The sequence below is a fragment of the Rana temporaria genome, chromosome 6 (assembly GCF_905171775.1).
Source record: "Rana temporaria chromosome 6, aRanTem1.1, whole genome shotgun sequence".
In the NCBI taxonomy this organism is placed as follows: Eukaryota; Metazoa; Chordata; class Amphibia; order Anura; family Ranidae; genus Rana; species Rana temporaria.
The window spans coordinates 28,306,724-28,595,081 of record NC_053494.1 but is presented as its reverse complement, the minus strand read 5'-3'; the positions used below and the strand labels follow the sequence as shown (position 1 = coordinate 28,595,081).

Here is a 288,358-nt window from a genome sequence, read left to right as displayed (position 1 = left end):
TTGTCCCAGGGAGAATAAAGGGCCAGATCCACAAAAGGGATACGCAGGCGTATCTACTGGTACGCCGTCGTATCCCTGTTTCTATCTATGCGTAACTGATTCATAGAATCAGTTACGCATAGATATTCCTAAGATCCGACAGGTGTAATAGTTTTACACTGTCGGATCTTAGGATCCAGTACCTCGGCCGCCGCTGGGGGCATTTCGTCGAAATTCCGCGTCGGGTATGCAAATTAGCACTTACGGAGATCCACAAAGCTTTTTCCCTTCGTTTTTTTTCCGTAAGTGTTAGTTTGCCGTCGCAAAATTAGGGCTGCTTTTACAAAGTGTAAACTTAGTACACCATGTAAAAGTAGACCCTTCTTTCCCGCGTCGCTGTTAAATTTTTTTTAAATTTTTTTTTTCCGCCGCAACTCTTTTTTTTTCTTTTACACCCGTCGCGATTCTCGAAACTCGGCGCAACGTAAATCCGCGCAAAGCACGTCGGGAAAATAGCGTCGGGAGCATGCGCAGTACGTCCGGCGCGGGAGCGCGCCTAATTTAAATGGGACTCGCCCCATTAGATTGGGCACGCCTTGCGCCGGACGGATTTAAGTTACACAGCTGCAAATTTCTAGGTAAGTGCTTTGTGGATCGGGCACTTAGGTAGAAATTTTGCGGGAGTGTAACTTAAATAGGAACATTTAAGTTAAGCCCGCTGGCTGTGGATCTGGCCCAAAATGTTTACATTTACAGATGGAGCACACCTGCTTTGTCTCTTTCAAATAGCATCTGATGAGCACTGTTTATGTTCTGTGCAGAAATTCAGTATGATTTCTACACTGTGTCAAAAAAAAAAAAAAGAAAAAAATGAAGTCTGTCTCCAGTCTCTGTCTGAAATCAGTACCCTACTTATATCAAATCTCTGCAAAATTACAGTCTAAATTAAATCTGCATGCATTAAGTGTAAGAAAACCTGTTATCTTTATTTGGTAAACTACTAATCCTATAAACCCTCATGTAATGGAGATGAACAAAGGTAGACATCCAGGGGCAGGAAGTCTGTTATTTGCAGGATTACAAATGGCCAACACATCAGGACAGGTAAACTGCAACATGTTACATTTTTGGGTTTAGATACATTTTGTAGGATGTTTTGCCACTATTGGTAAAGCGGTATTAACCACTTCACCACCGGGCCTATTCCGGCACTTCTCTCCTTCATGTAAAAATCATAATTTTTGTTGCTAGAAAATTAGTCAGAACCCCCAAACACTATTATTTTTAGCAGACACCCTAGGAAATAAAAAAGCGGTTTTTGCAACTTGTTATCTCACACGGTATTTGCGCAATCATTTTTCAAACGCCTTTTTTGGGGGGAAAAAATGGTTTAATGAATTAAAAAATAATGTGAAAGATGATGTTACGCCGAGTAAATAGATAACCTAACATGTCACACTTTAAAATTGCGCACACAAACGGAATGGCGTCAAACTTCGGTACTTAAAAATCTCCATAGGCGACGCTTTAAATTTTTTTACAGGTTCTAATTTTCGAGTTTCCGAGGAGGTCTAGTGCTAGAATTGTTACACACGCTTTAACGCACGCGGCGATACCTGTGGACATTGAACGGCGTTTACATGTGTGGGCGGTACTTAAATGTGTGTTCGCTTCTGAGCTACCGGGGATAGGGGCGTTTTAATTTTTTTATTTTTTTTTTACTTAATTTTTTTTATTTTAAAAAAAATTTTCTTGATTACTTTTATTCCTATTACAAGGAATGTAAACATACCTTGTGTGAGGGGTTAGCTCGGTAGCGGGGTGTGTGACCGCTTGGTTGGGTTCACCACACACTGAATTTATACAGACTGGCAGTCGAAGACGGTTGAAAAATAAAGTTTTTGGTTTATTTTTCCATCTTGCTGGAAAACAATTGCAAGCATCCAAACAGCATAAACAAAATCAAACATAAAATAAATCCTAGCCACTCTGGGCGTCTACCTTCCACACAGGAACCTATCTAAGGAGTCTGACTCAGCCTAGCGCTGGGCAGACAATGCTGGTCATACAGCAGAAAACAATGGTCTTTTGATTTTTATCACACAGAAAAAATCAATCCTCTCCTCACCTCTCAGAAGACTTTCAGTACTGCTCTCCTACTCACAAAGACTCAGGAATGAATGCAGCAACACAGTGGTAATCCTCTGGCTACTTATAAAGGCCTTAATTGCCTCATTCTGAACAGCTGAAGTTTTTCAACGGCCTTTAGCCTTCCTCTGGCTACGTTTGTAGCCGACGCCCGATAACAATCAGTGTATCGTCTAAACAAGGCAGAAATGTATGTCCCATCAGTGACAACACCCACAGATTTACCTGACTTCCTGTCACGCTTGTAATAGGAATATATTGTGACAGGTCCTCTTTATGGAGAGATGCGGGGTCAATAAGACCCGCATCTCTCCTCCAGGCTGGAAAGCATGAGATCGGGAAAAAAAAATCACAGATCTCATGCTTTCAACGGCTTTGTTTACTTCCGGGTACGTCACGTCCAGACCTCCGACGGTCATAGAGATGAAATGACCGGAAATCTCTATCATCATGAGCTGGCGCCGACCGATTCGTTCTTTGGGCCCCCGATGGCACGGGAGAGCCCGGAGAAGCAACGGATGGTGGCGGGAGGGGAGGATGTCCCCTCTCGCTGCCTATAAGAACGATCAAGCGGCGGAACTGCAGCTATGATCATTCTTATGGTGCGTAGAATCGCCGGCTGCAAACAATGATATCAGAATGATGCCTGTAGCTCCAGGCATTATTCAGATATCACCACACAAAGTCAAGGACGTCATATGATGTCCTCGGTGTAGAAGTGGTTAAACCCAAAACCAAAATGTCTTGTATTACAGCTTACCAATTATTAGATGTAGGGTTGCACTGATATCGATACTAAGCATTTGTTGGAGTATCAATACTCATGCAAATGCACAGATACTTGAAACTGATACTTTTAGGTTCAGTTCTTTCAGCTGTCAGCAGGATTCCCCCACTGACAGCTGAAATGTAAAAAAAAAATGTTGTCAATTATCGATTGTTAAGGAGCAGGGCACCCCGATGACTCATTCAGCTGTCAGTGGGGTTCCCCTGTTGACAGCTGAAGTGTTAAAGTGTTACTAAACCCACAACAGTAAAATCAGTCTGTATATGCAGCATAGCATGCTTGTTATACTCACTGTGGAACTTAAGGGGTTAATCCTCTGCATTGTGTAAAAAGGCATTTTTATCCTGTATGCACAGATCCTTTCCCCTCCTGCACTGTCTATCTGGGGAAAGCCACCTAACACAGTCAGAGTAACCAACCTGCACATGCTCAGTTGTGTCTTTTATGCTGGAGAGAACTTTTACTTGTTCTCAGAGCTAGCCAGGTCACATGATATTGACATCACACATGCAGTGAAAATCTCCTCCTTCCTGAACTCTCAGCACTGGAGAAACTGTGCAGATTATCATGTAACCGTGGTATACAGATCATCCAAAAAGGTATATAGTGGCAACATTTTTATGTAAAAATATTAATAAGCTTTGGGCACTGTGGGGGTCGGATTAAGTATTTTCATATTACTGAGTTTAGTAACACTTACCCTTTCCCGCCGAGCGTACGCAGATATGCGTCCTCTTCTTTCGGTGGTTATACCGGTATGATGCCCACAGCTGCCGACATCATCCCGGTATCATCTTTTAGAGCCGGCAATTGGCTTTCCAGGGATAACAACCGATGCAGCTAAAATCCGCCCGGTTGTTATCCAGGAGGAGCGGGAGGCGACAACCCCCTTCCCGCCACCTCCGCCGCTCGTCCCACCGGGACATTCAATGTAAACACGGAAGCGACGTCATGACGTCACTTCCGGGTTACTTGGCTGCCAATGGCACCAGATTTAAAAAAATACACAGTATTCAGAATCGCCGTTTTCAGCGATCCGAATACTTTTAAGTACAAAGGAAGGATTTGGGGTCTTTTAGACCCCCGATCCCCCCATAAAGAGTACCTGTCACCACTTATTACTGTCACAAGGGATGTTTTTCAAACTATCAATAATTAATTTTTGTTTGCTTTGTTCGTTAATTTATTATTATTATTATACAGGATTTATATAGCGCCAACAGTTTCATTTGTAAATAACTTTTCAATGCGTTGTACCATTGCTGACAGCTGAAATGTAAACAAAACAGTTGCGGTAGGTATCGGTAATTGGTATTGGCGAGTACTAAAGTATCGGTGCATCCCTAATTAGATGTAGTGGCTGCATTAGGGTTTTTTTTTTCCCTCTGTTTTCTCCTGGTGATGTGGAAAGTAACATAGGGCCAGATTCACAGAAGAGATACGACGGCGTATCTCCTGATACGCCGTCGTATCTCTGTGTTCCGGCCGTCCTAACTATGCGACTGATTCATAGGGCCAGATTCACAAAGGTTAGCGGATCTTTAGATCCGTGTAACCTATGTGTTTTAAGATCCGCCCTCGCAAGTTTGTGAGGAAAGTGTCAAATTCACAACACACTTACCTCCAAACTTGCGACGGCGGATCCTAACTCCCCCAGCGGAATTAAAATTCCGCGGCTAGGGGAGTGTCATATTTAAATCAGGCGCGCTCCCGCGCCGATTTAAATACGCATGCGTCGTCCGGGGAATTTCCCGGCGTGCATTGCTCCCACTGACGTCAATAGGACGTCAGTGGTTGCGACGTGAGCGGGACTTGCGACGCGCGTGTTCGTGAATCGGCGTACGCAAACGACGTAGGGAATTTCAAAATCGACGCGGGAACGACGGCCATACTTAACAATACTTACCCCTGCTTTTAGCAGGGGTAAGTATACGACGGGTACCGCGCTACGGAAACGACGTAAGAACACCGCGTCGGGTCCGCGTACGTTCGTGAATTTCGCGTATCTCGCTGATTTACATATTATTCAGTGTAAATCAGCGGGAACGCCCCCGGCGCCATTTTTAAATCAAAAAAAAGATCCGACAGTGTAACACAGTGTGACACTGTCGGATCTCAGCCCTATCTATGCGTATCTGATTCTATGAATCAGGTGCATAGATAGGACTAGTAAAAATCCGAGATACGATGGTGTATCTGAGATACACCGTCGTATCTCTGTTGTGAATCTGGCCCATAGAATCAGTTACGCATAGCTAGCCCTTAGATCCGACAGGTGTAATTGAATTACACTGTCGGATCTTAAGGATGCAATTCTAGGCCGGCCGCTAGGTGGCGAGGCCATTGCGGTCGGCGTAGAATATGCAAATGACTAGTTACGGCGATCCCCGAACGTCTGCGCTGCCCGTCGATCTAATTTCACGTTGTTTCCGTCGAGATACGCCACGTAAAATCAGGGCTGAGCCCTAGTTGTTCTAAGCCATATTAAGTATGGCCGTCGTTCCCGCGTCGAAATTTAAAAAACAACATCGTTTGCGTAAGTCGTCCGTGAATGGCGCTGGACGCCATTTACGTTAACGTCTAAACAAATGACGTCCGTGCGACGTCATTTAGCGCAATGCACGTCAGGTAATTTACCCGACGGAGCATGCGCAGTACGTTCGGCGCGGGAACGCGCCTAATTTAAATGGTGCCCGCCCCATTTGAATTGGGCGGGCTTGTGCCAAGCGCATTTACGTTACACCGCCGCAAGTTTACAGGTAAGAGTTTTGAGAATCAGGCACTTACGCTGTAAACCTGCGGCGGTGTAACGTAAATGGGATACGTTACGCCGCCGTGGAGTAACGTAATTCTATGTGAATCTGGCCCATACCTCCTGTATTTAGAGTGCCTCCATTCTGAAGGATGAAGGAGCACAGGGAGCACCGTTGGACGTCAGTCTGGGGGATGTACTAGCAGATTTAAATACACCAACAAATTGAAGCCAAACTCCAGCCCACATTTTATAATCAGTTACAGCAAACTGTTTTTTGTTTTGTTTTTCCTTTATAAATGTTTTGCATAAATAAATAAAAGCTGGTCATTGTTAGCACCCCTGCCAGTGTTACATGGTGTGCCTCAACCCTGTAAACTGACATCTGGAAGAAAGCTTGGTCTTTTAAAAAGCAACAGACTTACTGGCCAGATCACCAGATGAAAATAGAAGAAAGAAAGTCTAAAAAAGAAAACAAATGCAACTATCATATCTAAGAACTGGTAAGGTGGAATAGAACGTTTGCTTTTGGCTTGAATACCGCTTTAAGTATCTGGCCACAAGGGGGCACTGTGGCACTGATATCTATATTGTGTACTTCTATCCACTGTATCAGACTAAGGCAAAAGCTGGCCGTACCCTTGTAGATTTTTAAAGAAACTTACATGTGTTTGAAAATTCTCAGTACATTCGATGGCTTGGCAAATGTAATTTGGAAGTACTTCAAAATGTCATTTGCTTTTAATATTCGTATCTGAGATTCTCTGTCGTATCTCGGCTGTGAATCTGGCCCCATGTGCCCAGACCCATTTTCAGCTTTCAGCGCTGTCACACTTTGAATGACAATTGGGTGGTCATGCAACACTGTACCCAAATTACATTTTGGTGGTATTTAATCACTTTTTTTTTTTGCTAAATAAATGATCTCTTATGCGACCCAGGCCTTCTCGTCCACATCAGAGCCTGACCTCACAAATGCGCTTCTGGAAGAATGGTCAAATATTCCCATAGACACTCCTAAACCTTATGGACGGCCTTCCCTGAAGAATTGAAGCTGTTATAGCTGCAAAGGGTGGGCCAACTCAATATTAGACCCTACGGACTAAGACTGGGATGCCCTTAAAGTGGTTGTAAACCCACTATTTGGACTTTTACCTACAGGTAAGCCTACAACAAGGCTTACCTGTAGGTAAGGAGAATATCTCCTAAACCTGCACGGTTTAGGAGATATTACCCCCGCAATGCGGGCGGCGCATGCGCAGGGGGGACTCCACGGCTGAAGGACCGGCATCGCCGGACCCTGCCGATTTTAAATCTCCCGCGCGCACGCGCGGGAGTGACGTCATCGCCGCTCCAGCCAATCACAGCGCTGGAGCGGCGATACCCGGAAGACACGCCGGAGCAAGATGACATCCTGCTCGGCGTGGACCAGGTAAGTGGTACACACCTCGTTCCGAGGTAAGTATTTCATAATAGGCTAGTATGCGGTGCATACTAGCCTATTATGCCTTTTGCATTGCAGGTTTGGGGGGGAAAAAAAAAAGTTTATGCGGTTTACAACCGCTTTAAAGTTCATGTGCGTGTAAATGCAGGCGTTCCAATACTTTTGGTAATAAAGTGTAGGTAACAGTGTCAAATTAGCAATCGTTAGTAATAAGGGATGAGCCCGATGTTCGAGTCGAATGTAAGTTCAACTCGAACATAGGGTGTTCGTCCGTTTGGCGAATACCGCAACAAATTCGAGTGGCGTCCTATGATTGGCCAAAGCATGCATCTGACCTGCAACAATTGCCAACAATTGCCAACATCGCTGGACTCCAGGACAGGTAAGTGTCCTGTTATTAAAAGCCAACAGCTGCAGTATATGTAGCTGCAGTTGGACCTCCGCTTTAAAGGAATATTTCATTTTTATTGTTTCACTTTAAGCATTATTAAAACCCTGAGCCAAAATAAAAAAAAATGGCATGGGGGTCCCCCCAAAATCCACACCAGACCCTTATCCAAGCACGCAACATGACACGCCACAGGAAAAGAGGTGGAATGAGAGACCGCCCCCTCCTGAACTGTACCAGGCCACATGTCCTCAACATGGGAAGGGTGCTTTGGACCCCCCCCCAAAACACCTTGTCCCCATGTTGATGGAGACAAGGGCCTCATTCCCACAACCCTTGCCTGGAGGTTGTGGGGGACTGCGGGCGGGAGGCTTATCAGAATCTGGAAGCCCCCTTTAACAAGTGAATGTGAATGGGTATCGGGTACATTGTACCCCTACTCATTCACCAAAGTGTCAAAGTAAAAATGACAGGAGACAGTTTTGTACAGTTCCTTTATTAAAAAAAAAGAAAGAGACCAAAAAAAAAATGGAAAAACTTTGCCTCGATGGGAGGCGTCCCCGCAACTGCAGCCTTTTCACAATGACAGCTCTTATGTATCCAAGGGCAGGGCCACCTGTTGATGTAAATGGGAGACCCCTCCATCTCTGACATCATGTGATGCATGACGGGGGCGGGGTTACCCAGTTACATCATCGGGTGGCCCCACCCTTGGATTTATAAGAGCTGTCATCGCAAAAAGGCTGCAGTCGACAGAGTTTTTCCGCGCGGGGGGGGGGGGGGGGGGTGATGTTAAGCTCATCCCTATTAGCAATGCAGGAAAATGCAGGAAAATTCAAAGAATGGAAGTTTTGGAAATAATTCTACTTTCTGTAATGCACATGTTTATCCCCAAAAGTGAACATAGAATTCAAAACATTGGCAAGGCAATCAAAACATTTTTGGGGGGATTTGGCAAGTCCATAATGGTAGTATAAAACGGTTTTCCTGAATTTCTATACAAACATTCAAATTTAATTCTACTGGTGTATGGTAAACTTAAAGCGGGGGTACACCCTAAAAAAAAATTCCAACATTACATTGAGCTCACTTCCGACATTGACAGTTTGCTGATCTTTTTTTTTTTTTTACGTTCCTATGCACAGGCTAAGTGATTGACGTATGACAAAAGCTTTCCCCCTGCGCATACGGCGGCGTCACGAGTTGCCGAAAGGAACCCGGACTGCGAGCCGGCTCTATACTACGCTATACGGCGCCTGCGCACCGACGTTCGGCTTCTTTCGGCAACTCGTGACGCGGCTGTATGCGCCGGGGGGAAGCTTTTGTCATACGTCAATTACTTAGCCTGTGCATAGGAACGTCCACTCCCGCGGGATTCACTACCCGGAAGTCGGGGGGGGGGGGGGGAAATAACGATACAACGTTATGTACGGCAAAAAAAAGATCAGCATACTGTCAATGTCAGAAGTGAGCTCAATGTAATGTTAGAATTTTTTTTTAGGGTGAACCCCCGCTTTAACTTCTCGAATACTTTTTTTTTTGTTCCATATTACTTTTCTCTTTTCGTCTATACATATGGCAGGTCTATAATAGCGCTTTGCCCAAAATAAAAGCTTCCTAATATCATGATATTTTTGGTGACTATTTTCTGAGTGACATTTAAACCAGTCTTGATATTTATTTTGTAAGATAGTTTGTTCTGTCATGTGTACACATCCTGTACAGTTTATCACATCTCAAGGGGCCAGTGAAGTGGGGAGAAGGGCTTGTAGGGCCTCTGTGTATTGTTTATCAGTGCTTCCATCACTTTGCGTTTTGGTTGACTGAAAAGGAATGAAATGGTGTGACGTTGTGCAACTGGGTTCACCTGCGTGGCCTGTTTTATGTCATTTTTCTTTTTTAATCTCTCCAAACAAGACATTCAAAAATAGAAAGAAGAATTTAAAGACTTCAAAAGTCACAGATTCTCCAGGAGGAAGGGCGACTTGGCCCGGGGGGATGAAAGCTCAAAGAGACCTATTATAGATTTGTTATGCTGACTATTGCTAACTATGTAAAGATTGAATTTTTGTATAATAAAAAATATTTCACTGAAATGGAATTTTCCATTCTTCCTATAACACTAGTTTATAGGCAGGGAATTAATAAAACCACGAGAACGGGACATTAAATATGCAGCGACATATGAGTACGTCACTCTCCGTACGTCACAGTCCGAAAGCAGTTAAATAAGTCACATAAAACCTTTTTGGCCTAAGACAGTAAAAAATTGTAATGCTTTTTTGGTGTTTTACATGCATTTTACAGCATAAAAGTTTATTAAAAATCTGTGGGCCAGATTCACGTAGCTGCGCAGCGGCGTAACATATCTCATTTACATTACACCGCCGCAAGTTTTACGGGCAAGTGCTTGATTCACAAAGCACTTGCCTGTAAACTTGCGGCGGCGTAGCGTAAATCCGTCCGGCGCAAGCCCGCCTAATTCAAATGGGGCGTGTATCATTTAAATTAGGCGCGTTCCCGCTCCGAACGTACTGCGCATGCTCCGTTTTGAAATTTCCCGCCGTGCTTTGCGCGAAATGACGTCGCACCGACTTAATTTTTTGAACGGCGACGTGCGTTATGTCCTTTCCTATTCCCGGATGTCTTACGAAATAAAAAAATAATTTTAATTCGACGCGGGAACGACGCCCATACTTTAACATGGCTGGTCTATTTTTACACCACCTAAATAGCAGCCGTAACTATACGCCGGGAAAGGCCGACTAGCGACGACGTAAGAGAATGCGGCGAACGCGCGTACCTTCGTGGACGCCGTAAACAGCTAATTAGCATACCCGACGCGAACTCCACCCAGCGGGCGCCGAAGTATGACACCTACGATCCGAAAGGCGTACGAAGCCGTACGCCTGTCGGATCGAAGCCAGAAGCCGTCGTATCTTGGTTTGAGGATTCAAACTAAAGATACGACGCGGCAAATTTGAAAGTACGCCGGAGTATCAGCAGATACTCCGGCGTACTTTTTCTGTGAATCTGGCCCTGTGTGCTTACATTCAAATTAAAACAAACTACAAAATAAATTGCAAATTTTCATAGGGAAGATAGAAGTTTTTAGCGTTTCAAAAACCTGTACACATGCCCTCTATTCCCCAACCTGCCTATAAACTAGATACAGTAAAACCTTGGTTTGAGAGTAACTTGGTTTGAGAGCGTTTTGCAAGACAAGCTATTTTTTTTTATAAATTTTGACTTGATATACAAGCGATGTCTTGATATAAGAGTAGCGTCATGTCACAACTGAGTATAAAATAGAAGAGAGGCGCCTCTAGGTGTAGCAATATGGTTACATTTAATGATGGTACAACATTTAGAAACTCACATGGTTGATAATTAAAACAGGCACATCTAAGTATGCAGGCATCCGGGGTAAAGCTGTCCACATAGACCGTCCTCCGCACCACCATTGATGTCGTCCCTTCCATGAGCGGTTCAAGCCTCGCTTTCAGATCGCTCTACTGCAGGGTAGTCTTACTGGTCATAATTGCAGACTGACAGCAGTGAGAGTCGGCAGTGAGGTTGACGATCTATGTGGATCACTTTACCCCGGATCCCTGCATACTTAGATGTGCCTTTTTTAATCATCAACCATGTGAGTTGCTAAATGTTGTACTTTCATTAAATGTAACCATATTGCTACATATAGGCGCCTCTCTTCTCTTTTATATTCTGTAGCTCCTGCTGGATTTTGCTTCTAATCCCCTTGTGGAGGCTTCCATTTGTGGATGGACATTTTATGGTTACACAACTTATCACACTGCTGTCATTTTTTTATATGGACTTTAAACCAAAGGACTTATGAATAAATGGTTGTGGAATGAATCATTTGAGTTTCCATTATTTCTAATTGGAAAACTTTTTTCCGGGACTTGCCTTGCTTGATCATTGACATGTCACATGACCAGTGCAGAGAGCCACAAAGGAATCTGGCACATAAGACTTCTCTATATGTAGCAGCGCTGTGCTAATTAGAGGTCTGCATGGAGCCGGTGGAACGTGTTAGTCTTTATCACTACTGGCCCCTGTGCTGATAAGAGGTCTATATGAAACTGGGGATCTTGTGCGTTTTCATAACTACTAGCCCCTGTGCTGATCAGAGGTCCACATGAAGCTGGGGGTCTTGTGAGTTTTCATCATTACTCGCCCCTGTGCTGATCAGAGGTCCACATGAAGCTGGGGGTCTTGTGAGTTTTCATCATTACTCGCCCCTGTGCTGATCAGAGGTCCACATGAAGCTGGGGATCTTGCGAGTTTTTATCAATACTGGCCCCTGTGCTGATCAGTGGTACACATAAATATGGGAATCTTGTGAGTCTTTATTACTACCTAAACCAGTGATGGTGAACCTTGGCACCCCAGATGTTTTGAAACTACATTTACCATGATGCTCAACGACACTGCAGAGTGCATGAGCACCATGGCAAATGTAGTTCCAAAACATCTGGGGTGCCAAGGTTTGCCATCACTGACCTAATCCCTGTTCTGAGCAGACGTCTGCTTGAAGCTGGGGATCTGTTGAGTCTTCATCACTACTGGCCCCTGTGCTGATCAGAAGTCCACCTGAAGATAGGGATCTCGTGAGTCTTCATTACTACCAGACCATGTGCTGATCAAAGGAACCGAGTCTTCATAACTATTGGCCCCTGCATTGATCAGAGTTCTTCGTGGAGATGGAGAAATTGTGAGTCTTCATAAATTCTGGCCTCAGAGGTCTGCATGAAGCTGTGGATCCTGTGAATCTTCATTATTACCAGCCCCTGTGCTAATCAGAGTTCTTCATGAAGCTGCAGAACTTGTGAGTGCCCATTGCTACCAGCCCCTGTGCTAATCAGAGTTCTTCATGAAGCTGCAGAACTTGTGAGTGCCCATCGCTACCAGCCCCTGTGCTAATCAGAGTTCTCCATGGAGATGGAGAACTTGTAGGTCTCAATTGCTACCAGCACCTGTGCTGATCTGGAGTCTGCATGAAGCTGGGGAACATGTGAGTTACTTTCCATAGCCATCGACCCTTGTGTTGACCAGAGGTCTGCATGGTCAACACAATGTGAGTTTCTATCGCCATTTGCCCTTATGCTAATCCAGAGGAGTTACTAGGGGGGTGCGGACCGCACCGGGTGACACCCGCTAGAGGGGTGACACCATCCCGTTTTTTTTTTTGCTGACATGCCCAGCCTGCCCTGTGCAATCCCAGCCTGCCCTGTATCACCCCAGCCTGCCCTGTACCACCCCAGCCTGCCCTGTATCACCCAGCCTGCCCTGTACCACCCCAGCCTGCCCTGTACCACCCCAAACAGCCCTATACCACCCCAGCCTGCCCTGTACCCCCCAAACAGCCCTGTACCACCCCAGCCTGCCCTGTACCACCCAGCCTGCCCTGTGCCACCACAGCCTGCCCTGTACCACCCCATCCTGCCCTGTACCACCCCTTCCTGCCCTGTACCACCCCAGCCTGCCCTGTACCACCCCAAACTTTCCCATGCTACCCCAACTTGCCCTGTGCCACCCTAACTTGCCCTGTACCACCCCAATCTGCCCTATGCCACCATAACTTGCCCTATACCACCCCAACCTGCCCAATGCCACCCTAACTTGCCCTGTACCACCCCAACATTTCCCATGCCATCCCAACTTGCCCTATGCCACCCTAACTTGCACTATACCACCCCAACTTGCCCTGTACCACCCTAACTTGAGCTATACCACCCCAACCTGCCCTATGCAACCCTAACTTGCCCTATACCACCCCAAACTACCCTATATCACCCCAACATGCCCTATACCACCTTAACCTGTCCTATACCACCCCACTACACCAACCTGCCACTATACCACTCTATACTACCCTAACCTGCCACTATACTGCCCTATACTATCATTTACAGGGGCTGGTTTGGGGTGCGCCCCCGTGCCTGTGCGCTGCCTGCTTTGTGCTGGGCAGCCTAGACAGAGGGGGGGTGACACCATGTTTTACCGCACCGGGTGACACCAACCCTAGTGACGCCACTGTGCTAATCAGAGGTCTGCAAGGGGCTGGGGAACTTTTGAGTCTTCATCACTACCAGTCCTTGTGCTGATCAGAGTTTAGCATGAAACAGATGCTAGCACTGAGCATTTTCCCCCAAACCTCTGTTGATCCACTCCTTCCCACTCATCACTGAGCAAACTCACCCCTCCAATCTTTCCCTGATCACAGTTCAGCATATCCCCGCCAACCTGCCACCCAGCATGTCCCTGTCAAACTGCCCCCCCAACCTCACTCACAGCACACTCTGCATCACCTTCTTCTTTCACGGGCATTGAATTGAGTCTACTCTAAAGGTCGAAATAAGATATATTTAATGCAAATTTAAAAGGTTGTATTTAAAAATGTCACTATCATAATGATGAGGGAGGAAGGAACCAGGAAAGACTAAATATAAGTATATTAAACTTTAACATTTTCATGGCTGAGGTACCTGTGAATTTTAATCTGTGAATTGCACTTGTCTACTGGTTAAAGCGGTTCTCCACCCTAAAGTGGAGTCCCGCTGATCGGAACCTTCCCCCCCTCCGGTGTCACATTTGACACCTTTCAGGGGGGAGGGGGGTGCAGATACCTGTCTAAAGACAGGTATTTGCACCCACTTCCGGCCACACGCTACGGGCAAAAGACGGGTTTTTCTGACTTCCCGTCTGTCGCCTGTTGTGTGCTGGGAACACTCGGCTCCCAGCACACAGCGTGTGAGCCAATCGGCGGGCGCAGCGCGACTCGCGCATGCGCCGTAGGGAACCGGGCAGTGAAGCCGCAGCGCTTCACTTCCTGGTTCCCTCAGCGTGGATGGCGGGGGGAGCAGCAGAGAGACGAGCGATCGCTCGTGCTCTGCTGCGATCAGCGCTGGACTCCAGGACAGATAAGTGTCCTAATATTAAAAGTCAGCAGCTGCAGTATTTGTAACTGCTGGCTTTTAATATTTTTTCCCCATGGCACATCCGCTTTAAGGCAGTTTGGATTTTAATACCCCGAAGGTATAATAAAATACTAATAATGCAATATGTGGGGACAAATTTATGACCGATTTAAACTTAAAATCATCCAGCTTTGTTAAGCCAACCAGAACTGCCAGCTCACAGCTCACTGCACCGAGACAATAGCAAACCAGCGCAGGTCATTAGAATGCCTCTCCTGCTCCCATGCTGCCGCCTTACTTTGTTCATAAACAAAACATGAAAGGGTTTGCAGTGCAAGACCCTTCCCAACTTCCCACAGTGACATGTGTGGAGGAATCATTCACAAGTGGTGTGAAAAAGGAGGTAGGCATATACTGAGCAGGCCCAGCATACTGCATATACACAAAGCCCATCCAATTGTGAACAGATAAGTCGCAGCAAAAATACGCCATATAGCATAGACTATTATCTTTGATTGTTAGTTCTTATGCACACACATCATATCTGCCGAGGAGGGGAAGCAACACATTGAATGGAATTTGATTGGTCCAACAGGTCTCAGAATTTCAGTGTTGGTCTATGCCCAGCTTAATCTGCATACTTGTTCAAGATCAGTGATCATTAAAGTGGAGTTCCAACCACAATTAGCATTTTTTAAATGTATGTCCTTTCATCCTGCGTTTTTATAATATAAATCCGGTCACTTACTATTTTACAATCCGCCGCCGATCCGCATAGATATTCAAAAAAGATAGTTTATAAAACTATGTCCACACCGTTGCCATTTTGCTTGTGGGCATTGTGAAGCCTACAAGCACTTACTTTCTGGAAGTCTTGGATGGGGAGTGATAATTGGACAGCGCACTGCATCCTGGGAAATGATGACACACATTTCCCAGGAGCATTAGAGGGAGATGATGTCAGAATCCTAGGTGGTTTCAAAGGCAGATTTCGTGGGACTGCATAGCAACAGGCATTTCCAGATGAGTAAAAAAAAAAACATTTTTTTTTTTACTTTTTTAGGTCTAATGAGCACAATAATGAAAACACATTTTTGGGATGGAAACTCCACTTTAAGTGTCAGATAGCATTTTCAGAAGGAAAGATCATCAATGTGTAGGTCTTATGCCCCGCGTCCGGGATTTCCGACGGGAAAACTGCAATAAGAGCTTTTGGCCGGGAATCCCGACCGCGGGTATGCTCCATCACAGTTTTTCCAATGGGAAAACTGCCAAAAACGTCCGGCAATCCCGAAGGACTTTTTCCCGTCGGAAAACCTGACCGTGTGTAAGGGGCATGATACATTTCAGCACTGCTGCTATGATAGTTCCCACATTGAGGCCTACAATAAAGGTTTTAGTGATGTCGGCTCCAAGCCCCTAGTAAGGCTCCCCTGGTTCACTATATTTTCAGTTTGCATACTGCATTTAGTCCTGGAGTCATGATAGGAATAATGTGCTTGCACACTTACAAAAGGCTTCTCCTTGATCGGTGGTTCCAGGCAGGCCCGTCGGAACAAGAGAGGCAAAGGAGGCAATTGCTTGGGGCCTCGAGCTGGCCAGGGGCCCCAGCATCCAGCGGCACAGGCAGCAGGATTTTTGTATCTTTAATGGGGATAATAACACTGACCGAGCCGCTGCAGCCCTATGCTGCATGATCCCACGCCGCGCGGTACTGGAGGAGATTCAGTTTGTGTACCCGGCCGGACTGTTAACAACACTGACCGAGCCGCCGCGTCCCATGCTTCATTCCACGCCGCGCGGTACTGGAGATTCAGTTCGTTGTACCCGGCCGGACTGCAGATTAACAGGAAGTGCACACACTGAGTGCTCTGCCTCTGTGCTCACTTCCTTTCAGTCCGGCCAGGAACAACAATTCTCCTGTCGGCTGCCGCGCGGTATGAGGTACTGTAGCTTGTAGGGAGGGGGGTTAAAAAGTACTGGAAACAGGTTAACTGTTTCCCTGTTGGCTAGGGCAGCAGTTGTCTCATTAACCAGCATTTCAACCTTCTTACAACTGATTAGGTCTTCAACCAACCAAAAGGTTACTGCTGATTTCTGAATACTCAGTGTATAAGGTAGGGTGACCAGACATCCCCAGTTCCAGGGGACAGTCCCCTGATTGAGGACACTGTCCCTGGACCAAGTCTGTACCTGGTTTTGTCCCCAGATTGGATTTAATAGGGGGCAGGGGCAATTTCAAAGACAATCAGTGCAGAATTAAAATATAAAAATTTGGAATTTCACACCCCCGCTCCGCCGTGCCCACTAGCATAGGGGGGTTGTATTTTTCCCATTATCTGTGGCCCTTTCTGATGATCATGTGTTGGTCAGAGCGGAGGGAATATTTATTTCGTTTTGGGCGCATGCCCATTCAGCTTCGCTCGCATGTTCTTCCGCCTTGGCTCAAATCCTGACCAGCCACCTGCCTATCTCCTTGCCTTCCCTGGCGGAGTGATCTTCCTCCACTCCCCATCCAGTATTAGCCGGGGCCCGGAGAGTAAGACTTGAGAGGCTGTGAGGCGGGCGGCGACGGGCAGAGAGTCGCTGATTGTTGCCTTTACTAGTAAAGAAAAAATATGTCCCCAGGTTTTATTTTTAAAATCTGGTCACCATAGTATAAGGGAAACTATTGACTTTCTTTGTTCAGCTTGTGTTTGACTGACTTTAGAGGGATATCACTGCAGACGTCTCTGAGAGATGATAGACAAAACTGCGAAATTCTGTTTAAAAAGTCATGCCTCTCTTGCTTCTTTCTCAATCATGTCCTACAAATAAATATTTCAAGGAAAGAAAGCGAAGGCAGATGTGGCAGGTAGGCAGAGCTGAGAACCATGTGCATAGACCTGACTACACAAATGCCCAAGAGAGATAGAAATACAATAGGTTAGGGTTGTCCCGATACCGATACTAGTATCGGTATCGGGACCGATACCGAGTATTTGCGCTAGTACTTGTACTCGCGCAAATACTCCCGATGCCAGATAGAATACTTTTTTTTTTCCCGAGTGCGGGTGGAGAGGGGGTGGAGTACGGGTGGAGAGGGGGTGAAGTACGGGTGGAGAGGGGGCGGAGAGCGGAGCAGAGCAGTCCTCGTATGGGGGAGAGGAGAGCTGCTGCCGCTGCCGCCTTAGACAAAGCAAAGTCAATCCCCCCACTCCCTCCGCCGCTGCCGACATCTAGTTACTATGCGCTGGGGGAACACAACAGCTGTCATTTGCATTTGAATAGCTGTGTGTTCCCCCGCCGCGCCGTCATGTATAGCCCCCTCCCCCTTGCCCGGGCACTTTGATACGACGGGTGACCGGTCTATCAAAGTTTCTGGGCAAGGGGGAGGGGCTATACATGACGGCGCGGCGGGGAAACACACAGCTATTCAAATGCAAATGACAGCTGTTGTGTTCCCCCAGCGCATAGTAACTAGATGTCGGCAGCGGCGGGGGGAGGGGGGGATTGACTTGGCTTTGTCTTAGGGAACACAAGGCTGCATTAGGGACATGGCTGAATTTAGGGAACACAAGGCTGCATTAGGGACATGGCTGAATTTAGGGACACAAGGCTGCATTAGGGACATGGCTGAATTTAGGGACACAAGGCTGCATTAGGGACATGGCTGAATTTAGGGACACAAGGGTGCATTAGGGACATGGCTGCATTAGGGACATGGCTGAATTTAGGGACATGGCTGAAATAAAGGGATATGGCAGAATTTAGGGACACAAGGCTGCATTAGGGACATGGCTGAATTTAGGGACACAAGGCTGCATTAGGGACATGGCTGAATTTAGGGACACAAGGCTGCATTAGGGACATGGCTGAATTTAGGGACACAAGGCTGCATTAGGGACATGGCTGCATTAGGGACATGGCTGAATTTAGGGACATGGCTGCATTAGGGACATGGCTGAATTTAGGGACATGGCTGAAATAAAGGGATATGGCAGAATTTAGGGACACAAGGCTGCATTAGGGACATGGCTGAATTTAGGGACACAAGGCTGCATTAGGGACATGGCTGAATTTAGGGACATGGCTGAATTAAGGGACATGGCTGAATTTAGGGACATGGCTGAATTTAGGGACATGGCTGAATTAAGGGACATGGCTGAATTTAGGGACATGGCGAAATTTAGGGACATGGCTGAATTAAGGGACAAGGCTGCATTTGGGGACACAAGGCTGCATTTGGGGACACGTGGCTGCATTTAAAAAAAAGTATCGGTATTGGCGAGTACACGAAAAAAAGTATCGGTACTTGTACTCGGTCCTAAAAAAGTGGTATCGGGACAACCTTACAATAGGTAAATTCACCAATAGTGGCCCATACCACAAATAAAAATTTTGGGTGGATTTTTTTTAAAAGTCATCAGAAAAAGAAACCATAGAAGAAATTCTAAATTTGCTTACGCTATTATTTTATATTGCCTTATTTTTTATTTGTTACTTTTTTATTGGGAGAGGCTTTTAAAGTAAGAACTAACAACCCTCCCCTGGCTTCTAAGTACCCTAATATCAGGAGATCTAATAATTGTAGGTATATTAATGATATCACACAGACAAACAGGACTTTGGAAGACAGCTGTGTGACAAACATTGTAATATTAGATGAGTACGTGCATCCGGACATTTGCAAGTATCCGTGTAACATTGTTTATCAACGGAAGAGGCGAAAAACAAATGAAATTGTCATGGCTACGAAAACCAAATTTCTGGTGTGAACCAAGTTCAAGGTGCTTGCTTGGTCCATGTAGCACTTGGTGCATCAGAGGAAGGGACGTGTACCATGCTAGTTTCAAGTGTATCCAAACCAAATCTTTTTTTTACTTTAAAGAGAGAGGTGAAGGGTTAGAAGGCTTAAATGGTAGTGTACCCCCTCTGCCCTCACTGTCTTTAGCTGGCATCATTCATTTGCACAGCATGTTTTTGTTTTTATTTTGTACCTGGTGATCCTGTCTCCCCTCCTGCTTCTGCTTCTAGGGTGACAACGCTTACTCACAAGCGAGTCTATGCTGGGCCAGAGTTGTCACTCTTGAATAATGAGACCGGTCTGTTGAAATACCCAGGTGAGGTACCACCCACAGAGCAAGTGACATAAGCTCATTGATAAGCTGGTCTCATCAATGCTCCCAGACATGTTCTGCTGCAGATGCACGCACTGGAAGCCAGCCCACAGCGCTATGGTGCAGTCATAGTAAATCAGCAAAATATCAATTTTAAAAAGCATTTATAAAAGAAAATTTTAATTATATGGGGGATCCCTTAAAAAGGTAGGTTTCACTACATAATTTTTTTTACAAGAGGGTTTAGTTCTACTGAAAGCATAAAGGTTCACATTTGAATGTGTAGCTGAAATTTAATGCTCACTAGAGCTATAACGTGTGATCTGGTATATTATTTAATCCAAATTTTTTTAACAAAATTAATGTATGACTAAACCCCCCCAAAAATGTCATATTTACCTCCAATGTGCAGTTCGTTTTGCACAGAGTGGCCCTGAACGTCCTCTTCTAGGGTCCCACGGCGGCTCTCGCGGCTCCTCCCCACAAGAGCTAACCCCCTCTGGGAATCTCTCTCCCGAGGGGGTTACCTTGCGGGTGCGCTCCTATGAGTCTCAGCTATGACCACCGAGTGTATGGCTCGGCCTCGGCCCCCGCCCCCCCGATGCGCTGCGTCATTGGATTTGATTGACAGCAGCATGAGCCAATGGCTGCACTGCTGTCAATCTATCCAATGAAGAGCCGAGAAGAGCCGGAAAGCCCAAGCAACGACCGAGCGTGTTCGCAACACAGGACTTTCCAAGGCTCAAGTAAGTAAAACGGGGGGCCGCTAATCGTTGGATGTTAGCAGGCGGGGTTCTACTCTGCTTTCCAAAGGCGGCATCTGAATCACAGGCTGTACCACTGGCCTGTGCCCCAGACACACTGTCGCAGAGGTCCGCTCTCTTCTTTGTTCCAGCGCCAACTACCCTTTCCTGGGCGGCCTGCTAGCAATTCCTTTACTTCTCCTCCTGCTGCCTCATTGGACTTGCAGTCTTTGCACTGCTTCAACACTGCCCTCCCACAGAACTACATCTCCCAACATGCCACTTGAGGCTGTGTATATTTAAAACCCAATACCATAAAATGGGAGAGAGAAGGGGAGGGGAAAGTGGAAAAAAGTTGGTGAGAAGGTGTGTCGTGGACCTACCACTCTCAATTGCCAATAGTTCCAAAGCATTCAATGTGAACAGCTCACCAGTACCTGGCTACACCTATCATTTTGCTCTCTTATTGTGATGAAGTGTTTAAGGGGTCCTCTTGAGTCTGACGTACATGACTAGGGTCAGTTGGCCTGCCTATACAGACACCAAAACTATTATTCTATGAGCTGTTTTCTTGATTTGTGTATTTGCAACGTGATGCTGGGAGTTTTCTCTGTATACAGCATATCTTATTGTAATGATATTGGACACCTTGACACTTGTTTGTAATATTTTATATGTTAAACAATAAAACTTGAGTATACAAAAAAAAAGTAGTGGCTGCATTAGTATACATTTTTTCCTCAGGATTTTTTCCTTTAATTTCACCCCTGTGATCCTGCCAGTAACACATTTCTTTTCCCAGGTTGACTCAATGTACTGTACCAAATCCCAGGTTGACACAATGTACTGTACCAACCCCTTTGACAAATGCCAGGATTGTCACACTGCCAAGCTAAGCTTGGATTCAGCGATTGTTATCCAATGCTTAGTATAAAGACAACGCTGTTTACATTGTATAGAGCCTCACAATTTGCAGAAGGGGTAAGAGTATATCCATTAAGTTCTAAGTATTCCAAGATCCTTAAATTTGTATTGAATCAAGTATACACCTATTAAACACACAGAGATAGGAGCTCCTGGGTTACACATGTCTGGAATGTACTGTGTCACATAAATAGTAATCAGAACTTCACAAAAGGAGATCTTGCGGTCAGATATTGGTTTCAGGAGGATTAGAACCATGAGGTTACTAGAAGTGAACTAGCTTAAAGTGACCCTGTCACTATTGTACAGGACACTAGGAATGTGTCCTAATCGGCAGGTATATTTCCCCGATATTTGAGTTGTGGTCCCTTTAAGGGGGCTGTTTGAAGATTTGGTTGCGTACTTAGGGGTTCTCACCCATGCAGGGTGTAGGGTTCCAGGATAGTTCTGTTGGAAAGAGAGGAGTGATTGTCGGTACGTTCTAAATTCTTATTAGGAACCCAGAACTTTGGAGGTTTGAAGAGTTTTAAAAGGGAAGAACCTCGAAACCCTGACAAGAAGGACTCTGGTGTCGAAGGGGTTAAGCCTCAGCTCAGGCCCTGCCCTACCATGGGACCCAATGGGACCATGGTTCCAGGCGGCATTTAAGAGGGGCGGCAGCCCGGCCGGCAAGAAGTTGTCAGGAGTAGAATACTCGGACTCCGTAGTAGCCGCCCGGAATTTCTAGATCAGTAAGCAGGGGCAGAGCAGAGCGAATGCTGGTCGGCGGTGTGCTGCCTCCTGCACTGGTTGCAACCAGTGACATCAGAGGACACGGCCGCCCCAGCATTCAGAGCCTCAGCCTCCGTGCCAATAAATTGCTCCGCCCACCTCTTTCATCTTCTAGACAGAATTCTCACCGCTCCAGGTGAGCCTCGTGATGATCAGGGGTTGTTGAACCACCAGGGTGCTGGCAATGCGGTAATAGCAAAAAAACAAAAGAACAAAAGCTGGACAGCCGCACTCCAAAATTTTCTTTAAAAGAGATGTCTTTATTTTCAACTGTGCATACAGTCACTGCAAGCCCACAAAAATCAGTATGGCCAACGTTTCGCACTGGCGTCAGTGCTTAGTCATGGCTTCTTTCATCTTCTAGCGTGAGATCTGTCAGCCTGTGACAGTGTGAGCCAAGCCTGAGCCAGGGGTGGATCACAGGGGGAGTAGTTTACAGGTCGTAGGCAAAATGAACCCTCTGGAAACTGAGACACCATGGCCTGTCCCGCACCCTGATACAAGGAGAAACCCTAACCCCAGTGTGGGACCAAGAGATTGGAGGTGAGCCTGTGAGGTGACTCCTTTTATACCCAAAATACAGTGCCTTGCAGAAGTATTCACCCCCTTGGCATTTTGTGTGTTTTGTTGCCTCACAACCTGGATTGTTTGAGAATTTGCATCATTTCATTTACAGAACACGCCCACAACTTTGAAGATTTTTTTTTTATTGTGAAGGAAAAACAACAAATAGGACAAAGTAACTGAAAAAGTCAATGTGCATAACTATCCACCCCCCTAAAGTCAATACTTTGTAGAGCCACCTTCTGCGGCTATCACAGCTCCAAGTCGCTTTGTATAAGTCTCTATGAGCTTACCACATCTTACCACTGGGATTTTTGCCTATTCCTCCTTGCAAAACTGCTCCAGCTCCTTGAAGTTGGATGGTTTGTGCTTGTGAACAGCAATCTTTAAGTCTGACCACAGATTTTCTATTGGATTGTGGTCTGGGGTTTGACTAGGCCGTTCCAACACATTTACATGTTTCCCCTTAAACCACTCAAGTGTTGCTTTAGCAGTGTGTTTGGGGTCATTGTCCTGCTGGAAGGTGAACCTCCGTCCTAGCCTCAAATCACACACAGAGTGGTTCAGGTTTTGCTCAAGAATATCCCTGTATTTAGCACCATCCATCTTTCCCTCAACTCTGACCAGTTTCCCAGTCCTGACTGCTGAAAAACATCCCCACAGCATGATGCTGCCACCACCATGTTTCACAGTGGGGATGGTGTTCTTTGGGTGATGTGTTGGGTTTGTATCAGACTTTCTTTAATGGCCAATAAGTTCAATTTTAGTCTGATCAGACCAGAGGACTTTCCTCCATACATTTTGTGAGTCTCCCACATGCCTTTTCGCAAACTCAAAATGTGCCATTTTGTTTTTTGCTGAAAGTAATGACTTTCTTCTGGTCACTCTGCCATAAAGCCCAACTCTATAGAGCGTACGGCTTATTGCTGACCTATGTACAGATAATCCAGTCTCTGCTGTGGAACTCTGAAGCTCCTTCAGGGTGACCTTAGGTCTCTGTGCTGCCTCTCTGATAAATGTCCTCCTTGCCCGATTCGTGAGTTTTGGTGTGCGGCCATCTCTTGGCAGGTTGGCTGTTGTGCTATGTTCTTTCCATTTAGTTATGATAGATTTGATGGTGCTCCTAGGGATCAGCAAAGATTTTGATTTTTTTTATAACCTAACCCTGACTTGTACTTCTCAACAACATTGTCCCTTACTTGTTTGGAGAGTTCCTTGGTCTTCATGGCAGTGTTTGGTTAGTGGTGCCTTTTGCTTAGGTGTTGCAGCCTCTGGGGCCTTTCAAAAAGGTGTGTATATGTAATGACAGATCATGTGACACTTAGATTTCACACAGGTGGACATCATTTCACTAATTATGTGACTTCTGAAGGTAATTGGTTGCATCAGAGATTTGTATGGCCTTCATAAGGGCCCTTTCACACTGGTGCGTTTTTGCCGCGTTTTCATGGTAAAAATAGCGCTATTAAAACGCCCATAAAACGCTCCCCATGCCCCCTCAATTGAAATGAATTAAAAACCGCTGTAAAAACGCGGTAAAAACGGAGCGTTAAAATCGCGGTAAAACATCGATTTTACTGCGTTTTTACCGCGATTTTACCGCGTTTTTAATTCATTTCAATGGAGAGGGGCATGGGGAGCTTTTTAATAGTGCTATTTTTATCGCAAAAACACGGCAAAAAGGCACCAGTGTGAAAGGGCCCTTACAAAGGGGGTGAATACGCACATGCCAAATATAATTTTTCTATTTCTGAAAAATAGTTTTATGTATATATTTTTCTAATTTTACTTCACCAACATAGACTATTGTGTTCTGATCCATCACTTTTAATTCAGATTAAAAAAACATTGAACTAAAGACTGTAATGTAACAAAATAGGTAAAAAGCCAAGGGGGTGTGGACGCATGTGCGGCTGCCTGATGAGAAGGATATGCCTCCTTAGCGCCTCCTTAGCGCTCCGCTCCTCGGATGACAAAGCTGGTGGACTACGGGTCCCAGCAGAACCGGGAAGTGCCCAAAACGACAACGAAACAGTAGGGGAAAACTTTGTGCCAAAAGAAGCACAAAAAACAAGTTTAAATCGAGTGCTCTGAAGGGTACAGTGAGCAAGCCTGCAGCTGGAATGGCGGCTTCCCCCTCACAACTCCACTCTGCACTGAGTGAGAAATCATCCAGCAAAAAAACACAATCCAGCGTTGGTGAGTCTTTATTGGAAGATATTGACATAAATACTGGAATTCAGCCTGATGTATTTCAAAAATTTGAACATATGCTGCAGAAAGCTTTAAAGCAAACTTCTGACCATACCTCTGTCGAAGTCCTATGACGAAACGCGTCAGGGCGTGGCTTATCACGACGCTCAGGAAGTGACCTATGCGCTCCACCAGAGCCTCTGCTGGAACCAGGACAGTCTGTCTCCCACGAGATTACACCAGGCCAGTATGATGCTACTCCAGTCCTTGGAGATGGTGACTATGTTGCGCTATTGATTTTATTTACATGTACGTGCATTGATTGAGGGGAATCTGTGCTGTGGGGCTCTTGTTTTACATTACCATTAAAAACGGAATTACGCTATGGCATTTCTCTGTGTTTTTTTGGTCTGTTTGGGAGACTATTAGCAGATGTTTCTGATTACCCTACCTGAAGAGTTTTGTCAGTCTGGAGATATTATACATCGCCTTATATTCATTTTGTTGCGGTGAGTTCGCACCCCAGAGGGGGCTTACTTTGTCCCACGTGGTGCCCTTTAAGGAATTCGGGTGGAAGGTGTTTGCTATCTGATTTCTTCCTTATATCGGACACTGTATCAATGGACTTTTCTTTATTTTACTGACACACTCTTTTATTCTGCACCGAGTGTATAAGTGGTTCCTTCTTTGGGATTTACACTAGAACATACCACTATTAGCGCTGTTTGTGATTTTTTCTATGCTGACAATTTTTGTTCTTATAGATTTTAAATCTCTTTTTATATGTTTGTATTTTATTAAACGGCTGCTTTTTTTAATTTAATTTACTGTAATACACAGATGATCGATCTATTGACAATCCTCTGTTATTGATTATTGAACAGTTTCTGTCCATTTTGGCGCCGGGAGGTGTATTATAGGCCTACAGTACACCTTTTGTTCCATTCATTGTTTGTTTTTCCTGGCAGCCATGGACGTCTTACAATTTCTTAATAACAGAAGTATTGATATTGACAACATTTTCTCTGTCACTGAGCAGACATCCACACAAATCAATTATAATGTCTTGTTGACCACCCTAGGTAATGTGCTCGAGAAACAGGTCCGCACATGGTGGGACATTTGCACATTTGAAAAATATGCAAAGGAGAAAATTATTACTAGGAGTCTACGTTGGGATGTTGTGCCGCAAGACGGCCTCGACGATATTGACTCTGTGAATGAGTGGTATAATTTTTTCCACAATACGGGGGTTAAACTTCAGGACCTTGTACTTAAACGTAAGAAGAAAAAAATGAGTATCCTGGTTGGAAAAATTAATGAATTAAAAATACAGCTCGAACCAATTAAAGATACCCAACAGGTAATTGATTTTAATACCCGTATTATGAAGAAACTTGAAAAAGTTGACAAAGATACACAAAAGAAAAAAACTAAAAAATTTCATCGGGATTTAGGGGATTTCCAATCAAATAAAGTCTATCTTTGGCAACAAACCAGACAGAATGAGGATGAGGCTGCCACTCATATGGAGGTTGCATCTGAGAATACCTTAGGGGTGACTCCCACCCAAAATTCCAGTGGAAATGTGACGACTCCTCTTCCCCCTAAACCTCCCAGGAATCAGATTCCTACTTCTCGACCTAATGTCAATCAGGCAAAAGGTAATACAGCTAGGGAGCCCCAGTACTCTGACCATCCAAGTACATCAAGTGATAGGCAATATCGTGTCCCAGTTCAGAACCGTTTTGAACCATTATGGGAGGATAGAAGTCGACATCAATCCCCCAAGCCTTTTTTAGGGAGGGGCAGGGGGGGTCAGAGACGAGGACGGGGTGCGTCTCATTGGAGAGGCAGACCACCTCCGTATCACCAACCGTCAACAGGGTATGCAGAACAACAATGGAGGGAACAGCCTCCCTCCTGGGAACAGAATTACGTTTATTACCCCAATACAAGGATGGAAGAGCGAGAGGTTGTAGATCTGGACGAAAAATCCAGAAAAAGAAGGCGAGTCTAAATTTAGGTGGCATTTTTAATTTAAGTGATACTATCCTATCCCCTAAGGAGACAAATATTTTACACTTGGGTCTTAAATGCGGACTAAAAAGACCTATCAATAAATTTGACGTATTTATTGACATCCACAAATACGTACGTAAAATAAATATGAAAAAATATTTTCTCAACAAAAATCGAGAATCTGCCTTTGTGGCATCTTCGGTGGTGTTGGATAGTGGCTTGCGCAATAAGTCACTGTTCAACCCCCTGAATAAAGCCAATCACCAGATAGAGGCCTTTAAAGGACTAGTTTTGAGGGACTTGCAACAGATAGTCCCTAAGAAAAATGTCAATCCTCAATATATCTTGGACGGTATTAAAATGTTGGAAGAAAAAAAGAATCTCATAATACGCCCTGCAGATAAAGGAGGAGGAGTAGTTATTTTGGACAAAGCATTTTATGTTAATCAGTTGACTGAAATGTTGAGTGACACTAGTACCTATGTTAAATTGGATAAAGATCCATCACCCCAATACGAGATAGATTTGGAACACCTGATCAATATGGGTTTTAAATCAAGGGTTTTGAATAGTCGTGAGAAAAAATACTTGGTACCAAGTTTCAATAGAATTCCGACTATTTATACGCTTCCAAAGATACATAAGAGCACGCACTGTCCCCCAGGTAGACCCATTGTTAATGGGATAGGGTCCCTGACATCAAGACTCGGCCAATATTTGGACCTGTATCTACAAGAAAGCGTTATACATACTCGTGCATATTTGAAGGATACTAAAAGTCTCCTGAATTTTTTGCAAACCATTGATCTTACTAGTAAGAAGGAAGTATACCTTGTTACAGCTGATGTTACATCGCTGTACACGGTGATCCAGCACGATGATGCTCTATTAGCACTCAACTGGAGCCTCAGTCAACGTGAGGATATCTCCCATAATAAAAAAATCTTCTTAAGAAATGCATTAGATTTTTGTCTTGGACATAATTTTTTTTTGGTATGGAGGAGAGTTCTATTCCCAATGCCGGGGAGTAGCAATGGGAGCTCGTTTTGCTCCAAGTATAGCAAATATGTTCATGAGTGAGTGGGAGGACAAAGTTATTTTTTCAGTCCCACGTCCATCTCTTTTGTTCTATAAAAGATATATTGACGATTTGTTCTTTATCTGGGACGGCCCACTCACTGCTTTACAGATATTTTTAGATGAATTGAATTCCAACACTAAAAATATTGTACTTACTAGTACCATTAGTCAGGATAAAGTCAACTTTTTAGATCTAGAAATCTCCAGGACAGATTTGGGATTGTCAACAAAGGTATTTTTCAAGCCAACTGATTCGAATAGTTACCTGCCAGTTAGCAGTGGTCACCATCCGATGTGGCTGAAAAATATTCCCAAAGGTCAGCTTACCCGAGTAAGGAGGAACTGTACTAACACCACGGACTTCCTTGCTCAGGCTGAAATCATAAAAGGAAAATTTCTAGAGAAAGGCTATAAAAAAGAGAGGTTGGATCCAATTATAAAAGATCTGGCTTTACAACCTAGAGAACATCTTCTTCTAGATGGAACAGTGACAAGATCCCCTAAGAGTCACGAATGGAACTTTATATCGGGATATCATGCCCAGTATAAAGAGATAGAGGCCATTTTCTCTAATCACTGGCATATATTGCTAATGGACAAAGTCCTCATGGCAGTGTTGCCAGATAAACCAGGTTTTATCTACAGAAGGGCTCAGAGTTTCTCTGACAAACTAGTCTGTAAGGTACTTGATCCACCCACTAGACCGTCTAGTTTCTGGGACTGTGATGGCTTTTATGCCTGCCGTAAGTGCAGAGCATGCCGGGAAATTACACGCCCCATGAGAGGAGTAAAGAATTTTACATCCAGTGCCAATAACAAAGAATTTTTGATTAGTGAGTTCATCACTTGTAATACCACCCATGTGGTATATGCTCTCCAGTGCCCTTGTGGTTTACTTTATATTGGACGTACTAAACGTCAACTTAAAGTACGTATTGGGGAGCATATTGCTAATATCCTGTTGGGTTTCAAGGATCATAACGTTTCGTTACACTTTAAACTTTTTCATAAGCAAGACCCGAGTGGTCTGAAGTTTTGGGGCATTGACCATTTGAAACCTACATGGAGAGGCTCTAATCTGGTGAGGGACTTATCAAAAAGAGAGACCCAATGGATAATCTCGGCTGACACTTTGGCCCCGAAGGGCCTTAATATTGATTTAGATATCAATTGTTTTATTAGTGATTATTGAGAGATTATCGATCTGTGAGTTATGTCTGCTTTATATTTTCGGGACTTACTCTATGGGATAATATATATATATATTTTTTTGCCATACAATTTTTGCCTCCCATTTATGGTTCTTTTTTTAGCTGTTTTTTGACCATTAGCTGGCATTTTTTGTTGGCTTCCCATGGTGGGGCATTTTGCAAACAACCTGTTTGTGACCTGCTTCTGCCTGATGCTGAGGTTAGTCGTAGATATACTTAACCACCACAAGATGGAGCATCTATATATATGTTTTCTTCTTTTTTTGGCTATATTATTTATAGCAATACATAATGTTTTATTTATATTTGTAATATGATATTCATTTTAAAGCCGTTTTTTAATTTAGATATATTTATTATATATATATGTATGTATGCTTTTGATTGATATAGATATATTGGTTGATTTGGCTTTTACATATTGATGCTTAATTGATCAATACATGTTTTTTAATAAGTGTGATCTTATGCTGCTTCGTGTCACATGAGTATGCCTTTCATGAACATGTACATATATTATTCCGCTTTGCATAATTAATATATACTGTGTATTGATGTGATGTATTTTGAGGTCTGTTATTACTCCACATGCTGCCCCTCTGCTCTGTTGAGTGGCTGTGCCGCATTGTGGTGTACGAGACAGATTATTCTGTGGAGACCGTTGTTTGCTCGTTCCCATATGCTGGCAGTGATTAGAGGTAGGCGGGACAAGCACCAATGCCCGCCCTCCACTACACGGCGATTGGAGCGGTGCTCAATGGGTTTGCCTATTTATATTAGCGTCTGCAGTCGTGAAGCCACGCCCTCTGTCGAAGTCCTATGACGAAACGCGTCAGGGCGTGGCTTATCACGACGCTCAGGAAGTGACCTATGCGCTCCACCAGAGCCTCTGCTGGAACCAGGACAGTCTGTCTCCCACGAGATTACACCAGGCCAGTATGATGCTACTCCAGTCCTTGGAGATGGTGACTATGTTGCGCTATTGATTTTATTTACATGTACGTGCATTGATTGAGGGGAATCTGTGCTGTGGGGCTCTTGTTTTACATTACCATTAAAAACGGAATTACGCTATGGCATTTCTCTGTGTTTTTTTGGTCTGTTTGGGAGACTATTAGCAGATGTTTCTGATTACCCTACCTGAAGAGTTTTGTCAGTCTGGAGATATTATACATCGCCTTATATTCATTTTGTTGCGGTGAGTTCGCACCCCAGAGGGGGCTTACTTTGTCCCACGTGGTGCCCTTTAAGGAATTCGGGTGGAAGGTGTTTGCTATCTGATTTCTTCCTTATATCGGACACTGTATCAATGGACTTTTCTTTATTTTACTGACACACTCTTTTATTCTGCACCGAGTGTATAAGTGGTTCCTTCTTTGGGATTTACACTAGAACATACCACTATTAGCGCTGTTTGTGATTTTTTCTATGCTGACAATTTTTGTTCTTATAGATTTTAAATCTCTTTTTATATATAACTGACAAGCTAACCAGGGAAATAAGAGAACTTGGTCAGAGAACCTCAGAATTAGAACAGAGAATGGATGATATAGACAATTATACAGAACACTGTAGCTCTGAACTAACAGCTCTTTAAGGAAGAAAATGCAGCATTACAGGCACGTTTAGAGGACCAAGAGAACAGAGACCACAGGTCTAACATACGGGTCAGAGGCATCCCAGAGTCTGTCCAGAACCTTCAGGAAACCATAACAGAGCTTTTTCAAGAACTAATTCCTGGTACTCCCATTGAAAGACTTGAAATGGACACAGAGTCCACAGAGCACTGGCTCCACGCAAACCTAATGGCCCCCCCCAGAGATATCATTGCCAAACTGCATTATTACAAGACCAAAGAGCAGCTGCTAACAGCAGCTAGAGGCAAAGATCTCCTCAGCTTTAAGAATTATACTTATCAGCTTTTTGCTGACTTGTCTCCACTCACTGTAGCAAAGAGACGTGCACTCAAACCGTTATTACAAATATTACAAAATAATCAAATCATCTACCACTGGGGGTTTCCTTTCAGTCTCAGATTCACTCATCTGGAGACCAAGTATGTTTGTCACTTACATCCCCGCTGACATCCTTGCCCAATCTAATGCCAGTGTTAGAGCAATTTAAGACTATCTCGAATTTGAAAATTAACTACACAAAATCTTACGTGCTAAATGTCTCTTTGCCCCCTAATCTAGTTCAGCTTTGTCAGGCAAACTTTCCTTTCTGCTGGAAAATGGACGCCGTTACTTAGGCATCCAACCTCCTAGTAGACTTAAAGACTTGTACGAAAAAAACTTTTTGTCGGAACTGAAACTCATTCAGCAGGATCTCCAGAGGTGGGACGCCCTTGTTATCTCCTGGTTTGGTCGGGCCTCAATACTAAAAATTACTGTACTGTAAACTACCCCGTTTACCCTCACTTCTCAAATAAAAGATCCGGAGGGAAGATACATAATTATTACAGGCTATATTTCTAATAATCTAATCACAATAGTATCATACTATGCCCCCAATAAACGACCAACAGCATTTCTATCCCACCTTTTCCAAGTAGTAGACACACATAAATTTGGTACGGTTATACTATGTGGAGACTTAAACGTTACCGTTTTTCCCTTTTTAGACAAATCTCCTCCAGGTCCTACTAATGGAGTAGCGAAACTCACCTTTCAGCATCTGCTTACTACACACAGCCTGGTAGATACCTGGTGAGAAACTAATCCCACCAGCAGGTGCTACACTCATTACTCTTATCCACATAAGCCTATCTCGCGTATAGACCATATCTTAGTCCCATCCAGTATGCTACCAGAAATTATATCTTCTAAAATCATTCCTTTCCCATGGACAGACCATTGTGCAGTCCTTACATCAGTAGCGTCCACAGTGCCCAGATCCCATGACAATACCTGGTGTATTAACGGTTCAATTATAACCCATCCATCCCACTGTGTTGATATTGAAAAAGCACTCACTGATTACCTGTTAACTAACGATATGGAAGATATCTCAGCCCTAACTCTATGGGAAGCCCATAAACCTGTCATTAGAGGTAAATTATTGCAACAAGCGGCTATGCTTAAAAAAGAACGTAAAATTACATTTGCTGAGCTTGAGTCTGTCTTTAATGCATGCCACTTGGCCTTTCAATCTTCCCCGAATGCCGAAAATAACTCTAAACTAGAAAGAGCCCGTTTAGATCTAGATCTATTCTTGACTGACTCAGCTGACAAACTTATACGTAAACGCCAACACACCCAATACCTTAAAGCCAATAAACCTGACACCCCAATGGCAAGATGCCTGAAATTAGCACAACATCCACAAACTCCCATCAGACTCAAAATTTCCCGTGAAGCTTACTCTAGCAACCCTGTTAAAATATTAGAAGTCTTTTGTTCTAATCTCGCCAATGTGTATTCTTCTACTCAAAATTTTGACAAGACAAAAGCGGACACTTTGTTTTCTAAAATCACGCTCCCTTCTTTAAGTCAAGAGCAGCGAGATCTTCTTGAAGGCCCCATTTTAGACACTGAGGTATCAATTGCCATAAAATCCCTAAAACTTAAGAAAAGACCGGGCCCAGATGGTTTTTCTGCAGCCAAACAAACAGTTTACTCACATTCTAGCACCAATCCTAACCAGATCCTTCAACTCAATCTTGGCAGGACTTTTTATTCAGAACGGAGACCCTGACATCTATTATTGCCATGATCCCCAAACCACACTCAGATACATCCTCCTGGGCTAACTATCGCCCTATATCTCTCCTGAATCTAGACATAAAACTAATAGCTAAAATTCTGGCAAACAGATTGAATAATATTATAGGTGGCTTAATAAATAGGGATCAGACAGGCTTTATACCCAAACGCCAAGCAGGCGATAACATTAGGCGAGCACTTTTACTTATCCATGCAGCCAAATCTAGGAACATCCCGTCTTGCCTTGTATCTTTAGATATTAAGAAGGCATTTGATTAGATCAACTGGCCCTAAATGCAATACGCACTTCAAAAATTAGGTTTTGGGAATCATTTCCTAACTTGGGTCTCCTCCCTATACAAGAGTCCAGAAGCATATATAAAATATGCTGGTTATAAATCATCAATATTTGACATTGGTAGAGGAACTAGACAGGGATGCCCCCTTTCCCCGTTACTTTTTGCGCTACTTATAGAACCACTAGCACAATTAATTAGAACCAATGTTGACATTAAAGGCATAGAGCTAGGCGGATACGAACATAAGTTATGTCTTTTCGCAGACGATATCCTAATTTTTATGTCCAATCCACATATAACAGCACCAAACTTGCTCAAGACTCTGGACAATTATGCTTAAATTTCAGGACTCCATGTTAATCCCTCTAAATCAAATGCACTAAATATCTCACTGCCCCAATCTGATCTACTCCTCACCCAAAATTCTTTACCCTTTAACTGGGTTCCAAAACAACTTCCTTATTTAGGAATTCAGCTTACAGTCTCTCTTAAAGACCTGTTTGCTGCCAATTATCCACCTCTACTGAAGCAATCAACTAGTTTAATGAAATTATGGACTTTCCTCCCACTGTCTTGGTCCGGCAGGATAAATACGGTCAAAATGTCAATTCCACCTACATTTTTATACTTATTTAAAGTACTTCCTATCCCTTTACCATCCTACTTTCTATGACTCACTCACTAACGTAGAGTTATGTCCTTCATTTGGGGCACAACTAAACCCTGTATTCCGAAATCTACACTATACCTCCAAAAATTAAGAGGAGGAATGGGACTACCCAACTTCTCCTCTTACTTCAACGCTGCACAGATAGCATCACTATCTAAGTACCACACTACAGATGAAATACCTTTATGGGTTGTTATAGAGTCTGTTGACAGTGACCCGTTGTCAGTAGCCAACTTGTTATGGCTCAGAACCGCTGATAGGTCCCATCTATCCAACCCCATAACAAAACACTCTCTAGCTATCTCTGATCAATTTTAAAGTTCCCATATGCTTCAATCCTCACATAATCCCCTTCTATCCTTTCTTAATAATCCTGCCTTCTATCCTGCTTGGAAATATCCAAAATCTTTTTCAGCATGGTCCTCCACTAACCTGCTTTGCCTACACAACCTAGTATCTAATTCTAACATCCACACCTTTCCTATACTATTCGAATCATTCGGGCTTCCGAGGTCTGAATTATTCAGATACTTACAAATTAAAAACTTCTATGAACCGCAACTCAATACTGGCTCTTCACTAACTCAACTCTCCCAATTTGAACGGATTTGCATTAGCAACCCACATGTCAGAGGCCTAATCTAAATTCTGTATTGCCTAATAAATGAAAACTCAAATGATTCATTACCCTTGTACGCGACTAATTGGACGCAAGACATGAACATAATATTAGATGATAAAGACTGGTCGAATATATGGTTAGCCACTAAGAACTCCTCTCCTAACTGCTTTGCTGTGGAAACAAACTATAAGGTTTTGACACGTTGGTACCTAGTACCAGCTAGAATAGCAAAATTTGCTCCTGCATATTCACCAAATTGTTTTAGAGGCTGTGACGCACCAGGTACTCACTTCCACATATGGTGGCAATGTCCGGTCGTCAGGGAATTCTGGTCAAGTATTTTTCGTATGGCATCTAAAGCCCTTGATAAAAATATTTCTCCAGACCCAGCTACAGCAATTTTAAACCTAAAACCTGCAACGCTCACAAATACTCAATTTCAACTGTTAATACACCTTAGCACTGCAGCCAAGCAGACCATTGCTAAAGCATGGAAAACAAATTAATTGTAGCGGAAGCCAAACACAGGATGAATAGATCACCTATCCATGCAAAGATGTCAGCCATTGATAACAATTAAATGAATAATTTTCATAAGATTTGGCAACCTTGGACTTGAACTACAGTCAGTGCATTTTAACAACTGTAAGTTATTAATTGTGATAGATAATGTACTAGTACATGATACAACAAAATCTGTATGTACCCCTTGTGTATTGGACTATGTACTTCTATATATCCCCCTTCCCTTTTCTTTTTTGTTCCCCACATGAAACTCTAATAAAAATATTTGACAAGAAAGCCAAGGGGGTGAACACTTTGCAAGGCACTGTACAAAATGTTCTTGCTTTATTTTTGGCTGAAGAAGGCTCTTTGTGTGTAGGGACTGTTTGCTTTTACCAAACTCGGCTAGCTGACTTACCTTGCCACCGAATAACTCTCAGATCCTGAGAAAGATCCCGCTAAGGACGGTGGAAAAACAACATTTCCATGAGTGTCAATCTCCTGTGCTGCTTTCACTGGTTCCTCCTGCTGACCCGTGCAACACTATTGTGTCCTGTGCTGGTTTTAAGGTGATACTTCGCAAGGCTTCTCATCATATCAATATTAAACTTACACACTTTCCACATCTTATTTTTTTCCCGAGTGGAATCTCAAGTTCGACGAGTGCTGTGTTTTTCTTCCAGAGTACAGTTTTGCAGCGTACACACAAATGTTCGATAAAAGCTTGTTTTCCACTACACTGATCACCAAACGACACTGACCATCGTACTACACTGTCCACTACACTACACTACACTACACTGACCGTCGTACTACACTTTCCACTACACTGATCACTATACTACACTACACTGACCACCGCATGCGCTGTCCCTAAATTTCCCGCCGTGCATTGCGCTAAATGACGTCGCAAGGACGTCATTGTTTTGACGTGGACGTAAATTACGTCCAGCCCGATTCACGGACGACTTACGCAAACAAAATATTTTTTTTTAAATTATACGCGGGAACGACGGCCATACTTAACATTGAGTACGCCACCAAACAGCAGCTGTAACTATACGCCGAAAAAAGCTGACTAGAGACGACGTAAAAGAATGCGACGGTCGCTCGTACATTCGTGGATCGTCGGAAATAGCTAATTTGCATACTCAACGCGGAAAACGAGGGGAACGCCACCCAGCGGACGCCGAAGAATTGCATCTTAGATCCAAAGGCGTACGAAGCCGTACGCCTGTCGGATCTAACCCAGATGCCGTCGTATCTTGTTTTGAGGATTCAAAACAAAGATACGACGCAGGAAATTTAAAAGTACGCCGGCGTATCAGTAGATACGCCGGCGTACTCGCTTTGTGGATCTGCCCTATAATAGTTAACTGATTCCTTTTAAAAATGATTAAAAATAGATAAAAACCAATCATATAATGTACCTGCAGTTTAGTTTAGTTTTTGCTGTTGTTTCCTGGTTCTCTGATGTACAGAGACAAAGAGCCAATAGAGGGCAGTGATGCTTTGTAAAACGAAACTGGATTGGTGCTGACACACAGTAATCACACCTCCTTGATTAGTCACCACAGTGAGAAAGCTCCCAGTACTGTGGTGATCAGGAAACAGACAACCAGGAAGTGTCCAGAACAGAGAGGAATTACAGCAACATCAAAGCAAAAACGAACGATGAGGACATGAAACCAGGACTGCAGTAAGGTAAAGGAAGCTATTTAGCTAAAAAAAAAATATTCCTTTAGTGACCCTTTAACGCTGCCTGTGCCCAGCAGCATTAAGGTCCCCTGTCCCTCAAAACTAGGGGAAACGCATTGGGTAAGTTAGGCGGCCGCGAGGCCCCTGTGAGAGCGAGGCCTTAGGTGACCGCCTAATTAAAGAGCCGCCTCTGTGTGTGTGTATATATATATATATATATATATACACGGTATATATATATATATATATATATATATACGGTATATATATATATATATATATATATATATATATATATACAGTATATGCAATGCAGGCCAGCTGAGAAACTCTATTAAGTGCCTTGAGTTCCAGAAAGACCCAGAGGGAAGAAAAATAAATATTATTATGATTTAAAATTGTGATATATAAGGTTCAGTACTGTACATGAGAATCTCATTGACATTATTTCAGCAGCAAAATGTTCTTGAAAAGGTTATTTTAGGTTGTCAATGATGCTTTTTTGGTGTTTTTCCACCTGCCCTCCCCAGGATGGAACACAAATACAGCATGACCCATTAATAATCAACAATAGAGGATTGTACTTCCAAATTTGGTGCTGTGACTCCTGCCAGCCATTGTTTATTTAGTGATCTCACACTGCTGTCTATGGCACACAGGAGCGAGCTTACCTGGCAGCCGGTGACTGGAGTCCTGGAAGTGAGTAATATACAATACTCATGAATTCAGCCATTCTATGATGTCATATTACTTTACACCATCCCAGAGAAATGTTTGCTGGGTTTGTTTTGTCACCCTTTTCCATTGTTTGCCCGTGAAATTTGTAATTCCGGGTGACTAATTTAATTAGGCAGGACTTTAAAGTCACCATTAGCTTTGTAATTGTTTTTTTCTAATTACTTCTTCACCTTTTTCTTTATCGCCCTTTTATCACTTCTGGTTCCATTATGCCTGTAGCTGTTATAATGTATCCATTGTTCCCAGCGAGAACATTTTAAAATTTACCCATTGCTGTAGGGTAAATCAGACTTGCCTATATTTGTACTGGATGTTCATGTAATCTCCGTTGGCCCTATTTAGTTACAGTGCTACATTTGTCTTAACATTATATAAGACTATTAAGCCTGGTATACAATGTGGTGTAGATCCACAGTCAGCGGCGCATTATTCCGCCGGGCGTAGCCTATCTAAGATATACTACGCCGCCGTAATGTACCTTTTTTTTTCGAATCCTCAAAGAATCCGCGCCGTAAGTTAAGGAGCCGTAGTGTATCTTTGGCGGCGTAAGGGCGCACAATTCAAATCGTTGTGATGGGGGCGTGTTTTATGTAAATACGTCGCGACCCGACGTAAATGATGTTTTTTTTTAACTGCGCATGCGCCGTCCGTGGGGGTATCCCAGTGCGCATGCTCGAAATTAAACCGGAACAAGCCAATGCTTACGACGGTGACGTCATTCTACGCAAATCCCTATTCGTGAACGACTTACGCAAACGACGTAAAAAATTCAAATTTCGATGCGGGAACGACGGCCATACTTAACATTGAGTATGCCACCATTTTGCGTGTCGGAATTGCTACAGACGTTCAGATTTTCCTTCTGAAAATCTGAGAACCAGCTCTCAATCTTTTGTTGGCGGAAATTCCGACAGCAAAAGTCCAATGGAGCATATACATGGTCAGAATTTCCATTCAAAAGCTCACATCAGACTTTTGCTGTCGGAATTTCTGATCGTGTGTACGGGGCATAACAGTTCAGTTCATGTGGTTTTCGTTTCGGAAAGTCCAATCACTCCAAAATCAAAAGTAAAGAATAAACAACATTTTGAACTTGTCTTGAACAACATTCGTCAAGTCATCAAATGCACTGAGAATTTTCGCACGGACATTCGTTCAAAAATCTACTAGTGTGTGGCCAGGGCAGGACTTAGGGTGGTGGGGGCCCCTGGGCTTGAGTGTTGAAGGGGCCCCCTGGAGCCGAGAATTGGGGGGGATCGAAGTTGTTGAGCGGGGGGGGGCGAATTGAAGTTGTTGAGCGGGGGGGAGCGCATTAAAGTTGTTGAGCGGGGGGGGGGATTTTGCAGTTGTTGAGGGGGGGAGTGCCTCTCACCTGTGCCAACAGCCGGGGCCACAGACTGTCATTAGCCCGGCTCTCGGCTATCTTCCCTTCAGCAGCCACAGTCCTCCACACACCACTCCGGTTCCTCCTGCTTCCGTGCTGCCTCCTCTTGCAGTGCGGGAAAATTAACCCTTTTGCGGGACTGCGGGAAGAAGCTGTCTGTGCGGGAAAGTCCCACAGAATCCGTGCGTGTTGGGAGGTATGCGCAGGGCCGCCATCAGGAATTTTGGGGCCCCTTGCACAGCTTAAGGCATGGGCCCCCTGAAGCAGAGAACCTAGGGGGGGTGGGGGTGCTGCCGCCTGAAATTGAGAAGCGTGGGGGCTGCCGCAAATTGAGAAGCGGGGGGGCCTTTACAAAAAAAAGAAATAAAGAAGAAAACAAATATATATAAATATATGTAGCCATCCGGGGCCCTGGGGACCTCTGGGCCTTTTAATAAAAAGAAAAAATAAACAAAAATAAAAAAATAAACATTTATAAAAAAAATAAAAAAGGGGGGGTTGCCACATGGGGCCCTGGGGACCTCTGAGCCCTTTAATAAAAAAATATATATATATATATATATATATATATATATATATATATATATATATATATATATATATATATAAAAAAATGTAATTTTTTTTATAAAAAAATAAAAAAGGTGGGTTGCCATCCGGGGGCCCTGGAGACCCCTGGGCCCTTTAATAATAATAATAAATATATATATATATATATATATATATATATATATATATATATATATATATATATATATATATATATATATATAAAAATAAAAAATATATAAAAAAAACATTTTTTTACAAAAAAATAAATAAAAAAAAGGGGGGTTGCCATCCGGGGCCCTGGAGACCCCTGGGCCCTTTAATAATAATAATAATAAAATATATATATATATATATATACACACATATATATATATATTATATATATAAAAATAAAAAATATATAAAAAAAAACATTTTTTTTACAAAAAAATAAATAAAAAAAAGGGGGGTTGCCATCCGGGGCCCTGGAGACCCCTGGGCCCTTTAATAATAATAATAATAAAATATATATATATATATATATATATATATATATACACATATATATATATATATATTATATATATAAAAATAAAAAATAAATAAAAAAAAACATTTTTTTTACAAAAAAATAAATAAAAAAAAGGGGGGTTGCCATCCGGGGCCCTGGAGACCCCTGGGCCCTTTAATAATAATAAAATATATATATATATATACATATATATATATATTATATATATAAAAATAAAAAATATATAAAAAAAAAACATTTTTTTTACAAAAAATAAATAAAAAAAAGGGTGGTTGCCGTCCGGGGCCCTGGGGGCCCCCGGGCCCCTGGGGACCTCCGGACCCCTAAAAAAAAAAAAAAAAAAAAAATTTTTTTTTTTTTTTTTTTTTTTAAAGGGGGCCCCCTATTGGGTGGGGCCCCTGGGCTTGAGCCCAGTCAAGGCCAATGGTAAGTCCGGCCCTGTGTGTGGCCACCTTTTGAATACAAGCTTAACTTCTGTTGTCCTTTGATCAGGGCAGTATCCTTTACAATTGTATCAAACACTTGGATTCGGGCTTATCTGCTTCAGTGTTTAAAGTCACTGAAAAAAACTATTAGCTAGATTCAGTAAGAGTTAGGCCGGCGTATCAGTAGATACGCCGACCTAACTCGGAATCTGCGCCGACCTATGTTTAAGTGTATTCTCAAACAGAGATACACTTAAACCTATCTAAGATACGACGGCTTGCACCGTCCTATCTTAGGGTGCAATATTTAGGCTGGCCGCTAGGTGGCGCTCCCATTGCGTTCGGCGTAGAATATGTAAATCAGTAGATACGCCTATTCACGAACGTACGTCCGCCCGTCGCAGTAAAGATACGCCGTTTCCGTAAGAGATAGGCCGCCTAAAGATAAACATGCCCCCTACGTGGCGTAGCCAATGTTAAGTATGGCCGTTGTTCCCGCGTCGAAATTTTAAAATTTTACGTCGTTTGCGTAAGTCGTCCATGAATAGGTCTGGACGTAATTTACATCCACGTGGAAACCAATACGTCCTTGCGGCGTACTTTGCCGCAATGCACACTGGGATATGTACACGGACGGCGCATGCGCCGTTCGTCAAAAATGTCAATCACGTCAGGTCACCCCCCATTAACATAAAACACGCCCCCTCAGCCTAATTTGAATTAGGCGCGCTTACGCCCGCCGCATTTACGCTACGACGCCGTAACTTAGCAGGCAAGTACTTTGTGAATACAGTACTTGTCTAGCTAACTTACGGCGGCGTAGTGTAAATACGATACGCTACGCCGCCGCAAAGATGCGGCGGGATACTTGAATCCAGCTATATTTGTCTGTTTTGAAGCCAGACATGCCCCATAAGTAAATGTTCTTGATCAAATACTTGGCATTCAGCTTTTTTCGCTTCCTAAATTCAGCTCAGAACTAATATTTGATAAAAGATCATTTGTACGATAAGACTATTGAGTGACGTAGAAAAATGCAAGGTGCTGTGTTCGTTACATAAGACTGGGGTCCCACCCAGGCCATGTGATGGGAACGGTGAAAATAAAGTTATTTTTGGATATGGTACACATTGTACAGAGGACTTTTGCTATGTCTGTTCATCCGTATCTTCCAAGAGACAGAGCCTATGGGACTGAACTCATGTGAGAAGTGTAAAGTGAACAAATAGAGGCCGCTCTGTCACCAAGAGGCTAGATTCCCCGTCAACAAGCTTCTGGAGAATTCAACAACCGGAAACGCTGCATGAGTGACGTGTATATTTACATCATACAGCTCTGTGCCACCAATATCTGCACACGTCATTTAGGGGTCATCACCCACCTATGCAGTCTCATACAACAAGGCCAGTGGTGGCCAAAGAGCCTCTATGCAAGCCTGGCTCCCAAATGTCCCACATTTGGGGAGTCTGTCCCACTGTTGGAACCAAATCTCTTTGGCCTCTTTCCTCTGTTGTCCTTCTTTTTAAACTGATGTATACTGTAGATCACTATAAAATAAAGTGCTGGTTTACCAGGTGTTTGTTATTACAATGCTTTTAACAGCCCCTCCAAGACATTATGCTCCCCAATATTTGGGGAAATGGGAAAGGGACCTGAGTTCCCTCCAGAACAACACAAAAATATCTCAAGTTTTGAAGATTACTCCTTGATTTCCAACAAATTAATGTTGTCAGGAGCATCTAGTGCTCCTGCTCCTCATTTCAGCATCCAGGTTTTGGCTATGGCACTCTCCTTGTCTGTCTATCCACCTGCAAGGTAATTAATGTGGCCAGTCTCTGGGTGGAAATCTGTTAAAAACCAGCTAAACACTCACTTGCATGTTTGTGATATAGAGTGATATGTGTGTAATTCCTAATCAAGCCCCCTGTCTGTCTGCCCTGCTTTGCTAGATTAGATTGCCCTGTGTATGAACTTGGACCGGATTTTGGACTATACCCTGAACACAGCCTACTGATAATGATTGATTTCCTGACACAATTCTCAGGGCGAAACCCATTTCTGCCGTTTGACCCAAATCCTGGGAGCATGCAGAGAGCTGAGAAACACACTGCTGCTTCCTTTCAGCGTTCAGCCAGCAAAGAGACCGAACCCACTTTATTGGTCCTTTTTAAAAACAACATGACATCACACACACAAGCATATTTGATTGGTTCAGTCTATACATTTCAGCCCCTTATTACACGCCCCCCTGTGACGTCTGTACTTGGCATCGTGGCACACATTCCACAGCACATTTAATGTCTTTTGTGCAATGTTCATATACAGGGGCCTCAAACCCAAGGTTTCAGGGGCAAAGCCATATTTGGTATAGGGCTCTTCATAGTACAAAAACAGTCCACGTGTCATTCACTCATATGAGTTCCTTGCACAATCGCCATATTTGTTTCCTTCAGTGAAGCGAGGAAGAAGAATCAGGAGAAGGAGGAGGGGCCAAGTGCTTGTCATATAATATAAGCTAATTGACATTGATCATTGATCCAGCCTCCTACCTGTTTCACTTTTAAACCTTTGGTCTAGGAAACACTACAAAACATGAAAGTCCCTTGAAAATTTTCAGTCAATTTTCTTTTATTTAGCAAAAAATAAAACCCAGCAGTGATTAAATACCGCCAAAAGAAAGATTTATTTTTGTCAAAAAAATTATAAAACTTTCATATGGGTACAGTTTTGCATGACCACGCAATTGTCTTTCAAAGTGCGAGAGCATTAAAAAGCCAAAAATTGGCCTGGGCAGGAAGGGGGTGAAAGTGCCTGGTATTAAAGTGGTTAAGTAGTGGATGTGTATGGATTATTTTTGGAAATTAAGGATACCATTTAGTGTCACTTTGAAGACTCCTGTCCTAGACTAAACGCAGCCACACTGCAAGGGAAACGTTTTTTAGGCGTTCCTACAGTGTGGCTTTAAATTGTCAGGGCTATAGACTTACCTGTGCATAGTTGCCAACAGTCCCGATTTTCCCGGGACAATACAGATTTTGGTACCCTCGTCCCAATCGGAGGCCTTCCCGATTCGGGGTTTTGCCTTTTGTCCATGGAAAAACGGGAATGTTTGGCATTCGTCAAGTCATCAAATGCACTGAGAATTTTCGCACGGACATTCGTTCAAAAATCTACTAGTGTGTGGCCACCTTTTGAATACAAGCTTAACTTCTGTTGTCCTTTGATCAGGGCAGTATCCTTTACAATTGTATCAAACACTTGGATTCGGGCTTATCTGCTTCAGTGTTTAAAGTCACTGAAAAAAACTATTAGCTAGATTCAGTAAGAGTTAGGCCGGCGTATCAGTAGATACGCCGACCTAACTCGGAATCTGCGCCGACCTATGTTTAAGTGTATTCTCAAACAGAGATACACTTAAACCTATCTAAGATACGACGGCTTGCACCGTCCTATCTTAGGGTGCAATATTTAGGCTGGCCGCTAGGTGGCGCTCCCATTGCGTTCGGCGTAGAATATGTAAATCAGTAGATACGCCTATTCACGAACGTACGTCCGCCCGTCGCAGTAAAGATACGCCGTTTCCGTAAGAGATAGGCCGCCTAAAGATAAACATGCCCCCTACGTGGCGTAGCCAATGTTAAGTATGGCCGTTGTTCCCGCGTCGAAATTTTAAAATTTTACGTCGTTTGCGTAAGTCGTCCATGAATAGGTCTGGACGTAATTTACATCCACGTGGAAACCAATACGTCCTTGCGGCGTACTTTGCCGCAATGCACACTGGGATATGTACACGGACGGCGCATGCGCCGTTCGTCAAAAATGTCAATCACGTCAGGTCACCCCCCATTAACATAAAACACGCCCCCTCAGCCTAATTTGAATTAGGCGCGCTTACGCCCGCCGCATTTACGATACGACGCCGTAACTTAGCAGGCAAGTACTTTGTGAATACAGTACTTGTCTAGCTAACTTACGGCGGCGTAGTGTAAATACGATACGCTACGCCGCCGCAAAGATGCGGCGGGATACTTGAATCCAGCTATATTTGTCTGTTTTGAAGCCAGACATGCCCCATAAGTAAATGTTCTTGATCAAATACTTGGCATTCAGCTTTTTTCGCTTCCTAAATTCAGCTCAGAACTAATATTTGATAAAAGATCATTTGTACGATAAGACTATTGAGTGACGTAGAAAAATGCAAGGTGCTGTGTTCGTTACATAAGACTGGGGTCCCACCCAGGCCATGTGATGGGAACGGTGAAAATAAAGTTATTTTTGGATATGGTACACATTGTACAGAGGACTTTTGCTATGTCTGTTCATCCGTATCTTCCAAGAGACAGAGCCTATGGGACTGAACTCATGTGAGAAGTGTAAAGTGAACAAATAGAGGCCGCTCTGTCACCAAGAGGCTAGATTCCCCGTCAACAAGCTTCTGGAGAATTCAACAACCGGAAACGCTGCATGAGTGACGTGTATATTTACATCATACAGCTCTGTGCCACCAATATCTGCACACGTCATTTAGGGGTCATCACCCACCTATGCAGTCTCATACAACAAGGCCAGTGGTGGCCAAAGAGCCTCTATGCAAGCCTGGCTCCCAAATGTCCCACATTTGGGGAGTCTGTCCCACTGTTGGAACCAAATCTCTTTGGCCTCTTTCCTCTGTTGTCCTTCTTTTTAAACTGATGTATACTGTAGATCACTATAAAATAAAGTGCTGGTTTACCAGGTGTTTGTTATTACAATGCTTTTAACAGCCCCTCCAAGACATTATGCTCCCCAATATTTGGGGAAATGGGAAAGGGACCTGAGTTCCCTCCAGAACAACACAAAAATATCTCAAGTTTTGAAGATTACTCCTTGATTTCCAACAAATTAATGTTGTCAGGAGCATCTAGTGCTCCTGCTCCTCATTTCAGCATCCAGGTTTTGGCTATGGCACTCTCCTTGTCTGTCTATCCACCTGCAAGGTAATTAATGTGGCCAGTCTCTGGGTGGAAATCTGTTAAAAACCAGCTAAACACTCACTTGCATGTTTGTGATATAGAGTGATATGTGTGTAATTCCTAATCAAGCCCCCTGTCTGTCTGCCCTGCTTTGCTAGATTAGATTGCCCTGTGTATGAACTTGGACCGGATTTTGGACTATACCCTGAACACAGCCTACTGATAATGATTGATTTCCTGACACAATTCTCAGGGCGAAACCCATTTCTGCCGTTTGACCCAAATCCTGGGAGCATGCAGAGAGCTGAGAAACACACTGCTGCTTCCTTTCAGCGTTCAGCCAGCAAAGAGACCGAACCCACTTTATTGGTCCTTTTTAAAAACAACATGACATCACACACACAAGCATATTTGATTGGTTCAGTCTATACATTTCAGCCCCTTATTACACGCCCCCCTGTGACGTCTGTACTTGGCATCGTGGCACACATTCCACAGCACATTTAATGTCTTTTGTGCAATGTTCATATACAGGGGCCTCAAACCCAAGGTTTCAGGGGCAAAGCCATATTTGGTATAGGGCTCTTCATAGTACAAAAACAGTCCACGTGTCATTCACTCATATGAGTTCCTTGCACAATCGCCATATTTGTTTCCTTCAGTGAAGCGAGGAAGAAGAATCAGGAGAAGGAGGAGGGGCCAAGTGCTTGTCATATAATATAAGCTAATTGACATTGATCATTGATCCAGCCTCCTACCTGTTTCACTTTTAAACCTTTGGTCTAGGAAACACTACAAAACATGAAAGTCCCTTGAAAATTTTCAGTCAATTTTCTTTTATTTAGCAAAAAATAAAACCCAGCAGTGATTAAATACCGCCAAAAGAAAGATTTATTTTTGTCAAAAAAATTATAAAACTTTCATATGGGTACAGTTTTGCATGACCACGCAATTGTCTTTCAAAGTGCGAGAGCATTAAAAAGCCAAAAATTGGCCTGGGCAGGAAGGGGGTGAAAGTGCCTGGTATTAAAGTGGTTAAGTAGTGGATGTGTATGGATTATTTTTGGAAATTAAGGATACCATTTAGTGTCACTTTGAAGACTCCTGTCCTAGACTAAACGCAGCCACACTGCAAGGGAAACGTTTTTTAGGCGTTCCTACAGTGTGGCTTTAAATTGTCAGGGCTATAGACTTACCTGTGCATAGTTGCCAACAGTCCCGATTTTCCCGGGACAATACAGATTTTGGTACCCTCGTCCCAATCGGAGGCCTTCCCGATTCGGGGTTTTGCCTTTTGTCCATGGAAAAACGGGAATGTTTGGCATTCGTCAAGTCATCAAATGCACTGAGAATTTTCGCACGGACATTCGTTCAAAAATCTACTAGTGTGTGGCCACCTTTTGAATACAAGCTTAACTTCTGTTGTCCTTTGATCAGGGCAGTATCCTTTACAATTGTATCAAACACTTGGATTCGGGCTTATCTGCTTCAGTGTTTAAAGTCACTGAAAAAAACTATTAGCTAGATTCAGTAAGAGTTAGGCCGGCGTATCAGTAGATACGCCGACCTAACTCGGAATCTGCGCCGACCTATGTTTAAGTGTATTCTCAAACAGAGATACACTTAAACCTATCTAAGATACGACGGCTTGCACCGTCCTATCTTAGGGTGCAATATTTAGGCTGGCCGCTAGGTGGCGCTCCCATTGCGTTCGGCGTAGAATATGTAAATCAGTAGATACGCCTATTCACGAACGTACGTCCGCCCGTCGCAGTAAAGATACGCCGTTTCCGTAAGAGATAGGCCGCCTAAAGATAAACATGCCCCCTACGTGGCGTAGCCAATGTTAAGTATGGCCGTTGTTCCCGCGTCGAAATTTTAAAATTTTACGTCGTTTGCGTAAGTCGTCCATGAATAGGTCTGGACGTAATTTACATCCACGTGGAAACCAATACGTCCTTGCGGCGTACTTTGCCGCAATGCACACTGGGATATGTACACGGACGGCGCATGCGCCGTTCGTCAAAAATGTCAATCACGTCAGGTCACCCCCCATTAACATAAAACACGCCCCCTCAGCCTAATTTGAATTAGGCGCGCTTACGCCCGCCGCATTTACGATACGACGCCGTAACTTAGCAGGCAAGTACTTTGTGAATACAGTACTTGTCTAGCTAACTTACGGCGGCGTAGTGTAAATACGATACGCTACGCCGCCGCAAAGATGCGGCGGGATACTTGAATCCAGCTATATTTGTCTGTTTTGAAGCCAGACATGCCCCATAAGTAAATGTTCTTGATCAAATACTTGGCATTCAGCTTTTTTCGCTTCCTAAATTCAGCTCAGAACTAATATTTGATAAAAGATCATTTGTACGATAAGACTATTGAGTGACGTAGAAAAATGCAAGGTGCTGTGTTCGTTACATAAGACTGGGGTCCCACCCAGGCCATGTGATGGGAACGGTGAAAATAAAGTTATTTTTGGATATGGTACACATTGTACAGAGGACTTTTGCTATGTCTGTTCATCCGTATCTTCCAAGAGACAGAGCCTATGGGACTGAACTCATGTGAGAAGTGTAAAGTGAACAAATAGAGGCCGCTCTGTCACCAAGAGGCTAGATTCCCCGTCAACAAGCTTCTGGAGAATTCAACAACCGGAAACGCTGCATGAGTGACGTGTATATTTACATCATACAGCTCTGTGCCACCAATATCTGCACACGTCATTTAGGGGTCATCACCCACCTATGCAGTCTCATACAACAAGGCCAGTGGTGGCCAAAGAGCCTCTATGCAAGCCTGGCTCCCAAATGTCCCACATTTGGGGAGTCTGTCCCACTGTTGGAACCAAATCTCTTTGGCCTCTTTCCTCTGTTGTCCTTCTTTTTAAACTGATGTATACTGTAGATCACTATAAAATAAAGTGCTGGTTTACCAGGTGTTTGTTATTACAATGCTTTTAACAGCCCCTCCAAGACATTATGCTCCCCAATATTTGGGGAAATGGGAAAGGGACCTGAGTTCCCTCCAGAACAACACAAAAATATCTCAAGTTTTGAAGATTACTCCTTGATTTCCAACAAATTAATGTTGTCAGGAGCATCTAGTGCTCCTGCTCCTCATTTCAGCATCCAGGTTTTGGCTATGGCACTCTCCTTGTCTGTCTATCCACCTGCAAGGTAATTAATGTGGCCAGTCTCTGGGTGGAAATCTGTTAAAAACCAGCTAAACACTCACTTGCATGTTTGTGATATAGAGTGATATGTGTGTAATTCCTAATCAAGCCCCCTGTCTGTCTGCCCTGCTTTGCTAGATTAGATTGCCCTGTGTATGAACTTGGACCGGATTTTGGACTATACCCTGAACACAGCCTACTGATAATGATTGATTTCCTGACACAATTCTCAGGGCGAAACCCATTTCTGCCGTTTGACCCAAATCCTGGGAGCATGCAGAGAGCTGAGAAACACACTGCTGCTTCCTTTCAGCGTTCAGCCAGCAAAGAGACCGAACCCACTTTATTGGTCCTTTTTAAAAACAACATGACATCACACACACAAGCATATTTGATTGGTTCAGTCTATACATTTCAGCCCCTTATTACACGCCCCCCTGTGACGTCTGTACTTGGCATCGTGGCACACATTCCACAGCACATTTAATGTCTTTTGTGCAATGTTCATATACAGGGGCCTCAAACCCAAGGTTTCAGGGGCAAAGCCATATTTGGTATAGGGCTCTTCATAGTACAAAAACAGTCCACGTGTCATTCACTCATATGAGTTCCTTGCACAATCGCCATATTTGTTTCCTTCAGTGAAGCGAGGAAGAAGAATCAGGAGAAGGAGGAGGGGCCAAGTGCTTGTCATATAATATAAGCTAATTGACATTGATCATTGATCCAGCCTCCTACCTGTTTCACTTTTAAACCTTTGGTCTAGGAAACACTACAAAACATGAAAGTCCCTTGAAAATTTTCAGTCAATTTTCTTTTATTTAGCAAAAAATAAAACCCAGCAGTGATTAAATACCGCCAAAAGAAAGATTTATTTTTGTCAAAAAAATTATAAAACTTTCATATGGGTACAGTTTTGCATGACCACGCAATTGTCTTTCAAAGTGCGAGAGCATTAAAAAGCCAAAAATTGGCCTGGGCAGGAAGGGGGTGAAAGTGCCTGGTATTAAAGTGGTTAAGTAGTGGATGTGTATGGATTATTTTTGGAAATTAAGGATACCATTTAGTGTCACTTTGAAGACTCCTGTCCTAGACTAAACGCAGCCACACTGCAAGGGAAACGTTTTTTAGGCGTTCCTACAGTGTGGCTTTAAATTGTCAGGGCTATAGACTTACCTGTGCATAGTTGCCAACAGTCCCGATTTTCCCGGGACAATACAGATTTTGGTACCCTCGTCCCAATCGGAGGCCTTCCCGATTCGGGGTTTTGCCTTTTGTCCATGGAAAAACGGGAATGTTTGACTCTGCAAGTTCTGGCTCCAACAAAATGACCGCCGCAAGAGCTCTTTCCCCTAGGGTTCAGCTACATCTCCTCTCGTTCCTTGTGTTCAGTGGAGAGGGGAGGGGCTGATCCGTGCAGCCAATGAATTCAGCTTCTCTCTTCACAATTCTCCAGCCGGGGGTTAGCTGCACGGATCGGCCCCTCCCCTCTCCACTGAACACGAGGAACAAGAGGAGATGTAGCTGCACTGCAGCCAACCCTCGTCTTCGGCCAACCTTCCGCTGGGGACACTGATTTAAGAGGCACTCCACTGGGGACACTGATTTAAGAGGCACTCCATTGGAGAAACTGATTTAAGAGGCACTCCACTGGGGCACTGATTTAAGAGGCACTCCACTGGGGCACTGATTTAAGAGGCACTCTGCTGGGGACACTGACCGCTGGGGACACCTGATGTAATTCTCCCTCCATCCCTCATGCATCTCAGACCACACCCCCTTTAAGCCACACCCCTTTAAGCCATGCCCACTATTCAGTTAAACCCACACCCATTTTTCACCGCCGCATTTTTCTTCCCCCTCACCACACCTTAAAATGCGTGCCCAGCCCCCTAATTATAATAAGCCTCCGCCCACAGACAAAAAAGTGTCCCTATAATTTTTTTTACAATGTTGCCAACTATGCCTGTGCTAAATGAAAAGAAAAAAGTTTGAGCATTTTGAAGAAGGCATGTTATATCTGTCCTAGAAGTGATCCGTCTCTGGGCTTACATGACAGCATCTGTCAGACCCACATTAATTATGAATGTCCCAGAGGATGCTTGTGCAGTGGCCCAATCTGTACCAACGATATGTCTGTCCCGTCAGGCTTATTAAAATCATTGTTTGCCAACAATAGAAAAGTGGAAAAACAAGATCTTTGCAATGGAGCTGTATGAAGATATATGACACAACAGGGTACATTTATCAATTCTGTCAGCAAGACAATGCTAAACAGGAACAATGAGACATATTTACTGCAGGGTTACAGCTTGAGTCATTGATTCCTCCCTCAACTGATCTAAAAATGAATGACGCCTGACCCTGACCCCTTCTTAATTTTACATCTACTTGGTGCCTCGATGCCCGCCTGTGGCCAGGTGGTCATATGTGGCACTTTTGCACTTATCATGTGGCCCTCGGGTTCCCTGCACCTAGTCATCCGTGGCTTGGTGTTTTCTCCAGGCAGTGAAAAAATGAATTCTTTAGACTATCTTCTAGTAGTTATAGTATTATATTTAAACTCTTGGTCCTTTCACATATGTTTATATGACCTGTGAAGGCATATTCATTTTCTAGCGCAACTCCACCTTTTGTCTATCTTCTAGTAGTACATGAATGGTTTGGTTTCTTTTACACTTTACTATTCTGGCTGATCCTTTTTAGTTTGTGTTGTTTTTTTCCACTGTGTGAGTCTGTATGTAAATAGGTCAGGTTACTGGCAGTTCCACTGCCTGCAGGTACTACCAGCCCTCCTGACTGCTTGGCTACCAGCCCACCTGGCTGCTCTGTAGATCTTCTAGGACATAGGATTAAAGGGTTAAGCACAGCACTGTGCCAAGAAAGCTTGCTACATATGACAGTCTCTGGATCTAATGCCGCGTACACACCATCGTTTTCTGCGATGGAAAAAAGCGACGCTTTATGTGCTTTAAAAAAACGTCATTTTTCAAACTTCAATTTGAACAACGACGTAGCATACACACCATCGCTTTTTCACAACGCTCTAGCACAGCGCAGTTCCGTCAATCACGCACTACGTCACTATAAAGGGTCGTTTCCATGCGGAAGACGGCCTCTTTTGCTGATATCGTGTTGCTGCGTGTTAGTAAAAGTTTGGTGAGATACGATTCGTGATTTTCAGTGACTGTGCTTTAAATTTCGTTTTCTGTCGTACAGTTTGTCTATTTGTTGTCGGATCTGTGATACAGTGCTTGTACTAAGGACGTATTTGTTTAGGCATTACGTTTGGTGTGCACGGTGCTGTTTAGCAGGTCGTTCTTCAAAGGCCATTCTTTACTTCAGGGCGTAATTTTTAGTCTGATCTGATTTGACGACCGTTTTCTAGCCATGTTGCGGGTACGAACTCGTCGCCGAGATCGTGCTGTGCTTGTTGTTAGGATGTGTGCTGCATCCCAGCGACGGTCCATGAACAGGGTGAGGAGGAGGTTGTGGACCAAGAACTGGTTGCTACGCAGGGACCAGTTCTCTCATATGCCTCTGCTGCGGGAGATCCGAGAAAATAACCCTGATGATTTCAGGAATTTTCTTAGGATGTCTGACCCCGTATTTCAGCAGCTTTTGGCTTTGGTGTCGCCATATATCACCAGGCAGGACACCGTTATGCGGGAAGCCATCACTGCTGAGCAGAGGCTAGTTGCTACGTTGCGCTACCTTGCAACAGGGAGAAGTCTGCAGGACTTGAAGTTCTCGACGGGCATCTCCCCCCAGGCTCTGGGCCTCATAATCCCTGAGACCTGTTCGGCCATCATTCAGGTTCTTCAGGAGGACTATGTTAAGGTAAGTGGTGTTCTTTCAATGGTCAAACTAATTCCCAAAAAAAAAAAAAAAAAAGTAATAATTTTCTAATATGCTCAGAATGCTCACTTTGTCTCTATGTATGCTGTTCTACACAATTAGTAAAGCCCTACATGTTTATTTAATTTAGCCAACCTGTCCATCATTCTATGTTGTGGGCAAACCCACCTAGCATAGTCCCTATCTTCCCGTTTATTTGTGGCCTCCATTGTAGTGCTGCATTTTGTGTGTCCCTATATCCCCGTTTATTTGTGGCCTCCATTGTAGTGCTGCATTTTGTGTGTCCCTATATCCCCGTTTATTTGTGGCCTCCATTGTAGTGCTGCATTTTGTGTGTCCCTATATCCCCGTTTATTTGTGGCCTCCATTGTAGTGCTGCATTTTGTGTGTCCCTATATCCCCGTTTATTTGTGGCCTCCATTGTCCAAACCCCCCCCCCTAGATTTTTGAAATACATACTAATAATTATTTTTCTTCTTTAGATATTTTTTGGGGGGTTGTTTCTCATCTCATCTTGAGCCCCACTCCCCCTAAATATATTTTTTAAACATCAGAGGGGGGTGATTAATATGCTTAATTGTTCACATTTTTTTTTTTAATACTAACCTTTTTTGTTGAATTGTTGGTGGGATCCCTTGTAATTTTAGCTATATTCTGTTTAAAATCTTTGTTCTAATGTTTTTTATTTTTTCTTTCTATCCAGTTCCCCACCACGCCACAGGAATGGCAGACTGTGGCAGCGGACTTCTCCCAGCGTTGGAACTTTCCGAACTGTGGAGGAGCCATTGATGGCAAGCACATCCGCATTGTGCCCCCACCCCATAGTGGATCCCATTTCTTCAATTATAAGGGATTCCACAGTGTTGTTTTGATGGCGGTGGTCTCAGCAAATTACGAGTTTTTGTACGTGGATGTTGGGAAAAATGGCCGGATGTCGGACGGCGGTGTCTTTGCGGAGACGGAGTTCGCACAACGGCTTCGGTTGGAGGACCTAGGATTGCCACCTGCGGAGGAGAACGAAGAGGGTCTGCCCTTCGTGTTTGTAGCAGATGAGGCTTTTGGTTTGGGTCCCCACCTCATGAGGCCATTTCCCGTACGCACCCTCACCCATGAGAGGAGGGTTTTTAATTATCGGCTGGCCAGGGCAAGACGTGTGGTAGAGAATGCCTTTGGAATCATGGCCAGCCGATTCAGATTGTTTTTAACAGCAATAAACATGGCGGAATACAAGTGGAATTATATTATACTATCTTGTTGCATTTTGCACAATTTTTTGAAAAGAAATTCTCAAACGTACCTGACGGTATTGCCTGATGAGGCTGATCTTGTGGCTCCGGAGCCGGGACATCAGGCTAGCCATAGAGGCTTGGCCCCCCAAACCGCACGTGCAGTGCGTCAATCCTATGTGGACTATTTTATGGGGAGGGGGGCCATTGCAATGCCTGATCTTGTTTAAAAAAATAAATTTACTTTTTGTTTGATGAAACAGTGTTTATTTTTTTGATTTTAGTTATTTGTAAGTTTTGGGGGGTAATGTTTCTTTTTCGTAGGTTCTCATCCAGCCATGTGTTTGGGATGTAATAAATTCCCATGAGTGTTAAATCTTAATAACTCTACAAATATGCCTGATTAATTTAATGAGTCTGCATTGATACCAATAACTACACACAAATTGTTTGGAGTCCAAAATGTTATTTATTTGTTACTTTTTTAGTTTTGATTAGTACAACAAATCATTTTTTTTTTTTTTTTCGTCTTTTTTGATTATTTCAAAATATAAAATATTTTCTTTATTTTTTTGGTCTTTTTTGATTATTACAAAATATAATTTTTTTTTATTTTTTTTGGTCTTTTTTGATTATTTCAAAATATAATATATTTTCTTTATTTTTTTGGTCTTTTTTGATTATTACAAAATATAATATTTTTTTTATTTTTGTTGGTCTTTTTTGATTATTAGAAAATATATTTTTTTTATTTTTTTTTTTTTTTTTTTAAATTCAAGGAAAAAAGAAAATACACCAAAAATTAAACCCTCCCCAAAACATTAATAAATTTTTTTAGCTGCCGTTCCAGCGTCTTGGCTTTGTGGCGTATTTCACGGCAGGCCAGACGTATGTCCTCAACTTGGGCCCTGCAGGTGAGAACCTCGCCGATGAGGAGCTGGGCACTATACGTGTCCAGTCCCTGACCAGCCCGATTTCCTCCTGAAATGTGGAACCAAAACATGTGTTAAAAGATTGTATGCCTATATCTATATTCACAGAAAATGTGGTAGATGTTACTTTACCGGATGTTGAGGCAGGTTCCTCTTCCTCTACATCCCTCGGGGGTGTGGCTTGATTGGCTTGTGCCTCCTGCCTTTGTGCTTCATTGTGCCCTACAAGATTGAAGAAAGGGAAAACATGAGGTTCAACCATTAAGAGCGGCCTGAAATGACACCCAAAAATTAAAAAATGATAAACAAAAGGTCACTATTGTTGATTTTTAAACAATTATCAATAAAATAGACCAATATTTAATCCATTCACAAAGTAATCTCAAATCAGTTAACACAATTTTTACGTTTAGATATGTAAGCTAAACAAGTCTCCCCTGGATCTGCTCACCCCTGTGTGTGACCCAACATAGGTTGTGATTGTGACAAACAATTGTGCTACTGAGTACACATGTTCAATAAAAAAAGGAGTAGCAAACGCTCCTTTTTGTGAATCTCAAGGTATTTACGTTTCTTCTAAAATAAGCTGAAACACATTTCCATCTAGTCCAGAATTGAATACACCTTTTTTTTAAGCCCCAAAAATGTCACAACTTTCATATTTGTGTCGACTAATTGGTCATAGGAGTCGTCGTTCATTCGCCCACAATTCCTCAATTTACGATTTTTGATCAGATACAGTGCTTCAACTCCCCTTTGCACATGCCAACTAGGCATGATGCCATTTCTCGTTAATATGGTCTTGGATTATTGAAAGTCACCGAATGAACGACGACTACGACGACTGCATCATGCGTCCACATTCATAATATTCATTTTATGGTCAACCTGGCACAAAAAAAAAAGGGCACAAAGAACACACAAAAATAATTAAATACACATGGAAAAAACTTACTTCTTCTTCGAATCACCTTATTAATTCGGTAAAGTTGGTGGGGTTCCCTTTTTTTCAAATCCGACCACCTTTTGCGCAGGTGCTCTCTGCTCCTGGTTTTACCAAACTTCCGCTGGAGCCTACGGATGACCTTCTCCATAATTTGTGCTTTTACTTTATTGGGATGCATGTAGGGGCCATGCTTGGCATCATAGTCCTCCCTCCTCAATATGGTGACCATCTCCACCATTTCATTAAATGACATGTTGGAGGCTCTGCAGCGGAATCTGCGGCGTGGTTGGGCCTGGCCTGCCTCCTGGCTTGAGCTGGAATACACCTCCATGTTGTCCATCTTTTCTCCCTCACCAAACGACAGAGAAGGGGCGTGGAAAGGACGATACCGAACGTCAGGGGCGGGGTGTCGTGCGGAGCGTCACGCGTGCGTAGTGTAAAAGGGATGGGACGTGTTTGGAAACGGCCTGCATAGTCTGTGGAAGAAGTCGTAATTCCCGATCTTTCCTAATAACGACGAGACGTAAGTTTTTAATTCCGACTTTATTATAGTGAATAGGGAATGAGTTTGTGGGCTAGTTAGGGGAAGTAAGCTAGTGCCTTTAATTACATTATGTTTTGGCTTCTGTTTCATGTGCAGAAAGAATGGATGCCTTCAAGGATGCGGACTTCCTGACAGACTTCATCCAAAAATGGAAGGAACATCCAGTTCTGTGGCAAACCAAAAGCACACTAAATAAAAACAAAGATGCCAGGGAGAAAGCTAGACAGAGCATGCTTGTTTTTGTGAAAACAAGGGTCCCCAACGCCACAACAGCCACTGTGAAAAATAAAATCAATTCCATCAGGGGCACCTACAGGGCCCAACGGGTCCAAGTCCTGGCCTCAATGAGGTCTGGGGCTGCAGCTGACTCCATCTACAAACCAACCCTGTGGTACTACAGTCAGCTGCAGTTCCTGGACGACCACATAGAGACCAGGCCATCCCTGTCTACCCTTCCCCCAAGAGGTAGCTCCCAGCTTCCCAGCAGCCAATCCTCCAGTCTTCCCTGCAGACAAGAGCAGACAAGCTCGGAGGAAGAGGAAGAGTTCCTGGAGGACCCCAATTGTGAGCCGTGGAGAATGGTATGTGTTTTTTGTTTGAATTTAGTTAGTATATGACAAGTATAGTAATAATGGTAAATGTATGTTACTATTGTTCTAAATTCTATGTGAATCTTGTAAAGTTTAGGGATAGGATCAATAGTCAGTAGTGGGAAAACATGATGGGGTCAAAATGGGCAAATTAATAATGTTGATGAAGGAGTGGGTGGCATTTTCAGATAGGCCAGTAGGGGGGGAGTAACGCAATACACCTGCAAGGGGTCCCAGATGGAAGACACCCTTTTTGAGTACTATCTAGTTGACACTAAATTGATTAACCTAATTTTTGGGTAAAAGGCCACTTATTTACTAAATTAGGCATGCAACAACCCACATAATTCCAGGGGGACCATGTCTGAAGGTGTTTAAGGGGCCACATAATTAAGGATGGCGACCCTGTGTGTAATATATATTGACATTCAATTTGCATCACTCATGATTGTAAAAATGTGTGTGATTAATGACAAACACAAATAACATATGTTCCTTTTTTTCATACACAGGCAGACCCAAGCCAGGAACAGCCAGGGCACACAGGGAGCCAGGAACAGCCAGGGCCCACAGTGAGCCAGGAAGAGACAGGGCCCACAGGGAGCCAGGAGGAGCCAGGGCCAACTGCAAGGCAGGAGGTGGCAGAGCCCACTGGGAGCCAGGAGGTGGCAGGCCCCAGTGGGACCCAGGAGGCACGCCGGCGGGATACCATCTCCCGGATCCCTCCATTCCGCAATCCCAATAAACGGCTCAGGAGTATGCGACAGATGGAGGAGGAGACCCAGGGCCTGCTTCGCCAAGCTACTGCAGCCATCCGAGAGCCACCCAGTGAAGTTGAGGGGTTCGCAGCGCTCATTGCAGCCAAGCTGTACAATCTGGAGCAGAGCCAGCGTGTGCGCTGCGAACTCCTCATGTTCGAAGCCATAACCATGGCATCCCTGGGGCAGCTCGATGACGACACCCACATTGTGCGGATTGCTCCTCCTGTCCTTGCTGCTCCTCCTGCTCCTGCTCCTGCTCCTGCTCCTGCTCCTGCTCCTGCTCCTGCACCTGCTCCTGCTCCTGCTTCTCCACCTCATGAGGCTGCTATGGCTCCTGCCACCTCATCTCCTCCAGGAACCCAGCCCCCAAGGACTCGGGCTTCCGGGAAGGCTGCAGGGAAGACTGCAGGGAAGGCTGCTGGGAAGAAAAGGGCGAAGAAATAATACGGTGCCCCTGATGGAATTTTTATGTGGACTCACAGGCTGTATTTGTGGCTTCGGGGACCCTTGTTTTCAGAAAAAAACAAGCATGCTCTAAAGTGCTGCCTACCCTGGCATCTTTGTTTTTATTATGTTGTGTTTTTGGTTTGCCACTTTTTTTTTTTCTAAATTTTTATGAAGACTAAAATAAAAATTTAATTTTCAGCCAAATTTAAACATGTTTCTTTATTGTAGATTTGAGAGATCAGTATTGAGTGGGCAGACCCATGACAAAAAAAATAATGAAAACATTAACAAGGTAAAAAAACATGCTTGTGGGTGAGTAAACTAAAAAATTAGGTTGTTGCATACACTTCACACACTCCTAAATAAAAAAATAATAGAGATTACTAATCAAATTGGTGAGAAAAATTTTTAAAAAAAATAAAAGGTGGACCAATATATATATTTAAAATGTTTAAGATGGAAGATACAACTAAATAACAGAACACAAACATAAACATTATCAAACAAGAAAGAAACTAATTAAAAGCTTGTCATAACTATGCAACAAGATCAGCCGCAACAAACGTCCATTTCTGGGTAGCAGTTAAAAGCAGGGGTTAAAGATGCGGTTTATTTTCTTGTCTATAAGCTGAAAAACACCTTAACGAATGTGCTGATTCCATTCTGAACAGTCGTTTTACATGAATGAGCGCTGCCGTCTCCTAACTTGCTTCTGAGCATGCGCGGGCTTAAATCGACGTTTTTACGTACACACGGTCAATGTTTAGAACACAGAAAACGACGTCGGCCAAAAACGACACATAAAATTGAAGCATGCTTCAATTTTTTTCTGTCGTTTTTTAGAAGACATAAAACGACGTTTTTGCCCACACACGGTCAATTAAATTGACGTTTTTGAAAATGACGTTTTTTTCCATCGCAGAAAACGATGGTGTGTACGCGGCATAAAAGTTTGGAGAAGTTAGTGGCTGGAGGCCAGAAGGTCCTCATCTTCATTCTTGAGGAAATCTGGCCGATCCCCAAGCAGAGGGTGGAAAATTGAGCGCTGAGGAGGCTGTCAGTGGTCTAGGAAGTTCCCTAGGTCTAGGGGGGACTCTGTCTCCAGGTTGGCTGGAGCTGGCTTGGGCAGATTCTTTTAGCAGAATCATTTGAGAAGGAATCTTGCCTAAGGAGCAGCAGGGAGCAAGGAGGAGAGAGTGAGTGCATCAGCACACTCAGGATTTCACAAGGGGAGAGACTGTCATATGTAGCAAGCTTTCTTGGGACAGCGCTGTGCTTAAAGCGGGAGTTCACCCATTTAAAAAAAAAAAAAAAAATCTCCCCTTAGCTTCCTGCTCGTTCGGTCTAGGGGAATCGGCTATTTATATTAAAATATGTGCAGTACTTACCCGTTTTCGAGCTGCATCTTCTTCCGTCGCTTCCGGGTATGGGTCTTCGGGAGCGGGCGTTCCTTCTTGATTGACATTCTTCCGAGAGGCTTCCGACGGTCGCATCCATCGCGTCACTCGTAGCCGAAAGAAGCCGAACGTCGGTGCGGCTCTATACTGCGCCTGCGCACCGACGTTCGGCTTCTTTCGGAAAATCGTGACGCGATGGATGCGACCGTCGGAAGCCTCTCGGAAACCTGTCAATCAAGAAGGAACGCCCATTCCCGAAGCCCATACCCGGAAGCGACGGAGAGGATGCGTCTCGTAAACGGGTAAGTACTGCACATATTTTAAAATAAATATCCGATTCCCCTAGTAATAACGAGCAGGAATCTAAGGGGGAAAAGTGCCCTCTAAGGGTGAACCCCCGCTTTAAGCCTTTTATCCTCTGTCCTGGGAGATCTACAGAGCAGCCAGGTGGCTGGTAGCCAAGAAGCCAGGAGGGCTGGTAGTACCTGCAGGCAGTGGAACTGAGAGCAGTTCTACAGAGTAGAGGAGATACTCTTGCATGCAATTTTGCAACGTGTTGTGCTATTTTCGAAAGGGGACTAAAAGCTTCTAGTCCGCAAGGGACTTTTTCTACTGATCCCTAAAGACTGAGTGTGTCCAGGAAGGAAAACAGTCCAGGATCTTTTCTCTGTACATAGAAAGGAAGTTGTCTCCATCTGTTGTTTCAGTCAAGTTGGGCATCCCATAACCCCTCTACCTCATCCACGTTGTTATCCCACAGTGCTGTATTTTGTCCTAGGCCAACAAGGCCCAGGCCTAGGGTGGCACTTTGCGGGGGGCGGCAAAAAATCTGACCCGCCTGCACCTGAGACTCTATTGAGACTCTATTGGCCACTGGTTGCTAGAGCCGCCTAGCGTCTAACAACCAGTGACGTCGCGGCTGCGACTCCCTGGCCCTGCCCATAATTCAAATCGGAGGAGCCCAATGAATCCTGCCTGTCTGGTGACGGCATGGTGCAGGGCAGCGGAGCAAAATCCGCCAATCTTTTACCGACAGCAGCCGCTGCTGCTGAGCAGTGTGGTCTTCACACAGCGAGCGGGCAGGCCTGAAGGCTGGCTAGAACCAAAAGCCCTGGAGGGAGAAGACCTCCACCACCACAGCATTATCCTGTCCTGAGCAGCAGCGGGCACAGCATTCCTGGCACCTCCCAGAGCCTGCACTCCTACTCCAACCTACTCTCCACTCCTAGCTGGGACATCAACATGAAGACAGGCTGACCAAGGGCCCAGAGGATGAGGAAGGGCGGGAGGCAGGTTCATCACACACACCTACCCACAGACAGGGCACATAAGGGACTGCAGGCAGGGCTAGGGGGTCTCTCACCCCCTCCCTCTCTCCCAGCCCCTCTCTCATCCTCCCTCACCCACCGCCTCTCTCTCCCACCCCCCTTCTCTCTCTCTCGCCTTCTCTCTCATCCCCCCTCTTTCTCTCCCACCTCTTCTCTCCCTCCCTCCCCCTCTTTCCCCTCTCTCTCCCACCCCCTGTCTCTCTAAACCCTCCTCTCTCTCACTCTCCCTCACCCATCCCCTCTCTCTCTCTTTCTCCCACCCCCTCACCCACCCCATCTCTCCCACCCACCCCCTCTCTCTCTCCTCCACCCCCTCTCTCTCCCCCCACCCTCTCTCTCTCTCTCTCTCCCACCCCATCTCTCTCCCACCCCATCTCTCTCCTACCCCTCTCTCTCTTTCTTTCTCTTTTTCTCCCACCCCCCTCTCTCTCTCTCTACCACCCTCTCTCCCACCCTCTCTATCTCCCACCCCATCTCTCTCCTACCCCCTCTCTCTCTTTCTCCCACCCCCCCTCTCTCTCTCCCTCACCCACTCCCTCCCTCTCCCTCTCCCTTCTCTCGTCCCCCTCTCATGAGATCTCAGGGGTTCATACTGGGACTTGAAGTCCTTCAATTTTGGAGGGAGTCACATCCATTAAACAGGAAGGGGTGGGGCAAAATTACATCGGAGGGGGAGGGGGGACGTGCAATTTTTCTCTTGCCTAGGGCAGCACAAAACCAAAATATAAACACTGGTTATCCCTAATATAACAACAAAAAGAAGCCCAGGGACTTATTTCTTGTGTCCAGATGCAAGTGGAAAATTAGTGTTGCCTGGCTGTGCAGCAATAGGGGAGCCAGTTACCAGCAACCCTTGTGGGGTAAGTGCCAAACACTCTATATTACCAAAAGTACTGAGACGCCTCTGACCATCTCTTGTATCATGTCTTCAGACTCTGAACATCTCTTGTATCATGTCTGCAGACTCTGACCATCTCTTGTATCATGTCTACAGACTCTGACCATCTCTTGCATCATGTCTGCAGTCTCTGACCATCTCTTGCATCATGTCTGCAGTCTCTGACCATCTCTTGTATCATGTCTGCAGTCTCTGACCATCTCTTGTAACATGTCTGCAGTCTCTGACCATCTCTTGTAACATGTCTGCAGTCTCTGACCATCTCTTGTAGCATGTCTAAGATCTCTGGTAAACTCCTATAGCATGTCTGCAGTCTCTGACCATTTCCTATTGCGTGTTTACAGTCCCTGAAGGCTTTCTGAATTTTACCACTAATTACTATTAGTATCCTCTTTTTATCTGATTGTTCAGTAAAAGTCGACTGAACATTATTCCTGTTTGTAGGATACTGTTTTATAAAGTAGCTGCAAAAGGCGGAGGGACTTGATTCAGCTTCAAATGTATGATAGGAATGCACACATTTAAGTATTTACCAGACAAATAAAAGAGAGAACAGCCAAGTCCATATCCTGGATGAATGAATACAGCGTGTACCCTCGTTCTCACACTTGTGACAGCAGAGCGTAGCATTGCGTTCTTTTCTCTAGTAGATGTAAGCTCTCTCCTGCAGGGTCATAATGCAGCTATTGTTTCCTATCTTACTTTGTGTACTAGGTGTGCTTTTAGGCGCCTCATGCACACTGGGCTTAAAAAACGTGGCTTTTTTAGCCTGTGAATGCACCTCGTTGTTGGCCTACGTGTCCATGAACACATAAGGTGTTTACAGACGTAAGGGGGCACTGTGATGTAACGGGGACTGCACTTTAGGGGAAGTCCCCCTTTATATTACAGTGCCCCCTTAGGGGAAGTCCCTCTTTATATTACAGTGCCCCTTTAGGGGAAGTCCCCCTTTATATTACAGTGCCCTTTTAGTGTAAGTCCCCCTTTATATTACAGTGCCCCTTTAGGGGAAGTCCCCCTTTATATTACAGTACCCCTTTGGGGGAAGTCCCCCTTTATATTACAGTACCCCTTTAGGGGTAGTCACCCTTTATATTACAGTGCCCCTTTAGGGGAAGTCCCCCTTTATATTACAGTACCCCTTTGGGGGAAGTCCCCCTTTATATTACAGTACCCCTTTAGGGGAAGTCACCCTTTATATTACAGTGCCCTTTAGGGGAAGTCCCCCTTTATATTACAGTACCCTTTTAGGGGAAGCCCCCTTTATATTACAGTACCCCTTTAGGGGAAGTCCCATTTTATATTACAGTACCCTTATAGGTGAAGTCCCCCTTTACATTACAGCACCCCTTTAGGGGAAGTCCCCCTGTATATTACAGTGCCCCTTTAAGGGAAGCCCCCCTTTATATTACAGTGCCCCTTTAGGGGAAGTCCCCCTTTATATTACAGTACCCCTTTAGGGGAAGTCCCATTTTATATTACAGTGCCCCTTTAGGGGAAGTCCCCCTTTATATTACAGTACCCCTTTAGGGGAAGTCCCATTTTATATTACAGTACCCTTTTAGGTGAAGTCCCCCTTTACATTACAGTACCCCTTTAGGGGAAGTTCCCCTTTATATTACAGTGCCCCTTTAGGGGAAGTCCCCCTTTATATTACAGTACCCCTTTAGGGGAAGTCCCCCTTTATATTACAGTGCCCCTTTAAGGGAAGCCCCCCTTTATATTGCAGTGTCCCTAGTCATCACAGCCACCCCCCATCACAGTGTCATCTGCATTCATGCCCCCCTTTCTTTTTAATCACAGTGCCCCCTTTCACTCTATGCCTCCCCTACACAGTCCTTCCTTTGACTGGGCAGAAGCAGGATTCAGCATGTGTGACCCCTTCAGGGCCTCCTGCCATGCTGATGATGTCATCCTATCAGTGGGGCAGGGAGGAGCTGAGGTCTGTGGGCAGTGATGCCCTGTTCGGACCATAGTTGCCGCTCACCTCCTGCTGTACGGTCTGGTCATCAATAGACCCGTGGGGTTTATAGTACTTTATCAACCCCTAAACCTCAATTCCCATCCCCTCCCTGTAATATGTACTAAATAGGATGTAACACACGCTTCAGTTTATATACAGTGCCTTGAAAAAGTATTCACACCCCTTGAAAATGTCCACATTTTGTCATGTTACAGCCAAATACGTAAATGTATTTTATTGGGATTTTATGTGATAGACCAGGGGTCTCCAAACTGCGGCCCGAGGGCCGAATGTGGCCCTTTGCTAGCCTTCATCCGGCCTTTGGGCACTATTCCTCCCAATGACACCAACAATGGGGCACCATTTCTTCCACTAACACCAATGATGGAGCACTATTCCTGCTCCTACTGACCACCAACACTGAGGCCGTGTTTAGTCTCACTGATGCCTGGCCCAAGGTATTTTCTACCCCCACTGGTGGGAATCTGGCCCCCCTGAAGTCTGAAGGACAGTGAACTGGCCCTTTGCTTAAAAAGTTTGGAGACCCCTGTGATAGACCAACATGAAGTGGCACATAATTGTGTGGAAAGAAAAAGAAAAATGGTTTTTAACATTTTTTACAAATAAATATGTGAAAAGTGTGGGGTACATTTGTATTCAGCCCCCCTGAGTCAATACTTTGTAGAACCTCCTTTCTCTGTAATTACAGCTGCAAGTCTTTGTGGGGATGTCTCTACCAGCTTTACATATCTAGAGTGGGACATTTTTGCCCATTTTTCTTTGCAAAATAGCTCAAGCTCTGTCAGATTGGATGGAGAGTGTCTGTGATCAGCAATTTTCAAGTCTTGCCACAGATTCTCAATTGGATTTAGGTCTGGACTTTGACTGGGCCATTCTAATACATCTATATGCTTTGATCTAAACCATTCCATTGTAGCTCTGGCTGTATGTTTAGGGTTGTTGTCCTCCTGGAAAGTGAACCTCCGCCCCAGTCTCAAGTCTATTGCAGGCTCTAACAGGTTTTCTTCTAAGATTGCCCTGTATTTGGCTCCATCCATCTTCCCATTAACTCTGACCAGCTTTCCTGTCCCTGCTGAAAAAAAAGCATCCCCACAACATGATTTTCCCACCACCATGTTTCACGGTTTGGTGTGTTCAGGGTGATGTGCAGTGTTAGTTTTCCGCCACACAGCATTTTGCATTTAGGCCAAAAAGTTAAGTTTTGGTCTCCTCTGACCAGAGCACATTCTTCCACATATTTGCTGTGTCCCCCATATGGCTTCTTGCAAACTGCAAATTGGACTTCTTATGGCTTTCTCCTTGCCACTCTTCCATAAAGGGCAGATTTGTGGAGAGCACGACTAATAGTTGTCCTGTGGACAGATTCTCCCACCTGAGCTGTGGATCTCTGCAGCTCCTCCAGAGTTACCATGGGCCTCATGGCTGCTTCTCTGATTAATGCCCTCCTCCTGTCAGTTTAGGTGGACGGCCAGGTCTTGGTAGGTTTGCAGTTGTGCCATACTCTTTCACATTGTCGTCACTGTGCCCTTTAATTGTCGCCACTGTGTCAATTGTCGCCACTGTGCCCATTGTCGCTGCTGTGCCCTGTAAAATTACCCTCCAGTCCCCCCGCCCGGCACTTACCTTTCTGGGAGTCAGCCATCCTCCTTCCATGTCCCTCAATGTCTTCTCCCGCCCTCAATGACGCTTCAGCCAATCAGGTTACCAGTAACCAGAACCGGTGAACCTGATTGGCTGAGACGCTCAGACGCCTGTCAGTCTTATCCAAGGAACGCACCCCCTGTACGTCCCCTGGATAAGCATCCGGAAGGCTGAGGGCTGTACTCAGAAAGCCTATCAGAGCCGATGGCTCTGATAGGCACTTCCGCACAGCCAACCAGCTGCCGTTATTCAGGTGGCCGGCACTCAGGGTCCGGCCATCTGAATAGACCAGCGGCCGGCAACAATAACATAGATTCATGCAATGCATGAATCTATGTTATTGTAATCAGTGCCGGTGTGAGAGCCAGAGGGTGCGGTGCTCCAACGCCCTCTATAGACGCACCGCCACTGGTTGGTCTATCACATAAAGTCCCAATAAAATATATTTATGTTTTTGATTGTAACATCACCAAATGTGGACAATTTTAAGGGGTATGAATACTTTTTCAAGGCACTGTATATTGCAGCTGTGATCTGTGTTGTAATGTTTATTTCCTTTGGCTAAAATGTTCTTTGCAAATGGCCGCATTTGTTCTTTTTTTTTTCTTGTTCAGGGTTTGTTTTCCTTATTTTCACCTGGTGATCCAGCCAGTAAGGCTGTTTTGCAACATAACAAGATGTATCATTTAAAAAAGGGTTGAGACAAACCATGTACCGCTGACAGAGGTGCTTACGGTGATCAGCTTTTTTTTATTTATTTATTTATTTTATCCCAAAAAAAAATTATGTGGTTTGTGTAACTGCAGTTTGAGCTGGAGTTTGACTTTTTAGTGTTTTTTTTTTTTAATAACAAACATGTCATACTTACCTCCACTGTGCAGTTGGTTTTGCACAGAGTGGCACCGATCCTTCTCTTCTGGGGGTTCCTCAGTTTCGCTCGTGGCTCCTCCTCTTCTCAAGTTCCCCGTCGGAGAAGCACTCTCCTTCGGGACACCCGTGCGGGCGCGCTCCCAACTCCTGCATCTGCGTCTATTGACACAGAAAGCAGAACTGGGCCCCCGCCCCTACATCATTGAATTTGATTGACTGCAGCGGGAGCCAATGGCTGCGCTGCTATCAATCTATCCAACCAGGACACAAGACACCAGCCATAACGGGGCCAGAAAGACAAGCCTCAGGTAAGTACAATGGGTGGTCTGGGGGGCTGCAGCATGAGAGAAGGTTTTTCACTTTAATGCATAGAATGTATTAGGGGGTTGTAAACCCTCGTGTTTTTTCATCTTAATGCATCCTATGCTGTGTCCGGCCCCCCCGAACCCCCATTTTACTTACCTGAGCCCTGAACGTCCATGGGTGCGATCCCACGTCGCTTTCCCCACTAATCCCCAATCTATCTTCATTGAATAGATTGATAGCAGCCATTGGCTCCCGCTGCTGTCAATTAAATCCAATGACGCGGCCGCCAGGGGCGGGGCCGAGTCATACACTCAGCGGCTATGTACACTGACCCCCTCAGGACAGAGATTCCCAGAGGGGGTTATCTAATGCGGAGAGGAGCCGCTGTGGGACCCCAGAAGACATGGATCGGGGCCACTCTGTGCAAAACGAACTGCACAGTGGAGGTAAGTATGACATGTTTGTTATTTAAAAAAATAACTGAACCTTTAGTACAACTGAAAAACCACGAGGGTTTACAACTCCTTTAACTTGTTAGTGTTTTTAAATCTAGCACATCTAACACTCCCCTGGACCCCGCAGAATGACAATGCTGCTGTCCAAAGGTGCCCCTGTGATCCTTCATCCAGAGTGGGGGCACTCTAATACAGTAGGTGTGTTACCGTTAAGAACTTTCTATTAGATCGCACGTTTTGGTGCCTTTTCTGAAAGCACAGCAAAAATCCTGCATGCTGCATCCTTGGTGCACTTTCAGAAAACGCACAATCTGAAAATCTAGACTGCGGGTTAACCGAACACAAACAGTGGGCCGGATTCAGAAAGAAGATACAACGGCGTATCTCCTGATACGCCGTCGTATCTCTGCGCCTGATTCATAGAATCAGGTTACGCATAGATATGCCTAAGATCCGACAGGTGTAAGTGACTTACACCGTCGGATCTTAGGCTGCAATTCCAGGCCGGCCGCTAGGTGGCGCTTCCGTATCTTTTACGTGTCGAATATGCAAATGAGCATTTACGCCGATTCAGAAACGAACGACCGCCCGGCGCTTTTTTTTTACGTCGTTTGCGTTCGGCTTTTTCCGACGGGAAGTTACCCCTGCTATAGGAGGGGTAAGTGCGGCGTATCCTATGTTAAGTATGGCCGTCGTTCCTGCGCCGAGTTTTGAATTTTTTACGTCATTTGCGTAAGTCGATCGCGAATACGGCCGGACGTAATTTACGTTAACGTCGAAACCAATGACGTCCTTGCGACGTCATTTGGAGCAATGCACGCTGGGAAAATTTGCGGACGGCGCATGCGCTGTTCAATCAGCGCGGGGACGCGCCTGATTTAAATTTTAGACGCTCCCTAGCCGCGGAATTTGAATTGCGCCGGGGGATTTACGATACGCCGCCGCAACTTTAGAGGCAAGTGCTTTCTGAATAAAGTACCAAAAGTAGTGCAGGAACTACCTTTGCAAATCCGATTGGAACGGTGCCATTGCCGTCAATATGCTGCGACCTATCAAATCGCACGACAAATCGCCCCAATGTGAACCAGGGCTTAAAGTAATACTAAAGGTTCGAATAAATAAATAAATAACAAACATGTCATACTTACCTCTGCTGTGCAGCTCGTTTTGCACAGAGTGGCCCCGATCCTGGTCTTCTGGGGTCCCTCGGCAGCTGTTTCGGCTCCTCCCCGCATCAGATAACCCCCTCTGGGAAGCGCTTTCCCAAGGGGGTTACCTTGTGGGCGCGCTCCTGAGTCCAGATTTTGCGTCCATAGACACGAATGCCGGACTCGGCCCCGCCCCCCGTGTCATTGGATTTGATTGACAGCAGTGCAAGCCAATGGCTGCACTGCTATCAATATTTTCAATGAAGAGCCTAGAAGACCGGGCCGAGATCCCGCGCGTTCTCGGCGCAGGACTTTCAAGGGCTCAGGTAAGTAAACCGAGGGGCTGGGGGGCCTTTAATTATCGAATGTTTTTTTACCTTAATGCATAGGATGCATTAAGGTGAAAAAACAGGAAGGTTTACAACCCCTTTCATCTGCTAGCACTTGTAAGAGTTCCTTCCCCCCAGACTGACAATACTGGCGTCCAAGGGTGACCCCCTGTGCTCTATCCACAATGGGGGCATTCTAACACAGGAGATACGTTACTGGCCAGATCACCAGGGGAAAAAGCCTAAAAAAAAATAAAAATTAAGGCAGCCACATCTTATGCCGCGTACACAAGATAATTTTTCGGCATGAAAAAAACATCGTTTTTCGACATGTAGAAAAAATTTAGTTTTTTCTAACGTCATCATTAAAACGACGTTGCCCACACACCATCGTTTTAAAAAAATGATCTTGAAAAGCGCGGTGACGTACAACACGTACGACGGCACTATAAAGGGGAAGTTCCATTCGGATGACGCCACCCTTGGGGCTGCTTTAGCTGATTCCGTGTTAGTAAAAGACGATTCGCGCTTTTCTGTCTGTTACAGCGTGATGAATGTGCTTACTCCATTACGAACGCTAGTTTTACCAGAACGAGCGCTCCGTCTCATAAATTGCTTCTGAGCATGCGCATGTTTTTAACATTGTTTAAGCCCACACGCGACCATTTTTTACAACCCGAAAAACGACATTGGCCTAGATTCAGGTAGATTTGCACCCTCTTACGCAGGCGCAGCGTACCGTTTTTACGCTACGCCTCTGTAAATCACGTGCGCTACGCTTCATTCACGAAGCAGTAGCTCCATAATTTGCGGGGGCGCTCCATAAAAATGGCCGGCGTAAGCGCGCATAATTTAAATGATCCCGTAGGGGGCGTGGATCATTTAAATTAGGCGCGTTCCCGCACCGAACGTAGTGTGCATGCTCCGTCGGGAAACTTCCCCGACGTGCATTGCGGTAAATGACGTTGCAAGGACGTCATTTGCTTCAACGTGAACGTAAATGGCGTCCAGCACCATTAATGATTCACTTACGCAAACGACGTCATTTTTAAAAATCGCGACGCGGGAACGACGGGTATACTTAGCATTGGCTGCCCCTGCTAATAGCAGGAGCAGCCTTACGCAGAAACCGACGAAGGCAAACGACGTAAAATGCGTACGCAGGGCGCGCGTACGGTTGTGAATCGGCGTGAGTATGCAATTTGCATACTCTACGCTGACCACTACGGGAACGCCACCTAGCGGCCATCGTAAGAATGCAGCCTACGATACGACGGCATAAGAGCCTTATGCCAGTCATATCTTAGGCTGCAGTCGGCTTATCGAGCTTCCTGAATACAGAAAAGTCGATACGCCGGCGCAACTAAGCAATTGCGCTGCGTAACTATGGATACGCAGACTCAATTGCTTACTGAATCCACCCCAGTGTTTAAAACGTCGCTAAAAAATGCAGCATGTTCGAAAACAAATTTTTGACGTTTTTCAGAACCTGAAAAATTTTGTGAAGCCCACACACGATCATTTTAAATGACATTTTTTAAAAACTTTGTTTTTTTCATGACGAAAAATGATCGTGTGTACGCGGCATAATGATTGGTAAGCTGCAATATATTCAATTTTTTGTTTTTGGGTTTGAGGTCACTTCAAGGCTTACTGGTATATTGTATATTAACGTACTGTAATAAATTGTATGTTAATGTGTAAATATGTATTAAAGAGGAACTGTGCTGCAATAAATGATGCATTCTATACATACATACACACACACACACACACACATGTAAAATGTGATAGAGCTACAGAAATAAAAATAATAATAATAAAATAAAAAAATAATAATAAAAAAAAATAACAGGATAGATCCATATTGTTGTAAATGTGATGTTTTGTCTTATTTTAATGTAATGTATACTTATTGGTAAAGATATGAAAGCTACCGTATATGTGTGTATAACAAAAAAAACCTGAATAAAATACATTTTAAATAAAAAAATAACACATGGAACAGCGAGTTTGTTATAACATTTTTTTTATTATTTTCCAAAATTGTGCGCTTCATTGATAAAGTACAGTCTTTGATGCTAATGCTGCAGACATGGATTTTTTTTTGTAAAGTGCAAGCTTCCAAGTGAAATATGATTGACAGTTAGACTTTCATTAAAAACTAAAGCAAACATGATGGCGTGTGCGTGCACGTGAGGAAGACGCATCGCGCTCTTGGGCGGGGGGAGCGAAGAACTATGGGGCCGACAGGAGGATCAACAGGAGGAGGGACGGACCGCGGCGAATGAGGGAGAGAGACGGCAGCCCCCACACAGCACGCTGCACACTACGCTCGTGGAGCCGCTGGAACCACCTGTACCCACTCGTTTCCCGCTGCACTAAGGGCTGCAAATAGCGAGGAATCATCCCGCTCCGCTGCCCATGCAGGGAAGCTGGAGAGGGCATAGGAAGCAGTGTAAGTAGCGGGAGGACGGCACTTGCTGCTCGCATCGACTCCCGTCAGGTCATTAAACCCGCACAGACGTGAGTATGTTGAACCAGCCGACATGCTGAGCTCAGCTGGATCTCTCCTGCACCCTTCATCCCAGCGGGTCAAAAATGAGAGGTACACTCTGTATCGTGATTGTATATTGTTGAAAAAGACCCAGAAGGTCAGTGAACAGTAACTTATGTGAACTCACTGTGAAGGGAGAGATACTTTGCTTTTTGAATACGATATGCTGCTCCTAACAAATGCCAGGAATGTTGATATAAGTTACATAAGTTATATAAGGATAATGAGCCCTGCATTGCTTGGTATAACACAGAATAATTAACCACACGAGAAAGGAGGATCAATAGTGGAGGCAATTGGGAACCTAGAGACAACTAGTTGTTTTAAATGACCCTTAATAAAAGAGGTGGACAAGGACACATTAACTGACCGAATGGGACTATATATACCATAACTGGAAAAGTTAGAACAGGCAAGACCGGCATAAATATATGTATGTGTATATATATTTCTTTTTTTTTTTTTTTTTTTTCCTTGCCTATGGGTACTATCCTAAGGGTGGGCCCATCCCCCTGTACATTTTAGGCTGCTGACCGCTGGATAACTGTAGGTCATTTCCCCCTTGGGGAACCCTTAGGCATCCCCCGGCTCTTTTTTCTTTTCCCAGGGCCCCCCCCCCCCCTTTTTTGCTCTCTCAGGACATCTAATAAAAAGGAAAAGGACTGAAAAGGGAAGGAAATCTGAAGCTAACCTGTCCTCCCCCTTCAATGACCTAATATTGAACGGTAGTCAGGTGAACCCCGTTTAATCATACCCCTGGCAGACATAGATATTACATTTATGTATTTTAAAATCGTTGAAATCGTTGATAAGCATATAAATTGGGGAAAGGTCCTATATATATAAAAAAAAAAAGGGGGGAACAACGGTTTCCCTTTAAATAAAGAAGACGGGGGGAGAAATAAATCCCTTGGACACTTTGTGTAGAAACATTAAATAAAAGGGACCTTGGGTTAAAATTTGGAAAATACTTAAAAGAAATACTTAAAAGAAGAGGAGAGAAGGGGAGGGAAGAGGAGGGAAGAGGAGGGAGAGGGAAAGAAGGGGAACACCTCAAAACCTCTTGTCCTACTCCGCCCGGTATACCATACTGGTTTATACCCCTATACTGAGTCTGGTGTCAAATTGTTGGAAATAAGAGGTCAAGCTGGGGAAGAGAATTAGAAGGAGGGAGACTAACATGAGCAGAATGACGAGTAGATCAACAAAAGGGGGACCCCCAACTACTCCAAGTAACATAACAGCAACAAGCTCAATAAGGCCATTTGTGACCAGAGGGGAAAGCCCGCGTGCCTCCGGCTCCCAGGGATTAACAAAGCAACAACAAGTGAATAAAGTAAAAAAGACAGAAAATAAAAAACCCCAGAGTGATACTTCCAGGGAAACATCCATAGAGGAAGGACCTACAGGGAGTACAGGGAGTGGACTGGAAAGCAGCAGGATGGATGATCGAAGTACAGACACTCAATTCCCCTCCAAGGGAGAAATGGCAGAGATGCTGTTAAAACTGGAAAACGCGATAAAAGGCGAAATACAGAACCTGCGGACGGATTTTGGCCATATGCTATCCAGAATAGAAGCAGCAGAGGAACAAATTGAGAAACAGGTACAGGAAGCAAACACATTCAGAGCCCAGATGGACCAGATCCAACTACAACAAAGACATATTCTCTATAAATTAGAGGATCAGGAAAATAGAAATCGGAGACAAAATTTAAGGATAAGGTCCATACCAGAGAAAAGGGGCGAGGACCTCAGGATAATAACGCAGAAGATATTTAATCCAATATTGGAAAGAACTGTAGAGAACCCAGTCGGGATTGAAAGGGTCCATCGAGTAGGAAATCCGAAAAGAGCGACCTCAGAGCGATCAAGAGATATCATAATAAGGTTCCGATTTTATGAAGAAAAAGAGGCAGTTTGGAAGAAGCTGAGGGGCCAACCCCCGATAGTGTTTGAAGGGACGGACCTGCAGATATTCACCGATGTGGCCCCAGAAACTTTGGCAAGGAGATGGTTGTTAAAACCGCTCCTAAAACAGATGATGGACTCGAATATCAAGTATAATTGGGGTTTCCCTGCCTGCCTAATTGGAACAAAAGATGGGAGATCCGCGACATTGAGATTTCCTGAGGACTTGAATGAATTCTGTAGGAAACTGGAGATTCGGGTCCCTGACTTACCGGGTTGGGAGTAGGAGGTGGGAGAGGGGGGGAGTGGAGAATGGAAGCTCCGCCCCTCCCTCTCTCCCTCAAATTTTTTCTAGCTGCCCCTTTGTGGGCCTTTTTTTTTTGAGGCCCCTGGTTTTTTCCTTTTTTTTTTTTGCTTGTTCTTCTTTTTTTACCTCTTTTTGTTTTTTGGCCTTCCTTCTGTTCCTTGGCTGGGCCCTGTGCCCCCCCCCCCTGCCCCGGGTGGAGAAACCGGGATGGGGGGGGGAGACCCCGGACCCCACCCGGAGCAATCTGAACCAGGATATGGAAAATGGTTCAGAGGTCTTAAATAGGCCAAATTGGGAGGGTGGGAGGGAGGGGAGGGGAGAGGGGAGGGGGGAGAGGGAGGGGAGGGAGGGGGGAAGATATCCTATCTCACCAAAACAATCGGAAGAAACTGTAACCAACAACCAAGATGCCGGTAATTAAATGCCTATCTTATAACGTAAAAGGCCTCAATAGTCCATCAAAGAGACATAAGGTACTAAAGGAACTAAAGAGGTATAGGTCAGATGTTGTCCTTTTACAAGAAACCCATCTTACATTAGGATCAAACATAAAGCTATATTCCCCTGACTTTCCCATATGGTACTATGGCGACACCATCTCTAAAAGGGCCAGAGGGGTAGCAATTGGGATAGCGAAGGGGATTAGGTTTGTGTTAACAGACCGATTGACAGACCCAGAAGGGAGATTCCTCTTTTTAAGGGGAAAATTAGAGGAGGAGGAATATACTCTTGTAAACATATATGCACCGAATACCTCCCCGATGAAATACCTCCAGGGAATCCTGGGGAAATTAAAAGATTTCAGGAGGGGAAAGATAATATTGGGAGGAGATTTAAATTTCTGTATGGACACAAAGGTCGATAAAACACACCAAACATTAGAGACTCAAGAAAGGCAATTAAGAAAGGTAAAAGGTAGTCTACATAGAAGCCAATTAGTAGACACATGGAGGATCTTTAACCCAAGCAAACGAGATTATACATTTTATTCTCACGTACATGAGAGTTACTCCCGGATCGATCACATTTTCATTGAGCATAGAATGCTAGATGCGGTGGTCGAGACAAAAATAGAGACCATGACGATTTCCGACCATGCTCCAATCAGTATATCCATAAATATTATAGGCAATCAAAGGACCTATCCAAATTGGAGACTAAATGAGAAACTACTAATAGAAGAGAAAAGTTTAATGAGGGTCAAAAAAGAATTAGAGGAATATTTTAAGATAAACAAGACAGATGATATTTCGGCAGCAACATTATGGGATGCCCATAAGGCGGTGATTAGAGGGGTGTTAATCTCCGAAGGGGCAAGGAGGAAAAAAGAAATGAACAGTAAGAAGGAAAAATTAGTAGATGAGATCTTCAATTTGGAACTAACACATAAGAAAAATGGTAAACAACGAGATATTTATCTAGACCTAGTTAACAAGCGGAACGAACTTAAAGAACTTATTGATCGGGAAACAAGAAGGGAATTTAACTTGGTGGCAAGGGAGAGATATAGGTGGGGAAATAAAACAAGCAAACATCTGGCTCGGATGGTACAAAAAAAGAAATCAAGGAACTATATAGACAAAATTAAAAACGAAAAAGGAGAGGTCTTGCACACAACAAAAGATATTGCTGAAACATTTAGATTATATTATGAAAAATTATACTCAGTAGAACAAAAAAACTGGCAAAAAGGGGAGAAAGACAAAAAAATCTCAGCATTTTTAGAAGAAGCAAGGTTACCAAAAGTCAGTCAAATAGACGCAGAGGGGATGGACAGGCAAATAACGGAAAACGAAATTAAAGTAGCATTATCAAGCTCTGCCTCAGGTAAAAGTCCGGGACCAGACGGCTTTACAGTAATGTATTACAAAAAATTTAAAGAGATACTTCTGCCAAGGCTATGCCAGTACTATAATGGGCTTGGAAAGGAGTACGAACTAAGTAAAGAGGCATCAGAGGCAACTATCACCGTTATCCCTAAGGAAGGAAAGGACATCGGAAACTGTTCAGGATACCGGCCGATATCTCTGCTCAATACAGATTTAAAACTGTTTGCAAAGGTATTGGCCGGGAGAGTTAAACAGGAAATGGCGAGATTGGTGTACCCGGATCAGACAGGTTTTGTCCAGGGAAGAGAGGGGAGAGACAATGGGGTTAGAACACTGTTAATCCTCCGGAAAATGAAGGCGGTGGGATCCCCAGGTCTACTTCTGTCGATAGACGCAGAAAAAGCGTTTGACAGGGTAGACTGGGGACTCATGTTGCTCACCCTGAAGGAAATGGGGTTTGGACAGAGGATGATGGAGTGGATTGGCACTCTCTACAGGTCCCCCACGGGACGGGTATACTTAGCATTGGCTGCCCCTGCTAATAGCAGGAGCAGCCTTACGCAGAAACCGACGAAGGCAAACGACGTAAAATGCGTACGCAGGGCGCGCGTACGGTTGTGAATCGGCGTGAGTATGCAATTTGCATACTCTACGCTGACCACTACGGGAACGCCACCTAGCGGCCATCGTAAGAATGCAGCCTACGATACGACGGCATAAGAGCCTTATGCCAGTCATATCTTAGGCTGCAGTCGGCTTATCGAGCTTCCTGAATACAGAAAAGTCGATACGCCGGCGCAACTAAGCAATTGCGCTGCGTAACTATGGATACGCAGACTCAATTGCTTACTGAATCCACCCCAGTGTTTAAAACGTCGCTAAAAAATGCAGCATGTTCGAAAACAAATTTTTGACGTTTTTCAGAACCTGAAAAATTTTGTGAAGCCCACACACGATCATTTTAAATGACATTTTTTAAAAACTTTGTTTTTTTCATGACGAAAAATGATCGTGTGTACGCGGCATAATGATTGGTAAGCTGCAATATATTCAATTTTTTGTTTTTGGGTTTGAGGTCACTTCAAGGCTTACTGGTACATTGTATATTAACGTACTGTAATAAATTGTATGTTAATGTGTAAATATGTATTAAAGAGGAACTGTGCTGCAATAAATGATGCATTCTATACATACATACACACACACACACACACACACACATGTAAAATGTGATAGAGCTACAGAAATAAAAATAATAATAATAAAATAAAAAAATAATAATAAAAAAAAATAACAGGATAGATCCATATTGTTGTAAATGTGATGTTTTGTCTTATTTTAATGTAATGTATACTTATTGGTAAAGATATGAAAGCTACCGTATATGTGTGTATAACAAAAAAAACCTGAATAAAATACATTTTAAATAAAAAAATAACACATGGAACAGCGAGTTTGTTATAACATTTTTTTTATTATTTTCCAAAATTGTGCGCTTCATTGATAAAGTACAGTCTTTGATGCTAATGCTGCAGACATGGATTTTTTTTTGTAAAGTGCAAGCTTCCAAGTGAAATATGATTGACAGTTAGACTTTCATTAAAAACTAAAGCAAACAGGTGATTGGTCAGGTCACAATAAAACAGTTTAATGCCTTTTTATCTAAAGCAAAAATTTGAGTCACCAACCTTTAACACCCAGATCTAAAAATAAGGATCTCTGGCTGCACCCTCACTAGGCAAATATTTTCTTCCTATAGTACAGTGGAATTCCAAGTGGAGTAACTGTGTGTACAGCCAGTTCTCTCCCTACCAGGATGTAGAACGGAGTGGAAAGGCTTGTCAGTTTTTGGATGTTTTTTTTTACATACAGTTTTACTTAAAAAGTAAAAATAAAAAAATCTTAATAAAATACTGCACAATCAGATTCTACCTTGTGCAGCTGAACGTTGATGGTTGGTAAGGGTTAATGCACTTTACGGTTTTTAATATGATGCACAATGTAATTATTAAGGTTGCATTTTCAGGTTTATGGATCAAACATGTATCAAAAACTGTAGGCCAAGCTAAATTAAATGGGGGACTTCATATCAAAATATTTTCTTTACTTTTTGGAGACCCCTCGTGTACATAAAAAAAAAGTAATTGTTCAATAATATATATAAATATATATATATAATATTTATTTATTATTTAGAAAAAAATTAACTTTTTTTTATATTTTTCATTTTGAAGACCCCTCATGTAAATAATAAAAAAAAAGTATTTTTTTTAAATATAAATATATATATACACATACAATTTTTTTGTATTAATTAAAAACAAATGTAAATTGTTATTTACATGAGGGGTCTTCAAAAATAAAAATAAAAAAATGTATTTTTTTAATATAAAAAAAGTGTATATATATATATATATATATATATATATATATATATATATATATATATATATATAATTTAAAAAACAAATTTACTTTTATATATATATATATATATATATATATATATATATATATATATATATATATATATATATATATATTTTTTATTCATTTAAAAAAAAAATTTATTTACATGAGGGGTCTTCAAAAAGAAAAATATAAAACAAAGTATTTTTTAATATATTAAAAATTTATATATATATATATATATATATATATATATATATATATATAATTAATATAATTTTTTATTATTTACACGAGGGGTCTTCAAAAATTTTCCGCACTTTTATATTTAATAAAATATTATGATTTAATAAAAGTGCGGAAACTTTTTCAAGAAGATTTTATATATATATATATATATATATATATATATATATATATATATATATACACACACACACACACACACACACACACACACACACACACACACACACACACACACACACACACACACACACACACACACACACATATATATATATATATATATATATATATATATATATATATATATATATATATACATACATACATACACACATACATAATAGGTGAGGTTGAAAAAAGACAAGTCCAACCTATATATATATATAATATAAGCATAAAGTTATTTCATCCTGTAATTTATCTCATTAAGGAATTCAGTGATTAAAAAGCAAGCGTTAATTAACAAGGGATTAATCTCATATCATGCAACCCTCAACATCTTTTTTTTTGAGTGAATAGTGGTCAGCTATAGATATTAAGATCGAATTGTACAATCTCTTTGCCGCCTCTGGTCAGAGGCATTACAATCCAACTATATAATCTCCTTTAGATATGCAAACAGCCCTATGTGCCCATCACATTGGCTACACATGGAATGGATTTATAGATTGTAAAGATATTGTACAATGGGATTGTATCTTTGTAGCATTAGATTACTCAAATCTAAAACAGCCAATCGGTTAGTCACGATTCAGGCAGGCACTTGCCCTACACTCTGAACAATCACACTGTAACATGTATGGTCAGATTAACAACATTGGAAAACACCAACCTTTTAGTTCAGTTCTAAGGTCACCAAAGACATTTTATTGAAAATATAATAAAGATTTGAGCACCTAATGTGATCATCTTTGCAAACAGAAAAGAATGCAACAACTCTATTGTATCAGTCATATAGATTTACCAGCATGCTGGCAGTTTTATGTCACTTGACAGTCCCAGGCTTTTTTTTCCATTGTGCAGGATGAGATAGAATAATGAATTGGAATCTAATAATATAACTAAAAAGCAGCATTCTCTGTTCTTTCATCCCATCAGAAGAGATTCATTTACTTCACTGTCCATCTCAATACAATGCCTGTCTTATTTTAGTCCTGAACACCCCTCGGGTCCATTATGCAGTCTCAGAACATGCCCAGCACCAGATGTTTGCTAGCTGCTGTGGAACTACAAGTCCCAGATTGCCTAAAGAGTTCTCTATGGCACAACAGCAGGAGTGCATGCAAGTTGCCTGAAGACCTGCGTCAGAATTACGCTCAGGAGCAGCCAGTGACTGCAACGTCGTCACCTGATTGTCAGTTCTTGGGTCTAAGTAGCCCTCTAGGACAGGATACAGTTCTGCTGCTTCCTGCGCGGATGCTTTTTCCTGGGCTCAGGCTGCGCACTGGCTCTTCGCCTCTCCAGCGCGGGGCTCAACAGAAAAGGAAGGTTGACCCTGCGGAGCAGCTCCTCGAACACGTCCTGCACTTTGTGGTTGACCTTGGCCGAGGTCTCCACGTAGCCGCAGTCCCACTCTAGCTCGGCCGTGGCGGCAGCCTGCACCGCCATCAGCTGCCCGGTCTCCCATTCCAGTCCTGGGAAGCGGTCAGTTTGGTTGCCCACCACCACTATGGGCACGCCGGTCTCCCCCTTGATCCTCAGGATCTCTTGCCGCAGCCGCTCGACCTCCTGGAAAGACTCCAGGTCAGCCAGGGAGAAGACCAGGGCGAAGGCATCCCCTTGCTGGATGCGCAGCTTCTGCATGGCTGGGAAAGAGTAACTGCCGCTGGTGTCCATGATCTCTAGACGGAGCCGGAGGAGCTCTGGGTCTGGCTCTAGGCAGTATACCTCTTCCACTGTACGCTGGTGCCTTTGCTCAAAGTGGTCGCACATAAGTCGCTGGATCAGAGCTGTCTTGCCCACACCGGCAGCTCCCATGAAGACCAAACGCACGGTACCGGGGTTGGACACTGAGATAGACATGCTGGACCCTTGGTCTTAATCTGCAGTGAATTTGGCCTTGATCTTAGACTGCAGAGAAGATTGGCTGGTCTTAGACTGCGAAAAGTTTTGCTTGGTCTTAGACTGCAGAGAAGATTGGCTTGGTCTTAGACTGCGAAAGGTTTTGCTTGGTCTTAGACTGCAGAGAAGATTGGCTTGGTCTTAGACTGCGAAAAGTTTTGCTTGATCTTAGACTGCAGAGAAGATTGGCTTGGTCTTAGACTGCGAAAAGTTTTGCTTGGTCTTAGACTGCGAAAAGTTTTGCTTGGTCTTAGGCTGCGAAAAGTTTTGCTTGGTCTTAGCCTGCAGAGAAGTCTGTCTTTTTTAGGATCAGTCTCTCATACGAAGCCTCAGATTGTTCCTAATGGTCATACAGTTCTCCAGTTGATCAGACTGGTCTTCAGATGATCAGAAGGTTTTCTCAATGAGCAGATGCCTTCAGCGCTGCACTGGAAATCAATGCTTATCCAGGAACACACTCCACACTCCTCCTTCCAGCAAGATCCTAAGCTCTCTAACGATCTGAGCCGTACCCACTACCTTTATGCGTCCCAGGGAGCAGCTCCAACCAATCAGCGTGAAAGCAGCCTCCTCTGGATGGGCGGTTGCAAAGGCTATATGCCAACAAGTCTGCAATTTTTTTTTTCTTTCTTTTTTTTTTTTTTTTGAGCTACACGTGTATTGTGTGTACCAGCAGGTAGAGATAGAGAGGGGAGGGGGAGGCTGAGGAGCTTGACAGTAGGATGGACAGCGAGGATTTTTTTTTACATTGCTGGCTGGCTCAGCAATTGCAATGTCATTATAAAGAAATAATCTTTACCATAGGTGTGCGCAGCCTATTGCATTAGGGCAGGGATGCCCAACCTTTTGAAGAGCAAGGGCCACTTAAGCGACTTGGTAACGGATCACGGGCCACAATGAGCAGAGCGGGTGGATGGCAGCTCACTCGGCTCTATAGAGCCCACTCTACTCTCGGCACACCAAACTCGCAGGTAATAACAGAAGTCTATGGCTCAGTGCCAGTAACCCGCGGGTCCGCTGCTCTGCACCTGGGGATCAGTTTGAAAGCAGCCCAGTAACCACTGCAGAACAGATATGCCCATTTATACACTGTGGGCCAGATTCACAAAAGAGATACGACGGCGTATCTCCTGATACGCCGTCGTATCTCTGTGTTAGGGCCGTCCTAACTATGCGACTGATTCATAGAATCAGTTACGCATAGCTAGCCCTAAGATCCGACAGGTGTAATTGAATTACACTGTCGGATCTTAAGGATGCAATTCTAGGCCGGCCGCTAGGTGGCGAGGCCATTGCGGTCGGCGTAGAATATGCAAATGAATAGTTACGGCGATTCCCGAACGTCCGCGCTGCCCGTCGATCTAACTTTACGTCGTTTCCGTCAAGTTACGCCGCGTAAAATTAGGGCTGAGCCCTAGTTGTCCTAAGCCATGTTCAGTATGGCCGTCGTTCCCGCGTCGAAATTTAAAAAACAACGTCGTTTGCGTAAGTCGTCCGTGAATGGCGCTGGACGCCATTTACGTTAACGTCAAAACAAATGACGTCCGTGCGACGTCATTTAGCGCAATGCACGACGGGTAATTTACCCGACGGAGCATGCGCAGTACGTTCGGCACAGGAACGCGCCTAATTTAAACGGTGCCCGCCCCATTTGAATTGGGCGGGCTTGCGCCAAGCGCATTTACGATACACCGCCGCAAGTTTACAGGTAAGAGTTCTGAGAATCAGGCACTTACGCTGTAAACCTGCTGCGGTGTAACGTAAATCACATACGTTACACTGCCCAGGAGCAACGTAATTCTATGTGAATCTGGCCCTGTGATATTAGTAATAAACTTATCTTGTCTTATTTTATCTTATCTTGACTGGTGCACTGCTAGAGTCCTAGCTCATGACCCCTTTCGTAGAAACCCCCTACATACCCCTTAACCTTAGATTAAAGACATGACACCTTCTGGATTAATTGGCCAACAAAGGCCCCTTTATTAATCCCAAAAGATAACATAAAATAAACTTTATAAAATTAACCATTTTAATAAATATATATAATCTTTAAATAAATATATATATTTAAACATAAACAACTTTTTAATGACCCAAAGAACTTTTTCTAACTATTGCTTAAGAGGTTCCTGAGAGAAGGTAAAGAATGCTATGTCATCGGCTGCCCACCATCACCAAAGTATTCTGGCCTCTAGCCGTGCTCCCACCAGCTCCGAGACTTGATCATTTCTTCGCTCTTTAGCCCGCTTAGCCAGATAGGGAAGGTGCCCATCCCGAGACAGGCCCCAAACCCTACCAACCATCTCTGATATATACCTCCAATATATATCTAACAACCACCAACCAACCCTCAGGAACCCCATACCCCTGCCAGCACCACCTGAAACGAAAAAACACATTAAAAACAAATACCCATTCCATACAACTTCCAATAGGGAGGGAGGGAAAAACAGCCTGTGTGTTACCTCTTCCTGCCTTTGGCGCCGAATGACAAGCTCCGCCCCCCTTGAACCTAGTAAGCTGCCTCGTGCTACCAGCCCCTCCCCCTGGCAAATACTGCACCCAACCTCACATCCTCTTCCTGGAGCAACATCCTCAGCGTTCCCCCAGTCATGCGGTCCCTCTGCCTAGGTTCCCTTTACTCCGGGGCATTCTTTAATAACAATATTCTATTCTATTCCATCCCATAGATGGAATAAGTCAGCATCTACAAATACTGTACCTGCTGACTTTGAATATTAGGACACTTAGCCCCCTTTCGCACGGGGTGTATCAGTAATGATCCGCCTCCGTATGCTCCGCTTGCTCAGCAGGGATCGCTCCGTTGATCCCCGCTGACCCAGCAGATGACAGGGTGGTCCCCGCACACTGTGCAGGGACCGCCCTGTCTTTTCTCTGCTCTCCCCTATGGGGAGATCGGATGAACACAGACCGTATGTCCGTGTTCATCTGATCCGCTCTGCAGACGGAAGAAAAAATAGGGTTTTCTTCCGTTTGCAAAATCGGATGTTTCCGGAGGCGGACAATTAAATGATGTTCATCCGCTGACACCCGCAATCTCATTGGGACCAATGTATGTCCCTTTTTCATCCGGATGGATGAAAAAGCGGACATATGGTCCGCACATGTGAAAGGGGCCTTACCTGTCCAGGGAGCCCGCTATGTCGGCACCCCAAGCCAATTCGTCCAGCGGCATTGCAAGTAAGGGAAACTGGCAGTATAATCTTCTTATTATTTTTTATATTTTTCTTATTCTTTACTTTTTAATTACTTTTTTATTTTATTAATTTAATTATTATTTTTTTTTTATTATTATTTTTATTTAAAAAAAAATCACTTAACGGCTGGAACATACAGTTAAGGGTGGTAAGTTGCTTTGTGGGAGAATTGTGTGGGGGAATCCGCTCGCTCATTAAGTGATTGCGGCGATATTGCCGAAATCACTTGTCAAATGTGTGCTGCCGATAAGACATTGTCCCCCCCCCCCCCCACAGTGCTAGGACTCCTGTTTTGGAGGTGACAGGATCAATAATGAGAACCTGTCACCTCCAATTGCTATCACACAGGAGAAAACAATTCCCTGTGTGATAGCAATTGGAGGTGACAGGTTCTCTTTATTGATCCTGTCACCTCCAAAACAGGAGTCCTAGCACTGTGGGGGGGGGCGGACACTGTCTTATCGGCAGCACACATTTGACAAGTGATTTCGGCAACATCGCCGCAATCACTTAATGAGCGAGCGGATTCCCCCACACAATTCTCCCACACAGCAACTTACCGCCCTTAACTGTATGTTCCAGCCATCGGGGGACTCCATGACGCCCCCGGCGTCCTGCCACAACAAGGCCTGGCCCGCCTCTCAGCCAATCAGGTGCACCGGGTCTGGTTACCTGTCACCTGATTGACTGAAGCGAAAGGCACTGTGATTGATGATCATCGCAGAAGATGGGAAGAGGACGGGAGAAGAAATCGAGGACTCTGAGGGAGCGTGGAGGACAGCGCCGTGACCCAAGACAGGTAAGTGCCAGGCGGGGGGGCACACTGGCAGCAATTGATGGGGCACACTGGCAGCAATTGATGGGGCACACTGGCAGCAATTGATGGGTGCACTGGCAGCAGTTGACGGAGCACACTGGCAACAATTGATGGTTACAGAAGCTGCGTTTGATGACGGCAATTTATGGGTACAGTGGCTGCGTTTGATGGGCACAGTGGCTGTGTTTGATGGGCACAGTGGCTGCAATTGATGTGTTGTTTTTTTCAGTTTGTTTGCGCCCCTCCCAAAAAAATTGGAGCACCATCTTGATTTTTATCTATTTTTAATCATTTTTAAAAGGAATCAGTTAACTTTTATGGCCCAGATTCACAGAGAGCGGGTGCACATTACGCCGTCGAGGCAAGCATGGAATTCACAAAGCCAGTGCTGCCAAAACTGCGCTGGGTTTCAAAGGCGTAAGTCGGCGTAGGTGGAAGTGGGCGTGAGCCATGCAAATGATGGGCCGAGCGCCAGACAGATACATATCACCAACTGCGCATGCGCCGAGACGAGGACGCATCCCTCTGCGCATGCTTACAACCACGTCGGAACAACTGTCTAAAATACGCCAGATCACTGCCTACGCCGTGAGCGTGACCTACGCCCAGCCACACACACGTCCAACGTAAACTCTGTAAAATACGCCGGCTTGTGTTCCCTGGTGCAGACCTTTGCATGTCTGCTGCTGGGTTACACCTCCTTCATGGGGCTTAACTTTACGCCGGACGTACAACTTACGCGCACATCGCGTCGGGCGCACGTACGTTCGTGAATCGCTGTATTTCCCTCATTTGCATATTTTAATATAAAATCAATGGGAGCGCCACATGCGTCCAGCCTAAATATGCGCCCACGCTACGCCGGCGCAGGCAAGTTACGTCGGCGGGATAAAGCCTGTTTTTAGGCGTATCTTAGTTTGTGGGTCCGGCGCACAGATACGACGGCGCACATTTGCACTTATGCGGCGTATCTTGAGATACGTCGGCGCAAGTGCTTTGTGAATCCGGGCCTATGTCTCTATACCCTGTAAACAGTCATTTCCACAAAAATTTTTTTTTATTTACAACTCTTTTAAGGCTGCCTTGGACAACTTGAATTTCAGCCAATTCCTGCTGAACTGGCCAAAGTTCAAGCCATAGGTGGCTCTGTGGGCAACACCCAGCTCATCAAAAAAATCTTACATTGTTTCCCCTGTCAAACAATCTATAGTAGGATTTTACTGATAGATGATAACATGTCATATAATGTAGTAAGATGATCAGATTTAGTGCACAGACAGTCTTTATTCGCTGAACATTTCACCCGAATGAAATGCGATTATATTGGCCTCATTTCCAGGCTGTGTCCTGGTTGTAGAGATATGGCCACTTCCAGTAATAATTTTGGCGCTGTTTATCAATGAATAACTTTCCAGCACTTGGGAACGGTGGACCAAATAACATTTTTTATCTGCGTTGTCATAGAGGTCGGGCACTTATCTAAGCAGGAACAAGCTTGATTGGACCTCCAGCTTTTGCTATATCCAGGTATTATACCTGAGCCTTTTACCACTGTGCCTACTTTATATTTTGCACTGATGTCAGTTTATTTTTCTATGTTTGAGTGTATTGCATAACGTTTATGAACAGGTTGTCTGGTGTTTTTTTTTTTTGGTATGTTTTTCTGTTGGTTGGTTTGTCTTAAACCTAATAAAAATATCTTTAAAAAAAAGGAACAAGCTTGATATTGTGCTGCAACACCACACAACAACACCAGAGGGCGCCAATCACAGAAAATGGACAAATGGACAAGTTGTACCAACCTTCATTCACGTGAACCTATAAAAAGTGGTTGTGCTCAGTGATTGTTCATAAACCCAAAACACTATTAAAAACAAACACATATAAACTGTATTGTTTAAAGAATGACTCTGGGCAAAAACAAAAAAAACCCAGAGGTCTGATTCAGTTAAAGGAGTCGTAAAGGAAATTATTTTTTTGCTCAAATAACTGTTTACAGCAGGGGTCTCAAACTGGTGGCACTTCAGCTGTTGCAGGACTACAATTCCCATGAGGCATTGCAAGGCTAACAGTTACAAGCATGACTCCCATAGGCAGAGGCATGATGGGATTTGTAGTTCTTCAACAGCTGGTAAGCCGTCGGTTTGAGACCCCTGGTTTACAGGGTATAGAGACATAATAGTTAAATGATCCCTTTTAAAAACGATTACAAATAGATAAAAAACAATCATATAATGTACCTTTAGTTTCAGTTTTGTTTTTGCATGTTATCCTGCCTCTGTGCTGTATAGAGCCATAGAGAAGTGAGGGTTTGGAAAACGAAACTAGAAGCTCCCAGCACTGTGGTCCAAAGGAAACAGACAACCAGGAAGTGTCCAGAACAGACACCGACGTTCTCAAACACGGAAGTGAAATGCTTCCACGCATGCGTCGAATCAATTCGACGCATTCGCGGGATTTCAGGACGCTGGTTACACGTCATAACCAGCGGACATGTCCGATTAGGTGTACTAACCATCTGACATGTCCGACGGACATGTTTCCAGCAGACAAGTTTCTTAGCTTGCTAAGAAACTTTTGTCCGCTGGATACCTGTCCGCTAGGCCGTACACACAGTCGGACATGTCCGCGGAAACTGGTCCGCGGACCAGTTTCAGCAGACATGTTCGACCATGTGTACGCGGCCTAAGGGTTATCACCTTAGGACAGGAAATCTGTTAATGGCAGGATCACTAGGTGAAAATAAAGGGGAAAACAAACAAACAACGTAGCCACCATATGTAAGGACTGGTAAGTTGCAATGTATTATATTTTTGCTCTTGAGTTAAAGTGGATGTAAACCCGAAATGTTTTTTTTTTTTTGATGTCACAATGTAGGGTATAAGATTTCCTATGATCTGTGCCCAGTCTTGCCACACAGAGATATTCCAGCTCTGAGCAATCCACTTTTATTGTTCAGTAAAATAAAACGGACTTACAGAGAAAAACCTTAGTCCGTTCCGCCCCTTTCCTGTGAGTGACAGGTTATTTACATATCTCATGCACTAGCCTGAGACAGAGGCACATTGGGGCAGATCCACAAAGATCTGCCCCGGCGCATGGTATCTGAGATACGCTACGCCGCCGTACCTTACCTGGCTTTGGTTCGAATCCATAAAGATTTTGCGCCGTAAGTTACGGCGGCGTAGTGTATCTCAAGCGGCGTAACGGCGCGGAATTAAAATTGGGCTGGTAGGGGGCGTGTTTCATTTAAATGAAGTGCGTCCCCGCGCCGAACGAACTGCGCATGCGCCGTCCCTAGATTTCCCGCCGTGCATTGCGCGAAATGACGTCGCAAGGACGTCATTGGTTTTGACCTGGACGTAAATTACGTCCATCCCGATTCACGGACGACTTACGCAAAAAAAATAAAAATTTGAAATTATACGTGGGAACGACGACCATACTTAATATTGAGTACGCCACGAAATAGCAGCTTTAACTATACGCCGAAAAAATCAGACTAGAGACGACGTAAAGGAATGCGCCGGCCGCTCGTACGTTCGTGAATCGTCGGAAATAGCTAATTTGCATACTCGACGTGGAAAACGAAGGGAACGCCACCCAGCGGACGCCGAAGAATTGCATCTTAGATCCGAAGGCATACAAAGACGTAGGCCTGTCGGATCTAACCCTGATGCCGTCGTATCTTGTTTTGAGGATTCAAAACAAACATATGACGTGGGAAATTTGAAAGTACGCCGGCGTATCAATAGATACGCCGGCGTACTCTCTTTGTGGATCTGCCCCATCCTGTGTAAAAAGTTCACAATTCACATCCCTCCTCTCCCTTCCAGCTCTCCCAGGATTGGTTGCATTTACTGTGTTTTGACTGGATGTTTCTCATCATGGGGTGTGGTCCACAGTTCAGTGTGATGAGGAAATGCATGTATATTGCAGTGGAAACACAGAACAGAAAGCAGAATATACACAGAGAGGTGATGTGATTTAAGTTAGATGTATCTAGTGAGAGCTGGGCAGAATTGCAGTGAGTGTGTCTGAGGTCACCTGATCACAGTTGCAACATCAGGTTATTTAAATATCTCATGCACTAGCCTGGAGACAGGCATTGTTTTTTAATTCCCACCCCCACTCCTTTTCTGAAGTCATGTGGTTACTTTTCTGGATTTTGACTGGATGTTAGTGATCATAGCAGAATTTAGTGTAAGGAATACACAAGAGAAAATGCATGTTGACAAGAGGAGTGTAGAGGTTGGCGGGGAGTCTACTGACATCACGACTCCACCCACCGAGCTCCAGACAACAGATCCACCCACAGAATCTGCAGTTTTTCACGTCTCATAACAGACAGAGGGGAGGCATTTGACAGGTAAGGATACATGCAGGAGGCGTCTATATCCTTATAGATCAGCACTATGGCAGTAGTTTAGAAAGGATGAGAGTGGGTTTACATCCACTTTAAGATACAGTTTAACATCAATTATCTCCTTCCACCTGGATTAGTGCAGACAGAACAGTTCTGGGAAGAACACAAAAGCAGATTCTTATCTACAACATTTAGCCACTCAGAAACAGTACAGGCCTCATTTATAACAACAAAAAAATGAAACATTTACTGTATGTACTGCCCATAGCCACCAGTAAAATGACTCTACTAAGACCTTGACTAATCTATAGTATTTATATATAATGTGTGTATAAGCTGGTCAGGACAGCACACACCCAGCAGGAAACTAGATCCTCCTAGTAGATTTATTAAGACCAGTGGCGGTGCGGCCATAGTGGGTGCCCCCTCTCCCGCCATCTGAAAAACAGCGGTGGGTGTGTTTTAGAAGTGTCTATTGGAGCCAGCAGCTCTGATAGGCTTTCCGATTACAGCCTGTGGGCTCTAATCGGCTTCCAAATGGTTAACCAGAGGGCGCACAGGGTGTGCGTTCCCTGATTAACACTGACACGCGTCTCAGCCAATCAGGTTCACCGGGTCTGGTTACCGGTCACCTGATTGGCTGAAGTGACATCGAGGGCAGAAGAGGACATCGAGGGAGCGTGGAGGAGGATGGCTGACCCAAGAAAGGTAAGTGCCGGGCGGGGGGCGAACTGGCGGTACTGGCCATTCCTAGTAAAAAATAAATAAATACAATTTTTTCATGGTTTGTTGAGGGGGACAAGGGCCTCATCCCCACAACCGTGGCCAGTGATTGTGGAGGTGTGCGGGCAGGGAGCTTATCGGAATCTGGAAGCCCCCTTTAACAATGTCCCCCCCCCCCATGTGAATGAGTATCGGGTACATAGTACCCCTACCCATATACCAAAAGTGTCAAAAAGTAATAAAAACACACACACACAAACACAGTTTTTGAAAAAATCCTTTATTAAAAATAGGAAAAAACAGTATCCCCTGATGTAAATCCATCATCAATCACGCTGCGCGTCCTACCCGAAAAACAAAAAAAAAACCCCATGTGAATGAGTATCAGGTACCACTACTAATTCAGCCGTTTTTGACAATTCCTTTACTAATCACTTCCCACCCGCCATATAGCAGAATGACGGTCGGAAAGGGTTTCAATATCCTGACTGGGCATCATATGACAATTTTTTTATATTTTAATAAAGGAATTGTCAAAAACTGCTGAATAGGTAGGGGTACGATGTACCCGATACTCATTCACATAGGGGGGTCATTGACTTGATAGCTATCGATAAACATTATTGTATTTTCATTTTCTGGACAAAGTTGTATAGGTGAGATTACCGCATTTATCGGCGTATAGCGCGCACTATTTTTCCCTGAAAATCAGGGCAAAATCGTGGGTGTGCGGTATACACCGATACCCGCTTTCCCGCCACGAGTTTGAATACTGCGCCGGCATATACCGAGCGCAGTACACTCTTGTATCTTCGGGCAGTCTCGGCGCCTCTCGCGCTGACGTCCTGAGAGTACAGGACGTCAGCGCGAGAGTTGCCGAGCCTGCCCGACGATACACGAGTGTACTGCGCTCGGTATATGTCGGCGCAGTATTCAAACTCGGCGCGGGAAACGAGCGGGGAGCACGCGAGGACGCCGCAGAAGGACGCCGGACCCGACGAAGAGGACACCCGAAGCCGCAGAAGGACGCCGGACCCGACGAAGAGGACACCCGAAGCCGCAGACGGACGCCGGACCCGACGAGGCCGCAGATGGACGCCGCGCAAGACACCAAAATTGTAAGTACAAAAAAAATTTTTTTCCACAGGATTCACCGCAACTTTAGGGGTGCGCGGTATACGCAGGAGCGCGTTATACCGAGATAAATACGGTACTTTCACTTTAACCGTCTACATGAGGCTGGATTCTGGCAGATACTGTATAAACACATTTATTTTCACCTTTCGGTCGCTCAGTCTCCTTCCAAACCTGTAATCTGAAATTACAAGTACATAATTGAAGCAGAGTATGTTCCATAGGCCGAGTCACAGCGGCCAGTGGAATTTTAAACAAGCTTCAGCCTGGGGCCGGCCCTGCTTCGCTATCAGTATGGAAGATGTCCAACCAGCGATAGCGTTGTTGTGCCTTCCATGCTGACATTTCCCCATTTAATTCCACGTCAAAATAAAAACAAGAACAACTGAGTGGCCAGCAAAAACAGAAAACACATGAACAATACGAGCGTACAGCATGTCTACCGATAAGCTGACACAACAGTGATAAGGTAGGGCTTGTTTTAAAAGTATCCCAAACTGATTACAGTGGCCCGGATTCAAAGAGCAATTGCGCCTGCGTAACCATAGTTACGCAGCGCAATTGCTTACTTGCGCCGGCGTAACGAATGCTCCTGATTCAGGAACCTCGTTACGCCAACTGCAGCCTAAGATATGCGTGGCATAAGGCTCTTATGCCCGCATAGCTTAGGCTGCATTCTTGCGATGGCCGCTAGGTGGCGTTCCCGTTGTGCTCAGCGTATAGTATGCAAATTGCATACTAACGCCGATTCACAACGTTACGCGAGCCCTGCGTACGCAGTTTACGTCGTTTGCATACGGCGGTTTTCGCGTAAGGCTGCCCCTGCTATTAGCAGGGGCAGCCAATGTTACGTATACCCGTCGTTCCCGCGTCGCGAAATTTAAAATTTAAGTAGTTTGCGTAAGTGAATCGTGAATGGCGCTGGACACAATTCACGTTCACTTTGAAGCAAATGACGTCCTTGCGACGTCATTTACCGCAATGCACGTCAGGAAAGTTTCCAGACGGAGCATGCGCTCTACGCTCGGCGCGGGAACGCGCCTAATTTAAATGATTCCCGCCCCCTACGGCATCATTTAAATTGCGCGCGCTTACGCCGGGCATTTTGCCGGAGCGCCCACGCAATTTACGGACAAGAAGTTCAAAGTGACCCTGTCATGAGTATACAATGTCAAAGCTGTTAGTTGAAGAATATGGCCCAGATTCACAGAGAGCAGGGCGCACATTACGCCGCCGTAGAGCAAACACCGTACGCCACGCCAACCTAGCGCGGAGAGGCAAGCATAGCATTAAGCAAGCCAGTGCTCCCAACGCTGCGCCAGAGTGGCGTAGGTTTCAAAGGCGCACGCCAGCGTAGGTGAAAGTGGGCGTGACCCCATGCAAATGATGGGCCGAGCGCCAGACAGGTACGTATCACGAACTGTGCATGCGCCGTGACGTGGACGCATACACAGCACCCCCCTGCGCCTGCTCACAACCACGCCGGCACAACTGCCTAAGCTACGTCGGATCACCACGTATGCCGTGAACATAACGTACGCCCAGCCAGACACACGTCCAACGCACTATACGCCGGCTTGTGTTCCCTGGCGCAGACCTGTGCATGTTTGTTGCCAGGTTGCACCTCATGTATGGGGAATAACTTTACGCCGGACGTACAACTTACGCGCATCTCGCGTACCATGCGCCGGGCACACGCACGTTCGTGAATCGGCGTATTTCCCTCATTTGCATGTTTGAATGGCTAATCAATGGGAGCGGCACCATGCGCTCAGCCCATATGTGCGCCCACCCTACGCCGGCGTGTGCAGGATACGCCAGCTGGGTGTAGCCTATCTTTAGGCGCATGTTGGTTCGTGGGTCTGCCGCACACATACGCCGGCTCACATTTGCACTTATGTCGGCGTAACGTGATATACGTCGGCGTAAGTGCTTTGTGAATCTGGGCCTATAAATACTTACGCCTCTTACTGCCATGTAGCCAAATAAGGTTGCGTTGCTGAGCAATTATACCCCAAAATCTGCAGTGAAACCAAAACTTTTGGGGTTGTCAGTCCTTTCTGTGTCCCCTGCTGTGCTCACTGGTTCCTCTCACCAATCCCAGTATCAATACAGGACACAGAGACTTGGAGGAAGGAGCCACTGAGCACTGCAGGAGAGCACAGGAGATCGACACTCCTTAAAAAAAAATTGTGCAAGGCACTACACTAACTTCTCCACTCTCCAGTACTGATTTCTAGTCTTCCTCCTCTCCAGTGGCAGTCATTTTCCAGGTTGAATGACAGCCAAAGTCATTCAACCCACTATCTGTGGGCCCATGCTATCATTAACACAGCCCCCTTAGTGGATACAGAGCCCTGGCTCACAATAGAAAGCTGCATAGGCCAATGTCTATGTAGCAGAGAAATTTAAATAGAAAAACAAAGGATCCCACTGGAGAGTAAACAGCACTTGGCACCTCTGTACACTTCCATAATAATTAAATGTAGAACTATTGTAGACATTTCGTTAAAGTGGAGTTCCATCCAAAAATGGAACTTCCACTTTTTGGAATCCTCCCCCCTCCAGTGTCACATTTGGCACCTTTCAGGGGGGGGGGGGGGAGAAGATACCTGTCTAATACAGGTATTTCCTCCCATTTCCTGGCATAGATCATCGCAGTGACCTACGCCACTTCCTGCGCCTACACTGTCCTCCCCCGCTGTCTTCTGGGAAATACACAGAAGACAGCAGGGATCAGTGAGGACGCGCAGCACAACTCGTGCATGCGCAGTAGGGAACCAGAAAATGAAGCCGCAAGGCTTCACTTCCTGATTAATCAAGGCAAAAAATAAATAAAAAGAATCCCAGAATCCACTCTCACCAAATAGATTAATTAGTTATTGAAGTACCAGCCGATTCGTCAGTACCTGCCCCATATAGCAGAAATAAATATAGAGAGAAAAAATGTGTGTAGAGGACAAGGGAGAATGCAAAGAAGGGGAAGGGTCAACAACGGCTTGTGGTACAAAAAATATAATAGGCTTTATTTAAATATGGGGGGAGAATACATACATTGAAAGTATATGCAAGGAAAACAATGCAATCCTAGTTTCTCGCTATACTCAACCAACTCTTGACTCGTAGACTCCTGCCCAGAACGTAGATGGGTAAGTGCTAGATGACCGACCACGATGTTGTTTTCCATCCCCCCCCCCCCCCCCAAAAAAAAACACCAGCCAGACACCACTGCTTCTAAGCCCTGTGCTCTGCACAATATGAACTCCTCAGACGGACAGCACAGACACAGAAGCATTTTTTTCCCTCAATGACATTAAAGCAGCATCATTTTTTGCTCTTGCACTGACACGGGGGCTGTAACGGAACCCCGAATGGGACAGGGGTTAAAGCCTTTTAGGATATTCCATTCCCGAACCCAAGGCAGCTATCGACACTCCACAATCCGGCGAACACGACCCATGTGAATTCCCCCATTAGCGAGACACAGCTCTGTTTGAGGTTCAACAGAAAAGAGAATCTTTATTGAGAAAGCAGGCTCTTATATACACAAAAAGAATACTGCAGTAACCAAATGAACAATGACCCAACTCCACCCACAACATCAGACAATGTTTCCTAACAAGCCCCAATACACATCTTTTAGTAGACATTCTGGGCCATATTCTGAGTAAAGTTACGATGGAGTAACTCAGGATACTCCATCGTAACTCCCTTTTTTGACCCGTGTATCTATGCTCCTGATTCTCAGAATCAGTTTTGCATAGATACACTTAAGATCCGCCATCTGTAAGTCACTTACACTGGCGGATCTTAAATGCAATGACGCCGGCCGCCGCTAGATGGCATTTAAGTGAAGGAGTCATTTGCGTATGCAAATGATCCTTCTACGCCGATTCACGAACGAGTTCGCGTCGCGTAACCGTCGCTAACGTCGTTTGCGTAAGCGGAAACTTACCCCTGCTATATGAGGGGTAAGTTTCCGCAAGTCTCGCGTAGGCCATGTTACGGATGGCGTCGGGTCCCCGTCGTGTTTTTTCGTCGGATACGTCGTTTACGTAAGTCGTTCTTGAATACGACTTTACGTCAATGACGCACACGTCGGCGTCATTGACGTTTTCCGCCGAGAACTGGAGCATGCGCACTGGGCTTTTTGCAGCCCGGCGCATGCCCAGTTCTTTTGTATCGGGGGCGCGCTTCATTTGAATAGAAGCCGCCCCCTTGGAGATCCGCCAGGCTACGCCGGGACACTTACACTCCGCTGTCCCAACTTATGGAGCAAGTGGTTGGGGAATACAACACCTGCTCCAGTAAGTTGGGACAGCGGAGTGTAAGTGCCCTAAGCGAAGCTGGCGGAGATTTACTCAGAATATGGCCCTCTGGCTCCAGCTGTGACATAATTTACATGAGCTAATTAACTACAACTGATAATTCAGACACCTGACCTTTGGGCTGTCTGTAAACTCACAATACACATTTCTCATCAATAGACCTTCACACAATACAGGGTCAATTAGCACAAGCCACAATGAAAGATCCTTAGAAGCCATCCTAGATTCATTTACATCACACCAGACAGACAGGTGGGCTGGAGTTGATGACATTAACACCTAACAGTATGTGTCCCCACATTATGAATGAGTCACTCTTTCAATTAACCTGTTGAGTTCAGAATCAACAAACAGCAACCAGTTCTCCACAGATATCCTGGAATATATTGTGGATAATAATTACATAATAGTCCCATCTCAGGTAGTCCAAGATATATTCTGACTGTCCATTATTTTCTGGCTCATGCTTTCTAAGAGCTTCTGGGTCCCATGGGCCCTCCCGTTACAGGGGCATTTTCTTCTTTCCAGTGACACCACCAACACAGGGACTGTTTTTTTCCTTCCAGTGACACGGTCAATGCTGGGGCATTTTATCCTTATAGTGATACCCAGTGGCGGTTCGTCCATAGAGGGCGCTGGAGCGCCGCCCCCTCTGGCTCTCACCGCCACTGAGTGAAATAACATAGATTCATGCATTGCACGAATCTATGTTATTTTCGCCGCTGCAGCTGTTATTCAGATGGTCGGCGCTCAATTTCCGGCCATCTGAATAACGCCAGCTGGTTGGCTGTAGGGAAATGTCTATCAAAGCCAGCGGCTCTGATAGGCTTTCCCAATACAGCCCGGAAGCTTATTCTCGGAGCGCACAGACTGTACGCCCCTTGAATAAGATGACAGGCGTCTCAGCCAATCAGGTTGGCCGGTTCTGGCTACCAGTAACCTGATTGGCTGAGACGCCTGTCAGTCATCGAGGGCGGGAGAAGACATCGTGGGACGTGGATGCCTAAAACCAGTAAGGTAAGTGCCGGGCGGAGGGGGAAGAAAGCAATTTACAGGGCACAGTGGGGACAATTGGCACAGTGGTGACCATTAAAGGGCACAGTGGTGACAATGTATGGCACAGTGGCTGCGTTTAATGGCATGGCACAGTGGTGACAATGCATGGCACAGTGGTGACAATGGATGGCACAGTGGTGACAATGCATGGCACAGTGGTGACAATGGATGGCACAGTAGCTGCGTTTAATGGCATGGCACAGTGGTGACAATGGATGGCACAGTGACTGCGTTTAATGGCATGGCACAGTGGTGACAATGTATGGCACAGTGGCTGCGTTTAATGGCATGGCACAGTGGTGACAATGTATGGCACAGTGGCTGCGTTTAATGGCATGGCACAGTGGTGACAATGGATGGCACAGTAGCTGCGTTTAATGGCATGGCACAGTGGTGACAATGGATGACACAGTGACTGCGTTTAATGGCATGGCACAGTGGTGACAATGGATGGCACAGTGGCTGCATTTAATGGCATGGCACAGTGGTGACAATGGATGGCACAGTGACTGCGTTTAATGGCATGGCACAGTGGTGACAATGTATGGCACAGTGGCTGCGTTTAATGGCATGGCACAGTGGTGCGAATTGATGGCACAGTGACTGCATTTGACGGCATGGCACAGTGACTGCGTTTAATGGCATGGCACAGTGGTGCGAATTGATGGCACAGTGGCTGCATTTGATGGCATGGCACAGTGGTGCAAATTGATGGCACAGTGGCTGCGTTTGATGGCATGTAACAGTGGCTGCGTTTGGGCACAGTGAGACTGCAATTTTTTTTTTCCTTTGCGCCCCCCCAAAAATTTTGAGCACCAGCCGCCACTGGTGATACCACCCATGCAGAAAAATTTCCCATCTTCATCATGGACACTAGATGACCTTGTCCCAGTGCTGCTCCTAACAGGAGGTATTTTATAGTTCACAGATAGAACTAAGGCAGGCTTAGAACAGTGGGGTAGATTCAGGTACCGCTGCGCACTCCTTACGGAGGCGCAGCGTCCCGTTTTTGCCCTGCGCCCCCGCAAATTAACTGCGCTACGCTTCATTCACGAAGCAGTAGCCACGTAATTTGCGTGGGCGCTCCTCAAAAATGCCCGGCGTAAGGGCACCTAATGTAAATGATCCCGTAGGGGGCGGGAATCATTTAAATTAGGAGCGTTCCCACGCCGAGCGTAAGGACGTCATTTGCTTCAAAGTGAACGTGAATGGCGTCCAGCGCCATTCACGATTCACTTACGCAAACAACGTAAATTTCAAATTTCGCGACGCGGGAACGACGGGTATACGTAGCATTGGCTGCCCCTGCTATTAGCAGGAGCAGCCTTACTCGAAACCCGACGTACGCAAACGATGTAAACTGCGTACGCAGGGCTCGCGTAGGGTTGTGAATCGGCGTTAGTATGCAAGCGGCCAACGTAAGAATGCAGCCAACGTAAGAATGCAGCCTACGATATGACTGGCATAAGAGCCTTATGCTAGTCATATCTTAGGCTGCCGTCGGCGTAACGAGGTTCCTGAATCAGGAGCATTCGTAACGCCGGCGCAAGTAAGCAATTGCGCTGCGTAACTATGGTTACGCAGACGCAATTGCTTCTTGAATCTAGGCCAGTGTTTAAGATTTTAGTGTAGCGTTACAGCTCACAACATGACGTTCTGGCAGGATTAACAGGTATTTTATTCACACAGATATAATAAAACAAGTTTAAAGAATATGTCACCCCAACATTTCATATTCCTAATATGTGCCTTTTGTACCATGTACTTGTGTTAAATAGTATCCTGCTCTATTTATTTTGCTTCTTTTGTGTGAAATTCCTGGTGTTCTCCAACTCCCTCTGCTTTTGCTGCTATTTCAAACTGACCACACATTTTTCCCAGCCTGGTCAGTTTTCTGTGCTGGGAGAACCAATGCCTGTCTGTGCTTGTCCTCCAATGATCAGACTTGTGCTGACACACCTCCTCCCTGCACAGCCAGATCAGTGTACTGCTGTTTCTCCACCTCTCCAAGCTCCTTATGCAGCTAAAAACAGAGATTATGGCCAAGATTCACAAAGAACGGGCGCACATTACGCCGCCGTAGCGCAAATAATATACGCTATGCCGACGCAGCGCAGAGAGGCAAGCATGGAATTCCCAAAGCCAGTGCTCCCAAAACTGCGCTGGGTTTCCAAGGCGTAAGTCAGCGTAGGTTGAAGTGGGAGTGAGCCATGCAAATGAGGCGTGACCCCATGCAAATGATGGGCCAAGCGCCAGACAGATACGTAGCACCAACTGCGCATGCGCCGGGACGTGGACGCATCCCTCTGCGCATGCTCAAAACCACCTCGGAACAACTGCCTAAACGTAACCTACGCCCAGCCAGACACACGTCCAACGTAAACAACGTAAAATACACCGGCTTGAGTTCCCTGGTGCAGACCTTTGTATGTCTGCTGCTGGGTTACACCTGCTTTATGGGGCTTAACTTTACGCCGGACGTACAACTTACGCGTACATCGCGTAGCCTGCGTCGGGCGCACGTACGTTCGTGAATCGCCGTATTTCCCTCATTTGCATATTTGAATGCCTAATCAATGGGAGAAGCAACATGCGTCCAGCCCATATTTGCGCCCATGCTACGCCGGCGTAGGGAAGTTACGTCGGCGGAAAGACGCCTATTATTATGCGTATCTTAGTTTGTGGGTCCGGCGCGCAGATACGACGGCGCATATTTGCACTTACGCGGTGTATCTTCAGATACATCGGCGCAAGTGCTTTGTAAATACGGGCCAAAGTGATCATTTATAAAAAAAAAACAAAATAACAAAGATAAAAAGGTATTGATATATTTTTTTATATTTACACAGATTTTGGGGTAGATTCACAGACAAGATACGACGGCGTATCTCCAGATACACCGTCGTATCTCTGAGTCCGGCCGGTCGTATCTATGCGCCTGATTCATAGAATCAGTTACGCATAGATTTCTATTAGGCCTCGTACACACCACCGGATCTATCCGCTGGAATTGATTCGCGGATCAGTTCCAGCGGATAAATCCGGTCGTCTGGACGGCCTAGCGGATATTTATCTGCGGAGATTTCTCGGCCGGATCGATTTCAAGCGGATATAAATTTCTTAGCATGCTAAGAAATTTATCCGCTTTAATCGGGTCCAGCGGATTGATCCGGTGGTCTGTACAGACTCACCGGATCAATCCGTCCGCTCCCCTCCCTCGCATGCGTCGTAATGATTCGACGCATGCGTGGAAGTACTTACCTTCCAGCGTCGCGCACATCGCGGCGCGACACGTCACATCGCGGCGACGGCGCGACACGTCACCGCGGAGGAATTCCGCGCGGATTTTGATCCGATGGTGAGTACAAGCCATCGGATCCAAATCCGGAGGAGGAATCGCCGCTGGAAACGGTCCGGCGGACCGTTTCCAGCGGAGATCCTCTCGTGTGTACGGGGCCTTAGATCCGACCGGCGTAAGTCTCTTACGCCGTCGGATCGTAACTGCATTTTTACCCTGACCGCTAGGGGCGTGTATGCTGATTTACGCGTCGAAATATGTAAATCAGCAAGATACGCAAATTCACGAACGTACGCCCAGCCGACGCAGTACATTTACGCCGTTTACGTTAGGCTTTTCCCGGCGTATAGTTACCCCTGCTATATGGTGGCGTAAGTGCGGCGTACCAATGTTAAGTATGGCCGTCGTTCCCGCGTCGAATTTTGAATTTCTTACGTCGTTTGCGTAATTCGTCCGTGAATGGGGCTGGGCGTCATTTACGTTCACGTCTAAATCAATGACGTCTTTGCGGCGTACTTTGGAGCAATGGACACTGGGAAATTTCACGGCGGCGCATGCGCCGTTCGGGAAAAACGTCAATCACGTCGGGTCAAGCCTAATTTACATAACACACGCCCACCTCTTCACTATTTGAATTAGGCGGGCTTACGCTGGCCTATTTACGCTACGCCGCCGCAACTTTCTTTTAAGAATACGGCATTTGCCTGTAAAAGTTGCGGAGGCGTAACGTAAATAGGATACGTTACGCCCGCACAAAGAAACGCCGATCTACGTGAATCTACCCCTTTGTCTTTCATTTCTATTTTAAACTGAATAGGTTGTTTTGCAAGACTTTACATTTAGTTTTACAAGTTCACAAATACTTTAAGAGTCGGTTCACACAAAGGCGGCACGACTCCGGGGGCGGCTCTGCAAGTCGTCCTGAGGACGACTCCAGAGGCGATTTGCAAGACGACTTCTGTATAGAAGTCAATGCAAGTCGCCCCGAGCTGCCCCTGAAGTCGTACAGGGAGTAAATTTCTAAGTCGGAGCGACTTGCGTCGCTCCGATTAGAACGCTCCCATTGCACTGCATGGGAAGCGACTCGTCAGGCGGCTGAGCCGCCTGACGCGTCGCCCCAATGTGAACCGAGTCTTATGGTGAATTTAACATACCTAAAAGTAGCAAATAAGGTAAGTTTAATATTGGGGTTTACATTGACTTTACGATAATAAGCAACCGCTGCTTGCTCACTGTAATAGCTTACAGGTAAGCTTTCCGACACTTACTGAGTTAACAGCATTAACCCTTTCCCAGTCTGGCTTGCCAGCAAGGTCCCATCTGATTGTGTTGATTTTTCCATGAATATTCCACTCCGCCTTCTTCTTTCATATTTACAGTTCTGATGTTTACAGTAGAAAATTAAAGCATCTGCACAATGTTTAATTTACTACGCATGTTAGAGGTTGTAAACAGACCTCCCAGTTTTACAGTCCTCGCTGTTTTGATATAAAATTTAGTGATTATGAGTATGAGAGATCGCTAGGTTGTTTATGACCCACTTTAAATAGAAATTCAAATTTGCTGCAAAAATTACGCATTGAAAGACCAGACCGAGAGAGCCTGTATATAATATAATAGTGTATATTTATATACACTATATTGCCAAAAGTATTGGGACGCCTTCCTTTACAGGCACATGAACTTTAATGGCATCCCTGTCTTATTCTCTGTACACACGATCGGTTTTCCCGGCGGTAAAAAGTCCGCCGGGGAAAGCCGAGAACCTGCTCGGCAGCTTTTTCCCCCTACACACGGCTGGTTTTCCTGGCAGGAAAACTGCCGTGAGAGCTTTGGCCGGGAATCCCGGTGACTTGTCGTTATGGTTCCCCTATCCAGATGGTTCCTGTAATGACTGCGCAGGCGCAATCCTTGCCGACGGAAATCTCCAAACCTCGGCCGGCATCCAGGCTCATTCCTTAAAGGGTCACTAAAGGAATTTTTTTTTTTAGCTAAATAGCTTCCTTTACCTTACTGCAGTCCTGGTTTCATGTCCTCATTGTTCGTTTTTGCTTTTAATGTTGCTGTAAATCCTCTCTGTTCTGGACACTTCCTGGTTGCCTGTTTCCTGATAACCACAGTGCTGGGAGATTTCTCACGGTGGTCACTAATGTGATTATTGTGTGTAAAACGAAACTGGATTGGTGCTGAGGAGTTTTAGACAAAGTATCACTGCTCTCTATTGGCTGACTGCCCTCTAGTGGCTCTCTGTACATCAGAGAACCAGGAAACAACAACAAAAACAAAACTACACTGCAGGCACATTATATGATTGTTTTTTATCTATTTTTTAATCATTTTTAAAAGGAATCAGTTAACTATTATGTCTCTATGCCCTGTAAACAATCATTTCAGCTAAAAAAAAAAATTCCTTTAGTGACCCTTTAACATCCCCGTGGATTGGAGGATGTTTAAAAAAGAGCCAGGAGGCCGAGCGAGCGGTGCGTGAGGCCGACTGGCCACTTTCCTCAAATTCCACGTCGCCCTGGATGCCGGCCGAGGTTCGGAGATTTCCGTCGGCAAGGATTGTGCTTGCACAGTCCTTACAGGAACCATCTGGAAAGCCGGAACCATATTGGCAGATCACCGGCCCTGTGTATGCTCCACCACAGTGTTTCCCATAGGAAAACTGCCAGAAAAAGACAGCCGGGAATCCCGGCAGGAAAAAACAACACATGTTCTAATTTTTCCCGGCAAAACTGGTCATGTGTATGAGGCATCAGTCCGTAGGGTTCAATATTGAGTTGGTCCACCCTTTGCAGCTATAACAGCTCTTACACCTCTTGATTGGGAATTCTAAGGAAAAGCCAGATGCCTGCCATTTTTTCCTGAGAAGGAAAGCACCTGCATTCAGCGTTTTTAACTCTTTTCTTTAAGGCTTCATACACACAGAAGCTGATAAACTGCAGTTTATTGGCGTTTTGGCATTTTTTCTTAAAAGCCCATAAACTGAACTCTATGTTAGCCTAAATGCCCATGCGCACATGGGCGTTTTTTTGTGTTAATGAGCTTTGGAGTTTATTGGCTTTTTTCTGAACGCCCGAAATTTGCGTTTAAAATGCAGTTTTTCGGTGGAAAAAAACGCAAAAAAACGCAAAACGCCGAAAAACGCTAAGCATTTTTTAAGGTGTTTTTTTATCCATTAAAAAAAAAGCTACAAAATGCTACACTGAAAAATGCTAATAAACGCTATTGCAAAAACGCTAAAAAACGTTGAAAGGCTCCCTGCAAAGCTACTGGCGTTTTTTTTATAGCTTTTTTTAGCTTCTGTGTGCATGGAGCCTATAGTTGTGCTGATCCATCTTCCCTACGGGACGACAACCCTGTGATTTTTGGTAGCAGAGACAGTTTCAAGTCCTTGTTACATTCAGCTGCATTTCTGGGCATCCAATACCTTTCCATCCCTATCCAAGTGTATCCCCTAATAAACCAAAAACACCTTGGACTGTTTTTCGACTATTGTGTGAACTCCAGAAAATTCCTGTTGCCTAGCTGTGTATGTGAGGAAGAACCCAAACAATTCATTGGCCCTCAAGGGGGTAGCACTACAATTTTAGATGAAAGAAAGCCAGCAGCCTAATCTGGTACCAGGCGTGGTGCAATATAATACAGGGTTTACATGTTTCGGCCATTGGCTGTAATTACACGCCGAAATGCGTAAGCCCTGTATTATTTTGTACCACACCTGGATTAATAAATGTATGCATTGCAGAAGCTAGAGCTGCCAGCTTTCTTTCAACTACATGTTTGCTCGGCTGCTAGGATCGGCTAACAGCAGGAGTCCTGTGCAAAGGATTGCAGGATTAGTGGTCTTGCAGACCGGCGTTTCATTGGCGTGATATGACATCTGGACCACACATCCCAGGGATCCTTGCTACAACCCGAAGAGACTCCTGCGAGGAACTATAAAAGGGCTCAGAGATCCTCGCAACGCTCTCTTCTTCCTGGGCCTTGCTGTGCGGACATCTCCCTGTGCGGAAGGAGAGAGGCTGCGGCCTACCACGCGGTGAACGACTGACTCCAACCCAGCTCCGGAGGGCCTAAACCTGTCTGCTGTTCATCGGACATCCATGCAGCACCTACGCAGCAGATCTACACTACGGTCACCAGCATCTATCAGCCGTGGGTCATTGCCGGTCGTTTGCTGAGGGACGTCCCTTCCTGGATCGCTGTCTGCAAATTGTAAGCCATTCGGATCGTTGGTGAGAGGACAATTGCCCATCCTTTGCAACCCTTCTTTGCTACTATATCTGAACACTGTGTACAGACACCTTTACCTTGGGAACACTTTATTGCATTACTGTCTGGAACACTGTACATAGACACCTTTACTTAAAACCACTTCAAGGAGTATCATTATCTTGTTTAAGCCCCTCGGCTATTACCACTCCACTGTGCTTTATCGAATACAATCTAAGGAGCTCCAACTGCCAGTGAAGACTATCAGGCCTGCATCTTGGACACTGCTGTTATTACCATATAAAGTGTCCTACTCTACCCCCTATTTCGTCTGATCTCTCATTAGGATATAAATGAATGATTAGGTCGGCCTGGGGTTCCCCTTTAGTGTGAGTCTGCCTGTCCTAGATAGCTAACCTTTTACTGCCTTTACTGGTTATGCTTCAAGTGGTAATCCATTGTACATATATGTAAATTGTCCTTGTGCTGCTGTACTGTTTCAAGCTGTCCTTTAGGGGAATTATTCTTCCGAGTCTGGGCTGTTATCCAGTACTCGTCTGACCAATTCCTCTTTTCTGTGTATTAATACCACATCACTTACTCCAGAGAAAGTGTATATACTATAAACATATTTGACTTGTGTGACGTGTCATTTAAAGGTGTTGTGGAAGATGTCTAAACCCAGAGTGTCAGGTGGGTTGGAATGTTCACAGGGGCATGGCGATGCAGAAGAACAGGTAGATCCAAGCAGTCCTCAAGGGGGCCATGCTCTATATATATATATATATATATATATATATATGTGCATGATTCAAAGTCATAAACTGTGCAATAATAGTTTCAAATACGGTGACTAAAATTACTTGGGTTGATTATGTTTAACACTCATCTTCAGAGGGGCCCCTAAGAATTTACCCTGGTCTCGCTTGCTAGTACTTAGACTGCCAGACACACAAGCTCAGTTCCATGCACACCAACAATACAGGCTATATCTAGGGGATGTCTTTTTAGAATTTATTGAGTAGCTTAGAACAGGAGAGGGGTTTATGGGTATAGGAATACTCCAAAATGATAGAAGGTACAGCTTGTCCCCCCGAAGATGTTAATTCTGGCGAAATGCATAGGGCATGGCCTGTTACGGCGTCATACCCCACAGGCTGCCGATTGCTGGTGGCAATCCTTCTATGAGAACCATCAGCCTTTACAATAAAGGTACAAGTTTTTAAAACGGACTTCACAATCGAGGTGTATTTTCTTATCTTTCAGTACCACACTACCATTTACTGCTGTGTGCCGATTGTCTCCCACTGTGGAAGTTGATCTTGGAGTTTTACCACTGTCATGAACGTTCTGCCCGCTTCCGTGGGCGTGTGCCTGTGCGCATGCGCGGACGCGCGCCTATGCGCATGCGTGGGACACGGCCGTTGCCCGCATCTGTGCGCATGCGCGCGCGTTAGGCGTACATTGGGCGCACGTCATAGGCAGCGTCCAGCTGCCTATAAAAGACACTGCCTGAATGGGGCACATTGCGGCATCCTGCATTCTGTTCCAGTGTATGACCCGGCTTCCTGACTCTGCTACCTTCTCCAACCCTGACCCCGGCTTGTCGACTCTGCTTGTATCCTGCCTGATTACCCGTTACCTGAACCCGGCCTGGACTCTGACTATTCTCTGCCTATTGTTTATGCTGATTCCTCCCAAGTGCACGATCCGGCTTGTCTGACCCCGCTACCTACGTCTGCTGCTCTGCTGACCCTCTTCGGCTGCTCTGCTGACCTGCACCCGCTGTCCGCATCCTCTATCCTGCCGACCTGCATCACCTGCTTCCTGTCCAGCAGTTCCAGCTTCCTCTGCAGCTACACCAGATCCGGCACCTTTACTTCACCGTGCTCAGAGACCACTGTCCCCATTCCAGCGGTCTCTAAGCCGGGGTCTCCCTCCACGCTTCAGGCTCACGCCCAGGTACGTAAAAACCACATACGTGTCTGGCCATTGTAATCTATGGTCCAACTGTTTTGGTAAGAGGCGCCTGGTAACTACTGGTATCTAGTGGTGGAGTCCATTTTTCCCTTTCTAGCCTTTTTCAACCCGGGTGCCCAGGCACCCTGGGGTGTCTTGAAGTTGCTTCAGGAGTGCCTTGGCAAAATGCCTAAAAATTGCCCATAAATTGTATACAAGCTGGCATGTGGATGAAGCCTGCCTTTTAGTTACACAAAGCTACAGGTTTTCATTGTGCCCCATTGGAACCTTCTTGCCAATGACCAATGATATCATCAGTTGATAAGGAGGATGACAGGGGCCTGCATAGCATCCTTGTTTAACCCTCCCCTGGCCCTTTCCATCAGTGTTGGGGGTAACATTAGCAGCGTGAGGGAGAACAGAAACATTGGAATACTAGTCAGTAGTACCAATTTGCAAAAGTTTATTTGCTTTGGAAGAATAAATCACCTCTAACGTTTGGTTTCCTACATGTGTGGATGTTGCTGCATTATGTTATACTATTTGAATAGTTTTTACATTTTAGGTGCCTGAAAACTGCCCATGATTTCGGAGGGTGCCTCCAAATTGTCTATAAGTTTTAAAGTGTACCTTGACTGAAAAAGGGTTGGGAAACACTGCTTTAGAGGATCATGTATTTTGAATGTTCTGTGATGGAACGTTGTTCATGCATTAATAGACTATATACTCATATTTTTTAATGCTTAATGTAATGAACTTTTTTTGATATATGAATTTACACATGCACTATTAGTTACACCTTTGCACTTTATATCTGATAAATTATTTCTTTATTTATCGCTTGCACTTTTGCACTTATTAACAGTTATTTGTTGGAATCATATGCATGCATACTTTGCAGCGCTGTTTTTTTTGTTTATATTAAGAACTAGTATCACATTTTTATTTATCTTTTAGCAAGCTGCTTATTTTCTTTTTACTTATGGCCTAGTGCAGATTTGCACATATAATGTTATGACATTGTGAAAAGGCCTCCCAACCATTTATCATCTCCCCAGTCACCTTCTGGGTGTTCCATTTCAGGGATTGGCTCAGGGCTCAAGTCCATGGGAACCGAGTTCCTGCACTTTTTTCACAGCAGGAACTCAGTTCCCTTTACAGGGCTAGAGCAGCCGAGCCAATCCTTCACTAAGCGGCGATGCCCAGCTCGAGTCACTGTCAGGGGCAGGCGAACCTTAGTAATCCTTTATGTTACTGGCCGCTTCCTGTATATGGATTCATCAGGTAATGTGCGGGTATTCCATCACTTTCTCGATGCCGCAATGTCTCCTGGGAGCTTTTGTCGTTGTTCAACTTGCTTAAAGTTCTTTCTAAATCCAGCGATAACTCACGGCAGACCTCCGCAATGTCTCCTGGGAACAATGACAGTGGATCGAAAAAAACAAAAAACATGCAGTTTAGTAATTATGCATATGAGCGTATCATTTTTATTTTTTTTGGTGGGGGAGTGGATCTTGGGTGGGAGTTCCCACACTTTTTTCCCCAGGACTTGACCCCTGGATTGGCTGAGGCATGAAATAATATTTATAACTGAATATTTGACTCTCCCTGCCCATTATTCTGGAAGCGTCTCCCAGAAGCAGGTAGGAGAAATCAAATACCCATCTAGGGGCCTGAGCAGGCAGACACAATAGGTCACTAGGTCATGAGGATGATACCAATAGGACCATACAGATGACAGGGCAGAGAGACAGGAAAGGAAACTTTGTGGGGTAACAGCATGGGAGTGCTAGTGAGTGGAAGGACCATGAGGGTAATGCTTTTAACGCTATGCAAATTATTTGACAAGGCAAGAGGCTTGGGAGACATACACCTATAAAAAAAAAAAGTATTCCCCCCAATTATAAATCTGATCTCGTTCAACTGACTGACAAGTATGGAATCGTGAATGAGTTCTCATTATATGCTGACAATTTTTGTGTAGAAAAACTCAGAATTTATCGAAAAAATCCACAAAGTATATGGTTGTCTTCAACAAAAAAGTGGTCAATTACCAACAGCATAATTAAATAATGAGATTTTGAAGGAGTGAAAAACAATGGTCAGGCTAGTAATTTAATCTCTATAATCTTGTTAGTGCAGGACGTGCTTATACTTACACAACTCTGGACTGGCAGGTGCAATACTAAAAAAGCTGCGAGGGTCACACCACGTAAAAGTTATATTGTAAGATGACCATACACATTGTAATATGTGATTGATCAAGGCAGTAGTGAACACAAACAAGTGATTTATCATTAATTAAAATCTCGAATGATACAACACATACTGTATCAAATACAATCTATTGACCCCTTGGCGCTGGCTCTCTCCACCCCTTTAAGGTGCCGCGAGGCACGGTGGAGCTTTTGTCCATATAACCGCCGTGATTAGCTGTCACGGTGGTGACATGATCAGAAAACTCCTGAATGCAAGCAGACAGTCACTGTGTCGGGAGGCGCCAAGAGGCATATTTGCGTGCGCTCGGTGTCAACAGGTTAAAAACAATCATTTAATTAATCTGTATTATGATTGTCTAACATACTTACATATTTGTTTGATTGATCAAATTCTGCCATGACCAATCAACTGGTTTGCACCCAAGGGTCCTTAAGGTTCATTAAGTCCTTAGGTCAAGAAATTGCCAGACCATTGTTCCTAATTTTTATGAACAGTCTACTGACTGGTATGGTACCAGCTGACTGGAGAAAAGCCAATGTAGCACCATTCTTTAAAAAAGGACCAATATATATCCCTGGGAACTACAGATCAGTTAGCCTAACGTCAATAGTATGCAAGCTCTTGGAAGGGATAATAAGGGACTATATACAAGATTTTAGTAATAAAAACGCTTTTTATTAGCAGTAATCAGCATGGATTCATGAAAAATCTTTCTTGCCAAACAAATCTATTAACCTTCTATGGGGAGGTGAGCTGCCATCTAGATGAAGGAAGGCCGTAGATGTGGTGTATCTGGATTTTGCAAAGGCATTTGATACAGTTCCCAACAAATGTTTACTGTACAAGCTAAGGTCTGTTGGCATGGACCAAAGGGTGAATACCTGGATTGAAAACTGGCTACAAGAGCGAGTTCAGAGGGTAGAGATAAAAGGGGAGTACTCAGGATAGTCCAACGTGGAAAGTGGGGTGCCTCAGGGTTTTGTCCTGGGACCAATCCTATTTAATTTATTCATAAATGATCTGGAGGATGGGATAAACAGCTTAATCTCAGTATTTGCGGACGATACTAAGCAAAGCAGGGCAATAGCTTCTCCGCAGGATGTGGAAACCTTGCAAGAAGATCTGAACAAACGAATGGGGTGGGCAACTACATGGCAAATGAGGTTTAATGTAGAAATTTTTTAAATAATGCATTTAGGTGGCAAAAACATGAATGCAATCTACCCACTAGGGGGAGAACCTCTGGGGGAATCTAGAATGGAACAGGATCTGGGGCTCAGCCAAAGGTGGACTGACAACTCATGGGGCCCCCGGGCAATAGGAGATTATGGGGCCCCCAGGCAATAGGAGATTATGGGGCCCCTGGGCAATAGGAGATTATGGGGCCCCAGGCAATAGGAGATTATGGGCCCCCCAGGCAATAGAATATGGGGCCATACAGTATACATACACAGTATACACACACAGTATACGCACACAGTATACATAAGCACAGAATACACATACACACACTGAAAAGGTACTGGAGAGGCAGAGCTATAATCTTGAGATTTTTAAAAAAAACAGATTTTTACATAATGTCCCTGATTTTACTGAGGCTGGCAATCCTGATGGGGCCCCCTAGTGGCATGGGGCCCTCAGGCAATGTCCGAGTGCCCGAATGGTCAGTCCGCCCCTGGGCTAAGCAATGGCATGCAATGCTAAGCTGCTGCAAGCAAAGCCAATAGAATATTGGCATGCATTAAAAAGTGAATTAACTCCAGAGATAAAATTATTATTCTCCCACTCTACAAGACTCTGGTCTGGCCGCACCTGGAGTATGCCATCCAGTTCTGGGCTCCCGTCCTCAGTAAGAACTGGAACCCAGTCCTGGACAGTTCTGGACTGTGAGCTTAGAGAAGAGTAGCCTCCTGTACTGTACAGTGTTCCTGAGATTGCACTGGGTACCAATAGCTATGCAGTGTAGGGCCGTTTGAAGGAATTTGGGGGCCCCAAGCAAAAAGCTCCCTGTCTCCTTCTTACTCCCCTCCGCCCCTCCTCCCTATGTTCTTTTTACTCCCCCCATGTTTTTTTTACTCCCCCCTCCCTATGTTTTTTTTTACTCCCCCTATATTCTTTTTACCCCCCCCCCCTCCCTGTGTCACAGGCTGTTCTTTCTTACTCCCCCTCCCCCTCCCTGTGTCCTTCTTACTCCCCTCAGCCCCCCTCCCTATGTTCTTTTTACTCCCCCCTCCCCATGTTTTTTTAACTCCCTCCTCCCCCTCCCTATGTTCTTTTTACTCCCCCCTCCTCATGTTTTTTAACTCCCTCCTCCCCCTCCCTATGTTTTTTTTACCCCTCCAATGTTCTTTTTGGATTATCCCACAACCTAATCCCTCTCCTGTTAAAGTTTCTTTAGCGATAAATTTTAAAAAGACATCCCTTAGACCAGGGGTCTCCAAACCTTCTATTCAGAGGGCCAGTTTACTGTCCTTCAGACTTTAGGGGGGCCAGACTGTGCCCATTGGGAGTAGAAAATGTCCTGCCGTCAGTGCATCATTGGTGTTAGTGAGAGGAATAGTGCCCCATTGTTGATGTCAGTAGCAGGAAATATGCCCCATTGTTGGTGTCAGTGGGAGGAATAGTGTCTTGTATCAGTGATAGGAAAAGGGCCCCTGGGCCGCAGTGAGGAGACCATTGCCCTGGACTGATTATTGAAACCAGTGAATGGACTGATACATGTATGGACGGGCATCCTCTGACCTGTTAGGAATCAATCAGTTAATACCAGCAGCCCCTACGGGGTAGTGCAACACATGGAACAAAAGTGACTTTGTGAAAAAGCACAGTTTTGATTCTTCTTTTCCCGTTTGTACATTCTGAACTCATATATATTCATTTTACCCAGCAGATCACTGAGTACATCACCAAACTCTATTCAAAGGACCTTATTAAAATGTATCAAGGGACGCTTTGCAGAACACAAACCTTCGGTTTATTGTGACAGAATGACAGAAGTCATTCATATTTTATTATTATATACATGCATCTTTTTCAAGCATGCTACAAAACCTCACTCTTAATCTTCCTTAAAGCGGTTGTAAACCCGCATCAAATTATTATTATTTTTTTTCTCCTGTAAGGCAAAAGTCATAATGAGCTAATATGCACCGCATATTAGCTCATTATGAAATACTTACCTCGGAACGAGGTGTGTAGCACTTACCTGGTCCACGCCGAGCGAGATTTCATCTTGCCTTGGCGTGTCTTCCGGGTATCGTCGCTCCAGCGCTGTGATTGGCTGGAGCGGCGATGACGTCACTCCCGCGCGTGCGCACGGGAGATTTAAAACCCGGCAAGGTCCGGCAGCTGCCGGTCCTTTCACCGTAGATCCCCCCTGCGCATGCGGCGCATTGCGAGGGGAATATCTCCTAAACCGTACAGGTTTAGGAGATATTCTCCTTACCTACAGGTAAGCTTTGTTATAGGCTTACCTGTAGGTAAAAGTAAAAAAAGTGGGTTTACAACCACTTTAAAGCGACCCTGTCATAATTTTTATTAACCTTGCAAAAGAAGAGTGTACATACTTACCTTTCCTGTTACAAACTCTGCTCTGTCCAATGCACTGGTCCCCCGAAGTCCACTAAAGTACTGATACTTTTGGAAGTGTCGATCTCCTTTGTCCTCTGCAGCTTTCAAAAGTTCTTCCTGACCTTCATTTCACTTCAATGCACAGAAGAAATGTCGCGTACACACTCAGGAAATTCCTGCAAAAAAAATGCGATGTGAGCTTTTGGTCGGAAATTCCGACCGTGTGTACGCTCCATATGACTTTTGCTGTCGGAATTTCCACCAACAAAAGATTGAGAGCAGGTTCTCTATTTTTCAGACGGAAAAAGTTTCTATTGGAAAATCTACTCGTCTGTATGCACGACGTACAAAAAAACACGCATGCTCAGAATCAAGCAGAAGAGCCAAACTGCCTATTGAATTTCATTGATCTCGGCTCGTCGTACGTCTTGCACGTCACTGCGTTCTTGATGGTATGCAACACAAGTTTGAGCCAACATTCCGTCAGAAAAAAATCCACGGTTTTCTTGTCGAAATTTCCGATCCTGTGTACGCGGCATCACATTTGTGTTTACAGGGTTCAGGCAACATTTCTGTGTGAAAAAAAAAAAAAAAAGGTATTACTTTTTTTATTCTTGATTTACAGTTTGTTTAGTTTTATTTGTTTTTTGATCATTACCTTTGCAATGACCAAAAGTTGGGATTTTCTCTTGCTTTCACTCTTGATGACTCTTGGTCACCAGAACAAATAGAGAGGGTAAGGCTCCTTTCACACCTGCATACCGTATGTCCGCTGTTTCATCCATCCTTTTTACGGATTAAAAAGGGACATGTATCTCTATGGGATAGCGGGTGTCAGCGGATGAACATCCCCTGACACCTGATCTTATCCGGGTCCGCTATGCTCAGATTCTGCAGAAGGAGGAAATCCTGTTTTTCAATCCATCTTCGGATTGGGTGAACACGGACAGACGGTCCATGTTCATCCGATCCCCCCATAGGGGAGAGCAGAGATCTGACAGGGCGGTCCCTGCACAGTGTGCAGGGACCGCCCTGTCATCTACCGGCTCAGCGGGGATCAACGGAGTGATCCCCACTGAGCAAGTGGAGGTTCAAGTGTAGGTTCATGATTTAAACTGCTGACTTTAGTTAACAAGAACTAGCTGATGATGTTGCTTATACAACAGGCTGCTCTGTGAATCAGCTTAACCACAATGACTCACAGGGTGTGTTTCTATGCAAACTGTCAGTTATGTCAAAACACATACATTCAAAAGTTCATTTCTACTTAAAGTGAAAATGGAGTCAGTTATTTATACATTCTATCACAGTAGGGTTGAGCTCTGTCACCATAAAGCCGTCGGTAGAGCTGTACAGATACCCCTGCAATAATGTTGCCGTGCGCCACTGTGCAGCATTGCTGCTCTCAGTGTATGTGCTTGGGGGGATGGAGAGATGCGGCTGTGTACTGCGGCTGCGACTCTCCTGACTTTGTTCCTCCTCCCTGGGTAGACTGCAGGGCTGGACTGGGACATAAATTTGGCCCTGGACTTCATCAAAACTGGTCCACTTTGACAGGTCTCTCCCATAGTGGCCGGACAACTCCCGCACCCCCTGGCCACTCAAGCCCCCTCTCCCCCTTCACTAACCACTAACCGTTCTACTTTATTAGAGTAGAACGGCTGGTACTGGTACTCTTATAGGCAGTACCAGTGGGGAAGCTAGACATTATTTCACCCAGGGCAGAGAATCAGTTTGGTGCCCCCTTTATGAGACAAGATTAGGCAGAAGTGAGAAACTCCCAGGCCATAGCTGTTGAGTCAGCTGTCTGTCCCCTCCCCCCATGCTCCTCTGTCGTCCCCCATGCTCCCCTGTCATCACTCCTGCTCCTCTGGTCCTCCCCCTGCTTCTTTGTTCCCCCCAGGTGAGCGCTGCAGGGAGGGAGAGACAGAGGAGCGGAGGGGGGCGGCAGGCCGCTGTCACTGAAGCCAGCCCACTCAGCAATCGGCCCACCGGGAAACTCCCTGTAGTCCCAATGGCCAGTCCATCCCTGGTAGACTGGTAGGAGTGAGAGCCTCTTGTCAATTAACTCCAGTGATGAGGGATTCGGGGGGGGGGGGGGACACTTTCTGTGTCAATGGACGCAGCAGCGGGTCTCAAAAGCGAGCCTGCACAGGAGCCCCCATTGGAATTGGCTTCCTATTGGGGGCACTAGCAAGAGAGAAGGAGCCAGGAGCGCCGGCGGGAGACCTAAGAAGAGGAGGATCGGGGCCGCTCTGTGCAATTCTAAGTAAGTATAGAAATGTTGGTTATTTAAAAAAAAATATCTTTACAAACACTTTAGGCTACTGAGCACTGTAAACAACTTGCTAATTTTTGAGCATGACAGTTAAGATTAGTGTAGTAAACATGTAAAAATGAACTTAGAGCTTAATCTACTGATTATAAATGTGAATATAAAATAAGCAATATTCATATGCAATATTTCATATTTACCTAACAGTTGTAAAATGTTTGTAATGAAATTTGTAGTGCTGAATATAAAATAAAAGTGAAAAAGAACACAAACCCAGTAAATATTCCCTTTATGGTGCCCAATTAATAAATAAAACACATTATTGAAAATCTGTGGATTGAGGTCTTATGGTTCCAAAATGAGGCAGTGAACCTGGAAATCGATGATGTCTCATTAGCATGTTAAAGCAGATGAGAGATGGTATCAGGAAGAAGACACTTCTATTCATTTTAATACTCTGCCTCGAGCTCTGACCTGAGATGGCAGAGGTCTGCAGCTTAAAGTGAGATTTTAGCAGTGACTTAATTTGCACTAAAAGCAGGGTCAATTCAGTTGTGCTTCTTATGCCGCGTACACACGATCATTTTTCGGCATGAAAAAAAAACGTTGTTTTAAAAAAATTTAATTTAAAGCGATCGTGTGTGGGCTTCACATCATTTTTCAGGTTCTGAAAAAAGTAAAATTTTTTTTCCGAACATGCTGCATTTTTTAACGTTGTTTTAAACTATGTTGTTTTTCGGGTTGTAAAAAATGATCGTGTGTGGGCTAAAATGATGTTAAAAACCCGCGCATGCTCAGAAGCAAGTTATGAGACGGGAGCGCTTGTTCTTGTAAAACTACCGTTCATGATGGAGTAAGCACATTCATCACGCTGTAACAGACAGAAAAGCGCAAATCGTCTTTTACTAACACAGAATCAGCTAAAGCAGCCCCAAGGTGAATGGAACTTCCCCTTTATAGTGCCGTCGTACGTGTTGTACATCACCGCGCTTTGCTAGAGCATTTTTTAAAATGATGGTGTGTGGGCAACGTCGTTTTAATGATGAAGTTGGAAAAACTTTGTTTTTTCAACATGCTGAAAAACTGAGTTTTTTTTCATGCTGAAAAATGATCGTGTGTACGCGGCATTATGCTTCTTAAATTCTATCAGCAAAACATTTCTCCAAATTAATCCAGGGACATGCAAATAACGACGTTCATACTTAACATTGGTTGCTCCTCATATAGCAGGAGCAACGTTACGCCTGAAAAAGCCTTACGCAAACGACGTAAAAAAATTCCGCCGGGCGCATGTACGTTTGTGAATCGGCGTATCTGGGTCATTTGCATATTCTACGCCGAAAACGACGGAAGCGCCACCTAGCGGCCAGTGTAAATATGCACCCTACGATACGACGGTGTAAGAGACTTACGCCAGTCGGATCTTAGGCTAATTTCGGCGTATCTTGCTTTCAGAATACAGAAAGAAGATACGCCGGCGCAGCTTTGAATTTACGCGGCGTATCTATAGATACGCCGGCGTAAATTCTTGCTGAATCTAGCCCTGTGTCTTTTGAAGGAACGTCCTTGTAGCCATGACTTCAAAACAAAAGGATTCGCCCCGGGACTTTAAATGAAGTGGGTAACGTTTCCGCCAGTAAAAATAACGTATAGAATTTATTCAAGTAAAATTGTTTACATGCGTAAAGTAAAAATGTTACATACATAACACCAACAATTGCCAATTGAAACAATACATAGACAATAAATATTAATACACAAGTATAATAGTGGACAGAGTACACGGGCATCATACTATCCAACTAGCCAAGTTTCGCAAGATCCAGCTCGCTCTTCAGGGGTGTGTAACACTGTACCTAGGATGAAAAAGTATATGTTTGGCAATCTGGCATAGTTGTAAAGGCACAGGGCAGGAGGGGTTGTGAGTCCCCATACTCACCACTGAGCTTGACCATGGCTACAAATGTGCGGCCCCAAGACGGCAGCGGCAGGTGCCTCAGCTCCCTGAGCTAACCACTTGAGGACCGCCTAATGCCGATATACGTCGGCAGAATGGCACGACTGGGCACATGGACGTACAGGTACGTTGCCCTTTAAGTGCCCAGCCGTCGGCGCGCTCTCGACTTGGTCCGAAGCTCCGTGATCGCGCCCACGGGACCCGCGGACCTGATCGCCGTGATCGGGTCACAGGAGCTGAAGAACGGGAAAAGGTGAGTGTAAACAAACCTTCCCCGTTCTTCTCTGTGGCTTGTCACCGATCGTCTGTTCCCTGTTATAGAGAACAGCGATCAGTGACGTGTCACGGCAAGCCACACCCCCCTACAGTAAGAATCACTCCCTTAGGGCACACTTAACCCCTTAGCGCCCCTAGTGGTTAACCCCTTCACTGCTATTGTCATTTTCACAGTAATCAGTGCATTTTTATAGCACTTTTCGCTGTGAAAATGACAATGGTCCCAAAAATTTGTCAAAAGTGTCCGATGTGTCCACCATAATGTCGCAGTCACGGAAAAATCACTGATCGCCGCCATTACTAGTAAAAAAAAAATTATTAATAAAAATGCCATAAAACTATTCCCTATTTTGTAAACGCTATAACTTTTGTGCAAACCAATCAATAAACGCTTATTGCAATTTTTTTTTAACCAAAAATATGTAGAAAAATATGTATCGGACTAAATTGAGGAAACATTTTTTTTTATATATATATATTTTTTGGGGAAATTTATTATAGCAAAAAGTAAAAAATATTGAATTTTTTTCAAAATTGTCTCTCTACTTTTGTTTATAGCGCAAAAAAATAAAAACCGCAGAGGTGATCAAATACCACCAAAAGAAAGCTCTATTTGTGGGGAAAAAAGGATGTAAATTTTGTTTGGGAGCCACGTCGCACGACCACGCAATTGTCAGTTAACCTCCCTGGCGGTATGATTATTTCAGAAAAAAGGTGCTGAAAGCGCTACCATTATTTGCAAGGAAATTTGGCATTTTATACTGTAGGCCTGTAATTCTTAGGAATAACTCACTTAAATCTGACCAAACAAGAGTCTAGTAGGCATCCCGGGTATGAATTTTTTTTAAAAACAAAATTATAAATTATAATATAATAAATAATTATAAATAGTTATAACAAATAATAATATAATTATAATAAAAATGATTCAATAATGTAATCAACTCAAAATCACTGAAATTTGCTCAGTTGCAGAATTGTCGATGTCATTACTTTTATTTTTTTATGACGAATTTCCCCACAAATCGCTATCGCACAATTCTGCAAGTGATTATAATTTATTATCGCTGTTTTCTAGCTGCTCTAAAACCATTTTTGACATAAAGGGACACTTTTGGTTGCTATGGACAATCTACAGTTTCCAGGCAGAAAAAACAGTTTTTATTATATAAAAGAACATGTAGGGCACTGGGCAGACCACTAGGGACAAGGGGGGTGTGTATTTTTTACATACAGTACTGTAATCTATAAGATTACAGTATACTGTATGTATTGTGTTTGTTTACCTTTTTGAATTTGGCGCCGTTCTCTGCCCCCGTGCGTCGTAACGTCGCAGGGAACGGAGATCGGCGGCACACAGAGGCACTGTGAATCGAGCGAGGAGGTCCCGCTCGCTCACACAGCGCGGTGGCATCGCTGGATCCAGGGACAAGGTAAGTAAACCAAGCCTGTGGATTCAGCGAGGCGAGCCCGAGTCTGACTCGGGGTTACCGATCGTAGCCAAAAAATCTCACCCCGAGTCAGACTCTGGAATACCGCCAGGGGGGTAAAAGCGGCGCAGTGTCTAATCGCAAAAAGTGGCCTGGTCTTTGACCACCAAAATGATCCAGTTCTGAAGCGGTTAAACTACTAGCGAAGATCACTTCACTGGTCAATCGCAAAAAGGGGTCAGGTCCTTTACCTGCATAATGGTCCGGGTCTTAAGTGGTTAAAGTGCCTCATAAAAACAAATGATCAAAGATCTCATTTTCCATGTGGGTTAAGGCCTTGTGGCTCCAGAATGAGGTGGTGAACCTGGAGCATTGGTAATGTCTCATTAGCATGTTATAGCAGGTGGAAGATGGTATCAGGCTTGGAAGTGGAAAAGGCTATTCATTTTAATGCTCTTGAGCTCTGACCTGAGATGGCGGAGGCCCAGAGCTCGCGGGGAGAATTTAGCAATGATTTCATTTGCTCTAAAAGCAGGATCATCGCAGTCACGCTCCTTATGGATTACTTTGAGCAAAATATTTATCCAAATGAATCCAGGGACATTCAAATAACATCATGGATAATACAAGCCTCTGTTTCCAAACAAGCGTAGCGCTAACCCCGTAAGAGCCACGGAGGTTCAAGCCTTTCCCCCCACAAAACACGTACAGCCAGGCAAAAGGAATTCTCCACACTCTCTCCAATTGCCCAATGATCAGTCTAGGGGATTTGGTTTAAAGGTTTATTGTAGAACGAAGAACTTGGATTGGGATTATGGTTGCCTTGCAAAAGTATTCATACCCCTTGAAATTTCTCACATTTTGTCATGTTACAACCAAAAATGTAATTGTATTTTATTGGGATTTTATGTGATAGACCAACACAAAGTGCCACATAATTATGAAGTAAAAGAAAAATGATAAATGGTTTTCAAAACTTTCTACAAATAAATATGTGAAATGAGAATCACGATTTTTTGCTTAGAAGATAGATCTTGATTCTCTCACGATTCTCGCGGTGTAACATCTTTCACATTAAAACAAAAAAATTGGGCTAACTTTACTGTTTCGTTTTTTTTTTATTATTATTATTCATTGAACTGTATATTTTCTCCACAGTCAGGCCGCGTACACACGGTAGTTCCAAACCGATGAGAATGGTCCGACGGGCCATTTCCATCGGTTCACCGCTGAAGTGGCCTGATTGTCTGATGTGCGTACACACCATCGTTCCAAAAAACGATCGGGTCAGAACGCGGTGAAACACACGACGTGCTGAATAAAACGAAGTTCAATGCTTCCATGCATGTGTCGACTTGATTCTGAGCATGCGCGGGTTTTGAACCGATGCTTTCTGTACTAACCATCAGTTTGGACCGATCGGGCAGCGGGCCATCGGTTTGATTTTAAACCTTTTTTTAAAATTTTGGACCGAAGGACAACAGACCAATGGGCTATACACACGGTCGGTTTGGACCAATGAAACTGAACCTCGGTCCATTCTCATCGGTTTTGTCCGACCGTGTGTACGCGGCCTCAGTCAGCTGCAGCCTCTGTCCCTCCACCCACTAGATTCTGGAACTATCCAAAAAGAAGACAGGGGGAGGTAACAGAGTCACAGCCCCACAGTCCTTTGAAGCACTGCATAGCCGATCACGGGGAAAGATCATTAGTGACAGTGTCACTAGGCAGAATAGGGGAATTCCTTGTTTACAAAGACAGACATTCCCCTGTTCTGCCCTTTCCGACCGCAATTGCGGGACTCCTAGGAACATCGAGTTCCCGGGACCCATGGCCGCACTCACGAGGCACGCGGCGAGCGCGCGCGATGGGCGGCAGATTTAAAGGGACCTACCTGTACGCCAATCTGCCTGCCCGTGCCGTTCTGTCGACGTAAATAGTCGTGTGGCGGTCGGCAAGTGGTTAAAGACATTGTATGCGTCAGGAAATTGGTGGGCAGCTGTCCTTATAATGTACATATTTATTAATTTATTATCCATTGATATTTCTTGCTTAAACCCCAAAAATAAATATCCCACAGCTATTAACTGCCATATAAATATATAATCGGTTTTATTACTATTAATGATCCTTTTATGTTAGCAGAGGCTGGTCACATGCAATAGCATGACCATGGCACCTGCTGCTAGAAGGATGACAGCATGGTAGGACCAGCTAGTAAATGGACTGCAGAGAGGAGCTGCGTTATTGTGATAGGACTCTCCGCTCACTACTTCCCTGACAGCTCCTGGAGATTGATGGTATTTGGGGATGTAATCAGCTGGCCAGGCCTGTGTTTGTGGAGGGTGGGGAAAGCAGGCTGCTGGAGAGATACAGCCAGCAATCTGATGGTAAGCACTAGAATAATGGATCGATATTGTTTTATTTAATGTAGGTACAGGAGGCGAAATTTATATTACTCTTTCTACTCCTCCCTTGAATGTGTTTACCCTAGGTTAACTATAATAGTTTTGGGACAGATTTACTTTTTTGTAAGTCACACTGGGGCGACTCGTCAGGCGACTCAGCCGCCTGACAAGTCGCGTCCCATTCTATTCAATAGAACCGTTCTAATACAGTAGGAGCGACGCAAGTTGCTCCGACTTAGAAAAAGGTTCTTGTACGACTTTGGGGGCGACTCGGGGCAACTTGCATTGACTTCTATACAGAAGTCATTTTGCAAGTCGCCTCTGAAGTCGTCTTCAGGACGCCTTGCCGAGTCGCCCCCGAAGTCGTGCCGCCCCAGTGTGAACCGGCTCTAAGGCTTATGTTTAAAACTGATTTCTTATATCTTTTATTGTGATTTATATAAAAGCTAACTTTTACAAATACACATTTTTTACAAATTGTCCACATGACCCAGGATTCACAGACAACTATTGGTTTTCTACAAAGAGAGCACAGCAATGACCGTTTGCTTTGAGACTATCTCTTTCTAAATTAAAATTTGTATGAAGCTGTGTGTGTAATTTGAGCTTTCCTTTTTGATCTTTTCAAATGTAACGCTCGCCCCCTAAGGACTCCCTGATTTGGTCCCAAGGTTCTTTCCCCAATAGGTGCTTTAGAAGCCAGACAAACAGTCTTAAGCCTCATACACACGATTGGACTTCAAACAAACTTTTCCGTAAATTTTTGTTTGAAGGGTGTTGGCCGTGAACTTGGTATGCATACACACGGCAGGACTTTTTCAGCCAACTTTCACCAAATCACGTGGTTTTTCAGCTCTTTCCCGCCACCCTTCGGTAAACTTCTGCTATTGTTGGATGATTTTAACATTGGTTCTGAGCATGCGTGTTTGTACTTTGGACTAAAGTCCGATGGACTTCTGTACACACAATAGGATTTTGCACCATAGGACTTTTGTTGCCAAAAAGTTTGTCCGTTTGCAGAGCGAACATTTGTCAGATGAAAACCGAAAAAGTTTGTCCGATGGAGCATACACACGGTCAGATTTTTTAAAAACCTGGGAATTTATAAGTTTGTTGTCAAAAAGTCAGACCGTATGTATGGGGGCTTAAGTCCACTGGTATGGACCCCCTGGGCTTATGCTAAGGTGGGTCAACAAGGCTTAAATGGATGTGTGTCCACCCGATAGCATGGGGATCCTCTCATGTGCATATATTTGTGACTAGAAAGCAACAAACAAAATGGATGGAGGCAAGGCAACTCGGTGCATCAAGCGAACCACAGACTTACCTCGTAGGGGGCCTATATGGGAACAAGAAAATCAGGGGGACTCATCAAGTTGAAAACACATAATTTTACTTGTGCATCCGACTAGTAGATACAGGAGAAACGGAACTCTTTTTCACCATTAGATTTCCACATTCTTCCAGGATGAGTGTTGTTGACACAGAATTCACAGGATGTGCACATGAGAGGATCCCCATGCCATCGGGTGGAAATACATCCTTTTAAGCCTTGTTCACCCACCTTGGCATAAGCCCGGGTGGTCCATACCTGCAGGTGAGTGCGCCAGGGCCGCTGATAGGGGGGGGCACCAGTCCTCCTGTAGGGGGCCCGGGCACACAGAGGGGCCTGAACAGCAGGGGGAATCAATGCGGTTGGGGCAGAGGGGCAATTACAGAAGGATGCCCTGTGTGGCTCTCTGCAGCAGCTGGAAGCCAGTTTCTCCCAATCCTACAGATTTCCAGCTGCTACAGGGAGAGACACAGACACGGGACATCGTTCCTGTAATTGCTTGCCTGACACCGATCCCCCTCCCTTTTCCGCCTGCTTCTGATCCCCCCCCCCCATGTGCCCCCCTGTCACTGTGATGACAATTAAAAAAAGGTTAATTCACACAGGTTCTCCTTAATGTTTGTGTCTACTGTAATGGTCAGGGGTTAACACCATTCACGATCTTCCATTCCACCAACCACGACAGCTTATCCGACAATCCACAATCCAGCAGACAGGACCCATTGTATTTTCCCCAGAAATAACGAGACAGACAGCTCTGTTTCTGGTTCCAAAACAAATGAATATTTTAATGGTAAAACTCAGGTTTTTATACAGTTCACAACCAAAAAGCATGTTACAGGGACAATGACAATTCTCTCCACCCCCAACATCACACCATGGGGGCTTCAATACACATTCAGATGGGCTAATTACTAATCATTATCCAGACGGTCTGGCTGTGCGATAAGTGATCCCCACCTGTTACACAAAACACATTCCTTTACTAAACATAATTGACATGCTAATTCACTATACCTGAGATGTCAGACATCTGACGGTTCAGACTGCCAGCACATATCTATCATCAATAGACTTTTCACACAAAACAGTATCATTAGCATACACAATGAAATGGTCTGTAGAAGCAGACCTAATTATCACAATTGCCAAAGAATGCAATCACAGCAAGACACTTAAACATCCCACAATAATATGTCTGACTAAGTCAAAAAAAGGTATAAAACTTAGACCATGGTTGAGGCACGCGCCTGTGGGGATTACATAATGTGGTCGGGAGAACCTATTTAAGGATGGATAAGGACTCTGAATGCTTAAGCAGACGGTGGAATGCAGACTTTCAGTTTTGGCCCGTTGGCCGAGTGTGTGTTAGTGTTGGGGGGAGAGGCGGTTTCTCACCTGCCCGGCATAGTTCAAACTCCTTTAATGGCGGAATTTGGTTTAGGTCACCTCCTGGTGCCTCTGTTCTAGCATGCGTACAAAGCAAGTCTTTTTGTAATAATTTTATTTTGCAACGTTTTTTGTATGCTGATATATATCTCTGTACCGTACTTATATTTTTGGCAAAATAAACCATTTTACTGATTTAAAAAAAAAAAACATCCCACAATAGGCAGCCTTACTGGCTACCAAGCTCCAATTCACATCACCACAGTAGCAGACTTAATTAGCATCTCAACAGTCTATGAGACATTCTTATTGACCTGTTGGGGGTCAGAATAAGCAACCTGTAATATTCCAAGACCCTGCAATACATGAATTATCATTAATGTCCCATCTCATGTAATCCGAGATATCAGTTCTCAGTCATCCTATGCCCAAAAGGGACTCCCGTTACATCCACTAATAATGATTTTAGTGCATTTTGTGTGAAAATATGGTCTTAATATATTTGGGGGAGGGGCCCTGCCAGGTAGGCTGTACGGGGCCCCGTGATTTCTAACAGCATCCCTGGAGTGCGCACCCTGGTGAGAGTCTGCATGTTGTGTCTTGCAGTGAATTTACACAAGTATGCAGCACTTTACAGTTTGATATTTGAACTTCACAGACGCTTTATATTGACGAATCTTCATGCACTTTTTCACTGGCAACAAGTTTATTTTTGAATTAATGGACTGCATGTAGTTTTTGTCTTGATTTTATATTTTATATTGATGAGTTCTTATATTTATTCATTTTTGTACATTGATTCGTTTTTTTTTTTCATACAGAATATGAATTTATGCACATGTTGAGTTATAGAATATTAAGGAATATGATACATTGGCACTTTATATAACAGAATGCACTAGGAAGCACGGCAAAACACGAGAAAGGGTGTGCAGGTTGTGCCAAGACGATGATCATGGTGTAAAATTTCTGTACCTTAACTGGGTCAACTGGGATTGTAGGGCTACAAAACATAATTGAGAATGACCCAATTCCACTGAAATAGATATGATATGTGATCCAGGGCTCTTTTGTGTCCTAAATGAATTTAATGAAAACAATTATTTCAGTATAAATATAGCTTACTGTATGTGTCAGTTTATGCACATGGCTTGCTTAATGAGGATAGTTAAAGTGTAGGAATAACAATACTTTTTTTTTGTTTTGACTGAAAGGCTTAAATTGGGGAAGTAAGTCACCTTTCATCTAAATTGTTCAGCTGTGTGTGTAACCTGAGCTTTGATTTTTGTGCTCTGTGAGCCCTGGTTCACACTGGTACGATTTGAGATGCGATTTGAGATGTCAAATCGCATCTCAAATCGGCTGCATTTGCCAGCAATGGCATTTTTCTAATCGGTGCGACGCCGCATCTGCGGCTCTGCACCGATTTCAAAAAGTAGTTCCTGTACCACTTTTTGCGATTTCGAGCCGCGATTTTACATTGACATCTGTGCAGAAACCTGTACAGATGTCTCTGAAATCGAGGCCGAAATCGGGACTGCCAGTGTGAACCTGGGCTGAAGGACAGATTCAGGACAACTCTGCCTGCTGGGTGAAAACCATAAACCGGAGGGGCGCATGCGCAACGCTTAAGTCTGTTCCGCACACCTCAGGCGCATTAATGAGCCTCCTGCTAGCTGATAACAGCAGATTCCCCTCTAATTGGGCACTGGAGGAAGCTGACCCCCTGATGACCACAAAGCCTTTATGGGTCAGTCGAAAAAAAAAAAAGTCTAAGGTGGTACAGGACCCGAAGCCCCAACGCCACCAGCAGTCCAAGATGGTGCTGAGCCCGCTTTTGTGCCATGTGTCAGCTGAAAATGTGTGACAACCGACCAGCTTCCCTAATAGCTGCACAAGGGCCCACATACAGAACTTCACCCAGGACAGGAAGACTTCTCAAAGCCAAATTTGGTCATAATGGCCTACTCTACACTACTGAAGGCTTCTGTGGCATCAAGGGAGTGCAAAGCCCCATCTCCTACATTGTCTGGCTTGAAGGGGGGAATCTTCTATGGGTAAACTAGTTCTAATGACTTTCTCGACGACCAGTGATTCCCTCAATTTGAGTGATTTCCTCTCACTTCGTGTTTTGGCTATGGGACGGGGAAGTGATGGTAAATCTCCCCAGTGGGATCGCAAATGGCAAAAAACTGACAGGGCTTACAACCTTCCCTTACTCTACGCCAATTTTTTTTTTAAAGTTTACCTTTAGTTCTACTTTAAATCTGTTCTTATTTGGGGCTGTTTGAGTGCAAAGTATCCTACAAATGTCTCAGTTCTGTGATAAACAGTATCCTCTATTGTGTCCCTATGCTTACAAAGTAGTATCGGTCAAAGGGAAGATCACATGAATGATCAGGATAAGTAAATAGTCCTTAAATAGTCCCGTGCTGGAAATGACATGATAGATTGAAGCAAGATACTCGCGCTAGGCTCTGAACTGACGTCAGCTCCAGCTGCACATGAAACCCAATACTTCTTGACTTACAGGCAACCAGCACAAGAGATCCAACCTATGAATCTGCATCAGCAGGGTCGCTCTCTGCGCACACTGTCCAGTGATGTCACAGTTTCCTATTCATGTTGTGTCCAACGAGTCAAGGACAGACTACGCTCCTAGGAAAACAGCTCACGTGAATTAATACATGTTCCATTTACAATAAGAGACACTTGTATACGATTTCCCATAACGCCAAGATGGACAGGTACAATTACAAAATGGCTTTGACGTAGAGTAGCAGGGTGTTGGTTATTGGTTGAGTCGTCTGTTGTATTCATTCATTCTCCATCTCTCTGAAGCTCCAGTAGGTAAATAATGAAAAATATTAGTTATAAAGCCTGTGTAGGAATCCAACACAAGTTTGGTTAATTTTCAGTTTAAATAGTTAAATACATCCCAGGTGTAAAACAAAAAGGTGTACAATGTTGGTTTTCTTTAGAAAGCAGCCATATCCTGCCAGCATCCTGTAGGGAAGGACTCTTGCTCTCTATGTAGAAGTAGTGATCTCTCTGCAGTTAATATTTCTAATAGTATTGGGCTGGGTTCACATATGTTGCGGGCATGGCTCACAGCATGGGGTCCGGTACGTCCCTGTCCACCGATTCAGGTGCGAATCAGGTCCGAATCTTTGCCTGAATTTGCACCTTAATCCGAACCAAAGACAGACAGGACCAGTGGCGGCTGGTGCTCAAATTTTTTTTATGGGGGGGTGCAAAAAAACTGAAAAAAATCAATAAAAATCAATTGCAGCCTCACTGTGCCCATCAAACGCAGCTATTGTGCACATCAATTGCAGCCACTGTGCCCATCAAATGCAGCCACTGTGACATCAAACGCAGCCACTGTGCCCATCAAACGCAGCCACTGTGCCCATCAAACGCAGCCACTGTGCCCATCAAACGCAACCACTGTGCCCATCAAACGCAGCCACTGTGCCCATGAAACGCAGCCACTGTGCCCATAAAACGCAGCCACTGTGCCCATCAAATGCAGCCACTGTGCCATCAAACGCATCCACTGTGCCATCAAATGCAGCCTCTGTACCCATAAATTGCCACCACTGTGCCCATTAAACGATGCCACTGTGCCCATTAAACGCTGCCACTGTGCAATCAAGCGCAGCCACTCTGCCCATCAAACGCAGCCTCTGTGCCATCAAACGCAAGCCACTGTGCCCATCAAACGCAAGCCACTGTGCCCATCAAACGCAAGCCACTGTGCCCATCAAACAAAGTTTTTCCAACTTCATCATTAAAAACGACGTTGCCCACACACCATCGTTTAAAAAAAATGATGAACAAAGCGCGGTGACGTACAACACGTACGACGACACTCTAAAGGGGAAGTTCTATTGGCCTTTGGGCTGCTTTAGCTTATTCTGTGTTAGTAAAAGACGATTTGCGCTTTTCTGTCTGTTACGAAAATGTGAATGTGCTTTACTCCATTATGAACGGTAGTTTTACCAGAACGAGCCCCCCCTGTCTCATAACTTGCTTCTGGGCATGCGCGGGTTTAAAACGTCGTTTTTGCCCACACACGATAATTTTTTACAACCCGAAAAACTAAATGTTTTAAAACGACGTTAAAAAATGCAGCATGTTTGAATTTAATTTTTTGTCGTTTTTCAGAAGCCGAAAAACGATGTGAAGCTGAAAAATGATCGTGTGTACGCGGCATTAGGTTTAACTTGTTTAGAGAATTATAGGTTTCTGCTTTCCTTACAGTACCCATACTTAGCAGTAAGGTGAAAAAACATGAGGGGTTGTGCCAATTTTTTTTTTTAAGTCAGCAGCTACAAATACTGCAGCGGCTGACTTTTAAAATAAGGACACTTACCTGTCCAGGGCGCCCGCGATGTCGGTACCCGAAGCCGATCTATGCCTCGGTTTTCGGGTGCTGCCGCCGCCATCTTCGGTAAGGGAATCATGAAGTGAAGCCTTGCGGCTTTTATTTCCTGGTTCCCTAGTGCGCATGCGCAACTCACGCTGCACGATCCCACAGGTCCCTGCTGTCTTCTGGGACCTGTGTGTCTCCCAGAAGACAGTAGGGGGGATGGAGAAGGTGCCGGAAGTGGCATAGATACCCGCAGTTGGCTCGAGTATCTATGCCCGGAAGTGAGAGCAAAATACCTGTATTAGACAGGTATCCGCTTCCCCCCACCCCCTGAAAGGTGCCAAATGTGACACTGGAGGGGGGGAAGGTTCCGAAAAGCGGAAGTTCCATTTTTGGGTAGAACTCTGCTTTAACTTGACATTATTGCTTCTTTTTAGGTGAACTAAACCTAATGGCTCAAGAGGTATAATTTTAAAGCATTGTGACTTGGATGTGGTCTTCTTTTGTACATGGACACGCGTTGTTGTGTTTAAATGGAAAATGTGTTGGCGCCTCAATGCTTTCTGGCATGCATAAAAAGTAAATTCATCTAAATTACTAATAATTATTGACTCCTAATCTAACTATAACCTGACCCCTAATTTGTACTCCCAACCTAATCCCCAACACTAACCCTAATACTTAAAGTGATAAATGCCATATTATTACAGCCATCCTGTAAATACTATCACTGAAACTATGAACATGTAAATCCATGTAACCAATTTGGGCGCCTCTTTGTAGTGTGTCAAATGGGCGTCCAGTAAGACCGTGTTATATTATCTGTCGTCAAATCAAATGATCCATTCTCAGCATATTATAGCTGCTGACCAACCAAAAGAAAAAGCATCTTCCTCTCTTCTGCCCTATTTTGCCCTAAAAGCTCATGGAAACTTTTGGATAAAGATTGTAGATTTTTCCAACTTCATCATTAAAACAACGTTGCCCACACACCATCGTTTTTAAAAAATGCTCTAGCAAAGCGCGGTGACGTACAACACGTACGACGGCACTATAAAGGGGAAGTTCCATTCGCCTTTGGGCTGCTTTAGCTAATTCTGTGTTAGTAAAAGACGATTCGCGCTTTTCTGTCTGTTACAGCGTGATGAATGTGCTTACTCCATTATGAACGGTAGTTTTACCAGAACGAGCATTTCCATCTCATAACTTGCTTCTGAGCATGCGCGGGTTTTTAACGTCGTTTTAGCCCACACACGATCATTTTTTACAACCCGTAAAACGACATTGTGTAAAACGTCGTTAAAAAATGCAGCATGTTCAAATTTATTTTTTGTCGCTTTTCAAAACTTGAAAAATGATGTGAAGCCCACACACGATCATTTTAAATGAAATTTTTTAAAAACAACGTTTTTTTCATGCAGAAAAATGATCGTGTGTACGCGGCATCAGTGTCATTGGTTGTTTATAAGAATTCCAGCACATGCCAAAACGTCTCTCACATTTAGCTGCATAACCCCGCGTAAATGACGTTTCTCATGAACGGCGCATACGCCGGCCGTGAACGTATCCCAGTGAGCATGCTCCTAATCACGTCGCAAATAGTCAATGCTTTCGTAATTACAATGCGTAATTTATGCAAACCTCTATTCGCGAACGACTTACGCAAACGACGTAAAATTTTCAAAATTCAATGCGGGAACGACGTTCATACTTAACATTGGCTATGCCTCATATAGCAGAAGTAACGTTACGCTGGAAAAAGCCTTACGCAAACAACGTAAAAAAATCCGCCGGGCGCACGTACGTTTCTGAATCGGTGTATACAGCTCATTTACATATTCTACGCTGAAATCGACGGCAGCACCACCTAGCGGCCAGCGTAAATATGCAACTAAGATACGACAGCGTAAGAGACTTACGCCAGTTGGATCTTAGCCTAATTTCAGCGTATCTTGCTTTCAATAGATACGCCGGCGTAAATTCTTGCTGAATCTAGCCCATAGTCTTTTGACTAAAATGGCATTTTAGTTTTAGTCAGATTTTAGTCATCTGTATTGTTTTAGTTGTAGTTTAGTTGACTAAAATCTCCAGTGCATTTTAGTCAACTAAAATATAGGAGATTTTAGTCGACTAAAATGCACTGGAGATTTTAGTCGACTAAAATACGACTAAAACTAAAACAATTCAGATGTCTAAAATAGGACTAAAACTAAAATGATATTTTAGTAAGAAAAAAGGCAAAGCTTACATGTCCAGTTAAAACGGGTTTCCGGGCATAATTATTTGTTTTTGTTTTGCAAGCTAAAATGAATCACAATAAATAGTCCCTAAAACATATTAATAGCTCTCCAATCGTTCCAGAAATCACTGCAAACACTTACCTTATATCCTCCAGCTCATGCTGTGGCCGTATCCATCATATGTGTGGGCATGTGAAGCCCAGTTCCTTTTTCTTCCTGGTTTTCAGGGAGAGGTGCATTCTGGGCGATTTTTAGGCACAGTAATGCCCAGACACTCCTGGGAAATGAGTGTCATCATTTCCCAGGAGGCAATGGGGTCTTAGGACAGGAAGTTGAACCACCTAGGACCAAGAACTAGGCAGATTACGACATCTGCCTAGCAATAAGGATGAGCTCTGGCGTGTTCGCATAGTACACGCGCAGAGCCCGCCAGGAAGTCTACACGGCGCTGCGCTAATCCCAGCCAGGGAGACATTTCCAGATCTCTGCAGCCGAGCATCGGGACAACGTCTCCCTGGCTGTGATTAGCGCAGCGCCATGCAGACTTCCTGACCGGCTCTGCACATGTACTATGCGAACACGCCAGAGCTCATCCTTACCTTGCAACAGCCGGATAGAAGTGAGTAAAAAAAATTTAACAGCAAAAAAAGTTGTTAATAGAAAGTTCATTTTTAGGATGGAACTCCGCTTTAATTTTAGTAGAATAAAATTATTTCAGTGGACTAAAATAATTTTAGTTGACTAAAACCAAATGGGTTTAGTTAGATTGTAATGTATTATTTAAAGGGGCTGTAAAGGTTGTTTTTTTTTTTCAAAATAATAATAAAAAATAATAAAACAATTAAAATGTTGTCTACAAATGCGGAATATCTCTATACTCATATCTTTTAACTGTCCTAGGTTCTGTTGAACTGTCCAGGATGTCACTCCGGCCGTGTACCGCGCTGTTCAGGAGATTCCGTTTCCTGTTCCCGGCCGGACTGAAAGGAAGTGAGCACTCAGTGTGCATTTCCTGTCAGTCCGGCCGGGAACAGGAAACTGAATCTCCTGAACAGCGCGTTACACGGCCGGAGTGACAGGAGGAAGGAAGAGGAGCTTGGCAACGTTACTCAGAAGGGGAAGAAGTGATGAGAGAGGCAGCAGTGCTGCAGCCGCCTGGGGCTCTCTATAGAGCGCTCAGGCAGCTGCAGCATTTATAGGAAGTGCAGCAAGGGCCCAGGCCAGCTCGGGGCCCCAAGCAATTGCTTGGTTTGCTTGCCTTGTCGTGACAGGCGTAAGCACAAGCAGGGGCAGAGAACTTGGAAGGCGAACAGGGAGGTGAAAAGCACATGGGGAGTGGAGAGCATAGGGGGGCTTGAGAGCACTGGGGGGCGGAGAGCACAGTGGTAGCCGGAGAGCACAGGGGGGCCTGAGAGCACAGGGAGGAGCTGGAGAGCACAGGGAGGGGCTGGAGAGCACAGGGAGGGGCTGGAAAACACTGGGGGGCCAGAGAGTAAAGGGGGGTTGATGAGCACAGGGGGGCCTGAGAGCACTGGGAGGGGCTGGAGAGCATTAGGGGGGCCGGAGAGTACAGGCAAATGCCCGGTGTGCCCTATGGCCAGTCCAGGCCTGCTGGAATATATAAAGGTTGGAATTATGGCAGAAACATGACAAGGCAAAATAAATCAGTGTTGATTCAATTCAATAACTACGTGTTTCCCCAAAAATAAGACCTACCCCGAAAATAAGACCTAGTGTTATTTTACAGGAGGACTCCAATATAAGCCCTACCCCGAAAATAAGCCCTAGTTTAAAATGCTTGTAAAATCCTATAATCCACTCTAATACAGTAGTATATAATGTACAATATGTGTGTTTCTGTAATATAATTGCGGGGAAGAGAGTTCCGGTGGGTCACAGGAGCGCAGAGCGACGCTATAACGAAGGTATTTGGCACAATTATTTTACAGAAACACACACATTGTAGATTATATAATTTACAAGCATTTTAGCTCAGTTCACACTGGGCATTCCTGACAGGCAGGGAGGGAGAGGTGGAGAGAAGACAGCACATTACATGGTAAGACCTACCCCGAAAATAAGCCCTACTGTGTCTTTTTTTGCCAAAATTAATATAAGACCCAGGCTTATTTTCGGGGAAACACGGTAAAATATCACTTTTTGGTGAACTAACCCTTTTAATAGTTACTACGAATGAGATGAGCACACAGGGCAGGTGTGCTGATGTCTACTGACAGTGGAATGTTCTCAATATAATGGGAATGAAGGATCTCGAAATTTGCCCATTAAACTTGACGTTTACCTTTCTACTGTGTTGTGAAATTATTACATGAAAGCATTGGGTGCTCTGTTACGCAGTGCCAGCCAGGCAAGAGAAGAGCTTCCTAGGGCACGATAAAGCCCCCATAATACAAAGCCCAGATGACTCTGTAGTATAGAAAATGTAAAACACAAAAAAAGCAATTTCCAGATGGGAAAGGTAACACAGAGCTTACGGGAAGAGTGACCAGGGAACACTGCTATTTATAGGTCTCATTGGTTATTCATGGTTCTGATGTGAAGACATTACTATTCATATGAGGATTTCTGAGCAGCACTAATCTAGCAATGAGATATAAGATACAGAGGTAGTAGGAGAGGCAGAGGACAGGAGCTTAGCACAAGTACAAGGACATGTGGGATAGAATGTGTTACTGCCCCATAGACTTCTGGGTAAAAATTACACTTCCCTCACAATGGAAAAAAACAGATACTTTAATGACCATGGTTCTGATAATCAGTGATATATGTGTAGCACCCTCTACCATACAGTGGGATCGAAAGTTTGGGCACGCCAGGTAAAAGTTTGTATTAATGTGCATAACGAAGCCAAGGAAAGATGGAAAAATCTCCAAAAGGCATCAAATTACAGATTAGACATTCTTATAATATGTCAAAAAAAGTTAGATTTTATTTCCATCATTTACACTTTCAAAATTACAGAAAACAAAAAAATGGTGTCTGCAAAAGTTTGGGCACCCTGCAGAATTTATAGCATGCACTGACCCCTTTGCAAAGCTGAGACCTGCCAGTGTCATGGATTGTTCTCAATCATCGTCTGGGAAGACCAGGTGAAGTCAATCTCAAAGGTTTTAAATGCCCAGACTCATCTGACCTTGCCCCAACAATCAGCACCATGGGTTCTTCTAAGCAGTTGTCTAGAAAACTGAAAATAGTTGACGCTCACAAAGCTGGAGAAGGCTATAAGAAGATAGCAAAGCGTTTTCAGATGTCAATATCCTCTGTTCGGAATGTAATTAAGAAATGGCAGTCATCAGGAACAGTGGAAGTTAAAGCAAGATCTGGAAGACCAAGAAAAATATCAGACAGAACAGCTTGCAGGATTGTGAGAAAAGCAATTCAAAACCCACGTTTGACTGCACGATCCCTCCAGAAAGATCTGGCAGACACTGGAGTTGTGGTGCTTTGGGCAATGTTCTCCTTGAATCCCTTGCGTCCTGATATTCATGTGGATGTTACTTTGGTGTCCATGCCTCAATGGGTCAGGGCTGTTTTGGAAAAAAGGAGGCCATACTCAATATAAGGTGGGTGGTCATAATTTTATGGCTGATCGGTGAACAACATCCAAGTAAAAGATATAAGACCACCATGTCAGAAAAAAAACTATTAAAAAATAGAATCACTGAGTTGGAAAAAGGATCAGCCCCCTTATGTTAGTATTTTGTTGGACCACATTTTGCTTTAATGACAGCATTTAGTCTGCTGGGAAATGTCTTTACTACCTTTAACATCTAGACTTTTCAATATTTGCCCACTCTTCCTTGCTGCTCAAGTTCAGTTAAATTTGATGGTGACCGTTTGTGGCCTGCAGTCTTCAAGTCATGTCACAGATTTTCAATGGGGATTAAGTCTGAGCTCTGACTAGGCCATGCAAGGAAATTCACCTTGTTCTGCTTTAACCACTGTGGTCATTTTGGCTGTGTGCTTTGGGTCATAGTCATGTTGGAAGGTAAAAATTCTTCTCATTGACAACTTTCTGGCAGAGGGCAGCAGATTTTCCTCAATAATTTGATGATATTTTGCCCCATCCATTTTTCTTTCTATCCTGACAAGTGCTCCAGTCCCTGCTGCAGAGAAACATCCCCATAATAGGATATTATCACCTCTGTGCTTTATTGTAGGAATGGTGTTATTTGGATGGTGAGCTGTATTGGATTTCCACCAGACATATCGTTTGGTGTTGAGGACAAATAATTCAATTTTTGTCTCACCTAAAACGATATGTCTGGCGGAAAATCCAATACACCAAGGAGGTGGTAATATCCTGGTATGGGGGTGTTTTTCTGGCCGAAAAAAATAAATAATACTCAACGCCTGTAGAAACTGAGGGGCAGATCCACAGACAAAGTACGCCGGCGTATCTACTGATACGCCAGCGTACTTTCAAATTACCCACGTCGTATCTTTAGTTTGAATCCTCAAACCAAGATACGACGGCATCTGGGTTCGATCTGACAGGGGTATGGCTTCGTACGCCTTCGGATCTTAGATGCAATACTTCGGCGCCCGCTGGGTGGAGTTCTCGTCGTTTTCTGCGTCAGGTATGCAAATTAGCGATTTACGACGATCCACGAACGTACGCGCGGCCGTCGCATTTTCTTACGTCGTCTGTAGTTGGCTTTTTCCGGCGTATAGTTAAAGCTGGTATTTTGCGGCGTATAGATAGACTTGCCATGTTAAGTATGGCCGTCGTTCCCGTGTCGAAATTTGAATTTTTTTTATTTTTTGCGTAAGTCGTCCGTTAATCGGGATGGACGTAACTCACGTCTAAGTTAAAAAAATGACGTCCTAGCGACGTCATTTAGCGCAATGCACGGTGGGAAATTTAGAAACGGAGCATGCGCAGTTCATTCGGCGCGGGGACGCGCTTCATTTAAATGAAACCCACCCCCTACTCGCAGATTTGAATTTCGCCGCCAGAAATACACTACGCCGCCGTAACTTACGGTGCGAAATCGCTGAGGATTCGAAATTCCGCCAGGTAAGGTATGGCGGCGTAGTGTATCTCTGATACGCTGCGCCAATGTATTTCTTTCTGGATCTACCCCTGAGTTTTTTAAGCTCCATGTGCGTGAGCCCTCAAAGGTAAGGACTATACTAATAAATTAAAATATGTGCTCACTGACAGTACACTATACTTTTCCTGTGAAAGGAAACTCAAAGCAAAAGGAGAATGATACAGCTGGTGAGCTGATACTGGAATCCGTTCTCCTCGCTCTCCTGTGCTGCATGGCTGCACCGTTTAAGTAGCGTAACAATGCATTTTATGGCACTTTACATGCTTTTGATGTATGTTTTTTTTTTTCCTCATGCAGTCTTTAAAGTGGAGTTAAACTCCACAATTAAAAAATAAAAATAAAATAAATGACCCCCCCAGGGTGTGTTCACCTAATTGTGATGGTATGCAGAGCATATTAACACATCATGGCAGATTTACCTGCCAAATGATCCCCTCCAGCGCTGCACAGTACTCACATTCTTCACGTACGCTTTTCTTTTCCTGGTCTTCCTTTCAGGTGTGGACTCTTTGGCCGCTCGATTGGCCTGGTCGCAATGAATTCACTCCCGCACATCCCCACATCATCAAAGCACAGAAAGGTGCTGCCAATGTATGCTGAGCTACGCATGCGCCGAAGACACCAATAAGTGATGTTGTGCACACGGTGTAAGGGGGTTTGATTGGACACAGTGGGTGCCAATCAGTGGGTCTGGCGGCCGCGATGTCCGTTGGGACCCATCGATCGTTCATAAGAGAGACGCAGCAGAGGTCTGTCTTTGTAAAAAAGGCAGACCGCTGATCTGTCAGGGAGCAAAAGAGAGATCATGGGCCAGATTCACGTAGGGCGGCGTAAATGTAAGCGTATCGTATTTACTAGGGTTGTCCCGATACTAGTATACTAGGTACTTGTACTCCCGCAAATACCCCCGATGCCAGATCCGATATTAGCCCCCCCCCCCGCCGCCGCCGCCGTTACGCCGCATCCCAGCTGCCGCCGCCTGGTTAATACGGGCGGGGAACATTACAGCTTTCATTTGAATAGCTGTAGTGTTTCCCGCCGCGCCGCGTATAGACACTCCCCCTTGCTCGGGTGAACTGTCCAATCCTGAGCAAGGGGGAGTGTCTATACTCAGCGCGGCGTGAATCACTACAGCTATTCAAATGAAAGCTGTAATGTTCCCTGCCCGTATTAACCAGGCAGCGGGGATGCGGCAGGATGCAGGTAAGGGGGACATGGCTGCATATGGGGGGACATGGCTGCATATGGGGGACATGGCTGCATATGGGGGACATGGCTGCATATGGGGGACATGGCTGCATATGGGGGGAGACATGGCTGCATATGGGGGGAGACATGGCTGCATGGGGGGGGGACATGGCTGCATATGGGGGGACATGGCTGGATATGGGGGGGACATGGCTGGATATGGGGGGAGACATGGCTGCATATGGGGGACATGGCTGGATATGGGGGGGACATGGCTGCATATGGGGGGACATGGCTGGATATAGGGGGAGACATGGCTGGATATGGGGGGAGACATGGCTGCATATGGGGGGACATGGCTGGATATGGGGGGGACATGGCTGGATATGGGGGGGGACATGGCTGCATATGGGGGGGACATGGCTGCATATGGGGGGGACATGGCTGCATATGGGGGGGACATGGCTGCATAAGGGGGGGACATGGCTGCATATGGGGGGACATGGCTGGATATGGGGGGGACATGGCTGGATATGGGGGGACATGGCTGCATATGGGGGGGGACATGGCTGCATATGGGGGGGACATGGCTGCATCTGTGGGGGGACATGGCTGCATTTGTGGGGGGACATGGCTGCATTTGGGGACACATTTAAAAAAAAGTATCGGTATTCGGTATCGGCGAGTACTTGAAAAAAAGTATCGGTACTTGTACTCGGTCCTAAAAAAGTGGTATCGGGACAACCCTAGTATTTACGCTACGCCGCCGCAACTTAGAGAGGCAAGTGCAGTATTCACAAAGCACTTGCGTCTAAAGTTACGGCGGCGTAGCGTAAATGTGCCGGCGTAAGCGTGCCTAAATCAAATGAGGAAGAGGTGGGCGTGTTTTATGCAAACTTAACATGAACCCGCGTAAATAACATTTCGAACGAACGGCGCATGCGTGCGCGCGAATGCTCAGTATCACGTCGAATTTTCTAATTAAATTACGCCCTCTCAATGCTTAGTCGACGTGAACGTAACCTACGCACAGCCCCATTCATGGACGACTTACGCAAACGACGTAAAATACGACACTGTTCGTACGTTTCCGACGTCCATACCTAACATGACTTACCCCTGCTTTATGAAGGGTAACTTTACGCCGGCGGAAATATACGGAAGCGCCACCTAGCGGCCAGCGTAAATATTCACCCTAAGATACAACGGCGTAGGAGACTTACGCCGCTCATATCTAGGCAACTGTGAGGCGTATCTGATTCTATGAATCAGGCGCCGAGTTGCGACGGCCCGCACTCAGAGTTACGACGGCGTATCTGGAGATACGCCGTCGTAACTCCTATGTGAATCTGGCCCCTTGTGTTTCAGCTAAGCGGAAACACGGATCTCTTTTTTCCTCCAGTGTATCTGTCCCCCACACAGTTAGTAAGCACCTCCCAGGGTCACACTTAACCCTTTGATCGCCCCTGGTGTTAACCCTTTCCCTACAAGTCATTTATACTGTGACCGTGCATTTTTTTTAGCACTAATCATTGTATTGGTGTCACTAGTCCCCAAAAAGTGTCACTTAGACCCCTTTCACAATGAGGCGCTTTGCAGGCGCTATAACGCTAAAAAATAGTGCCTGCAAAGTGCCCTGAAAGAGCTGCTGCTGTCTCGCCCCTGAGGGCTTTCACACTGGAGCGGTGCACTAGCAGGTCGGTAAAAAAAAGTCCTGCTAGCAGCATCTTTGGAGCGGTGAAGGAGCGGTGTGTATACCGCTCCTGCTTATTGAAATCAATGGGCACCGAGGCTATACTGCCGGCAAAGCGCCGTTGCAGTGGCGCTTTTAACCCTTTCTCAGCCGCTAGCAGAGGGTAAAAGCACCCCGCTAGCGGGCGTATAGCAACGCGAAATTGACGGTAAAGTGTCACTAAAAATAGCACTCTTTACCGCCGACGCACCCACTGCCCCAGTGTAAAAGGGGCCTTCGTTTCCAATTTGTCCGCCGCAATAACTTTTGTGCAAACCAATCGATAGACACTTATTGGGATTTTTTACCAAAAATATGTAGCCAAATACATATTGGCCTAAACTGATAAAGAAATTCGATTTTTTTTTTTATTAGGAATGTTTGATAGCAGAAAGTAAAAAATATTGTTTTTTTATTCAAAAATGTCAGTTTTTTTTGTTTACAGAGCAAAGAATTAAAACCGCAGAGGTTATCAAATACCACCAAAAGAAAGCTCCATTTGTGGGAAAAAAGGACATCGATTTTATTTGGGTACAGCGTCGCACGACCGCGCAATTGTCAGTTAAAACAACGTAGTGTCGTATCGCAAAAAATGGCCTGGTCAGGAAGTGGTTAAAACCTTTCCGGAGCTGAAGTGGTTAAATGCAACCACTGCCAGTACCTGACTCTGGGCCAGATTCAGAAAGATCAGCAGGTCTTTCTGCTGGCGTAACGTATCCCCGATACGTTACGCCGCTGTAACTTTGGGCGCAAGTTCTGTATTCAGAAAGAACTTGCGCCCTTATTTACGGCGGCGTAACATATGTGTTGCGGCGCAAGGCCGCGTAATTCAAATGGGGATGTTGGGGGCGTGTTTTATTTAAATTTGACTTGACCCCGTGTTTTTTACATTTTTTTTTAACGGCGCATGCGCCGTCCGTAAAATATCCCAGTGTGCATTGCTCCAAATTACGTCGCAAGGACGTATTGGATTTTTTTTTTTTTTTTTAAGTGTATTTTGTGCGTGTACTCGAGAGAGGAGCCGGACTGCAGGAGTTGGGAGTAGGCAGGCCTCCCCCTTTCTCCATGCCCCGGGTGGCAATGGTGGGTGTGTGAGGGGGTCCTCCCACACAGCCCGCCCTACCTGCTCCGCTTTGAAGCCCAACGGGGCAGAGGGACTCCCTATAAGGGAGTGAGAGGATTTGCCCGCTCAACCAGCCCCGTTAGTCCTTCGCCTCTCTTTTTAGAGACTGCGTGGTCAAAGTGCGTGCATGTTAACCCAATTTCGAGTGCGTGTAAGTGTGGTGGTTTTTGTGGGAGGGGGTGGGCGTACTAAGCGCAGGCTTACCTCGCATAGCACACCCACCGGGAGCCGGGCTGAGACCACCAAACTCAATTCACATGTAGCTGAGACCGGGATCCGAACCCCTAGCTGCAGAGGTGGATGGCTTGTCAGCGCAGTGCCAATCGCGTTGAGCCACCGCAGCTCCCCAGGACGTATTGATTTGACGTGAACGTAAATGATGTACAGCCGTATTCGCGAACGACTTACGCAAACAACGTAAAAAATTCAAAATTCGATGCGGGAACGACGGCCATACTTAACATTGAGTACGCCTCATAATAGCAGGGGTAACTATACGCCGGAAAAAGCCGAACGCAAAAAAATGCGCCGGCCGGACGTACGTTCGTGGATCGCCGTAACTAGCTAATTTGCATACTCAACACGGAAACGCCACCTAGCGCCCGGCGGAAAAAATGCATCTACGATCCGACGGCGTACTAAGACGTACGCCTGTCGGATCGATCCCAGATGCAGTCGTATCTTGTTTTGTGGATACAAAACAAAGATATGACGCGGGAAATTTAAAACTACGCTGCGTATCAATAGATACGCCGGCGTAATTCTGTTGTGAATCTGGCCCTCTGTCTTCATAAGAGCCTTCTGAATAGGAGGACTAAGGCTGGAAGAGGGAGGGGGGCAGCTTTAGGAAGGAACCAATCAGGATCTGTTGCATTGCACAGTGCTAACATGAAGCATGCTGGGATCAGGAGAGAGCAAAGTGAACAGAAGGAAGAAGCTAATCAGTGTATTGTTGCTTTTTCATTGTCCAGTAATAGCCTATGGGCAGGGAGGTGACCTGACTGGTTTAGAAATGTCTGGTCACCAACCTGACCCTGCTAATAGGCAGGGCTGTGTAAACCTCGGACTGGATAGCCATAATTACAAATCATGTGGCAGGTAAAACAGCTTGTGCTGTTTATATGCAGTTCAAAATTTTTCCTGGAGTTGCGTTAAATATTTAGAGCAGGCAGAAGCAGCTTTTTACTGGAAAAGTGAGGCGTTCTAGAATTTCAGAGATTTATAGAAAAGCTGCATAGAGGGTGGTAGAAATGAGCGAAATGCCAACAGCATGTCAGTGCTTATAACTAATCCCAGCACAAAGCCCCGGAGTTTACATTGTTGTCACTATAAATATTCATGCCGTTGACAATGGAGTAGTGGATGGTGTTTTGTATTTATTTATATTTTTACAATTTAATTTGTTTTTAATTTTTTCACAACTTTTTTGGGGGGGCAGGGGGGTGCATTGGGGGCAGTGGACAGTGACGGTAGGTCAGGGTGGAGATGGTGTCCGTAGTTTTTTTTTATATTATAGTATTTTTTACAATTATTTTGTATTTATTTTTTTACAATTATATTTTTCAATATTTACTGCAATTTTTTTTCTCGGCCCAGTTAGTGGGCTTTGGTCAGACCCCTGACATCTCCCCTTTGAGATAGAGAAAAGGACTGATGGCCAGAGATTTCCTAGTCCCTTCTTCCTCTGTACCCTCAGCTGCACTGAAGATGAATGTACAAGAGACAGAGGCTCCTGTTCATTCATAAACGGAAGCACAGTTTTTACTATCAGTTATCAAAAGGACACAGGAGTGATCAGTAGCGATCGCTCACTGTGTCCAACTGAGGAAAGGAAGGGGTTGGTAAATTACATATTTTCCGGCCTCTTCCTCCACTCTCCATCTTGACAGATCCACCCAGCAGCCGGCTGGAGAGGAAATGGCTGTGGGGAGGGGGGTGGGGTTTGACAGGGAGCGGGGGAAAAGGAGGAGGAGCACACAGGGGGGTCGAAGGAGGAGCACACAGGGGGGTCGGTGGAGGAGCACACAGGGGGTCGGAGAAGGAGCACATGGGGGGGCCAAGGGAGGAGCACATTGGGGAGAGGAGGAGCACACGGGAGGCGGAGGAGGAGGACATGGGGAGCCGGAGGATCCAGGGGATAGTCGAGGATGATCGGTGTGGCAGTGGGAACAGCTGCAAGCACTGATCTCCCTGTATAGCTTTTCAGCTGACAGCCGCAGGAGGGAGAGGAGGAGAAGCTGCTTCATTAAAAGCTATACAGGCAGACTGGTGCTTGCAACTGCCCCCACCGCACCAATCATCCACCACTGTCATTCAGGAAAGATCATCTATAGTTGCAGTGTGGGTCACAAAGAGCCCCCCTCCCCCTGGGGCCCGTGTTCTGTGAATACCCTGCACCCATGGATGATATGCCACTGCTCCACCTGTTTCATGCCCAAAATATTTATAAGACATGGTGGGAGGCTCAGAGTAGATCTTAAAAGGAATTTCACTAAACAAATTAAAAGTCATCATCTACAAACACTGTGCTAACTTAGAAAAAAAGACACTTACCAGCCCATGGAGTGCAGCTCTGTCAATTCTTCATGGGGTTGCGGATCCATGGTACCAACATCTTGGGTTTGGGAGCTGGCTGTGACTTCCTGATTAAAAATATGTTTGTGATGAGCCGCGTTCCCTATAATTAATACCTTAATTTAAAGTGCATACAGTGCAAAATAAAATTATATATACAACCACCGGATTCACTCCAATGGAAAACATTTATTGAACACTAAATAATAAACACAAGTGTGAATAAACTGTGACAAACACGAATTTCATCAATTTACAAAATCGATAATGTCCAAACAACCAAGGATAAGAGAATAATTTAAAGGGTTTGTAAAGGAATTTTTTTTTTTTATCTTAAAAGCTTCCTTTACCTTAATGCAGTGCTGTTTTCATGTCCTCATTGTTCGTTTTTGCTCTGAAGTTGCTGTAATTCTTCTCTGATCTCCACACTTCCTGGTTGTCTGTTTCCTGATAACCACAGTGCTGGGAGCTTTATCTCTGTGGTCACTAATCAAGGAGGTGTGATTACTGTGTGTCTAAAAACCCCTCAGCACCAATCAGTTTCGTTTTACAAACCATCACTGCCCTGTATTGGCTCTGTTCAGCAGAGAGGCAGGAAACAACATGCAAAAACCAAACTAGAAACTACAGGTACATTATATGATTGATTTTTATCTATTTTTAATCATTTTTAAAAGGAATCAGTTAACTATTATGTCTCTATACCCTGTAAACAGTCATTTCAGCAAAATATTTTTTTTTATTTACAACTCCTTTAAGTCCAAAGAAGGTCATCAAACAGCGGTGATTTCATTAATCCAATGAATGGGTGACGGTAGGAATCCTCCACCAACACCAATCACTCAGCCTACTCACCAGATGAAGATGATCCCTGTAACAGAGATCATAACAGCATTGAAAATAAGATATTTACGAAGATCCGTCTCAGTAAGCCCAGTGGTACCTCCGATCGATCGTTTAAGGGGGATGGCCACACGAATCCGAGTCAGACATGAAACAAGGAACAATCTTCCATGGTGAAGTATATCATAAAAAAAATTATTTAATAAAAAATGGCTCTTAAAACCATCCAACAAGGAACGATCGTAAAAAGTATACAGGCGGGACGTTGTTTGCGCTCCACCTGCGCTCCAATGTGCGCGGGACGCCAACTGTGTCCCCGCTTTATCTGTATACTTTTTGCCCTCCTCCTTTCTCCCGTCGCCTTCTAGGACCTATGTGTGTCCCAGAAGACAATAGGACCATTCAGAAAGGGCCGCACAACTTGCGCATGCACAGTAGGAAATAGGCCGTGAAGCCGCACGGCTTTACTACCCGTTTCCCTTAGGACGGGTCGGCTTCGGTTGCTGACATCCCAGGCTCCCCGGACAGGTTAGTGTCCTTATAGTATTTGTAGTTGCTGACTTTAAATTTTATTTTAGCCAAGCTGGAACTCTGCTTTAAGGTCTTGTACACACTATAAGAAAATCAGGCAAACATTTTCGTCCAAGGAACTTTCGTACGATTTTCGAATTCACAATTCCGACTTTTCGTATTAAAATTCGAGGACAAATTCCTTCATTTTTCTCATTGGGAAAAGAATGAAAGATTTTTGTTTAATGTGTGCTGTTTTTATACAATTTCCGTACAAGAAAAATCAGAAAAGAAAGCCTGCGCATGATCAGAAACAATAAACAACAACAATAAAAAAGCCTTTGTCCTACGAGAATTTTTGCACAAATTTTCGTTCATTGGTTCAGATTTGCTGTGAAACATCGAACAATCGTTCGCCCGATTTTCTTATAGTGTGTTCCCCACTTTACTTTTGTTTTCTTTACTCTGTGCATTACATTCTCCTGACCTTTGCACTCTGTGCACTATTTACTCCTGTGCATTACACATGCCTGGCCTTGTAACTTTGTGAATTACCCTAATTCTGATCCCTTGCACTCTGTGAATTATGCTACTGTAAGCACTATTTCACCATATACATTACTCGGCGCAGCACGCTTTGCGTACCATTATTAGCCCCATCCCATCCCACCTATAAAAAGTAGGCATGGTCAGTAAGTTGTCTTTAAAACACAGAGAACAAATTCTCATGCACACGAGAGGATAATCCGAGAATCAATTGCCCATAAGGATGATACCAACAACGGTGCCACAGGCCCAGGGCCGGCGCTAGCAAAAGGCAGATCAGGCGGCTGCCTAGAGCGCCAGATTAGGGGGAGCGCCAAAATCCGGATCCCCAGCCACTCGGGAATCAGATTATTAAAATCCCACCAGGACCGGCGGTTGCGCCTGTGAATACAGACGGACCGCTCTATCCCCAGCCTGCAGTAGCGGCACGGCGGCGGCAGTGAGAACATGATCTGAGGGAAGAGAGCCGGGATGAGAAGAAGCCGGCCGGAAGTGCCGCATGATCGGTGAAGGGGGAGGATGAGATGGGAGCCCTGTGGCTGCATGTAGTGTAACTACGGCGGGCTTGCCGTGATATCCGCTCCCCCCTCCTCCTGGGCGCTCGGGGATCTGGTTTGGAAGGACAGGCAGGGGCAGCGCCACTCTCCTGGAGCCGGAGTAAAGTAATCACCGCGGCTGGCTCAGGTATAGTGGAAGCACAGGCAGCGCTCCGTGCTGTAGCCTGCGCCCAGTCAAAAAAAAAGCAAACACTGACTCTGCTTGGACTCTGTTTAGTTAATAGTGCATTGCACTGTGTACACAGGGGGGAACTGTTATGTGGGGGGCGGCTTAGGCAGACGTGCAGGGGGGTACTGATGTGTGTGGGGGGGCAGACATGCAGGGGGGGTACTGATGTGTGTGGGGGGGGGGGTACTGATATGTGTGGGGGGGCAGACATGCAGGGGGGTACTGATGTGTGTGGGGGGGGCAGACATGCAGGGGGGGTACTGATGTGTGTGGGGGGGCAGACATGCAAGGGGGGTACTGATATGTGTGGGGGGGCAGACATGCAAGGGGGGTACTGATATGTGTGGGGGGGCAGACATGCAGGGGGGTACTGATATGTGTGGGGGGCAGACATGCAAGGGGGGTACTGATATGTGTGGGGGGGCAGACATGCAAGGGGGGTACTGATATGTGTGGGGGGGCAGACATGCAGGGGGGGGGTACTGATATGTGTGGGGGGGCAGACATGCAGGGGGGGGGTACTGATATGTGTGTGGGGGGGCAGACATGCAGGGGGGGTACTGATATGTGTGTGGGGGGGCAGACGTGCAGGGGGGTACTGAATGTGTGTGTGGGGCACAGGGACGGACGTGCAGGGGGGTACTGAATGTGTGTGTGGGGCACAGGGACGGACGTGCAGGGGGGTACTGAATGTGTGTGGGTCACAGGGACGGACGTGCAGGGGGGTACTGATATGTGTGTGGGGGGGCAGACATGCAGGGGGGTACTGAATGTGTGTGTGGGGGGGCAGACGTGCAGGGGGGTACTGAATGTGTGTGTGGGGCACAGGGACGGACGTGCAGGGGGGTACTGAATGTGTGTGTGGGGCACAGGGACGGACGTGCAGGGGGGTACTGAATGTGTGTGGGTCACAGGGACGGACGTGCAGGGGGGTACTGAATGTGTGTGGGTCACAGGGACGGACGTGCAGGGGGGTACTGATATGTGTGTGTGGGGCACAGGGACGGACGTGCAGGGGGGTACTGATATGTGTTTGGGGGGGCAGACGTGCAGGGGGGTACTGAATGTGTGTGTTGGGGGGGGTGTGTGCAGGGGGGTACTGATATGTGTTTGGGGGGGGCAGACGTGCAGCGGGGTACTGATATGTGTGTGTGAGGGACGGACGTGCAGGGGGGTACTGATATGTGTGTGGGGGGGGGGGGGGACAGATGTGTGTGTGTGTGTGTAGGAGGGACAGGCGTGCAGGGGGTACAAAGGGGAAACATATATGTGTGTAGGGGGGACAGGTGTGCAGGGGGAAACAGGTGTGTGTGTGTGGGAGGGGGGGACAGATGTGCAGGGAGGTACTGAATGTGTGTGTGGGGGGGGGGGTGTGTGCAGGGGGGTACTGATATGTGTTTGGGGGGGGCAGACGTGCAGGGGGGTACTGATATGTGTGTGTGGGGGACGGATGTGCAGGGGGGTACTGATATGTGTGGGGGGGCAGATGTGCAGGGGGGTACTGAATGTGTGTGTGGGGGGGGGCGTGCAGGGGGGTACTGATATGTGTTTGGGGGGGCAGACGTGCAGGGGGGTACTGAATGTGTGTGGGGGGGACAGAAGGACAGATGTGTGTGTGTGCGGGGGGGCCGATGTGCAGGGGGGTACAGAGGGGAACAGATGTGTGTGTGTGTGTGTGTAGGAGGGACAGGCGTGCAGGGGGTACAAAGGGGAAACAGATATGTGTGTAGGGGGGACAGGTGTGCAGGGGGGAGCAGGTGTGTGTGTGTGTGTGGGGGGGGACAGATGTGCAGGGAATACAGAGAGGGAACACATATGTGTGGGGGGGGGGGGGGGGGAAGATGTGCAAGGGGGTTACAGAGGGGTAGCAGATGTGTGTGTGGGGGGGCAGATGTACAGGGGGAGGGGTGTGTGCAGAGGGGAACAGGCATGCAGAGTGATACAGTGATGGGGTGAGAAGGTCCAGAGGCACAGGTGCAAACCTGTGGACCACTGCTGAAGAAATAGGTGCCGCAAATTTTTTAGTGAGGGGCGGAGTCAATGTGTGTGTGTGAGAGGGGGGGGGCGGCAAACTTAGGTTTCGCCTAGGGTGTCAAAAATCCTTGCACCAGCCCTGCACAGGCCTTGCTGCCCTTCATGGATGGGGATATCCTAGTGCAGGGGTCTGCAAGCTTTAAGACATAAAGAGCCACTTGGACCCGTTTCCGAAGGAAAAAAAAAAACTGGGAGCCGCAAAAGGACCTAGTGGCAAAAAGAAGAAAACAAAGGTGCACCAGCCTAGTGTATTACCGTTAAAAGATTTAATACAATTTTAAAATATATACAGGGCCTACTCACAAGTGTAGCAGAAAGTAATGCAGTAAAGCTGGGCTCTGATGAAGAGGCTTAGAGCTTCGAAATGCGTCAGCAGGTGGTGACCCCCTTCACTTTCTCCACGACTGATCGGAGTATCGTTCGAGGTCATCTCTTTGCAGCTTATGTCGATTAGGCTTTACTGCATTTTTTTCTGCTACACTTGTGAGTAGGCCCTGTATATATTTTAAAATTCTATTAAATCTTTTAACGGTAATACACTAGGCTGGTGCGCCTTTGTTTTCTTCTTTCAGTAAGTTGTCCCCTGACTTCATTTTCTAAATCTGGTCAGCTTGTTATGGGGCCCTGCACATTTTGGGCAAGATCAAACCCCTTTAGGTTCCCTATCCCCAACATTAGGTTAGATCCATAAGCGTGCACAGTGGGGGTGCCAGGTTTGCCTGGGCATGCACTAGCACCATCCATTGTATCATCCAGTGTACAGAAGTGTGCGGAACAAATGGGACACGGGAGAAGGGGGACCCATTGTGCCCTGACACACTCTACACACCCAGAGTTGTCCATATCTGCAGGTAATTCAAATCACTCCTACCCCCCTCACCCCCTCTCTCTTACCCCCCTTACCCTCCCCTCTCTTTTACCTTTCTTCTCTCTCTCACCCCCTCTCTCTCTCTTTACCCCCTTCACCCTCCCCCCTTTTCTCTCTCTCACCCCAACTCTCACCTCCTCCTTGCTCTCTGTCTTACCCCCCTCTCTCTCTCTCATCTCCCCCGCTCTCTCTTACCCCCCTCACCCCCTTCTCTCTCACCCTCTCTATCTCAATCTCCTCATCCCATTCTCTCTCTCACCTCCCCCTCTCTCTCTTACCTCGCCCCTCTCATCCCCTTCTCTCTCACCTCACTCCCCCTCTCTCTCTCCCTGACCAATTCTGCCATAAAATGTAAAATTTATTAAACATATCAAAAAACTCTTTAAAATAGTGTGTGTGTCTGTGTGTGTGTGTATATATATATATATATATATATATATATATATACACACACATACACATACACACACACACACACATACACACACACACACACACACACAGACACAGTCACACACATACCCACACGTATGTGTTTGAGTTGTGGGGTGCACACCCTAATACAACAGGCTGCATACACCTATGGTTAGATCGCATGGGTTGACACCTGCTTCGAATTTCTGTTTTAACTACCAAATTCTTCCAATAAAAACGAAAAATAGGAGAAATTGCAAGACTCTACATGGCTCCCTCTTGCAATGTCTGGCAGTGCTCTTGCACTGTGGTTGTGCATGAATACATTTGTATGTTATAAATCTATCTGCATCCGGGAAAGCAAAACATAAGGTTGACATTTAGCGATAAAACAATACGAACACTATATCTAAATCCTCCCACACAGGGAAGTCATTAGTCGGAAGCCATCAATTATCACTCAATACTAAACACCTGTTTTTTGTATCAGTCCTGAGCCTGCCAACAGGTGCACAGATACAGTGGAGCACCATGTTCCAATTCCCTGGCCTGCCTCCCCGAACTGGCACAGGAAACTATCCCCCACCGAGTGTGGACACTTCAAAGAACAAACAGGCCAGGGCGATTGGTTAATCCATAACTACACAGTCTTTCAGGTTAGCAAGGGAGGCAAAGATTTGGGGAAGGAATGCAGGAAAGCATACTTTGCCCGATCAATACAAAGGAAAGGCATATAACCTCTGTTCTTAGGGGTCCATTTATATACACATGCGGTATTACATAAGCCCATCCTCTTCATTGGTTACTGTGGGCCAGATTCTCAAAAGAGTTACGACGGTGTATCTCAGGAAACACAGTTGTATCTCTGTTTTTGGCCCCGGGTATCTATGCGAGTGATTCCTGGAATCATTTTCGCATAGATACGGCCAAGATCCGACAGGTGTAAGTCACTTACACCGTCGGATCTTAGATGTAATTCGCCGCTGGCCGCTAGGTGGCGTTTACGTTCAGTTCTCATTCGACTATGCAAATGAGCCTGATACGCCGATTCCCTAACTAATTTGCATTGCGTAGTCGTCGTTTACGTTGTTTCCGTAAGCGTAAGGTTACCCCTGCTATATGAGGGGTAACCTTACGCCAGTCCGCCGTATGCCATGTTAAGTATGGCGTCGGGTCAGCGTCGGCTTTTTCTGTCGGTTACGTCGTTTTACTAAGTCGTCCGTGAATACGATTTTACGTCAATGATGCTCACGTCGGCGTCATTGACATTTTCCGTCGTGAGCTGGAGCATGCGCACTGGGCTCTTTTTCCGCCGGGCGCATGCGCAGTTCGATCGGCGTGGGGCGCGCTTAATTTGAATACAAGCCGCCCCCTTTGAATTACGCGGCCATACACTGGGCCATTTACACTACGCCGCCGCAAATTACGGAGCAAGTGTTTGGGGAATACGGCACTTGCTCCAGTAAGTTGCGGTGGCGTGGTGTAAATGGCTTACACTACGCCAACGCAGGATGTACGGGAATCTGGCCCTTTGAGTCCCAACAAGCATTACAGTAACCCAAATTTTTTTTCTTGCGTCATTATCTTAATGTTATCAACCTTGTTGCAGAAGCTTTCCGTCATGCATACATTTCATATTATTATTATTAAAGAGCTGGTTAAATCCATGGCCTTCCCTATTGTCAGTGGCAACGCTATAGCAGCCGATCCTTTGGATGCTGTGTTGTCATTCTCGGTGTCTATTCTCCAAGCTGGACCAATATAACTATGTTATAGTTTACCATACCCAGAATCCCTCTTTAATTGATCCATGTAGTAAAACATTTACTGAATTTAAAATAACTTTATTTTTCATAATTTTATGGTCAAAAATGTCATTGGGGGTCATGCAAACGAAAAGGAGAGCTGTTCTTTACCCCCACTCCCCACCACAACCAACCCCATCACCCACAAAGTCTAGGACTCTAGGTTGACGAACTTTGAGCTTGCATAGGTGGGATAAATTTTAAATCAGTTTGAGATGTCTCTGACAGAGATGGGCTCGGGCAGTTTAGCCACCCTAGTCCCAAACCCACCTGCCCAATCCCGTCAGAAAGCCGACACAAAAAAACTGCTTATCATAGGCAGTGAGACATTTCTGACGAAGAGCGTTCGTCATCGTAATGCGTGTCACATTATATGACGTTTGGACTCTCCGGACGTCTGGCGGCATCTATCCTTGCTGATGGAGTGTTGTATACGCTTGTATTTTAACTTGCTTTGTGAGTATTTATGATCTTTGTACTAATCTTAATTAAATATTGCCATTGGTGAATGCACTAGGTCGTTGCGCCCTTCTTTTCCTCTTTTCTACATTTTAGTCTCAAGAAAACCCATTATTCTGTGGAGGACAGCAAGACTTGTGGTCATGCCCTATTCCAACGGAAGGCTCTGGTTGTGCCACTAAGGCCTCGCACACACGACCGAACATGTCCGCTGAAACTGGTCCGCGGACCAGTTTCCGCGGACATGTCCGACCGTGTGTAGGGCCTAGCGGACAGTTTTCCGGCTTAGCGGACAGGTTTCCAGCAGGCAAAATTTCTTAGCATGCCAAGAAACTTGTCCGCTGGAAACATGTCCGTCGGACATGTCCGATGGTTAGTACGACTCTTCGGACATGTCCGCTGGTTATGACGTATAACCAGCGGCCCGAAATCCCGCGCATGCGTGGAAGCGTTGAACTTCCGTGTTCGAGAACGTCGGTGTCTTCTACGTCACCGCGTTCTCTGTCCCCGGGGATTTTGGTCTGATGGTGTGTACACACATCAGACCAAAAGCTCCCAGCAGACATGTCCGATGAAAACGGTCCGCGGACCGTTTTTATCGGACATGTCTGCTCATGTGTACAAGGCCTACGTGACTGAGCTCCCGAGCGCAGGAGACTGTCTGTGTTTCTGTGATTAGCAGTGTCAGTTTCCTGGCGGGATCAGGCAGGTGGGTTGGTACTAGGAACCCGAACATGCCCAAGCCCACCTCTAGTCTCTGAGATCATATACAGGTGCATTTAAAGGTGAAGTCCAGCCTGAGCTTTTTAGGCTGGGCTTCTCCTCTGGGTCGCAGGAGTGCAATTAGTGTTGTACTCCTGTGTTTTCAGCAGAGAGTGGTCTGAAGTCCGCTCCCTGCCGACGTCACTGCCATCAGTCGAGGCACCGCGTCATTCCGACTTCCCAAGTCTGAATCTGCCAGCTGCCTTAATTGATGGCAGTCTCAGCGAGCTGCTGCCTGAATCATCTGCCCTTACTCAAGATGGACACAGCTAAAAATACAAGGGGTGGAAGGGCGTGTTTTTGTGGTGTTTGGATACAGTTAAATTCCACTTTAAGTGAACTTTGCATTTCCATAAACTTTATAAGAATTGATCGAATGTGAACAAAAGCTTGTCAACACGGGCCCCTTATACTTGCTGCAGATGACCTTGGTCCTCAGGAATTGTCCCTTGCCAAAATCTCCTGCACAGTAGAACCAACAACCTCTATATAGCCGTCTACGAAGGACGCCCCGAAATGTTTTATTTTTTTTTTAAAGCCAGCAGCTACAAATACTGCAGCTGCTGACTTTTAAAAAATGAACACTTACCTGTCCAGCGCGCCCGCAAAGTCGGCAGACGAGGACGAGCAATCGCTCGGTCCTCGAATGCTGCCGCCGCCATGCTCGGTGAGGGAATCAGGAAGTGAAGCCTTGTGGCTTCACTGCCCGGTTCCCTACTGCACGGCGCGCCGTCACTGGTCCCGGCTCTCTACTGGGAACACTGCGTTTCCCAGAAGACAGAGGGGGAGGGGGTGACAAGAAGGGGCGTGACTCCCACGGGAGTCAATACCCAGAAGTGGTGCAAATACCTGTTTTATACAGGTATCTGCACCCCCCTCCCCCTGAAAGGTGTCAAATGTGACATTGGAGGGGGGGAGGGTTCCGAAAAGCGGAAGTTCCACTTTTGGGTGGAACTCCGCTTTAACCACTGGTAAACAAGTGGGGGGGGGGGGGGGTGGGTTTAAGATTTTCAACTAATGTAACTTCTGTATATTGTTTTCATATTGTTGTCAGTTTGAATCGCCTAGGCGTGTAACTGATTTACCTTAAGTGGCTTGCAATAACGTCATTGACAGTATAATTTACTTATCAAATTTCTCATTCTCTTTCTTCAGAATGTTATTCAGCAATATATATTTTTTCCAATATTTGCATGTTTGCACAGTGTATAAAAATATACAACAGGCTGGATGAGTAAACTTTGTTTGTCTAAGCAGCGCCTTTCGCAGGAACAAGACAGATGAGAGGTAACCCCTTCCAACCCTTTCTCCATTGAAACCTGCCAGCTCAGAATTTTGGTTTATGCCAGGGATATGCAATTAGCGGACCTCCAGCTACAATTCCCATGAGGCATAGCAAGACTCTGACAGCCACAAGCATGACACCCAGAGGCAGAGGCATGATGGAACTTGTAGTTTTGCAACAGCTGGAGGTCCGCTAATTGGATATCCCTGGTCTATACTGTCACCTATGCCTGGGGCCTCATAATACAGTGGACAGAATAGAGGAAAAAGACCAAGACCTTAAACCAATCATCAAATGCAGAAAACTATGGCTCTCTTAACTTTGTGGAGTGCAATTCTAAAGCCTGGTACACATAGTAAGTGGGCTGAATGGAAAAGCTGAGGGGCTGTGAAAGAGGTGGCTGTATTAACCAAATGACCGGGCCACTTTTTGCGATTCGGCACTGCGTCACTTTAACTGACAATCGCGCGGTCGTGCAACGTGGCTCCCAAACAAAATTTACGTCCTTTTTTTCCCACAAATAGAGCTTTCTTTTGGTGGTATTTGATCACCTCTGCGGTTTTTATTTTTTGCGCTCTAAACAAAAATAGAGCGACAATTTTGAAAAAAATTCAATATTTTTTACTTTTTGCTATAATAAATATCCCCAAAAAAGATTAAAAAAAAACATTTTTTTTCCCTCAGTTTAGGCTGATATGTATTCTTCTACATATGTTTGGTAAAAAAATTGCAATAAGGGTTTCTTGATTCGTTTTGCGCAAAAGTTATAGCATCTGTAAAATAGGGGATAGTTTTATAGCATTTTTATTAATATTTTTTTTTACTAGTAATGGCGGCGATCAGTGATTTTTATCGTGACTGCGACATTATGGTGGACACATTTTTGGGACCATTGTCATTTTTACAGCCATCAGTGCTATAAAAATGCACTGATTACTGTGAAAATCACACTGGCAGTGAAGGAGTTAACTACTAGGTGGCAAGGAATGGGGTTAAGTGTTCCCCAGGGAGTGATTCTTACTGTAGGGGGCGTGGCTTGCTGTGACACGTCACATGACAGGGAACACGATCTGTGACAGTGTCACTAGGCAGAACGGGGAGATGTTGTGTTTACACTAACATCCCCCACTTCTCTCTCTCCGTGAGACGATCGTGGATATGCCCGCGGCGATCGAGTCCACGGGAGGGCTCACGGAGATTGCACGCCTGCAGCGACTGCTTCTTAAAGGGGACGTACATATACGTCCTTCTGCCTGCCCGTGCCATTCTACAGACGTATATCTGCGTGCGCCAGGTGGCAAGCGGTTAATGATGCAATTTCAGTACAGTGATCTCCCCACTTAGCTACTGAGTTCTGACAGGGGGACGTGCACTGCACCTGCACTGTGGAGAAAATGTAGCGGAGAGTGTGATAGTGTAGTATAAAGTTGGCCACATGAGACAAATAAAAGCACCTGCCAGTCCACATTGGCTGAGCCTATTAAGCACTAATAAGCACATCCTGCACGAACAGGATTACAAAGATTTAATTACTGGTCTGATCCTACATTGCTTTTCCTAAGATTCCAATCCATAATTGTGCCTTCCAGGCAAAGATGACTGGACACATTGCCCAGGTTTGCACTGGGCTGCGGGAATGGAGACTCGCACGATTTCACTCCCGATTTCAGCCATGATTACAGAGACATCTGTGCAGTTTCTAAACAGATGTCAATGTAAATCGCGGGCCGAAATCGCAAAAAGTAGTACAGAAACATATTTTTGAAATCTGTGCAGCGCCGCAGATACTGCGTCACACCGCTTAGGACTGTGCCATTGCCGGTGATCTGCCAATATGGTTCCGGCTATCCAGATGGTTCCTGTAAGGACTGCGCAGGCGCAATCCTTGCCGACGGAAATCTCCGAACCTCGGCCAGCATCCAGGGCGACGTAGAATTTGAGGGAAGTGGCCAGTCGCTCCGCTCGCTCAGCCTCCTGGCTCTTTTTTTTAACATCCTCCAATCCACGGGGATGTTAAGGAATGAGGCTGGATGCCGGCCGAGGTTCGGAGATTTCCGTCGGCAAGGATTGCGCCTGCGCGGTCCTTACAGGAACCATCTGGATAGGGGAACCATACCGACAAGTCACCGGCAAATGCTGCCGATTTGACATGGCAAAACGCACCAGTGTGAACCAGGGCTTTCTGTTTTGCTGAAGGCGACTTTACACATTACATCAATTCTGATCTAATTTTGTGGAATGAGAAATGTTGTGGGGCAGTATGAATCAGAATCACAAATGTGTTGCTGGGTGGAACTTTTTATCTTTATGGAAGTAACTTCAAATTTACCAATCCGATGTGTTCCCTTAAGCCCCTTTCAGACGGATGGATAGAATGGTGCTTTTAGCTGCGGATTTTACCGCAGCTAGAAGCACACAATGCTGTCCTATGACATCATTCACACACTACGGTTACCTGCAATGTTTTTCCCCGCGGTTTTGTGCATATCGAAAAAAATAGAACTGGATGCGTCCAGCTGCGAAATTCCGAAGCTATCGGCACATAACCGCAGTGCACTGTCAGCTGCGTTTGGTATGAATCTTGAGGAGGAACTCCACGCCAAATTTCAACTAAAAAACTGGCATGGGTTCCCCCTACAGGAGCATACCAGGCCCTTGGGTCTGCTATGGATTTTAAGGAGACACCCCCTGCGCTGAAAAACCGGCAGCCCGGCCGGTCAGGAAAGGGGTGGGGACGAGCGAGCGGCCCCCCCTCCTTAACCGTGCCAGGCCGCATGCCCTCAACATGGGGGGGTAGGTGTTTGGGGGCAGGGGGGCACCCTGTGGCCCCCCCCCACCCCAAAGCACCCTGTCCCCATGTTGATGAGGACAGGGCCTCTTCCCGACAACCCTAGCCGTTGGTTGTCGGGGTCTGCGGGAAGGGAGCTTATCGGAATCTGGGAGCACCCTTTAATAAGGGGGCCCCCAGATGCCGCCCCCCCACCACCCAAGGTGAATGAGTATGGGGTATCGTACCCCTAGCCACTCACCTGGCGGAATAAAAAATGTAAAAAAAAAAAAACACACGACACAGGGTAAAGTAATTTATTAGTCAGCTCCAGGCCCCCCCCCCTCTTCTTTAGCTCTTTTAAGAGGGGGGCCGCTTCTTCGATGTCTTCTGGGGGGGATGTGCCGCTCTTCCCTGCCGTCTGGTTCTGTTCCGCCGGGGGGGGGCGCTTTCTTCTTTAGCTCTTTTACAGCGGCCCACCCTTCCGGGCATCCTCCAATGTGTTCGGCAGGTGGTGAAAGGGCTTCTGTCACCGTCTGCTTCTGCCTCTGCTTCTTCGATGTTGACACGTCGCTTCCTCCCGCTGGAATGGCGTGTGCGCGGCTCGCACCGATTTATATAGGCCTCTTATGACGTCACAGTCCCATCATGCTCCGGTATTTATTTTAGATATTTTTGGGGGCTATTTATTATAGCAAAAATTTTAAAACTCTTGCTTTTTTTTCAAAATTGTCGCTCTTTTTTTGTTTATAGTGCAAAAAATAAAAAACGCAGAGGTGATCAAATACCACCAAAAGAAAGCTCTATTTGTGGGGGAAAAGGGACGACAATTGTGTTTTGGTGCAATGTCGCACGACCGCGCAATTGTCAGTTAAAGTGACGCAGGTCACGAAGGGGGTAAATTATTCTGGGACTGAAGTGGTTTAAACTTAAAAAACACATGCAGCTGATGAAAAAATTTGACAGTGTCTCTTTACTGGACTTTTATAGGTTTCACCTTCCCAAAGAAAAATCCCCCGCTCTTCACAATCACACCGTATTCATGTCATCAGTTTTCGGAAGCACTGATATTTGTGAGCAACTTTTTTCAAGGATGAAGCACACAAAAGGGCAAAATTAGAACCACAATATCTGATGAGCACCTTGAGAATCGCTATATCTATCGAACCAGATACTGATTTAGTAGTTTATCAAAAACAATGTCAAATATCACACTAGTTTTTTGTTGCCCTCTTTTATAACAATAATTTAAAAAAAATATTACAAAAAAAATTTAGTTTTAGAACTCAGGTTCATTATCATTATCAGGGATTGTCAACTTGTGATCTGTCCGACTTTTTCTGCTCACCGGCTATGCTTATCATTAGTGTATTTTATGTGTGGCCCAAGGCAATTCCTCTTCTTCCAATGTGGCCCAGGAAGGTCAAAAGGTTGGACACCCCTGCTCTATGCATTATATATGTGTATGTATGTATGTATGTATGTATGTATGTATGTATGTATGTATGTATGTATGTATATATATATATATATATACACACACTACTATATTACCAAAAGTATTGTGACGCCCGCCTTTACACGCACATTAATTTTATTGCCATCCCAGTCTTAGTCTGTAGGGTTCAATATTGGGTTGGCCCACCCTTTGCAGCTATACCAGCTTCAACTCTTCTGGGAAGGTTGTCCACAAGGTTTAGGAGTGTGTCTATGGGAATGTTTGACCATTCTTCCAGAAGCAAATTTGTAAGGGTCAGGCACTGATGTGGACAAGAAGGCCTGGCTCACAGGCTCTGGCTCTAATTCATCCCAAAGGTGTTCTATCAGGTTGAGGCCAAGACTCGCTCATGCCTGTCTTTATGGACCTTGCTTTGTGCACTGGTGCGCAGTCATGTTGGAGCAGGGAGGGTCCATTCCCAAACTCTTCCCACAAAGTTGGGAGCATAAAATTGTCCAAAATTTCTTGGTATGCTGACGCCTTAAGAGTTCCCTTCCCTGGAACAGAGGGGGCCAAGCCCAACCCTTGAATGACAGCGCCACACCATAATTCCCCCTCCATCACCTGATTTGGACCAATGCGCAAAGCAAGGTCCATAAAGACATGAATGAGGGAGTTTGGGGTGGAGGAACTTTACTGGCCTGCACAAAGTCCTGACCTCAACCCGATAGAACACCTTTGGGGTGAATGGAGACTGCGAGCCAGGCCTTCTCATCCACATCAGTGCCTGACCTCACAAATGCGCTTCTGGAAGAATGGTCAGACATTCCCATAGACAGCCTTGCCAGAAAAGCTAAAGCTGTTATAGCTGCAAAGCGTCAGTAAACTCAATACTGAACCCTACGGAATAAGACGCCATTAAAAGTAGGCGTCCCAATACTTTTGGTAATATAGTGTATGAAAAAATGGCAGCATAAGGAGATTATTTGGCTGAAAGCAACACTGCATTGGCTGAATTTCCCATTCACCACAACACAATTGAATAGTTCTACATACAGAAAGCAAATATTTATTCAGATGACAAGTGTTAATCTATTGCACTTCATGCCCAGCAAGGCAATGCAAACATGGGGACTGTGGCAGCGATGATGCAAAATTCTGTCATCTGGACACTCTCATAAATGTCACCAAACTAGGAGGGCAGGACTCAGGATATAAATAAATACTGTATATAGTGTTACAGGGGAATTAGGGCTTCAGACCAGTGGAATGCAGGAAATGTTAATGTATATACATATATAAAAACAAAAATTGACGTAAACAGCTCGTGGGAAAGGAAGATTTCCTGTTCATATCTGCGTGAGAGGTAAGAATTTTTGATAGTAGCTCTTAGTCACGTCAACCATCAGTTCCTGCGTACATTCAGGGAGCTCACCCGAAAACAGACCTGGAGGGTTAAAAACACAGAGAGATCATCAGATAACAGACACTCATTTAACAAACATCTAAAATAGTTAGATCTGTCGCTTTTCACCCATAGTGAGTAATCAGATACTTCATTTCTATCTTAAATCTGATGTAGAAAATGTCAGCAAGAAATCGAACAATCGCTCAAAAAGGTTAAATAGAACATTTCCTCCTGGGGTAGGAAGAAAAAAATGCAATAACAGCAATTCTCCACTTACATTATTAACCCATTTCCGCCGAGCCTATGGCTGAATGAAGGCAGGGAAAGCCTCTCATTGATCCGGGTGGACGTCATATGACGTCACAGCGTGGCGAAATCTGTCACTGGCTGTGTCACTGTACCAGCCGCTGCCGGTACCATGTGACTGCTGTAGACCATCACAGCAGGTCACATGACAGTTGTAAACAATGGATGGTTTCCTTTCAAGCCATTCATTGTTTCCAATTGTGTTGCTAGCTGTGATTGGTCACAGTGATCACATGGTACAGACTGGGCCAATCAGAGCCCATCTGTACCATATGATCAGCTGTGGCCAATCCCATCTAAATCACAAGAAAACAAACTGAAGGAATCCATTACATTCAGTAAAATGATTTCCTATAGCAAAACAAAATTGATTGCTATATGCAAACATAGGGCCAGATTCACAGTGGACTTACGATGGCCTATCTCCACGTACGCCGTCGTAAGTCCGAATGTGAGCTGTCGTATCTATGCGCCTGATTCTTAGAATCAGTTACGCATAGATTTGGCCAAGATACGAGCTGGTAAAGTCTCCTACGACTTCGTATCTTGGGTGCATATTTACGCTGGCTGCAAGGGGCGCTTCCGTAGATTTACGCGACGAATATGTAAATTAGGTAGATACGCCGATTCATGAACGTACTTGCGCCCGCTACGCCGTTTACGTTAGGCTTACGTCCGGCGTAAAGTTACCCCTGCTATATGAGGCGCAGCCAATGCAAAGTATGGACGTTGGCAAGCGTATCTTTTTACGTTGTTTACGCAAGTCGTACGTGAATGGGGCTGTGCGTAGGTTACATTCACGTCACAGGCATTGGGCCTGGCGAATCTTATGGAGTAAATTCGATGTGATACTGAGCATGCGCGCGCATGCGCCGTTCGTTAGGCGCGTCATTTACGTGGGGTCACGATTCATTTACATACAACACGCCGCCGCAACTTACAGAGCAAGTGCTTTGTGAATACTGCACTTGCCTGTCAAAGTTGCGGAGGCGTAGCGTAAATAGGATACGCTACGCCCGCACAAAGATACGGCTAGATACGTGAATCTGGCCCATAATGCGTAAAGAAAAAAAAAGAAAATACTGATCACTTCCCTAGAGTAGTACTATGGTAACATTATATTGCTCTGGTCAAAGTGTGTTAAAAGAAATTATATAATATATTTATTATTTTTCCTACTGTCACCAGTCAGTGTCTCTGATCATCACCAGTTATGTGATGACGCTGTACTGCACTGGTGACAGTATTTAAAAAAATATATATATAATCTTCATTTTCCAAAAACGTATGGCAAAAAATGACAACTTCAAAAAACTCGCCATGCCTCCTACTAAATACCTTGGACTGTCTACATTACAAAAAGAGGTGATTTGGGGTCTATTTTTACTGTCTTGGCATTTTAGGGCCTCAAAACATGGAGATAGGCCATCAGTTCATCAGATTGAACAATTTTCAGATATATACCATAGTTTATGGACTGTATAACTTTCCTACAGACTAAATAATAAACACAGATTTTGTTGATTTTCAACAAAGAAATGTAGCAGAATAAATTTTGGCCTAAATTCACGAAAAAATATTATTTGCAACATTTTACAAACAGAAACTAAGGCCCCTTTCACATGTGCGGACCGTATGTCCGCATTTTCATCCATCCGTTTGCGGATGAAAAAGGGACATACATTGGTTCTTATGTGATTGCGGGTGTCAGCGGATGAACATCCGCTGACACCCGTAATCACCCGCCTCCACAAAGCTCCGATTTTGCGGACGGAAGAAAATCCTATTTTTCTTCCGTCTGGCGGATCGGATCGGGTGAACACGGACATACGGTCCATGTTCATCCGATCCCCCCATAGGGGAGAGCGGAGGAAAGACAGGGCGGTCCCTGCACAACGGCCGACGGCTCAGTGGGCATTTTACGGAGGATCCCCACTGAGCTGAAGGACACACGGAGGCGGATCATTACTGATCCGCCCCATGTGAAAGGGCCCTAAGAAAGACGTGGGTTTTTTTTTCACAAATTTTAATTTTTTTATTATTTAGCAAAACAAAACAAAAAAAAACCCAGTGCTGATGAAAACAAAACAAAAAGAAAGCTCTATTTGTATCACAAACATTTTGAGATTTAACAGGGAGTGTGGCCCCCAGCCCCCAACCCCTGCATAAAGAATTCCAAGATCATTTAGTCCTGTAGGAAAGTCTTTCTCAACAAACTTACACAGTACAGCACAAGCACTGTACAGCACTACTGAATATGAAGTGCAGCCTACATACAGGTTAAACAGATTTGATGGTCCTCATGTAATACATTTCAAAGAGAAACAAGAATTTAAATCATTTACCCCCCCCCCCCCCCCCACTGGTAACAAGAATGACATTAAGGCGATTAAAATCAATTGTATACATAAAATGACAACTAACATTCTATGCATTAAGATAACAAAACAAATTGTGGATGCAGCAGCCTTCTGCCTTTAAAACCACAGAACAGTTGGATCATGCTAAATTTCCCTCTTCTGTCTATGGCAAGCTAGACACCATCTACAACAGTGATGGGGAACCTTGGCACCCCAGATGTTTTGGAACTACATTTCCCATGATGCTCATCTACACTGCCGAGTGCAAGAGCATCATGGGAAATGTAGTTCCAAAACATCTGGGGTGCCAAGGTTCGCCATCACTGATCTACAACATCACCATCTAGACTCACCAGGGCAGCCAGAAAACACTGTAAATGGAGGTACCACAGTTTCAGGGGGGAGAACAGTGTTATCCAGAATCTTGCAGCAATCCTTTAGGACGCATCTTCGGCCCTGTAACAAAGCAAGCAATTACAAAGCTGCTTTAAAAGGAACGAAAACTCAAAACAATATTAGTTTTGGCTCCATCTCCAACATTTAACACTTACAATGACACAGTTCTTCCCTATATGTACGTAGGATCCGATCTGGGCTGCATTCACCACGCAGTCCTCTTCTATGAAGACATGGTCCCCAATGTGTAACGGGAAGAACGCCACTCTGTCGTAAGCAAAAAAAAAAAAGTTAGTTATTGTGGTGGCTGAGTGCAAACTATTGGAAGCCTGGTACAAATACTGTTGTATAGCTGCTCTGCAATGCAGTCTCTGGAAACTGGTTGACATGTATTATACACTATATTACCAAAAGTATCGGGATGCTTGCACAGGCATCTGCAATGGGGGGGCAAGTGCCTCTCCCCTGGAACCAGGGATCGGATCCTGGGCCGATCCAGACGCTGCAGGCTCAGGCAAAGGGAGGGTGCCAATGCTCAAGTGCCAGAGTCCTACCCTCCCTCCTCCTCGTGTACGTCAGTGTCACACACAGATCTATCGGTGATCTCCTACTGTGTCACAAAGTGTTTCGGCCACTGATCCAATACCAGGACAGTGAATCAGTGTGATGAGAATCATAGGAGCCGGGACTTTGTTACAGGGGCCACTGGGATATTCAAATCCAAGCTCCGTGGCAGAGCAGGAGATCGCCGCTGTGTGATCAGGCTGCATTTCATGGGCACTCTGGGAAGGCTGCATTTCAAGGCTGCTGACATAGTACAGAGGAGACTCAGACCATCTCCTGTACTATGACTTTAAAATGCCGCCTCTAACCCCCCCCCCCCCCCCCGAAAAAAGCCCATGGACTCTGGCATCCCAGTCTTTGTCTGTAAAAACAGAAAAAAACACTGTGACATGCGCAAAACGAGACATACATGTATGCGTCCCTGATGTCCGAGAACGCCAGGACGTCCCGCGCATGGAGCGCAGCTACCACCGAACAGATGGATTCCATGCGGAACTACCCACAGACTTATATGTCATATTTATGGCCCAAGTCTCCTCCTCTTTTTTTCACAATTTTTTTTTGTACGTTATAATCATAAGCAATGTTACATGTTTTTTCTTAGTTTATTTGCACATTTGTTATATATTTATTCACCAAGAAAGGTTGGGCATATTGACCTTTAGTGCTAGCTGCTATTGATTTCCGCTGAGCATTCAGTCTACACCCACTTGACAAACATATGGCTGATTGGGGTTTCCGATTTAAAAGCTAAAATAAACAAAATTGTCTCAAAACCATAAAAATTTAAAAATAATTCTTAGTTGTCATCACTTTAATGCATATGGAGGGTTCATCATAAATGTTGAGTTCCGTAGTTCAGTCTTTAAAGAAATAATTTGTACTGCAAAAATCACTGCGGACCTTCATCGCTATAATCACTGGTTCAGGATGGCAGAGGGTGGGCTGTTAGATGCGACTTGGTCACATGGAACTGGCACACAGTCACAGCTGGCACGTGTACCCTCCGGCCTAGTTTAGTCAGCCTTTATAATTGTTTCTCTCTCCCTATTTTATACAAATGGACTTGTTCCTTTAATTGTTTTATGTTTGTGCTAATTACAGTCAGAGCGTGGCGGGTCTCTGAATGACACAGGGGGAACCCGAGCCCTGCACCACATTTACTGTTATTTGATAAACGGAACAGGCTGAATAGCAGACATCAATATCTCCAATTAAAGATAATTTAGGAACTAATAATACCATCATGTAACGTGACTAGGACAGCACCGGTAAATGGGTGTATGGCAACATAAATCATTACCACATACTAAAGCCTAATTTCTGTATAATTAAAAAGACCTTGATTTTAAGATTAAAGAAGACTTTTTGTGCAAAGGAAAACATTTTTGGGGATATTTTAAGACCGATTTCATTAAAATATGGAGCCGGATTTATAAAAACCAGGGAAAGAGGTAGTGAAACCAATCACAGGCCAGCTTTCATCTTCTAACCCAGAAAAATGGCATTAGAAATAAAGTGTATCTAAACCCAAAAACAAAAATGTAATATATTGCAAGCTTGCCAGTCCTTTGATGTGGTGGCTACATTAGTTTTTATTTTTTTCTTGCCTCTCTGCAGAGATCCACAGCTCAGGTGGGAGAATCTGTCCACAGGACAACTATTAGTCACGCTCTCCACAAATCTGCCCTTTATGGAAGAGTGGCAAGAAGAAAGCCATTGTTGAAAGGAAGCCATAAGAAAAGTCCAGTTTGCGAGTAGCCATGTCAGGGACACAGCAAACGTGGAAGAAGGTTCTCTGGTCGGGGGGAGACCAACATTTTTGGCCTAAAAGCAAAACGCTATGTGTGGCGGAAAACTAATACTGCACATCACTCTCAACGCAATATGCTGTGGGGATGCTTTTCTTCAGCAGGGACAGGGAAGCTGATGGGAAGATGGATGGAGACAAATACAGGGAAATCTTAGAAGAAAACCTGTTAGTCTGCAAAAGACTTGAGACCGGGGCGGAGGTTCACCTTCCAGCAGGACAACGACCCGAAACATACAGCCAGAGCTACAATGGAATGGTTTAGATTAGGGTTGTCCCGATACCACTGTTTTAAGACCAAGTACAAGTACCGATACTTTTCTTCAAGTACTCGCCGATACCGAATACCGATACTTTTTTAAAATCTCATGTGACAGTGGCACATGTGTCAGTATTTTTTTTTTTTTTTTTTTATCTTTAACAATTTGTTTTTAATTTTTTACAATTTTTATTTTATTTTTTTACATTTTTTTTATTTATAATGCTTTCTTTTTTTAAGGGAGGTGTCAGTGTGTTTTTTCTTAAATTTTTTTATTTTCTACAATAATTTTTTTTATTCTTTATTTTTTTATTTATTTTTTCAGCCCTGTTGGGGGGGCTTTGGTGAGATATCAGGGGTCTTAACAGACCTCTGACATCTCCCCTCTGAGACAGAGAAAGGTACTAGGGACACATGTTCCCCTGTCCCTTTCTCAGCAGCATCAGCTGTGCTGAAAATGAATGGAGGGAAGACAGAGTCTTCTCTTCATTCATAAACTGAAACATTTGTAAACACAGGTTACAATGTTTCAGTTATGTGAATGGACAGAGTCAGTGATCACTGACTCTGTCCATTCGGAGCAGTAAGGAGCCAGATTTACCGGCTCCTACCCCGCTCTCCATCCTAACATTTCCAGGGGGTGGAGGAGGAGCACGGAAGGGGAGAGATACACGGCGGCATACACGGCAGGATACATGGAGGGAGGGAGACAGACTGCAGCAAAACGGGGGGGGGGGCTGGAGGAGGACACGGGATAGTCAGTAGTGATCGTGTGTGGGGGAGTTACAAGCACCGATCACCGCTGATTTTAAAGCAGCTGAAAGCCGCGCGGGGGGAGGGGGGATGTAGAGAGAAGCGGAGAAATTACTTTTATATCTATACAGCGGTGATCGGTGCTTGTAACTTCCCCACGCACTGATCACCGCCGACAGTACAAGTATTGGGTGAAGCCTCGGGAGCATTTGCCTGAGTACAAGTACTCGGGCAAATGCTTGGTATCGGTCCCGATACCGATACTAGTATCGGTATCGGGACAACCCTAGTTTAGATCAAAGCATATTCATGTATTCGAATGGCCCAGTCAAAGTCCAGACCTAAATCCAATTGGGAATCTGTGGCAAGACTTGAAAATTGCTGATCACAGACGCTCGCCATCCAATCTGACAGAGCTTGAGCTATTTTGCAAAGAAGAATGGGCAGAAATGTCACTCTCTAGATGTGCAAAGCTGGTAGAGACATCCCCAAAATGACTTGCAGCTGTAATTGCAGTGAAAGGAGGTTCTACAAATTATTGACTCCGGGGGGCTGAATACAAATGTACCCCACACTTTTCACATATGTATTTGTAAAAAAAAAAAAAAAAAAAAATTGAAAAACATTTATCATTTTCCTTCCACTTCACAATTATGTGCCACTCTGGTTTGGTCTATTACATTAAATCCCAATAAAACACCTTTATGTTTTTTGTTGTAACATGACAAAATGTGGAACATTTCAAGGGGTATGAATACTTTTTCCAGGCACTGCATCTGATTCTATTCCGTGATTTTCAGACCTTTCCCTTATAAAATAATGTGTTCTGAACATGAATGGACTAAAAGTGTAAGGTTTGAGGAGGTTCTGTGGAGAGCATCCAACAAGTCAAATGCTGGGACTCACCCTTTGCTGAATTTTTTGAATGGCGGTCTAATCACACTTCGACTTTTGATGACACAGTGTCGGCCAACTCGAACATTGGCCAGATCCCCCCGGATAATGCAATCATTCATGACTATTGTCTGCAAGAGAAAAATGAAAAGCAAGATGTAGAGAATTATGATATCTATGAACATGAAGGTACAAGACACCCAGCTTTTTTTCAACACTGATTCTTAAAGTGGTTGTAAAGGAATGCATTTTATATACTAGTATTCTTTCAGTAGCTGTTTCTCCCCCTCCTTCCCCCATATACTTACCAGAGTCATGTATTGATCCCTCACTGTGCCCAGCTTCAGATCTTCTGTTCCCTCACAAGCTTGGTTGCGAGCAGTGGGAGCTATTGGCTCCCGCTGCTCTCAGACAATTCATGAGAGGAGGGAATGAGAGGGGAGGGGGTGTCCGGGTTGAGCAATGTGTGTGTTTAAAGAGGTACACAGCCCAGCTTGGGATTGAGCCCATACTTGTGCCCCCTATAGCAAGCAGCTTGCTATGGGAGCACAGAAGAAGAGGAGGAGCCGAGAGCGCTGGTGGGGGACCCCAGAAGATGAGGTTCAGAGCTGCTCTGTTTACAGACTTTATAATCACTTTAAAGCGGAAGAAAACTACCAGAAAAATAAATTATTGTGTCATATTGTGCAAGTATGCACAACAAATTTGCATTTAATGGCACACTAAGAGCCGGTTCACACTGGGGTGACTCGTCAGGCGGCTCAGACACCTGACGAGTTGCGTCCCATTCTATGCAATAGAACCGTTCTAATAGGAGCGACGCAAGTCGCTCCGACTTAGAAAAAGGTTCTTGTATGACTTCAGGGGCGGCTCGGGGAGACCTGCATTGACTTCTATACAGAGGTCATTTTGCAGGTCGCCTCTGAAGTCGTCTTCAGGACGCCTTGCGGAGTCGCCCTCGAAGTCGTGCCGCCTAAGTGTGAACCGGCTCTTACAGTCTAAAGTTTGCATACCCTGGCAGAAATCATGAAATCTGACTGATCATGCAAAAAAAAAAGGTGATCATTTGAAGCCATTTATTATCACATAGTTGTTTAGCTGCTTTTTAAATCATGATAACCACTCACCCAAATGGCACTGATCAAAAGTTTTCATCACCTGGAATGTTTGGCCTTGGTACAGACACACACAGGTTAAAATAGCAATTAAAAGGTTAATTTTCCACATCTGCGGTTTCTTAAATTGCAATTGTCTGTGTATAAATAGCCAATGAGTTTGTTCGCTTTCACGTGGATGCACTAAGCAGGCTAGATACCGAGCCATTGGAAGCAGAAAAGAACTGCCAAAAGACCTGCGTAACAAGGTAATGGAACTTTATACAGATGGGAAAGGATATAAAAAGATAGTTAGTACTATTCAGTCCCTTATTAGGAAGTGGAAAATTCTAGGATCTCTGGATACCAAGCCCATGTAGATTGCAGGCACAACTGCCAGAATTGTTCAGGATACAAAGAAAAACCAACAGGTAACCTCAGGAGAAATACAGGCTGCTCAGGAAAAACAAAGTGTGGTTGTTTCAAGGAGCACAATATGACGATACTTGAACAAAAATGAGCTGCATGGAGTTGCCTGCACCAATGCCACAAAAAAGTTACAATATCCCTAACAACACCTTGACACACCTCACAGCTTCTGGCACACTAATCTGGAGGGATGAGACCAAAATGGAGCTTCATGGTCACACCCATAAATAAGTACTATGTTTGGGAAGGGATCAACAAAGCTTATAGCAACATGAATACCATTCCCACTGTAAAGCATGGTGGTGGCTTACCGTTTTGTGGGGGTGTGCGCTCTAATGGCACCGGAAAGCGTGTGAAATAGAATGGCAAGATGAATGCAGCATGTTATCAGAAAATACTGGCAGACAATTTGCATTCTTCTGCGCGAAAGGTGCGCGTGGGACGCTCTTGAACTTTTCAGCATGACTGACCCTTAGCACAAGGCCAAGTTGACCCCCCAGTGGTTACAGCACAAAAAGGTAAGGGTTCTGGAGTGGCTCCTGACCCTAATATCATCAAGCCACTCTGGAAAAATCTCAAAGTGTGGAGCGGAGGCATTTTCCCAAGACGAATGCGAAGCTATACCACCTGCAAGAATTCGGAGCCTCGTAGATACCTATTACAAAACACTGCACACGGTCATTGATGCTAAACGGGCAATACACAGTATTAAGAACTAAGGGGATGGAAACTTTTGATAAGGGCCATCTGTGCGATTTCTGTTATTACGATTTAAAAATGAGCTAAAACAACTAATTGGCACACGATTGGAATTTCCGACAACAAATATTCGATGTGTAGGCTCCATCTGACATTTGATGCCGCACTGCCTATTGAACTGCATTTTTCTCGGCTCTTCGTACGTCACTGCGTTCTTGACGATCGGAATTTCCGCCAACATTTGTGTGACCGTGTGTATGCAACACAAGTTTGAGCCAACATTCCGTCGGGAAAAAATCCACGGTTTTGTTGTCGGAATGTCCGATCGTCTGTACACGGCATTAGTGATAATAATTGGCTTTATATGATCACTGTCCTTAAAGGATAAGTATAGCCAAAGCTTGTCCTGTGACCCGTTTTCAGCAGAGAGCAGTCTGAAGTCCGCTCTCGGCTGAGATCATAGAAGTCAGTCCAGGCGCAGCGTCATCGTGACAATGGAGTCTGGATCCGGCACGTACCTAGACTGACACCCGGCCCAGGCTCTCAGCGAGCCGTTGAGAGCCTGAGCCGGATCCCCTCGCCCCTCCATAGCCCCACTCTTTAATGTGCGAGGAGGGAGCAGAGAGCTGTGACCGACAGTCTACAGCTCTCTGCTCGGGGAGCTGTGAGAACCGAGCGACCGACGATGTTCTCAGTGAAGAGGCGGCGGGGGACAGATGCAGCATCAGCCCCAATGCTGCATCCACCTAGTAAAGTATTAATAAAAAAACAAAAAAACAAAACAAACCCATACCCAAGTGATACTCTGCAATGCTGTGATAACCATACTGACCTCCATCCCTGATGCTTTTACCTTTACCAGATGTTCTACTGAAGTCTTTGGCCATCTTGATTTGTTATGCCTGAATGCTGCAACTCTAGCGCACGCAAGTTACTTGGTCCCAGCACAATCGTTACGAGACTGTACATGGAGTCGCACACACAAGGCTTACTGTACACTTATGACAGAAGAGACATACTCAGTTCCTTCGGTCATAAAAGGCTTTAGAGCAGTGGTTCTCAACCTTCTAGTGCCGTGACCCCTTGATAAAATTTCCCAAATTGTGGGGACCCCTAACATTAAAATAATTTTCGTAGGGTGGGTTGTCCGCACCCAAAGCAACACAAGTAATTTGCGCCCCTAACCTATGGACATTTAGTCCTCCCTGAGTCCCTTCCACTCGTACAGTATTAAAACCCCTTAACCACTTAAGCCCCGGACCTTTAGGCAGCTAAATGCCCAGGCCAGGTTTTGCGATTCGGCACTGCGTCGCTTTAACAGACAATTGTGCGGTCGTGCGACGCGGCTCCCAAACAAAATTGGCGTCCTTTTTTTCCCCACAAATAGAGCTTTCTTTTAGTGGTATTTGATCACCTCTGCGGCTTTTTTTTTTTTGCGCTATAAACAAAAATAGAGCGACAATTTTGAAAAAAATGCAATATTTTTTACTTTTTGCTATAATAAATATCCCCCAAAAACATATAAAAAAAATTTTTCCCTCAGTTTAGGCCGATACTTATTCTTCTACCTATTTTTGGTAAAAAAAAAATCGCAATAAGCGTTTATCGATTGGTTTGCGCAAAATTAATAGCGTTTACAAAATAGGGGATATTTTAATTGCATTTTTATTAATTTTTTTTTTTTACTACTAATGGCGGCAATCAGCGATTTTTTTCTTGACTGCGACATTATGGCGGACACTTCGGACAATTTTGACACATTTTTGGGACCATTGTCATTTTCACAGCAAAAAATGCATTTAAATTGCATTGTTTATTGTGAAAATGACAGTTGCAGTTTGGGAGTTAACCACAGGGGGCGCTGAACGTGTTAGGCTTCACCTAGTGTGTGTTTACAACAGTAGGGGGGTGTGGCTGTAGGTCTGATGTCATCGATTGTGTCTCCCCTATAAAGGGGATGACACGATCGATGCGCCGCCACAGTGAAGCACGGGGAAGCCGCGTTTACATACGGCTCTCCCCGTTCTTCAGCTCCGGGGAGCAATCGCGACGGAACGGCTATAAACGAATAGCCGCGCCGTAGTCCCGGATCTCTCCCCGAGGTAAGCCGCCCGCCGCACGCAGCGGAGGGGACCCGCGGAAAGGCAAGGACGTATATATACGCCCATCTGCCTGTCCGTGCCATTTTGCGGACGTAAATAGTCGTGCGGCGGGCGTTAAGTGGTTAAGGTAAAAAAACAAACAAAAAAACCCATCCCTCTCTCTAGCCGTCTTTCTTGTTCTTCCTCTTATTCTCTCTCTCCCTATTTCTTTATTCCTCCCCCTCTTTTCCTCTCCCTTACATGTATGGGATGAGTGGTAGTGCTGGTGTGGGGTGGGATCTGTGGCAGTGCTGGGGGGAGTTCTGATCAGCACTTAGGTGCTCTTGATCAGGGTCATCTAATGATCTGAGAACTGTAGTTGGGACTTTTAATGGCAACTCTAATTACAGGTAGTGTTACTCACTGTGTCTCCAGCTTTACAGTATCTCCAACTTTGTGGTGTTTCACAGCAGTGACACCTATGCCGAAATCAGAAGATAGGGTCTCCTTCAGCCCCTCCCACTTTACATTACTCACCAGTCAGCTGACCTCTAGTCTCTGCCCCCCAGCCATGCTGTGAACTGAATGGGCAGCTGTGAAGAGTCTGAGGGTGCAGCCACAGGCTCCAGGAACAGCCCAGCTGGGCAGCCACGAAAAGGTTGGGTGGGAGAGCTTCAGGAACAGCCCAGGATTTGGTGACCCCTGGCAAATTGTCTAAACCCCCCAGGTTGAGAACCACTGCTTTAGAGTATCTCTGCAATACATGGACATTTCCGCATGTGTCTTTAAAAATGACAAGTAAAGGAAAGGTACCTGTTGATCCTGCCAGAAATCCAGTGAGTACCAACTTCCTGTAGAGTTCTTCCTTGTAGACTACAGAACACATTTATTCAAACTAAAAGAGAATGGAGGGATGCTTTCTGTAGTCCAGCAGGGAAGCCAATACTGCTTGGGGATTTCGGTAAAGCAGAGGCAGCATTGGCAAGGATCTCACTGGAGACAGTTGCCTGGCTATGACCCTAACTAAAGAGTTGTATAAGGGCTCTTTCACACAGAGCGGACCGTTTCTGGGTCCGCTCTGTGTGTCTCCGTCGGCTCAGCGGGGATCCCCGCTGAGCTGTCGGCGGATAGGGCGGTCCCCGCACACAGTGCAGAGACCGCCCTGTCTCAGCTCCGCTCTGCCCTATGGGGAACCAGATGCAGACGGACCGTCTGTCCGTCTGCATCCGTTCCGTTCCGCCGGACGGAAGAAAAATAGGGTTTTCTTCCGTCCGAAAACCGGATCCTGACGGACGCGGACGCTAGCAGATGCTCCATCCGCTAACGGACGCGATCCCATAGGGATGTATTACAAGTCCGTTAACGGACTTGTAATAACGGACAGGCGGAGCGGACGTCTGAAAGGGGCCTTACTATTCATGTCATGCACCCAGAGCAAGTATGAAAGTACAGTCAGGACTCCTTATATTCATGTTCTTTTCACATCAATATTAGGCTCCATTCACACCTCCGCGACAAGATACGCCGCGTACGCGGCGTATTTTGCCGCGAGTGTGTAACTTTTTTTTTTTTTTACAAAGCCTTGCCATTGCTTTGTATGGCCGAACGCCAATGCCGCCTGAAAAAAAGGGTCCGGGACTTTTTTTTCAGGCGGCAGGCGTCTAAGAGATGTGAACCATCTCCATAGACAGCAATGGGAATTCTCCCCTCTAGCGGCACAAGCGTCCGGCGTCGGGCGTTTTGTCGCCTAGATGTTAAGGTATTAGTTCTGTTTCAGACGGGCAATTGGAAAGTGGTAGAAATGAGCGGCTGAGCCGTGGTTTTACCACCCACCCGAACTGTAAAATATCAGCTGAATGGGGCTGTTCATATGTCATGGCCACAATGCTTTGCTTCACTGCATTTTTTAACTTGGGGTGCAGAGTTGAAAAGCAGCACCACTTGTCAAACTCTCCTCGCCTCCACACCACCTATAAAATACCCTCTTTAAAGCATCAACATGGATCACTTTTCAGAGGGCACAGCACACCACTGAAAGTGTGAAAGAGCCCTTACTATTGGACAGTTAGCATGACAGCCAAGTAATTCTTATTTGCAAAATGGGATGTCAGTAACGTGTTTTGTTGAGGAAAGCCTGTATACGTGTGTGTGGTCTGGGAGCACCGGATGAGGTCAGGATCCCCCTCTGTGAAATAGAACTGAAGCGAAGCTGTACTGACGCACTTTATAGATTCCACAGAAGCCTCCTGGAAGCACACGACACCTGCTGTGTACACTGAATGCATGCCAATGTCAGCGACTACAACTTCAAAACACATCAATCATTTGTGTACACAGGAGGTTAGCTGAGAGGTTTCACTTAAAGTGTGTCTAAACAAGAAAAACAATGTAACATAATGCAGTATGCCAGTCCTTAGGCCCCTTTCACACGTGGCATCCGATCGGGTGTGCCTGTCCATTTTTCAGGTGGACTGGATCAGTCCCTCCATTCTCTTCTATAGGCAGTTGGATGTAAACTGACTTTTGTCTGATCACACCCGGCTACCTCCGATCAAATATGGCAAACACGAATGGAAGGGGAATCCATTCCCCTCTGTCTGGCCTGATCAGATTGGAGGGCAGTCGGGTGTAAACGAACAGACAGTGGGCTAGATTCAGATAGCCCGCCGTAACTTTGTGCGGGCGTAGCAGATCTAAGATACGCTACGCTGCCGTAACTTAGTGAGGCAGGTTCTGTATTCACAAAGAACCTGCACCCTAAGTTACGGCGGCGTAGCGTTAATCTGCCGGCGTAATCGCGCCTAATTCAAATTGTGAAGAGGTGGGCGTGTTTTATGTAAATAAAACATGACCCCACGTAAATGACGTCTCTAACGAACGGCGCATGCGCCGTCCGTGAACGTATCCCAGTGCGCATGCTCCTAATCGCGTCGCAAATAGTCAATGCTTTCGACGTGAACGTAATTTACGCTAATCCCTATTCGCGAACGACTTACGCAGACGACGTAAAATTCAACGCTGTCCCGACGTCCAAAATTAACATTGGCTATGCCTCATATAGCAGGCATAACTTTACGCCGGAAAAAGCCTTACGCAAACGATGTAAAAAAATCCGCCGGGCGCACGTACGTTTATGAATCGGCGTATCTAGCTCATTTGCATAATCTACGCGGAAATCAGCGGAAGCGCCACCTAGCGCCAGCGTAAATATGCACCCTAAGATACGGCGCGTAGGAGACTTACGCCGGTTGTATCTTAGCAACATTTAAGTGTATCTCAGTTTGAGCATTACAGTTGCGATGGCGCGGATTCGGACTTACGACGGCGTATCTACTTATACGCCGACGTAACTCTTTGTGAATCCAGCCCAGTATGTTTACATCCAACTACCCATGTTTACATCCAACTGACGCAATGACGCTCGTGGGACGAGCTTCGCTGATGCCATTGCGTCATTTGTACCAAAAGCGCCTTTATATCTTCTCAAATATGAGTGTTCCTTATTTTAATAAATACTCTTTTTACTAAACGGAATTACACTATGGGGCACTCTATTCTCCTTCTTGGCCTTATTATATGAATCTATGGGAGGAATTTGACTTCACTTCATTCTGAGATTGTCCATCCCGAGAGTTACTGTCATTGTGAACCATCTGAAGGACTGTGGGATGATCCTACTTTCAAGCCAGAGGTTGCCTATACGGATGCCCATATCCATTGGTGTCATTTCACCACAAACCTCGTCAACTCATCAGGCGTACGTCCTTTTGAGTCCAAGCATTCCGGTGAGCCTTCATACAGTCAGTGGTGGATATTTTGCCTATATTCTGCTTGCATCGGTCTCCATTTTTGATGCCATGAGGATGTTTTTTATGTGTCTGGACTAATCACACGTTCAGTTTCTTCACCTGTGGACTTTACATTCATTCTTATTCATTACATTTAATTTATCTCTTAGGCCCCTTTCACACAAGCCGCAGGAGGTGCGGTACAGCGGCGCGATTTTTAGCGCCGATATACCATTGTATTTACCGCGATATTCAGCCGCTAGCGGTGCGGTTTTAACCCCCGCTAGCGGCCAAAAAAGGGATAATACCGTCCGCAAACCGTGGCTACAGCCGCGGTTTGTGGGCGGTATAGCCGCGCTGTCCAATTGATTTCAATGGGAAGGAGTGGTATACACACCACTCCAAAGATGCTGTTTGCAGAAGATTTTTTTCCTCCCGCCAGCGCATCGCCTCAGTGTGAAAGCCCTTGGGCTTTCACATTGAGAACACTGGGGCAGGATTATTTCAGGTGTTATTTATGAGCTATTTTTAGCGCTAACACACCTGAAATACGCCTCAGTGTGAAAGGGGTGTAAGGGGTTAGCTCGGTAGCGGGGTGTGTGACCCCCTGGATGAATTCACTACACACTGAATTTATACAGACAGGCAGTCGAAGGCGGTTGAAAACAAAGATTTTGGTTTATTCTTCCATCTTGCTGGAAAAAAGTGCAAGCATCCAAACAGCATAAACAAAATCAAACATAAAATAAACCCTAGCCACTTGGGGCGTCTACCTTCCACACAGGAACCTAGGAGTCTAGCACAGCCTACTGCTGGGTAGAGACTGCTGATCATACAGCAGAAAAACAATAGTCTTTTGATTTTTATCACACAGAAAAATCAATCCTCTCCTCACCTCCTCAGAAGACTTTCAGTACTGCTCTCTTTCACTCAGAAAGCCTCAGCATGCAGCAAATTAGTGGTAATCCTCTGGACTACTTATAGAGGCCTTAATTGCCTCATTCTGAACAGCTGAAGTCTTCCAACGGCCTTTAGCCTTTTCTGGCTACGTTTGCAGCTGACGCCTAATAACAATTGGTGTATTGTCTAAACAAGGCAGAAATGTATGTCCCGTCTGTGACAACACCCACAGATTTACCCGACTTCCTGTCACAGGGGCCTTATTATCACATTTGTGTATTTTTCTTTGTCTGAATTTCTCACTTCCTGTTCCTCCTCAGTAAGCTTCCCCCCATCATCCGAGCCGTTCTGGCTGAGGGTTAGTCAGCATGCTCGCCCTTGGGACTACATCCCTGCGGAGAGACACTGTGAACACAGGGATGTAGTTCCAAAAGATGGGGCGAGCACGCTGATTAACAACCCCCAGCCAGGGCTTCACTTCCAGATTACCTTAACAAAGAGCCTCCAAACGAGAGCGCCCTGGACACGTAAGTCGTGGGCGCCCTGGACAGGTAAGTGTTCACATATTAATAGTCAGCTGCTGCAGTATTTGTTCCTGCTGACTTTGCCGGAACTCCGATTTAAAGTGGTTGTAAACCCAAATTTTTTACTTTTGCCTACAGGTAAGCCTATAATAAGGCTTACCTGTAGGTATAAAGAATATCTCCTAAACCTGTACGGTTTAGGAGATATTCCCCTCGCAATTCGCCGCTGATTGCAGCAGGGCATGCGCAGGGGGATCCTCGGCTGAAGGGCCGGCCGTCGCCGGCCCTTGCCGGAATGAAATCTCCCGCGCGCAATCACAGCGCTGGAGCGGCGATACCCGGAAGACGCGCTCGGCGTGGACCAGGTAAGTTCCCTACACCTCGTTCCGAGGTAAGTATTTCATAATGAGCCAATATGCGGTGCATACTAGCTCATTATGGCTTTTGCCTTGCAGGTGTAAAAAAAAAAAAAAAAAAAAAAAAAAATGTATATGCAGGTTTACAACCGCTTTAAAGAGGTGGAGATCTACCTGAACAACGTGAGAGAAGTCAAAGATCACCGGGCACAGTGTCGCCTCCTCACACCTTATTTAAACCTCTAATTGCCATACTACCATGTCGCCATCGCATGCCAATCATGGGTTTAAATCAGGTGGCGAGGAGGCAACATATTGCCTCCCCACCAGCTGTCAAACACACTTGGATTGCTTTTCAGGGGAGCAGCAGTGCCTGCTGCACTTATGAATGAGCCCTTAGTTGCATTTAGCAGCGGCACCCTTAGTGCTCGTTCACACATATAGTTGGGGGTGGTAAAATCCCCTATAAGGCTGCTTTCACACTGATGGGCTGCGGTTTACCCACAGGTAATCTGCAGCACATCAGTGTGAAAGCAGCCCTATACTATTCTGCCCAGTGTATTGTTTCACACTGACCTGAAGAGCTCTTCTTTCCTGCTGCTGGCACCCCTCTGGAGACCACCAGCTGGGATAAGAGGTGGAGTACAGTTGGTATCACTCCACAAGGGACAGGAGCTGGTGATCTGGCGATATGGTTCCTCCAATCGATATGGTTCCCGTCTTGACTGCGCAGGCGCAATCCTTGCCGATGGAAATCACCGAACCTCCAGGGCGACGTGGAATTTGCGGTAAGTGGCCAGTCGGCCTCACTTCGCTTCGACGGCTCGCTGCGCTCGCTCGGCCTCCTTGCTCTTTTTTTAACATCCTCTAATCCACAGGGATGTTAAGGAATGATCCTGGATGCCGCCCGAGGTTCGGAGATTTCCGTGGGCTTCGTCTCGCCTGCGCGGTCAGGCTGGGAACCATATCGATAGGAGGAACCATATCGTCAGATCACCGTCACTACAGAGGAGGCATCGGCTTATGCAACTCTCGCTCCCTTCTACAGCTCCAACTTTACAAGTAGTCCTTCTGCACTGCACTCCTTTTAATGCTCTGGGATGGCGGGTCAGCAAACCCGGACCGTGATCTACCAGTCACCTGTCCGCGATCTACCGGTTGCTGACCAACAATGTACAGAGACAGGTTGAGCCGTCTAGTTTTCCATACAAAAACAAAACGCATTTTGGGCTGGCAGCTCTGCTACACCTCCACAGTTCAGTAGGTTTTAGGCAGGCTTCAGGGTATTAAACAACAAAGTAAAAACCTGTTTACACAAATACTTTATACATGCTGAAAATACCTAGGATTTCAAGGAAGACAAACAGGAGCTTAGGAACAAAGGGAGCAGTCTAATCTTATGCCAATTCTATACTTAAGGTATCAAAAAGAAACCTGTTAATGGTTTTTCGAACTACCAGTAAATATACTGCGAGCAGTCGGCAGGAACAGGCACAATCACATACATGTACGCGACGGCCTTCTTCCGGGTTTGGAGGCGTACATGTGCGGGACCCCTGCCGACCTGTGCTGTAATCATCACATGCCCGATGAAGGGGTCCTGCATGACGCCGAAATGTTGCACTGCCTGTTCTGTGATGTCATCATGCTTCAATAAAAATATTGTTTGGACGCTACTTGACGATCCGTGGTGAGCTGGCAAATATCCTCATTGTGGCTTTCTGATCCAGCTTCCAGCTGGTGGTTGCTGCAGCACCCAATCCTTCTAGAGCTTTATCCAGGAAGGTGTGCGATTGGAATATGGAGTGTTACCTGTGCTGTGATTGGACACAGCACAAGTTTGACAGCAGATTTCAGCCGAAATCAGCCGATCAGCGGTGTCATATCATACACAGAGTTCTGCGTTTACATACACATAGAACGCTGTGTGCATAGGAACAGCAATCTGGCTGTTTCTTCACTTTGAAAGCAGGGAGAAAAAACAGCCAGATCAAAACGTAAAAGCAGCACATGTTACAAACGGTTAGGCATACAATTAACCCATTCATTGCCCCAGATAACCCCTTCCTAATCAGTGTCATTAGTACTAGCATCAGTGTACAGTATTATTACTGATCACTATATTAGTGTCACTAGTTTGCACCAGACTGCCCGCCACCATAGAACAATCCCACGACAAGTCGCTGATCACCGCCATTATAGTATAGCGTTTATACTGCGTAAATTCCAGTATATATCATAGTTTTAAGACGCTATTGCTTTCACACCAGCCCATTAACCACTTACTTACTGAGAACTTACACCCCCTTCCTGCCCAGGCCAATTTCCAGCGCTGTCACACATAGAATGACAATTGCACAGTCATGCAACACTGTACCCAAATGAAATTTTTATTAAAAAAAATAAAAAAATCCCCACAAATTGAGATTTCTTTTGGTGGTATTTAATCACTGCTGTGATTTTTTTCAAAAAAAAACAAAAAAAATAAAATCAGACTGAAAGTGTCTGAGGGGTTAAAAAAAGACATCATTCCGATCTTCTCTAGTGCAGCCTGAAAATTATAATGTGGCCAATTGGAAAACAAAGACTGTTCTCAGTTCACTAAGAGGTTTTATGTTTGTTGGCTATTCAAAAGTGATCTCTGACTATGGCAACATCGCCTCCTTATGTTGAAAAAAGGAACTGCATTTAAATGTATCAAAGATTCCATGAAGTACAGTGGCGTCTAACTTAAAAGGTATCCACATTTGGCTGTCTTTGTATCCACAAATTGAGTGAAGGACACATTTTAAGAATACATTTCAATTAAAAAATGTCAGGTGATAGGTATACGCATCACAACAAAACCAAGAAACAATATGCATAGAGCTGGGATCTCTCTATTCCAGGAATTGTAATGCGTGGTATCCTTTTCTCACACCCACCTGTATAGAAGCGCCATGATGCAACAGACATGGTTATGTTGGGGTTTCTGTGAAATGATGTTTAGCTGAGAGCAGAGGCAGTAATAATAAACCCCTTTATTGGTGTCAGTCATAAGTTCCCCCCAACTTCATTGGTTGCAGTGGCAGCATTGATACACATCCCCCCCGATTGGTGTCAGTGGCAATGTCAACAGTGATAATAACCAACCCCACCACCACCCTTTATTGGTGGCAGTGGCAGCAATAATGAACATACTTAAAGTGGAGTTCCACCCATAAATATAACATTACATCAGTAGTCTTAAAAAAATATCATTAGTCCTTTAAGAAAAAAAATTTTTTTTTTAGATGCCTTCAAAGTGTTGTTGCTAGGCGGAATAGTTAATCTTCCCACTTCCTGCACCTAGGTGCTTAAGCTTCCTAACCTACACCGCACAGACTCCTGGGAATGTAGTGGGTGTAACTTTCCAGGAGTCTGTGCACTCCCCAGCCTCAAAGAATCATGTGACTTGGACAGTACAGGTGCTGAAACCTGATCTGCAAGGCTGAAATCCAGGCAGTCATACAGTCTGGCTTCATGATGCCCACACTTAAGATGGCCCCAGTCAATTTCTATTTTATAAAGTGTCTAAATGCTGTAACAACCTAACAAAACGGACCTTAGTTTACAGGCCAACTTTACTAGAATACATTAAGCTTGTGTATTACAGGGGTATTTATATATAAAAAGTGAAATTGTGGCCGGAACTCCGCTTTAATTGGTGTCAGTGATGATGACAACATTGTTGTCAGTGGAAAGCAGTATTAAACCCCCTTTTACTGATGGTAATTATAAACCCCCCTTCGCTGGTGGTGATAATAACCCCCCCCTGCGCTGGTAATAATAGACACCCTAATGCCCCGTTACACACGATCCGAAAATCGGACGACAGATTGTCTGACTTTTTACGCTTAATAGTCACAAGAAGAAATTGAATAGGTTACCAAAGTCACGAAAATTCTCGTACGTCATAAATTATAATTTTTTTTAAATCGGAAGTAATGTCATGCGTTGTAATGTATTTATATTGTATTTTTGGACAACAACTGTACTGACTAAATGAAAATCGTATGATCTGGTACCGTACAAGGAAATTTTTTGCGCTTGTCCGATCAAAGAATATCAGATAAATTGTCGTGATCGGCTCTCGAAAGCTCTCTACTAACAATCTAATTATGGTATGATCGCGTCTAAAGCGGTATTTTTCTGATTTTTGGATCGTGTGTACGGGCCATTACACTGCCTGTAATGTTACCAATATTGCTTTTAAGGGGTGGTACCTGCCTGCAGCTGTATGCATCACTCCGGTACCGTTCTTTAGAACGGACGTTCAGCTTTCTTGTAACAATAGATGCGGCTCAGCAGCCACGCAGGTGTTATTACAAGCAGCGGAATGGGAGGTCCCCCCTCCACCTGGAGGCCCGAAAGACCACTTCCGCCAGCTGGCCGAAGACCCAAACAAAGCCGAGGATCTAGTAACCCCTAAGCGATGTCATGACATCACTTCCAGATTTATGGCATCCTAAAGGTGCCAGTTTTAAAAAATAGAAAGTATTCAAAAATGCCAATCTTGGTGTTTTAAGTGCAGAGGAGGGGTTGGGGGTCTTATAGACCTCCGATCCCTCCATAAATAGTACCTGTCACTGCCTATTAGGGCTCTTTATATCCTGTATATATACACACACGCGCGCGCGCGCGTGTATGTATATATATATATATATATATAAAAAAATACAGTATATATACACACACACACGTGTGTGTGTATATATAGATACTGTGTGTGTATATATATATATATATATATATATATATATACACACACACATATACACATACACACACACACACACACATATATATATACAGTATCTATATACACACACGTTTGTGTGTGTGTGTGTATATATATATATATATTGTTGTTGTTAATATTAATTTTTAACCCACTGGTGCTGATATTAGGAAGAAATAAGCCTTCTTCCTCTTATCACACCAGCTTCTCTCCCAGATTCTCCACCTCTGAGCTGGTAAATCTGGAAGGGAGATATTTCAGTAGAAGAGCTGTGAAATCTTCAGATCACGGTTTATTAAACTGGCCGTTTGTGACAAAACAGCCATGTGCTGTGATGAGAAGTGAAGAATATGTTCTCTGCTCCTTATTTCAGTTTATTAAACCAGCAATGCTCTGAGATAAGCCGTGATCATCATGATATTGGCTTATCACGGTTTATTAAACGTACACCTTAGTGTTCTTTTGTTTTCATTAAGCTTGCTTCTGTTCCCCATACTCACGGTATACACGTGTCACTTTACTAACCTTGCCATTGAGTACAATGTTCTGGCTTCCACATAATACAGACTGTCTGCTGACTTTGTTTCCAGATGCCTAGTAAAAAAAACACACATTACTGAGATTTAGTCTGTGACTAATGATCATACATTTTTTTTTTTTTAGCTAAAGCAAAGGAAAATTAATAAAAATGATTATGTATGTAGACAGAATACCGTCTATACTCGAGTATAAGCCGACCCGAATATAAGCCGAGGCACCCAATTTTACCACCAAAAAATGGGAAACCTTATTGACTCGAGTATAAGCCTAGGGTGTCCATCTGCATGCCTCACTGTGCCCATGACTAGACTTATGTTCAACATGGGAGTATATAGAAGGGGTGCCGGCTTTGAAAAATCGGTGCTCCGTAGCCGTAGGTCTCCCAGACAGCAAACTTTGCACACTTGTAGAGGAGTTTCGGGTCCAGGGGACCTACGGCCGCCCCGGTACCGGGTTCCCAAAGTTACCAGAGAAATTACCGTTTAACATGGGAGTCTATGGAAGGGGTGCCCGACTTTGAAAAATCGGTGCTCCCCGGCCAACAAACTTTGCACACTTGTAGAGAAAGAGTGGGGCTACATGTATGCCAAGTTTGGGGTGCAGGGGACCGGTACCGGGTCCCCAAAGTCCGGGATATTAGGCGCAAAAAGGTGACTTGAGTATAAGCCGAGGGGGGCATTTTCAGCACAAAAAAAAGGATATACGGTAAGTATCTCAAAACTAGAAAGTGTCCAACATTCGGCCCGTATATTCTGAAGCCGGTCAGACATGGCCAGCTTCTGACGGAGGGGCATGACCAAAAAAGGTCTGCCGACAGGCTCCCGATCAGCACTTTCAGCTAATGGCTGAGAGCGCTGACCAGAGAGTTCTGGGGGGGGGGGGTCATCCCCATGTCAAAACACAATAGAACAGCAGGGGAGATTGCCGTACTAAGATTGGATTGTTAGTTCAGCAGCTCCAACCCAAGCTGTCAGCTTTTTTTTTCATTTAGCCCGCACTCCTGATTGCCTTTCGAGTCATGATTAAGGCCTGATGGCCGAAATGCGTTGGATTTTTGACTGTTATTCAACTGCAATAATAAATTGATGCTTTAAGCTGTATTCCATGAGGAAGGCAATGTTGATAGCCGGCAAGTCTGTTTACATGTGATCAGCTTTGATTGGACACAGTTAATCATATGGAAAAGCAGGGCTCGACAAAATCGGGGCGCCAGGTCGCAATTGCGACTAGAATTAGCGACCTGGCGCTCGGGGAAGGAAGCATAGGCCTGCAGAAGGCCGCGAAAACGCGGCCTCAATTACCGGCCGGTGTGGCGGGGGAGATGGGGGCGCACGGAGACACGATACCCCATCCTGTGTCTCCGTGCGCCCCCACCTCCTCCGCCGCGCGATCGCATCAGGCCGCGCCGGACGGTAATTGAGGCCGCGGCTTTGCGTCCTTCTGCAGGCATATGTTTCCTTCTGTGATCTGGCACCATCTTGTGGTGGCCGTTGGCATGACAAGTAAACGAGCAATGCTAATGGTATTCCCCAGTGTTTTCACTGCCATCTCCTTCCCTCTAATTAGAGCCCCCAAACATTATATATTTTTTTATTCTAAAACCCTAGAGAATAAAATGGCGGTCGATGCAATGCTTTCTGTCACACCGTATTTGCGCAGCTGTCTTACAAGCGCACTTTTTTTTGTGCGTCACGCCCGCAGCCTCTGATCATCTCTTGCTTCACGCCCGCAGCCTCTGATCAGCCCTTGTGTCACGCCCTCAGCCTCTGCCACTTTATCAAACGGAACACATTAATATATACCACCTTAATAAGCCACAGAACCTGATTACATAATATTACACAGGTTCTGTGGCTGGTTAAGGTGGTAATTAAACTCAATTTGTGATGTATCTGCATTAAATTAGCCTCAGAACCCGTGTAATATATGCAAAAATGGGAGGGATTGGTGGGTGTATGGGAAGCAATTTGGTCTGCCCAACCCAAATATAGTAAGAACAAAGAAAAACCTGTATAATAGACCCTAAGGGTCCCAACCATGCCGTTTGGCACCAGGTTTTTCTTTGTTCTGTTTAATTAATACGTGTTCAGGTTTAAAGGGATGAGGTGCCAACCCTAGCCCACAGTCTCTGACCATCTCCTGTGTACAGCTCTACACTGTACAGCTATCTGGTGCATACTGCAGACAGCTGAAGTAACACAATGCAATGTTTACACTGGGTTGTGCCTCTGATGACAGAACGGATGCATTTTAAAGGAGTTCTACTTGTAGTCCATTCCTGATCATCCCTTCCGATACAGAGATGGATCCGAGTCACCGGTCTCTGATTGGCAGAATGGCACATTGGCGTTCCTGCCTAGACGTGGGTCGGGGGTCCGATCGGGACCCCCCCCCCTACATGCGGCGGTCGGAAACCCGCGGGGAGCGATCCGGGACGAGGGCGCGGCTATTCGTTTATAGCCGCTCCGTCGCGATCGCTAACCGGAGCTGAAGAACGGGGAGAGCCGTATGTAAACACGGCTTCCCCGTGCTTCACTGTGGCGGCTGCATCGATCGAGTGATCCCTTTTATAGGGAGATACGATCGATGACGTCAGACCTACAGCCACACCCCCTACAGTTGTAAACACACACTAGGTGAACCCTAACTCCCTAACTCCTACAGCGCCCCCTGTGGTTAACTCCCAAACTGCAACTGTCATTTTCACAATAAACAATGCAATTTAAATGCATTTTTTGCTGTGAAAATGACAATGGTCCCAAAAATGTGTCCAAATTGTCCGCCATAATGTCGCAGTCACGAAAAAAAAAAATCGCTGATCGCCACCGTTAGTAGTAAAAAAAAATAAAAAATAATAAAAATGCAATTAAACTATCCCCTATTTTGTAAACGCTATAAATGTTGCGCAAACCAATCGATAAACGCTTATTGCGATTTTTTTTACCAAAAATAGGTAGAAGAATACGTATCGGCCTAAACTGAGGAAAAAAAAAGTTATATATGTTTTTGGGGTATATTTATTATACCAAAAAGTAAAAAATATTGAATTTTTTTCAAAATTGTCGCTCTATTTTTGTTTATAGCGCAAAAAATAAAAACCACAGAGGTGATCAAATACCACCAAATGAAAGCTCTATTTGTGGGAAAAAAAGGACGCCAATTTTGTTTGGGAGCCACGTCGCACGACCGCGCAATTGTCTGTTAAAGCGACGCAGTGCCGAATTGTAAAAAAACCCTTGGGTCATTTAGCAGCATATTGGTCCGGTCCTTAAGTGGTTAATGCATGAAAAGCTGCACCAGATTCTGAGTGCTCCAGTTTTTGTACACGCAGATCATACCAGAATATAGGGATACACTCCATTTGGGGTGACACAGCCCCCCATTGCATAGGACAGGGAGCTGTCACACAGAATGTGTACCCAGAATGACTGTATACGGGTGTGGCAAGGCTGGGCATTAAACACAGGCCACCCACAGGTACCAATTCCACGTGTGACCCTCCTCAGCACCTCTCCCAGCCCCCAGCCCACTCACTGTCTCTATATACTCCGACTTGTTATACAGCAGCTCACTCAGCTCCATGGCTCCTCCGGTTAGACGTCACATCCGGCGGGCCCGGGCGTCACGTGAGCCGCTGCCAGAGAAGAGTGGGCGTGACTGGAGGATAAGGACTACAACCAGAGAGGAGTGGGCGTGGCCTGGATAGAGGGAACGCTACCAGAGAGGAGTGGGCGGTGCCGGAGGACAGGGAACACGTGACTCCCGAAGAGAGGCGCCTGTAAAGTAGGTTCTGTGTCCTGTGCTGGAGAACTACAAGTCCCAGCAGCTCCCACAGCCCGTGTTGTTGTACAGCAGGCTCTGTCCGCCCTCCAGTTCTTCTCTGACCTTTAATGTTATCTGTCACTCTTTCCTGCAGAGCTGAACCTCTCTGCTCTTCTGTAGACGTCTGTATATTGAATTAGTGCATTATTTACAATATATCCAATGTTTGTAAAGAGCGGGAAAGGGTTACAACCCCTATCATGTGTTACTTTTTGTGTGTGTGTGTGTGTCCCATGGGGGGGGATTTCTCTTCACTTACTGTATTGGAGACACAACAGGAAGTGACTGGAATTCTCCCTAAAGTGAGAGGTGTCCCGTTAGAGAATATATTTTATTGTGTTCCGGTGACAATAAAGTTTTGGAATGACTATTAATTTATGTTCCAGTGACAGTGGTCACCAGGACGAATCTTCCCGGTGGGGACACAGACCAGAAATAAAAACCTGACAGAGGTTGTCACCCCTCCGTATTGTATAGAGGACAGAAGGTTGCCTTCTCTGCTTTTGGTTTGTGCTCTCAGGCAGTGGCGGCTGGTGCTCAAAATTTTTGGAGGAGCGCAAACAAATGAAAAAAAAAAGAAGACAATTACAGCGTCACTGTGCCCATCAAATGCAGCCACTGTGCCATGCCATCGATTGTCGCCACTGTGCCATGCCAAACGCAGCCACTGTGCCCACATCAATTGTCCCCACTGTGCCCACATCAATTGTCGCCACTGTGCCCACCTCAATTGTCGCCACTGTGTCCACCTCAATTGTCGCCACTGTGCCCACCTCAATTGTCGCCACTGTGCCCACCTCAATTGTAGCCACTGTTCCCACATCAATTGTCGCCACTGTGCCCACATCAATTGTCGCCACTGTGCCCACCTCAATTGTCGCCACTGTGCCCACCTCAATTGTAGCCACTGTTCCCACATCAATTGTCGCCACTGTGCCCACATCAATTGTCGCCACTGTGCCCACATCAATTGTAGCCACTGTTCCCACATCAATTGTAGCCACTGTTCCCACATCAATTGTCGCCACTGTGCCCACATCAATTGTCGCCACTGTGCCCACATCAAATGTCGCCACTGTGCCCACATCAATTGTAGCCACTGTTCCCACATCAATTGTCGCCACTGTGCCCACATCAATTGTCGCCACTGCAATTGTCGCCACTGTTCCCACATCAATTGTTGCCACTGTGCCCACATCAATTGTCCCCACTGTTCCCACATCAATTGTCACCACTGTGCCCTGTAAAATGCTGCCAGTCAGATTGCCCCCCGCCCGGCACTTGCCTTTCTGGGGTTAGCCATCCTCCTTCCACGGTCCCTCGATGTCTTCTGCCGCCCTCGATGACACTTCAGCCAATCAGGTTACCGATAACCAGAATCGGTGAACCTGATTGGCTGAGACGGCCGTCAGTCTTATCCAAGGGACGCAGCCCACTACGATCAATGTCCGGCCATCTGAATAGACCAGCGGCAGCTGGCCACAATAACATACATTCATGCAATGCATGAATGTATGTTATTTGCGCGACGCTGCAGAGCGACGTTTTAAAAGCCTTAAAGGGCCCGTTTTTTTTTTTATGACTACAGGAGGGGGGGGGGGGGGGCGGCGCCCGGGCGGCCCCTATGGACGGGCCGCCACTGCTCTCAGGTCTTTTAGGAATAACATGGCCGGCTCCCCCTAGAAAACATGACTCTTGTATAGTGCAGACAGCCAGGCCTCTGCTCCTCCTCCTCCGTTTTGTGCATCCTTGGGTGACAACACTTCATGGTTAGACACTTAGAGAGTGTTGTCACCGTAGGACAGCAAGTTGCTGTGAGGTTTCCTCCTGGCAGGATCACCAGGCACAAATAAAGGACAGGCGAGCCTGCAGACAATTCAACAACCACAAGGGGTAAGCTGCCATATAATGAATTCTACTGACAGTGGGCTGACATCTGCTGACGTCACAGAGCTGGTCCGGGCTCGGGAAAGATGGCGACAATAAAGTCGGGACCTGCCAACCTGGACCGGCACCCAGCTCAGCCTCTCAGTGAGCTGCTCAGAGCCCAGGGAGGGGGGAGAGAGTGGCAACTGACAGTCACCAGCTCTCTGCTCAGGGAGATTTTTGAACCAAGCGATCTGCATTGTTTGATCCCTCGGTTCCCAGTGTTAGAGCTGGTGGGGGATAGATGCTGCATCCACCTAAGTAAGTGTGATTCTTAAAGCGGAGTTCCACACAAAAATGGAACCTCCGCTTTTCGAGAACCCCCCCTCCGGTGTCACATTTGGCACCTTTCAGGGGGGAGGGGGGTGCAGATACCTGTATAATACAGGTATTTGCACCCACTTCCGGGCATAGACCCCCGCGGGGGTTACGCCACTACCCGTCCCCCCTGCTGTCATCTGGGAAACCCACAGATCCCAGAAGACAGCAGGGACCAGTGAGGACACAGCGTGATTTGCGCAGTAGGGAATCGGGAAGTGAAGCCGCAAGTGACAGCCTAAACAATGAGTGGTGTATCTATACCAGTAATGTTCAGTTTGTGTTGTGCACAAAAATTGTCATATTGTGCTTGTGTCACCTTATTCCCTCTTTTTGTTTTTAGCAAGCGATGGAAAACATGGAAGAGAAAAGCTTCACACTGGAAGACAAAGAAAAGGTATTACGGCACACCCATCCATTAATAATTATTGCAAGCAAAGCAGCCTAGAGCTTCAGGTCCATGTGTGGCACCATCTTCTCCGGGTTTATTTACTGGTGGTGTGCTTCACATCACACGGTAGCTTGCTTTTTAGTAAATGTGTACTCTCCAACCCTCCCCCCCCCCCATTGGTAAACATCTACATCCTTGCTCCTTAGATTGTCTATGTGACACTTTACTGGATCTCACGCAGACTTTTATTCAAAACTGTCCCCTGTGACTGCTGTGCATGTGCCTCATAGACCCCACTTAGACCCCTTTCACACTGGGGCGGTTTGCAGGCGCTATTGCGCTAAAAATAGCGCTGCAAACTGACTCTAAACAGCGGCTGCTGTTTCTCCAGTGTGAAAGACCGAGGGCCTTTACACTGGAGCGGTGCGCTAGCAGGACCGCTCCAAAAGTCCGGCTAACCGCATCTTTGGAGCCGTGTGTTTACCGCTCCTCCACCGCTTTTGCCCATTGAAAGCAATGGGACACCGCAGCTATAGCACCGGCAATGCGCCTCCTGTAGAGGCGCATTGCCGGGGTTTTTGACCCTTTTTCGGCCGCTAGCGGGGGTAAAACCGCACTGCACCGCTAGCGGCCGAATACCGATGCAATTCCAACGGTAAAGCGCCGCTAAAAATAGTGGCGCTTTACCGCCACCGTACCTCCCACCCCAGTGTGAAAGGGGCCTTATGGATGACACTGTACTCTGTAATATGAGTACAGATCCATACATAGAAATAAGCCTGCATTCACACCTGAGCGTAGCGTTTTTGCGGCGGTTTTTACCGCGATTTTCCGTGACAAAACGCAGCATTTTTTACCGCGATTTGCCACGACAAAACGCAGCGTTGTTTTACCGCGATTTTGTACAGGTCTAGGGTCACCAATGTAAAACGCCCAAGTTCGAGCGACAAAAAAGGGTCCAGAACTTGTTTGGGCTTCAGGCGTTTGGCGTCAGGCGTTTTGTAGTGGAGATGTGAACCATCTCCATAGAGAATAATGTATTTTTTCCCCTCTAGCGTTTTGGGGCGTCGCGCTTCAGGCGACAAAACGCTCAGGTGTGAATGCAGCCTTAATAGGGATTGTGGTGAATGCTCCGCAGGCGCAGGGCCCGGTGGTAACTGTTATGAAATGAATACTGTGCGGGACCTGGAAGGGCTACACAGTGGCGATCTCAGAGTCGGGCTACAGAAAAATATTTACCCATAGGAAATCTACTGTAAGAAAGATGGGATCCATAAAATATAAAATATAAATGTATTAGAATCGGAACCCATTACCTTCGATGGAATGCATCTACTGTCTTCTCTTGAAGCAGTATACATAGGTTGTGGTTATGGGTGTAAATAAAGCTGTACCCAGAGCCTTGGCTTTTACATTATCAATAACCTTGCAAACAATAGAGCCGCGGATGGGAAGGCACAAATAAAATCAGCCCAAGTTAATAGATGTTTTCCAGTCTGTTGTTTTTGGTCAGATTAGGATGTATTGGACATGTTTTAATATATTGTGCCTGTTCACATGGGAATTAAAACAAACCTGTTGCTTTGCCCTGCCTGGGCCAAAGACACATTTTCTTTAAGGTATAATTCACACGGCCGTACCGTATCTATGTGAAGGGCTGTCTCCAGCTGCCCAGGATGAACAGGTGTTCCATGCAGGGACAAGTGTTCTGTGCAGGGGCGTGCAGGCAGCCTGTTGAAATCAATGATAGGTGGCCAGCTGCAGAGACCTCCATATGCATCCCGAAGTGTACATCCATGTGGATCCGATTCACAGATTAGAACACAGTCTGCATCTGGATCCGTGTATTGGACCATCACAGGTGTGCACCCTGGGATGCATGTGAAGGTCTGTGCAGCTGGCCACCTATCATTGATTTCAATAGGCTGCCTACACGCCCCTGCACAGAACACTTGTGCCTTCCAGGAGGCTGAAGATAGCCTTTCAAAAGGCATCACTACGTCAATGTGAATGAGGGCTATGGGTTGTAGATCTTGCAGGTGAATTAACTAGAAATATTGGAGCTTTTCGTGGTGGCTCTTCAGATTGCTCGGACAGGGACCAAGGCCTGTTAATATTGGTGAAGGAAGTATGTTGTCACCACTGTGGAGTTGGCTGGTGATTTTTTTATTTTTTTTTATGTTTAAATATTTTTTTCTTTATTAACATTCTAAGTTTATGATTTTTGTGTTGCAGCTTAAAGAAAGGCTTGCCTTGCTGAAAAAAGAATACAAAAGAACAGTTAATCGTTTACAGGTACTAATGTACTACTGTGTGCATCTGAGAGTTTGGTACAGTTGTGCATTTGGTAGAGTTTATCAAAGCGGAGTTCCGTCCAAAAAAATTAAATTTAAAGTCAGCAGCTACAAATACTGCAGCTGCTGACTTTTAATATATGGACACTTACCTGTCCTGAGCACCCGCAATGTTAGCACCCGAAGCCGATCTGTCCCTTGGCTCTCAGGTACTGCCGCCGCCATCTGCTTCACTTCCTGGCTCCCTACTGCGCATGCCCGAGTCGAGCTGCGCGATCCCACTGGTCCCTGCTGTCTTCTGGGACCTGTGTGTCTCCCAGAAGACAGTGGGGGGGACGGAGAAGGTGCCGGACGTGGCGTAGGTCGCCGCAGCGACCTATGCCCGGAAGTGGGAGCAAATACCTGGTTTACACAGGTATCTGCTCTCTCCTCCTCGCCCCTGAAAGGTGCCAAAAGTGACACTGGAGGGGGGGAGAATTCCGAAAAGCGGAAGCTCCATTTTTGGGTGGAACTCTGCTTTAAGTGGTACATCCGAGAGTTCTGTCTAGAGTCTTGAATAGTTGACTGTTAATTAGTAAAAAATGTAGTGCCATCCCCATAGGTGCTGCTGGTAACAGCTGGTTCTTCCCGAATAGTACAGAGGCTGCCTGTCCCCATAAGCACCAGTCCATACACACTGGCTCCAATAGGTCAGTCTAGGGGACGGCTTTTTGATATTTACTGCTTGAAGAATGTTAAATAGGAGGAGGAGGTTAGGGCATTGATACTCCAAATTTCGTACAGTAACAGGAAAATGAATGGGTGAAATTGTATCGCCGGCGCAATAATACATTTTGTACAAAAAAAAATATTTTTGTGTTTTTTCTAAATATTGGGTCTGCTGAAGTCTCAAATTCCCCACCACCTGTGTAAGGGATGTGTAATATGTTATTTTTAGTGGATAGACTGCGCTAACCCTGTGCTTAACAAATATAAGTGAATATACTGTGACAGTGAAAAATCAACACATATTCAGACTCCTAATTTAAACCATGGATGCTATAAATAAAAAAAAATTAAAATAAAAAAAACATATATCAAATAGCAAGGAAAAAAGGTAGTCCCCATCCTTTAATCAAAAATAAGTGGTCCAAAAGTCCTCCTGAGTTAACTGCGATACTGTGTAAAACTTCCACCAATCCGTGTTATACCACCACCTTCCAAAATGGACACTCACCAGAAAACAATAACAATAAAAAATGCCTTAAATGAGCCTGGATCAGCTGTTTCTCATCAAAGTGTACTATAATCTGCCTGGGATTTCCCAGCCGGTCAATCAAATGAACGCTCTTTGCTGTTTTCACTTTAGGAGGATCTTTAGAAACTCATAAAAAACATACGGCCATCATTGTGCAGCGTTCTTATGCTTTTATTAAAAAGCTATCTTAAAAAGTCTTTGAGCTCACATGGTATAGTGCCTTAGACCGGCACTGAGTCCTTCCAGCGATCTGTTAGGGCTTGTGTTTTGCCGTTCCGTCTATGGGACCCGGCGTGCATTGCAAGCCTCGTTTTCAAACGGGTTCAGGACAGGACGTGACCTTGGTGTTACCCTGAAGCCTCTACGCGTTTCGCATCCAATCATACGTCTTCAGGAAGCCTCCTGAAGAAGCTGAAAAGCTCTGCAAAAACAACAGTAAATCGCTGCTTTACTGCCAATGCCCCAGTGTGAAAGTAGCCTTGGGTCCATCATCCAAAGCCTGCCAGGCTGCATTATATAGAACTGCTTAGTCAGGCCAACATGATTTCAGGCCCTGGGAGCTGGAGGTGGAACAGCTGAGGTAGCTCACATGAATGATGAGCATAGGGAGGACCTTATCAATGTAATGATGTTACATAATGCAGTAGTGAATAGTGGTATCTGTTTAAGATGCCTGACATAGATGTTCGGATCACGTATTTGGCTGAACACAATTACAAATATTCAAGCAGGTAAAATCTGTTTTAATATGTATTTCACCTATGAACAGTTTTGTTGAAGTTCAGCTTTACGCAAACGTCAGTTCATGTCATAAAGAATTAAATATTAATCCAATAATGTTATCAAAGTCTTATGCACAAACCAATCTGTGTTTAAAGACCATTGCAGATGTTGCTCTGTTTGCTAAATTTATATTCTTAAAAAGATAGTAATTGGAATTTGTGTTCTTGGCAGAAATCTGAGAGAGCCGAAAGGGTGAAGACTTATGTCAAGAGAACCATTGAAGAACAGAACCTACTTCTGAGTCAGGAATATGCCGGGCAGGATAGTGTGCTGCTGTCAGCAGGTTGGCCACTTTTTGTTTGACTAAATTATATATTTTAGCATGATTGTGAACCACTTGAAGACAAAGCCCTTTCTGACACTTTTTGTTTACATGAAAAATGTTTTTTTGCTAGAATATTACCTTGAATTTTGAATTTTAATGCACAAAAACACACTATATTGGCCAAATGTTTTGTAAAATTTAAAAGATGATCTTATGCCGAGTACAGAAATACCAAACATGACATGCTTTAAAATTACACGCACCTGTGCAGCGGTGACGCACTGCATACATTTTTAAAAACCTTTAACCACTTAAGGACCGCCTCCTGCACATATACGTCGGCAGAATGGCACGGCTGGGCACGTACAGGTACGTCTTGTACTAGTACCCAGCCGTGGGTCGCGGGCGCGCTCCCGCGACCCGGTCCGAAGCTGGAGTCCCGCGATCGGTCCCCGGAGCTGAAGAACGGGGACAGCCATGTGTAAACATGGCTTCCCCGTTCTTCACTGTGGCGCTGACATCGATCGTGTCATCCCTTTTTATAGGGGGACACAATCGATGACATCACACCTACAGCCACACCCCCCTACAGTTGTAAACACACTTCAGGTCACACATAACCCCATCAGCGCCCCCTGTGGTTAACTCCCAAACTGCAACTGTCATTTTCACAATAAACAATGCATTTTAAATGCATTTTTTGCTGTGAAAATGACAATGGTCCCAAAAACGTGATCTCCGCTGAGCCGGCGGATGACAGGTCCCTCTCTACTCACTGAGCAGGGAGGGGCTTGTCGAACACCGCTGTCTCCTATGGAGAGATCGGACAAAAAACGGACAGCGTGTTCATTTTCATCAGATCTTTCCCAATCTGCATTGGACAGATGGCGATGTATCGCCATCAGTCTCATTTTAGCGGATTGGATCAGAACTGACAGGCGGACCTGAACAGTCCGCCCGTGTGAAAGGGGCCTAACGCATAGGATGCATAAAGGTAAAAAAACACAAAGGTTTACAACCCCTTTAAACTGGCCAATTTTTGTGCTCCTACAAATTTAAAACTACTAAGTGAATACATCATCTTGTTTGAAACAATTGCTATTTAGCTGACACCTGTTTGTTTGGGTCTGAATGAATGTGTGGTTGGTGTTGCTATCCGTGTTATGATAACGTTATCGTTCTTTACAAATATATGGTGGAGGTATAGTTTTTTAACGTTTTGATATGGTGGAATTATTTATAATAAAATAATGTTTTTTGCTAAAAACAGCTTTTGTTCCTCCTTGATGAATCCTGTCTGCGCTTCTCTTTTCTTTTTTTCTATAGTCAGAGGTAGGTTTTGCATCTAAAATTTTTACAAAGATAGCGCATGTGGTAAACTGTATAAATAAAATGTCCTACGTACAAGTCCTGTAAGCTTAGAATAGCTTTAGTGTGAGTTACAGTCCATTAGTCCGGGCAGCCTTGCGGTGGGATCTGAAGCAATGCTCCAAATACATAGAATGAGAAAACAACAAAAAGCAGGCGCCACTTAGTAAACTGTAAAACTTTTAATATAAAAATGTCATAAAAGCACTCACATGGAGGTATTGAGAGACAGGCATATGGATGTTGTCCTGTGAGTCGTCTAGCCCAGCCAGTAGATGTGTCCGTCCCTTCTATCACCTACACAGCGCTTGTGCTGTGTAGCAAATGCAACGCTGCTGATCAATACAGTCCTATGCACTTCCATCAACACATAGGACTGTATTGATCAGCAGCGTTGCATTTGCTACACAGCACAAGCGCTGTGTAGGTGATAGAAGTGATGGAAACATCTATTGGCTGGGCTAGACGACTCACAGGACAACATCCATATGCCTGTCTCTCAATACCTCCATGTGAGTGCTTTTATGACATTTTTATATTAAAAGTTTTACAGTTTACTAAGTAGCGCCTGCTTTTTGTTGTTTTCTCATTGTAGGTTTTGCATCTGACTGTTTGCGTTTGTTTTGCAGGCCCAGAAAACTGTACCAGCAATGCTTCAGGAGACTTCGGGGAATCGCACAAAATTGTTCAAACCCCCTCAGCAGACAAGGAAAGAAAGCCATGTGTCTCCTTTAATTTGGAGCCTGAAATTGTCAACATTGACAGCAGGACCCTTTCTTGCTCCGGCGGTGAGAGCAGTGGGCAAGAAGCTGAAGGAAACAGAGCTCATCAATCTAGCCAAATTTCCAGAAGCCGGCTGAGGTTAAGCCGAACAGCAAGAAGAGTTTGTTTTTCTGAATCGCCATCCCCGAGTTTATGTCGTATGAGCAGTATTGTGAATGTCCTAGATGGAAAAGAAAGAACTGTAGATCAAACCCTGTCGCCAGTGTTTAAGAAACATCCTAAAAATGGTGTTCCTTTGACACCAGACAGTCCCACTGCTAGCTATTGTTCAGAAGATTCAAAGCCCAAAGACATTTCACATGAGATTGCTGGGCCTAGTACCGAGTTGTTCAGGATGGGTACAGCAGATAACTCGCCGGGTGAAGCTAGAAGTAATTATGAATCTCTGCATTCAGTTGATGAAATCACTACACCTAATGTACAACTTTTTGTGGAAAGCTTATTCATTAAGTCAGAAACCAAAGAGGAGCAACCACTACCCACATCACAAGCTTTAGATGTAGAAGTGACATGCCGTTCCTCTTGTGGCCCTTTGGACACACCACCACAAGCACTTGAATTTGAAAATCACACAGATCTGAAGAAAACTTCTCCGGTCAGTTCTCCCATCTCTTCTCAATCCCAGCCTCCACCAAACCTTAAGGTCCACACTGAAAGTACCGTGGTCAAGGAGGACCATAACCCGCTCAGTTCCTGCACCCTGGTGGAGGGGCTGTTATTCCCAGTGGAATATTATGTCAGGACAACACGCCGCATGACCAGCTGCCAGAGGAAAGTTGATCTTGAAGCAGTAATAAGCAGTCATCTTCTCACAGGAAGTAAAGGATCAAGAGGAAGGTCACGGCGAAACAGCACATCTTTATCCACACCAGTTAACACCAGTGATAAACTTTCTAATTCCCTGACTCCTTCAAGCCGTCCTTCTGTAAGTAACAGTGCTGGAGAGGTTACACGATCCAGGCGTGGAAGGGGTCGAAAGTCCTGTCCTGCTGCACTCTCCTCAGGTCTAAAAGATGTATCTGTACAACTTAGGTTTGGTGCTGAGAACAGCCAAACACCGAGTGGCTCACAGAGCGAGAAAGAAAACTGTGAGGAGGTCATGGCAAGCAAGGAGTCACATGGTGCTGTGAAGTGTCTTACCAATAATATAAAGGATGGTTCCCAGATAAAAGATGTGGACAGATTTATGACATTGCTGTCTGATAAGAAGGCATACAGTCTTAGATCTCAGGACGCTGTTTTCAATATAAGCACATCAGCTGGCTATAAAGATGGCAAACTTTATCATTTCAGAAGCTCAAAGGAAGCCAGTGAACTTACAGGTAATTTGAATGATTGGAGATTTGTGTGTACATTTATGGAGATGGATCATCACTTGTAGAATTAAAAAGTACAGATGAAAGTTACTTACCGGGTTCACGGAAAATAGTACAATACAGCTAGGTGCTCATGGAGGTTCAGGTCAGGCGCTTGGCGTGCTAATGAACAGGACAGGTCATGCTGAAAGGGTAATTCACAAGATCTGGCCAAGGAGGCAGCCCTTTATAGCAGTAGGCCACTAGGAATTCTTGGGAGGCATTGGAGAGGACAGATAAGATCTGACACTACCAAGAAGTGTCTGTGCTTTGCCCATTTTAGGCAGTCGCCATTCAGTTATAGTAAAGGGGAATGAGATTTTCCTCGATATAGATATAGATATAGATATATATATATATATATATGTATATATATATATATATATATATATATATATATATATATATATATATATGTGTGTGTGTGTTTCTAGCAAGTGATTGACATGTCTGTGAGTATCGAGTCTTACAGTGATCATTTGGAATCCTTAGATTGCAGTGTAAAAAAACATTTTGGTACTGATAACTTGATTTGTGAAAGCTTGAGAATGTGAATAACGAAGGTTGCTATTCAAAAACCGATGAGGTCTTGGTTTTCATTAAAGCAGAGTTCCAGCCTTTTTATGTTTATTAAAAGTCAGCAGCTCCAAAAAGTGTAGCTGCTGACTTTTAATAAACAGACACTTACCTGTTCAACGGTCCAGCAAAGCGGTTGCACGGAACGTCGCTCCTCTCCGCCGGCGCCTCCATTCAGACTGTGGGCACCCGGCCGTGACCGCTTACGGCTTCACGGCCGGGCACGCACTGCGCCATCGGAGTGGACAGGCGATCTCCTGGGACCTGTCACGTGTCCCAGGAGATCGCCTAGAGGGAGGGGCCACCTAAGGCGAGAGGAGGAGTCACTTAGGCAGTCCCTGGGCAGAAGGAGGACGTGGAACAGGAAGTCCCACTCCAACCAAAGCCCCCACTCCCCCCCAAAAAAAAAAAAAATTACATGCCAAATGTGGCATGTAAGGGGGCGAGGAGTGCTTAAAGTAGAAGTTCCACTTTTGGGTGGAACTCCGCTTTAACCAGTTTTAGAAAATTTGGTTGCTGTTGGCAAAATTGGCATTATCCTTCCTTCAGGTGTTTCAATATGGGCTCCTTTATTTTCAGTAGCTTTACACAGGTACAACTGGAGTGGCTAGGTCCTAGCAGATGGCTGCTTTTATTATGTATCCAAAACAGGTACACTTTAATCTTTCAGTTTTTGTATATGGCACTGCCGCAAAGCTGAAGGTTTTGCCTGGAGTTCTTCTTTAATCAACTGGTGTACTGGGATTAGTCTGGAGAAGAAAGTGGAGGAAGAGGGGAGAAAAGCACCAATGGTGTAGTACAGCTTAAATAATCAAAAGATAAAATCTTCCACTCACAAGGGTGAGGATTGAACAAGCATTAGACCGGTGAAGGCTCTGTGCAGTAGTGTCCTGCCTCGGATGGAGCTCAAAGTCCATGCCACTGCACCTTGGCTCTGGTATGAAAGGGATTTCAGAGGGGAACGAGCTGTCTGAAGCTAGTAACTCAAGCTGACAACCTCAGAGCGGGGTAGCCAATTTGGATGCGTTTCGGAGGCAAGCCATGCCTCCTCCATCAATTGGAAAGAAGGAGGAGTTGCTTTCCTCCGAAACGCATCTCGATTGGCTACTCCACTCCAAGTTTGTCAGCTTGAGTTACCGGCTTCAGACGGCTCGTTTTTCCAGTGTCCTCCGACATCCCTCTGATACCAGAGCCAAGGGGCAGAGGCATGGACCAACCACTCCATCGGGGGCAGGACATTACTGCATAAAGCCTTCACCGGTCTCACGCTTGTTCAATCATCACCTTTTGTGAGTGGACTATTTTATGTATTTTATCTTTTGATTATTAAAGCTGTACTACACCAAGGGTGCGCTGGGCGCTTTTCTCTCCTCTCCTGCAACATGGGTCTTCCAGCCCTCCTTTGGCTATAGCAGCCTTGCAACCCATTTGGAATACGGCCACGTTTTATACACTTCCAAGAAACAGTTTTCAACCCGACACCCTGGACACTTTTATGGACAGTAGACCAAAACATGTTTGGACAACACTCCTTTCTTTTAACCCACATTCACATTGGGTCGATTTAGCATGCGATTTGATATGTGAAATTGCATGCAAAATCAGAGCCGGCAATGCTGACAATGGCACCGTTGGAATCAGTGCGATGCTGACTTTGCGCCGCTGCAACGATACCCAAAAGTCGTTTTTGGCGACTTCGGGGGCGATTTCAATAGATATCTATGCACAGAAGTTGGACTGAAATGTCGGCTGGAAATCGTCTGAGTTCAGCCAAGTTTAAACCCTGCTTTCAGTGTGAACGTGGGCTCATTGTTGTATTCAAGGCATTTTTAGAGAAAGATAGCGCTGAGAATATTGTTTATATTAAAAAATGTGTTAAGCAACTTTTAGAAGATGATCCTGTTTTTTTGTTTCTGTTTGTGATATGTTTTCTATAGGCTCTCCATTGCCTGTCTTCAGTGACAGGATCAGTCTGGATCGTCTGTCTCACTACTTGAAAATTACAGACTTCCATCTGCCAGATGAGGACTTTGGCATTCTGAAGCTTGAAAAGCTAAAATCAGTGAATCACCTGGAGTCATTCACACCACATACACCCAGAGAGGGAATAGGGTGCAACCAGCGTCCTAAGATTGACAGCAAAACATTGCCATCTACAGGTAGCTCAGCAGTGCTGCAGGAAGAAAACCAAGCGGCTTGTTCTCAAGAATTAGACGGAGCCCTAAATCTATCAGAAAGTAATGAAGACTGTTTGAATGTTGATCTACCTCCTTGCAAAAAAGAAGTCGCTTTGGAAAATAATAAAAAGCCATCAGCAGATGCAGCAGAACCATCACACTCTCTTATAAGTGAGCCAGCAAATGCTCTACAACCTGTTGTGCCGGCGTTAGACTCCAAAGACAAAATATCTCATTCTCCTAAAAAATACTTTTTATTGAGCCAATTTCCTGATGATAACAATCCTAGGCACACCAGCTGTATTCCGGAAGGACCCCTTCCTGATGGTGAAATGCCCCAAAACATTTTGCCAATGCCCTCTGGCTCCTCCAGTGATGGTGACATACGAACGCTAATTGCAGTTACTGAAGTTTCAGGAGGTGCTGAGAGTTTATGGGCGAATCTTGACTGCCAAAGAAGTAAAGAATCTGATGATGTTCCCAAAGATTCTCCTACACAGTCAACGATATATGAAAAACTGGCTTCTCCAAAAGAACTGAACAGTAGTGTCCTCTTCTCAACATCGTTATGCTCTGTCCCTCAGGAGACTATGAATGATTTTGTGGCTTCATCCTGCACACCAGGGCTTCCTTTTTTAGGTTCAACTCCGGCCATCCCTTCTTCTCTGCAAGGCAGCAATACATCTGTTGCTTGCAGTGCGGCAGATGAGGGGCAAGAGAAAGTCCTTCTCCCAGAGGTCTGTGGTGGAGAAGGCCCTGAGGTTATGTCCTTGAGTTGTATAAGTGGTACAGGAGCTACAGACGACACTAAGCAATGTCATGTATTGGGACAAGATAACACCACGGTAGTTGAAGGTCATTGTGAATTTCCAGAGCATCAAGAGAACAGCCTACTATCAAAGACTGACAAAGATAGATCTGTTCATGTAAGTTTGATTTGACTATTTGTGATCATGGGTGGCCTAATGATGGGGGAGTTCTAGCTTTGACTCAGCAGGAGGTATGTGGAGCTCTGCAGAGAGACCACTGCTTCCACACTGAGAGCATAGGTCCCACATTGCAGCATGATGGCAGGGGACAGGCTTTCCACTCAAGTTATTGCTCCTTTTTAAACACTTCAATACCGGGCACTTTCACCCCCTTTCATGTCCAGGCCAATTCTCAGCTTTCAGCACGATCACTATCTGAATGCCAATTACTCAATCATGCAACACTGTACCCATATAAAATTATATCTTTTTGAGACGGATAAAGCTTTCTTTTGTTGGTATTTAATCACCACTGGGTTTTTATTTTTTTGCTATAGAAAAATACAGAAAATTATGAAAGAATCAACTTTTTTTTTCATTTCTGTTATAACATTTTTCCAAATTAACCACTGAACGCCCGCCGCACGACTATTTACGTCCGCAAAATGGCACGGACAGGCAGATGGGCGTATATATACGTCCTTGCCTTTCCGCGGGTCGGGGGTCCGATCGGGACCCCCTCTGCTGCGTGCGACGGGCGGCTTACCTCGTGGAGCTATCCGGGACGACGGCGCGGCTATTCGTTTATAGCTGCTCCGTCGCGATCCTAAACTGAGGAAAAAAAAAATTATATGTTTTTGGGGGATATTTATTACAGCAAAAAGTAAAAAATATTGAATTTTTTTCAATATTTTCGCTCTATTTTTGTTTATAGCGCAAAAAATAAAAACCGCAGAGGTAATCAAATACCACCAAAAGAAAGCTCTATTTGTGGGGGAAAAAGGATGCCAATTTTGTTTGGGAGCCACGTCGCACGACCGCGCAATTGTCTGTTAAAGCGACGCAGTGCCGAATCGCAAAACCTGGCCTGGGCATTTAGCTGCCTAAAGGTCCGGGGCTTAAGTGGTTAATGAACTTTCTTCATAAAAAAAAAAAAAACACAATGACGGCGCAAAAGAAAGGTCAGAAACACAATAAAAGATAAATAGAAAAAAAATAAAAAATAAAATGTGTAACTTGTACACAAAAATGAAAAAGGTAGCGATGATAATGAGTTTAAAATGGGTGGATATAACAGACAATAATGGACAATAATAATTATAAAAGTCCCATATATGTGACTGTGAGGGAGTAAAGTCCGTATCTAGAAAGATTCAAAATTGCATATACACCATTGGCAGCACTTAAAGAGTGAAGCAGGTCTCTGGAATTGCAAAAAAAGAAATGAAAAATGCGCCTACTAAGTGCAGTATGTCAAGCAATAGAAAATGTATTCATAAAAACAGCCAAGTGGCTACTCACTATACAGTGGTAAAATTGCGCTTGTAAAAAAAGGAAAGTGGAGTCACTATACACCGTCAACCGATACTCTGTGTAGTGATGTATCTCCTCCGGTGTAGATACTGTCCATGCCGAACTGGAGAGGAGCGTGGTAGGACTCGATGGTTCCAGCCTGGAGCGCACACGGCTCTCGGCGACAGGAAGTGATGTCAAGCTGGGCTCAGGATTAAGTCAACATGTATTCCAGGCCTCGACAAAATCCGGGCGCCCGATCGCAATTGTGGCAAGAAATTGTGACCTGGTGCCTGGGGAAGCTTAGGGCTGCAGAAGGCCGCAAAGCCGTGAGCCCTGCCGGTAATTGAGGCCGCGGCTCTGCGGCCTTCACAGAAGGAAGCTGAGGCCTGCAGAAGGCTCAAAGCCGTGGCCTCAATTACCGGCCGGCGTGGGAGGAGCCGCGAGAGTTGCCGTGGGACCCCAGAAGAGGATGATCGGGGCCACTCTGTGCAAAACTAACTGCACAGTGGAGGTAAGTATGATATGCTTATTATTTAAAGAAAAAAAAAACGGGAACCTTTACAACCACTTTAAAGAACACCATTGGTAAAGCCGATCATAGACAGTTTGTATCTTTGGCGGTTCAGCAGGGACCGGCCGAGATTCCAACCATGTATGGGCAGCCTGATTGTACACAAGATGATCGATCATCTTGGGTGCAACCAGCCTGACAGATTTTTAATACGATAATTGCCAGTGGCTATAGCTACTAGCAATAATCACTTTGTGTTCTCCCGGCTGGGACATATTTGCTTGTGAGAAACTAACTGCTTTAGTTATTGATGAATGTCACTTTGTTCCCCACAGGTTATATCAGAAAACGCTAACAATGAAGATATAGGTGTAGAGACTGGATCAGAGGTTCATCTACGTCTGCTTTCAGAAGTTAAGGTCAGTATGCTGGAAATCAGTGGGGAACGCTGAAAGTTTAATAGCATATTTCAGCCAATCTATTAGATTAACTATAAGCCATTGCACCATTGGTTATGGGTACATTAAAGCAGGGGTTGACAAATTTGCTTGGAATCTAGGAGCCAGCTAAAAAAGTTAGGAGCCAGAAAACGCGCCCCGTCGCGACGAGCTTGCGCGCAGAAGCAAACACATACGTGAGCAGCGACCGCATTTGTAAACGGTGTTCAAACCACACATGTGAGGTATCGCCGCGATTGGTAGAGCGAGAGCAATAATTCTAGCCCTAGACCTCCTCTGTAACTCAAAACATGCAACCTGTAGAGTTTTTTAAACGTCGCCTATGTAGATTTTAAAGGGTAAAAGTTTGACGCCATTCCACGAGCCGACGTAATTTTGAAGCGTGACATGTTGGGTATCAATTTACTCAGCGTAACATTATCTTTCATACTATTAAAAAAAATGGGGAGAACTTTACTGTTGTCTTATTTTTTAATTAAAAAAAGTGTAATTTTTTCCCAAAAAAAGTGCGCTTGCAAGACCGCTGCGCAAATACGGCATGACAGAAAGTATTGCAACGATCGCCATTTTATTCTCTAGGGTGTTAGGATAAAAAATATATATAATGTTTGGGGGTTCTAATTAGAGGGAAGAAGATGGCAGTGAAAATAGTGAAAAATTACATTAGAATTGCTGTTTAACTTGTAATGCTTAAAGCGGATCTCCACTCTAAAGTGGAGTCCCGCTGATCGGAACCCTCCCCCCCTCCGGTGTCACATTTGACACCTTTCAGGGGGGAGGGGGGTGCAGATACCTGTCTACAGACAGGTATCTGCACCCACTTCCGGCCCTACGATACGGGCAAAGGACGGGTTTTTCCTCCGCTTCCCGTCGCCCCCCCCCGTTGTATGCTGGGAACACTCGGCTCCCAGCACACAGCGGGAGCCAATCGGCGGGCGCAGCGCGACTCGCGCATGCGCCGTAGGGAACCGGGCAGTGAAGCCGGAGCGCTTCACTTCCTGGTTCCCTCACCGTGGATGGAGGGGGGAGCAGCAGGGTGACGAGCGATCGGCTCGTCATCTGCTGCGATCACCGCTGGACTCCAGGACAGGTAAGTGTCCTTATATTAAAAGTCAGCAGCTGCAGTATTTGTAGCTGCTTGCTTTTAATATAGTTTTTTAGTGGCACATCCGCTTTAACTTGTAATACCAACGGCCACCACCAGATGGCGCCAGCTTACACATCTGGTGGTAATAACTTGTAATACCAACGGCTCACCACCAGATGGTGCCAGCTCACAAAAAGCCCCCCCCTTCCAAGCCAAGTCGCCAGGACCCTATTTCTAGTCGCCATGGCGACCTGGCGCCCGGGATTTGTCGACCCCTGCATTAAAGGGCAACAGACTAAAAGTGAAATGCACTGTTTAAATCGGTAAAAACTGCATTACCTACCAAACGGTAAAGTAATGCTTGTCCTCCACCTGTCCTTGGGTGACTAGACTTTTAAATGCTGCAGGCTGCAGCCCATTTCCCTGAGGTTGATGCCTGCACCCTGTAGTATCTTTTTTCACCCAGCATCATTAAACCTGGTAGAGTATGGAAAGACTGTGAGTTGCGGACATCATGGCCTGCTCCCTAAGCATTCACAGAGTGTATTGCTGCAGAAAGCAACGCTGATGTCTTCATGTCAGCACCGCTTCCTGCATCATCCAGAACTGCCCAACACTGGGAGGTGACCATTGAAGAAGAAGACCCAGCACATCATACAACCAACCAAAAGACATCAGATAAACAAAGAATAAATGTTGGGGGGGCCTGCATGGTGCCTGAAGTTGTAAGTGGTTTTCAAGGCGAGACATTTTTTATCTTGCATACATTCCCTGCATTAAGGTATAAATGTTCCAGTAGTTGTATCACCTTGGGAGCATGCCCACACGAGTACCCCCATAGCACCCAGCTTGTTATGGGGGCACTTGCCTAAGAGGAGAAGCAGAGAGCACCTGCAGGGAAACCTGAAAAAGGAGGTAAAGGGCTACACTGTGCAATATCATTGTAACAAATGTAACATGTTTATTATTTTAGGAAATAAATGTGCCTATAACCACTTTAAAGTGAATTCAATTTAAAGTCTGTTTATTGCAATAGAGCAGTTTATGTATAGTATCCATCAGTATATGTAATATAGTATTGGGTTTATAATGAAACCGTATGTTAAATGCACAGTCAGAATGGGTATATGTTTAATGTTTTTTTGCTAGGCAGGATGAGCCAGGTATTCCAGAGGGCCAAATTACACAGCACAAGCACTGTGCTGTTATTCATGCTATAATGGAACTGGATCGTTTTTTTTATTTTAGGGTAACAAACGCTTTAAAGGGTCACTAAAGGAAAAATTTTGCTGAAATTACTGTTTACAGGGTATAGAGACAAAAAGGTTACCCGATTCCTTTTAAAAATGATTAGATAAAAATGAATCATATAATGTACCTCTAGTTTCACTTTCACTTTTAAACTGGTTTCATGTTCCTGTGAACTAGAGAGACACACAGAACAAACACAAACAAATCCAGGGCAGTGTTTTGTTTTTAAAATGAATCTGATTGGTTCTGGGAAGTTTTAGACACACAGTAATGACAGCTTAGACCACCGTGAGAAAGCTCCCAGTACTGTGGTTATAAGGAAACAGACAAGCAGGAAGTGTGGAGATCACAGCAGAATTACATCAACTTCAAAGCAAAAACAAACAATGAGGACATGAAACCAGGACTGCAGTAAGGTAAAGGAAGCTATTTAGATAAAAAAAAAATCCTTTAGTGACCCTTTAAGCAATGTATTTAGCAGTTTGTATGGAATCAAGCTTTAATGCAAAGCTGTGTGTTGTGTTTTTAGGACAGCTGTGGTGGTGGTTGTGCAGTAGATCTGTGCTCCGTTTGGTGGGAATTCTCTGGAAGTCCAGAGCTCTGCATTGTAGCAGCGAGTGAATCCTCTGTTTGCCTTTGGAGACCTCAGACCGAAGGGAATTGGGACTGTGCTCACAGTTGGACCTTTAAAGAAGTAAGTCTGTGATTTTAAAGTGTATGTACTGTATGACCATACGACCAAAGCCCTTTCTTTATGTTTTATATTTATGGCTGCCTGGGGCTCATTTGGGAGATTTCCTTTCCTGTCCTGTAGTTGTAACAGGAAGCGAGGGGAATTCCCTGGCTTATCTTTTTCTTAATTTGGCTACACATTTTTAATTCTAGATGCCTGTCATCCAGATACTTCCGTTATCTCAAGAGAAGAATATTGTTTGTGTTGCTTTAGGAAATCTAGAAATCATGGAGATCTGGTAAGGACAAACTCTTACATCTTTTCAGATAACGGTAGTGGGTGTGTGTGTTGGATGTGACTGGCAAAGGTTTGGGAAGCGGTTTGAGAGTATCTTTACATTCATTTAGGTGCCCATCCTGTGGTGTTACACCGATATGCATGCACATACATTACAGTACAGTATTATACTACCTTACCTGATTATGTTAGAGTAAGAGGTCCCTTTATACTCATTATCAGATTGTATCTTTCTTGCCTAGTGTGCAACTGTTGTCTTGATTTATAATTTGGCACAGGGCTCTATTCTCACTCCCTGAAAGGCTTGGTTGGAAAAAGCAGCTGGTCAAAAGCGGGCACATGAAGACAGCCATGGGTCTGTCGAGGCACCGTCTGGTCAGCAGTGGCAGTGGAGAACACGACCAAGTGGTGGAAGTGCAGCAGCTGTCAGAGACAGGAAGGTACGGACAAATGTTTAAAGTGGACCGTGCAGTAAAATGCATGGTCGCCTAAAATTGCTCGGAGCCGGCCTACCCCTTTACAGATCACCTAATGTACCTGTAAAAAGAAAGTAGAATTAATATTTACCCCCCCCCCCCCTCCCCCCATCTTCTGAATCATAGGTAATGCTTTACAGGCAAAATCTCCTAAGAAGACATTCCTGTCCATTAGAAGAATGTCTTCCTGTGAGATTCTGACTGCATTGTATTCCCAGGATAGGAGTATAACCTCATCCCCCTAGGTACCATGGGCAGAAGACGGTAGTGAGGTAGACATAAACCCTTACTTTCTTTACACCTACTGATATATATATATATAGACATCGGCGCAGGCGCACTAAGAATGCTGGATTTTAGAATGGATAATGCTGGCTTTGACGGCTCCCACACGCATGTGCGGAGTGACGTCATCGCTGCTCCGGCCAATCACAGCGCCGGAGCGGCGATACCCAGGAAGTAACCTCCGGGAGATATGTCTGCGGCCGGAGGGGGAGACGAGGACGGCTTCGATCTAAGGTAAGTAATTCATAATAAGCTAGTATGCTAGTCATGCTAGCTCATTATGCCTTTGTCTTGCAGGGTTTTTTTTTCTTTGGGGGGGGGGGGGGGGCTTACAACCACTTTAAGTACATGTTGCTGTGTTGTAATACATTCTTAATTGACTTTTCTTTCTGCAGGACAGAGCAATTTATTTCATTGGTGTCCCCCAAAGACACTGTTCTGGCCTTCTGTGAAGTGGAAGGAGAGAGGGATGCTTTGGTTGGATCCACCATGGATACTTATGTGGTTGTCTGGTAAGCCTGACCTTTCTTCTTATACTGGTATGTTACAACAGTGTTTCCTTTATATTCTGGTCAGTCGTGTTATCAGCACAACATCTTCAGTGTCCTCAGACCTCCTGCATTAATAAATGTGCTTACTTTAATGGAAATAAAACCTAGCACTAACTATTTAAAAAATGTTCCTTCCCCCTCCTCCTGCCTACTATGTAAATAAAAAAACCTTTTATACCATTTTTTTTCCACTTTGGTCTAGTTATGTGATCCTGCAGCTCCAGCTCTCCTGTGTCAGTGGGCAGCAGCTGAGAGAAGGGGGCACCTACAATGGCTGGGCCATGGGAGCCTGTGGATGATGTAATGGCTCCTGGAATACCAAGCTGTTTTTGAACACTCTCTGAAAAAGGGAAGACAGAGCTGCGGGATCGTATGATTGGACCAGATTAAAAAATGGTAAATCTACAGATGTTTTTTACACAGGGAAGGTAAGATAGGTAGGCAGGTGATGCTGCTGAGAAAGGGACAGGGGAACATGTGTCCCTAGTCCCTTTCTCTGTCTCAGAGGGGAGATGTCAGAGGTCTGGTAAGATCCTTGATATCTCACCAAAGCCCCCCCAACAGGGCTGAAAAAAATAAATAAAAAATAAAGAATAAAAAAAACAAGAATAAAAAAAATTATTGTAGAAAATAAAAAAATTAAAGAAAAAACACACTGACACCCCCCTTAAAAAAAGAAAGCATTATAAATAAAAAAAATTGTAAAAAATTAAAAAAAAATTGTTAAAGATAAAAAAAAATAAAATACTGACACATGTGCCACTGTCGCATGAGATTTAAAAAAAGTATCGGTATTGGCGAGTACTTGAAAAAAGTATCGGTACTTGTACTCGGTCTTAAAAAAGTGGTATCGGGACAACCCTAAATACAAGTAACTTCAGGTGCCCGTACACTGCTGGAATCTCGGCCGGTTCGGCAGGAACCGGACAAGATTTGAACCGTTAATGGGCAGGCTGAATGTACCAAGTCAGCCTGCTGGGTTCTCTTGCGATTATTGCAAGCTGCTGCTATAGCCACTAGTGATTAACTGTCTTCTCCCAGCAAGGATGGCTACCCTGCCCCCCTGCCCTGCCAGAAGGAGACAATGGCCCAGCAGGAGGCAATCAGTTGTGCTGTGGCCTGTGCCTCCCATTGACCAGAAAATGTGATGGTCAGCTTTACAGACCTATAGGGAGGTGAAGGGAGCAGGAAAGGCAAAGGCATGACCATGAGAGTTCCGGCTGCTGTTAATAGAGCAACCCATTTGTTTTTGGGAAGGGGGTTGGGGTAGCAGGATGTTGATGTAGAGTAAGTCCATAGATGTATAATACCGCCATGTATAATGAGCATTTGAAGTCCATTTATATTACCTATTTGGGCTAAGAGCAGTCGCTGACTGCAACCAATCGGAAGACTTTCTTCATTGTTTAATGCAGTAGAAGCCAAAATATTATTTTAATGGCTTACTGATCATTGCCCAATAAGATTTTTGCTTTACTGAAGGGGTGACTTGCTTAGTTGTTCAATGTGCCAGTGTTTGCTGTTTTGTGTTGTAGGAATGCCGTCACTGGACACCTCTTGAGTACGATCCGCGTGGGTGACCACTGCTCTGACCTCACCTGTCTCAGCGCAACCTCCGACTCTGTGAGCTATCTCTTCTATTATTCTCTCCAATAAAACTGTGTTTTAGAGTCAATGTGTGCCCTTTTTTTTTGGAAGCTGACACGGTACCTCTTCTTTGTCAGGGTTTGTTGTTTTTGGTTGTTGCCAGTCTGTTTAGCAAACCATGTGAGGATGCAGGAAGTTGCATATTGAAGCTGATTGCCGCCAATCCACGAGAAGGGGCCAGCACTCCCATTATATCTTATGTAATTCCGGACAAAGCTAGTAGAAGGTAAGGTTAATATAGAGATTTGTTAGTCTACATTGCATATTTAACCATATCTAGCTGAGAACAATTGCACAGGTTACTTATTTTATACATGACTGCTCAAAGCTAAAAGGCACTAGTTAAAGCCTAACTCCACTTTAACACTTTTACTGCCAGGTCCGTACATCATATGTGCCTGACTGCTTGTGGTTTTACACACACTCCAGTGGCTGCAGCTTCCGGGAGCATGTTTAAATCTGACAAACAGGCTGTCAGATGGAAGCAGTCCGGCAGCTGGGTAGCCACCCAATCTCTTCCAGACCCCTGGTAACAAACACCCCCTGCGCCTGTGCCCCCACTATATATCCCAGGCTCTGCTTGCCCATCTGCGGGCCCATGACTGGCATGGTGGGTTCCACTGGGTGACCAGGAGAGAGCCGAGCAAACATACGTCCACTCTCCTTTCCTTCCTCTTGCTGACCCAGAAGCGACACGCATGGGAGAATTTTTTTTTTTTTTAAATTGTTACACCGAATCGCATAAAATGCCCACCCAAAAATGTTTTGAGGCTCGCAATCAGAGAAAGATGTGTATTCATTCCTGACATCCAAAGGTTTATGGGAATGACTCAGCAGGGCACAGCCCGACTTGATTTTTTTTCTGGGAGTCGGATGGGAAGTTTTCATCTCACTGCTGTAACAAAGCGCTGTAAACTGTATGTAGATGAGGATACATACAATTAATACAGCACACCCAGAAAGCACTCCTTTGCTGGTGAAGAAAATAGTTTGGGCCAGCTTGACCCAAACAAACTATTTAAAGGGACTCTAAACATGGAGTTAGGCTTTAAGCAATTAAAAAATGCTATTGTATCATATGTTACTACAGCTGGTATTCTTGTTGAGTATTTAACTTTTTTACATCCATCTAGATATCTGGAAGGGGATGTTAAAAGACAAAGGGCAGCTGCAGTATTGACCTGTGGAAGCATAGCACTCTGGGATTTACCCAGAAGCCATTGCAGCGTTACTCTTCCCCCCAGCTTAGATGCACCCTGGTGTCTTGTACGATGGAGCCACATTCCTTGCTGCTTGCTGACTGGAAGAAAAGATGGAACCATATGTATTTATGAGTATACAGAACACTGCTCTGATAAGGAAAGGTGACTGCAGAGAAGTCACACCGGAGAAGTTTGTGCCATAACATGCTTTGAACAGTGGAATGAACCTATATATTTAGGAATGTATAAAATCAAAATAGTCTGCGGATACTGACCTTGTCTGTGTTAACATAGCAGAAAACCAGATGATATTATTTACTAACCTGCACTGGAAGAATACTTAAGCCTGGTACACACTAATAGTGAGCTGCTGTACAAATGGTCCGAGGTTAGTACAGCGATCTCCCCCCACTGAGCTGCACACTCAGCCCTCTTAGTCGTCGGGAGTCGGTTGGCTGCTGGTTTTCCAGCATGCTCTTCCGACAGAAGCCGGCCAAAGGGCTTCTGATGGACCGGCTGACATACACACGGGCCAATTGTCGGCCAGTTTTTATTGAAGCGGCCGATGTCTCCCGACATTCAGCCCGTATGTACTAGTCATAAGGTGGATGATGACATTTGATTTGAATGCTGACAATCGGTTCATTGAGAACTGGTGATTGTACAGAGTTCCCCATTTCCTGATGATACCATTCGGTTTTTGTGAACAGAAAAATGTGCTAGGCTTACAGAATGGCTGACTTGACCTCACATATTAATCCTGCATTTGTAAAACTAGCTGGCTCAGTTGAACTATTTACTGAACTTAGAGTTATGTTTTCTGGATGCACTGTATAACCTGTATGTAGCCTTAACTATATAGAGTATACTGTGCTGTGTCCTGGCAGCAGGATGAGAACTTCCCATCCCACTCCCGAAACAAGGCAGAGTCCTGCTCAGCCATTTACAGGAAGCTTTGTATTCTGTGAATGATTACAAAGCTTCCTCTGATTAGCGGAGGCAGAGAATGTGATGTCTTCAGCCCACCTCTCTGCCTCAGCCAATTAGAGGAAGCCTTGTATTCATTCATAGATTGCAAAGCTTCAGTGAATGGATGAGCAGCGACCAGTCCCACTCTTTTGTGTTCTGAGAGTGGAACGTGAAGTCGCTGTCCCACTGCCGGGACACAGCATTGTATACTGTAAGTGGCTGAGGCTACTTTCCATTTAATACAGTGCATCCAGTTCATGCAGTAAATAGTTTTTTTGGGCCAGCTTGACCCAAACGATTTAAAGGGACATTAAATGTGGAGTTAGACTCTGCGTTTCTTGATCAAAATGGAAAGCTCCTATTAAGTTACTGTCAAATAAAAAAAAAAAAAAAAAATGGCTGCAGTGTGCTGTGCAAGCTTGGCCTTTTCTCCCAGAGCCCCAACGGAGAAGATGAGGCCCTGCATGGAGATGGCTTCTCTCAAATATTTGTATAATGTATTCTGTGCCTTTGGGCTTGACACAGTATTAATACTAGTGAGGTTTTAGAAGTTGGTTGAGGTTTCGTTTTTTAGGGAGTTAAAGTATAACCAAAGGTAAAACTTCTTCTTTTTTTTATTTTTGGATATATAGAGGAGAGGGATTAGAACCCCTGTCAGTTTTTATTGCTGTCTGTTCCTCATTAGGGCGAGTCACTCTCTCTTTATTTTTGTCCTGTTTACCATAATCGTTCAAAGTGAAAGTAAAAGAAAATCCCAAATTTTGGGTTATCCCAAGAAAAGTAATAGAAGGGAAATTTTCCAATGAGGACACTATGTTCTGGTGACCTGGGGATCCCCAAGGAATTCCCTTAATTTGCAGGGATTTTCTCTCACTTCCTGTTTGGCAAGTGAAGGGAAATCTCTGCAATGGGACACAGATAGTGAACAAAAAAATTCCTGTTCCAACACTAACAGAACGTTTAGCTTAGGAGTACACATTAAGTGTTTGGGCCAATTCAAGGGTTGGTTAGGGTATGGGCATGTAGGGAAGTTTTTTTTGTTCCCTCCCGTTCAATATTTTTAGTTATGAAAGACATAACACATTGCTTAGAACCTATCTATACATAATTAGGAGGTACTGTTCATTAATGTCTATGTACCAGGAGATAAAGTGACCCATACCAGTGCGTTCTTCATAAACACTAGTATATACAGAGTTGGGAAACACAGTTCTAATCTAGACCAAAGAGCTGACTTTGACAAGGCATTACTGTTTTTTATATGTACTGTATTGTAAATACCTAGTTCAAATATTCTTTCATATGTACTATTTTCACAGATAATCTAAAAACAAAGTATATATAAAAGTTTATTGGAAAAAAAAATAAAACCTTTTTTTACAATGGTGGGTTTTTGTTATTTAAATTTCTCTCTACTTGGTCTATCTATGTTCTAAAGCTGCCATTGTAAACTGCAGTGGGACATGAAAGGCCATTATACACAGCACAAAGTCTACAGGCAGCCAAACCTTGGTTTGAAAGTAACTTGGTTTGAGAGCGTTTTGCAAGACAAGCTAAATTTTTGAATATATTTTGACTTGATATACAAGCGATGTCTTGATACAAGAGTACAATTATCATACAATTCTTCTATACATATACTCTGAAGAAAACAGCGGTGGCAGAATATATTAATCTAAACAATTCGTAGTGGCTGGTGCCATATAAATCAATATGCTTGTGCCATACAAATATGCAAAAACATATATAATGTACACAAATCTATAAAGTGCTTGGTGCTCATATAGTAATGGAAAAAAGTGCAACGATGCTCCAAACTTGCAAAGCGTGGGGTGCCACACTCCCCCTTCGCTGACCCCACTCACCAGAAACCATGGACCTTCAGCTTTGCAGTCTGGGGTCAAAAAGGCTGTGATCTATTGATCTGTGGTATGTAGGATGGTTGCTCAAAAGCTCTTCCTGGGGGGGGGGGGCTTTATAACAGAAAGGATAAGCCACACTCCATAGATGAGGAAACAAAGAGAAAGCTCATAGTGAAATAACGCTAAAATAAAATGTAGAGCGCAATCTAGGTGCCACTTGCAGGATATCTGGCGAAAACAGGCATCAGTAAAAATATCCGAGTCCACCGTGGTATGGCATGTGTTCTGGCATAGAGCTACACTATTAATCGAAGAACAATAATTAACTACTGTACTAAGGGGGCACTCTGGAGGATGTAAAAGGTCATTTCGAAGGCACTAAGGGGGCACTCTTGAGGATGTAAAAGGTCATTTCGAAGGCACTAAGGGGGCACTCTTGAGGATGTAAGGCGGTTCTCTGGAGGCACTAGGCATAGGGGTGTCAAACTCAATTTCATCGTGGGCCGCATCAGCATTATGATTGCCCTCAAAGGGCCGGTTGTATCTGTAAGATTAGATGTCCAGCGCATCCCCCTCCCCATATATTGGATGTCAAGAGCCCCCTCACTATCAGAAGTTGAGTCCCCTACTCTCCCTTACATCACAGTGCACCCCCCTTTCCTTATGCTGCTGCTGGGAATAAGCTGGATGCATTGCTTGAAAGCAGAAAGCAAGGAGGGCTGGAGCTCTCCTGCAGATGCAGGAGAGATGCAAGGGCCACATAAAGTGGCATGGAGGGCCCACGGGCCTTGTGTTTGCTACCTGTGCTAGGGGGTACTCTTGAGGTACTAAGATAATTGGGCATCCTCCTCCAGAGTGCCTTCTTAGTGCCTCTAGCGTACTCTCTTATATCCTCCAAAGTGCCGTGTTAGTGCTACTGTACTAAGGAGGTACTCTGGAGGATGTAAAGGGACTGGAGGTACTAAGGAGCACTACCTCCAGAGTGCCCTCATAAATTTCCAGAGTGCGGCTGGCCCATTACATACTCCTCCAGACTAGTTCCGCCTTACACGTTCTGTTCCTCCTGACCTGGCCATTGCGACAAGCGAGTGGCTAGTGAGAATTACACTTTGAAAAAAAATCCTTGTTGGCGACTCTGAACTGCGCATGTGCAATTCTGGAGCCAGCCAATTAGAAAGCTGCCAAACTCGGCCTGAACTCGTGCAGCAGGGCATGTGAATATAAGCCATACCCTATGCAGTTCAGAGTCTCTGACCATGGAGGTTTTTCATTGGACACTTTTCGTCTGTCTACAGACATTTAAAGACCGGAGAAAAATGCCTGTTATTTACAAAACATCCGTAAATTCATGAATGGTTGGCAACACTGATGGACACACAGAGCCAGCTCTGAAGTGAGAGCACACGGGTGTCCCTATAGCAAACGTCTTGCTATGGGGGCACCTAGCAGATGGAGGAGCCCTGGTGGGGGACATGGGAAAAGGAGGATCAGAGCTGCTCTGCGCAAAACTATTACATAGAGCAGGTAAGTGTAACTTTTATATATATATATATATATATATATATATATATATATATTGTTAGCCAGATTCAGATAGACTGCCTTAATTTTGAGGCGGCGTATGCGCTACGCCGCCGTAAGTCAGAGAGGCAAGTGCTGTATTCACAAAGCACTTGTCTCCTAAGTTACGGCGGCGTAGCGTAAATGGGCCGGCGTAAGCGCGCCTAATTCAAATGATGAACAGGGGGGCGTGATTTATGTTAATGACTAGTGACCCGACGTGATTGACGTTTTTAACGAACGGCGCATGCGCCGTCCGTGGACATATCCCAGTGTGCATTGCTCCAAAGTACGCCGCAAGGACGTATTGGTTTTGACGTGAACGTAAATTACGTCCAGCCCCATTCACGGACGACTTACGCAAGCGACGTAAAAATTTCAAAATTCGACGCGGGAACGACGTCCATACTTAACATTGGCTAGGCCAGCTTTTTGTTCGACTAACTTTACGCCGGAAAAAAGCCTTACGTAAACGGCGTAAAAAAATGTGCACGTACGTTTCTGAATCGGCATATCTAGCACATTTGCATATTCTACGCCAAAATCAACGGAAGCGCCACCTAGCGGCCAGCGTAAATATGCACCCTAAGATACGACGGCGTAGGAGACTTACGCCGCTCGTATCTTAGCCAAATTTAAGCGTATCTGGTTTCCAGAATACGCCTAAATTTACGACGGCGCAGATTCAGTTACGACGGCGTATCTACTGATACGCCGGCGTAAACGTCTCTGAATCCAGCTATGTGATTTTACAGCTGCTGAGAGTTTTGGGTCAAATTGTGACTCACAAAGAAGTCTAGAATCCGATGGTGTTCCCACAGATTTTCCTACACAGTCAAACATACAAACTTTCTTCTCTAAAATAACTGAATGTCAGTTCACTCACATTGTAATGTGAGTTTCATACCACTGTTTTTAAAGAATTTTTCAATAAATAAGGTCTGCACTATGATCAGGTGTTTTTGCTTTTTTGTATTTTTGCAAGTATTCCTGTCCACAAGGTTTAGGAGTGTCTATGGGAATGTTTTGACCATTTTTCCAGAAGCGCATTTGTGAGGTCACGTACTGATGTTGGACGAGAAGGCCTGGCTCGCAGTCTCTGCTCTAATTCCTCCCAAAGGTGATCTATCAGGTTGAGGTCAGGACTCTGTGCAGGCCAGTTAAGTTCCACCTCCCCAAACTCGCTCATCCCCCCTCTATGTAGTGCAATAGCTGGATTCAGATAGAGTTAGGCCGGCGTATCAGTAGATACACTTAAACTTAGGTCGGCGTATTCTCAAACTGAGATACACTTAAACCTATCTAAGATACGACGGCTTGCGCTGTCCTATCTTAGGGTGCAATATTTAGGCTGGCTGCTAGGTGGCGCTTCCATTGCGCTCGGCGTAGATTATGTAAATCACTAGATACGCCTATTCACAAACATACGCGCACCTGTCGCAGTGAAGATACGCCATTTACGTAAGGCATTTTCAGGCGTAAAGTTATTCCATCAAATAGCTGGACTAGTAATGTTAAGTATGGCCGTCGTTCCCGCGTAGAAATTTGAATATTTTACGTTGTTTGCGTAAGTCGTCCGTGAATAGGGCTGGACGTAATTTACGTCCACGTCGAAACCAATACGTCCTTTACGGCGTATTTTGCCGCAATGCACACTGGGATATGTACACGGACGGCGCATCACGTCGGGTCACAGTTAATCTACATAGAACACGCCCCCCACATCCTCATTTGAATTTGGCGCGCTTACGCCGGCCTATTCACGCTACGCCGCCGTAACTTAGCAGGCAAGTACTTTGTGAATACAGTACTTGCCTAGCTAACTTACGGCGGCGTAGTGTAAAAAATACGCCCAAGGACGTATTGGTTTCGACGTGGACGTAAATTATGTCCAGCCCTATTCACGGACGACTTACCCAAACTTACGAATCGCGGTTTCCTACTATGAAAAAGCATGAAGGTGGCAGAGGCAATCTTCTTACACCCAGGCAAGTATTCAATTTTACACTTATTTTAGCACTTAACTCACCTTATATACTGAAATATACAATTTCACTGCGACAGAGTGAAATTGTCTATTTTAGTATATAATCAGTTTGAGCATTGTGGGGTGTACCAAGATGGCCGTCGCCACGTTCTGCCTGCTTACCTGGGTGTAAGAAGATTTCTGCTTTGTGTTCTGTCAGAGGCACTTTTTATTCTTAAAAAAAAAGTGTTTTCCAGCACTTAACCCTTTATCTGATTTCTAAATTGTTGCATTTTTAAATATCAAAAGCCAATATACAGGACTAGTAGAGTGGTAAAAAAGCACTTTTGCTGATGGGTGTCCCTCATTTCCATCTCAAAAAGTCGGGAGGTATTCCTGTGCTGTATTTTACGATAAGCTGAGTTTCCGGGTAAAAAATAAGTGTGAAATGCAAGTGTTAAAGCGGAGGTTCTGCTGGAAAACGTTTTTTTTTTCAGACTACTCTGCTGCTGTTCAAATACACATTGCTTTACTTACTAGTGCCGATCTTGCAGCCACCACGATCGTGCTTTGCCAGGAAAGAATATTTTATAAAAGTTTGTGATGGACATTGCCATCTTCATTGTGGGCACCTTGAAGCCCTCCTGTATGTCTTCCGGGATGCGGCGAATGCTGATGTCCCAGCATTCACCGCGTAATCCCGCGCATGCGCAGTGTTGGCGGCGAGCCGCGCCGTCAACACTGCACAGTTTTCATCACAACGGCTGGCGGCCGCATATTAGCTCATTATGAAATACTTACCTCGGAACGAGGTTTGTAAAACTTACCTGGTTCCCGCCGAGCGAGAAATCATCTTGCTCCGGCATGCCTTCCGGGTATCGCCGCACCAGCACTGTGATTGGCTGGAGCGGCGATGACGTCACTCTCGCGCGGGAGATTTAAATTCGGCAAGGTCCGGCGGCTGCTGGTCCTTTAGCCGAGGATCCCCCCTGCGTATGCGCCGCTGCAGTCAGCGGTGCATTGCGAGGGGAATATCTCCTAAACCGTACAGGTTTAGGAGATATTCTTTATACCTACAGGTAAGCCTTATTATAGGCTTACCTGTAGGTAAAAGTCATAAAGTGGGGTTTACAACCACTTTAAGCGGGTGTAAAAAGATGTCCGCTTGGCGACTTTAGACTTAGTGTTGCTGAGTGCGGGGTGTACCAAGATGGCCGCGAACAAACGTCACTTCCGTGACAAAACCTGTCGGGTCGCCCTCCCCTTTCTTCACGTGGTCCCGTCGCACCACCTGCTCCGCCCTTTGCGTGTGCCTCGTGAGTGCGTGCTGACGCAGAACGTCGCCCTCGCAGATCTGACTGGAAGCCCCGTGAAGAGGACGAAGACCGTGTCTGGGGCTGTTCGTGTTTGGCTTGAAGAAAGGCGGCGAGGAGCGGCCGCGGACCCCGGTGGGATTCTTCTTCTTCTCGTTGGCTGTGGCACCGGTGGAAGGACGGTGGGGACTGGTTTGCCTTCAAGCGCCGAGGGGGCGGAAGCCTCCGGGGCCTGGGAGGCTAGGCCGCAGCCCGCCATTGTCTTTGCGTGTGGTCGGTGAGAAGCGAGGACGCCGGCGCCTGGAGGACATTACGGACTGAGCGGGGACCCGTGAGGACTGGATTGGGGTTTTCTTTATTGACTTTACACGGACTGAGCGGAACCTTGTGCGGACTGTGGCGGAGGGACTGGCCTGAGCTCTCTGTGTGTACTGGGACTGTACTGGGACTGTGTGGGAAGGAGGCCTCCTCATGGCTCCCTGTGTTGTGTCCTCACCATTTCCCCCCAACACCACCACTAGCGCCGCCGCCATCCACCTCCTGGGACTGTGTGCTTCCTGAGCGCCCCCTGTCTGTGTGTGTGTGTGTGTGCAAGGCGTGCTGTGTGTGTGTGAGTGAGAGAGTGAGTGTGATTGATCTTCTCTCCCTAGCTCTGCCAATACCTGACAATTGTTAACATGTCCTGCGTGCATTATAAGTTTTCCTCCAAGCTCAACTATGACACAGTGACCTTCGATGGGATGCACATCTCCCTGGCCGACCTCAAGAAGCAGATCATGGGTCGGGAGAGGCTGAAGGCGGCCGACTGCGACCTGCAGATCACCAACGCGCAGACGCAAGAAGGTAAAAGTTCAGCGCTGATTGTTGTGCGCGGGGGGGGTTTTCTTTTTATGCTTGTGGTTTACATTTAAAGCGGGAGTTTACCCATAAGACAATTTTTTTTCAAAAAATCCCCATAGATGGATGCTAGTTTTGTCTAGGGGAATCGGCTAGTTGTTTTAAAATAATGAGCATTACTTACCGTTTTCGAGATGCATCTTCTCCGTCGCTTCCGGGTATATGTCTTCGGGAATGGGCGTTCCTTCTTGATTGACAGTCTTCCGAGAGGCTTCCGACGGTCGCATCCATCGCGTCACTAGTAGCCGAAAGAAGCCGAACGTCGGTGCGGCTCTATACTGCGCACCGACGTTCGGCTTCTTTCGGAAAATCGTGACGCGATGGATGCGACCGTCGGAAGCCTCTCGGAAGACTGTCAATCAAAATGGGAACGCCCATTCCCGCAGCCCATACCCGGAAGCGGCGGAGAAGATGCATCTCGTAAACAGTAAGTACGGATCATATTTTAAAACAACTTGCCGATTCCCCTAGACAAAACGAGCATCCATCTAAGGGGAAAAAGTTTTATGTACGGGTGAACCCCCGCTTTAAAGCCGTTGGGTAGTGATAAATATAAAGGTAGGTCATGTGTGTATGTGATTGTAAACTCGTTTGAACCTTGTGCTGAAAGGACCACGAGGCTGAAACGCGTTTTACATCTGCTGTCTTTTATGGACAATCGATACGTTTTGAAGATTTAAAGCGGAGGTTCACCCAAAAAACAAGTATATAACATTACATTCTGTATACCCCAAGCATGTTCAGTATGCTGTTTATTTTAATTTTTTTTGGGGGGGTGTACATACGGTATTTTTGCTATTTTTCACCTGGCTTTCGGGTACTAGCTCCCGCGGGAGTGGGCGTTCCTATGCCGTGGCGCAATGTCCTCTGGGACTTCGCCCAGATGATTGACGTGCCTGACAAAAACCCCCCCCCCCCCCGGCGGGTAAGGCGCGTCGCGAGTTTCCGTAACTAGCTGAACTGCGAGTCGGCTCTGTACGGCGCCTGCGCAGTCAGCGCTACACGGCTCCTAGTCGGTGCGCAGGCGCCGTATAGAGCTGACTAGCAGTTTGGCTAGTTTCGGAAACTCGTGACCCGCCTTATCCGCCGGGGGGAAGTTTTTCTCAGGCACGTCGATCATCTGGGCGAAGTCCCAGAGGACATTGCGCCACTGCATAGGAATGCCCACTCCCGCAGGAGCTAGTACCCGAAAGCCAGGTGGAAAATACCGTATGTACACCCCCCCCAAAAAAACAAACACATTCTGTATACCTCAAACATGTACAGTATGCTGTGTTTTTTTTGGGGGGGATGTACATACGGTATTTTCGCTATTTTTCACCTGGCTTTCAGGTACCAGCTCCCGCGGAGGTAGGCGTTCCTATGCCGTGGCGCAATGTCCTCTGTGACTTTGCCCAGATGATTGACGTGCCTGACAAAAACTTCCCCCCGGCGGATAAGGCGCGTCACAAGTTTCCGAAACTAGCCAAACTGCGAGTCGGCTCTATACGGCGCCTGCGCACCGACTAGGAGCCCTGTAGCGCTGACTGCGCAGGCGCCGTATAGAGCCGACTCGCGGTTCAGCTAGTTACGGAAACTCGTGACGCGCCTTATCCGCCGGGGGGGAAAATTTGTCAGGCACGTCAATCATCTGGGCGAAGTCCCAGAGGACATTGCGCCACTGCATAGAAACACCTTCTCCCGTGGGAGCTGGTACCCGAAAGCCAGGTGAAAAATAGCGAAAATACCGTATGTACACCCCCCCCCCCCCAAAAAAAACAGCATACTGTGAGTTTTTTGAGGTATACAGAATGTAATGTTATATACTTTTTTTTGGGTGAACCTCTGCTTTAAGGCTCCGTTCACATCGCCGCATATGGGGGCAACAAAAGCGCACATAGAATCGCTGGATGTCAGTCACCCAAAAGAAGCTCCTGTATTTCTTTTTGGTAACGGGCATCCTGCGGTTCTGCTTGCACGTCTTTTTCGCAATTGTCTCCTTACGAGTTGCAAAAAAAATCAACGGGCAGCGTAACCTGGGAACACACGGGAAAACCTGCGATTTGCCGATATTGCGGTTCTGCTCGCAATTCAGAACGCGGAGGCCAGGTTTACACTTGTACGATGCCAGGCATCGCATGTAATCCGCAGTGCACTGCTTTTCACATTACATGCAATGTCTGTGCGGTGCGATATTAGCCATACATATAGTATGGCTGATATCGATCCGCATTCGATCCAAAGACGCACAGGACCCTCTTTTCTGTTCAGACCAGAATCGGATCGCATGGGTGCAAAGGATTTCTGGACAGCCGCACTCCAAAACTTGTTGCATTTTTTTGTAACACAGGAAACATGCCGCAGCAAACGGGGTACAAGCTGACGCGTTTCACACTAAACTTTAGCGCTTAATCATAGGATTAAGCGCTAAAGTTTAGTGTGAAACGCATCAGCTTGTACCCCGTTTGCTGTGGCATGTATCCTGTGTTTTTTTATTTTACAATTAAAGCAACAAGTTTTGGAGTGCGGCTGTCCTGAAATCCTTCCTTCATTTTGCATTATCTTATGCATCACCAGCACCCGTGGCTTCGAATTTGGCGAAGAGGTTCCTAATTAGTATCCTTGAGCGGTGACTGCCTTTTTCGGATTGCATGGGTGTTCACACATATGCAATCCGATTCATGTCTGAACTGTCAGTTCGCACTGCGATACGCGAGCTGAAATGGGGGTGTCGTTAAGAGATGACACTCCCCAGCAGTTCACATATGGCGGTGTGAACTGCCGTGCGTGTTGGGTGTGATGCGGGAACCCTCAGTGGATTTGAGGTGTCCTCGTATCGCACACGTGTGAACCGGGCCTTAAAGGGCAAGCAAGGCGTTGTGGACCATCTCTTTTCATGATTGCTGTTGCAAAAAAGAAATAAAAAAATTCTGATTGTATTGGGTAGTAGCTTTGCTCCATCATATGTGTAAATGGTTTATGTACAAGTAATGTGGGCATTGATTTAAAGTATGGAATAATGTGGTGTTTTTATTTCACTGACTTTTATTTGCCTGGGCACATTGGTGTGACCGGGAATCATATAAGTATGCATATCTCATGCCTGAGGGGTCGATATGGGGGTCAATTGCTCAGCACTAATCACAGAAGACCTTGCATTTTTCTCAGTGAATGCAAGGTATTCTCTGAATGGATGAGAGGCGCAAGATGTTGTCTTTCACATCGTCCAATCAGAACACTTTGCATTAGTTGAAAACATTTTTATGTGTTCTGTGCTGCCTTGTAAACAGCTGGTGGTGAAAAAATGATTCCATTAATTTGAAGGGATTTTCTTTCACTTCCTGTTCCAGTGGGACATGATTGGTAATCGCTAATGATTGATATCTAGTGTCTGTAATATTCACACTTGTGGTATATGCCAGATACTGTATGAGCTTTGATTTTATTTTTTTCCAGCTGCTGCTGGCACTTCCTGTTTTGTGCAATGGAAGGAGGTTGCTCAATAAGCAACTTCTCCATTAAGAACATATTGTGTATTCTCAATGTTCTTTGTTTGGAGAAGAGGGGTGTTAAATGTCAACTACCCCTGTCCAATCAGAGAAAACTATGCTTTAATTGAAAATAATTCAAGAAAAAAATAGTGTTTACCCCTGTTGAATGTGAAATGTAATATTTAGCAGTGTGCTGTAGGACTTGCAATGAATGTTCTCTTCTTTCTGTCTGCAACTTATCACTTGTGTGTTCTCCATTTGCGAATTGAGGGTCGCTCTGCTGTCTTACAGGGTGCCTTTATGTGTGTGCTTTAGCCTGTCATAGGGCTTGCATGTGTGCTAAAGATAAAGCTCAGTCATTTGACCGTTATGAGATGTAATGGGGGGTGTGTGTGCGTTTCAACCTGGGACAGTGTGAACATGCACTGTTTTTTTTATTTTTTTTTGAGAGAGAGAGTCCATGGATTTTTTTTTTAGTGCTGATGCATGTGAGTAGTCGTGTGTCCTCTACAGTGCATACTTCATGACCAGGAGTTCAAGCTAGTGCTATAGATCTGTGAAGAGTAGGTGATGATATTGGGAATCTTTGGCGTAAGTGAATACGGTAGAACATTGGTTTTGAGAGTTTTGCAAGACAAGCTAAAAAAAAATTTCCCCCATAAATTTTGACCTAATATACAAGCAATGTCTTGATTATAAGAGTAGCGTCATGTCACAACAGAGTATAAGAGGAGAGGTGCCTCTAAGTGTAGCAATATGAGATATATAGATATATGAGATATATAGATATATATACATACATATGGCTAAGTGATTTTTCACTTCCTGTCCTGTTTGCACAACAGGTAGCAAAACAAACTCTGTCAGCAGAAAAAACTTCCCCAATGTATTACTTTTCCTCTGTTCTGGTGGCAACTTTCCTTTACAGTACTTTCGGTGACAGTTATTCCCAGTACAAAAAATAAAGGTTCATGTTTTTTCACCTTGATGCATCCTATGCATTTAAGGTGAAAACCACCTGGCAGTCACCAGCCCCCCGATTTTACTTACCTGAGCCCCTTCATCTCCTTGGTGGAGACGTGCGGTCTTCTCCACGAGGTCCCAGCTCTTGATTGATAGCGGCGCAAGCCATTGGCTCCCACTGTTGACAATTAAATCCAATGACGCAGGCATTGGGGTGCGGGGCTGAGTCCAGCATTCGTGTCTATGGATGCAAATGCTGGACTCTGGTGTGTGCCCGCAAGGTAACCCCCTCGGGAGAGCGCTTCTCCTAGGGGGTTATCTAATGCAGGGAGGAGCCGCTGAGGGACCCAAGAAGAGGATGTTTGGGGCCCTTGTGCAAAACCGGCTGCACAGTGGAGGTATATATAACATGTTAGAGTGGTTTTTATTTTATTTTTTCCCCACTTTAACCGAGGCAGAGATGGCAACACCTGACAGAGGGTTTAACCACTCCATCCAAGACCCCCACCCCAATAAAAAAAAAAAAAATCTTGTAGATTTGACTCCAATAATTCCTTACATGCAAATATTAGATCAGAAACTATTACCAAAATTACACTATGGCCAATCAGGCCGATTGGCCATAGTGTAATTTTGATTGTTTTTGTTCTAATATTTGCATGTAAGGAATTGACTGAGAATGATTGAGAACGTTTACATTTGGATGAATGGTGTGTGGTGGGTTTCCTTTTTCCCAGTTCAGTCAGGTTATTGGCATTGATTGTACTAATATATAATCTATACCTGTATGAGGATGTTGGCATCTGCATTAGATCCCATCTTTTAATTACTGTCCATGAGATTTACCCATCTGTGTTCTGGTAATCTTTGTTAGACTGAAAAAGAAAATAATTACATTTATAAAACAGGATTTCCTGTTGTATATTCAGGGTAGGAGGTGAAGGGATCTTTCTCCCAGCTGGACACTGCAAGAAATGAACTGATGGGGAATTTACCCCGTCTACACAATTTAAAAAGTGTGGGCTTTACATAAATTCAAAATCAATTCTTATAGAACCACTCCCCCCCCCCCCCCCCCCCCCCTCCAAAACGGCTTCTAGTGTGCTTGCTAAGCTATAGGAAGTCACTCGGCCGCCTTGTGGAATACCAACAAAGCTAAGGATCCCAAAGCCCATGAGAATGAGTTCTGCTCAGATTTTTCACGAAATTACAGGAAGGCAGAATAATTTTACTTTGGAGAAACAGCCTGACTAAGAAGGGCTAGAAAATGTTGAATAAAATGTCGGCTTTAAATTGATTGGATTCCCTTGATCAGATCTTTTATTGCTTTCAATGAAAGATCTGCTTATGACCTGCAGTGAGGGTTTTTATACATGTGACACTTGCATTGTCTTGCAGTGTTTGTGTGTTGGTCATGTATCTAGGCTGGCATTGTCTGTATTTTATAAGGAATGGAGTTGGTGCTGTTTTTTTTTTCTCTCCCTCAAATATGTTCAGGATTGTATTGCTGTCTTTGTACTTGCTGGTAGCGCTGTACGATTCTGGCCAAAATGAGAATCGTGATTCTTTTGCTTAGAATAAAGATCACAATTCTTAAACGGCACTAACGAGACTGCGCAGAATTTTATATATAATATATTTTTTTCTTGTTGAGTTTAAATTTGCTATAGACTTTTCTTTTTTTAAATTAACCTATTTAAAATGTAGATCTGTGGGTGGTGGCATAGGGAGGACTGATTATTCGTGCAGCTCTACTTGGTGGAGGTTTATTTTTATCCCATTGATCAAAGGGTGTCGGGTAAGCAGGATGTGAGGAAAGTCACAATGGAGGGGCCGCGCAGAGGCCGAGATGATAAAATCTGACCGCTTCTAAACTTTCTTTATTGCTTAAAGCGGAGGTTCACCCTAAAAACATGTATATACCATTCCATCCAGCATACTGCCGACATGTACAGTATGCTGTTTTTTTATTTATTTATTTATTTTTTCCGCTGTACATACCGCCGTATACTTATCCCCCCCGGCTTCCGGGTAGTGGATCCCGCGGAAGTGGGTGTTCCTATTCAGAGACTAAGTGATTGACGCGATGACAAAAGCTTCCCCCCGGCGCATAATGCTCGTCACCAGTTTCCGAAAGAAGCCAAACGTCGGTGCGCTTTCGGAAACTGGTGATGCGCTCATGCGCCGGGCGGAAGCTTTTGTCATCGCGTCAATCACTTAGTCTCTGAATAGGAATGCCCAGTCCCGTGGGATCCATTACCCGGAAGCCGGGGGGGCGGGAATGGCTATACGGCGGTATGTACAGCAAAAAACTGCATACTGTACATGTCGGCAGTATGCTGGATGGAATGGTATATACTTGTTTTTAGGGTGAACCTCCACTTTACGTTTTCTGATTGTTTCCACTGCAGATTTTCCTGTTTTTATTTCTGCTTTATTGGTTACAAAGAGTATAGATCTCCCTGAGGCCCCTTCCACTTCTTGCAGCTCTCCACATGGGCATCTGCCAACCTGCCTTTCTGAGCCTGTCCTTGGTGAGTAAAGCCCCCATGCACACGAGACGCTGGTAAACTCGAGTTCAGAGGCATTTGGGCATTTTTTCCAACTGCCCCTGAACACATTTAATGTTATCCTATGTGTCCATGCACACATTCACGTTTTTTTGCGTTTTAAAGCAGTTGGGTTTAGGCTAGTTTTTTCAGACGCAAAATTTTGGGTTCAGACGCAAAAGTTTTTGCGTTTCAAAGCTTTGGGAGGGTCTACAATGTCTTTGTTATGAACGCGGATAGCCGCAAATGCCGCGAAATTCGCGGGAAAAACGGGCGTTTTAAACGCCGGTTTTTGCCTTTGAGAACTTGAGTTTACATGTGTTTGCATTTGCTTCTCGTGTGCATGGGGCCTATGTTGACAGGCAGAGAGGCATGCTGACAGTTGAGGCATAGAGGGCTAGCCGAAGGGTCGGATATGGCAGCCGAAGGGTCGGATATGGTTCTAGTACTGCAATCTGGTTTATAACCTTACCCCATTCTATCAAATGAGAACATTACAATTCAAATTTTTAAAAGTAAACCTGGATTTGCCTAAAAACTATAACCATTACTGTTTCAATTTGATCCATGTGGCACTACTTGCATCCTAAACACTGGCTGTTCACAGGGTCCTGACTACTGAGTCAAGATTAAGCTACACCCCTGATGGTAAGCTCCTCCTTCTGCCATTTAGTAATTGGATGCTAGGAATCTCAGTAAGCAGTACATGGTCTGGGATTTCCCAAAATCGTGACCTTCAGAGCAAGTATTCTTGATGTGTACAGCCTGAGCTTAGAATGCAGGGTGTTCCACAATGGTACCGGGGTTTATAGTAACACAGGTACTTGCAGACACAACAAGATGAATGCACTTCATTATGGTTGCCTTGGGTCCTTTTTAGGCGAGGTTAGATATTTGTTTTAAATATAGAACAATTCTGAATCCGTCCTCAAAGATTTTTTATTTGGGAGTTTAATTTAAAATTGGTTACACCCAAACCTTTCTGTCATTTCCTGTTGACAGGTTTAGTTTCTTTGAATGATTCATGCAGTAGTGAGATTTCATAAGTGTGGATCATGCGTAAATGACTTGCCAGCCTAATCATAAACCGGTTTTGATTGCTTGCGTGAGTACAGATACGTTTGTCAGAAGGGTGTTATTAAAGTGTGTACATGTACAGGCAAACTTTTTTTTTTTTTTATTGGCAAGGGGTTGGGGGTTGTTGGTTCATGTCCCCACCTTGGCAACCATTATCGCAGAGAAAGTAAGGGTAAGCCTAGGTTCACACACATGGGAAACGCAGCCATCTCTGCGCATTTCCCTCAAAGTTGACCACACGCCAAAAGTATCTCCAATGTAGGGCAGTTTGCCCGCACCGGATCGCATGGTATAAAATTACCATGTTTGGCTCCAAAAAAGTTTCCTGCACTACCTTGGGGCAATGCAGTGCGATTTGAGCCTATTCAAAATTAATGAGCTCAAATCGCACCGCACTGAATCGCATGTGAATTACACAGGAATTCGGTTCCTGTGATTCACATGCAGCTTTCAGCGTGAACCGAGGCTTAGGCTGCATTCACACCTCCGCGACAAGGTACGCGGCGTATCTTGTCGCGGAGGTGTAACTTTTTTTTTTTTTTTTTACCAAAGCCTTCCCATTGCTTTGTATGGCCGAACGCCAATGCCGCCTGAAAAAAAGGGTCCGGGACTTTTTTTTCAGGCGTACGGCGTCTATGAGATGTGAACCATCTCATAGACAGCAATGGGAATTCTCCCCTCCAGCGGCACGAGCCTCCGGCGTTTTGTCGAGGAGGTGTGAATGGGCTCTTAATCCCATAATTTAGGGGTCGTACAGCTAAAGTTGGCCCAGGAAGGAAGAGGGACAGCTTGTCAGTCTGACAGGCTTAACATTGTACTGAGTAGTCCCCCCCCCCCCCCCCCCCCGATATCAGAACAGATTCAATCATAAAGTTTGTAGTGTGTATCATTCCTAAAACCTTTTGTTTTGTTTTTTATTTAGTGATTACTGTGAAATTGTGTGAATGCATCAATGCAGTGCATATCAGCTGGCAGAGCTTGGATTCATTTAACGAGTTTACCGTAAATGTTGCAGAAAATACAGCCTCATGCAACATAACTAAGCTCTTTCATGCTGAATAAACAAAATTACTAACAGGTTACCAGTTGTGATTTACGTAGGAGGTCCTGTGCTAGAATTATTGCTTTAGCTCTGATCATGGTGACCCCTCACATGTGTGGTGCGATCACTGTTTACATATGTGTGCGGGACTGGCATGTGAGCACAGGGCAACGAGGGGCGCTTTTTGAATATTTTTATTGTCAAAAGGAATGTAAACGTCCCTTTTTGATGGCAATGACAGGTATTGTACGTCTTCTAACTGATCAGTTGTGGTTGTAAAAATCTTTCTACATTTTTGGTCAGTTAAAATGCACTGAAAATGCAGCAAGAACGCATCAATAACACATTTGTTGCGGTTTTGATGCAGTTTTTGAGTCACATTACCTATGAAAAATGCACAGTAAAATCGCATGCATTAGCGGCACATTTTATCTGCAAAATGCCATAAACACCATTTTTTAGCTGATATTTTTCGGTTGTCGAAATTTTGGTGCATGTAATTGTTTTGGGGACTTGAAATCCCTTTTTTAATCCTATTCCAAAATAACTTGTGCAGCAATTAACCACTTAAGACCCGAACCATTACGCAGGTAAAGGACCTGGCCAGTTTTTGCGATTCGGTACTGCGTCACTTTAACTGACAATTGCGCGATGTGGCTCCCAAATAAAATTGCCGTCCTTTTTTTCCCACAAATAGAGCTTTATTTTGGTGGTATTTTATCACCTCTGCGTTTTTAATTTTTTGCGCTATAAACAAAAATAGAGCAACAATTTTGAAAAAAATCTATTTTTTGCTATAATGCCCCCAAAAAAGATATAAAAACATATTTTTTTCTCAGTTTAGGCCGATAAGTATTCTTGTACATATTTTTGGTAAAAAAAAATCGCAATAAGCGTTTATCAATTGGATTAAGCAAAATTTATAGCGTTTACAAAATAGGTTTTGGTTTTTATTGCATTTTTCTAAAAAAAAAAAAAAAATGTACTAATGGCGGCGATCAGCGATTTCTTTCTTTTTTTTTTTGTGACTTTTTTGTGACTGCGGCATAATGGCGGATACATCGGACAATTTTGACACATTTTTGGGACAATTGTCATTTTCACAGCAAAAAAATGCTATAAAAATGCATTGTTTACTGTGAAAATGGCAATTGCAGTTTGAGAGTTAACCACTAGGGGGCGCGGAAGGGGTTAAGTGTGACCTCGTATGTGTTTCTTAACTGTAGGGGGGCTGGACGTGTGATGTCATTGATAGTCTGTTCCCTGATGTATGGAAAGACGATCAATGACGGTGCCACAGTGAAAAACGGGAAAGCTGTGTTTACACACAGCTCTCCCCGTTCTAAAGCTTCGGGGACTGTTCGCAGCACTCCGGCGGCGATCGGTTCCCGCGGCCGCAGTCACGGAGCTTCGGACCGGGTTGCGGACGGGCCCGCGACCCACGGCTGGGCACTTGGAGGACGTACAGGTACGTGCTTGTGCCATTCTGCTGCCGTATATGTGCAGGAGGCGGTCCTTAAGTGGTTTAAAGGTCTATTACACATGCATTACTCCGTTTTACTCTGGTATGGGAGGCCACCTCTGTGCTGTGTATGTAAATGTGACGTACGATTCCTGAGACCTACAGTTGGTTATCGGAGTACCCCAATTTTGATATCTCAGCATTTTTTCAGCTGCAGAGATGTGGGTTTGTTTTGGCTTTTAGATCTTTGGGGTAGACTTGAATATTTTTTTATTAGTGTGTGTGTGTGTGTGTGTGTGTGTGTGTGTGTGTGTGTGTGTTAGATAGATAGATAGATAGATAGATAGATAGATAGATAGATAGATAGATAGATAGATAGATAGATAGATAGATAGATAGATAGATAGATATATCTCTAGCATCTCTGTTAATCCGTTAGATTATGTTGGCACATGAGTGTCCCAGCCCTAAACGTCTCTTCTGTTTGGTTTTGGTGTGTTTGTATTAACGCCATTTAAAATGAGGCTATAGCTTAAAGGGGTTGTAAAGGTAAAAAAAAATTCCCTAAATGGCTTCCTTTACCTTAGTGCTGTCCTCCTTCACTTACCTCATCCTTTGATTTTACTTTTAAATGTCCTTATTTCTTCTGAGAAATCCTCACTTCCTGTTCTTCTGTCTGTAACTCCACACAGTAATGTGAGGCTTTCTCCCTGGTGTGGAGAAAGCCTCTTGAGGGGGCGAGCAGGCAAGTCAGGACACTCTACTTTGCAGATAAAGGAGCTGTGTGTTAGTGAGCGTCCTGACACTCCTGCTCGCCCCTTCCCCCCCCCCCCTCAAGGGGCTTTCTTCACACCAGGGAGAAAGCCTTGCATTACGGTGTGTAGTTACAGACAGAAGAACAGGAAGTGAGGATTTCTCAGAAATAAGGACATTTAAAAGCAAAATCGAAGGATGAGGTAAAGGAAGCTATTGGGGACTTTTCTTTGTACCTTTACAACCCCTTTAAAGGAGAATTCCAGGCTGAGCTTGTTTGACTGGGCTTCTCCTATGGGCCCCAGGAGTGCAATTTTGTATTGCACTCCTGTGACCTTTTTTCAGCAGAGCGGACTGAGGTCCGCTCTCTGCTGACTTTACAGGAATTGGTCCAGGCACCGTGACAAAGTTGGGATCCGCCAGGTGCCCGGACTGATGCCCGTCTCAGCAAGCGACTGAGTCTGAGAAGGTCGCTCCCCCGTCCCTCCACAGCTCAGCGATCCAATGAGCACGGAGGAGTTGAGGGCTGATGATTGACAGTCGGCCCTACTGTAAATGCATTCTGGGAGATTATTATACTTCTAATTTAGATACTTCCAAAATAACTAGAACATTGCATTGCCAATCTATCTTCAAATTGCCTGCACCCGAAGGTGATGAGTTTTGAAATGTTGCTGCCCAGTCTCTATAAATCTATACCTTACATGAGGGCCAGTTCACACCTGACGCAGTTCCGTGTGCTTTTATTTTGCACAAAATGCATGCATGGTGTCAGCTAGAGCCATTGGAATACATGGAAAACACTATGCATTTTCAGTGCAGGAAAAAATGTGCACGGAACTGCATCTGGTGTGAACTGGTCCTAAAAGCGTCTTATGGTAAAGGGAAGATATTTTAATGGAAATGGGAATAGCCGCTCCAGGTGGGAACCCAGATGAATATCTGTTGCAGACAACTCGAGTGCAGGCAAAGCAGGAACAAAAATTGTTTCTGGACAGCCGCACTCTGAACAAGTTGTAGCCTTTATTAAAAAAACAACTTGTTCAGAGTGCGGCTGTCCAGAAACAATTTTTGTTCCTGCTTTGCAAAGATATTTTAATGAGTATCTTATTTAAAATATTTTCTGTTTTCATAAAATGCAGGCCTTCTGTCCAGTGTAGTAGCAGTTTCATGTGTAAGTTGTTCCAATCATTGTACTTAATGCTTTACCTTTTTCTTTAACCACTATAGAGTACACAGATGAAGCTGCACTTATTCCTAAGAACTCATCTGTCATTGTTAGGAGAATTCCTATTGGTGGAGTAAGAACTACAACAAAAACATTTGTCGTGTAAGTGCTGTTGCCTTTTTTTTGTTTTTACTCTGTTGTATTTGTATAGTAGTATGTTGCATAAGAATTTAGGGATGTGCTTTTAGTGACTGGCTAGTTTTTCCAATGTTCCTCCTTCAATGTGCTCTGGGGGTATGAAACTGTATTGGGTTGCTGTTGGAAATACATTTCAATCAGTTATTAAAGCAGATCTAATTAAATCTATCCTCCACTCCAGTCACCCTTTTTAATCAGAATATCTGCTTTGTGATTCCTAAGCTGCCCATACATGGATTGAAGTTCAGCCGCGACTGGCTGGATTTTGATCCATGTATGATACTGTGGTTGTGCAGAAGTTAATCTACCAATTGACTTATGTACAACTGGCCTGTCGCATTTTCCTTGCTTGATCAGCACAGGAGGCTAAAGACTACAGCACTGATCAGGGTATTCTGACAGGGGAAGGGACGCATCCCCACTGACAGAGTACAATAGATCAGCAGGAGGATTCCCACATCTTTCTCTAATGTGTGGATAGGGGGAATTGTTTTTTTTTTTTTTTTTTTTTTTTTCAAACTGTTGGTTGAATGAAAAAAAAACATGTGGGCTGTCTTGCCTTGGGCTCCCTCCTGGAATAGAGCTGAAAGAAGGTGGGTGGTTTATGGTTGCTGTCAACTGCTAGGAGCTCTGTTTAGGTGAAACTTACTGACTTGTAAGGCTTGCTAGATATCAAAGGTTTTTGACAAAATAAATGATGAGAAAGGATAGTTGGGAGAGTATAATGGAGGTTAGGTTTAGAATTTAGTTTTAAGCCAGTTGTGATATTGTGTCTGAATAGTTTACTTCTGCTCTTTAAAGTGGAGGTTCACCCAAAAAATATTTTTTTAACATTAGATTGAGGCTATTTAAGGGGAGCAGAAACGGGTATTTTTTTTAAAATCAATGCCGTACTTACCGTTTTCGAGATGTTCTCCCGCTGCTTCCGGGTATGGGCTGCGGGACTGGGCGTTCCTACTTGATTGACAGTCTTCCGACCGTCGCATACAACGCGTCACGAGTTTCCGAAAGTAGCCGAACGTCGGTGCGCAGGCGCCGTATAGAGCCGCACTGACGTTCGGGCAGCTGGTGACGCGCTGTATGCGACCGTCGGAAGGCTGTCAATCAAATAGGAACACCCAGTCCCGCAGATCATACCCGGAAGCGGCGGGAGAACATCTATCTCGAAAACGGTAAGTACGGCATTGATTTTAAAAAAAAATACCAGTTTCTGCTTCCCTTAATTAGCCTAAATCTAATGTTAAATTTTTTTTCTGGTGGCCTCCCGCTTTAAGCACACAGCCAACACTGGTCAAAAGTTGCTTAAGCAAATACTTGAACTTTGTCAGAAACCTGATCCCGCTTTAAAGGGTGGGGTAAATCGGCCATGAAGACAGTCCAAAAGAAAGCAGTTCAAAACCTTTGTCCCCAGTTCTCAATAGAAAATAAAATTTGTCAGGAGCCAGGCTTGGTTCACTGTATAAGTGTATATAGACCCTGTTACTGTGTATCTAGGGCTTTGACATAGTAACAGAAGTATGCATCTGAATATATAGTGGAATTGATGGGCTCTGCATCTTTCCAACTTTTACACTAAAAATCTTTTTAGTAAGCTTTACCCAGGAGTGCATATAGCTGCATGGATGTGCTATACCTGGCCTATAGTCCTTACAGCTACTACACACGTTCAGTATGAACATGCTCCGAAATTTTGTTTTACTTTTATTTTTTACATTGGGTGTAAATTGCTTTCACTAATTGCTTTTCCCCTTTCTCATTTGCATTCTAGAAATCGTAATGAGCCAGTGAGTGGAACATCAAAAGCAGTATGTAAACCCCACAATCACCCTTTTCCTTATACTTCTTTACTCCAGCCTTTAAAGTGCAGGCACACACCTGCTCTTCTTTCTGTGTGGTTCTGTTGAAACTGTGAATTTGTAAAAGCCACTGTATTTTGCATACTGGTAATGATGAGCTCTTTGTGAAAGTGCACATTTCCCCATGGTGCTGTATTTCATATTGAATGCAAAATGATTTCCTGTTATACAGGACCTTGTTACCGTCTGTATGAGCGGTCACTAGTGTGAACATGCTGTCATGTTCTGTTGTGTTTTGACTTTAAGATCTGTTTGTATAGGTCTTTTGTATTGTTTCTTTACAATAAAATATTACATGTGTCAGTTTTTATAAAACTTCTTATGAAACTGGGTCATTTACATTTTACATGTGTACTGTTTAAATCTTTATTATGAACTGCCCCTTTCTCGGCTTGAAAGAATTTCTTGCAGCATGTTATGTAATGATGATGTTACAGTATATTTTTGACTAATTACAGATTATCTGTTTTCAATGCACCTGTTCTCTACTGGGTTGTGGCCTCACCTTATTGTCTGTCACATGTGATGTCTCAAAAGCATTGAAGCCAAGTCATTTTTACCCTAGCTTAGGCAGTTGTTGTGTGTTGCAGTCCCCAGGGTCCAACATTGCAGTGCTATGTATATTTCATAATACAGGGCTGGACAAATCTCTAGAGCCACATAGTCTTTGGAAGCACCTTGTTTGTCCTCCCTTTTTATAAAAGATGGGGGAAGCAAAAACTATACTCGGCTATTAACCACTTCCCGACCCCTGCATGTACATATACGTCCACAATATGGCACGTACAGGCACATGGGCGTACACGTACGTCCTTGCCTATTAGCGGGTGGGGGGTCCGATCGGGACCCCCCCCCGCTACATGCGGAGGTCGGGTCCGCTCGGGGAGCGATCCGGGACCACGGCGCGGCTATTTGTTTATAGCCGCTCCGTCGCGATCGCTCCCCGGAGCTGAAGAACGGGGAGAGCCGTATGTAAACACGGCTTCCCCGTGCTTCACTATGGCGGCGCATCGATCGCGTCATTCCCTTTATAGGGAAGACACGATCGATGACGTCATTCCTACAACCACACCCCCCTACAGTTGTAAACACATACTAGGTGCACCCTAACTCCTACAGCGCCCCCTGTGGTTAACTCCCAAACTGCAACTGTCATTTTCACAATAAAGAATGCAATTTAAAAGCATTTTTTGCTGTGAAAATGACAATGGTCCCAAAAATGTGTCAAAATTGTCCGAAGTGTCCGCCATAATGTCGCAGTCACGAAAAAAATTGCTGATCGCCGCCATTAGTAGTAAAAAAAAAAAAATTAATAAAAATGCAATAAAACTATCCCCTATTTTGTAAACACTATAAATTTTGCGCAAACCAATCGATAAACGCTTATTGCGTTTTTTTTTGTTTTTTTTACTAAAAATAGGTAGAATACGTATCGGCCTAAACTGAGGAAAAAAAATGTTTTTATATATGTTTTTGGGGGATATTTATTACAGCAAAAAGTAAAAAATATTGCATTTTTTTCAAAATTGTCGCTCTATTTTTGTTTATAGCGCAAAAACTAAAAACCGCAGATGTGATCAAATACCACCAAAAGAAAGCTCTATTTGTGGGGGGAAAAAGGACGCCAATTTTGTTTGGGAGCCACGTCGCACGACCGCGCAATTGTCTGTTAAAGAGACGCAGTCCCGAACTGTAAAAACACCTTGGGTCTTTAGGCTGCATATTGGTCCGGGGCTTAACTGGTTAAAATTGCTTTACGTTAACGATCTTCCTGGGATAAATGGGATCATCAAAGTGCCCTGGATAATCATGTTTCCTAGAAATCAGAGCTCTGTCAGTGCACTGGTCTGAGCGCTGGACATGACTTGCAGCCATGTGTAAAAAGTATCTAACGCAACTGGTCATGGATTTGTGTTGAGAATTTATGTGCAGCTGTGAATTGGGTAACAAAACTGAATTTCAGGGCAGTGTCCAATTACATTTAGAAAATAAAATACATTTCAATATCTCTGGCCTCTTTTATACATGCGTTAAGCATGTACACCATTAATTGTCCACTTGGTTTTGCGGCTGAAGCTGCCAGGTGCTGCTTGCAGGCTGCCTATTTATATTTATTGGTAGACAGCGGCTACATGGACACGGCGAGTGAGCAACCCCAAACATGCGCTGTCTGCATTTTGTTTCCACTCACGGGAACCCCCCACACCTGCGTTCTTGCAACCGCTGTGTTCCTATAGACTTGCATAGGCTATCTACGTGCAGCACCTGGCGCTGCATAAACCATGCATTCATGGTGTATGGGCCTCAGTGGCTGTGTGAGGCCTGCAGCACTGGAAATTTGTGTAAAATTGTTCTACAGAACATGCTATACATTAGGTAAAACACTTGGTGTAGAAAATTAGTGGCACTACATCACTAATTTTATACACCAAGTGTTATACCAATTTTTTGTTTGGCAGAATGGGTTATAATTACAAGGCTAGTTGGCAAAAATAAGTCCTGTAGAGAAAATTGGGATTGGTGTAAGTGGGTATACAAGTGAAACTAACTTGATTATACCTTAAGCGCGGTTTCTGAGCTCCCCAATGACCTCTTTAGCCCAGTGGCTTCTAGGTATCAATCCTCGGCTGCTTTCATTGGCCGGGCCAAGATTAAATCCCTCCCTGCGCACACGAGCGAGTTTAGTCATCTTGGCATTGCTGAAATTCTACACTGAGCTGTGCAGCTTGGTGTACTGTGAGGACAGGCAGGTAAGTAACTTTAATACAGAAGTGATGTGGTATGTCCCTTCTCTATCCAGCGATGTTGCAGGAGTGTCTTTGCTGCCCAGGACCCCCACCGCCTCATTGGCTGAGACAGCAGCGCGGTTCCATTGGCTCTGGCTGTTGGCCAATGAAGTGAGAGGGTGCCGAGCCTCGGCTCAGTGAGCTTCCACTCTGATGCCCTCATAGCAAGCTGCTTGTTGTGGGGGCACTTACCAGGAGGGGTGGGATCAGGAGCACTGAAGAGGGACCCGAGCGGAGGATCAGGGCTGTTCTGTGCAAAACCACTACACAAAGCTGGTAAGTATAACATGTTTGTTATTTTCTTGTTTTCTGTGTACATAACATTTTCATGACTGGGGTACTTGAAGGGTCACTAAAGGAATTTTTTTTTTTTTTTAGCTAAATAGCTTCCTTTACCTTACTGCAGTCCTGGTTTTATGTGTTCATTGTTTTTGTTTTTGCTTTTGCTTTGATGTTGCTGTAATTCCTCTCTGTTCTGGACACTTCCTGGTTGTCTGTTTCCTGATCACCACAGTACTGGGAGATTTCTCACTGTGGTGACTAATCAAGGAGGTGTGATTAAAACCCCTCAGCAACAATCCAGTTTCGTTTTGCAAAACTTTCACTGCCCTCTATTGGCTCTCTGTACATCGGAGAACCAGGAAACAACAGCAACAACTAAACTAAACTGCAGGCACATTATATGATTGTTTTTTATCTATTTTTAATAATTTTTAAAAGGAATCCGTTCACTATTATGTCTCTATACCCTGTAAACAGTCATTTCAGCAAAAAAAAATGTTTTCCTTTAGTGACCCTTTTTAATGCCCTGGTCATATTTTAGGAGCATTGGTTATCTTGACTAGAACTTTGTCTACATAATCAAGTGTTTTCAGGGTTATAGGCATAACATTTTGGTAATGTTTTAGGGCCCATATACATCTTTGCTTTGTGGTTACTGCAAAGCTTCGTCAATATCCCGGAAGTGGGAACAGGATATTTGTCAGACAAATATCCTGAATGGGCCAAAGCCCCCCCCCCCCCCCCGAAGGGTGCCAATTGTGGCTTCAGAGGGGGAGGGAGGAAACAAGTGAAAGCTCTGCTTTAAGGTGCAGTGCCAACCCATTAAAAATGAATGGGTTGCCATGATGTTGCTTGCCTTCATATGCAGTAAAGTTAAACCAATAATGTAAACTGGACCTTTTTTGATGGACAAAATATGTAAAATATGGGTAATTATGCTTTTCTGACTATATGCTATTCTAAAAGCTGCATTTTGTCAACTACTTCTGTCAAGTGCCTCCCTCTGCTAGGCACAATAACAGCTGTGTAAAGAAAGCTATGTACTCGCTGTGATTGGCCTTTATAGTGATTGCAACCTTGCTGGTTGGCTTCATATCGCTGTATTTGACAGGGCAGCTTTCTGAGCATAGTCGGAGCTAGAGGCTGCTTGCCCCAATGTTGGCTTGTAGCTGGGTACTTACCAGTGGATTAAATGAAAATAAGATATTCAAGCCCCCCCCCCCCCCCCCACACCACCAGAATACACTGACCAGCGCTTGTTGCACACCTATGGGTTTAGGGCCAGAAATCGAAACTCGCCAAAAATGTAATCATGAGAGGAACGTTGGAGCAGGAAGCGCCTGGCGCGTTTAACTGCATGTTAACACGCCTAAAAGGATTTAGCATCTGAGTGTTCATTTTAGTGACCGCATTAAATAAATATTCTGGCCATTGAAATGAATAATTGCGTCTTTTAGGCTCCTTAACGCTGCTTTTCTCTTGTGGGGAGAAAGGTGTTCAGAAGAGCTGGATAAACGCCCAGTGTGCATGAGGCCTAATAAACAAGCTGTGGGCAGGAAGCAACTAAACATGTTGACGGAATTGGATGAGCATTGACTTGCTTCCAAAGACTCCTGCTATTTTAGGAGGGTACTTGTCTTTGAAATCTGTCGTAACTTTGCTATAAGCAGAACAGTAGGCACTTTTTTGGTTCCACCTGCCACGTCAGAGGGGGTCAAAATTTGGACAATGTACCATAAAAAAGCAGCTACTGTACTGCCGTGTAAGACATTTCCTGGATTAAAGCGGTGTTCCGCCCCCAATTTTTTTTAAAGCCAGCAGCTACACATAGTGCAGCTGCTGGCTTTTAATAATGGGACACTTACCTGTCCTGGAGTCGGCACCACAGAGCTGATGTTTCCCTCAGCTGTCGGGTGCTGCCATTGCGGGTAAGGGTACCCGGCAGTGTAGCCTTTCGGCTTCACGCCGGGAACCCTACTGTGCATGCACGAGGCCCTCTCCTATTGGCCCGGAGGAGGGAGCCCCAGCTGTGATGTTGCCACCCGCGGCTGAGGCTCCCAGAAGTGGAAAAGGATACCTGTCTGTCCGTGTGTCTACCCCCCCCCCCCAAAAGGTGCCAATTGTGGCACCAGAGGGGAGGAGGAATTGGATGAGCGGAAGTTTCACTTTAGGTGGAACTCCGCTTTAAAGGGGTTGTAAAGGTACAATCCCCCCCCCCCCCTAAATAGCTTCCTTTACCTTAGTGCAGTCCTCCTTCACTTACCTCATCCTTTGATTTTTGCTTTTAAATGTCCTTATTTCTTCTGAGAAATCCTCACTGCTTGCCCCCTCCCTTGGACTACTGGAGAGTCAAAGCGCTCTACGTTGCAGAGAAAGGAGCTGTTGGTGGGCGTCCTGACTCTCCTGTAGTCAAAGGGAGGGGGTGAGCACGACACTCCACACCAGGGAGAAAGCCTTGCATTACTGTGTGGAGTTACAGATAGAAGAACAGGAAGTGAGGATTTCTCAGAAGAAATAAGGACATTAAAAACAAAATGGAAGGATGAGGTAAGTGAAGGAGGACTGCACTGAGGTAAAGAAAGCTGTTTAGGGGAAAAAATGTACGTTTTACAAACCATTTTTTAAGGTGTGTAAAGTGCCAGATGTGCACGGCTGCATCTGGGGTCTCTTTTCTCTCCCTGCTTTCACAGGCTTTCCTGAAAGTAGTGGGAACCATTGGCCCCTGCTGCTGTCAGTCAAATCCCGGGAGGTAGGGGGCAGGGCCAAGCCACGCTGTGTACATCTTTGGATGGGCACAGCGTGGCTCAAAAGCACATCTGCATGTGTACCCCCATAGCAAACGGCTTGCTCTGGGGGCCCATGCGGACAGTGGGATCAGATAAGTATAACCGGTTCATTTTATTTTTTAAAAGTTGCCTTTTACAGCCATTTTAATCTCAATAAATCAAATTTAGTGTGTTGCAAGCCCCTCGCACTGCTTGAATACCCATCTGCCTTTTTATCCTTTACGGTTTTTAGAGAACAAAAAACTTTGCAACCAACTAGTTTGACAAGGTTCAACAAAAAAATCCCATACTGTCACTGTTTTGATCTGTCTGTTTTCATGTCTGTAGTGTGTCACAATGTTATGCCCTTGAAGGTGCGCTTTATCTGCAGTCAGGAAGACTAAACAGATAACCGTGGTGTCTACACCAACAAATCTTGGAGACCTTTTTATTTTTTTCATATCCCAGTGTTTGTAAAGATTATTATAAAAAGTGAAATTCGTGTTTCTTAGGGTACCGTTTGTGTTCTTGTATCACATAGGCCTTGTTGCATACACAAGTGGAACCATAATTCATGTACAGATCTGTCATATTTTATGGCCAGCAGGTGTGCTATAGGCGACCTATATGCAGTACTATGTGCCAAGAAAATGTGCCTGCACGTTTACAATATGTTTCTGAACAAATGGGATTTCCAGTTTTCCTGGGGTTGTAAAGGTTAGGTTTTTATTTTCTAAATGGGTTCCTTTTAAGCTAGTGCATTGTTGGTTCACTTACCTTTTCCTTCCATTTCCCTTCTAAATGTTTTTTTTGTCTCTGAATTTCTCACTTCCTGTTTCTCCTCGGTAAGCTTTCCACCATCTGAGCCATTCTGTCTGTGCGTTAGTCAGCCAGAACAGCTTACGGAGGAACAGGAAGTGAGAAATTCAAACAAAGAAAAAAAACATTTATAATGGGGATGTTACTGCTCAAAATGTTTGATTAATCGTTTTTTTTTTATCGATTAATCGACTAATTTCGATTAATTATAACGCACATACAGATCCAACTACTTTTAGCTGATCTCCTTGCAAGCTGATCCCCAGTGCAGCTACCAACCACTGGAAAAATGGATAGCCGGATACAAGAAACACAAAGGCAGCGCTCGATGGGAATAGCATTAAAACTTTTATAGTCTTCAAGTAGGTAACAAAATAAATATTGCACTGGAGATAAAATGGATGTAGCTACATAAACTAAAAATGGTGCGAGTAATACCAAACGGTACCAAAAGCAGTCATAAAAACATGTAGCTAAGTATGATACTGGTATAAAAATGTGTACAACGATACCACTGCTGAATCCAGATGAGGAGAGGTTAACATCAGTCCGTCGGCATGTAGATGTCCCATGAAGGGAACTATCACAACTCCCAGTGGATGGCTGTAGAATCCCAGGTTGATAGAGGGAAGTGTAACAGCCCTTGCGTGTGGCAGATAGTAAGGTCCCACCGGCATGCAGATATGAAGGCTCAGCAAAGGAGCCCTTCAGATGGACACGGCAAGCCCTGCCGGTGTCCGTGACGTTACTGGATCTCCGACGGAACTCCCTCAAGGCCCCGGAAGCCAGCGGAGAGGTGAGTACCAATCAAAAAAATTTTAATCGATCCAAAAAATTTAAGATTAATCGATTAAAAGTTAATTTGCACAGCCCTAATTTATAAGGGAAATGGAAGGAAAAGATAAGTGAACCAACAATGCATTAGCTTTAATAAACCTATTGAGAAAATAAACAAATCTTTACAACCCCTTTAATGGGGTAACTACCATATCTGCAAACAGATGAGAAGGATCCCCCCCCCCCAATTTTTATGTTCTGATTGGCATTAAAACTTGGTCAAATCATTTTGCAAAGCAAAAGAACCTGTGCACTTTTTGGATCTGTATAACATTCGCAGACGTGCCTACTTCTTTCCAATGTATTTTCAGTACCCACCTTCTATGCAATATTGATTGCTGCTACTCTGATCTCTGCATCTTTGGAACATTTGTAATCCTGTTAATGGTTTTTAATCTTGCTGCTAGTATATTTCACTAACCGGTTTAGGTTAATGTCCGGAGTAATTAAAGGTTCTGTTTATAATGTAGAAATAAGCAAACCATTTGCAGTTATGATCCCAGATTAAGTTTCCATTAACCTGTTGAGTGGTAATTTGTAATATAATATTGTGCAAGTATTTAAACATTTTTCTTGCAATAATTTGCATTTTAATTTGTCGTTTTTATAGCATGTGTATACAATGAGTCACATGTTTTTGAAATAAAATGAAAATTTATTTAGCAGTTTGTGTTCTTGGAATGTCTATTGCATTTAAATGTAACTGATAAGCCATACTGATATACTTGCAGATGAATACTAGTGTTCAGTCACCCATATTTGAGGCAACAAATTCCAAGCAATTTTATGGATTTTTTTATTTTATTTTAGCAGATCCCACAAACGTGACATGTAAAAACATCTAATACTAGTCACTTTGAAGAGAATTCCATCACTTTCATAACTTAAACCTTCTTAAGGCTGGCATCATACTTTGTGGTGCCATTCATGTTGAATTGCACCCCAAGGCATAGGCACAGTATCCTGTAGTGCACCAAATTATGTGCTGTACTTATAAAAAAAAATAAAAAATTTGGTGGAGGTGATGGTTTATATTCCTTGCTGTGTTAACTGCTAATGTGCAGGTCCAGTTTTTCATGTTGTTGCTATGGGTTAGCACCCTGTTAAAATGAACAGGCTGCCTAAGTGTGGTGCTTCATGAAGGGCTGGAAGGTGTAAAGTGGCCCTTAATTTACCCCGGTTAACGGTAACCAGAGTGTAATATAATTTTTTTTTTTTTCCTCGATCTTAACCTTTTGTTGCTGACCTTCATAAACTCCTTGATATTCAATGTATCTTGTTCATGGTCAGAACTGTCCCAGTGAGAAGGCTCGGGTAGGCAACCTCGGCACTCCAGCTGTGGTGAGACTACAAATCCCATCATGCCTCTAGGAGTCATGCCTATGATTGTCGGAGTCTTGTAATGTCTCATGGAAATGATTGTTTCACCACAGCTGGAGAGCCAAGTGTCTGCTTGGCTGCTTCGTTTTTTCTTTGAAAACATTTTTATTTTTTGTGTGTGTATTTGGTGAGCCGGTGTGCAACCAAAAATGTGGCTACACATAATTTTAAATTTCATAACGCAGGCAATGACATATTGGCTCTTTCCCTATTTTTTTTTGGACCAGCTCATGGCAGGCTTTTCAGGGGTTTCTAAGCTGAAAACAGACTCCTATAGCAGCCTTTCTCGAGCTCCTTACCTCAAAGGAACACTTGAAATTATTTGCAGATTTTGGACAACCCTTGCTAAAATTTGCAGCTCTTCGTACATTAGTATGATCAGTAAGAAGTAGATGTAATCCCATAAATGTGGCATTTCCAGAGTATCTGACGCCCAAGCTGGATTAAATAAATTCAGTAAAGTGGATGTAAACACAATTTTTTTGGCTGGCACAATGTATAGTATTTCAGATCATCTGTGCCCAGTCTTCTAACCGAGTTAATCCAGCTCTGAGCAATCCTCATCTTTTTCCCAGTGAGATAAGAGAGAACCTTGTCTATTCTCTGCTTCACAGACGGCGCTCTGTCACTCCTGTACATGCACTTTACTCTCCACAGGCTTGTTCTCGCAACGCTGGCTGGCCAGGAAAGTGTAGAGGGGGGGCGGAGGAGTCTTCTGACATCACGACTCCACCCACCTAGCGCCGAAAAAATGCTTAGGTCCACACATTTGGCAATATTGCAGGGCTCAGGACAGCTGAGGGGTGAGTTTAAAAAGATGAGGAGACATGCAGGAGGCATGTATATCCTTACAGGATATACCATGTGTTAATAAATTTAAAATTACAACAGTGGGTTTACATCCACTTTAAATGTATCTAGTAATGACCAGAAAGGGAAATGGCGCCAGAACCATTTTTCTTTGGTCAATCTGTAGTGGTCCCTTTTAGGTGATCTGTGGAGACATGCATTTTTGCATGGATTGTATGATGAATGGCCCAATGGGAAGAATCCATTTCTGACTGGTACCTTGAAGACACCACTAATACCATAAAGGCGGTTCTTCAAAGCGATTTTCATCCCAGCACTATGCAGACACTATATCTGTCAGGGTGTCAATCTACCACTTCCCAAGGACCATTTGGCAACTTCTAGGGCAGGGGTTTCCAAAGGGCCAGCTTATTGTCCACACTTCAGGAGGGCTGGATTGTGGCCAGCCAGAGCAGAATGTTTTCCAGGCCTGGCATCGGTCAGAATAAATATGGCCTAAGGGTTGGTGGTCAATTGGAGGGAGAGTAATGCCCCTTTTAGTAGAAGGGATAGTATCCCATCAGTGGAAGAAATGGTGCCCTATTGTTGGTTTAAGTGGGAGGAATAGTGCCCCAAGGGCCAGGTAAAAGGCTAATAAAGGGCCACATCTGGCCCTCGGGCATTAGTTTGGAGACCCCTGTTCTAGTAAACTCTAGTCTTGATGATTTTAAGGCTCTTTGAGAGAGAGAATAGCCTCACATTAAAACCATATTGAGAGGTCAGGATGACTTATTGTAAAACCTTTACTGCTTGTTAGGAATATGTAAATGGCTTAATATTCATGGTCTAAGCACTTTAAATAGTTTTGCATCACAGATCTATGCAGCTTAAAGCAGTATTAACCCCAAAATTAAACCTTTATTGCAGCTTACCAGTTCTTAGATGTGATTCTTGCATACCTTTTTTTTTCCTTTTTTCATGCTTGCTTTCTCCTTTTTTTTTTTTTTTTAATCTAGTACTGTAATCCAGCCAAGTCTGTTTCACAGCACAAACTACAGCACAATGTATCAGTTTACATGCAAGAGACAACCCACTTAACACTGACAGGAGTGATTTTAAAACGATACATTTTTATTCATGAAAGGCACCTTTTAGCCCCGATTCACGATGATTCAATTTTGAGTGCGTTTTTTTAGAACGCATTGATTCACTTGACTAGTGAAATAACAGGTTTCTGTGCAGGCTGTTCACATATATGCAGTGCGAATGTGATACGTGTTTGGTACGATGTAGTGCGATTTTGAGCCCCATATAGTTGAATGGAAAATGCAGAGGAGTTCAAATTCAATGCGATTCAAGTGGGTTTTCCAGGACTCTGTGCTGTTTCTCAGACGGCTCAAAATCTCCGCTACATCCAAATCGCAGATAGTCACACTGGTGGTTATCCTTCAAATTGCACTACAAAATTCATTGATGGCGCACTGCATCAATGTGAGCCATACCCCAAAAGGGTGAAAAAGCTGCTGTAACTGATTACAATGTGTGAGCTAAAGTTTGGCTTCAATTTGTTAGTGTATATAAATCTGCTTATACATTGAAAAAATACCCCTGTTCCTCCTGACAGTGCTGCTGTGCCTCCTGTGCACATTCCTCCAGTCTCACTAATGCAGGAGATTTTACTGACCAGATCACCAGGTTACAACAGAGGAGGAAAGGCCAAAGAAAAAAACGTATGCAGCTACCACATCTAATGATTGGGAAGCTGCAGTATATTTTTGGGTTTAATACCACTTTAAGATCCTTTTTACTGTGACCATGGATGTTAACGGCTTTACCACTGCAATCATGTAGTTGTCAGGCTGATAGTTTATTTTTATTTATTTTTTTATTTTCTTATATGGGAAGTCGATCTTTAAATCTGTACAAAAACTGTTCAGTGAGAACCATGTAAAGGTTATTGCCAAATCTGCAGACCCAACACACATCTATATTTTATTTTTAAGGTGCACAGAATGGAAATGTTGGCGCTCAAACAAAGTTCAGGATGCACTTGACCAAAAATTATTATTTAAAAAAATAATTGTTTTTTTTACATTTGTAGTCTATTCAACTTTTTAATCATGAATTTAAAATGAGAATCTGTCAGCCAATATCGGCACCTTTTTAGTGCCATGTTGAAATGCATTATAATTGCAGCAAGAATGCATCAACACACCCATGTTATGATTTTGATGCGTTTTCGGCGCCATTATCTGCATTTTTTTTCCTCTATCTCCAAAATGCTGAAAACACAATTTTCGGCCGAAAATTTCAGTGCTTTGTGCACATCATAGTGGGTATGTCCCACCTCCTTTTTTTTATTTTCTTTTGGGGGGGTTTAAAGTATGCAGTTTGTATTTTATATAAGGGTTTTCCACATTACCTAAATAGACCCTTACCTCTGATTCCCCAGATATTCCTAAAACCTCTCCTTTGTGATGTAGGTTTAAACTGGTATGACCACTCAGCTAATTTTCTGTAACATTGAATCAAAGATATTTTGTATTGGAGGAATTCTTTACAAGAAAAGCCAGAGCAACCAGGGAGGGAGGGGAAGAGTAGGAGACCAGGGAAAGGACAGAGGACAAGGGGTCTAGGGGTAAAAGGAGGGTGATGAGGGGGAGAGGGAACCCCAGGGGATATGTTTAGCTTCGTCCTAAGCATGGACAATCATCTCATGTCTCTGGAGAGAACCATTGTCAGTAACGTTCAAACGCCAGGGCACCCCGCCTGACCCGGATATTCGATCTATGTGGGCAGGCCTCCCCTCCAAACTGAAGGTGGCCCTACGTTCGGCTCTACGGTGGCGGGAAATCTTTGCTCCCCTACGCACGGTTTACTACTCTTTTTAACCCGTCCCTTGTTTGACCTCTACCACTTCATAGAAGAAAAAATAATTGCCCTTTTTTTCTATATATCTCTCATGTACAAGACTGTACAATTTTTTTTTTGTAGCAGCACTTTGAGCTAAAGAACAATTCTATTTTATGACAACTGGCCTTTTTGTTTGGCCAAAAACTTTTTTTCTTTTTGAATTCAACATAAGCAGTTGAAAACATAAGTTAATATACAAAGCATTTGTCCCAAACAATCTAACGTTTTATTTTGAACAGCGGGTATGGTTTTTCTACTTTGCTCATTTTTGTTACTCTATTGCGGGTGTTTTTGTTCTACGCTTTTGTGTTAGTTTTTGTCTAGTAAAAGTTATTGTTAAACCACATTTCGGAATGTTTAAATTATACTAGAACTCCAGTTTTCTATATTTCCATGCAGATGACCCACCATTGTCCCTAGGATAGGAAGTAGGGGGATAGCCCCACAACAAGATCTTAATTTGCAGGGATTTCCTGTTTGGCTATGGGACAGGAAGTGAAGGAAAAGTCTCAGCAATGAGACACAGATGATAAAAACAATGCTGACCGGGGTTATCCCCCCCCCCCCCTGCTCTATCCAAAAATGGGGAGAAAAAAAAAATATATATATATATATATATATATATATATATATATATATATATATATATATATATTTTCTACTTTAATGGCAACTGTTTCATTTTTTGTTTTGAATAGCCCCATTGTTGGTAAATATTTTCAAGCTTTGTTACTCAAATGTTAACCCTTTTGCCGTACTAAACTTCTCCAGGCAACGCATATCTGTAAGTCGGTTCACACAGCAGCGGCACGACTTAAGGGGCGACTCTGCAAGTCGTCCTGAGGGCGATTTGCAAAATGACTTCTGTATAGAAGTCAATGCAGGTCGCCCCGAGCCGCCCCCGAAGTCGTACAGGAGCCTTTTTCTAAGTCGGAGCGACTTGCGTCGCTCCTATTAGAGCGGTTCCATTGCATTGAATGGGATGTGACACGTCAGGTGGCTGAGCCGCCTGATGAGTCGCCCCAGTGTGAACCGGGTCTAAAGCCTCTTGCACACTGCAGCTTGAAAAAGCTCAGTACAGCTTTTTTTTTTTTCCTGAGCTAAAATGCAACCCATTATTTGTAATGTGCCTATGCACGCAGGAAAGTTAAACAAGCACTGCACATTCTTCAGTAAAATAAAAAAAAAACAGCATTTTTGGTCAGTAATGTGTCATGTGCGCAAATACTCATTTGCACAAAAAGAGAATGGGTGGACGCATATATGTGAAAATACAAACAACCGCCTGAACTGGTGTCTAAAGTAGATGCTCAAACAGGAGTATCATGTGCAAGAGGCCTAAAAGTGTAAATATTTCTTTCTTCTGCCATCTATTCTGCTAAACTCTACACTGTTCATGAAAAATCCTCCCCTGATGCCTGAGAGTCCCCCGCAGGTCTCACCGGTGGTTTTTGTTGATCTCCATGTCACTACTGCCTCTTGTAATGAAATGGAGGTCAGCATGAGGAGTGAGCGAGAGCTACTGGGAACATCAACATTCTTGGAAGTGTCGGTTTCCTAGCAGATTTCCTTCAGTGGTTTCTCCTGAATGGAACAACGTTTGGCAGCTCAGGCATGAAAAGGTAAGTGTTTACACTTTTACAGGTATGCCTTGCCTGGATAGGTTTAGTATAGCGACAGGGTTGATTTAAAGTCAAGCCTAGTACAGTGATGGTGAACCTTGGCACCCAAGATGTTTTGGAACTACATTTCCCATGATGCATTCTGCAGTGTAATTGAGCATCATGGGAAATGTAGTTCCAAAATATCTGGGGTGCCAAGCTTCCCCATCACTGGCCAAATACATTGCTGTCCAATGTTAGTACAACAATCACTGATCGGCAGACCTTTTCTGGTCAAGCTCCTTTGACAGAAGTCAGCCGAACGTCCGGCTTTTGTTGGATCAGCTACACGACATGGACCGAATGGTGGCCGTTTTTTTTTGAGCAGGCCGATTGCTACCTGAATTTTCGACTACAGGCTTAAGCCTGCAAGTTGCCGATGTTGAGAAAAGCAAGACTAAAGCTTGCGGCTCAAGATGGGAACAAACTTGTGTTGCTATGCTATGGGTTAGCATGTTGCAAGTTTGTTAAAGCTATCCTAGGAGTGTTATTATTGAGCTAGATATATTGGCAATCTCTAATCTTCCAGGTTCTATATAGTAATGCCTTTTTAACCTTCCCCACTTTGAAGGTATGACCCAATTGGATAAATGTTTTCTCTTTAATTAGAAGAGAAGAAAGATGATGAATTACTCTTCAATTACATGTTTTAGGTTGTGAACAAAGAAAAATAATACACTTGTCTCTCTTCTAGCCATCTATAATTTTCTATATGTTGAAGGTGGTAGAGAAAATATTTTTATAAGGCCTCATTTACACTTAGTGGTAGTCCAATCCTAACTATACCTATACCTGCTCCCACCCCTATTCTAACTACCCTGTAAAAAGATTAATATATTTTACCTATGCTGAGGTCACATGATCACCAGCTTCAGTGTAGGGGAGGGACGGCCAACAACGGATGCCCCATAAAAAGCCTACAGGGGATGTCACCGAACAGGCTTTGCAGATGTTGCTGGAGATATCTCCTCTTCTCTAGAGCCAACCACTGGAGAGATCATGTGACTGGACCTGTGCACCCTCTGTATAGGCAAGTATATGCATTTTTTTTTTTTTTTACAGGGTAGTTTGAAGAGGCTTTAAATGTGGGTAGGGGCAGGTTTATAGCTAGGATTTGACTAGACTTCTACTTTCAAAAAATGTAACATTTTTAGAACTGAAAAGAGAAATTTAATGTACCTCAATTGGTAAAAAAAAAAAAATTATACATGATAAATCTGTACATTTTAATGTTTTTTGCTTACCTTTTTAATGCTTGTAGAAAAGGACAAGATGACATTGTGGAAATTACTGGACTAATAAATTGGACTTTTGGCGGTACAGGTAGTTAATGTAAAAGATCTATAAATATTTTGTAAAAAATGCATAAATAGAAATTTGTATACATAAGTTCATGAAACGGTATCAGCATATGATATCAGTGCATCCCAGCACAAAGTAAGATTAATTTATACTTATACAGATACATTCATGGCATAAAAGCACATAGCGTCAAGAAGGTATAGAACTCTGTGTTTGAAGCTGAATCCGATATGCATTATAGTAGATCTTGCATTTACTCGACACGTTTCGCGTACAGGACCCTTCATCAGTAGCATAAAGGTGGATCAAAGGTGATCCCGTGTGTCACGGTGCCTATGCATGGACCTCCGTTTTGTTGCTGGTCTCTTTTCCTGGCTGTTTCAACTTTATGATCAGACACTGTTCTACTTAATGACAGATTTATTTTTCTGTCGGTAGCTGTTAAGGTGGTTACCTCTCCTCTGTCTGGCCAATTGGCAATCTGCAATTTGGAGTCTACTTCAGTCCAAGGTCTGCCAGTGGGATCCCGGTTAGGGCTTTTATGACCATTTACATATACTGTTTACCAACAGTTTATACCATAGTTCTACCTTTGTACCTTTGGACACGAGTACCTACCACATGCCCAGGAGGCTGGTTAGGTTAAAAACGTTGTACACTCTTTACCACACAATCAGTGGTTGGATCGACTCTTTGAGATTCGATTTGACCCACCTTTATGCTCCTGATAAAGTGTCCTGTAAGCGAAACATGTCGAGAGTAAATGCAAGATCTACCATTATGCATATCGGATTCAGCTTCAAACACTAAGAGTTCTATACCTTCTTGACGCTATGTGCTTTTATGCCATGAAGGTATCTGTATAAGTATACATTTATCTCTTACTTTGTGTTAGATGCACTGATATCATATGCTGATACTGTTTCATGAACTTATGTATACAAGTTTCTATTTATGCATTTTTAAAAAAATAAATATTTATAGATCTTTTACATTGACTACCTGTACTGCCAAAAGTCCAATTTGTCCATTAATTTCCATTGTCACTTTTCCGGGACGTTGGTACATTAAAATTAGTGCATTCACAGTGCTTAGTCGCCCTGTGATTATATGCAAGACCCATTTAAAGATGACATGGTTAACTTGCATTCTGAAACATAGAAGTGTGAATTGGGTCTATTCATTTTCTATAATGTTTTCTTTTTTCTTTTTATAAAGTTTTATTTATTTTTTTTAAATCTATTTTCTGTTCGGCTTTTGAGTCACATGTGACAATAAGGGACATTGAAATGTTGTATTAAATGTGTCAATGACTGAAAATTTCCCTGTTTTTCTTTGTAATGCTTGAACGTGTTTATTTAATTTTCTGTGAACAGATTGATGACGCTTCTTCATCTATTTCTCTGGCCCAGCTTTCTAAGGTATATGTATGCACATTACTGTTCAACTAGTGTCCCTTCTTATAATATTTACACTTGAAACGTCTGTTGTAACATATATTTTTTCAGTTTCTTGAAATGTAAATTTTATGCAGTTTTGAAATGTTAAATGAAATCCCCACGGGAGAAGCAAATATTTTGGATTTTTTTTTTATTCTGCTTTGTAACCACTTGTACTCAAGATGAAGAAAAAAACTGAAGCTTTCTTTACAAGAAGAATAGTTTTTTTTTTTTTTTGCCTTTTTTTTTTTCCATTTTGAGATTTCAAGGATTTAAAAAAGGAAGATAATATGGGTTAACGTTTGTCGTATATGGACGATGACATATATTTTTTTCATTTTTATTTTTTTAATTGTACTATACAAGGACACAACTTCTACTCCCCAAAATTGCAATCGAGGCCATCTCTTTAATGATGAAATGTGTGGTTTAAAATCTTGCTAAAGTTAACGGCTCCCATTTGAATGTGTTGTACCATTTCTTGAGATTTCAGTGCTGACAGTCAGAACATCATTTTAATGCTTTGTTTTGCTGTAATAATGCACTTGATACATGTATTTGTTCAATACTGGCTCACTTTCATACATGAATAATTTGGATTGCTTTTCTGTATGTTTGTTTTTAAAAACATATGGCTATGAAGTTAATATTGATGTAAAATTTTCTCTGTATAATAAAAAATTTAACAGTTTGCCTGTTTTGTGAGTGAATGCTGAGCCCAACTATGCCAGGATAGTTTATTTGAAAAATGGAACTGGATTAGGAGAAAATAAACCGACGAGGCATATGTTTTGGCCCATCACTGGAATTGGGGCAGTAAAACCTGAAGACAGCCAGCTATGCTTCCCATTAGGCCATGTTTATACCTGTTCTTAAATTGAGAAATAGACTTCTATAATACATTTTTTAGCTTAATATTCAACTAAAAAATTTTTTTTTAATGTCCCAAATCCTAGTCCTTTTGCATCTTCCATGCTTCTCTCTGCCTTTCCCTGAGGAGTAAGGAAGGAAATATTAGACCCAGTTCTGTGGTCTGTGTCTAGTGAATGATGTGACTTGATGCATGTAGTGGTGGTAACAATTTTAATAAGCTTATGGAACTGTAGTATAGGAAGCCCTTTACACATTAAAGCGGAGGTTCACACAAAAAGTCAACCTCCGCTTTTTGTATCCCTCCCCCTCCCCCCCCCCCCTCTCCAGTGACACATTTTGCACTTTTCAGGGGGGGTGCAGATACTTGCACCACTTCCGGGTCTGATACCCACAGGGAATCCAGCCTGTGACGTCAAACCCCCCCCCCCCCGCTGTCTTCTGGGAAACGCTGTTCCCAGGAGAGAGCGAGTGACGATGTGCCACGATCCTCACGCATGCGCAGTAGGGAATAGGGCACTGAAGCCATCAGGCTTCACTTCCTGATTCCCTCACAGAGGATGGTGGCGGAAGCAGCCGAGGACCGAGTGAGTTCCAAGATCCCACCCTGTCAGGTATGGGGTGGGGGGGTTGAAATCCTCTTGGTTTTCTCTCCTCCAGTGCTGACTGGACTGGCTAAGGTGGATTCTGATTGGTCAGCGCTGTCCATGTGATGGCCCTGACAAATTAGAATGCCTCCTATCTGTACCAGTGAAGCAGCGATCCAGTGTCTGACAGCCGGGGATCATGTGGGACTCCAAGGTAGGGGGGGTGGCGAGGGGGTCCAGTGTTCACCTTACAGAAAATCTGTAAGGTGAACTTACACTGGACCCCTAAGAATATCCATTCATTCTTATAGCAATCAGATTGTTCATCCTATTGAAAATCTCAAATAGGTTCTGCTTTATTTCTTTTCCTTGGGAGAAAGGGAAACAATGTGTGTTATTTACAGAAAGCAAATCCACTTTGCACTGCAATGTAAGTGCACTGCAATGTAAGTGCACTTGGAAGTGCAGTTGCTGTAGATCTGTGGGGGGGGACATGCAAGGAAAAACAAACCAGCATTTTAGCTTGCACATGATGAAATCAGATTTTCCCCTCAGATCTACACCGACTGCACTTCAAAGTGCATTTGTAGTGCAAAGTGGATTTGCCTTTTGTAAATAACCCCCAATGACTTCTACACCACATGTGCTATAACTATTTGCAAGCCTTGCCATAATCTGCCAGCTCGGTGAGAGCCTTATAAGCGCTTACCAAGTATTCTGAGTATATTTCACAGTTCTCAAGAGATCTGTAGAGTGTCTCTTTTGGTTAACTTCTTAAAGGGGTTGTAAAGGAAAAAATGTTTCCCCTAAATAGCTTCCTTTAACTTGGTGCAGTCCTCCACTTACCTCATCCTTTGATTTTGCTTTTAAATGTCCTTATTTCTTCTGAGAAATCCTCACTTCCTGTTCTTCTGTCTGTAACTCCACACAGTAATGCCAGGCTTTCTCCCTGGTGTGGAGAAAGCCTCTTGAGGGGGCAAACAGGAGGGTCAGGACGCCCACTAAACACACAGCTCCTTTATCTGCAAAGTAGAGTGTCCTGACTTGCCTGCTCGCCCCCTCCCCCTCAAGAGGCTTTCTCCACACCAGGGAGAAAGCCTCGCATTACGGTGTGGAGTTACAGACAGAACAGGAAGTGAGGATTTCTCAGAAGAAATAAGGACATTTAAAAGCAAAATGGAAGGATGAGGTAAGTGAAGGAGGACTGCACAAAGGTAAAAAAAAACTATTGAGGGGGGAAAAATGTTTTCCTTTACAACCCCTTTAAGTCTTTTCCTTTCTTTTCTAATTTGTCAATTGAATTTTTGAATGCAAATCATGCGATTGCACCGCACATAAACAAATAAGTTTCCTAGTGAAACGGTTATGAAGTTGTTCAGTACCAAAGAAATGTAATCTAAAACCCATGGCACATAAGCAGAACAATAAAAATTTCCCATTACCACATTAACGCACATGCCTACAGCTTGAATTTAGGCCAGAGGACAGTGCATCTGCTAATGCACAAGGATGTAGATATGTATAGATTTTGTGGTTGCTTTGATCTTCTAAGCCTGCATCTACCATGGAGCCAAGCACCGTTTGCTGAGAAAACACAAATGTGTTAAATGGCCTTGGGAAGCATACTTACTTTTTAACACACCCGTCGCATCTCTTCACTTATATTCAGTAGGCCAAGCTGAATGCCATATTCCTAAAAACCTGTACTAGAAAAAATATGTAGAATGCCTTCACTGACTATCTTATGAAAATTCTAGTTGCCGGGCCAATTTTTTGTGTTCAATATATTGAGTCACTGACCTGGGACAAATATGCAGACATGAAATTAGAACTCAAGTTATTTAAAATGACGACATCTAGGAAACTAGAAGCTGAGACATTTTTTTATTTTATTCGATTTTTTTGGATTTTTAGTGCAGGTTTCCTTTTTTAAATGACTGCTTTGCTTTGTTTTTGTTATCAAATAATTTTGTTATCTTGAGCACCAGTAGTCCTATACTAATATATTTCCAGATGTGTAGTGCTAAACGTTTGAGTTGAGTTTTGCCTATGTAACATTTTTAAATAGCACGCTATCGGTTGGCTTCCAATGCGAGCTAAACGTTACAGGTTGGCACTCCCTCTGTGGCCAACAATCACTGAGAGAATTGCAAAGTATGTTTGCATTTTCAAAAGCACAACTTATATTATAAATGTGCATGAGGGAAAAAAGTAATGACATTTCTCTCTCATTGAACACTAATCGGTGTGATTGATTGCTATGATAGCTCACTGTAATCGTTGCATTTTTCTCATTCTGTTTAAATGTGCCTGCAATTTTGTGGCCAAGTTCAGCTTTTTAGGGAATAAAAGTGCACATATTTTTGCTGAAAAAAATTTGGAATTTTTTTTTTTTCTGCAGGAGCCTACAAAGCATTGCATCTGTGTTTAGTAGATCATGGGTACAGTATTGGGGCTCCTGCAGACAAGACAAACCCTGAAGCTTGTGAATGAACGACGAGTTCATTGAGAAGCACAAGCTGTCTACCGCTTGTAGTTCTTTCATTTACAGATTCCTGTAAATAGTTTTTCTGTGTGGTCGGAGCCTCGCAGAGCTGCGCTGTTTTTAAAATGCGACAGTGGATTCGGGGGGATGAGGTGAACGTGTGCTTGGAGCATTTACACCCTAAATACATATGGGTGTAATGTTTAACATGCTCCAAAAGATCAAGTTTTACATTGAATTTTACTTTAAAAAGCATAACTAGCCTTAAAAAGGCTGCATCCCCTGTCTCCTAACACCTATGCTGACTAACCAATGTAAAAAAAAAAATATGTACACTTGCCTATTCTCAGGCTGGTCCGGTCACATGAACCGGCTCCCCTCTGTCGGCCAGCTGCCAATGTCGGGAAGAGGAGGAAGCACCAACACCAGATGGGCCATAGGAGCCTATGGGTGACGTCGCTGCTCTCAGGCATTGCCAGCCATTGTCGAGTACGCTCTTCTGCAACTGGTGCTGGCTGACATGCCTGATTGGCCTAAAAATAGGTATACAAATATTTCTTACACAGTTTAGTCAGAATAGGTGTTAGGAGGGTATAAGAAGCATTCCCAAGACCAGTTGGGTTTTGCATGGAATTTTACTTTAAATGGAACAGCAAGAAAAATGCATGAAGGGTTACTCCTATAAGGGAGCATGTACTGCACTCTTTCAGGTCCATAAACGCAACCAGGACACAGTCTGTAGAAACTTTACCAAGTAGGCTTACCCATTCGAAGTGCTTCTTTTGCTCTTAATGCTACATCCCAGAAGACTTCTCATCAGCTTCCTTTGACAAGGATCATTTGGTGTTACTCTGCTACTATATTTTGATTTGCCATTAAACCTTTGCATGTAGTGTTTTTTGCAAAATTGCCATATCTCATAAAGTTTGGCTCATCACTGCGCATGTCTCAATTTTTTTTTTTTTTAGGTCATTTATAAGTCAGGTATAAACATGGCCTAGTTAATGGTGGACCTTTTATAGTACTGAATATCTTCAGAATTGTAGAGGTCAATTGACTAGAATAATTGTCCATAGATCTATACCAAACACAGTTTTTAGTTGTGAACAGAACATACCCCCACCCTTCCCCCTCTTTACCAAAACTTCACAGTTCACCCCGGATGTAGGACGGGAATTAATGGCATACAAGAGCATTGAGTGTGTGAGTGCCGGCTGTGTATAGGCCTGCAACATCATCTTATCTGACTTACTAATTTCTCTTCCCCCCCCCCCTTAATCAATTGCCTGTTGAGCAGACCGCCAATCTGGCTGAAGCCAATGCTTCTGAGGACGATAAAATCAGAGCAATGATGTCACAGTCTGGCCATGATTACGACCCCAGCAAGTAAGTGTATTTGTCAACTGAAGTTTCACTCTCCTTACTTCTCATGGAATAATAGGGGTTTAAACCAGTAATATGTTCTCTCTTAACTTTCTAACAGCTATATGAAGAAGCCACTTGGCCCCCCACCACCAACATATACGTGTTTTCGATGTTTAAAGCCTGGCCATTACATTAAGAATTGCCCTACGAACGGCGTAAGTGTATGTCTGACATTTTGCAGTCTTTAAAATGCTAACTGTACATATTTTTTCAGTGGAAGGATCATTTGTTTTTTTATTTAAATAGGAAATGTAAGATCAGCTCGATGTTTTGAATCAGTTATTCCTCTTCTTTTACAAAACCTATGTTTAATTTGTAATATCTGCACACGGGGCTGCCATATTTACAAAAAGCTGTATACTTTTTATTGGATTTTGTTAAAAATCCTATTTTCCAGCTTTGTTGGATTTTAACACTATATTGTAGGGAAAATATATTTGCACCTGACACACTTGTAATTTTATAGAAAACAAATTTGAATGTTCTAGTTTGATGCTAAAGTAATAAGTATGAGGTTGCTGAACTTGGAATTATACAGCAGAAGATGGTGAGGCTTTAGGTCCTCTAAATAATAGGGAGGACTACAACTGTGCTCCGGGTGATATAACCAGTAAACTAAAGGAAGGGTTGACTGGAAAACTTGACAAATATGCAAAAGAGATGACCGCTCTCCCAATCTGTAGAAAGTTTGATGCATTTTTTTTGTTAAAATCCACATATGACATGAAGCCTCCACAAGGACAATGGCAGCATGGTTAACATGTTTCACGGACTAAATCGCATAATCCTAACCCAAGCACGTGCAGTTAACCCTTAGGGCCCTTTCACACGGGGCGGATCAGTAATGATCCGCCTCTGTGTGTCCGTAAGCTCAGCGGGGATCACTCCGTATATCCCCGCTGAGCCGGCGTCTGACAGGGCGGTCCCCGCACACTGTGCAGGGACCGCCCTGTCTTTTCTCCGCTCTCCCCTATGGAGGGATCGGATGAGCACGGACCGTGTGTCCGTGTTCATCCGATCCGCAGACTGAAGAAAAAATAGTGTTTTCTTCCATCCGCAAAATCGGATCTTTGCGGAGGTGGGTGATTACGGGTCCGCTGACACCCGCAATCACATAGGGACCAATGTATGTCCCTTTTTTATTCGCAAACGGATGGATGAAAAAAGCGGACATACGGGCCGCACATGTGAAAGGGGCCTTAAATTCTTTGAGTAACAGCTAGATCAAATTAAACGAATAGGTGCTTGGCGTGCGCTGCCCCAAACAGACAAAACAAGTGCAGTTGACATTAAAAAAATATGATTAAAAAAACAGTAAGTGAAAGTTGGCTACATGTTATATAGAAAAAGCAGATGCAGACCACGGTAGGAGACGGCCACATAAATCTCACTTGTGCAGTCACGGCGGATGACACCCAGCGCACTCCAAGCACTAATTTAAAGCGACACTAAAGGTTCGGGTTTAAAAAAAAAAACACGTCATGCCTCCACTGTGCAGTTCTTTTTGCACAGAGTGGCCCCGATCGTCCTCTTCTGGGGTCCCATGGCAGCTCTCGACTCCTCCCCGCAAGAGCTAACCCCCTCAGGGAAGCTCTGTCCCAAGGGGGGTCACCTTGCGGGCGCGCTCCCGTGTGATGCTCTCTGTGTCAATAGCCGCCAAGTGTATGAATCGGTCCTGCCCCCAGCGCGCAGCGTCATTTGACAGCAGCGGGAACCAATGGCTGCGCTGCTATCAATCATCCAATGAAGAGCTGGGGGAAAGCAACGCGGGATCGTGCCCACGGAGATTAAGGGCTGAGGTGAGTAAAACGGGTGCTCAGGGGGGCCAGTGACAGCGAGGTGTTTTCACCTTAATGCATAAGATGCTTTAAGGTGAAACACGAAGGTTTACAACCCCTTTTTAATCTAGTTGACATTTTAAGTATTTAAGGGTTAACTGCACATTTGCCTAGAGGGTTATGACTAAGCATTTTGGTTTGTGAAAAATGTTAGCCATGCTGCTATTGTCCTCGTGTATCGTGGATGTTTGATGTCCTACGTGGAATTTAACAAATAATTCATTGCATTTTCTGAAGTTTGAGAGTGCTGTCATCTCTATTGCATATTTATTAGGTGCTATAAAGCTGGCTGTCACTTAGCTGTAACAAAAATATTTCCACAAGTTGCGGGCAGCACCACCGGCAAACATAACCTAAAGTAAATGTGGCCACACCGCAAAAGCTTGTAATGTACAGACTGCCCGTCCATCTCTAATACTATTGCAGACCTAAACCTCCAATGTGACATGGAGAGACTAGTTGCTAGAAAAAACTTGAATATGGATAAGTTTCTGTATAGGTGGTCACCCTGGCTAGCTCACCCCAAATGTACTGTAACTGTCTGATACTCTCCCTCACGTCTCCGACTCTTCATCTCTCTCCTTTTCTTTCTGGCCTCTCTACTCACCCTCACTCCTCTACATAGTTGCAATGCCTACCCTGCTGCCCCCCCCCCCCCCTAACTACCCCCCCCCCCCCCCCCCCCTATGGAGCTTATTTTGGTTTTGAGCACGGCAGGACTTATTTCTGTTTAGTTAGAAATGACCGACTGTTTATGTTTAGTCTGCCTACTTTCTACTCTCAGGTTCATTTTGCTCCGGTCGGGACATCTGATGTATTGTAACGAATATATTTCTTGTACACTTGTTGAAAATATCAATAAAGACAAATTTAAATAAAAAGCTTGTAATGTACGCAGTTGCGGCACAATGTAGTGACCCTACAATATTTAAATGGGCATCCCACAGACAACGTATCTCCTCCGAACCATCTGCCAAATGCCTCTGAAAAGCATTCCATTGGATTGCTTTTCAACTGAACTGTAGGTATGAACCAGCCATTGGGATACATGGTTCCCTTGCCTAAGTCATTAAATCGACCTGCTTCTTCTATTAAAATAAACCTCTGCACTCCAGTGGCCCTTTGATGGGACCCGAGTACCTCCTGGTCTCGGGTATATAAACGCAATAGTTGGCAGCGCAGATTCCTTCCACGTGGTTCAGTGTGGGACGGAGGAATTTATGTGTGTATGACTACCAGGGGTCAAGTCCTGGGGAAAAAAAGTGTGGGAACTCCCACCCAAGATCCACTCCCCCACCAAAAAAAAATGATACACTCATATGCATAATTACTAAACCGCAAGTTTTCTAAATCCCACGATAACTCGCGGCAGACCTCCGCAATGTCTCCTGGGAAGAATGACAAAAGCTCCCAGGAGACATTGCGGCATCGAGGAAGTGACGGAATACCCGCACACTACCTGATGAATCCATATACAGGAAGCGGCCAGTAACATAAAGGATTACTAAGGTTCGCCTGCCCCTGACAGTGACTCGAGCTGGGCATCGCCGCTTAGTGAAGGATTGGTTGGGCGGCTCGGCTGCTCTAGTCCTGCAAAGGGAACAGCGTTCCTGCTGTGAAAAAAGTGCAGGAACTCCGTTCCCACGCGTTCCCGCAGGACTTGAGCCCTGATGACTATCCTTTTTGGGTTTGCCCAACATTAAAAAAAAAAAAAAGTAAATTAAATATTTCAAAGCACAATTTTTTTTTACCTTTTCTCTTTTCTTTTTTCCCCCCTTGTGTGGGTTTTAGTAATTCTCCATATGTAATTTTTTTTCAGCTTTTGTAGAATATTTCATACCTGTTTAATGTTGACCTTTACTGTATGTGTTTACTTCTCAGGACAAAAGCTTTGAGTCTGCGCCTAGGATAAAAAAGAGCACAGGGATCCCGCGTAGTTTTATGGTGGAGGTTGAGGATCCCAATATGAGGGGAGCTATGCTTACAAACACTGGAAAATATGCCATACCAACTATTGATGCGTAAGTGTCTTGCTCAGCATTTTTAATACAGGGGACAGTATTACATACCTGACAATTAACCTGACTTCTGACCTTGTTTTGCAGTGTGGCATATGCCATGGGGAAAAAGGAAAAGCCTCCTTTTCTGCCTGATGAACAATCTTCCTCTTCTGAAGAGGAAGATCCCATACCCGACGAGCTGCTGTGCATGATATGCAAAGATATTATGGCCGATGCAGTGGTAATCCCTTGCTGTGGGAACAGCTATTGTGATGATTGTGAGTAGCTCTGCATTTGTGTTACATCATTTATTCAGAGCAATGTTCTTATAGTCGACGTGCAAAGTTTAAAAGTTGGCCGTGGGGCTTCACATTTTTATTTCTTCATAAGTTAAATGGAAGCCCCAAAACCCAATGCAATCAGTTATGGTAATGTATTTCCTGAAGTTCTTGCCACCACCTCCCACATCCCTTGATTAGCCTAATAATGTGATGGCCAGTAGCTTAGCTGTCATTGAAAGTAGGTGGGTCAGAGCTTCAACTTAAAGGGGTTGTAAAGGAATTTTTTTTAATAATAAGCATCCTTTAGCTGCAGACATTCCTCTTTTCACTTCCTCATTGTTCGTTCTTGCTCCAGAAGTTGCTCTATTTCTTCTCTGTTCTGTTCACTTCCTGCTTGTCTGATTGTTACTCACCACCGTGATGGGAGGCTTTACTGCGGTGGTCCGTGACGTGCTCGCCCCCTCCTAGGAACTACATCTGTGTGACAGGATGCTCTCTACTTGTTAGAGACTTCAAGGAGGTTTGAATTACTGGGCGTGCCGCAATTCATACTGGGAAATGTAGTTCTTGCATGAATGAGTGCTGCAAACCAGGAAGTGAATGAGAGAACAAACTAGAACGCCGGAGGTGATATAGATGAAGGAATTTACTTGTTCTTTAACAGAATCATTACACTATTCGGTCTACCTTGCAGACATTAATTTTAGGCAACATTTTTATTTCCTTTACAACTCCTTTAAAGGATTCGTTCACCTTCACAGAACCCCCCAGTTCCCCACTATCATTACACCAGGACAGTGTAGCTGCTCCAGTGGTCTGGGGATTTGAAATGCTTGCTCTTCTCTATCGGCGCTTCCAGGACAGACCAGCTGGATTCTGATTTGTCGGGGCTTTCAAAGTGACAGGTGTTTTAAACATGAGCAGTAATGAGCTGGCCAATCACCATTATTAAATTTTTTTTTCAATGGAGCAGGGGATGTTTTGAACCTCCCTCTTGTTTTTTTTGTGTTTTCAAAAGAGATCCACCCTCTTTGTCCTGATGAACATTATCACTTAGACAAAAGGTGATTGAAAATGCAAAAATTTCCAGTTTTCAGAACAGGAATAAGGGAAAGTCTCCCAACATGCACACGTTATAGAGACAAAAAAAAGTTGCCCTCACTTTGGACGGTTTTATTTCTCACTTCCTTTGGGTCTCAGGACAAGAAAAAACTTCTCCCAAAGGATACAGCCGGGATAAAGCATTTCACTACTCTATCCACAACTAATAAAATGTTGTTCCTATGTATATGTACTTTAAAGTAGTGGTGTTCTTTGCAGCGAGAATGTGGACTACCGGCGAGTCATTTTGAGATGGTGGGGTCTGGTCTCATAGTACAAAATTAATTTACCGTCTTCTAAAAAAAATTTTTTAATTTTCAGTGTTCATTTGTCTTTTTAAGTGTTGTGTGTATCACATCTGATGGGTTGGTTTGAACACTTAGCATGTTGCTGAATAAACCCTGAAACTCAAAGACTGGCAAAGGCAGATTTTGCTCAAATGTTTCTCATGCACTCTAAAAAGTGGTGACGAATGCGCCAAATTCATATACCTGTCTAGAACTTGGACTTGCATTTGGCTCATGCTGTGCCATTTTTAGAATGCAGGTGAGACACTTTTGCAAACTGTGTCTAAGCAAGTTTTTCTCTGTACGCCAAAAGAGAGTGGGTCTTAATTGGCACCACTTTTACATTTGGGGCATTCAATGCAACACAGTGTAAAGTGATGCATTTTAGAACTTCCTGACTTTGGTGCGCGAGTCGCTGTCAGAACCAAGAATGTCGCTTTGTGATTTTGGCACAATACAATAACAGTGTGATTATTGCCAGAAAAGTGGGTACAGCATCTTTGATTTCCCCCCTTTTTGTTTTTTCTTTTATAGGTATTCGCACATCTTTATTGGAATCCGATGAGCATACGTGCCCCACTTGTCATCAAAATGATGTTTCACCAGATAACTTAATCGCCAACAAATTCCTGCGTCAGGTAACAGCAGACTTCATAAATGATGGACATTTTCTCACAGCATGTTTTGGTTGTAAAAAAACTATCAGATATACAAGGCACTACTGTCCAAGCCATGTAAAAAGCAGTTTAATACGTTTGATCACTTTTATGATCTAGAGTCGGATAAAGCATTAGCTGCTGTGCATTGAAAAACTACCCCAGTTTCGCAAGATATCTTTTTCCAAGCCGCTTGCTATAAGGCAACTTTTTTTGGCCAGAGATTCTGTGCAGCGCAAGAAGAAAAACGAAAAATGCTCGGGCACAACGTTATGACGTCACGTCCCAGCCTGGAGGAGAGATGTGGAGTCTCTCAATAAAGAGGTTCTGTCACGCACTATTTTTATTACAAGTGATGTTTACATTCCCTGTAATAGGAATAAAAGTGATCAAAAATAAAAATGTAAAAATAAAGGCAAAATAAACAACTTTTTTTATCTTCTTTTTAAAGCGCCCTCGTCACGCACAGAAGCGAGCGTATAAGTTGCGCCCACATATGTAAATGCCGTTCAAATCACACATGTGAGGTGTGCAATTTTAAAGTGTGACATGCTAGGTATCTATTTACTCGGCCTAACTTTATCTGTCACATTATGCAAAAAAAATTGGGCTTACTTTACTGGTTTTTTTTTTTTTTTTTTTTGTTTGTTTTTTATAATTCCTAAAACATGTTTTTTTCCCCCAAATAACGTGTTTAAAAAATAAAATGTGCAAATACCATGTGACGTAAAAAGTTGCAAATTCCCTAGTCTAATATTTTTTATATATATATATATATATATATATATATATATATATATATATATATAGTGTGTGTGTGTGTGTGTGTGTATGTGTGTGTGTGTGTATATATATATATATATATATATATATATATATATATATATATATAAATAAATGTGTATATATTTATATTATGTTTGGGGTACTGTGTAATTTTCTAGCAAAAAAAATGTTGTTTACATGTAGGAGAGGAGTGCCAGAATAGGCCCGGTATGGAAGTTGTTAAAGTCTTTGTCTTTGGCATTGACTAGCTGGATCAAGTGCTGGAAAATTATGTTTATGGTTATCTGATACAGGTTTTTTTGTTTCCTTACATTTTTCTTATTTGCAGCTACATTAAAGTGTACCCATTTGCCACTTTTTTTGTTATTGCAATGTTAAATTCTGTAAACTTATCATAACTTTGCTTTGTCTAGGCTGTCAATAATTTTAAGAATGAAACCGGTTATGCGAAGAACATCCGCAAACAGCAATCTGCTCCGCCACCACGGCAGCAGCAAACAGCACCAGCTCCACGCACTTCAGCACAGCAAACTCGTTCATTGACGTCCCGGCAGCAAGATCCTCTTATTGCCCCCACTACTGCTACTACTTCTACTACTGCAACTACTAGTGCTACTGTACAAGAAACAACTTCTGCTGCACAGACAACTACTACAAGCCTTTCCACAGCGCCCAGTACAACACAAGCAAACCCTCCAGCTAATACTCAGCCACAGACGGTTCCCCCTGCAGACCCACCTGCTGCACAGCCAGTCCCTGCCCCCAAGGAGAGGGAAAGGGAGAGAGAAAGGGAGAGAGAGAAAACAGAGCCTGCATTTCAGTAAGTCTTTACAGCAGTTTGTAAGTTCATCTGTTCCATAAAATGATGTACAAATCTTAAGAGAACTGCAGGTTTACAAAATAAACAAATATTCATACTTGCCTAGATGATCGATGCTGCAGCTCTCCCCTGCCAGCTTTACACAGAGAACTGGACGATCAAAGACTACTGATCACTCCGTTCTTGGTCTTCAGAGAGCCAGTGACTGTCAGTCATCGACTCTTTTGTCTGCCCCTCCAACGCTTACTGGAGGGGACGAGACCGGCTGACTCAGGCTCTCATCTGTGCATTGCGAGGCTGAGCCAGCTGCCAGACAAGCATCTTGGCATATCCTGACATTGTCAGGATCCCTGCAGAGCCTGAACTCTGTGATGTCAGTTGACGTCTGGGACACAGGAGTGCAAAACAAAGTGCTCCTCAGGAGAAGAAGTATGACCAAAAAAGCTTTGGCCATTAAAATGCAAGCTGAAATCTATACTGCCAGCCATACAAATGGCTCCATTTGAGGTTTTCATAAAACTGAGTTTCCAGTCTGTTTAAAGCTTTGCTATTCCATCCTACTATTGGTTTACTTTTTTACATATTTGTTATGTGTTTGTGAAGCAAATCTTGCATACATAGTAAAAATGTAAGTTAAACCCAAAGATTTTAACGGTTTCCCAAATCGGTTACATTCAAGGCATGCTGTGAATAACGTCACATTTGCTTTTGCTCTCGACCAAACTCTCAAGCTATCAAATGGCTGGTATCATAACTGGTCACATGTGCAGCTCTATGGCAACTGCAGACCCAAAAGGCTAAAATGGCAGCTTCCTTGGATGTAAAAGGATAGCTTTAGTGCCGTTTGTATTAGTGAATACTAATAAAAATTGACTAAGTGGGCGTTAATGCCTAAAAGATGGCACAGCTTTTGTATAACAATGTGAGTGCTGTGATCGGCTGTCACAGGATCTGGAGCCTATCCTGCTTGCTGCTGGTTCGAAGCCTTGACTGAGGGCGGTCAGTGACAGCTTGGTCAGTGAGGTGGGCACATGCAGTGTGTGTGCTCTCTGCACACAACCTCATAGTGCCCTGGACGCATATGTGCGCAGGCTGAGATTTGGCTCGTCTTTCTTCCCGTCGCATATGTACTGCGCAGTTAGTAAATGGTAAAAAAAGATATAACATCAGTTTAAATGTAAAACAAAGAAGTGCCCCAAATCTTTAATATTTCCCTTTTAGGTTGTTTAATAGTGCAACCTCACCTGCTCTTAGTGCCAGCAATACTGCTGCAGTGCTGTGCCTGCTCTGAGCTCAAGGTTAAGTCCAGAACCTTTCTATTCTGCTGGACAATGATAAAACTGTCAGCTCACAAAGCTTTTTAGGTTCTTTCGCACTGTTAAAATAGGACTTTGCTATTTGACAGTTTTTTTTATGTCTGCTTTCACCACTGTACTCATGCAGGAGACAGGACAGCCTAAGGCTGGCCATACATTATACAATTTTCCTATATAATTTTCTTTCGTTTTACCTTCAACTATGTAGTGCAAGGGCTGCCCTGATTGCATAGCTAATCTAAATCGAAAGAAAAATTGTACTAGAGAATTGTATAATGTATGACAAACTTAACACTGCTACTCTAAGAGGTAGAGCATACAATGAAATTATCGCAAATCAATGTTATTTCTAAGAGGTAATGTGCAAATTAATATTACAAATTCCTAATGGTGACTGGTTCTCTTTAGGAATAAACTAGTCTGTTTTCCTGCAGCTACCAATCAGAAAAGCATTATTTATTTCTCGCTGTTTGCCACAGCAGGCTTGCATCTTATTTGTACATATGGGACACTATACAACGCTACATACTCGAAAAAAATGTATCGATTAAAGGGGTTCTATGGTCACAGAATACACTTTCATTTTAAAACATCAGCATTGACCAAGCAATACAAACAATAGCTATTTTTGACAATCTAATATAAGCTTACTTGAAAAATGCCATTTCATGTTGAGTGCTGCCTCTCTGCTGACCATCTCTTTCTACAACTTCCCTGCATGCTTTGCAACTTCTCCTCTGCATTTAATGTCTATGGACTACATATCCCATTGTACATTAGTGCCTGCAGACAGTGATTCCCTTAGTAACTGCTGAAACTCCTCCTCTCAGTAGCTCTGTAAGTTTAGAAGACAGGCTTTGTGAAATGTGTGACACAGCAGTGCATACGCATAGTGAATACATGTGAGAGAATTCAGTAAAGTAAATATGTGAGACTCTTAAAGTAAGTTTACAAATTTCATGACTCTTCAGGTGTATATGCTTGCGCTAAAAGTACCTACAATAAAAATGTGGAAATTAATATGATTTAAATTTTTGACCATAATCGTGTTTTAATTATGGTTCCCATCATTAAACTTGACAGGGTGGCTCTAACGCACACGTGATAAAAAGAAAACCATAAAATGGAGATTATGTTATTTATCATTTACTTTCCTTTTCTCAAACAGCAGTCAGGAGAAGCGAGAGAGTTCCCGCTCAGGTACTGGGTCTTCTGCTCCAGTTACATCAGCTAATGTTTTACCACCATCCAACAGCCTAATGATGGGAGACAAGGTAAGTTTATTGGCATTGGATTGTATTTAGGCATGGTGCCCCCATGAGCTGCGATATCTAATGTATATTTTTGTATTGTGTGTTCCAGGGCTTCCATGTTCCAGTACTTGGCCAGGCACCTCCTAATACTCACAACCTTCCACCCCCAAGTAAGAAGAAACTCTGTTTTTTGTGGCAATGTCATATATTCTGAATTCTATAATTAAGGCTCCGTTCACTTATATGCAAATTGGATGCATTTTGAACAGCATCTGGCGTATGAATGAAGCTGGCTTTCTATGCATTTGGTTCACATGTGCATTGGCAGTGCGTATTCACTGAGAAATTAAAAGTCCTGTGCGTTTGAGCACCGCGGTGCGATTCATGTGCGAATTCCAGGCTCATTGCCTACTATGGGAATGCACATCGAATCGGTTTTGAACACAAATTCGATCTGGGGAAAAAGTGTGGGGCCCAACCAAACCTCCCCAAATCCATGTCAAACCCTTTTGGTTCTGGTACTGATTTTAAGGGGAACCCTACGCCCACATTTCTTTTAAAACGGCACCCCCAAATCCATACTAGACCCTTATCTGAACTTGCAGGCCAGAAAAGGGGGTGTTAATGGAGACGAGGGCCTCTTCCTCACAACCCTGGGTGTAGGTTGAGGGGGTCTGGGGGCAAGGGGACTTATCGGAATCTGGAAGTCCACTTTAACAAGGGAAGCCCCCCTCCCCCTATGTGAATATGGGGTACATTGTCATTCAGTAAAGAAACTAAAAAAAAATGGAAAAACATGTTTTTTGACAATGCCTGTATTTAAAAAAAAAAAATGTCCCCCGGTGCAGATCCATCGTCAATCGCGCCGACTATTGCTGAAAATAAAAAGCTCTGCTTGCGCTGGAGGCTCCGTTCCGGATGTCTGCTTGCTCCGCTGTGTGAGCTATGGGGCGGAGCCACCTAGTGACATCACCTGGTGATCACTGGTTTGCTGTCACTAGAGGCAACGGCTGCACGAGTGGGAACCTAAAAATGGGTGGAACATGTTCTCGAAGATCAACTGTAATCCTTTAACTTGTTGCCTCCTGCTTAACACAGGTGCGTGGTAAAAGGGTGGGCTCTATCACCTACATGTCGTGTTACTGGGCAGCGGATGTTTGTTTCTGTGTTAAGAGCGTGCATCCAGCTGAGAGACCAAGCGGTCAAGGACAGCTTTTGGTCCCATCTAACGATCGGGGTAGCCAACGCACCCTAAGTGTTCATAATTTTTAAAGAGACACCTAGGGTGGGCAAAAAGGGGTTACATTTTAGGGTCACATGCTTTTTGTTTTCTTATTTTAGGCCTACAGAAATTACTAATGATATTTTTAAATTTTAATTTTTTTTTTTTGTAGCTCCACTTATGCGAGCCAATATTTCAAGGCCATCTCTCCCAAGACCACACATGGGATGGGACAAGTGAGTATTTTATATGCTCTATTCTTATTGATTATATGATGATGCTTATATTAGTATATTAACTTAATTAGATGTAGTCTGAAGAGCATTTAAAAAACGTTTCCATTTAAATACAATTAATCCAAAACTTAGTCTGGGAATGTTGAGCTGTAACTGTTTAGATATAGTTTATTATAATAAAAAACTTAGCTGGAAAGTAAAAAAATATTTAATCTTTATAAGTAGTATTTGAAGTTTGATTAACTTTTTTGTTTATATTTTACAGCCATAACCGTGGGCGGCATCCTCACAATGATCGTCCACCTAGAAACCAAGGGCCATCTATAGCCTCCTCAGGCCCAGTCTATGTCCCTCCTCCAACACCTCTTTTTCCTCCACCACCACCACATGGACTTCAGCTTCCTCCTGGGGTACCACCACCTCAGTTTCCTCCACAGTTTCCTCCTGGTCAGCCTCCCAATTCCGGCTATAATGTTCCACCACCAGGATTTCCCTCAGCACCTGCCACAGTGTCTGCTCCATGGGTTGCCCCAGCCATTCAGGGTGCTCATTCTAATGCTCTACCAGCCCAGTCGCTGGCACCTCCTTTGTCCAAAGAGGAGTTTTATAGAGAACAGCGTCGCCTGAAAGAGGAGTAAGTAATGAACCTTGCTCCCTTAGGTTGCTTTTTTGGTCTTTGTAATGCGGCTTCATTCTGCGTCAAGTACCAGGGTCACTTTGCCTTTAGTGGTATGCAAACAGGGTGAAAAGTTGATCTGATGCAGCTTTTGGAGTTAATTGAAACCTGTGTGCTGCCAACATATAGTGAAGAGTTACACGGCTCCTAACAAGAAATGTTAAAGTGAACCTATTCTGGCTTCTAAGGAAAATATGATGTAGATGTTTTTTATGTAATTGAGGAATGAACATTATATTTTATTTAAAACCTTTAAGACAAATTTGGTACCTTTTTAAAAAAAAAAAAATGTATTACAATTGGAATTGAACCTCTTCTGGACTAGAAAGTACCTTGGCTAAAAATAGTGCTGCACCTTGTATTCATTTTTAATTTGAGCCCTGTGAAGCCCTTTGTATGGTATTTCTAGAATTGACTCAGGGTTTATACTTTCCTCCGTTTGAAACTAAGCACCACCCCCCTACCCAGTGCTTAGCCCCATCTCTGTCGGTGAAGGGTCAACTACTGGAGCTTTTACTAAGCTTTTTCTATTTTGACAATTTAATAATAAGAGTAGGACATACAGCCTTAGCCCTAGAGTCTGAGGGACTCCTCCGTAGGAATCAAGGCCTAGACAAATATTTCTAAGCACCATAACACTTATCCTGAAGCATCATGGTGAGATGTAGGCCTGTTTTGGTTCACTTTAACATTTCAGCATAAACCACGTCAAAGGACAAGTGATCTGTTTTAATTAGACATACTCCACTTTTAAGTACACAATGCAGTTTATTTACTAACGCTGGAAAGTGCAAAATCAGACTCACATTTGCATAGAAACCAACGACCTTCCAGGTTTTATTACCAGGTGTAATTGAACAAGCTGGGTTTAGAATCTCATTGGTTTCTATGCAGAAGTGAGCCTGATTTTGCAGCTATAGTAAATAAACCCCATAGTGTACTTAAAAGTGGGGTATGCCTGTAATATTTAAAAAATTATATAAAACAAATATTGAAGGTACTGTTGTATAGCCATTAAAAAAAATGTAAAGTGTTTTTTTATTTTTATATCGTGCAGATTAGCATATTTACAGGTTGTCCATGTTTTGCGTTCGACTTCTTTTCTTTCTCATCTGTTAGGGACACAAGAAGTCTTTAACCCTAAAGTGACACTAAACAATATCCTTATTCCCACAAATAATGAATACATATCCACTACTTAAAGAGGAAGTAAACGCTGGTAAAAAAAAAATGTCCTCCTTCCATGCAAAGTAAAGGCATAATGTGCTAGCACATCATGTGACACCTGCAAACGAAGCCCACCTCGTCCCCGCTGCAGGCCGCATCCATCTTCGCCCGTCTTCCTTCCGGGGCCACAGACTCCAACTGTGTGACTGTCCGGAGCCGCATGACATCACTCTCGCGCATGCACATGGGAGCTGCTGGTAACGGCACAGGTGGCCGTTCCTTCAGAGCGCATGCGCCTATGACATCATTGGCACAGTATACAGTAAATATGTCCTAAATGGCGCACGTTTAGGAGATATTTACAGTAGCTATAGGTAAGCCTTATTCTAGGCTTACCTAGAGGTACAAACATTAAAGGGAGGTTTACAACCTATTTGACCCTGTAATATATTTTTCATTACATTTTCTAACTGTGTTTTTTGCCGTCATGTAACCTCCTCGGTGAGCTCCTGAACCTCACCCGTTCTGTTTGGAATAAGCAGTGCGGTCATGTGCACAGCTCTATACACAGTTCAAATTGCATAGTCCATTCTGGCAGCAAGCAAGAGAAGGGTAGCTACGTTCCTATATATAGTGTGGGACAACCTAGAAGAAATGTAGCCACCCTCTAACAGGAAGTCAGATCACCGCGGCAAAAAGGTATTTGGAAGAGGCTGAGAACAATACAAGGTACCATCTTAATTATGGTACAAGACACAGGCTACTTATTCATACACCATGGGTAATAGGCTTGGTCTTTTAGGTGGAAGCTTTTAAGGATATGCCCCCTTGGGCTCCTCCCCTAAGCCTTCCTCACTCTGTGAGTCCTCAGTTTTTTGCTTGTGTCTTAAGGTGATGGAACCCTTCTCCTTGTCCTCACTGATGTGTCCTCAAAATATTGCCAGTGTTAATCGCCTGAAGGCACAAGGCTATAACCCATGGTTTATGAATCAGTTGTCCATGTCCTGTCCTGAACACCAAAATATGGAAGTTACAGGCAAGTCAAAACTCTTTTTTGAGTTTGAGAAAACACATTTAAAAATAAATTTTGTTTAGCGTCACTTTAAGATTATCACTACCACAACCAGCTTGGCTTGGTCATTTTCCAGTGAGTGTTCTAGGAGGATGAACAACTTTTTTGCAGCTGTGCTGTTAGACCAACTTGATTTTTGCTAGTACCCTTTAAAAAAAAAAATTCTTTGCTCAAGACTCTTCTATACATTGCTGTTGTAGCCTTGTCAGCTGTGACTTGCTAGCCTGGTATTTGGATTATTGCATCCAGACCCCAATGAACTGGACATTTCTTGGAAAGCCTGAAAATGACCTTTGGGCACTGGGTTCCATATAGGGCACTTTACAGACTCCATTCTGGTACAAGTTAGCTGTGGAGCAGTTTGCAAGTCCAGGGCCTTTCACATTGCCTCAGTCTCTTTGAGTAAGCCAGTCAGGCCAAGCACCAGGGTCCACTTCAAACGCTTGAGTCCTTTTTATACTCCATTCTTGCTGGTTTTATCATGCGGGATTGATCGCGGATGTAATTTGTTGTGTGAAGTATTGCCCATTCAAACACTGCACTATTTCCAGCTACACAGTGTTGAAGGATTTCCTATCTTTTGCTTTTCCTTGCAAAGAGACATCAGTTTCTGCTGTCGGCCTACAGTGAATTTGGTCATATGCAGCCATCTGACCTTCACCTGCTACCAATTGTCCTTGTTGCATGAGTACCTGAGGCCTTGCCTTTTACCCTGAGCCTATGTTGCTTTATCGACATGCAGTCAAAACATCTGATTCTACATGTGAGATGAGGAAATGACCGTCCTGCTGTGAGTCTCATGCTGCATCTCAAAACTGTGAATGTCTTCATTGAAGTTTAAAAATTGCGCATTGAACCTACCAAATTTGTCATCGCCTGCTTTCACCAGTGAGACTTCCTGCATGTCCCTATCCTTCCAGTGCAACAACGATTTCTTCACTTAGCTGTGGGGCCTCTGCACTACCATATCGTGGACCTGTCCTTCAGCCTGGAGACCATTGACTTCCATATTTCAGGACCTATGTACTGGGGCATCTCCCATGTCATGTCTCCTTATCTGTTTCATGTGGGAGCTTTTTTCTGCGCCTTGGAAATCGACATTTGAACCCGCTATAAAACGTTCCCCTTTTTACTCTCACCCACAAGATTGTGTTTCTTGTAACCATCACCTCTGCAAGGCAAGTGTCGAAATTGGCAACATTTTCCTGCAAGGAACCCTTTCTGGTTTTGAATAAGGGACAAGATGGTGTCGAGGGCCAGGATGTCCCTTTTCGCATAAGGTAGTTTTTGCCTTTCACCTCAACCAGTATATTGTTGTCTTGATCCAGTTTACCAAAAGGAAATTGCCCTCCATGGGCTCTGGCTGTGAGTGTCTATCTCTCAGCCATTTCTTCTCAGGAAGGCTGAATCGTTTTCTTGTCACCCTGGATGGACCCTGTAAGAGTGCACTGGCTTCTCGTCCCACCATTTTGCAGTGGCTCAGACAGACCATCATTCATGTTTATGGGCTCAAGAAATGGGTTCTAAACTTTCCTGTCAAATGTGTGCACTACTAGATCTGTGATTTGCTTTTTGGCATCAAGCAGTGGTTTTCCAGACTTTTAAGGCTGCCACCATGTCTTCTGTTCACAAGTTCAAGCAGGTAAGACGTTTCTGCTATATGCAAGCTTCGGTTGCAAAGTCCTTCGAGCTGCAGGTAGTTTCTAGTTCAGTTTTTTTTTCTTGGGCCCGTTCGTTTGTTTGTTGTGGTGGTGTTCACCGCTTAGTTGGACTGCTTCTGAATGTCTTGAAGGTTAAAGACTTTTGTGTCCTTCAATGGATGAAAAAGAAAATATATTTGTACCCACCGTAAAAGCCTTTTTTTAGTCTGAGGGACACATCTGCGTTTATGATCATGCTCTTGGTACTGCTTTGCTACAAAACTGAGGCATACTGGAGGCAGCAGTATAATTCAAAGGTTAAAGACGACTTTGTCCTTCAAGAAAAGGTTTTTATGGTGAGTACAAAATCCTATTTTATTAGCTTATGTGAATGCAAGTAATCACCTTTTTCTGTACTTATGAGACATGCAGACTTTAACAGACCTAATGTTGAAATCTGTATCATCCAGATCTGCTTACATTGTTTTTTGTTGTTTTTTTGTTTTGTTTTTTTATTTATCCCAGAGAGAAGAACAAAATAAAATTTGAAGAGTTTACAAATGATTTTGCTAAGGAACTTTTGGAATACAAGAAAATCCAAAAAGAGCGGAAACGTTCATATTCAAGGTGTGATTTTTTAGAGATCTCTGCTACCCGGTTATGGTTGTGGATGGAGCTCACTGTGTAGATAATGGGCCCTTAAAATATTACAAGCACTAACCTCCTCTAAATGCACCCAGTGTTGGCAATGTCTCATAATGGTTTGCTTGAGAAACCTCAGGTCAACATGTGGGGAAGGAGATGGATTAGACTTGTCTGCTGCTTTCTTTTTTTTTTTTTATGAATTTTTCTTTACAATCTGTTCAGTAAACAAATCGGGAGGGAGATCATTTCTCCAAGGTTAGGGAAATCCTTTTTGCTTTTTTTTTATGGTACATCACTGGACACAGGGAGCCTTATATTTATTATGGGATAATGCTTATATTCATAATAGGGTTATCCTGCCACCTATAGGTGATTTGGACACCAAAAAAAAATTATGAAATCTTTTTTCCCAGATTTAACAATTTGAGAAGGCCTTAGTCTTTTTGCTAGTGTCTGAAGGTGATGATCACAGTTGTGCATGAAATTAGCCGACTTCTTAATGGTTCCACCCAGGGCATGAGAATGGCTTTATTAGGATCCATGCGTACGGCTATTCATCGTTCAGGGGAATTTTTCCCCGACCCCACGCGGAATGATGTGGGAACGGCCTGTAATGTTGCCGGTTGGTATTGGACCTTGCGCAATGATTTGTTGCCCGGTGAACTGGTAGTGTGATATACAGGTCCACAGCAGTGGCTCCCAGCTAGGTAATCAAGTCTCTTTTTTGCAAAGGTTGAACTCACTAGAAGGTCCTGCGGCTGGACTAGTAAGTGCCCCGTAGCAGTCCTGCTGGTGACACCCTATCTGCCACTAATGACCCCTCCTTCCCCAGTAAGAAAAGAGGGCCCCTTTCTTTTTTAGGTCAGGGGATCATTTACAGCTCTTTATTTATATTTTCTTGATTTACATTGGATTTTATAAGCTTCTCTGGTCGCCCCAATTACATAGCAGAGTGTTGCCCTGGGAGCCTTGGGGTGCTAAAATGCAGGAGGCGGAGATAGTTCTCAGCCGCTAGCAATTCACTCTGATGGTTGAGCCGTGTGCGTGTGTGCAGTGCAGCCTGTGATATAATGAATGGGGCAGAGCGCCCTAGCAGTGGCCATCTTGGATCCCCTGTGACAGCAGCAGAGTGTGAGCTCTGAGAATCATGGTTGTAGCTACACAGGTGCTGCAGTGCGGTGGGACTCTGGCAGCAGGCAAAAACAGCTTCCATCCAGCTGTTGCTGGCAGAAGAGGTTAATGACAGGATCGAATGTCTGGACATCGACAGATCATGGCAGAAAGGGCCCTTGTGTGGCAGCCTTGTTGGTGGACTACAGGTCAGTGGAGATTCCTTGTGGGACTTCAGGTCACAGCAGTGAATCAGATATTTAAGGAAGCCTTGGACAAAGGTCTAGAGCCTTTATTTTAGGCCTCAGTTATGCTGGTTGATACAGCTTTACATCTGACTGTGGCAGCTGTTTGTGTGTGCCAAAGCATTAAGGTCTGGACTCGTCACATGAGGAAAGGATGGATTTTACCAATGGAAATATTGAATCGTGCAGAAACCTGGAAGATCTTCCACTTGCCCTTGTATTCAGGGGATACCATAAAGTGGTTATAAACCTCAGACATGAAATTTGAACACATCGTACCCCTTTATAGTGTGGACCTGTCTCAAATAAGAGCACTAAGTGTCATTTCTGTCTGCTGCTTCATTCTTACATCAGCAAGATTCACGTCTGACAGTTTCTCCTAACACCAAGAGAGAAAAGGTGACGAGAGAGAGCTCCAGCGGATTGACAGCCTCAGCTCTGTTCCTGTGTGCTTTGTGAAGGGGGTGAGTCTCTTCCCTCCGATCAGCTCTCAGAGCTCTCCTTTCTGAGCTTTGCAGTGTGTAACTTCAGCTCTTCGACACCTTTTTTTCGTATCTCTGACAAGCGTTATTATTCAGCACTTTAAACAGATGTAGAGAAGACTGCAGATAGGTACAACTGATGTAAGAGGATTTGCTTCATCCCTGTATCACCTGATGATGGTCACGTCACTGGTATATGTGACGGTTTACAACCACTTTAAAGCATGTCTCTGTACGCTTATGCAGGTATTCATGGTTGAAGTAGTGTTGGCAAAATTCCCTGCTAAATACATGTGGTACATTTACCTTTTTAGAAGGGATGCTTTGTTTTGTGCTTACATCCAGCAGGGGATTGTCAGTAAAGTATTTTATTACCCGTAGCTTAGCAGACTACGTTTATGGTTTAAAAATCTGCTGCCCCTTATAATTCAGAAAAGCATTCTTTCTGCCATCTCAGGCCTTGGACCTTTAGAGCTTGAGAAATTAGGGACTCCTCTGCTTGCTACACCAGGGAACAAGCACTCCTCTTTCCCTCCGGTGGGGGATGTCTGCAGGTCTTCACAGAGGCCACAGAAAAATTACTCTTCTGCAAGCTTTTGTTCCAGTCCCAGAGGACAAATGTTTTCACAGTTTTTACTCTTTTACAGGTTCTGAAATTAAATGGCAGAACATCAAAGACACACTTACCTGCACATTCCGATCCTGCTACCTCTTAAAAGGTTCTGCATTTTGCGGTGGGGGACTGTCAATTAAAATTGTAGCCCTGCCATTTGGCATAGCCATAACTCCCATAGTGCTCTTCACGGTTCGGACTCTGATTGTGGGGCTTCTGTGTACCAGGGTATCTGTCTTGGACATCTAGACAACTTCTGAGGGAGCAATCCGCTTCTCTGCTGGAGACTAGTGTGTCGCACAGTGCACACTCTAGTGAGGTTCAGATGGGCAGTGAATTTACAGTTGGCCCCAACCCAGAGATTAGAATATTTAGCAATGTTTTGAAATATTTAGGCCTGACTTTGGATATCATCAAATTATCATCATAATACTCCTGGACTTTTGTCATGCTCTATAACTAATCCCTTCACTTCTGCGTAAAGTTTCTTTAAAAGATGGTAGCCTCCCTCAAGGCAGTACCTTTGCCCAGCTTTCTTCCAGGTGCCTCAACATAATGTCTTAAGGGCATGTAACAGGAGGATGCAGTCGTTGGATTCCCCAGTGTTGTTAAATACAAACACAAGACTAACCCTTGACTGGTGGATCTCTTCATGGATCCTGAAGATGGGAAAATTGTTCCCCCTTGTAACCTGGAGGGTCTTGATGATGAATGCTAGCCTCCCTCAAGGCAGTACCTTTGCCCAGCTTGGGTGGGGTTCTGGACAATTTCTTAATCCAGGGAACTTGGTCACAGCAGGAGATGTAATTCACCATCAACATCCTGGGTCTGGGGGCCATTGGCCTTGCCCTACTGCATTGATCCATGCAACTGATGGGCCTTCTTGTAAGGGTTCTATTTGGACTTCCTAATTTATGCCTTTCTTTCATTCTTCTACCTCATTTACATTTGGCGTTTCTGACCTCAGCCTTGGCCCAGAAGAACTAGGTACTTCAACATGTGACCGTGACGGGAGACAATCCTTGGATCTTCTAGATCGTCCCAACCTTCTGTCCCAAGATCCAATCTCGTGTCTTTTCTTTTTCCTTTTTTTTTTCCATGTTATTGACTGTGACATGGCTGGTGGAGCCAGGGTCTTTTGAGATTGGGAGTTGCTTTTTGGTTATTCCTACCATATTGAAGGCTTCGAAGGTGACTCTTTAAGGAAGGTTCAGCACATATTTAGAAAATATTGCTTTGTTTGGTGTGATCCTAAAGGTTTTTTCCTTACAAGCTTATTGTGGGGTCACATCCTGCCTTTTCCCCATTCTGGTGTTTATCCTGGACTAACCTTGAGTTTAAGGCCTTGGTGGTCCCCTTTTCTGAGACTGATTTCTTCACGTTCCTGGGTGTGTCTTTTTGCCAGACATCACGTTTTGTGCCATTGGTTAGGTTTCTGTGTGTTTTGTTTTTTTTTAACTCCACTTTTTCTATATTGCAGATTTCTGTTTGAAACCATCCAGGAAATTCTTTTAGTACTTCCTTCCGTCTTGGAAGGTTGTTGCCGGTTGCTTATACTTCCGTTCACACAGTTCTAAATTTGGCTACTTTTTCCTGTACTGAACTATTCTTTGTGCTCCACAGTAACAAGATAGTTCTGCGGCCTCGACTTTAATTTTTCACTAAGGCGGTTTCTATGTTCCGTCTCAATCATGACATTGCATTGAGGTCTTCTGTCCTAAGTTGCAGTCATCAGGGGGTCAAGGCTTTTTACACCGTGGATGTGGTTCATGCTATCCATTGTTACCTGAAGTCTGCTGATGTATTTAGTTTGATTCATTCTCGTTGAACCCGTCAGCCTTTTCCTCAGGCTTCCATCTAGACCAGTGCTCTCCATACTTCGGCCGGGGGACCAGATGTGGCCCTTTATCCGGCCCTTGGGGCATAACTTACCAAAGATGCAGCACAATTCCTCCCAGTAACACCAACGATGGGGCACGACTCCTACCACTGATACCAATGATAAGGCACAATTCCTCACAATGGCAACAATTGGGACCAATGATAATGCACAATTCCTCCCACTTACATCGATAGGGCACAATTTCTCCTGCTGACCTTTTCTACTCCCAATGTCAACAGTCTGGCCCCCTTAAAGTCTGAAGGACAGTAAACTGGCCCCCTCGTTGGAAAGTTTGAAGACCCCTGCACTAGAGGGCAAGTTCCACTGTTTTCAGCTATGGCTCTTTTTTACTAGGACTGTAGGTGCTTCTTGAGCTGTTTGGCCTCCGGCTTTGGTAGCTCTAAATTGTAAAACTGCTACCTAGTTTTCGGTTCAAATGTTTTCCAAGTGGATGTTAGAGTCGCAGAGGAAGCTACCTTTGGTAGACATGTTTTGCAGGCTGCTGTCTGTGTTTCTAACCCGTTTTTGGTTATTTGGTTGGGGCCTGTTGCAATGTTCTCCCCTCATATTCAATGCTTTGAGACATGCCTATTCAGAATAGATATAAGATGCTCTGTGTCCCATGATGTACAGTAAAGAATGTGGGATTTTTTTGTTTCCTGTAAAAAAAAAAATTCAAGTACATCACATAACACAGGCATCCCACCCCTTTTTTTCTTTGTGGTTCATGGCCTGCTACAAAAACCGAATCCTTGCCCAACAGGGAGGGGTTATTCTTGGAAGGGGACTTCCTGTATTTTTTTATTATTTTTAATACTGTCCAGTCACTTGCAAGTGGCAGCCTAACCCTATTCCTAATTAAAGCGGAGGTTCACCCATGGAGAACACATTTTCCCCATAGCTGGATGCTCGTTTTGTCTAGGGGAATCGGCTATTTGTTTTAAAATATGATCCGTACTTACCCGTTTACGAGATGCATCCTCTCCGTCGCTTCCGGGTATGGGCTGCGGGACTGGGCGTTCCTTCTTGATTGACAGTCTTCCGAGAGGCTTCCGACGGTCGCATCCATCGCGTCACGATTTTCCGAAAGAAGCCGAACGTCGGTGCGCAGGCGCAGTATAGAGTGACGCGATGGATGTGACCGTCGGAAGCCTCTCGGAAGACTGCCAATCAAGAAGGAACGCCCGCTCCCGAAGACCCATACCCGGAATCGACGGAGAAGATGCATCTCGAAAACGGGTAAGTACGGATCATATTTTAAAACAAATAGCCGATTCCCCTAGACAAAACGAGCATCCAGCTATGGGGAAAAGAGAAAAAAAAACGCAAATGGGTGAACTCCCGCTTTAATGAAACACACTGGGGTTGGCTTACCAACACTGACAAGTGCAAAATCTGGTGCAGCTCTGCATGTTGGCCAATCAGCTTCTTCAATTTAGTTTGGACAAAAACCTGGAAGCTGTTTAGTTTTCTATGCACAGCTGTGCCAGATTTTGCATGTATCCAGTTTTAGTAAATCAACCCCTCTATGTGATGTACTCCAAGAAACTTATATTACAGGTAAACCTAAAATCCCATCCCATTTTACCTTGGTCTCCAATGGAAGATTTACCCTCCTGTTTCTGTGAAATATCTATTTTGGATTTTCCCTAACTTTCAGTTCTTGTGACAATGGGTCATAAAGACTTAAAGGTCAAGAGACTCGGACAGCAGGAAAAACCTAATGGATTTCTATTTTATATGACTATAGTTGGAAAGGTTTGCAAAAATAGGGTTGTGCTTCTTGCAAGATATTTTGTTATACAGTCTCATTTTCTGTTGGTGATTCCCTTGGGAGGGGCTCGGGATGTTTAGACCCCATTTGTGTATAACTCGCACCCTCCTTTTTAGTTAAAATTGGGTAAAAAGTTGCAAAGTCATAAAGAGGCGCAGCAATATTTATCTGCATTGTTAAGATTAACTGAGATTGTGTCATACCAAAAGCTAAATAGTCTACCTACAAATTCCCAGATACACTTGTGCAACTTTTCCTGCAACTTTGGACATCAGACGCAAGACAAGTCCTACCCAATGATTCCCATTCATATCTGTGTGACTTCAAGTCGTACCGACTTCAAAGTATGCCCTGTACTACTTTGGTTTGACTTTCATGCGAGTTGAGGTCCATAGACCATGTTTACACAGGCATTCCCTGAAATTGCGGCAAAGTCGCGGCTGCAAAATCTTCCGACTTTCAAGTCACGCAGTGTGAAAGGGGCATTGGGCTTCTTAAACCAGCTGCCTGCCGACTCATGTACGCTTTTTATGAATAATCATATGGTAAGTGATGTGGCTTGAAAATAAACATGCAGTGAATAAAATGAGCGAAATATAACATAAAAAATCAATCCTATGAACATGATATAATGAAATGGGTGCAAAATTCAGTGTTAGGTGAACATCTAAAAAAGTCCTTTCAATGAAAAACGTATTTTCAATAATTAACACGAGTGTAAATAAAGTGCAGAAAGGTATATACCGTATTTATCGCGGTATAACGCGCTCCCGCGTATACCGCGCACCCCTAAAGTTGCCCCCGAAATTCCTGTAAAAAAAATGTTATGATTTTATTACTTACAGTTTTGGTGTCTTCCCAGCGTCCATCGTCCGGTCCGGCGTCCGTCTGCGGCCTCGATGGTGTCCTCCCGGCTTCTCCAGCGCGCCGGCTTCTCCTGCGCTCAGTTCGAACGCCTCCGCCGACATATACCGAGTGCAGTACATTCGGCTCGGCGTCGCTTGCGCTCATGCTCTGTGACATTTGTGCGTGAGCACGAGCGAAGCCGAGCCTAGCCGAATGTACCCGAGTGTACTGCACTCGGTATATGTCGGCGCAGGATTTCAAACTGAGCGCGGGAAGTGGCTATCGGCGTATATAGCGCACCCACGATTTCCCCCTTATTTTAAGGGGAAAATAGTGCGCGATATACGCCGATAAATACGGTAAGTAGCGATTGATTGAAATCAACCACCAACAATTGGCATACGCTTCTTACCAGATAGCGTGGACCATAAATTATTAAGGTCGTAAAAGCACATTATAATCTGGCACCTGAGATAGACGGTGGCTGCTCAGCAGCCACTCCAAATGGATCGGGAATAATTGTTGGTGCTTGGTGGTGGATTTCATTGATCAATGTTACTTGTACACTTTTTTGCACTTTATGGACTCCTTTGTTATTGAAAAGGACTTTTCCATTGTGAAAGGACTTTTTTTATGTTCACCCAACACTGGATTTTGCACCCATTTTGTTATATCACGTTCATATGATTGATTTTTTTTTTAAAATGTTTTATTTTTCACTGCATGTTTGTTTTCATGCCACATCATATACCATATGGTTATTCATAATTGCATTATTTAAGATTTAGCGCTGCATCTTATTTATATTGATCATTTACAACTGTATCATAGTTGCTTAAGTGGCTGCTCACTTTTTTACTTGACCCAGCGCAAATTTTATTATTTTTTAAAAATGTACACTTTGTATTCATTTTTGCATCTAGTCCAGCAGTTACTACCTCCTTTTAAGCCCTAATAAAGGGGTGCGCCTGAAGCAGTGAAATGCGTCGCCTTTTGTGATGCCTTTTTTTGTTGTATCTGAGAGTAAATTTAGTATCCGAATAACTAATTTTCAGCATAGGCTTTAATCTGTTTATTTCAGTACAACTAAGGAGACTCTGGAATTCCTTTGATGTGGAGCAGCTGGGAATCCTATGTATCCTGGTCAATATCTTCCATATGCCCTGTAACATTATGATAATCGTAAGGCCACTTTCACACTGAGGCGCTATACAGGAGTTATAGCGCTAAAAATAGAGCCTGTAAAGTGCCTCTCCTATCACGTCAGTGTGAAAGCCTGAGTGCTTTCACATTGAGACAGTGTGCTCACGGGTCATTAAAAAAAGTCCCAAGCAGCATCTTTGAGGCGGTGGAGGAGCGGTGTATACAGGGCGCCGGCAGTAAAGTAGCCTAAGGTCCCAGTTCTACCCCCAAATTTTTCTTCCATGATAAATTTGCAAACTGAAAGCTTTAAAGCGGTGGTTCACCCTGCTGAACAACATTTCAGCATAAAATTCGGCATCGTAGCGCGAGCTACAGTATGCCGGTCTTACATTTTTTAACCCCGTACTCACTGTTTAATCGTACATAGACGATTCCGTCTGCCGCGGGGAATGGGCGTTCCTAGCAAGAGGGAGGGTGATTGACGGCCGACTCTGGCACGTCACGCTCCCCGAAGACAGCCGGAGTAGGTCTCGGCTCTTCACGGCGCCTGCGCACAGGCGCCGTGAAGAGCCAAGCCTATTTCGGCTATTTCCGGAGAAGCGTGACGCGCCAGAGCCGGCCGTCAATCACTTTCCGTCTGGATTGGAACGCCCATTCCCCGTGGGCAGACGGAATCGTCTAGGTCGGATTAAACAGTGAGTACGGGGATAAAAAATGTAAGACCGGCATACTGTAGCTCGCGCTACGATGCCGAATTTTATGATAGAATAAAAAAAAAAAAAAAAAAATTTTATTCTAGGGTGAACCCCCGCTTTAAGTGAAAATGTAAAAAATCTGGCTACCTGAGATTAAAAAAGAAGAGCAGGACTTGGCAGCAAAATGATTAAGGCCTTGTTTACACGAGCAGCGCTTAAGCGTGAATGGCCTGTGCTTTCAGTGTGAAAGCACTCTTAAAGCGGGGGTTCACCCTATAAACAAAAAAAATAAAACATTTTTTTCTTCTAGCATAAAATTAGGCATAGTAGCGTGAGCTACAGTATGCCTGTCTTGATTTTTTTCACAGTGCAATCCTCTATAGAAGATACCAACTCCCCGCGAGGAATGGGCGTTCCTATCCAGACGGAGGATGATTGACGGCCGGCTCTGGCACGTCACGCTTCTCCGGAAATAGCCGAAATAGGCTTGGCTCTTCACGGCGCCTGCGCATAGTCTGTGCGCAGGCGCCGTATAGCGCCGTGAAGAGCCGAGACCTACTCCGGCTGTCTTCGGGGAGCGTGACGTGCCAGAGCCGGCCGTCAATCATCCTCCGTCTGGATAGGAACGCCCATTCCCCACGGGGAGTCGGAATCTTCTATAGAGGGATTGCACTGTGAGTACCGGGCGAAAAAAATCAAGACAGGCATATACTGTAGCTCGCGCTACTATGCCTTAATTTATGCTAAAATGTTGCTATGGAGGGTGAACCACCGCTTTAAAGTAGGACTGCAGGCAAAACTTTGTTTCATTTTGGATAGAGTAAGAGGTATTCTAACCCCTGCCAGGTTTCTTTTGACATCTGTGTCCCATTGGGGAGATTTCTTTTCACTTCCTGTTTCATAGCCAAAACAAAGTGAGGGAAACTAGTGTCCTTATTGGAAGATTTCCCCTCTATTATTCTCGGGTCAACCCGAAATTTGGGATTTTCTTATACTTTCATTTTTGAGAACTCTGAACAGAACAAATAAGTAGGGTGAATCTCCCTAACAGAGGCACAGACAGCAGTAAAAAGCTGCCAGGTGTTATAATCCCTCTCCACTCTAAAAGCAAAACTATTTATTTCTAGTTTTGGATAGTTATACTTTAACCAGGAGTCAAGGATGCACATAATTTTTTTATAAAAGGTGAATAAATGTTAAACTCACTGTTACTTATGTTTTTAATTTTGATGTTTTCTTCCAAGATCTAGATCTCCATACTCTGAATCATCCTACAGTAAAAGTTCCTACACATACTCCAAATCAAGATCTTCGTCAAGGTCACGCTCCTATTCTCGCTCTTTCAGTCGATCACGCTCTCGGTCTCCCTCACGATCCCCTCCCTCACGATCCCCTCCTTACCAGAGGAAGACTCAGGGAAAGGGCCGTGCTTACCGCTCCAGATCACGTTCTCATGGCTACCCCCGCTCCAGATCCAGATCTCCATACAGAAGATACCACTCTCGATCTAAATCTCCTGCATATAGACCTCCATCTCCCAACAATAAGAGACTGCTCCCGCAAATTGAAGGAGAGCGGGATTATGTCAACCGTTTCCGTGAAATTCCACCATATGATGTCAAGGCAATGTACGGCCGGCAGCCTGATCTGAGGGATCCTTTTGAAAAGGAAGCTTTTAGAGAATGGGAACGAAAGTACAGAGACTGGTATGAAAAGTATTATAAAGGGTTGTCAGGGAATCCTATGCCAAGACCAAGGTCCCCTCTTGGTAGGGAAAACTTTCAAGACAACAGATATCTCCTTCCCCATCCCCATCAGGCCCGGAGGGAACACTCTCCATTTAATCGCAGCCACAGAGACAATTATCCTCCACCTCTTGTTCCCCGACTTCGCCCTGGAGCTAACAATTACCCTGAAAAGCTATTGCCCCGTGAGGCCCACGTGGTGAAAGAAACTAGACGATCTAAGGAGAGGGAAGCTTTTGTCCCAGCTGGAGATTCCAGAGGAAGCAAACACAGGAAACATCGCAAAAAAAGGAAGGATGAGGGCGAAGGTCCTTCTAAACCTGTTGTTGAACCTTCTAGAAAGCATAGAGACTCTCATGGGGAAGATGTCAAAAGAGGTGAACCTCTCTTTGTTCCCACAAGCAAAGATGATGCTACTCCAGTTAGGGATGAACCTATGGATGCAGAGTCTGTTGCTCCAAAATCTCTTTCTGACAAAGACCGACGAGACAAACCCAGAGGGAAACCTGAAAAGACAAAGCGCAGAACAGAAGGTGTCCAGCCCAAAAAGGATAATTCTTCCAAGGTCGTCAAGAATGAGAAAGCAAGCACTGATGGAGATAAAGCAAAACCTCCTTCTCTTGAACCCCCAACAAAGAAAGTCAAAGATGAGACCCAAAAAACAGAAAACTCCAAGCATACTACCTTACCGAAGGATGAGAAATCCAGCATGCTGCCCCGCAAAGTCCATCTTAAAGCTGTAAAAGAGAATCCAGATGGCAAACAATCTAAGGATGACAAAAACAAAAAAGAACATTCCAAAGATTTGAAACAGGACATCCCAGCAGCTAAAGAAGAAAAGGTTAAAAAAGCTGCAGAAAAAACTAAAACTGTGGACTCCAAGCCTGAGAAACGCAAACGAAAAGCCGATGAGAAATCCAGTGAGAAGGCATTAGAGAAACCACCAGTTAAGACTGCCAAAACCGAGACTGCTGAGGCTTCAAAACAACCTGTTGCCAAAGTGAAGACCGAGTCAGAAGTGACAAAGTCTGAGAAAGTCTCAGAGAAAGAGAAAGCTGCTGCTGCCACCACCACCGCCTCCTCTGCCGCCACCACCACAACTACTGTGAAAAAGATAAAGCTGAATCGTGAAACTGGCAAGAAGATTGCTAACTCCGATGCTGCTGGTGTGCCAGAGGAGACCCAAGAGAAGACGGAGTCTGCTGCTGTTGCCAAAGCTAAATCAGAACGTGCTAAGGGAAAAGTGAAGAAGAAAATCACTGCTGCTGATGGCTCTACACTCGTAGACTATACTAGGTAAATTAGGCTTTGTGCTTGAATGAGATTTAATTAGCTGTTTTCTAATTAGAAAAGTAATTGTTTTTTTGAACAATCAGTAGGGAATGCAAAAAAACGGCTTAAAGTGAATGTCCAGCAATAGCTTTAGTTCTTTTTGGATAGAGTAGAAATTGATTAGATCTGTTGGGTATTTACTGCTATATGGGGTTTCCAATGGCATTAACTGTCTTGGTGATGACCGTTTCACCAGACTGGAAATGAGGGTAATTCTCCTACACAGAAACTGCAATAAAAGGTCCTAGACTCCCTTACTCTACTTAAAAAAAAGTTAAGATACATTTTATTTCTGCCATGCAGGTGAAACAACAAAAAAAAAACATTTCTAACTAAACCCAAGAATGAAAATGTCCTATACTCAAGCTTTGCTAGTCCTTAAATTTTTATTTTTTTCGTGGGATTGTATTCATGGGCTGCTTTTTCCCCTGTCCTAGGTTAACATCGCTCACTCAATGTACTGTATCTGGGTAAGAGCAGCATTGTCGCACTAGGAGGCTTACTCTGACTTGGACTACAAAACGCTTCCCTCTTTTATCTCCGTAATATGGGAGGGTGGGGGTGTTCTGTAGATCACTGTTGAACTGGGCAGAGCTGAAAACACTGCTTGGAGTTTCATTCCAAAGAGAATTTAACAGTTAAGTTCATCTTGTTTTTTTTTTGTTTTTTTAAGAAGCCTGTAAAGCACTGCAATCGCGATCAGCAGTTCATGGGTGCAATCTCAGGCTCCTGCAGACTGACTGTAAAGTTGTCTTGCCCATACCTCGTACAGGCCAGCAGCTATTGAATAACAGGAAGAATCTAACTACTAGAGTGCTCACCAGCACCCTGTTAGTTCATTAAGCATTACAAGACATCCGCTGCAAAGGCTGTCGGTACTTGTTTATTCATTCTGAGAACTAATTTTTTTTCAAATTATGACAGTTGGTGTGGGGAGAAGTTTCCTGGTCCATTGTCAAAAGAAGGGGGATCAGGGAAAGGTTGCACCCTAAAAACAGGTGAAACATGTAAAATTTTTCCTAAGGTGAAGTTATCCTTTAACGCTCTCTGGATTTCTGGCAGGATAACCAGCAGGTATTTTTTTGTACTTGCGTTATATTGATAAAGATAAAACAAGGGTAAATGGAAGGATCTATAGTATTTATTTTATTTTGCCCAGACAGACATGTTTTATATAACAATATGGAACTATTTTCAAGTTTTCTTTTAGTTGCACAATCTAGAATAATTTGTGTATTTAAAGCACCTGCTTTATTAAGTTTTTTTGTATTTTAATCTTGTCCGTTTTGTTCATTATCACGCAGCACTAGTTCCGCTGGTGGAAGCCCTGTTCGAAAAGCAGAAGAGAGGCAAGATATCAAGAGAACGGTTATCAAGACCATGGAAGAGTACAACAATGACAGCACAGCACCTCCAGAGGATGTTATTATACTGGTTCAGGTCCCTCAGTCAAAGTGGGACAAGGATGACCTTGAGTCTGATGAGGATGATACAAAAGGTTCACAGGGAGTTTCCAATGTCGGAAAACCAGTGAGTGTCGTGACCAAACCAACGTCCACTGTAATTTTGCCTGAAAGAGAGGTTGAAAAACTAAAAACAACTAAAGAACAGGGAAAAGACGTTGCGTCACAAGATGGAAAACCTTCCAAAGATAGCTTAGTATCTCTAACCAAGATCAGAGCAAAAGACAAAGGCAGTCCAGTTGATGACAGAAAAAGCAATTCTGATCGCAGCCAGCATTCTTCTAGGGAGAGGGCATCTGAGAAACCAGATTCTAGTCGTGGAGGCTCCAGTAAAGACTTCACCCCCAATCGGGAGAAAAAAAACGATACGGACAGCAAGGATAAAAAAGTTGAAACTGAAAGGGAAAAAAGGGGTGATCATGACAGCAGAGAAAGGGACAAGAAACCTGATCAGGACAAGAAGCAAGACTCTGATAGCCGGGACAAAAAAACCGAGCATGACAGCAGAGACCGAGAAAGAAGGCAAGAGCACGATGGAAAAGATCGGGAGAGAAAAGCGGAGCATGAGAGCAGAGACAAAAAGTCTGACCATGACAGCAAGACAAAGAAACTGGATCATGACATAAAGGATAGGAAACCTGACCATGATGTTCGGGACCATAGCAACTCCAAGAGACGGGATGAGCGGAAAAAAGACTCTCCAAACAGAACAAAAACATCCTCTACTTCACAAAAACAAAGACCAAGGGACACATCCAGTGACTCTTCTAAAAAGACATCAAAAGAGTCTAAAGGTAGTCCAAGACAAGAGCACACATCGAAGACTGAGCAGAAATCAGACCTTAAACGTCCAAACAATGACCAGCCATCATCTGAAAAAAATAGTGATAAGGTAAAGGAGAAAGTCCCCAAGTCGAAAACAACAGATGACATTGACAAAAAATCCTCTAAACGCTCTTCCCCTGAAACAAAAACTGAAAAGGAAGTCGGTGAAAAAGACTCTTCAAAGGCCAAGGTCTCCCAAAGCCGATCCACGCGGCTCTCAACGGACCTGACTAGAGAGACAGACGAAGCTTCCTTTGTGCCTGACTACAATGAAAGTGACAGCGAGGCCTCTGTCAAACAGGAAGACATTGCCCATGACCCTCAGGAGACCAAAAACAAGGATGAGGAATCTGTGGATAACGCAGAGCCAGGCAGCCAACCTGCCACTGCTCCAAGCAGCCGAACAGCAAGTCGCAGCCGTAGCCACAGCCCTGTGGAATCTCACAGCCGCAGCAGCAGTGCCAGCTCAGCAGGCAGCCAAGACAGCAAGAAAAAGAAGAGGAAAAAGGACAAAAAGAAACACAAGAAACATAAGAAACACAAGAAGCATAAGAAGCACACTGGCAATGAGTCAGAGACTGAAAAGAGCCAAAAACACAAACACAAAAAAAAGAAATCTAAAAAGAGCAAAGACAAAGAGACTGACCGAGAAGAGGCTAAAGCCAAGCCTCCAGCACCCAACTAAGGTCTTCAAATAGGACAATATTCCACCTTGTTACCTTTCATTCTTTTTTTTTTTTCATCCATGTAATGTATAAAGTCTTGCTATGTAAATAATGGGAAATTGTGCCACAACTAATGTATTGATTTGACTTTTACATTAGAGCTTTATAAAAAAAAACGAAAAAAAAAAACAAAAAAACTTTTGTACAGAAATGCGTTTGTTGTGACCGCGCTGCAAAATGATTATTTTTTATTTATCTCTCTGCCAATTTGCTTTTTATTCAGGTGGGAATTAGTGTACTGTGAAAAAAAAAACTTTATTTTTGTTAGCCATTTTAAGTTCACACCATTTAAAAATTAGGAGAGGATAAAAAAAAGTGCCGCTTAATTTCTCAAACCCCCAGTCTCCTAATAATACTCGCCAGCGACATATGCAGGTTTATTAGGCCAAGCCGTGGGAAAAGCAACAGCAACCTTTTGCACAGTGATGTGCACACTACAGCGACCAATCCAGGCCAGATGTTCTTCAACTGTAATTGTGATCAGCACTGATGAATTCTGTGCCTTGCACATCTTTTCGATTGCTTGGCCTCATAAGTCTTTAGGTTTATCTAATATGCTAGCGTCTTTTTTTTTTGTTGCACTTTCATCAGCTTAATCTGTGAAATGCATGTAAAATATTTTTTTTTTTTTTTTTTTTAAATCTAGGTGAGATGTATATAATATCTAAGGAGTCATTGAAGTATTTCTAAACAGAGGTTTGCTGAGCCACTGGGAAGCCATTTTGTGAATTGACACCAATACATTTTGAAGAAGTGTACTCGGCACAGTGCAATTTTCTCCTCCTTTAGAGCCAGGGACAGACATATCTTTTAAACCTACCATCTGGCAGTTTTATATAAATTGCACTTTATCAGCATATGAATAATGTTGCTATTTGGTAGGAGCGGTTAGGTATATAAAGGGGTCTCTGACGCTACCACAAAGTTTTATGCTTGGTCATCATTCATCGCTCCCTACTTTTGTTTTACAGCAGCAGTATGTCTGTTTATGTTTACACTTGACACATATGGGTATTCTTTGTGAGAACATCCAAAATAACTGTCTGCCTTGCCCTATACTGGTCAGGTTCATCCCTGAATTTTGAACCTAAAAAGTTTGGAAAGTGAAAGTTTAAACCCGGTTGGTGGTTGTGGGATATTAAAGGCATTTTATCTTCCGGATGCTTTAAAGTGAAATTATGGGCAAAAGCAAAAATGACACATTATGCATGCAGTCTGTCACGAACTGTTTTTATTTTTGTTCCAAATTTCTCCTGGAACTTGTTGGTCCTGGCATTGGCTCTTTTTTCTACTTCCTATATTGTGACAACACTGCTCGTTCTACAGTGAAAACCTCAATGTTGTCACTGTGGCTAGGGTAGCCTAGATCTTTTATGGGAAAAGGTTTAAAGTGGGAGTTAAGGCCAAACCCAAGTGACTATAAACCTACCACGTTCTAAGCCTAATCTATCTAGTCCTGTAAAGAAAAAATTGCTATACTTGCCTGTTCTGCAGCTGCTCCGGTCTACAGCGGCACCCTCTGTGTGCAGGAGACAGCCAACCGCTGGGAAGTGACGTCGCACATAGTTACTGTTGGCTTCCATTGTTGGCTGCCTCTCCTACATGCTGAAGCTGCCACTGACGGCTCAGCCTGGGACTGGTCTGGAGCGGCTAAATGGGTCAAAAAAAGTTCTTTACTGGGCTGAAAAGATTAGGCTTAGAATGGCAGTAGGAGGTTTAGCATCAAGTTTTGCCTTTTTACTTCCACTTTAAACTGGTGTTAAACCAAAAAAACTAAAATGTAATATTACAGCTTACCAGTCCTTAGATGTGGTGGCTGCATTCATTTTCTTTTTTTTTTTCCACTTGGTGTCCCTGCCACTAACACACTTCCTGTCTTAGGGGGGGGGGGGGGAAGGGAAAGTAGTGTAGAGTGAGCAGTGCCATTTTTCTTTTTCTAGTCACATGATCTGCTCTATGCATAATAAAATTCCTATAGAGCCGAATGTGTCTTCATATAGGTGTGTAGTGCATCTTTGGGGCAAGCAGGAAAGAGTGGCTGTGTTCACATACACAAATGTAGCCACCCTTCTAAAACAGGAAGTCTTTTGTGTAAAGCTTGCACTAGAAAGATGCCAGATACATCCTACTTATATTTAAACATATCACATTTATTTTATAAATGTGAGTTTAGTGTCTCTTTAATGTTTGACAGGCAGACTGCATCATCTGTCACTTTTAATTTTGCCTGTGGTTCCTCTTTCAGGCCTACTGTGCTCAAATCTATTGCCCCTAGTCACGGTTGGGGGATGTCAATACTCCCGCGAGATGCCTCGGATGTAAATGACCATCCTTAGACTTTAGGAATGTGCACCCCTCTTTTCTGGGATGTAGCGAGATTCGCAGTGAATCTTTACTGTAACAGCACCAGCTTGTAGCCATTTACTCTGAAAATGGCAGCATATGCCTGAGGCACTCCTGCACTAGCAACTTGAACATATTACCCCTTTCTGAATTACACTAAGGCAGACGCCATGTGCACTTGATGTACAATATATCAGATGGTTAATAATTTGTAAAACCATGTTAATGAGACTTCTTTTCTGTAGCCCCCCCTTTTTTTAATAAATCATTTAATCAGTTGTCTTGTTCAGAGCTTTGCTGCAATTAAATCAGTGTCAGACTCCAAAAGTTTGAAAGAGCTTCTCCACACTATTTGAAAGCATTGTGTAGCAAACTGGCTTCATAAACACGACATTCTCATGCTTTTTGAATGTTGTAGTTTTGCAAAAAAAAAAAAAAAACATTAATCTGGATAATCGGATTTGTCTATTTCAGCAAATGGTTGTTCCTCTAAAAATCAAGGTATTCTACTGAAGTAGTCACCATATCACATTGTGGCATTAAGTGCTGCTTATGCTGCTCTACATGGCTTCCTGTGCACTTTTTTTTACCAGGAGACCTGTTTTTTGGGAAGATTTTTGCTTCCTGTTAATGTATCCCTGTACCAAGCTGGCACTGTGCAGAGAAAGCAAAGAACTTAATCTTCTCCTGTCTGAAATGTTTCTTATCTGTAAGCATAAGCAACCCTACCTCAAAGCGGTGTAAAGGTATTTTTTTTCTGTGAATAAATACTGAATTTAACACATTTCTTTGACTTCTGTGATTTAAAGTGATATTAAACCTTCTGTTTTTTTCCTAAACTAAAATAACAAACACGTCGTGCTTACCTGCTCCCACGATCCGCTTTTTTTTGTTTTAGGGTCCCCCACCAGAGTTCCAGACCCATACTCTTTGACGTGTGTCCCCAGGGAAAGTGGCTTTGTCATGTGTGCACGCTCCCGAGCCGCCCAGTCTGCGTCTATTGACACAGATTGGCCATCTCGGACCCACCCTGTTCCCTGTTGCAGAATTTGATTGACAGCAGTGGGAGCCAGTGTTTGCTGCTGCTATCAATGTGCCCGTTGAGGGTGACGGTGACTAAATCTGCTGCTTTTATGAATGTCACTGGATTGGGCTCAGGTAAGAGTAAGGGGGGTTGGGGGGGCTCCTGCAGCACATTTTTTTTTTTTTTTCACCTTAATGCATTTTATGCATTAAAGCAACAAAGGTCAAAGGAAGAGCTGCACTGTTGTAAGCTAAAATGTGACACTAGTGACAAAAAAGTGCTAGATAAATATCTATTAAAATTATGAAACACCGACTGAGTAAAAAAAAATTATATCTGTAAATAGGTCTGTGAGACCTCAATAAGATAAAAAGAAGGGGTTAATTCCTAAATTGGGTAGAAACCTGAAAATTATTAAGTGAATAAATAGCAGTCAGTGTGAACAAACCAAAAAAGATCCGAATACCATTAACAATGGCGTCAAAGGTAAAAAAAAAGTGAATATTTTACAAAATACTAATGCAGAGTGTCCATATAAACTTAAATATCCCCAGTGTTCAACGAATCCATTAGTCCAGGAAAAAGTGCTGACAGGATAGTGCCTCCACTAAACAATAACACTGCCGCTTACCAGATGGATGTGATCTCTAATTATAGGAGATCAATATGCACATATGGTTGATATCCCAGCCTGGGGTCTCTATTGGTAGCTTAAATCCCTTGGTGTAGTTCAATATTGCATAGAAGATGTCTCAAACAACGTAGCAATTCAGGATGCACCCCATTAAAAAAAAGGAAGGGACTGGCATAGCGTAAAACCCCTAAAAATTGTAATAAGTAACATAAAAATGCACACTTGCATCGAAGAAGTGAGAAGGCATATCAAATATAATCGAGCCGGCTCTTCGATTCAGCAGCCCGTATCTTCCGGGTCTGGCACATAATGCGGTGACGTCAGAACGTCGTTCCTCCCAACGTTTCGTCACTAGAGGGACGTGGTAATGGGATATGGGCAGCGTTCTGATTCAGGGCTTAAATACATACAAAAGGTAACACAGCCTCGCTGTGAGTGCTGAGAAGCCCCTATAACGCCATCTTAACTACTGGAAAACAAGTATTAAACCCATATAAAATTGATTGTATGGGCAAAAAATCTCAGGTAGACAGAGCATACTCCAGCCACATAGGTAGTGACAATCCCCATGCAAAACGTCATGGAAACGGAATAAAATAAAAACATATGTAAACTGCAAAAAGATCTAATATGGGTCATTCACTAGGACCCCCCACAGATCTAAAGTTCTTATTTGCATAGCACTATAACCTGCCAGTATCATATGCAAACATAAATATACGATATTTAAAGCAACAAACCTTGAGGCTTTTAAGGTGGAGTGCAATTGGAATTCCACTTTCTTTATACTCCTGTGGGCTGTGAGGAATGGAAAGCTGGTTTAAATGTCTGTTTACTACAAGGTATTGTTAAAGCTGTATTTCAAAAAAAATAAAAACCCTTCCTTGCAGTGTTGGCTGGTCCTGCACTTCTAGGCTTAGGCCGGCCATACATGGATCGAAATTCAGACAGTTCAGCAGGTACTGAATGTAAACTAGTTGATCCATGACTCGGCTTGGGTACAAGCAGCCTATCCATTTTTTTTTTTACATGTAATTACTGCCAGCTGCTATAGCGCTACATGTGCCCCCCTGCCGGCAGAACACAATATTGCTGCAGGAGG

The 288,358-nt window shown here is 44.3% G+C and overlaps 4 protein-coding genes across 7 annotated transcripts; 2 read left to right on the top strand and 2 right to left on the bottom strand.

Annotated features, from left to right (window-relative positions):
• Positions 1 to 78,051: 78,051 nt before the first annotated feature.
• Positions 78,052 to 79,781, bottom strand: LOC120943310 (ras-related protein Rap-2c-like). The gene has a single exon (XM_040356532.1). It carries the CDS (start codon positions 79,231 to 79,233, stop codon positions 78,592 to 78,594), a length of 642 nt encoding a protein of 213 aa, XP_040212466.1. The 5' UTR covers positions 79,234 to 79,781; the 3' UTR covers positions 78,052 to 78,591.
• Positions 79,782 to 155,060: 75,279 nt separating this feature from the next.
• On the bottom strand, positions 155,061 to 181,581 carry DCTN5 (dynactin subunit 5). The gene is made up of 6 exons (XM_040356531.1): positions 181,472 to 181,581; positions 177,923 to 177,991; positions 162,780 to 162,898; positions 158,643 to 158,754; positions 158,445 to 158,547; positions 155,061 to 155,464 (listed from the first exon to the last, which is right to left on the bottom strand). Exons 1-6 carry the CDS (start codon positions 181,517 to 181,519, stop codon positions 155,367 to 155,369), a joined length of 549 nt encoding a protein of 182 aa, XP_040212465.1. The 5' UTR covers positions 181,520 to 181,581; the 3' UTR covers positions 155,061 to 155,366.
• Positions 181,582 to 181,616: 35 nt separating this feature from the next.
• On the top strand, positions 181,617 to 207,289 carry PALB2 (partner and localizer of BRCA2). The gene is made up of 14 exons (XM_040356530.1): positions 181,617 to 181,720; positions 184,347 to 184,400; positions 186,630 to 186,689; positions 188,880 to 188,991; positions 190,971 to 192,446; positions 194,993 to 196,158; positions 198,343 to 198,426; positions 201,333 to 201,497; positions 201,689 to 201,774; positions 202,052 to 202,213; positions 202,930 to 203,046; positions 204,621 to 204,708; positions 204,810 to 204,958; positions 205,866 to 207,289. Exons 2-14 carry the CDS (start codon positions 184,353 to 184,355, stop codon positions 206,098 to 206,100), a joined length of 3,948 nt encoding a protein of 1,315 aa, XP_040212464.1. The 5' UTR covers positions 181,617 to 181,720; positions 184,347 to 184,352; the 3' UTR covers positions 206,101 to 207,289.
• Positions 207,290 to 213,578: 6,289 nt separating this feature from the next.
• Positions 213,579 to 283,270, top strand: RBBP6 (RB binding protein 6, ubiquitin ligase). 4 transcript variants are annotated; one of them, XM_040356526.1, is made up of 17 exons: positions 213,579 to 214,447; positions 227,048 to 227,147; positions 228,952 to 228,988; positions 245,950 to 245,994; positions 251,252 to 251,340; positions 251,438 to 251,540; positions 255,099 to 255,238; positions 255,323 to 255,495; positions 257,421 to 257,524; positions 258,742 to 259,148; positions 261,633 to 261,738; positions 261,827 to 261,887; positions 263,112 to 263,175; positions 263,441 to 263,809; positions 268,256 to 268,357; positions 278,410 to 280,206; positions 281,547 to 283,270. In XM_040356526.1, the coding sequence occupies exons 1-17, from the start codon at positions 214,282 to 214,284 to the stop codon at positions 283,213 to 283,215; spliced, it is 5,532 nt and encodes a 1,843-aa protein (XP_040212460.1). In that variant the 5' UTR covers positions 213,579 to 214,281; the 3' UTR covers positions 283,216 to 283,270. The 4 variants fall into 4 exon arrangements, with proteins under 4 accessions (XP_040212460.1, XP_040212463.1, XP_040212462.1 ...); XM_040356527.1 differs by having other exon boundaries at positions 214,282 to 214,447; positions 251,438 to 251,534; XM_040356529.1 differs by lacking the exon at positions 268,256 to 268,357 and having other exon boundaries at positions 213,580 to 214,447; positions 251,438 to 251,534.
• The last annotated feature ends 5,088 nt before the right edge of the window (positions 283,271 to 288,358 follow it).

Excerpts from the sequence above, each read along its gene's own strand:
- LOC120943310 (XM_040356532.1), bottom strand. The coding sequence starts at position 79,233 with ATGTCTATCTCAGTGTCCAACCCCGGTACCGTGCGTTTGGTCTTCATG.
- DCTN5 (XM_040356531.1), bottom strand. The coding sequence starts at position 181,519 with ATGGAGCTGAGTGAGCTGCTGTATAACAAGTCGGAGTATATAGAGACA. Across the intron at positions 177,992-181,471 it reads AGTCGGAGTATATAGAGACA|GCATCTGGAAACAAAGTCAG; the intron begins GTGAGTGGGCTG and ends TTTTTTTACTAG. Across the intron at positions 155,465-158,444 it reads AGTGTTTTCTGGCTGCCCTG|GTCTGTTTTCGGGTGAGCTC; the intron begins GTGAGTCTAGAT and ends TTAACCCTCCAG.
- PALB2 (XM_040356530.1), top strand. The coding sequence starts at position 184,353 with ATGGAAAACATGGAAGAGAAAAGCTTCACACTGGAAGACAAAGAAAAG. Across the intron at positions 184,401-186,629 it reads CACTGGAAGACAAAGAAAAG|CTTAAAGAAAGGCTTGCCTT; the intron begins GTATTACGGCAC and ends TTTGTGTTGCAG. Across the intron at positions 192,447-194,992 it reads GGAAGCCAGTGAACTTACAG|GCTCTCCATTGCCTGTCTTC; the intron begins GTAATTTGAATG and ends TGTTTTCTATAG.
- RBBP6 (XM_040356526.1), top strand. The coding sequence starts at position 214,282 with ATGTCCTGCGTGCATTATAAGTTTTCCTCCAAGCTCAACTATGACACA. Across the intron at positions 257,525-258,741 it reads CCAACAAATTCCTGCGTCAG|GCTGTCAATAATTTTAAGAA; the intron begins GTAACAGCAGAC and ends TGCTTTGTCTAG. Across the intron at positions 263,810-268,255 it reads CAGCGTCGCCTGAAAGAGGA|AGAGAAGAACAAAATAAAAT; the intron begins GTAAGTAATGAA and ends TATTTATCCCAG.